A 288,358-nucleotide genomic window follows, 5' to 3' on the forward strand; every position below is an offset into this window, starting at 1 on the left:
CACGTAGATAATATTGTGGGGAAGGCGAAACAAAGACTGCTTTGTTGGCAGAACACTTAGAAGATGCGACAACCCACCAAAGAGACAGCCTACATTATACTTGTCCGTCCTCTGTTGGAATATTACTGCGCGTTGTGGGATCCTTACCAGGTAGGATTGCCAGAGGACATCGGAAAAGAGCAAAGAAGGGCAGCTCGTTTCGTGTTATCGCGCAGTGGGGGTGAGAGTGTCACTGATATGATACGCGAGTTGGGGTGGCAGTCATTGAAACAAAGGCTGTTTTCTTTGCGGTGAGATCTATTTACGAAATTTCAATGACCAACTTTCTCTTCCGAATGCGAAAATATTTTGTTGACACCCACCTACGTAGGGAGAAATGATCATCATAATAAAATAAGAGAAATCAGAGCTCGAACGGAAAGCTTTAGGTTTTTCTTTTTCGCACGCGCCATTCTAGTGGAATGACAGAGAAGTAGTATGAAAATGGTTCGATGAACCCTCTGCCAGGCACTTAAGTGTGAATTGCAGAGTAACCATGTAGATGTAGGTGTAGAATCATAACTGCCTCTAATGAATCGCGCGTTACTGGTAAAGCACTTTTACAAGAACGGTGACTATGTGCCAGTAGCTCTGCAGAAGTTCCGGGCTCTCAAGGGTATGGCAAAAGGTATTGGTCCGGTGTCTGCTAAGGGTCTGGATAAAAATACTGCACATTTCCAAAATAAATGTTCTTCTGAAGTGTAGGAGGGTTCTAGCAGTATTGTGTAACCATGTAGGTCACGGGGAATTGCCCGAACGTTGGACTTGCCCGCCAGCTCGGTGCATAAAATCCTACCAAACACCCTGCATTACTATTCATAAAAAATGACCAATTCTCAGTCTTGGCTTCCTGCTGAGCAGCCAGCAAGACAACCGTCGCCCTGGAATTTCTTGCTTGCGTGGTAGTGAACAGTGAATGGCCATGGAAGGTTCTGTGGACACACGAAGCCCATTTCCAGCTCTAAGGACATGTCAATACGGGGAAATGCGGAATATGGACAACGGAAAACCCCGACACACATCACGCGGTACCACTTCAACCTGCAGAGGTGACTGTGTGGGGGCAGGTTGACGGCATCGTGTATCGTAGGGCCGTATTTTTTCGAGGAGATGAATCCTGCGTGTCCTGTTACCTGTACCGTCACTGGTAAACGCTTTACGGGTCTTTTAGACACCAACGTCATTCCAGCCCTTCAACAGCGTGGATGTGTGGGTAGGATCATGTTTATGCAAGACGGCGCATCTCCACCAGTGAAGAGGCTGCAGCAGAGTCGTTTCGGAAATGCTAGAATTAGCAGCCCTCATTGCCCTACAGCCCAGTCGACCAGATCGTCTGATCATAATCCATGTGAGTTTACTGGCTGTGTTCTGTGCTCCAATCACCATTATAGTTGAATTGAAGACACGCATTGCGCAGCGCATTCTGAAAGTGACTCCCGCGACACTCCGATATGTTGTGGAACATGCAGTTTCTGGATTTCAATTTGTGGCAGAAATCAGTAGACAGCGTAGTGAACACGCCTTACGACACTTAGAAATGGATGCCGTTTTGCTTTTTGTGCGGTTTTTGGCCCCAGGGCAAAAGCATTTTTGGCCTTAATTAAAAACCGTTTTTCCCATCCGATGTGGTACGACCACACCGTTTTGGATGACAGCTGTTGACTGCCGAACTTGTTGCAGTCATGTAACGCAACTGAAACCATAGCCGTCGTATTGCGATTCACCTGTCACTATTTGTAGCCGATCCAATTTACGTTTAGACGCTTACGCAGCCATCATTTGGTAAATTTTTCGTTAGTTTTTCTTGTTACATGATGTTCCCTCCTGCGTCACTAATACGCTGGTCAATTTTGACGTCATTCACAGCAGTTGTTCGCGATCTACAGCGTTTTAATCGGGTATTTTAATCATGGACACTCTGTATAATTCTCAGAAAGACCAATATTATCCACTTATGAATGTATTTTCGGATTGTTTATGTAAACGTTTTGGTCTATAATGCCATCAATAAAACAAAAATTCCCCACAACATTTGTACCCACGCCGCCCCAGACAAGTACAGGACCTCCTCCATGTTTACCTGAGGCTGTTACATATCTGTCTCCAAGTTCACAATTCTTCTTCCTCATAGTGTTACTCGTCATTTGACTTGTTGTGTTGTTGTGGTCTTCAGTCCTGAGACTGGTTTGATGCAGCTCTCCATGCTACTCTATCCTGTGCAAGCTTCTTCATCTCCCAGTACCTACTGCAGCCTACATCCTTCTGAATCTGCTTAGACACTAAGACACTAAGACACTTCATCTCTTGGTCTGCCTCAACGATTTTTACCCTACACGCTGCCCTCCAATACTAAATTGGTGATCCCTCGATGTCTCGGAACATGTCCTACCAACCGATCCCTTCTTCTAGTCAAGTTGTGCCACAAGCTCCTATTCTCCCCAATTCTATTCAATACCTCCTCATTAGTTACGTGATCTACCCATCTAATCTTCAGCATTCTTCTGTAGCACCACATTTCAAAAGCTTTTATTCTCTTTTTGTCTAAACTATTTATCGTCCACGTTTCACTTCCATACATGGCTACACTCCATACAAATACTTTCAGAAACGACATCCTGACATTTAAATCTATACTCGATGTTAACAAATTTTTCTTCTTCAGAAATGCTTTCCTTGCCATTGCCAGTATACATTTTATATCCTCTCTACTTCGATCATCATCAGTTATTTCGCTCCCCAAGTAGCAAAACTCCTCTACTGCTTTAAATGACTCATTTCCTAATCTAAATCCCTCAGCATCAACCGATTTAATTCGACTACATTCCATTATCCTCGTTTTGCTTTTGTTGATGTTCATCTTATATCTTCCTTTCAAGACACTGTCCATTCCGTTCAGCTGCTCTTCCAATCCTTTGGTGTCTCTGACAGAATTACAATGTCATCGGCGAACCCTAAAGTTTTTATTTCTTCTCCATGAATTTTAATACCTACTCCGAACTGTTCTTTTGTTTCCTTTATTGCTTGCTCAATATATAGATTGAATAACTGCTTCCCTTTCATACCCCTCGACTCTTATAACTGCCATCTGCTTTCTGTACAAATTGTAAATAGCCTTTCACTCCCTGTATTTTACCCCTGCCGCCTTCAGAATTTGAAACAGAGTATTCCAATCAACATTGTGAAACGCTTTCTCTAAGTCTACAAATGCTAGAAACGTAGGTTTGCCTTTCCTTAATATTTCTTCTAAGATAAGTCGTAGGGTCAGTATTGCCTCACGTGTTCCAATATATCTACGGAGTCCAAACTGATCTTCCCCGAGGTCGGCTTCTATCAGTTTTTCCATTCGTCTGTAAAGAATTCGCGTTAGTATTTTGCAGCTGTTACTTATTAAACTGATAGTTCGGTAATTTTCACATCTGTCAACAACTGCTTTCTTTGGGATTGGGATTATTATAATCTTCTTGAAGTCTGAGGGTATTTCGCCTGTCTCATAAATATTGCTCATCAGATGGTAGAGTTTTGTCAGGACTGGCTCTCCCAAGGCTTTCAGTAGTTCTAATGGAATGTTGTTTCGACTCAGGTCCTTCAGTGCTCTTTCAAACTCTTCACGCAGTATCCTATCTCCCATTTCATCTTCATCTACATCCTCTTCCATTTCCATAATATTGTCCTCAAGTCCATCGCCCTTGTGTAGACCCTCTATATACTCCTTCCACCTTTCTGCTTTCCCTTCTTTGCTTAGAACTGGGTTTCCATCAAAGCTCTTGATATTCATGTCATTTGACTTAAACAGCACAAATCGACTCTCGTCAGTAAATACGATCTTCTTCCAGAAATCAGACCCACTTGATTTATGTTCTTCTGTTGATTTTACTTGCATATGGTCTTCTACGAACTGTTCAGCCTCCACGCCCACACGATAAAGCAGAATACTTACAGTCCGTGCTGAAACAGATTTACCTGTAGGCCTTTGAACTGCAGCAGCAATTTCTGGAGACCTTAGTTTTGGATTTTTCTTGACTTCTCTATGTAGGTCTCGTTTTTCTATCTCAGATAGTACTGTAGGTGAAGCGCTTCGTGCCTGGTTTTCGTACATTTTGTTCGCATTAAACCTGTATATAACAGTCTTCACTGTACTGTTAGGTCTGCCTATGGTTCCTACGATTTCTTGAAATGATCTTCCTTTTGGAAACGACCTAATGTAAGCTACTCTCTCTTCTATTGAAGTTTCACGACGTTTTCGACCCATATTTCTTAAATATCATGCAATGTTTTTAAGACCAGAGAGGGAGCTATCCTCTACTGTTTACGAAACACAACTGTATTAGGAAATGGAGAGGGGCGTGTGGCAGTGCAACAGCCCAACTGGGATCTAGTTTACTAGACCAATACTTGTGTAACATTAACTGTGGGATGAATTTAAATAATATGGATTTGTTCGGTAATTAAACAACATATGAACCCAAATAGGTCTCACTTCCAAATAAAATGAAATAATTATTAGCTATATTTTTATGATTTTGCATGTTATTTTCTATGCGCTAAGGTCGAACGAATACTTTTTGGAGTCACTGTTATATTCGTGAAGCGTCAGTTACAGTTCATTGCGCAATATCTTTGTCAGTCAGAACTCTACCCTCCTGGCGTTCTCGCTTCTCGCTTCCCGCGCCCGGGTTCCCGGTTTCGATTCCCGGCGGGGTCAGGGATTTTCTCTGCCTCGTGATGACTGGATGTTGTGTGATGTCCTTAGGTTAGTTAGGTTTAAGAAGTTCTAGGGGACTGATGACCATAGATGTCAAGTCCCATAGTGCTCAGAGCCATTTTTTTCTGCCCTCCTTGCGAACATGTCAGCGCTCGACGATGTAGCGCTCGCGCGTACTGCGATCGTGTTCCTTTTCTCGCAGAACACGAGCAGAAATTGAGCACAACGAGCGAAACAAATTTGAAAAGCTTAAAAAGAACATTTCAATTGACCAGGGGCATTCACGCCAGCATAAATTCATAAATCACAACAACAAATAATTTCAATTTAAATAAGTGAACTGTCTCTTCTGTAGCACCACATTTCGAAAGCTTCTATTCTCTTCTTGTCCAAACTATTTACCGTCCATGTTTCACTTCCATACAATGCTACACTCCATACAAATACTTTCAGAAATGACTTCCTGACACTTAAATCTATACTCGATGTTAACAAATTTCTCTTCTTCAGAAACGCTTTCCTTGCCATTGCCAGTCTACATTTTATATCCTCTCTACTTCGACCATCATCAGTTATTTTGCTCCCCAAATAGCAAAACTCCTTTACTACTTCAAGTGCCTCATTTCCTAATCTAATACCCTCAACATCACCCGACTTAATTCGACTACATTCCATTATCCTCGTTTTGCTTTTGTTGATGTTCATCTTATATCCTCCCTTCAAGACACCATCCATTCCGTTCATGAATGCTGAAGATTGGATGGGTAGATCACATAACTAATGAGGAAGTATTGAATAGGATTGGGGAGAAGAGAAGTTTGTGGCACAACTTGACCAGAAGAAGGGATCGGTTGGTAGGACATGTTCTGAGGCATCAAGGGATCACCAATTTAGTATTGGAGGGCAGCGTGGAGGGTAAAAATCGTAGGGGGAGACCAAGAGATGAATATACTAAGCAGATTCAGAAGGATGTAGGTTGCAGTAGGTACTGGGAGATGAAGAAGCTTGCACAGGATAGAGTAGCGTGGAGAGCTGCATCAAACCAGTCTCGGGACTGAAGACCACAACAACAACAAGTGAACTGTATAATTAATCGTGTAGATGGCCTGCTTTCTATGCATTTACGTATAGTAACAACTGTTGAAAACAAAATAAAAGAGTTGTTTACTGATTACTGATTGAAAGCTTACATGAATACTAGAGACATTCGGATGCTCGATATTTACTGCATAATACTCAGTATTGTGCAGTAATATTGACAGTCTGACAGCGGTGTTCACAGTTTGTTTGATATATAGAAGGAGACTGCAGAGATTGAAAAACATTGACGTTCGTGATAAGCCAAAACATCGTGACCAGTGCCCACCGCGACGTTCGATGCCGCCTGATGGTGTCACGAGCACATCACGCTGTAACAAAATTATGTAAGCGGAGTAGTCGCGAACGTAGGATCACAAATAGGGAAATCGATTAAGATAAACGACTTTGACAGAGAGCAGATTATTATTGCGCAGAGCCTGTGAACGAGTATCTCGAAAACAGAGAAGCCTGTCGAATGTTCACGTGCTACTGTCGTGAGCACCTGCGGAAACAGGTAGAAGGACTGCGAATCTGCCACTGGGCGCCAAATGATTGGACGTCCATGATCCTTCACAGAACGTGGCGTTCCAAAGCTTGTCTGCTCTGTAAAATAGGATAGATGGTGATCTGCCGAAAGAGCGCAATGCTGATGACGCACAAGGGTTTCGAACCACACCGTTCATCGTACATTATGGAATATGGAGCTCCGTAGCAGACCACCCATACGTGTTCACATGTTGACCCAACGACAGCGTCAGTTACGATTGCAATGGGCGAGGGAACATCGAGATTCGATCGTCGATCCATGGAAACGTGTCGGCTCTTCGGGTGAATGACATTTTTGCTACATTAGGTCGATGGTCGTCTCCACAACCGCCGTCTTCGAGGTGAACGGCGGCTTGAAACGTACCGCACAACATGGACGCAGGCTGGTGTGAGCAGTATTGTTCAAATGTGTGGAAATCTTATGGGACTTAACTGCTAAGGTCATCAGTCCCTAAGCTTACACACTACTTAACCTAAATTATCTTAAGGACAAACACACACATACCCATGCCCGAGGGAGGACTCGAACCTCCGCCGGGATCAGCCGCACAGTCCATGACTGCAGCGCCGTCAGACCGCTCGGCTAATCCCGCGCGCCGGGGGAGCAGTATTATGCAACGGGAGACATTCTCCTGTGCTTGCATGGGACCTGTGGTAGATGCAGAAGACACACTGACAACTGCGAACCATCTACATCCCTTCATGCCCGATGTCTTCCCCGACGGCGATGTCATCTTTCAACAATATAATTGTCCGCGTCGCGGAGCTATAATCGAGCTACTGTGGCTTGAGGAGCATTATAGTGAGCTCATGTTGATACCTCGGCGACCTATTTCACCTGATGTAAATCCTATGGACCCCATCTGCTTTGCTATGGGCGCCATCACCGCTTAGGCAAATCAGAGGCCCGTACTTTACGCGGATTACATAACCTCTTCGTAGACATCTAATGCCACATACCTCCAGAAACCTACCAACAAACTGTCGAATCCCTGATACACAGAATCAGTGATGTATTTCGTTGCAAAGACAGACAAACAAGCTATTAAACAAGTGGCCATAATGTTTTGGCTCATCAATGTCTTATACGGTGTAAGAGTGATATTGTTCAATACACGGCAGTTCCTTCCGTGACTTTGTGAGATGTGGACATGCAAACAACTGTTACAGCGACGCCATATGAATATGAATAGAAGAAGAAACACAGATGAAAGAAATCACCTGTTGAGGTGCATTCAGGACAATAGGTTGATTGCGTATTTAATTCTAGCTTAAAGCCCACTGCTTCGTTCGTGTAGACTGTGCGATCTGCACAGAAGTCTTTTCTTTTAATCGAATTTATACGTTGTTGTGCCCGTTGCTTGTGTATAAACCTCCGCAGTATAAAGGAGTCAGTGACTCTTTACATGGCTGGTAGTCTTTTCAAAATTAAAATGTTACAGCGGATATAATTTAATTTCGTGTAACTATTTAGAATCGGGTAAGTGGTTCTTTAGTTACCACGCCGTTCTTATACCTTGTTCTGAACTCTCCTGTAAATGAAATCACATTCAAATGTGGTGTTTATATTGTCATCAGTTATGATTAGCTTGCGTGGTAATTACAACAAAAATTATTTCGTGTATTTGTATTAGCCCAAGTGAAAATTTAACTGAAGATCCTTTTCTTTTTCTAAGCAATTCTGACAAAGCCATTTCGTCGTAGTGATTATTAAATAGGTTTCTTTGATCTGGTTCACAAATTTCAACATCTTCTAAATCTTTCACGTTAATTAAGGCCATAGAAGCAGGGTCTTTGCTGAATGTACTTCTCTCTCAAAAGCGACTCGGTTTTCGTAATGAAATATTTTATTGAGACTTTTCATCTCCTGTTAACTCTTTAGGTACTGAATTTCCAAACACACTGAAACACGTATTTTTTAAATTACTAATCAAGAATTCAAATACCATGTTTCACAGATGTAGATTTAAAAATGCTTTATTGGTTCTTTAATATGATTTATTTTCAGAAAAAAAAACATTCATCCACTGTTCATATCCTTAGAGGTAGAATTTCCAAAAATACTGTAACATGAACTTTTTTATTTCTAATCAAAATTTTCGTAGATTGAAGTTAAAAATGTTTTCGTGATGAAATACTATCATAGAAAACTGAAACACGTGTTTTTTTTTTTTTAAATTTCCAACCGAGAAGTCAAAAACCAATCTTCGCAGATGTAGCTTTAAAAATGCTTTAGTAATTCTTTAGTAACATTTTATTTTCAAAACAATTTTCACTACTTAGCTGTTGAATTTCCAAAAATTCTCAAAGACATTTTTTCTGAACGAGTAACCGAATGCCAGTTTTTGTAGTCCTACCTTCAAAATTGCTTAATAGCGAGGTATTTTCAAAAAAAATGTTCCATCTCCTATTGCACCTCCTTAGGTGTGAATTTCCACCTAAGGTACTTATTAATGTATAAGACCCTCTTCAAATTTCAGGTTCCTGTCCTTAGCAGTTTGGGCTGGGCGGTGATGAGTCAGTGAGTCGGTCAGAACATTTCCTTTTATATATAGAGATTTACTCAGTAATTAGCCGTAGAATTTGCACAGAGGAGTTTAAGTTCAGGGAAATAACACTGCATCTGTCATTTGTTCGTTCCAGAAACTTGAATTATTTTTTGCAAACTAGATAACAACGCTATCTAACAACCGTCTACATAACATATTTTACTCTTTTCTGGTTTAATGATGGTTTCCAGCATTGTGGAAAGCGAAATCCAACGAATTTATGAACACTATTTTTTCTGTGTTCATAAGGTGTAATGAAGTTCATCAATTCATTGAAAATTCAACTTTCGTCCGTAAAAAGTTCCGATAATCTGGCTCTGCTGCAAGTTCTCTTAGCATGTTAGTATGGTCGTGTGTAGGGTGCCTACAGGGCGCTGGATCAGGATTTTTAGCAGGCCGGCATTCTTATTGCCTCCAGCTGTTCAATTTCGAGTGACCCAGTTGGCGATGTGCAAATCCCCCATTACAGTCACAAGCCAGGCCTCTTGCCCCTGTTGCAAACCTTCATTAAGTTATAAATTTTTACTTGAGACATACGTATACTTTCATTAAGCAACTCTCTCTGTCCTTCGTTTTGCTCATAAATGCTTTTGACATATATGTTACACAGATCTCCTCCTCCTTCTCTCTATGTTCACCTCTTCTACTCATTTCTGTATGTCCATATCCTCCCACCCATATCTGTCCATTCCCCTCTGTTTCTCAATCTTCTCCTTACCTTCTCTCTTTGTCCATATCCTCCTCCCCTCTATCTGTCCAGCTCCTCCTGCCCCCCCACCCCCATTCTCCCTTTTCCACTTGTCCACTACTCCCTACACCTTCCACCTACCTCTTACATCTTCCCCTTCTCATCATCTCTTTGTCCACTCGTCCACTCCCCCTCACACTCGCTCTGACCACTTTGTCCTCCCCCCTCTCTTTGTACATTTCCACCACCCTCATTCAGTCTGTCCCCAACTCACCACTCTGTCTATCTCCTCCACCTTCCCCTCTCAGTCCATCCTATTCTGCTTACACTCTTTGTTGTGTTAGCAGAAGAGCCAACACCGTGTTATGAATGGAGGCCGAAATACACGCGTTTTAGCACACGCAGGCTGGTGTGAGGAGGGAAGAACTGTACTGACGTGAGGTCTGGAACATGACAAGGAATTAGAATTCAGAAAGCGGACGTAATTAGTTTCATACTTAACTTTAATCCATTAATGATGAACGTCGCTCTTGACGGTACATGATTCACAATATTATCTGTTAGTAACTGAATATGGCGCCTTTCTAGGTCGTAGCAAATGACGTAGCTGAAGGCTGTGCTAAACTGTCGTCTCTGCAAATAAGAGCGTATGTAGACAGTGAACCATCGCTAGCAAAGTCGGCTGTACAACTGGGGCGAGTGCTAGGGAGTCTAGACCAGACCTGCCGTGTGGCGGCGCTCGGTCTGCAATCACTGATAGTGGCGACACGCGGGTCCGACGTATACTAACGGACCGCGGCCGATTTAAAGGCTACCACCTAGCAAGTGTGGTGTCTGGCGGTGACACCACACTATGTCGATCTCCTGCTCCTCCTCTCCCTCTCTCCCCATTCATCCCCTCAAACCCCCTCTCTCTGGCCATCCCCTCCTCTGTTTCAGCCTTCCTCCAGCCATACCCAACCACTCATGCAGGCCTGCAAAACACGGTTTCATTACTCTGTAAATCTTTTTTCGCCTCTGACATTTAGATTGCCCTGTAAAGCAAGTCGATAAGGCAGTCCAGTGTTAGTCCGACATGCCTGTCATGCAGGGCAGCCAACAATCAGAGGCAGCAAAACCATTTCTTGCCCTTGACATGTAGGGTGCCCAGTAAAGCAACTCCATAAGGCAGATCAGTACTATTTGCACATAACATGCCTGTCGTGCAGGGCATCCTGTATACCAGGGACTCGAGGACCACACTTTTGCTCATATCTCTGGTCCTATTGTGGCTAGGAAGTTATAAACCCCACAATGCTGATCCTAGTGGAGTTTATTATTTGTTCGCCAAACTTGACTGAAATAGACTCAGGGGTTAGAAGGAGATCATGGACATGCAATATGTATGAGATTACTTTTACATTCAGAACTTGCAATTTCCTGCCATGGGCTATTCCCACTGCTGTGATTGTCTGTTTAAAAATCTCTCTCCTCTTGAGCTACGGACAGGCAGGAGGAGTTGCTTGTCTGGGCTGTGACGGTCATTTTGAAGGAAAAACAGGAGAGGAAAGTGCACCTCTGCCATACTGCTGGAGCTTGTTCCTACCATCACAGACCGAGCGGGGTGGCGCAGTGGTTAGACACTGGACTCGCATTCGGGAGGACGACGGTTCAATCCCGCGTCCGGCCATCCTGATTTAGGTTTTCCGTGAAGGGCACGGCCGACTTCCTTCCCAATCCTTCCCTAATCCGATGAGACCGATGACCACGCTGTCTGGTCTCCTTCACCAAACCAACCAACCAACCTACCATCACAGTGCCCCAGCCAGCTGGTCGCATATGACACGAGCACACCTGCTATTTCGGTACCTTACAAGCATCACGTGTGCAATGCAAGGTGTCTAGAATGGTACGCAGCTTTAATCTGCTAGAAAGTTACGTAACATCGCACTCACCGCTGCAAAGTTAGTGATACTTTCTGGAATTCTGGAGGCAATCTCCTTGCCCATGGATAAACCTTTTCCCTCCAGAATTGTTGCTTCTAGGCGTGCTAGTCCAACAAGGTTGCAGGAGAGTCCCTATGAAGTATGGAAGATAGGAAAGAGATAATCGCTGATACAATTGCTTAGTAAATGCATAATTATTTCTTTGGCTACCAACGTCTTCCATTACACACAAGCCTCTCCGCAATGTCTCATAAAATTACGGCATGTGGCAATGTCGATGGAGAAATTGAATCTGACAGTCCTTTTGGTGCCATTCGAGATGTGTAGACTACGTGGCAGTATCAGACTTCACGCTCTCTCTTCCCCCTCATAGTCACCAGCAGCAAAAAGCATGACACTACATATGGTACACAATCAATGCAGTTACCTACACAAAACACGCACACTAAAAACACAACTGCTTACACAATATAGGAATGGATCACTGTGCACGGAAGTAAAAACCATATCCGATTAGAAAGCTTAGTTACCCATCGGGATCTCCCAGACAACAATGTCATGTCACTCGGGTGATAATTATGATGATTCTTTAAAAAAAAATTCGACCCCCTAACGTACTTCTCATAGAACATTGGCTTATACTAGTTTGAACTAATAAGTTTCCCGATTGTAAGAAGGTTTATGATTTTTATCTCATAAGCAATAATTGGGATGTTATTTTAATTTAAAGATACTATCTATTCGTGTTTTAAATCAAAGTCCCCGTTCGTGTTTCTCTGTCTGTAAAGGTTAATCTCTGTTTTCACTAATGGCTGGCTCTGAGCACTATGGGACTTAACATCTGTGGTCATCAGTCTCCTAGAACTTAGAACTACTTAAACCTAACTAACCTAAGTACATCACATACATCCATGCCCGAGGCAGGATTCGAACCTGCGACCGTAGCAGTCGCGCGGCTCCGGACTGAGCGCCTAGAACCGCGAGACCACCGCGGCCGTTTTCACTAATACACGGACTGATTCACAGATAATATTTGTGTTCACAGTTTATCACCGCTACGCCAGACAAGTCGTCTGGCCATAGTCATTTGTTAGTGCTACATTTGGGAAAGCTGGAGCAGGTCACTAGTAGATTATGTAAGAATGTAGTAATGAACACTGCCTAAATCCCGTTCCCAAATAGTGAGAACAGGTTAATCAGGTATGAACAACGTGTAGGGGTGGACAACGAAAACTCCATTAATGTGCTGCAGATAGTGGTATGTGCACAGTCGCGCGAACTGTTCTGATGTGAAGTGCTGTAATACTGTCAAATCTGAAACTGACCAGCCCTAGTGAAACGCACTGGGCTTGATTGTGAAATTAGCAGAAATGATCTTCGTGTAAGGCCAACCATAAGGAAACTGTTATGCAGTTGACTTGTATCTGGCGATGCACCCTTATATTAAAGGTCAGAAGCACACAAAAATTGCCCCAGCGTTTAGGAAAACATGGTAAGTGGTACCATCGTAAATCTTGCAAAAGAGGACTGTGAACTTTATGGATCTTCGATATGGAAGAAACCATGGATGAACAGGCGTACACGCGGGATTAGCCGAGCAGTCTAGGGGGCTGCAGTCATGGACTGTGCGGCTGGTCTCGGCGGAGGTTCGAGTCCTCCCTCGGGCATGGGTGTGTGTGTTTGTCCTTAGGAAATTTAGGTTAAGTGGTGTGTAACCTTAGGGACTGATGACCTTAGCAGTTAGGTCCCATGAGATTTCACACATTTGAACATTTTTTTGAACAGGCGTAAATCAGTGTTTAATCGACTGCAGAAGAAAGATGTATCGCTCACAGGGCCCTGTAGGGAAATAATACGGGAAACAGCTGTCATTCACGGAAAGTGTAAGCATGGCACGCTGTTTAACATTTTGTGACATGACAACACACCATTTGCAAAATAATGAGAAACAGTCTGTTTTCTCCCTCAGAACCAATTAGTTGCACAGGAAGTATAGCAGTCGTGATTTACTGAACTTAAGGTTGTTTTTGCCAATTTTCGCTTCCTGGATGTCATGTCTGATGTATTCTTGTTTGACGTATACTTGTTTCACATCTTCTTAGATTCTGTTTTCACCGCAAGTCATACCGCTTCACCGTTTTCTTGTTTCGTCAGGTAAACAGAGAGAAACAGCTGGCGATACAAGACAGATGATATCATAGTACCCGCCCAGTAGCCCTGCGTGTTAAAGCGCCAAACGTCAGGGACGGGGAGGCCGGCCGGCGCTGTTCCTGGATTGAAACAGTCAGTATGGCCGCCGATCTATATGCGGTTTTTAGGCGGTTTCCCACATTCCAGTACGAGAATACCTGCCTCGTATCCACGTCCCACCTCAGATACAAGCTGCGCAAACATTTAGAAAGTTTTCCCACACTAGCACACAGAGACGTTGGGTACAACGATTCCATGATACCAATCTGGTGTGGGGAGAGGGGGAGGGGGGGGGGGAGGGATCGGTTTAGAATAGGAACCTGATTATCTTAGACGTTACGTCCCGTCCAACCGCATAATTGCGGCAGTAGACATCTTATAGGGCTACTGGCCACTTTCTTGACGTTTTCTTTTAGTACAGAGCAAATTACTAATTTTTGGGCCTAGGGTACGTTGTAGAGAACGTGTAATCGTACCTAATAGTTTGTATTGTCGTGCATGCCTGTGTGTGTGTGTGTGTGTGTGTGTGTGTGTGTGTGTGTGTGTGTGCGTGTGTGTGTGTGTGTGTGTGTGTGTGTGTGTGTGTGTGTGTGTGTGTGTGTGTGTGTGCGTGTGCGTGTGTGTGTGCGTGTGCGTGTGGTCTCTATGAAACAGAGATTGATAGTTTTTATGACACAGTATGTAATAACATTGGACTTTCTCCTTGGAAGCGACTTTGCTTATTTCATTAACTGTGGCAATTATCGCTGAGAAATGATTTGTCAGGAAGAACTGAGAAAAATTGTTTGGGACACTAAGCATTATTTGGGCGAAAAATAAAAGTAGAAGATTAATGTGGAATATTTATAAAAGTTAGGTAGATCTTGTGATATATGATGAACATATTGGTACAAAACGAAGATCCGAACAAAAACGGTTACTTTCGCTTGCAACATTTAATGTACTCTTCCGAACAGATTGACGTGGATAGAGTAATAGATAAAACTGGACGGTCTTACACTTGTGAGGGTGTCGGATGAGGTAATAGGCATTGCGGATTATACTGAAATTCTACCAGAGAATGTGAGAGGCCGAACAGAGGTGATCAGTTGAATAGAGACCACCCTCAGCTCTGAGTAACATTTCAAAATATTAACGAAATAGATAAAACTACTTAGTAAACTTGAGATAAAGGTTGATATACTTCTAAACGGTCGACAAAAATATCGTAAAGTATTTCACCCTTTTTGCAAGCAAGATAACAGCAGATGGACACATACGGAAGATCTTGTGTGCTGAATAAACCGAGTTAACACTGCTTGCTATGAAACGAAGAAACATGCATTATTAAGAATTTTGTCTCGAAAATTCCGGTGGGGTGGGGGGTGGTAGGGCGACCAGCAGGAGAAGAATTGAATATTTAGATATTTAATTTTAATGTGTTATTACTGAGTGCTTATTATACCATGATCAGTCGAGATTACTAACGTAAACCTTTCTTGTTGAAGAAAGGGTGTGCCAAGTCTATGAAACAACGTTAAAACGCTACACGAATCGAATGCTTCGCAAACAATATTTCGAGTGGAAGGACTGTTACACAGCTTGTTAGAAAGATGTGAGCATGTTCATAATGCGAGGACAAGACAAAGAAGAAAGAGTGTAGAGTAAATTAAGGAAGATCTGGGCTGTAAACGCTACGTCGAATTAAATGGAACGATCAAGACAGGATAAGTAAAACTGTTGCAGACTAATCTTCGGGTGGAAAACCAGAGAAAAAGAATACCTCGTAGAATGACAAGAGCCCAGAGAAAGAAAACGAGGGGACGTGAGAGTGACAAATCAGTTTCCATCTATTTTTTGCAGCACTTTTCTTGTTATCTCGTAGCTCTCTCTGGTCATTTGTTTCGCCTGAGCCAGTGATTGATTATTCAAGGTCTTGTCACAGTTACTTAACGGACTGACGAGGTAAATAATTGATCAGGTTTCTTATAGAAGAGAAACAGTTACAAGCGCAGACGAGCTTTTACCTCCTCACTTTTAAAACACACAAAGAGTACTTTTGCTTTTACCTGTGACCAAGTTCCTGGACAGAGGAGAAGGCGGTATAAGACGCACAAGATACCATGTGCTGTAGTTTCACGTCCAATTACGATGGCATTTTCATTATGACACAGCACATTTTTTGACAAATTATCGTTCACATCTCAGTCCACTCATCCTTCTCTATGTTCCGGGAAATTTCATTAGGGCACCATGACGTCTATTTGATCTTAATAAAACGAAACAAAAGGTGAAAAGACGAAAGATTCAGTTCTCATGAACAATTTCTCCTATCATTTCACGGGATCACGGCAGTCCTCGTTCCTGCCGTCTGCCGAATGAACAAATGAAGCCGAACCGCCAAAGAAACTGTTACAGGCATGCGTGTTCTAATATGGAGGTATGTAAACAGACAGAACACTGCATTGCGGTCATCAACGCCTATATGAGAGAAAAAGTGTCTGGCGGAGTTGTCAGAGCGGTTACTGCTGCTACAATGCCAGGTTATCAAGATTTAAGTGAATGAGATTTTCACTCTGCAGCGGAGTGTGCGCTGATATGAAAATCTCATTCTGGAAACATCCCCCAGGCTGTGGCTAAGCCATGTCTCCGCAATATCCTTTCTTTCAGGAGTGCTAGTTGTGCAAGGTTCGCAGGAGAGCTTCTGTAAAGTTTGGAAGGTAGGAGACGAGGTACTGGCAGAAGTAAAGCTGTGAGTACCGGGCGTGAGTCGTGCTTCGGTAGCTCAGATGGTAGAGCACTAGCCGGATGCGGTGGCCATGCGGTTCTAGGCGCTCAGTCCGGAACCGCGCGACTGCTACGGTCGCAGGTTCGAATCCTGCCTCGGGCATGGATGTGTGTGATGTCCTTAGGTTAGTTAGGCTTAAGTAGTTCTAAGTTCTAGGGGACTGATGACCACAGATGTTAAGTCCCATAGTGCTCAGAGCCATTTGAACCATTTGGTAGAGCACTTGCCCGCGAAAGACAAAGGTCCCGAGTTCGAGTCTCGGTCGGGCACACAGTTTTAATCTGCCAGGAAGTTTCATATCAGCGCACACTCCGCTGCAGAGTGAAAATCTCATTCTGGAAACATCCCCCAGGCTGTGGCTAAGCCATGTCTCCGCAATATCCTTTCTTTCAGGAGTGCTAGTTCTGCAAGGTTCGCAGGAGAGCTTCTGTAAAGTTTGCAAGGTAGGAGACGAGGTACTGGCACAAGTAAGGCTGTGAGTACCGGGCGTGAGTCGTGCTTCGGTAGCTCAGATGGTAGAGCACTTGTCCGCGAAAGGCAAAGGTCCGGAGTTCGAATCTCGGTCGGGCACACGGTTTTAATCTACCAGGAAGTTTCAAGACTTAAGTGAGTTTGAACGTGGTTTTATAGTCGGCCCACGAGCGATGGGACACAGCATCTCCGAGGTAGTAGCGATGCGACATCTCTGCGGCCGGAAAAAGATCCTGCAATAACGGGACCAACGACGACTGAAGAGAATCGATCAACCTGAAGGAAGTGCAACCCCTTCGCAAATTGGTGCAGATTTCAATGCTGGGCCATCAACAACTGTCAGCGTGCGACCCATTCAACGAATCATCATCCATATGGACTTTCGGAGCCGAAGGCCCACTCGTGTATCGTTGATAACTGCACGACACAACGCTTTACGCCTCAGCTGGGCTCATCAACACCGACATTGCACTGTTGATGACTGGAAACATGCTGCCTGGTCGGACGAGTCTCGTTTCAAATTGTATCGAGCAATGGATGTGTACGGGTATGGAGACAATTTCATGAATCCATGGACCCCGTATATATCAGCAGGGGACTGTTCAAGCTGGTGGGGGCTCTATAATTGTGTGGGGCGTGTGCATTTGGAGTGATATGGGACCCCTGTTACGTCTAGATACGCCAGGTGACACGTACGTAAGCGTCCTGTCTGTTCACCTTGTAACATCCCCGCAAAATTTCGAATGACAATTATTTAAATGTTAACGAGAATAGAACCTAGTGTAACCTACCAGCAAATAAAATAATTTATTGACAATGACAATTAAATGATAACTAGCAATCTGACCCATGTGTAAGCTACCACAAAAATGAAAGTCAATTCAATAAAAAAATGAAATCTCAGTGACAATGAAAACGCAAATAGACCGAAATGTCGACCTTAGGCCCTGTTCTTACCTCATTAAAATTGCATCTGCTCTTATTTTTTTCGCCATAGCTTGGAGGAAATGCATCGCAAAAATTCTTTGAACTTAAGCAAATTTTTTCTTTAAGGAAATGCATGGGGAATTTTCTTTCAATAAAATGTTTGTTTTGTTAAAACACTTGGTTTGAAAACAAAATTATTATTGGGGCGATTCTTGAACAAATTAATTACACTTATGATCCATTACATTATCAGATGAGCGCAATGCTGCTTCATTACCTTATTTAAAAATTATACCTCGTCCTGAATCCCGACCAGAGACCCATGTCGACGCCCGCCGACTCCTCACACACAACAGCTAACTCGCAATAGCGTCCCACTCGCGACTCACTCTCATTCGCAACTGTATCTACCGACTCGCTACATGCAACAACTAACTCGCAACTGAACTACATGCTCTCGCGACTCGCTACGTACCACTACTGCCTCGCTCTCTTTCGCAACAGAACTGAACTCTCGCGCAGTCAAGCGCAGACTAGTACGACAAATAACTCTCTGGTCAGAGATTCTCTCATGGCTCGCCATCGCTGGTAATGAATACCCTGCATACATACGTGTTTCAACCTGTCTCCATTCATGTCAATTGTGCATACCAACGGACCTAGGAATTCCAGGAGGACAATGCGACACCCCACACATCCAGAATTGCTACAGAGTGGCTCCAGGAACACTCTTCTGAGCTTAAACACCTCCTCTGGCCACCATAGTTCCCAGACATGAACATTACTGAGCATATCTGGGACGCCTTTCAACGTGCTGTTCAAAAGAGAATTCCACCCCCTCGTACTCTTATGGATTTATTGTCAGCTCTGCGGGATTCATTGTGTCAGTTCCCTTCATCACTGCCGGCCGCTGTGGCCGAGCAGTTCTAGGCTCTTCAGTCCGGAACCGCGCTGCTGCTACTGTCGCAGGTTCGAATCCTGCCTCGGGCATGGATGGGTGTGATGTCCTTTGATTGGTTAGGTTTAAGTAATTCTAAGCCTAGGGGACGGATGACCTCAGATGTTAAGTCCCGTAGTGTTTAGAGCCATTTGAACCATTTGATTTGAACCCTCCAGCACTACTTCAGACATTAGTCGAGCCCATGCCACGTTGAAACGTCCCCTTATAAAAATTGTGCTTAAACCGACACACAATATTTTTAGCGCAACGCAGTCTGACTTTTAATAATCCCTACAAAAGAATGGCCCTGACTAACAACAACCTATACCTTTCATGAATCACTTAACTTACAAAAATCTTCGTTACTCGAACTACTGCAAAACAGCGAGCGCCAATACTGCCAGCTAAATAAAAGAGTCTACCTACTGAAGGCATAGTTAGCAAATGAAAGATTTTGATAGAGAACAAACAAAGTATTTGCCTTAATAATGTTGAAAAGTCAATATCAGTTTACAAATTTACTCTTTCTGGCGGACACACGTCCAGATCGTCCGCTCTTAAAATTTTGCCATCTCTCTCCCCACATCCACCACTGCTGGCGGCTCACCTCAAACTGCCAAACGCTACGCGCTGTTCACATACAGCTGCCCAACACTACAATGGCGAATATTCCAACAATGCCAACCAGCCACAGACACAGCACAGCCAGTGATTTTCATACAGAGCGCTAGGTGGCGTTACCAACTTAAAAACCTAAACAGCCTGCTTACGTCTTGTTGCGACACTTCTGCGTGCTCGCGGGGGCCCTACACGGTATTAGGCAGGTGTACCAGTTTCTTTGGCTCTTCAGTGTACGTTATGGACTGTTAGAATTGTGTGACTGTTTCTAGACCACGTGACTAAATTGCTATGTCTGCTAGTAACTAATTATTATTGATTTTTAGACTATAATTATTCGCTCCTGATCCTGTGACTCTGCGTTAATGTGCTGGATTGAACATCAGATCGCTCCACAGTGTCACGTATAGTGAAGTGATGTTCTATTGTTGGTGAATGGGAACGTCAAACCTAGGGGTCCCATTGACGGAATTCGATAAGTTGTAACGCCGGAAATGCATATCCTCCTATTTCCATCTATTGTACTATTTTTTTCCTTGCTTTGTTACCTCAAGATATGACATTTCTGTCTCTTTGTATATTGTAATTGTTTTACTATTTGTATATTTATGCATTTATGTCGATGTATAATTGGTTTGTTTCGTAAATATTATTTGTATTTTTACGCTGGGTCTTGCCTAGGGAAAACTGCTATCGAACGATTACGTCGATAGGTCGTGTGAAGAATCAAAGTGTGTAGGATCTTTGGTAGTGTTAACTCTGCCGCGTGGAGCGCGGGCTGAGAGAAGGAGTCTGGCTGGAGTAGCGAGTGGAGCAGGTGTGTTGTGTGACGCTCCCGCGAGTTGCCGCGCTTTCGGGGTTTGGCAGCATGTAATTGCGCTCGACTTGTGATGATAGTTTCTGACATGGTGTCGCGGACGGGAAGCATTAGCTGGCGCACATCAAGAGCCCGTTTCGCCTGGTGACCGTGTCGAGAAGAAGGCGCGCCAACATCCAGCTTCTGCAACAGCGACGGCCGACAATGAGTGACTGTCGCCACCTCCTCGATCGACGGCTTCAAACCTTCAATCAACCAACAAGGGAGACTGGAAGCAAGTAAAGTTTTAGAACTGTATGGCAGACCTCAGCTTTTCAAACTGTACCAATTTCGTAACTATAATTACAGCAACTTAGCATGAACCTTTGTTGCTCATTGTCCCAATTGCATTGCCAAGCAGGGTCCCTTCCTTTTCCGGAATGAACCCGAGTGTCATTGAAATTCAAACGCCAGCATTAAAGTAATATTCTATTTCACTGCTTTAATTTCAAAGTTCAGTTAAAGTCTCAGAGCTGGCTACAATATTCAGATTACACAAGCACGAATTAGGAGTGCGAGCTTTGTTACCGTATTTTAGCTTACCTGTGACTGCAGCTCAGCTTGGTACGTACTAAATTTTACTATTGTTAATTGTTCAGAATCATTTAATTGAAGTTCAAAGTTAAATCTCTTCTTTCTAAATTGCGTAGATTCAAGTAGCTTTTGAAATGATTGTTGAGGTAGTCCAAGACTAACCGTATTTTACTGAATTTCGATGTGCTTCAGAAAGAAAGCTCACTATTAACTTCAGTCACTAAATTAACTTTCGATTTTTCGATTTTATTAATTCTTTTGCTAAATTAAGTCAGAGTGTAGCGAAATTTATTACTTCTGACAAACTTTCAGTTTTCACACTACACGTGTCAACCTTCAGTTGCCACGCTTCTAGTGCAAATTATATGTGTAATAACCTTTCTTTTTCAGTTACTATAGTAATTGTCCTTAGGACTGGCGACCGTGATTTCCCCCAAATCTCAAATACCTAATTACTGCTAGTTAATTGTTAACGTAACGGCTGCACATTTACTTTCTTTATTAACTTTACCCCTTTTCAAAATTAATTTCCACCAGTTTCATTAGCACTTTTCCTTTCATTGAGATGTAACCCTTTCCTCCCTCTTTACCGACAGGTTAACTTCGGTGACGATTGCTTTTCCAAAACTCCCATTAGGTGCACGCGGTTTCATTTTTCACTGTCATTAAGGTCGGTAAGTGAGGGGGAGGTTACAAAGTGTCGGTTATGTGCCAGAATCGAAAATCACACGCTGTCTTCTCTCACAGTCATAGCACGACACAAGCGTGACGCCACACTACACACTTACATCCATTATTGCGAGCCACATTCCACGAATATGCGTTAGACACGAATCTCATACACCGCATGAAAAGAAGCCATTGTGGGCGTGGGAAGAAAACCTTTTTCCATTACATGGCTGAACAACCCCTTGCAGTCTCGCAGCCATCTGTGCAGTACGACAACTTTTTGTCTTGTCTTTACTTCCATTTTTTTTCAATTTTATTCTATGTGTGTGTGTGTGTGTGTGTGTGTGTGTGTGTGTGTGTGTGAGAGAGAGAGAGAGAGAGAGAGAGAGAGTCAGTGTGTGTGTGTGTGTGTGTGTGTGTGTGAGAGAGAGAGAGAGAGAGAGAGAGAGTGTGTCAGGTTGAGAGTGAGTGAGAGAGAGAGAAAACAGGGAGAGACTAGTCTGGTTTTGATGTGGCCCTCCACGAATTCCTCTCGAGAGTCTCACAGTAGCATTTCCACCCTACGTTCTCAATTACTTGTTGAATGAATTCTAATCCCCTCCTTCCCCTACGGTATTACTCTTTATATTTCCCTCTACAAGTCAAAACAACCTTTGGTGAAGTTAAAAGCAAGGGCGCTAACTCAAAGAGTACAATGGGAATTCCACCGTTAATGCAGTGGAGAGAGAGCATAAGTGGAAAAAGTACACAGATGGCTTCTATGTGGGGAAGAATTTGTCTAACGTGTTAAAGCAAGAAACAGGAGAGTGCGCGGAGAAGATAGGGAATCCAATATTAGAGTCACAATTTAAACGAGCTAAGATCAAATAAGGCACAAGGGAAATATAACATTCTCTCGGAATTTCTAAAATCATTGGAGGGAGTGGCAAGCAAACGTCTATTGACGATGATGTGTAGAATGTATTAGATTGGCGATATACCCTCAGACTTTCGAAAAAAACTTCATCCACCAAATTCCGAAGATAGCAACAACCGACAAGAGAAATTTGTTGCGCTATTACCTGACCAGCTCATGCATCCAAGTTGCTGACAACAGTATTACAAAAAAATGGTGCAAATGGCTCTGAGCACTATGGGACTTTAAGATCTGAGGTCATCAGTCCCCTGGACTTAGAACTACTTAAACCTAACTACCCTAAGGACATCACACACATCCATGTCCGTGGCAGGATTCGAACCTGTTCCGGACTGAAGCGCCTAGAACCGCTCGGCCACAGCGGCTGGCGGGCCACTGTTCCAGTGACCACGTACTGCGTTCTTGACACCAGGGTTTATGGGCTCTCCTGTGGCTAGGGGTCAGGGTCTCCGGGTGAATAAACCATGTCTGTTCAGTCGTCTGTAGATTGTGTGTCTGGAGACAAGTGTTCCAGTGGCCGCGGTAAGGTCCCGAGCAAGGCTACTGCAGTACTCCGTGGCCATCTAAGGGCACTGATGGTGAGGTATCGGTCTTTTTGTGGTGTTGTACACTGTGGACGCCCGTGCTGTAGCGCCCGGACACCTTTCCTGTCTGCTGGAATCGTTGCCATAATCTAGAGATCACACTTTGTGGCACACGGAGGGCCGGTGCTACGACCTGCTGTGTTTGACCAGCCTCCAGTCGCCCTAGTATTCTATCCCTCATAACGTCATCAATATGTGTTCTTTGAGCCATTATCAACACACAGTCACCATTCGCACGTCTGAAAACGTCTGCACACTTGCTTGTTGCACCGTACTCCGACATGTACCAACACACCTGTGCGTATGTGGACTGCTGCCAGCGCCACCGTGCGACTACCGCAGGTAAAATGCACCGCATGGTCATACCTCGAGCTGATTTAAACCCGTAAACTGCCCACCAGATCGTTGTTTCACCATGTATCAGCATTATCCTTAATTTATGAGCATGAGTGTAGTATCGGACACTATCGTACAACATCATCAGTACATCAAGACATCATCAGTGTCATGTTTACAGTCGCCACCAAGAAAAGCAAAACTAGACCTTCTCCAAGTGACCGTAGTTATCGTTGATTGGAATCAGGACTAAAATCAAAGACATATCAGTGCCACTGAACATTGAACTGGTTCATACACCATCTTCTTACTACAGTTAAGTAATGTACAAAAAAAATGTTCAAATGTGTGTGAAATCTTATGGGACTTAACTGCTAAGGTCATCAGTCCCGAAGCTTACACGCTACTTAACCTAAATTATCCTAAGGACAAACACACACACCCATGCCCGAGGAAGGACTCTAACCTCCGCTGGGAACAGCCACAAAGTCCATAGTAATGTACAGTTTCTGTTAATAAATTGTTCCAAATTGTTGCTAATATTCGTTGTCATGTATTTTTTCCATAGTGTTGCCTTATCTTATTAGGCCCCGTGGCGAGGCTATGTAGCTGTTGCGTGCAAGCAAGCCATATCGTAAAAGCAACTACTTTCGGTGGTAGGGGTTTCTCTTCGTGCAACAGTACATCAGCAATGGTTTTCCTTATTGATATCATTGATATGTTCTCTGAAGCATCGATGGAAAATACTGTTGGTGATTTGTTGTTGTTTGTTTTTATTTTCTTTTTTTACCCAAGATTTTAAAAATGTATTTTGTGTGTGTGTGTGTGTGTGTGTGTGTGTGTGTGTGTGTGCGCAATAATGAACTTGCATTAGAATTTAATATTATAATATTTATAATTTAAACAACAATCAGCCACAAGAACGGCTTAAAAAAGTCTATTTAACTCAAACCATTATCGGTTTCGGATTTATTGCAAATCCGTCTTCAGATGGCCGTTACAAATTTCCTTCCTACTGGGGTATTATTTTCTGTTCGTTACTGGTGTCGTGCACTAGATAAACAGATTTTTCATTCACAGTGTGGTAAGGTTACGAGAGATTTTTTTTTCATTTTGGTCTTCTTAGAAACATTCATGAAATGCTTTTTAAGCTAGTAAAACATGAAATGTGGTGAAAGTGACGTGGTAAGTATTTCTGCGCGACGAATCCCTTCCATATTTCTGTTAAGTTTATAAAGCAAAACACAAATACAGGGCGATTGCGTCATACAGAAACATCCAACACGTAGTTTCCGCCGTTTTCTCGTTTTTATTAATCAAAAAAATAATTTCGTGAAAGTTTCTGTGAAGATCAAAATTAAAACAAAATGTCTCTTAACTTTCACAGCTTTAAACGAAAAACCTTTTGTTTATGTTTGTGCACCGCACACAAAACGAAGCCTCGCCAGAAAAGAAACGTAATTTGTAAACGTCATCTGAAGATGGATTTGTAATAAATCCGAAACCGATAATGGTTTAACTTAAATAATACTTGTGGCTGGCTGGTGCTTAACTTATCAGTACACTGGGAATAACAGGCAGTCGGTTGAAAATTACAGTTTACTACACCTTGACCATGGTTTCGACAGTTTTAAAACTGGTCAAGGTTTAACAGACCTGTAATTTTCGCCGGCCGTTGTGACCGTGAGGTTCTTGGCGCTTCAGAGCGGAACCGCGCTGCTGCTACGGTCGCAGGTTCGAATCCTGCCTCGGGCACGGATATGTGTGATGTCCTTAGGTCAGTTAGGTTTAAGTAGTTCTAAGTCTAGGGGACTGATGACCTCAGATGTTAGCCGGCCGTTGGGGCCGAGCGGTTCTAGGCGCTACAGTCTAGAACCACGCGACCGCTACGGTCGCAGGTTCGAATCCTGCCTCGGGCATGATGTGTGTGATGTCCTTAGGTTGGTTACGTTTAAGTAGTTCTAAGTTCTAGGGGACTGATGACCTCAGAAGTTAAGTCCCATAGTGCTCAGAGTCATTTGAACCTCAGATGTTAAGTGCCATAGTGCTCAGAGCAATTTTTTTGTAATTTTCAACTGACTGTCTGTTATTTCCAATGGACTGAAGCTCTTGCGCCGGCCGAAGTGGCCGAGCGGTAATAGGCACTACAGTCTGGAACCGCGCGACCGCTACGGTCGCAGGTTCGAATCCTGCCTCGGGCATGGATGTGTGTGATGTCCTTAGGTGGGTTAGGTGTAAGTAGTTCTAAGTTCTAGGGGACTGATGACCTCAGATGTTAGGTCGCATAGTGGGGTTGGGGTTGGGTTGGGTTGTTTAGGGAAGGAGACCAGACAGCGAGGTCATCGGTCTCATCGGATTAGGGAAGGACGGGGAAGGAAGTCGGTCGTGCCGTTTCAAAGGGACCATCCCAGCATTTGCCTGGCGCGATTTAGGGAAATCACGGAAAAGCTAAATCAGGATGGCCGGACGCGGGATTGAACCGTCGTCTTCCCGAATGCGAGTCCAGTGTGCTAGCCACTGCGCCACCTCGCTCGGTAAGTCGCATGGTGCTCACAGCCATTTGAACCATTTTTTTGAATCCCTTGCATGGACTGTTGCTGAAGCACAGCCATGTTCAAAATCTTAAATTGCAAATATTGTAATATTACTACAGCCAAGTCTCTCAATATGTCAGGTTTTGACATGACAGAATTTGATATGTTTAATAAGTGGTTTTTGATTTTGGTGTACTGAAAGGTGGCTGAATGTATGACATACGAAGGGTGAAAATGAAATAAAAGGTTTTAAGACGAAGAACCAGTGAGTGATCTCGATTTGTTCTTGTACATCATTGTCGAGTAAAAAAGAAGAGACCGAGCGAGGTGGCGCAGTGGTTAGACACTGGACTCGCATTCGGGAGGACGACGTTTCCATCCCGCGTCCGGCCATCCTGACTTTTGCGTGATTTCCCTAAATCGCTCCAGGCAAATGCCGGGATGGTTCCTTTCAAAGGGCACGGCCGACTTCCTTCCCCATCCTTCCCTAATCCGATGAGACGGATGACCTCACTGTCTGGTCTCCTTCCCCAAAACAACCAACCAACCTAAAAAAGAACAATTGCGTATACGACCTACAGACGAAAACAACAAGGTAGTGCTGGAACTGAGTTTGTTCTCGGAGGAAGACTCCAGAGAAGAAACAGATTTACTATATCAATTACGTTGTAATTAAGGGCTTTCCGCAGGAGCTGTAATGAGGCGCATTAAGTTGGGCCCGCCGCTGTTCCGGAGACGGCGCAGCTCGGGGCAGGAGGACTGTGCCAGCTCCCCTGGCGGCCATTACGAAATTTTCGTCCTCGGGCGGCGCGGTCTGTCCTTAATGCGGCGTGTGACTAATCGAGTAATTGGAGAGTAATTTGCGGACGCGCCGAACGTCCGTCTTGGAGCCGGGGCCCGGGAGGGAGCTGGAGAGGCGCGCGTGCGCAGGCGCCGACTCCGGCGCGGGTCTCCATTACGAGCGCGCCTAATCCCGCGGGAGTCTTTACGTCCAGGAGCTCAGCGGACACGGCACCGCAACAGCGCGCCACCAACTTGCCGGAGTGGCTTCCCGTGTCCGCCGCCGGCGTCGGCCGCGGCATTCGTGGCGGCGTCGGCGTCGGCGTCGGCGTCGTGGGGAGCTAGCCGGTCCGCCGGGCCGAAGCTAGCGTCGTGACCGCGTCGCACAAACCCCTGGTCTCTAGCCTCGACCTAGCACACAAAAGACCACAGGTAGTTCTAGTTTTCAAGAGGGGTCGTCGAGCAGTTACGCAACACTATAGGCTTATATCTCCGACATCGATCTGTTGTAGAATTTTTGCTCGCGTTTTATGTCATTTCTGGAAACCCGGACATTTGCCACACTTGCCCCTTCGCCAGGTACTTTGCAAATGTGATTAATGTTCAAACTGGTGGCCTTCAGCATCAATACATTTCTGAGTACGAGTCACCACTCATTCCGTACATCGTACCAAAGTGTCCAATGATATTTCTGCACACAAGAGCCTATGTCTTACTACCGTACTGCCGTGATCATTTGCGTGGGTCTTGCTGCAATCTCAACAGCGTACTGCAGATGCTCCAGCACACCCTATTGCTGTTGCAACAACGTAGGAACAACACTCGACGTTTAGCCCTATGTGATGTCAGTACTGTGGCCCCATCCCAAAAGCCCCCCTCCGATGCTCAAGACATGGAACCACGTGCATCAATGCATATGACTCAACATACCAACCCCCTCAGAGAAACTAACGAATTTGTGAAGTGCTTGGAATATTTCTAACAATGTGATTTAGTGCCTCATTCTCAGCACAGTCGTGAACATTGTACAATGTGCAAGCACAACTTGACGCCCCATGAACCTTGGTTTTTTTTTTAAATTTCTTTCAAAAAAATGGCTCTGAGCACTATGGGACTTAACATCTGTGGTCATCAGTCCCCTAGAACTTAGAACTACTTAAACCTAACTAACCTAAGGACATCACACACATCCATGCCCGAGGCAGGATTCGAACCTGCGACCGTAGCAGTCCCGCGGTTCCGGACTGAGCGCCTAGAACCGCTAGACCACCGCGGCCGGCTAAATTTTTTTCTCTAGTGTTGTTTTTGTAATGTATGTTATACCTTGTATGTGTTTGTGTTCTACACTGTAATTCTTATGTAAGTGATAGAGTAGGGCGCACAAATTACAAATTACTGTATTGTTATCCACACCATGTTTTTTTTTTTTGTATTTTGTATTTATTGTTGTGTGTATTCAAACAGTGTGCCTGAAGTCCCCATAAACTGAAGCAGATACCACCACTGTCATTGTGAATGGACCATCAGTTCAGGGAACATTTTGTAAAGGTTATTCTTCCTGCAGGGAGACAGAATGAATCGGAGGTTGTAATTAGATTCTGAAAGCTCACAAAGAGATTGTTAACTTAAATAGCATTACGTGTGAGTGAGTTCAGGTTAGTTTAATGATTCAAATTGTTGTAACATCTTGGGCATTTAATTGCGGAGCACTCCAACTCTGATTGTAAAGAATAAACTGCTCCATATTTGGCTCACATGCCCGGGCCATATTTAGAGTGTGAATGTCTGTGTGAATCGGTGTTTGGAAGGGGCTCCCTGTGTACGGTTGTGTGATGTGAGTGTTAGAGTTCCATATTAAGAAGGTGAAGTTGGCTACATCATAAATAATCCTCCCTCTATGAGCTGCATTTTTCAGTTGCAGTGATCTTTTTTTATAGAGTGCGGCATGTGGAGTCAGTTTGCAAGATTGTTCTTGGACGATTGACTCACTACCTTGCTCCTAAGTGAGCCAACCGCTCACTAATTACAATCTAAAATGGCGTAGGGGCTATGAGAGGTGGCATGAGCCCCCTCTCATATTTATATCTCACGATTTTCCTCTCTAATTGCATGCAGTGAAAAGTTGCTATTCCTTCATACGCGGACTTACCACGCGGCGTCTCTCGTCACCCGGGTGGTCCGGTGACAGGTGGGCTCTGCTGATCTTGAAAGGGTAAGCCGACAGGTGTGAGGGAGTCGATTAAATGCTTTCCAGACGCCGACATTGTAGAATAGCGGCGGAGACACTCTCGCAGGGGCCTGAAGTAGCGGCTGGGCTAGAGGTTCTGTTACTTCGCAGAAACTTAGCGAAAACACTTTCTGGCGGGCTACCAGCGAGGCGTGGGAATGACTTGTGTACCCAGGCAGTTTTGATAGTGTAGGTTGGGTTAGGTTGGGTTAGGTTAGGTTAGGTGCTCAGGGCATAGCTCCATGACGTAGCAAAATCGGCGCAGAAATTGGTGCCAAGATTCTCCATTCGTGGAATGGTAGTGCTCCGGCAATAGAGTGGAATTTTCCGCTGGTTTTCGAGTTGCTGACTGGAACAGTTAACCACGGCGACTGTCGTGGGGGCGGGAATGTTCTGGTTCGGTTTTTACAGGTGCTCTTGTGGGGAGTCGGCTCTCGCCTTTCGGTCAGAGTAGGTTACAAGACTGAGCTCTCACTGCTCTGGTCAGCCTGCCTTCCGTTGGCTGTCTAATATACTTTTATTTAATTATAACTGTTTGATGAAGTTGCTGAAGTTTCGACTTCAACGTAACTTTCCGAGTACAGTTGGAAATTGAGCGTTCTGCGTAGAAGAGGCCTATGTTGTCTGTCTTGAGCAGTTTTGGCTAAAGTTGACTGTATCGGAGTTATTGGGTGACTTCGCTTGTTACAATCAATCCCTGTACCGTCAGTGATTGTGTGGCGAGCCTTCTTCATCTCCCTCAGAAGCGCATTTGTATTGCTAGGAAGTCTTTAGTCTGGAACAACCAGGCCAGGATAATTTGTTTCGGGCTATACTCGTGACAAGCAATACGACGGGATGTCGAAGCAACCAGCCATCGCCTCCGGTATGCCAGATTGTGTCCGTGCAGTTAAGAAGACAGCTTGGTAATGTACGTCCGCATCACCAGCAAAGCAGGCAATGTTGCTAGGTGATAATCCGAGCTCAGCAGAGCGCGCCTGTTTGTCTTTTCTAACTTTGATCTGTCTTGGGTGTTCATTGTCTGAGTTCTCACTAATGTAGCAGCAATTAATGCTGGGTTGGCTGTGTGTCTCTCTTAAGACTTGAGTTGCAAGGAATTGGCTCCACATACCACTTCGTCATAAATGTCACAATCTAGTTTAGGGACAACTTCACCTTCACAGCATTTATTTGAGTATCCAATTTGAGCCAATTTGATGTATTGTAAATGTTTCATGTGTTTTTGTCTATTATTCTGAGTTATAATAAATAATATTGTTATTTTGGACAGAACTTTCATTCTGTTAATCGGTAGAGCAACCCTATCATTTCTCACTACGTTAATGAAACTTTCCTTTATTTAACTTATTTATCAAATGAAATTATTGCAGGTGCCAAACTCTTTTCTACTCCACTTGCAGGGTCGATTACAGTCAGTTCGCGTTTCTTTTTAATCCATGTGCAACAGCAAAAGTCGGAGTTAGAGTAGGGGGGGGGGGGGGGCTTAGAGCATCATTTACATATGTAGATTCTAGAAGAATTTAGTGTTAAATACACTGCTAGCCCCGGCACCTCGCAAGTGTCCAATGATATTTCTGCACACACCGCCTGAATCTCATTCCAAAGTGTGTCCAGGTTACGTGGTTTACGTTTGTACATCTCATCTTTTACTGTGCCCCATAAGAAGAAAGCCAGCGGCGTGATGTCTGGAGAGCGTTCAGGAAACTCGATTGGTCCCCTGCGACCTATCCACTGGCCTGGCACATTGTGATCCAGGTATGCTGGTACGTGATAGTGCGGCGGGACGCCAGCTTGTTGGAAATAAGACTCATCATTACCGTACAATGCACGAATGGCAGGGAATATGGAGTCAGCAAGCATTGTTAGGTACGTTTCTCCAGTAACAGTACCTTCAAAGCGGAAAGGCCCAACGAGTCCCCTTGCAGACAAACCACACCACACATTTACGGTGTGCGGACATTTGCCACGCCGGACATTTGCCACGCCGGACATTTGCCACCCTAGCCCCTTCGCCAGGTAGCGATCCCTCAGGTAAGGGACGCCCTTCCTCGTACTTCTTCTGTCCGCTTTCAAACCGCCGTCTCCACGTCTCACTTGATACAACCAGTACGTAACGGACCTTCTTCTTCGACATCTTGGCGAAATACAGAGCTTCTTTTCCGAAATCGAAATATTTAAATCTTTTGGGAAAAGAAAGCAATTCCGACGATTATGTAAGTATGTAATTAGTTCTGCCAAATATAAATTTACAGGGTGTTACAAAAAGGTACGGCCAAACTTTCAGGAAACATTCCTCACACACGAAGAAAGAAAATATGTCATTTGGACATGTGTCCGGAAACGCTTACTTTCCATGTTAGAGCTCATTTTATTACTTCTCTTCAAATCACATTAATCATGGAATGGAAACACACAGCAACAGAACGTACCAGCGTGACTTCAAACACATTGTTACAGGAAATGTTAAAAATGTCCTCCGTTAGTGAGGATACATGCATCCACCCTCCGTCACATGGAATCCCTGATGCGCTGATGCAACCCTGGAGAATGGCGTATTGTATCACAGCCGTCCACAAAATGGCTCTGAGCACTATGGGACTCAACTGCTGAGGTCATTAGTCCCCTAGAACTTAGAACTAGTTAAACCTAACTAACCTAAGGACATCACAAACATCCATGCCCGAGGCAGGATTCGAACCTGCGACCGTAGCGGTCTTGCGGTTCTAGACTGCAGCGCCTTTAACCGCACGGCCACTTCGGCCGGCAGCCGTCCACAATACGAGCACGAAGAGTCTCTACATTTGGCACCGGCGTTGCGTAGACAAGAGCTTTCAAATGCCCCCATAAATGAAAGTCAAGAGGGTTGAGGTCAGGAGAGCGTGGCGGCCTTGGAATTGGTCCACCTCTACCAATCCATCGGTCACCGAATCTGTTGTTGAGAAGCGTACGAACACTTCGACTGAAATGTGCAGGAGCTCCATCGTGCGTGAACCACATGTTGTGTCGTACTTGTAAAGGCACATGTTCTAGCAGCACAGGTAGAGTATCCCGTATGAAATCATGATAACGTGCTCCATTGAGCGTAGGTGGAAGAACATGGGGCTCAATCAAGACATCACCAACAATGCCTGCCCAAACATTCACAGAAAATCTGTGTTGATGACGTGATTGCACAATTGCCTGCGGATTCTAGTCAGCCCACACATGTTGAGTGTGAAAATTTACAATTTGATCACGTTGGAATGAAGCCTCATCCGTAAAGAGAACATATGCACTGAAATGAGGATTGACACGTTGTTGGATGAACCATTCGTATAAGTGTACTCGTGGAGGCCAATCAGCTGCTGATAGTGCCTACACACGCTGTACATGGTACGGAAACAACTGGTTCTCCCGTAGCACTCTCCATACAGTGACGTGGTCAGCGTTACCTTGTACAGCAGCAACCTCTCTGACACGCTGATATTAGCGTTATCGTCAACTGCACGAAGAATTGCCTCGTCCATTGCAGCTCTCCTCGTCGTTCTAGGTCTTCCCCAGTCGCGAGTCATAGGCTGGAATGTTCCAAGCTGCCTAAGACGCCGATCAATTGCTTCGAACGCCTTCCTGTCGGGACATCTTCGTTCTGGAAATATGTCTCGATACAAACGTACCGCGCCACGGCTATTGTCCCGTGGTAATACATCAAATGGGCATCTGCCAACTCCGCATTTGTAAACATTGCACTGACTGCAAAACCACGTTCGTGATGAACACTAACCTGTTGATGCTACGTACTGATGTGCTTGATGCTAGTACTGTAGAGCAATGAGTCGCATGTCAACACAAGCACCGAAGTCAACATTACCTTCCTTCAATTGGGCCAACTGGCGGTGAATCGGAAAAGTACAGTACATACTGACGAAACTAAAATGAGCTCTAACATGGAAATAAAGCGTTTCCGGACACATGTCCACATAACATCTTTTCTTTATTTGTGTGTGAGGAATGTTTCCTGAAGGTTTCGCCGTACCTTTTTGTAACACCCTGTAGATCCCTCTGTCTGTACGGTAGCTTCCTTTCACGCTTACTGATTGCGATAGAAACAGTCCATCGCCATGGGAGTAACAAGAAAGGAACGCTGTAAACAGAATGCGAATGTATGCTAATCATTTCTTCTTGATCGCTGCATTTGTGCCTACTTTAATTACTACAACTGCATGCCCAAAAGACAATAAGGAAAGCAGAAATGTTTGAAAAGAAGAACGACGTACTCCATATTAATTTACTCTCTAAAATCCGATATCCCTTGCGGCGAAACATTAGTTAATAAAGTGTAGCGGGACAATGTTCAAAACATGACTGAAAGTACGTTCATAAACAGAGATAAGAACATTTATGATTGACATGTCATCTAAAGTCGACGTACAATTTTAAAATGTTAGAAATAAGGAAATGAAGTAATACAGAATGCTATGCTTGTACCGTAAGTTATTGTTCTACATTGTTTAGCTCTGGTATTTACAGAGTCACAGAGAAAGCATCCTAGGTTTTGAGGGGAAAGCCGTAATTGTAATGATCTCCACTACAACAGAAACAAGAAGCACAACTTAAGAAAAAGTAATGTAATGTGTGTTCCAGCTCACAAGCGACATTGAAGCAGGTAGTTCCCGTGACTTAGTATGGACAGAGGTTATATTCGACAACCGGAATAAATTAATAACTGGCTCCTTTTACCAACCCCCGGTCTCAGATGAACAGTTGCTGAACATTTCAAAGAAAACTAGAGTCTCATCGCAAATAGCTACCCTACTCATACAATTATAGTTGCCAGTGACTTCAATCTACCCTCCGTATGTTGACAAAAATACATTTTCAGACCCTACTGTCGATAGAAAACAACTTTCATAATTGTTCTAAATGCTTTTTATAAAATTATTTTGAACAATCAGTTCACGAGTCCATTCAAATTTTAAATGGTTACGAACAATTACGGAATAAGGGGAGTAGCTCACAATTGGTTCACCTCTTACTTTAGCAACAGGCAGCAAAAGGTCATTATACACAATGTTGATAACGGCTGTGATGTGGGATCTGAGTGGGGTACTGTCAAGTGGGGGGTGCCCCAGGTATCAGTGGTGGGGCCGCTCCTGTTCCTTATTTATATAAATGATATGCCCTCTAGTATTATGGGTAACTCTAAAATATTTCTGTTTGCTGATGACACTAGCTTGGTAGTAAAGGATGTTGTGTGCAACATTGACTCGGTTTCAAGTAGTGCGGTACATGACCTCAGTTCATGGTTTGTAGAAAATAAACTATCGTTAAATCACAGTAAGACTCAGTTTTTACAGTTTCTAACACACATTTCAACAAAACCTGACGTTTTAATCTCACAGAACGGGCATATGATTAGTGAAACTGAACAGTTCAAATTCCTAGGTGTTCAAATAGATAGTAAGCTGTCGTGGAAAGCCCACGTTCAGGATCTTGTTCAAAGACTTAATACTGCCATTTTCACTATTCGAACGGTATCGAAAGTGAGTGATACTTCGACACGTAAATTAGTCTACTTTGCTTATTTTCAATCACTTATGCCATATGGTATTATGTTTTGGGGTAACTCTTCCCAATCTAGAAGGATATTTTTGGCTCAGAAACGGGCGGTTTGGGCAATAAGTGGTGTGAGTTCATGAACCTCTTGTCGACCTCTGTTCACGAGTCTGGGCGTTTTGACATTGGCCTCTCAATATGTATATTCCTTATTGTCGTTTCTTGTTACCAATATTAGTTTATTTCCAACAATAAGCAGCTTTCACTCGGTTAATACTCGGCAGAAATCAAACCTCCATTTGGATCGGACTTCCTTAACTCTTGTGCATAAAGGTGTGCAGTATACTGCTGCATCCATTTTCAATAAGCTGCCACTCGAATTCAAAAATCTTAGCAGTAATCCACGCGCTTTCAAATCGAAACTGTAGAGTTTCCTCATGGGTCACTGCTTCTATTCTGCCGAGAAGTTCCTTGAAAAATTAAGCTGATTCTCATTGTAATGCTGATAGCGTTTGCTTAAACTTATGGACTGATTTTCTTTCAGGTTCATGAACATTTATTTTTATCTGTTATTACTTTTATGTTGTAAGTTCATGTACTGACACGTTCCATGACCTTGGAGATTTGCTCCTCAATTTGGTCCTGCAAACTTGATATGTAAATTAAAAAAATAAATAAATAAAACACACTTGACCTCTTAGCCACAAATAATCCTGAGCATCACGACGGGTACAGGAATTAGTGAACACACAGTCGTAGCGAGGCTCAATTCCGTAACAAAGAAATTCACCAAAAATAAACGCGAAATATATATATTTATAATAGCAACTAAAAATTCGGTTGACGTCTTTCCAAGAGACAGTCTCCAATCCTTCCAAACTATGTAAGTGAAGACTATATGTGGCTTAAGTTCAAAGAAATAGTATCAACAGCACTCGAGAGATTCATACCAAATAAATTAATATCAGACGGAAGTGATCCCCAATGGTACACAAAGTACGACAGAAAGCTCCTGCAGGAGCACCGAAAAGGGCACGTATAATTTAGACGACCGGAAAATCTCCAAGATTGGCGAATATTTTACTGTGGCTCGAAATTTGGTGCGGATTTCAATGCGAGATGAATTTAATAGTTTCCACAACGAAACCCTCTCTAGAAATGTGGCGAAAAATCGGGCGACGAGTGAGGAGGAGGAGGAGAAGGGGGAGGGGGAGGCAAGGAACCCAACCCTTCGGAGCAGGTAAAATCGTGGCAAATGTCCGGCGTCACAGAGTAACATATCTTTGTCTGTGCCGGCGTGGCAAATGTCCGGCGTGGTAGGTGTCCGCACACCCCAGAACCTACTCTGTAGGAATCAACATGGATTCCAGATTCAGCGATCGTGTGAGCCCCAACTCGCTTTATTTGTTCATGAGACCCAGAAAATATTAGATACAGGCTCCCAGGTAGATGCCATTTTCCATTACTTCCGGAAGGCATTCGGTACAGTTCCGCACTGTCGCCTGATTTAAGAGCCTACGGAATATCAGACCAGCTGTGTGGCTGGACTGAAGAGCTTTTAGCAAACAGAACACAGCATGTTGTTCTCAATGGAGAGACGTCTACAGACTTTAAAGTAACCTCTGGCGTGCCACAAGGGAGTATTATGGGACCATTGCTTTTCACGATATATGTAAATGACCTAGTAGATAGTGTCGGAAGTTCCATGCGGCTTTTCGCGGAGGATGCTGTAGTATACACAGAAGTTGCAGCATTAGAAAATTGTAGCGAAATGCAGGAAGATCTGCAGCGGATAGGCACTTGGTGCAGGGAGTGGCAACCGACCCTTAACATAGACAGAATACATAGAAAGAAGGATCCTTTATTGTATGATTATAGAATAGCGGAACAAACACTGGTAGCAGTTACTTCTGTAAAATATCTGGGAGTATGCGTACGGAACGATTTGAAGTGGAATGATCATATAAAATTAATTGTTGGTAAGGCGGGTGCCAGGTTGAGATTCATTGTGAGAATCCTTAGAAAATGTAGTCCATCAACAAAGGAGGTGGCTTACAAAACACTCGTTCGGCCTATACTTGAGTGTTGCTCATCGCGGTGTAGCTTGCTGTCCAGGTTTCGACAGGGTGCGTTTCTGCATGAGGTATTGATTATATTGCTTCCCCCTACTTATACCTTCCTAGTAGATCACGAATGTAAAATTAGAGAGATTCGAGCGCGCACGGAGGCTTTCCGGCAGTCGTTCTTCCCGCGAACCATACGTGACTGGAATAGGAAAGGGAGGTAATGACAGTGGCACGTGAAGTGCCCTCCGCCACACACCGTTGGGTGGCTTGCGGAGTATAAATGTAGGTGTAGATGTAGATGTAACCCGCTGTTATCGAACCATCCTTATGACGTGGGAAGCCTAGAACGCAGTGTACCAGGTAGCCCATGTCCTGTAAGAGTCTTGACCATACTCCAAAATACAGTGACACTGTAACACAACCACCTTACTAGACTCGCCACATGTTGTGACATGCACGAGTATCATGTGCATTCACGAGAGACCACCAACAAAGACAGTGACCATCAAAAATCAAGAACACAGGTCTGTTGTTGTTTTGGTCTTCAGTCCACAGACTGGTTTGATGCAGCTCTCCATGCTACTCAATCCTGTGCGAGCTTCTTCATCTTCGAGTAACTACTGCAACAAAATCCTCCTGAATCTGCTTAGTGTATTCATCTCTTGGTCTCCCTCTACGATTTATACCCTCCACGCTTCCCTCCAGTACTAAATTGGTGGTGCATCAGAACGTGTCCCACCAACCGATACGTTCTTGTAGTCAAGTTGTGTCACAAATTCCTCTCCTCCGCAATTCTACTCAGTACCACGTCACTAGTTACGTGATCTACCCATCTAATCTTCAGCGTTCTTCTGCAGAACCGCATTTCGACAGCTTCTATTCTCTTCTGGTTTAAACTATTTATCATCGGTGTTTCATTTACATATATGGCTACACTCAATACAAATACTTTCAGAAAAGACTTCCTCACACTTAAACCTATGCTCGATGTTAACAAATTTCTCTTCTTCAGAAACGCTTTCCTTGCCATAGTCAGTCTACATTTATATCTATCATTAGTTATTTTGTTCCCCAAATAGTAAAACTCATCTGCTACTTTAAGTGCTCATTTACTAACCTAATTCCCTCAGCTTCACCTGATTTAATTAGGCTACATTCCGTTATTTTCGTTTCGTTTTTGTTGACGTTCATCTTATACCCTCCTTTCAAGACACTGTACATTCCGTTCAACTGCTCTTCCAGGTCCTTTGCTGCGTCTAACAGAATTACAATGTCGTCGGCAACCCTCAAATTCATACTTTTGCTAATGACAAAAGTCGCTACAATTGTAAAAATTGTTTGTTTCTAAAAATACACTACTGGCCATTAAAATTGCTTCACCAAGAAGAAACGCAGATGATAAACGGGTATTCATTGGACAAATATATTATACTAGAACTGACATGTAATTACATTTTCACGCGATTTGGGTGCATAGATCCTGCACAGATCCTCCCATGAACCATGGGCCATGCCGTTGCTGGGGAGGCTTGCGGGCCTCAACGATACAGATAGCCGTACCGTAGGTGCAACCACAACGGAGGGGAATCTTTTGAGAGGCCAGACAAACGTGTGGTTCCTGAAGAGGGGCAGCAGCCTTTTCAGTAGTTGCAGGGGCAACAGTCTGGATCAAAAACTGATCTGGCTTTGTAACACTAACCAAAATGGCCTTGCTGTTCTGGTACTGCGAACGGCTGAAAGCAAGGGGAAACTACAGTTGTGATTTCTCCCGAGGGCATGCAGCTTTACTGTATGATTAAATGATGATGGCGTCCTCTTGGGTAAAATATTCCGGACGTAAAATAGTCCCCCATTCGGATCACCGGGTGGAGACTACTCAAGAGGACGTTGTTATCAGGAGACAAAATACTGGCGTTCTACGGATCGGAGCGTGGAATGTCAGATCCCTTAATCGGGCAGGTAGGTTAGAAAAGAGAAATGGATAGGTTAAAGTTAGATATAGTGGGAATGAGTGAAGCTCGGTGGCAGGAGGAACAAGACATTTGGTCAGGTGAATACAGGGTTATAAATACAAAATCAATTTGGGGTAATGCAGGAGTAGGTTTAATAATGAATAAAAAAAAATAGGAGTACGGGTAAGCTACTACAAACAGCATAGTGAACGAATTATTGTGGCCAAGATAGACACGAAGCCCACCCCTACTACAGTAGTACAAATTTATCTGCAGATGACGAAGAAATTGATGAAATGTATGTTGACTATCTCTCACCCAATCCACACATTCAGGGTTGTTTTGCAGTCTGTGACCGGGCAGTCTTGATCTGCCTGACGATGTTGGACGACTGAATTTTCAGTTAAAACATGTCCATGAATTTCATATTACTGCCAGTTACTTGGGGGGCGTATTTGACTGCCATATTTTTGTTAATGCGTGGGTAAGGAACTGACTGTACGGCGCCTGTTGGACGAGCATCACTCCGAAGCTGTTGGAAGACGGTTTTGTTTCATCTTAGCCTGCCTATTCTGGCAATAGCTCTGGTTTCCTCGTGGTAACAAGTGGTCCACAACCTGTTATCCACCAATGAGTGCCTATTTTGTGTTGGACTTTGTATCACGGATCGGTGCAGTCGTCCCCCCTCAGACACGCTACAACATGAATTTACCTGTCATGGTCAGTAAATGAACCAGCACTGGCTTAAAAGACAATTGGCGTTTCTTACTCGATCGACTGAGTCTGCCTTTACGGCTGATGTGCTGTCGCGTCCAGACTCCTACTTTCCGAGGGCAAAGTCAAATAAAGTTGCATGGCTGATGGGCCACTATGTTCATTACGTTGTAGATGGGGGGGGGGGGGGCAATAAGGACCCACTCGCCTTCCGCCATTGTATGGCCACTGCATATTCGAAGCGTTTGCACCTGCCACGGTTACGTAACCTATTCGCCAATATGTTGAACTTTGCATTTCGCCGTCAAGGTATCGGTTGAATCAGGCGGTGGCTTTCTAGTCATTGCACCTTGCCAGGTATATTGTCTCGCAGTATATTTCATTTCTGTGGCCATGTTTGAAAAAAAAAAGCGATCGAGGAATTACACTACCAAATCGCTGGTACGTGTTCGTTTCTTGGTCGTGGCTCTTTTTTCATTCGATATTTTTTTCTCGATGTCTCATAGTATTCTGATGATGGGAACATCTTTGTTTCCTTTTTTGAAGTAAACATCAAGAGTTGTGATTGACGATCAGATAAGGTATGAAATGTATTTACAGTTGTTTATCTCATAATACATGACACGCTAAAAAGATAAAAAAAGAAAAGCTCCTTGAAGAGCCCTCTTAGCGGACACAAGGAGATGCGCTGACCCCATATCGAAACCACCCAGTGGATTAATGACGGTGGCCAGTTTGCTAGCAAGCTTGAATGTGGTTTTTAGGCGGCTTCCCAGATCCAACTACGTAAGTACTGATCTGGAGCCCACGTCCCACCTCATACGCACGATACACAAACATTCAGAAGACATTCTCACACTTGAACATAATATTTATTCTAAATCCAGACAGAAGGCGTATACATATTCCTTTCTGGGGTAGGGGGCGGGAAAATGGTGACGTCAGGAAGGGCACCCACTAACTTTGCTAAAACCGAAATATAATAGCCCCGCAGACACGCAGGACGAGACAGAAGAAGATTTTTTGCATGTCATCTTGTTTTTTTTTTTTACTATGTAAGTCATTTTATGACTCAGTCTGCTCTTTTAAAGAATATCCTACTACACAGTTTCATAATGGTCATATAGCTTCCATTTGGTAGTAATGACAATGATATATAGAATCATAGCTATAAAGATAATTGCTTTCATGTTTGGTGACATACAGAGGATGCGCGCACATTGCGTTAGGACTTTGGGAGGAGAAGCTACATACAGCTCACTCGTATGTCAGCTGCGTACTTCCACTAAGCTGACCTTTTAGTTAGTACAACAACGCATCTTAAGGACACTACGTGTACTATACACTTTTCCACGAGTATCGACCATGCTTTATTTTACGAGGTGCATTCAAGTTCTAAGGCCTCCGATTTTTTTTCCAATTAACTACTCACCCGAAATCGATGAAACTGGCGTTAATTCTCGACGTAATCGCCTTGCAGACGTATACATTTTCCACAACGCTGACGCCATGATTCCATGGCAGCAGCGAAGGCTTCTTTAGGAGTCTGTTTTGACCACCGGAAAATCGCTGAGGCAATAGCAGCACGACTGGTGAATGTGTTACCACAGAGAGTGTCTTTCATTTTTGGAAATAGCTAAAAGTCACTAGGAGCCAGGTCAGGTAAGCAGGGAGCATGAGGAATCACTTCAAAGTTGTTATCACGAAGAAACTGTTGCGTAACGTTAAATCGATGTGCGGGTGCGTTGTCTTGGTGAAACAGCACACGCGCAGCCCTTCCCGGACGTTTTTGTGGCAGTGCAAGAAGGAATTTGTTCTTCAAAACATTTTCGTAGGATGCACCTGTTACCGTAGTGCCCTTTGGAACGTAATGGGTAAGGATTACGCCCTCGCTGTCCCAGAACATGGACACCATCATTTTTTCAGCACTGGCGGTTACCCGAAATTTTTTTAGTGGCGGTGAATCTGTGTGCTTCCATTGAGCTGACTGGCGCTTTGTTTCTGGATTGAAAAATGGCATCCACGTCTCATCCATTGTCACAACCGACGAAAAGGAAGTCCCATTCATGGAGTCGTTGCACGTCAACATTGCTTGGCAACATGCCACACGGGCAGCCGTGTGGTCGTCCGTCAGCATTCGTGGCACCCACCTGGATGACACTTTTCGCATTTTCAGGTCGTCATGCAGAATTGTGTGCACAGAACCCACAGAAATGCCAACTCTGGAGGCGATCTGTTCAACAGTCATTCGGCGATCCCCCAAAACAATTCTCTCCACTTTCTCGATCAGGTCGTCAGACCGGCTCGTGCTAGCCCGAGGTTGTTTCGGTTTGTTGTCACACGATGTTCTGCCTTCATTAAACTGTCGCACCCACGAACGCACTTTCGACACATCCATAACTCCATCACCACATGTCTCCTTCAACTGTCGATGAATTTCAATTGGTTTCACACCACGCAAATTCAGAAAACGAATGATTGCATGCTGTTCAAGTAAGGAAAACGTCGCCATTTTTAAGTATTTAAAACAGTTCTCATTCTCGCCGCTGGCGGTAAAATTCCATCTGCCGTACAGTGCTGCCATCTCTTGGACGTATTGACAATGAACACGGCCTCATTTTAAAACAATGCGCATGTTTCTATCTCTTTCCAGACTGGAAAAAAAAAAATCGGAGGCCTTAGAACTTGAATGCACCTCGTATATTTATTTTGAAGTATGCTTTGTGAAATAGATGAGTAAAATTTTTTAAATTCCTTGTTTGTAATTTGATTTTATGTTTCACATTGTAGTTTTTCAAGATCCAGCGATCAGCAAAACTTTTGTAATTGCATCCGACAGAAATTTAAAAGAAATATGACCACTTGAGATGTAGAAAATTGGTCTTATAGTTCTTGATCGAGCATCTCCAGTATTCTTCGTCAGTACATCAGGTAAGAACCTTTGGCTCTTCTACCTTCTAGCCAAGTGGAGGAGGTGGGGCAGGGCGATTACTGGACCTCTCCTCTACCTTTTCAGGGCACAAATTGCGCTGGCTGCAGTTTACAGGACACCGAACAGTATTCCTCGCTCTGATTTCGGATGCTATTCTTCTGAAAAAGCTTTATCATTTTTTCATGATGATAGCAACCGTTAATTCAGACAGAAACGCGAATGATTATTCTTCCTCGAGGAGGCGTAGGTTTACAAAGACGGCCATGTTTCGACGGTTGGAGCCAAGCCACTTTAACGATTCCTGGAACCTGGTCTGATAAAGCAGTCGTTCATGCCTAATTGTTAGGGAAGGTATGATCTGACAGCTACAAGGTGTTACATAATGCACTAGACATGTTTGAAAAGTAAGGGCCTTTCGGTCATACGCAGCCTTTACCATAATTAATAAGAAAAACTGACAGGTGTGAAAGTTTGGCATAATGTTGTTGTGGTCACCGAAGGCTGGTTTCATGCACCTCTTGACACTAGTCTGTCCCGTGGAAGCCTCTTCATTTCCAGATAACTACTGCCCCCTACACCCTTTTGGACCTACTTACTGTTTTCAGGACTTGGTCTCCCTCCACTTTTAACCCTGCCTGCACACTTCCTTCCATTACGGAAATGACGATTTCTTCATGCCACAGGAGATGTCGTATCAAACGATCCCCTGTTATAGTCACATTCTGCCACAAATTTCTTTTTTTTCCTTAATTTGACATCAGTTATTCGATTTACCAATTTCAATATTCTTCTGTGACACAACTTTTCAAAAGCTGATATTCTCTTATTGGTTGAACTGTTTAGATGCCACGTTCCACTTCCGTACAAGCTACACTTCAGATAAATTCTCCAGAAAAGACTTCCTAAAACGTAAATTTATATTCGATATCAACAAACTTCTCGTTGTCAGGAGTGGTTTTATTGCTACTGCTAGTCTCCATTTTATATCTGCTTACTTCGACTATCCTCAGTTATTTTTCTCCTCAAATAACACTCCACATTTTTTCGCAATGTATGTTATCCAGGCGGGAGTAAAAAAATTGTTTCGCATGCGTCAACTGACTTGGATAAGATTTGTAAATAACTCCTCTTGGACAATCTTATCCCTGTCCTTAGGAATTGAACGATATCCATAAGGAAATGGATGCACTGTTTTTTAATCTAATCTCACCGTTCTGACTGATTATGAAGAACCAATCGTATAAAATAACTGACGCTCGTAAAACAAGTATTTCTCTGAGCTACCAAAATTAATACAGAGCTAACATACTAGGGCGTGTTGTTTTAGTGGGAAAAAGTGAAATTTGGTTATTTTTATTTTTCAAGGGCCCAGATGTGTCCCTGCTGATGTGTAACATTCTAATTTAAAAGGTTCTTCTTTACTGATAAACATTTAGTTTGATAGATATGCACTTGATTATAATGTATATTGAAGTTGCCGACAAATAGGCATAAATTAATATAAACTCCATCAAAATTCACTCAAAAATGCTTTAATAAATTCAAAAAAGGTTTTTTACATTCTATCTTTGCTACCAAACACTGAAAATACATTGTAAAAATTGTAAAAAGCTTCCTAAGAGTATTCACCAAATCTTGCTTCGATTCATTCCTAGGCATCATTCTTCTGCTTGCTTCCTGGCATTTAGTGTGTCTTTCTCGTTTCTTATGTATGTACACTTTTCCAGAAGCGTCTGTTTCTTGTTTCATAAACCTCTCTATGGACTGTCCGTGGTATGGCCGCTTTGGATCTTGCATTGGCTTTTGAATAAACTTTCTTATTTTTGATATGTTGAGTTTACAAGTAAGTAGAGGTTCATATACTTTTTCTGAACATTCTGTCGGTTCCAAAAGTGAAGTTGCATTTGGATTTACTGCAAGTGTTTTCCTAGGCTGAACAGATAGGTCCCCTGGTGTATCATCATTTTCATTCCTCAATTCAGGTATCTTCTAAACCCTTCTTTTCTTTATTCTTGATCTTCTGACTATAAAGGTCTCTGAAGCACCATTTCACTAAATGCGAACCAAGGTGGACTGTTCGCAAAATAATATCTGCAACTGCCTTCTTCTGGGATTTTATGAATTCCAACTGATGAAGAATGTTGCGAGGTCCTTCCACCCAAGAGAATTTCGATTTGATTGTAATTGATCAGAGATAGTAAATGACAAAAATATATTTCGCAAGCGGTTCTAGCGTCTTCAAGTTAGAAACCTTTAGGGGCATGTTTTGAAACCCACATGCGAAAAAACCTATTTGCAGTTGTTAACCACCGAGAGCGGCCTGCAGAAGCAATTTCTGCTAATGACAGATCAATTGGAAGTACACCTGTCCTGTAGCCTGATTTATCCTGTATGCACAAGCCTGATCTGCAGAGAGATCCTTGGCAATAGTGTTATTCAGTGAAACTAAACGCTCTGGAAATAATACTCTGACGGATGAGGGACTGATTTCAAGTTCTGTTGCACTATCAAGCATTTTGCCAATTTTAGCGCTCCACTTATTGTTAGACAAAGTTTTCCCATTCAAATGGCGCGAAGTCAGCTCATTAGTATGAAGAGCAGAAACCAAACAGAGGAGTGAGTTTACCATTCGGCTTTGTCTCAACCCATTGCATGGCTCCTCCTTCCCAAGCAGTGTTAAAATTCATTGAGTCGCCACCGACAGCCGGAAAACGTTTATCAGTGCTGTTTTCTTTAAAAAGTCCACAAGATGGCTAGCAATAATTTTCAGCAGGTTTATTTTTCGTTGCGTCTTTCTCTGGAGTAAAATGACAATGATAACCACCACATGGTTCACTGCAAACAGTGTAAAACCCTTCTTTTACAATACTTGGAATATGATGACTTGAATTATCCGCTTGTAACAGAACTTAAGTGAAATCTTGGTGCCAACAAACAAGATACAATCAACCTTACCTATTCTCCGTTGAGGTGAAAGTTTTCATCAAGTGATTTCATGATTTTTTCTTGGCTCTTTTTATTTTATTGTGATCATCGGCCACAATCCTCCTGTCTCCTTCAGCAATTAATCCAGCGTCCAAATATGGAACTGTTATAATGGTAGCTGTAGCATGTAGACCAATACCAAACTCAATGCTTTGCAATGCAAGACTGTGCAGCTGTAATGTATTATACTGACTTGTACTTCAAGAAGAAGCTACATCAGAATAATTAAATAATATCTGCAAGGGATCTCCAGAATCTTTATCTTTAAATCAGTTGTCTCTTCATCTCCTTCAGAGAAAAGAATTCTATTTGGTTGTAATGTTAACCCTACCTTCCTTTTTTGCTTATATTCAGAAATTATTCTCAAGTCATCTTCTTGCCTCTTCGGATTTTTGTCTTCTGTGCTCAGGTAGAGCTGGTAATCCAATTCGATGCTGTCCAACTGATTCAACCTTCTCTCTTTGATGATTAGTAGACACTAGTTCGTTGACAGGGATCTTCATATGTTTGGAAAAAGAGCAGGAGATGTACACTTAAGGATTACAGTTAGCGCCACCTGGACATTGCCCTCAACTTCCGAACATAAAGTACTCTCGCATTTGTAACTGAGGATGTCAAACACCTTTTCTCACGTTGCTATAAAAGCCTCTCTCACTTCCAGTTTTCCTCTACCAAGTGAAACGGTTTTAGCATTTTCCCAGTTTTTTTCTATCTTTTTCAGGACTGTCACTCTCGAATTGCAATTTGCACCACAAAACAGCTGTCTGCTAGCCCCCAATTTTCAAGCACTTTTGGATAAATATCCTTTCCGAGAATGGCTGCTGATCAATTTCTGACATTCTCTCCACTCTGCTCTCTTAGAACAAGACCGTAGCTTACAACATTCATGTGGAGTTGGGAGTTCAGAAGGGAGCACTTCTCGACCAGTTCCAATGAAGTTCTTCGCGTGAGTGGTAGTTGCCAGTATTGTATTCCTTGTACAATCATAGTTCTGAATTTTCATATTTTAGAAATGGAAGAAACAATTACTGCCTAGGAAGAGACAGACAAGAAAATGTCACTATTTTTATGACACTAATAAAAATACACTCTGCTACAAATGAGTATTCTCTAGTTTAAAAACTTCTACAAGTGAAATAAAAACGTTTACAGGTTTTATAGTATATTCTTATCCTTAGAGCAGAAGAACAGACAGAAATAACAATAGGAAGGCTTTTCTTGAAAGCAGACAATTTGCTGTGAACTTTATGTGAAACATCAAAATATCACGAAATTTAATTAGAATTTTACTAAGCGAAGAATGTAATTGCTATTTCTTGTAAATATAATTGGGAATTTCTAACCTAAACACAACTTTATGACCCTCCACATTGTGTGAAAAACGGAGTCAAAATATTTGACCCTACTGGCATAGAAAAGTGGCAGAGAAAATCGGTTTCCCAAATTCGATTTTTCTCGTCCGTAAGTTGTGTCGCAAAAAAACTAAGTGCTCGACGCTACTGGAATGAATTCTGTGAGTACAGGTGTATAATGTACAATAATCGGATATAAGTAATAAAAGTAGTAAATCAGAAAAACAATTTCATCTTGAAAACTGTTAAATAAGAGTTGCAAATTATACCCAGCTTGTATAACTTTTATATCGAATGGGCAATGAAGGAAATGAAAGTTAATTCTGAATAATGAATAAAAGCGCACGAAGAAGTTTTGCCGATAGTAAAGTTCTCCAATGAAAGGATATGGAAGACTGAAAGGTAGTGATCCTTTGGGCACGCCATGTTCTACCCTTTGTTAATTATGTAGGCCCTTCAGAGGCATTGCAGGCATCTTAGCTACACTCCTGGAAATTAAAATAAGAACACCGTGAATTCATTGTCCCAGGAAGGGGAAACTTTATTGACACATTCCTGGGGTCAGATACATCACATGATCACACTGACAGAACCACAGGCACATAGACACAGGCAACAGAGCATGCACAGTGTCGGCACTAGTACAGTGTATATCCACCTTTCGCAGCAATGCAGGCTGCTATTCTCCCATGGAGACGATCGTAGAGATGCTGGATGTAGTCCTGTGGAACGGCTTGCCATGCCATTTCCACCTGGCGCCTCAGTTGGACCAGCGTTCGTGCTGGACGTGCAGACCGCGTGAGACGACGCTTCATCCAGTCCCAAACATGCTCAATGGGGGACAGATCCAGAGATCTTGCTGGCCAGGGTAGTTGACTTACACCTTCTAGAGCACGTTGGGTGGCACGGGATACATGCGGACGTGCATTGTCCTGTTGGAACAGCAAGTTACCTTGCCGGTCTAGGAATGGTAGAACGATGGGTTCGATGGCGGTTTGGATGTACTGTGCACTATTCAGTGTCCTATCAACGATCACCAGTGGTGTACGGCCAGTGTAGGAGATCGCTCCCCACACCATGATGCCGGGTGTTGGCCCTGTGTGCCTCGGTCGTATGCAGTCCTGATTGTGGCGCTCACCTGCACGGCGCCAAACACGCATACGACCATCATTGGCACCAAGGCAGAAGCGACTCTCATCGCTGAAGACGACACGTCTCCATTCGTCCCTCCATTCACGCCTGTCGCGAACACCACTGGAGGCGGTCTGCACGATGTTGGGGCGTGAGCGGAAGACGGCCTAACGGTATGCGGGACCGTAGCCCAGCTTCATGGAGACGGTTGCGAATGGTCCTCGCCTTACCCCAGGAGCAACAGTGTCCCTAATATGCTGGGAAGTGGCGGTGCGGTCCCCTACGGCACTGCGTAGGATCCTACGGTCTTGGCGTGCATCCGTGCGTCGCTGCTGTCCGGTCCCAGGTCGACGGGCACGTGCACCTTCCGCCGACCACTGGCGACAACATCGATGTACTGTGGAGACCTCACGCCCCACGTGTTGAGCAATTCGGCGGTACGTCCACCCGGCCTCCCGCATGCCCACTATACGCCCTCGCTCAAAGTCCGTCAACTGCACATACGGTTCACGTCCACGCTGTCGCGGCATGCTACCAGTGTTAAAGACTGCGATGGAGCTCCGTATGCCACGGCAAACTGGCTGACACTGACGGCGGCGGTGCACAAATGCTGCGCAGCTAGCGCCATTCGACGGCCAACACCGCGGTTCCTGGTGTGTCCGCTGTGCCGTGCGTGTGATCATTGCTTGTACAGCCCTCTCGCAGTGTCCGGAGCAAGTATGGTGGGTCTGACACATCGGTTTCAATGTGTTCTTTTTTCCATTTCCAGGAGTGTATGTAGTGAGCAATCAGGACCAATAATTATAGGTAAGACAATGAATGACAGAGTTTGTTTGCCACTAGCAGTAATAGTTGTGGCACTAGGTTTTTTCCGTGTCATTGATGACGGCAGGGAGACGTGGCTAGGGCGGCAGAAGGGAAAGAAATAGCCCTAAGCTCTTCCAGGAAAGCATCCGAGCTTCGAAGAAAGCGTGACCAGTTTGCTTGTCAGCGCAGACGGTGGCATCTCGCCATAAAGTCGATCCACTAGGGCGGCCCGCTCTTTACTAGGATAATGGCCAGTGACCTGCATTCCAGACTCGTATTGTTCACCTTGGGTATGCGATACACAGAGCTTTATCATTTGCTCTGGGAAGGAGAGCGTTGTCTGCCGCAGGTGTGGAACGCACGTGCGCTTTTCTGGCGCCAAGTTTAGCTGGGGAGAGCATTAATTTTGGTGCCAAACTTTCTCATTGGAGGAATACCGCTATGCAGTGTCTAGGTGGGAGTTCTGACAAGGTGAAGTACACCATTGGCGCAATTTGTGCAGATAGCTTGGCCATTGGAGGGGACACTTTTTGACGACTCCATGAGGCTTTGGTGTCGAGGAGGGAGGGGAGGAGAGAGTTTAGAGACATTCGGTGGCTGTCCTCCGTAGAGAACAGTCTGGGTGGTTTGGCCGAGGTACATTGCACGTTCGGCAAATTAGTGGAGAGCCACCACAGAGGACAGTCTTGGCTCTTTCGGCCCGCCAGCCGTGATTTTCTGAACATCTCTGCTCAAGGGTACGTCGCCCGTGGCCTTTGCAATTGGGCAGTTCAAAAATGGTTCAAATGGCTCTGAGTACTATGAGACTTAACATCTGAGGTCATCAGTTCCCTAGAACTACTTAAACCTAACTAACCTAAGGGCATCAGACACATCCTTGCCCGAGGTAGGATTCGAAACTGCGACCGTAGCAGTCGCGCGGTTCCGGACTGAAGCGCCTAGAACCACTCAGCTACAATGGCCGGCTTGGGCAGTTCAGTGATGTGCACATCGGCAGCGCAGCCCTATTAGCAGTCTTTGTCTGAGGATTTATTATTCACTGCAGTGAGTCGATGCAGCCCCATATTTAAACCAATCTATGTCCTATTGATGTTCAGCTCTCCGTTTACAATCTCAGTCAGTACCTCTCATATAGTCAGACAGTGTTGTTGCTATGACTTTGAAGGAGACATCGTTTTAGCTTGACCCTCCTTCCCCTTTAATAACTTTGCCAGCTATCGATATCATCTGCTACGGTGTATTTTGTTTCATGCGCGCGTGTGTGTGTTTTTGTTTCAACTTGATCTGTATGCCAGTTCTTGGAATGCCTGTGTTGGATTTGTAATAAACTAACCCTAAAAACAGCAATATTTCATTTCAGTACCCTATTCATTCCTACCATTTGAATTATAATAAATATTTGTGAGCAGAGGATACATAGCAGGGGTGGGAAACCTTATGGGGTGTTGCGTGTAATGTCGCTGTAACGATGCGAAGGTAGAAAATGGGGGACACCAACAACATAGTAAAAACAATAATTCACCGAAAAAGGAACAAAAAGAATAAACTCCATTTCACGAATAGTTGCTAAATGTTTGACAGGATAGAGGTGGTTCAGCGCGATATTGATCATGTCCTCCCACGTAGTGGCGTGTTTTCATAGTAAGCTGAAGATGTCATGTGGTTTGCAAGGACGACTTGTGCACTTCAAGAACAATATCTGCCCAGAATTATTTGGCACTCTACCTGTGCCCGCATCTCGTGGTCGTGCGGTAGCGTTCTCGCTTCCCACGCCCGGGTTCCCGGCGGGGTCAGGGATTTTCTCTGCCTCGTGATGGCTGGGTGTTGTGTGCTGTTCTTAGGTTAGTTAGGTTTAAGTAGTTCTAAGTTCTAGGGAACTGATGACCATAGATGTTAAGTCCCATAGTGCTCAGAGCCATTTGAACCATTTGAACCACTCTACCTACTCAAAGTCCTTACTTGCTGTACGCATATCACAGGTCATCTGGTGCCAGCGCTGACACTTTTGTAGTCCTGCCAGAACGATTGTTCGAATTCCCGTAGGAACGCTGCCAGTAATGACAGCGTCGGTGTGCGTAGGGAAGAGTCTTTGAAAGAGAGTGTGATGAGGGTGCAGTCCCTTGCTGCCTAATTACGGAAAACATCCAACACATCTGCGTGCGGATACGAAATAAAAAATAATTCCATGTAGGTGTCCAGTGTAATGGCGCACGTCTGAAGGCGCAAAATGAGTTCCATTGTTGGCGTTCCCGAGGGAGCATTTTTCCAATTACGGATTTGAAAACGTAAACAGGTTTGAGTCCCACAGCAAGTGAGAACTGAAAAACTCCATATAACAGACGAACTGTTCACTCAGTGTCAACTTTAATAACGTCGTCGTAAATTACACGAGAGCAGCGTTTTCCACAACAATTTGCGTAAAACTTCTGCAGAGCTGTATTATACGACTTTACAAATAGTGTTTATCTTACACGCCCTTAAAATAGATGTTTCACCGCTACAGAAGGGTGTACAGGTTTTTCCGGAGGAAGCAGACACTTTAAGAGATGATATTGCGTAACATCTTGAAGGGAAATGTCATTCTTAATGATTTCCGAGATGCACCTGACTTTCTGGTACGAGACCTATGCAAGTCTACTACATCTGCTGCATACTCTGCAAATCACACTTAAGTACCTGGCAGGATGCATCGAACCACCTTCACAATAATTATCCATTATTCCACTCTCGAACGGCGCGCGGAAAAAACGACCTATAATTTTCCGTGCGAGCTCTGAGTGCCTTTATTTTATGATGATGATCGGTTCTCCCTATGTGAATCGCAGAGAACAAAATACGTGGGTCACTCCAAAAGAAATGCACACTATTTTTTTTTAAATCCATCTTTTATTCCACATGTTTAAAAGTTTTACAGTTTGTAGATACGTCCTGTAGGAACAATATTTTCATTTCTCCACATGATTTCCATCCCTCTCAACTGCCTTACGCCATCTTGGAACCAGCGCCTGTATACCCGCACGGTAAAATTCTGGACAAACCTGTTGGAGCCACTGTTTGGCAGCGTGCACAAGGGAGTCATCATCTTCAAACCTTGTTCCACGAAGAGAGTCTTTCAGTTTCCCAAAGAGATGATAGTCACATGGAGCCAGGTCAGGACTGGAAGGCGGGTGTTTCAGTGTTGTCCATCCGAGTTTTGTGATCGCTTCCATGGTTTTTTGACTGACATGTGGCCGTGCATTGTCGTGCAACAGCAAAACATCCAGCTTCTGCCGATGTGGTCGAACACGACTCAGTCGAGCTTCGAGTTTCTTCAGTGTCACCTCATATGCATCAGAATTTATGATGGTTCCACTTGGCATGATATCCACAAGCAAGAGTCCTTCGGAATCGAAAAACACCGTAGCCACAAGTTTTCCAGCAGAAGGAGTGGTTTTGAATTTTCTTTTCTTGGGTGAATTTGCATGATGCCACTCCATAGATTGCCTCTTCGTCTCTGGTGAAAAATGATGGAGCCATGTTTCATCACCTGTCACAATTCTTCCAAGAAATCCATCTCCACCATTCTCGTATTGTTCCAAAAGTTCGCTGCATACCGTTTTTCTTGTTTCTTTGTGAGCCACTGTCAACATCCTGGGAACCCACCTGGCACAAACCATTTTTAACGCCAACACTTTCAGTATTCTGCAAACGCTTCCTTCCCCTATCCCAACGTAGCGTGACAATTCGTTCACTGTGATGCGTCTGTCAGCAGTCACCAATTCGTTAAATGTCTGCACATTGTCTGGAGTGTGTGCAGTACGAGGCCTGCTGCTGCGAGGACAATCCTCAACATTGCCGTGCCCGCTTTCCTCACGTAACCTGCTTGCCCACCGACTAATTGTACTGCGATCGACAGCAGCATCTCCATACACCTTTTTCAACCTCTTGTGGATGTTTTCACACCACAGGAATTCTATGGCAGCACGTTGCTTCTGACTAACTCATAGTGTAGCAGCCATCTTGAAGACATGCTGTGACGGCGCCACTCACGGGAACAGGTTGAACTGAGTTTGAAAACAAGTGGGAAGGATGTATCCACACACTGCTTAACTTTCACACATGCAGAATGAAAACTAGTTTTACAAAAATAGTGTGCATTTCTTTTAGAGTGACCCTTGTATTTACGCATTCCGCGGAAAAAGTTGGTGATAGAAATTTCGTGAGCATATCGTACCGTAACGAGAAACAGCTTTGCTTTAAAGATGTCCACCCCAAATTCTCACTTATTTTTCGGTAATACAAAACGTATTGCCCTTCGTTGAACTTTCTCGACGTAGTCAGTTAATGCTCTGTGGCAAGATTCCCACACTACACAGCAAAGTTTCAAAAGAGGACGGACAAGCTGTCTTTGTTTTGAATTCCCCACAACGTTTTTCTGTATTCATCCCAATTTAAGTTGTTCGCAATTGTAATTCCAAGGTATTTAGTTCAATTTACGGCCTTTGGACTTTATTGATTTATCGTGTAACCCAAGTTTAACGGGTTCCTTTAGCACTCATGTGGATGGCTTCACACTTTTAATTATTTAGGGTCAATTGCCACTTTTAGCACCATAAGGATAACTTGTCTAAATCATTTTGCAGTTTGTTTTGATCTTGTGATGACTTTACTAGATGATAAACGAAAGCATCATGTGCGAACAACCTAAGACGGCTGCTCGGATTGTCTCCTAAGCCGTTTATGTAGATAAGGAACAGCAGAGGCCCTATTACACTACCTTGGGGAACGCCAGAAATCACTTCTGTTTTACTCGATAACTTTACGTCAGTTACTATGAAATGTCATCTCTCAGACAGAAAATCACAAATCCAGTCGCATAATTGAGACGATATTCCATAAACCCGCAATTTTATTACAAGACCCTTCTGAGGTACAGTGTCAAGAGCCTTCTATAAATCTAGAAATACGACATCAGTTTGAAATACCACGTCCACTCAACACTTGGTGTGAGTAAAGAGTTAGTTGTGTTTCACAAGAACGTTGTTTTCTAAAACCTAGTTGACTGTCTTTCAATAGATCGTTCTCTTCGAGGTAATTCACAATGATCGAACGCAATATACGACCCAAAACCTTGCTGTGATAGAAAATTAACAGATGTTGATTTAACATGTTGCTTGTTGGCGTGCGTCTAAGGACCTTCGCACTGTCCTATAGTGGTTCCTCTAACGTTTCGCCCGCACGAGTGGTTAGTGGTGGTAATTTGGAAAATTGTGGTAAGTTCCTATGGGACCAAACTGCTGAAGTGATCGGTTCCTAGGCTTACACACTACTTAATCTAATTTAAACTAATTTACGCTAAGGACAACACACAAATCCATGTCCGAGGGAAGACTCAAACCTCCGACGGGGGGAGCCGCTCGAACCGTGGCAAGGCACCCCTAGACCACGCGGCTACCCCGCGCGGCGAGTGGTTGGTATTGTAAAAGATTCGCTCTCTATTGCTCGTGCCGTATTTGAACACGGCAGAGTGAATCTTTAACAACGCTAGCCATTCGTATCGTCGGAACGCCAGAAAAAAATACTAACAACGGAGAGCCTGAAATGAGCGCCAATAGGCTACAGGTGACAAAGAGGTTGTGCAAATCTCAACTATCTTATAGATCTTAATTTGTTATGTGCTATTGTCAGTTCCCTTTTACAACATGTGTTCAGCAAAGCCATAGCCCACATCAATGGAATCTGAGCAATGCTAATAGGGGCTGCTATCACTTTTTTCTATATCTGCTATGTCCACATAAGCGTCCAAAACGTTAGCAAGCATTTACTCCCTTGGATGTCAGCTTCAGACGGAATTAAAAATAAATCTGTTCCTTTTCTGTGATTTGCTCCAGGCATATTCCCGGCAAACAGCTGTATTACAGATCTGTTTAGGATACTCTACGGAGCGCATCGAACTCCACCGACAAAATTTATTAACGCATTTCCAGTGTACCTATGTGAACAGAACGGTATTTTTGTTTACTGTCGTGTGGGATGATAAGAAAATGGGTCCCGATCCGAAACTAGTCATCAAGTAAATAAAAGAGAAATTTGCAACTTCGGCTGTTTCATCGATGTACTGAAAAGTTGGTAAGTTCTTCACGGACATTCTCAGAGTATTTTGGTATAAGGGCGCACTACCAAAGCAATAATTTAATCACGGCTTATTCAGTTTATTGCTATGAGGGCGTGGTGAAAAGTAATGTCTCCGAATTTTTTATGTGAGAATTCTTACAGGCTTTTAAATAAAACAGACTTTATTCACATTCTACATTTTTATTCTTTATGTCTCTATAAACTGATCGGCCAGAACATTATGACCACCGACCTATTATCGATATTAATCCGTCCACGTGATATCAGTGTCACCTGGCGAGGAATGGTTGCTAGTCAGACACACGCACGGGGTGTTCTGTCCGTGTGTAGAACAGGCAATGCGCGATCTATCTGAGTTTAGACTTCGTGTTCTGCCTTACTGCAGGCCTTGCCACGAGGGAAGCCTCGGCAGGGAGGGTCGACCGCATTAGCGTCTTGGGAAGTGATTCCAGTGGTGGTTTCCCGTTGCCTTCCACTGATGATGATGAAATGATAATGAGGACAACACAACACCCAGTCCCTGAGCGGAGAAAATCTCCGACACAGCCGGGAATCGAACCCGGGACCTTGGCGTTACACACCGCCACGCTGACCACTTTTTAAAAAAATTTTCTCATTTTATTCGTTGTATTTGTTCGGTGTGGATGTCCCAGCACATCCGTTCAAGTTCAGTGTTCAGCCGTTGACACAGTTTTATATATATATATATATATATATATATATATATATATATATATATATATATATATATATATATATATAGAGGGCAGATAGCCCTCTGAACGAACACGCTGAGCTACTGTGCCGGCTGCCACTCAGCCATTGGAGCGGACTATCTGAGTTTGACCGAGGGCAGATTGTGATGGCCCGGAGTGTCGGTACGAGCGTTTCGGAAACTGCACGAGTTGTCAGATGTTCTAGGAGTCCTGTGATGAGTGTCTTCAACATGTCGCGAAACCAAGGTGAAAACACGTCCAGATGTCGTTTGTTGGGCAGACACCCCTCATTATGGATGTCACAAGTCGTAAGCTGCTTTGTTGGTTTTGAGGGAAGAGATCAAACAGCAAAGTCATCGGTCGATCGAATTATGGAAGGATGGGGAAGGAAATCGGCCGTGCCCTTTAAAAGGACCATTCCGGCATTTGCCCGAAGCGATTTAGGGAAATCACAGAAAACCTAAATCTGGATGGCCGGACGCGGGTTTGAACCATCGTCCTTGCAAATGCGAGTCCTGTGTGCTAACCAGTGCGCCACCTCGCTCGGTCCTTGGGCTGGGTAGAGTGGTTCAGCAGGACAGCCAACTCTGACGGAACTGACGTCACACTTAAATGCTGGGCATTTTGCAAGTGTGTCTGAAAACACACTGCGTCGAACACGCCTAAAGACAGCCCTCCGCAGCCGACGGCCCATGCATGTGCCAACGTTAACACCACAACATCGGCAACTACGACTGAAAGCGTCACGTGACCATCGGCGCAAATGGTTCAAATGGCTCTGAGCACTATGGGAGTTAACTTTTGAGGTCATCGGTCCCCTAGAACTTAGAACTACTGAAACCTAGCTAACCTAAGGACAGCACACACTGAGAGGCACCCACATGCCTTGCTCATACTGTGGCGTCAAGCAGTCAGGTCTGCAAGATGAGTGGTCTGCCAAGCGAGTGGATTCATTTTTTATTTATCAAGTAACATGAACTCTAGTACTCACAATTAAGTTACAAATTATCCTCCTGCTTGGATATTACGCAACGGAAACGCACATCTGACTATTACTAATTTACACAACACTGACTGTTCACTACGCACTGGCAATACCACATTTTCTTTCTTATTTAACGGCTTTTATCAACACGTGGCCATCGCACTGAATATGAATGGCGCACACATTATAAATTCTGGATATCATGACAACATACAATTCGAAGGAAAAGGCCATCAATCTTTTTCTTTTCACTATCTTATTTATTCCGATAAATTATATAACCTAAACACACAAATTCTATAACCTACAACAATAATACATGAGAAATTCCGCCCAGTGGGCATGGCTTTACATTAGTGATTCTCTATCTTATGGTCTCGTAATTCTTTAACGCTACAGTGCACTTTCTGGATAGGATGGTGGATCTTTTTGCTATATCTCATACTTCGACTCTCACAATCATCATCACGAAACTTTCCTCCAGACCGAGCGGTACAAAAGGAACATGCATAACCCACTACCTCTGAAACTACCTAGCTACTCTCCCATGCAAACCACACATACTTAAATTACATGACATACACCACACTGCAACATGGAATACAACATAAGGAATAGTCACAACATTATAATCACATCACTTTCAGCTTTCCCACTCCAATTAGTATTCATCCCACTTCCACGCGACACTGCCCCACTTCGTAACTTTTCTTTCCTACTACGAACTCTGGACGATATATGCACGTCTTCCTGTGCAATGCAAGCCAAGTGGCATTGCTGGATAGACGGCTGACTCACCTTGCTTCTCTCTCAGAGTATTATAGTTTGAATCAAGCGTCACACGGAAACATAACACGCAAAGTAATATTAATAACATATTCATTACACACGCGAGTCCTCAACTGATACCATGGACGAGTACTTCTCTTTATCCTTTGCCTCATACACAGATTGAGACTCACACAGTACTCACCCCGTGGAAGTACTCGTCTCTAATTTCAAGTCCTGCACACACCATTTCTTAAATATTTCCAACTTATAGTACACACGCTAGTAATTCAGCTTAACTTAAGCACTCAGAAGTATTTCAGCTTATTGCTACACGTGGTTTCATTGTGACCGTTGGTCACTTCCGAAGATTACTACGATCCCATTAATATTACCTGCCTGACATTTAATTCTCCCCACAAAAGTTCCTGAAATAGAGAAATTATTATTCTAAACTCCTCTTATGTATTTCACATGCATACCATGTCTCCACTCTTTTGTCCTTATGGAGCACGCCTAAGACAGGTCTTACCAACACTAGATCCAGCGGCAGAGTGCTGAAACATGGCCGTTCTTCAGGTCCTCTCGCACCTCTGCCGAAGTGGGGGAGCACCTTGCTACCGTATTGGTCAGCCACATTTCAGGTGCTCAAAGCTCAGGTAAATTTCATCTCTTTGGTCCCACCAAAGGTGACCCAAGTACCATCTCAAAGATGATCATATATTCACATTCACTATCTGCGGTTAGCAGACGACCATACATTCATTCATTCATTTCACAGATCTCACCAAACTGGATGTAGGGATTTATTTTGTGGGAGTGCACATGTGATCAATTAAATAAATAAATTGTCATTCTTTCCCACACTGGTATCCGACTTCGCTGTATTAATTGAAATTGAGTTATTATTAGAAAAAAATATGTTGTTCTGACAAGAATAACGACGAATGTTGTACCTAGTTTCAATGTCGGGTGGTACTGTACCCTTTCAACACATCCATGCCCGAGGCAGGATTCGAACCTGCGACCGTTGCAGCAGCGCGGTTCCAGACTGAGGCGCCTAGAACCGCTCGGCCATCCCGGCCGGCCGCCACCATCGGCACAGGACGTTGGTGCAGCGGCAGAGCGTTGCATGGTCTGATGAATCCCGATATCTTCTTCATCATAGCGACGGGAGGGCGCGAATCCGTCGTCTTCCAGGGGAACAGCTCCTTCACACCTGTAGGCCTACTACAGGACGGAGACAAGCTGGCGGCTGGTCCATTATCAACTCGCAAACATCCACGTGGGGAATGCATGGGCCTAGTGTAGCTCGTGCAAGGCACCATGCCGGCCGAGGAGTGCCATACACCGGTTGCAGACTACGTACACCCCTTCATGATGAACATGTTTCCCGACGCAGTGGTATTGTTCAGCAAGATAATACACCGTGTCCAAGGCCAGGGCTGTGACTGAGTGGTTCGAGGAACACAGCGGCAGATTGATGTGCTGGCTCTCCATCAGATCTGAGCCGGCCGGAGTGGCCGAGTGGTTCTAGGCGCTACAGTCTGGAACCACGCGACCTCGGTCGCAGGTTCGAATGCTGCCTCGGGCATGGATGTGGGTGATTCCTTAGGTTAGTTAGGTTTAAGTAGTTGTAAGTTCTAGGGGACTGATGAGCTCAGATATTAAGTCCCATAGTGCTCAGAGCCATTTGAACCATCAGATATGTGGGATGTGATTGAACGTGGCGTCAGAGCTCATCGCACACCTCCTCGGAATTTAGGGGAATTAGGTGAGTTGTGTGTGCAGATGTGGTGCCAACTTCTTCCAGCGACATTCCAAGTCCCATTGCTTCCATACCACAACGCGTCGCCGCTGTTACGCGTGCCAAAGGTGGACATACCGCTAGGTGGGTTTAATGTTCTCTTTGATCAGTGTATTTGCAGTCCTCTGCCGCTAGAGGCCTCCAAACTGTAGTGTGTTAGTACGTAACTTAATTATATCGCTGAGAGAGAAATACCTTGCAGTAATAGAGTTTCGAATTTAAAGAGTTGTTCCACACACGGAGCACCCTCTTCTTCAGCATGACAATGCCAGACAACACACGAGCACCGCGACATCTGAAACAAACCGACGCCTTGATCTCACTGTCATCTATCATCCTCCATACACTCCCGACTTGACCACATCCGATCTTCATCTGTTTCCAAAACTTAAAGAACATCTTCGAGGACTTCACCCTGAGAGTGATGAAGTGGTGCAAGTAGAGGTGAGGTTGTGGCTCCGTCAACAAAGTCAAACATTCTACAGTGTTTGTATAAACTAGTCTATTGTTGCGTGAAATGTGTTCGCCACTAGGTTCAACAGGTTGAGAAATTAATATGTAGACGTGAAGAATAAAGATGTAGAATGTAAATAACGTCTGTTTCATTTAAAAAGGTTTTAGAGTTTTCACTTAAAAATATTTGAGGCATTAATTTTCAATCCGCCCCCTTAGCTGAGTGGTTAGCGCAGCAGTCTGTCACGCCAAGGTGTGTGGTTCGATTTGGCCGAGCGGTTCTAGGCGCTATAGTCTGGAACCGCGCGACCGCTACGGTCGCAGGTTCGAATCCTGCCTCAGGCATGGATGTGTGTGATGTCCTTAGGTTAGTTAGGTTTAAGTAGGGGGTTCTAGGGGGGCTGATGACCTCACCAGTCTAGTCCTATAGTGCTCAGAGCCATTTGAACCATTTGTGGTTCGATTCCGGGCTGGGTCGAAGATTTTCTCCGCTCAGGGACTGGGTGTTGTGTTGTCCTCATTATCATTTCATCATCACCAGTGGAAGGCAACTGGAAACCACCACTGGAATCACTTCCCAAGACGCTCATGCGGTGGACCTCTCTGACGACGCTTCCCCCATGACAAGACCTGCCGTAAGGCAGAACACAAAGTTTCAGTTACTTTTCAGCACAGCCTCGTTAACTCTGTTATCTGTGAAAATACCTCCACAACAATGAAAATGTATGTAATATACAATTACCAAAACGCACAACACAAAGATAAAGTAATGCAACAAGCATCAGATGCAAAAATACTGTAATGTGGCTGCAGTCGCTGCTAGAACAACAAAGCTGAGTGCCGTAGTGTTGCTCTTCCAGCACTCGGCGAAGCCACGCACCACTGGAAGAACCGAGCAGTATCGAACGCATGCTTGAGGGGTAAGAATTAAGTGGAATAGCCAGTACACTGGGCGAGTGGAACAGGTTTCTTTCCAAACGAGACATAGCGAATTCCGTTAACAATTGAGCTACTATGCAGACACTGTCAGCGCAGTGCAAACGTCAATAGTAAATGAAATGTAGTAATTCAGTTACAAGCCATACCAACATCAGGCGAATTTTGTGGCTAAGACACCAAAGTAAGTTCACTATCGTGGTCATCTGACCTCGTGAAATATGTTTACACACAGTGTTTACGTGACGGTGAACGAACAGTCAGCGTTGATGAAGAAGGACAAATGTATCAAAACGAGATTAAGGAACCCTGGTCCAGCGACGAGTGGGACGCAGCAAAGTCAAGCGTGATCTGGTGCAATTCTGTTAGGGGAAAACGAGAACTAACGAATCGCTTTTTGTACAACTGAAACTTCTTAATAAAGATTTTTACTTAAACTGCTTATCGAAATTGAATACAGTCTCTTTGCTATGTTGTCATTTCAACACTGACCCGCAATATCCTAGCACAACGCAATCTGACTGCTCAAAAAAGATAACCTGACTTCAAATAATTAATACAAAATAATGGCCATGAATAAGAAGAAATCCTAACAATAACCCACACATATCATAAGTCAATTACCTCACAGAAAATCTTCATTGTGCGAACTACATCAATGCAGCGAACACCAATAAAGTCCGCTGAATAAAAGATTCTAACTACTGTAGGCTCTAACTACTAATAGGCGTGTGGTTAGCAAAGAATTCGTTGCAGGGCAAACAATGTATTTAGCAGATTTTACCTCAATAATGTGACATCCAGTTCAAAAAATTTTATAACCGTCCATGACATCCGGTTCCAAAACTTATACAATCAATGACAAAATTAAATTTCCATGACGGACACACGTCCAGATCGTCCGCTTGCGCTAACACTTCAGACCTCTAACCTCCATTACTGCTACCTATTCACCTCCCACTTCCATCACTGCTGGCTGTGCACCTCCAAGCGCCAGTCCGAAAAGCCACAGAGAGTCTCTTACAGAGTGCACACAGCGCTGTCAGAGTTATTAATGCAGAGCGCTACATAGCGCTACCAATATACAAACACCTAAACAGTCTACTTACACAACGTAATAACTTGCTTTGTTACGTGCGTACTTTGTTAACATTGTAGGGTATCAAACCCGATCAACATTTTCAGAAGTTGTATAGGGCCAACTACCAACATAGGACCCATCTTACACACACCTTTATGAAGACTGCTCCACAGATAAACGTTGAGTGGTCACGCGGAGGAGCTGGTAATCCGTTACACGTGAAGCGATTGCGAAGTTATCCAATAGCAGCAGCTACACTCCGTCACTCACGAAATCATTGAAAGTGGATTCTTTAACCTCTGCTGATCTCAAACCTTACATCGTAATGATGGAGTTGGTGCTGCAATGATGTGTAATCTGCGGTATCGCCCGAAGATCGCCGTGACACACCATAGTTGGCAATGCGTATCACTGTCATAGACGTTAACAATGTCTCGCAGCAATCTGAAAGGATGAATTGGAGATGCTCCGGAAGAAACACCCTCTCTAAAATGGTTCAAATGGCTCTGAGCACTATGGGACTCAACTGCTGAGGTCATTAGTCCCCTAGAACTTAGAACTAGTTAAACCTAACTAACCTAAGGACATCACAAACATCCATGCCCGAGGCAGGATTCGAACCTGCGACCGTAGCGGTCTTGCGGTTCCAGACTGCAGCGCCTTTAACCGCACGGCCACTTCGGCCGGCAAACACCCTCTCTCTCAGCACCGCAGTGCCATCGCACAGACGTCGATATAGAGCCGAGCATGGACTCGCTTTTCCCCAGTTTCCCTCCGATGAAGCAGTTATTATCATCTAGTTAGGACACCAGTGGTACTCAAGAATCAGATGGAACTGTACTTTTGTTGATGTTGAACTTACACTTCGAAGAAGAATTTGTAATTGTGTGCATCAAGTGAAGCAAACAAAAATGGTTCAAATGGCTCTGAGCACTATGGGACTCAACATCTTAGGTCATAAGTCCCCTAGAACTTAGAACTACTTAAACCTAACTAACCTAAGGACATCACACACACCCATGCCCGAGGCAGGATTCGAACCTGCGACCGTAGCAGTCCCGCGGTTCCGGACTGCAGCGCCAGAACCGCTAGACCACCGCGGCCGGCTCAAATGAAGCAAACGCTCGACACACTCCTGTGTCAATGGACTGTATGAAAAAGAAATCTTTTTATCATTCTGGTAACAAAGTGAACTAATGTTTCATATGTTTTAAATCAGATCAGCCATCTTCCAGAGCAATCTACATCTACATCTACATCTACATCCATACTCCGCAAGCCACCTGACGGTGTGTGGCGGAGGGTACCTTCAGTACCTCTATCGGTTCTCCCTTCTATTCCAGTCTCGTATTGTTCGTGGAAAGAAGGATTGTCGGTATACCTCTGTGTGGGCTCTAATCTCTCTGATTTTATCCTCATGGTCTCTTCGCGAGATATACGTAGGAGGGAGCAATGTACTGCATGACTCTTCGGTGAAGGTATGTTCTCGAAACTTTGACAAAAGCCCGTACCGAGCTACTGAGCGTCTCTCCTGCAGAGTCTTCCACTGGAGTTTATCTATCATCTCCGTAACACTTTCGCGATTACTAAATGATCCTGTAACGAAGCGCGCTGCTCTCCGTTGGATCTTCTCTATGTCTTGTATCAACCCTATCTGGTACGGATCCCACACTGCTGAGCAGTATTCAAGCAGTGGGCGAACAAGCGTACTGTAACCTACTTCCTTTGTTTTCGGATTGCATTTCCTTAGGATTCTTCCAATGAATCTCAGTCTGGCATCTGCTTTACCGACAATCAACATTATATGATCATTCCATTTTAAATCACTCCTAATGCGTACTCCCAGATAATTTATGGTATTAACTGCTTCCAGTTGCTGACCTGCTATTTTGTAGCTAAATGATAAAGGATCTATCTTTCTGAGTATCGGCAGCACATTACACTTGTCTACATTGAGATTCAGTTGCCATTCCCTGCACCATGCGTCAATTCGCTGCAGATCCTCCTGCATTTCAGTACAATTTTCCATTGTTACAACCTCTCGATACACCACAGCATCATCTGCAAAAAGCCTCAGTGAACTTCCGATGTCATCCACCAGGTCATTTATGTATATTGTGAACAGCAACGGTCCTATGACACTCCCCTGCGGCACACCTGAAATTACTCTTACTTCGGAAGACTTCTCTCCATTGAGAATAACATGCTGCGTCCTGTTATCTAGGAACTCCTCAATCCAATCACACAATTGGTCTGATAGTCCATATGCTCTTACTTTGTTTAATAAACGACTGTGGGGAACCGTATCGAACGCCTTGCGGAAGTCAAGAATCACGGCATCTACCTGTGAACCCGTGTCTATGGCCCTCTGAGTCTCGTGGACGAATAGCGCGAGCTGGGTTTCAGATGACCGTCTTTTTCGAAACCCATGCTGATTCCTACAGAGTAGATTTCTAGTCTCCAGAAAAGTCATTATACTCGAACACAATACGTGTTCCAAAATTCTACAACTGGTCGACGTTAGAGATATAGGTCTATAGTTCTGCACATCTGTTCGACGTCCCTTCTTGAAAACGGGGATGACCTGTGCCCTTTTCCAATCCTTTGGAACGCTACGCTCTTCTAGAGACCTACGGTACACCGCTGCAAGAAGGGGGGCAAGTTCCTTCGCGTACTCTGTGTAAAATTGAACTGGTATCCCATCAGGTCCAGAGGCCTTTCCTCTTTTGAGCGATTTTAATTGTTTCTCTATCCCTCTGTCGTCTATTTCGATATCTACCATTTTGTCATCTGTGCGACAATCTAGAGAAGGAACTACAGTGCAATCTTCCTCTGTGAAACAACTTTAGAAAAAGACATTTAGTATCTCGGCCTTTAGTCTGTCATCGTCTGTTTCAGTATCATTTTGATCACAGAGCGTCTGGACATTTTGTTTTGATCCACCTACCGCTTTGACATAAGACCAAAATTTCTTAGGATTTTCTGCCAAGTCAGTACATAGAACTTTACTTTCGAATTCATTGAACGCCTCTCGCATAGCTCTCTTCACACTACATTTCGCTTCGCGTAATTTTTGTTTGTCTGCAAGGCTTTGGCTATGTTTATGTTTGCTGTGAAGTTCCCTTTGCTTCCGCAGCAGTTTTCTAACTCGGTTGTTGAACCACGGTGGCTCTTTTCCATCTCTTACGATCTTGCTTGGCACATACTCATCTAACGCATATTGTACGATGGTTTTGAACTTTGTCCACTGATCCTCAACACTATCAGTACTTGAGACAAAACTTTTGTGTTGAGCCAACAGGTACTCTGAAATCTGCTTTTTGTCACTTTTTCTAAACAGAAAAATCTTCCTACCCTTTTTAATATTCCTATTTACGGCTGAAATCATCGATGCCGTAACCGCTTTATGATCACTGATTCCCTGTTCTGCGTTAACTTTTTCAAATAGTTCGGGTCTGTTTGTGACCAGAAGGTCTAATATGTTATCGCCACGAGTCGGTTCTCTGTTTAACTGCTCAAGGTAGTTTTCAGATAAAGCACTTAAAAAAATTTCACTGGATTCTTTGTCCCTGCCACCCGTTTTGAACGTCTGAGTCTCCCAGTCTATATCCGGCAAATTAAAATCTCCACCCAGAACTATAACATGGTGGGGAAATCTACTCGAAATATTTTCCAAATTATCCTTCAGGTGCTCAGCCACAACAGCTGCTGAGCCAGGGGGCCTATAGAGACATCCAATTACCATGTCTGAGCCTGCTTTAACCGCGACCTTCACCCAAATCATTTCACATTTCGGATCTCCGTCAATTTCCTTCGATACTATTGCACTTCTTACCGCTATAAACACGCCTCCCCCTTCACTGTTCAGCCTGTCTCTGCGGTATAAATTCCATTCTGAGTTTAGGATTTCGAACTTAAGTTGACTGGACGATTGTCGCTTCGTCAGGTCATAACATAAGCGACCTTCACTTTCACGTACTGTGAAATGATAATTAAGTCAAGGCCCTAAGCTGTTGACAGACGTTGATATACATCAACAGGGACGGTTAAAAATGTGTGACTCAACTGGGACTCGAACCCGGGATCTCCTGCTTACATAGGAGACATACTATACATTTTTTTTGTTCGGAATTGTTCGTTGCGTTTGGACTGGGCGGACGTCACAAGACATCTGTTTAAGGTGATCGTTGATTCCTTTACTCAGTTTTTTTTTATTACAGAGGGCGAGCAGCCCTCTGAGTGAACACGCTAAGCTACCGCGCCGGCAAGCCACCGAGGTCACAGAGGATAGTGCGACTCCAGGGATTTATATGAAGATAGTGTCTGTTCTTTCGGACATCTTCATACAGTTAAGGCTAACTGGCCATTGACCTTCTTCTTCTGTGCTGGATGCACACGCATTGCCCGAACTCTTATGGGACTCGGTAAGATTGTCTGCCGCGAGTAATGAGTGTAATCGGCAGGGTCACTACGAATGTAGTGTGTGGACATTATGTTGGGAATGTGGGCAAGGGATAAATCCCTGCAGTCAAACTTTCCTCTGTACCCTCGGTGGCTCAGATAGACAGAGCGTCTGCCATGTAAGCAAGAGATCCCGGGTTCGAGTCCCGGTCGGGGCACACATTTTTAACTGTCCCCGTTGATAACGCCTGTCGACAGCTTAGGGTCTTGATTTAATTATGATTCCATGCTTAATTATTAGCGTATTGGTCCGTCTCGGGAAGGAAAACAGCCTCTGCGTGATATGGTTTCGACAAGTCCTTATTAAACCTCGGGAAGTATGTGGCACCACATGTCTACGCTTACGTCACGCAAATCCCGTAAACTACAGGTTGCTGGTTCGGGGCACAAACCTGGTGCCTGATAGAGACGTGTTCTGAAGGTCCAGATCAGGTAAATTTGGTGGCCAAGAAACCTATGTGAGTTCCCTAACGTGCTCCTCAAACCACTCTAGCACGATGTGGTCCTGTGAACGGCAGTTGTCCTGCTGGAAGATGCCATCAGGAAGGCATCAAGCTGCGGGGGCTGTAGGTAATCGGCAGTAGTTATTTTACTCTTCAAATTGTGCTTTTCTGTGTCATCGTGTGAAATATTGTGACAATTATGACGTGTGAGAAACGTAATACTAGGCTCCAAAGTAAACTGAGAAATGACAGTGAAGACGAGAGTAGCGTGTTAGCGCCACCGTGTAATGAATTAACTAATGTTCAACATAGTAATTTGGTAATTGTGAATAGGAAAATGCACCAGGCTATAAATAATGGTGTAGACAATGAAACAGCTAGTGAACAGGGTAGTATTGTCGATCGATCGGTCGGCAACAGCACGCCCCAGGAATCCGAAATGACAAGACACAAACTTGCAAATACTGTAGATTCAGGTTTTGCGTCATTACCCGTTTCTCAATCAAGTCAAGACACATTTTCTGCTTTTCAGAATGCGAATGTTGCCGGTGCAAATGCACTGCCGAAAAGTACAGAGGAACATGTTTCAGACACCATTGCATTAATATTATAATTAATGCAACAAATGGGACAACAGCTTCAGAAGTTAGATGCAATGAAACAAAATAAAAAACAATCACAACAACAAATGCAACAAAATCAGAGACAAACACAGCTCAGTCAGTGATTTTCATACAGAACGCTACGTGGCGTTACCAACATAAAAATCTAACAGCCTACTTACAAGTTTAAGTAGTGTATAAGACTAGGGACCGATGACCTCAGCACTTTGGTCCCTTAGTAATTCACACACCTTTGAACAATTTTGATTGATTTTATCCGTTCAGCGGAAAACGTTTCTTGTGTTGTGCTTCATCATTATCCTGGTCGTTTTGGCTGTGGGCGGCCCTGCTTGCGGAAAGAAAGCCAGGCGCTTGATTTCTTCTTCTGGATTCGTAAATTATTTCTTCTTGCTCGGCTGGAGAGCGGATCTTATTTGTGTCTCCGAGTAGCAGTTACGACGATGAAAGAGACAGAACTTTCGAACAAACCACAAAGTAGCTATTTATACAGGGTGGTCCATTGATCGTGACAGGGCCAAATATCTCACGAAATTAGCGTCTAACGAAAAAACTACAAAGAACGAAACTTCTCTAGCTCGAAGGGGGAAACCAGATGGCGCTATGGTTGGCCCCCTAGATGGCGCTGACATAGGTCAAATGTATATCAACTGCGTTTTTTTAAAAATAAGAACCCCAATTTTTATTAGATATTCTTGCAGCACGTAAATAAATATGAATGTTTTAGTTGGACCACTTTTTTCAATTTGTAATAGATGGCGCTGTAATAGTCACAAACATATGGCTCACAATTTTAGACGAACAGTTGGTAACAGGTAGGTTTTTTCAATTAAAATACAGATCGTAGCTACATTTGAACATTTTATTTCGGCTGTTCCGATGTGATACGTGTACCTTTGTGAACTTATCATTTCTGAGAACGCATGCTGTTACAGCGTGATTAACTGCAAATACCACATTAATGCAATAAATGCTCAAAATGATGTTCGTCAACCTCAGTGCATGTGGCAATACGTGTAACTACATTCCTCTCAACAGCGAGTAGTTCGCCTTCCGTAATGTTCACACATCCAATTACAATGCGCTGTAGCATGTTGTCAGGCGTTGTCTGTGGGTCACGATAGCAAATATCCTTCAACTTTCCCCACATAAAGAAATCAGGGAACGTCAGATCCGGTGAACGTGCGGGCCATGGTATGGTGCTTCGACGACCAAGCCACATGTCATAAAATATGCTATTCAATACAGTTTCAACCGCACGCGAGGTATGTGCCGGACATCCATCATGTTGTAAGTATATCGCCATTCTGTCATGCAGTGAAACATCTTGTAGTAACATCGGTAGAACATTACGTAGGAAATCAGCATACATTGCACCATTTAGACTGCCATCGATAAAATGGGGGCCAATTATCCTTCCTCCCATAATGCCGCACCATACATTAACCCGCCAAGGTCGTGATGTTCCACTTCTCGCAGTCGTCGTGGATTTTCCGTTGCCCAATAGTGCATATTATGCCGGTTTACGTTACCGCTGTTGGTGAATGACGCTTCGTCGCTAAATAGAGCGCGTGCAAAATATCTGTCATTGTCCCGTAATTTCTCTTGTGCCCAGTGACAGAAATGTACACGACGTTGAAAGTCGTCGCCATGCAATTCCTGGTGCATACAAATATGGTACGGGTGCAATCGATGTTGATGTAGCGTTCTCTACACCGACGTTTTTGAGATTCCCGATTCTCGCGCAGTTTGTCTGCTACTGATGTACGGATTAGCCGCGACAGCAGCAAAAACACCTACTCGGGCATCATCATTTGTTGCAGGTCGTGGTTGACGTTTCACATGTGGCTCAACACTTCCTGTTCCCTTAAATAACGTAACTATCCGGCGAACGGTCCGGACACTTGGATGATGTCGTCCAGAATACCTAGCAGCATACATAGCACACGCCCGTTGGGCATTTTGATCACAATATCCATACATCAACACGATATTGACCTTTTCCGCAGTTGGTAAACGGTCCATTTTAGCACAGGTAATGTATCACGAAGCAAATACCGTTCGCACTGGTGGAATGTTCCGTGATACCACGTACTTATACGTTTGTGACTATTACAGCGCCATATATCACAAAGCGACAAAAGTACTCGCTATTTCTTTACGTACCACACGAATAGGTATAAAAAAATGGGGGTTCCTATTTTTTAAAAAAAAACGCAGTTGATATCCGTTTGTTCTATGGCAGCGCCATCTAGCGGGCCAACCATAGCGCCATCTGGTTTCCACCTTCAAGCTAGACGAGTTTCGATCTTTGTAGTTTTTTCGTTTGACGCTTATTTCATGAGATATTTGGCCCGTCACGACCAATGGACCACCCTGTTAGTTAGAAAGTGGGCTAAGTCATTAAAATTCTGATGATTTATGGCTAGTTTACGGGAATGCTGCAGGGGAAACGGTGAGAAAATTCAACAGGCGTCTTGGGGTGAAGGCAGTCGGTGCTCGGTGTCGGATGCGCGGGCGAGACGCGGCCGTGCTGAAGAGCAGAACCCCAACGCCGGCCGGCTCTGGTTTCGGCGAGGTGGCGCTCTCTGTAGCAGAAAAGTCGCACGGGAATTACCCGTCATTAATTCAGGAGGCCGGGCGAGGCGCCATTAACAATTGAAGCGCGCCGTGCTGCAGCAGTTTAGTTCAAGGAGCGGCGGGGGCGGCGGTGGCGCCTGCCGCGGCGGTGAGGGGGTGGGGGGAGAGGGTTAATTTAAGTTGGCTGCGCGCCGTAATGGAGCCGATATCTCCCGCAGGCCCGCCCTGCCGACAGCCGGCGAGGCTGTAATCGCCCGACCAGTCGCTGCGCCGCCGTGTCTCCCCCATTAACTGACCGCGTCACCTGAAGTGCTCACTTGCACTGCTCCCCTAAACCGTCGAAAAATAACAGTAAATGTGGCATGCGGAATGTGGCGAAATTTGACCGTATCTGCGAACCCCGAGGTGCGTGGGCGTGAAATCGTTCCGGAACGACGGGACTGCCCAGACTCCGCCACTCACCTCTTAAGACCCCATGTTAAATTTTAGTTATTCGACGGAATCGCTATTTCAAAAATGGTCCTAACCTGGAATCCTAAGGTGGTGAATTCCTATGAAATCCAACTGAATGACTATTAGTCGATAGCCGGCCGGTGTGGCTGTGCGGTTCTAAGCGCTTCAGTTTGGAACCGCGTGTCCGCTACGGTCGCAGGTTCGAATCCTGGCTCGGGCATGGATGTCAGTGATGTCCTTAGGTTAGTTAGGTTTAAGTAGTTCTAAGTTCTAGGGGACTGATCACCACCACCTAGAGAGAAGGCCGCGGCGCGAAATTCATAGCAGGTCGTGACGTCACTCCAAGCGGGCCACCATGTTGTTTTTCTAAGCGTTTGTTTATCTACACGTTTGTTGGATCGAGTGCTATATTCGTGCTTAAAACTAGCGATTACAGTGTTTACGTGTAGTGAAGCTACTGTGAACATGGTTTACAAGTGTTGTGTGCCAAGGTGTCGTGGGAATTACGGAACTCGACCGAAAGTAATGTTATTTTCCTTTCCGGAAGATGCGAATTTGCGTTGGAAATGCCTTTCAGCGATTCACCGGGCTAATTTCCAACCCATTGAGCACACGAAGGTATGTAAAAACTATATACCTAGTACAATTATTATTTTTTTCTGGTGGAATATCTTGCATTTTGGATACATTTGACTAAAATTGTGAGCAAAAGTTCGCAGTAAATAGGCCTAGTATTCGCTATCAAGTAGCTTAATTTTGATTTTGAAAACGAAATATAAATTTGTGGCTCGTGTTACTTTTTATTCGTGTTTAAATTTCTCTGCAGTTCGTATTTTGTTACGCATTACCGTTACGTTTTATTCTCTATTTGTGAGTGGGTGTTGTTTTTCACTCTCGCATTAGTTAGCATGAGTGCTAACGAATGTTGAAACAGCTGTTTTCATGTTTAAAAAGCGATCTCTCTGTATCGAGCATATCTATTTTATTTTTCGATGTGTCAAACAATGGAACAAATTAATCTAGAAATAGGTTAAATTTATTATTGACGTTTTTAGCTTGACACATTGTCTCATTCCAACTGCTGCAAACGTCTGCTGAAGGTTTGTAGATTTTCACTGTTGACCTATGCTCAAAATCTGCCATATTTTTACAGGAAAGAAAATTTACATTACAATAACAACGCATAATTGTTTATGTGAGGTGAGTTAAAAGTGATTGTTTGCTTGGGGAATGTACTCAGCTTTCCTGAGGGAGCTCTATAAACAGCTACACAATATTTATTTAGGATACTAAAGGCAGAGGAATTTAATATTATACACTGTATTAGTGCAGAATTTTTCAAGTGAGTGTAAATAATAGTTGTCTGGTCCAGAAAGAATGTACTTTATCACAGTGCATTTTTCACAAATGTATCTTGTTTTATCATGTACACTCCTGGAAATGGAAAAAAGAACACATTGACACCGGTGTGTCAGACCCACCATACTTGCTCCGGACACTGCGAGAGGGCTGTACAAGCAATGATCACACGCACGGCACAGCGGACACACCAGGAACCGCGGTGTTGGCCGTCGAATGGCGCTAGCTGCGCAGCATTTGTGCACCGCCGCCGTCAGTGTCAGCCAGTTTGCCGTGGCATACGGAGCTCCATCGCAGTCTTTAACACCGGTAGCATGCCGCGACAGCGTGGACGTGAACCGTATGTGCAGTTGACGGACTTTGAGCGAGGGCGTATAGTGGGCATGCGGGAGGCCGGGTGGACGTACCGCCGAATTGCTCAACACGTGGGGCGTGAGGTCTCCACAGTACATCGATGTTGTCGCCAGTGGTCGGCGGAAGGTGCACGTGCCCGTCGACCTGGGACCGGACCGCAGCGACGCACGGATGCACGCCAAGACCGTAGGATCCTACGCAGTGCCGTAGGGGACCGCACCGCCACTTCCCAGCAAATTAGGGACACTGTTGCTGCTGGGGTATCGGCGAGGACCATTTGCAACCGTCTCCATGAAGCTGGGCTACGGTCCCGCACACCGTTAGGCCGTCTTCCGCTCATGCCCCAACATCGTGCAGCCCGCCTCCAGTGGTGTCGCGACAGGCGTGAATGGAGGGACGAATGGAGACGTGTCGTCTTCAGCGATGAGAGCCGCTTCTGCCTTGGTGCCAATGATGGTCGTATGCGTGTTTGGCGTCGTGCAAGTGAGCGCCACAATCAGGACTACATACGACCGAGGCACACAGGGCCAACACACGGCATCATGGTGTGGGGAGCGATCTCCTACACTGGCCGTACACCACTGGTGATCGTCGAGGGGACACTGAATAGTGCACGGTACATCCAAACCGTCATCGAACCCATCGTTCTACCATTCCTAGACCGGCAAGGGAACTTGCTGTTCCAACAGGACAATGCATGCCCGCATGTATCCCGTGCCACCCAACGTGCTCTAGAAGGTGTACGTCAACTACCCTGGCTAGCAAGATCTCCAGATCTGTCCCCCATTGAGCATGTTTGGGACTGGATGAAGCGTCGTCTCACGCGGTCTGCACGTCCAGCACGAACACTGGTCCAACTGAGGCGCCAGGTGGAAATGGCATGGCAAGCCGTTCCACAGGACTACATCCAGCATCTCTACGATCGTCTCCATGGGAGAATAGCAGCCTACATTGCTGCGAAAGGTGGATATACACTGTACTAGTGCCGACATTGTGCATGCTCTGTTGCCTGTGTCTATGTGCCTGTGGTTCTGTCAGTGTGATCATGTGATGTATCTGACCCCAGGAATGTGTCAATAAAGTTTCCCGTTCCTGGGACAATGAATTCACGGTGTTCTTATTTCAATTTCCAGGAGTGTATATCGCAATATTATTTACATCCCGCACTCGTACGTTTTCACTGGCTATTGATAAGTCTTATGCAATTACATTACCGGTAAAAAAATTATAAACTATAGTTTCTGCTATATCGCGATTGATAAAGTTACTTATTTTAACCATTCGGCAAAGTACTCTCCTCTTTGCGTGGTATCATTTGCCAAGATCTCGTTTCGTTATCTCCAGCGGTTTACGAGATATGATAGGCGTTATGAATATTTCATTCCCGCGCGTTGAGATCGGAAGTGAAGTTGCTGCAGATGCTCATTTTTTTCGACATTGGAAGCAGATATTGATCCAAAGTTTTACGAAAATTTCAAAACCTCATCTGTATTTCATACTCAGCAATAGAATGTGTAATATGCATCAAACACAAATTCATAGCGACCCCTATTTTTGATGTCAACGTTCTCGAATTTGATACTCATCTGTGAAATACCACAATAGTTATGACCATTATCTAAATGATTGGCACTTCATCATGAAGCTGCCATATAAAGCTAAAAGTATTTCAGAAATTAATTATTTTTTACAGAATAGGTTCTGTTAAACCGTTTGACAAAGATTTGCAGGCCGTGCGTCTCGATTCTTTAAGCGCAGCGCCAGGCCAACCCTGGCCCGCTTTGCGTGACGTCACAAGAGCGCGCCGCGGCCTTCTCTTTAGGTGGTGGTGGACTGATGACCTCAGAAGTTAAGTCCCATAGTGCTCAGAGCCATTTGAACTATTAGTCGATAGCCTGTCGGAGTGGCCGAGCGATCTAGGCTATTCAGTCCGGAACCACGCGACTGCCACGGTCGCAGGTTCGAATCCTGCCTCGGGCATGGATGTGTGTGGTGTCCTTACGTTAGTTACGTTTAAGTAGTTCCAGAAGTAGCTACAAAGTCAGGTAAATTGTTTAATGTACTGTACGAATAGGTAGGTTTGTCCATTTGTAGGACTGCTTCCCCTCACAATTGGTTTACAATTAAAGTTTGCTCTAAGTAATTTTGAGACAGCTTGTCTCTAGCGCTTGCGCTTGCCCATCCATGCACTTGGCCGCTGGCCGAGCCTCGCCGCGGAACTGCTCGCGACGCCTGGTTTTCTTGTTCCTTACGTGTGACCCTTATTCCTGGCCGGCGTAGCTTCGTCTATGTCTTAATGTTTTTAGTTTTGACAGACATAATCTTATGACAATGCGTCTTTATTCTGTTTTAACTTTATTCTCAGACATCAGCGATGACGCATTATTGTTTATTTCATTCGCACATTCGGGGACGGGCCGGCAACAACAATGTTCCTGCAACCGTATGGGTTCTAAAAGTACAAAAAGTGGGTAAAACGTAAGACGATTATAGCGATTATAGTAAGATTTTCAGCAATTTCGAATACTAGCTCTGGAGTGGATGGTGAAAAAACTAACATGAGATTAGGTGTGAAGAAGGAACTGATTTAGCTTAAGGGGTTGGGGGTGTAGGTTGTTAGGTGAAGGTGACAAGGGCTTGGGTTAAGGGAAAAGGCTTTGTGTAAAAGATTAATTTAGATTCGCTAGGAAGGAATGTGCTGCACAAGACTGGTTGAAGGTGAGATTTCACAGAGATTCCGAGACGAGATAGTAGGAAACGGGAATGATTTCAATAAGATGCTGAGACCTGATAGTCAAGGGAAGGCAAGATTCTGTTACGATTGTGGACGGTGCCGTAATCAGTTACTATTGGTTGCCTTTTACAGTTACACACATTTATTTTTAAAACAGTAATTCCAGACTCAGCAATAAATAAAAAAATGCCACACATTGTTAATGAAGGAATAAACAACTGTGTAAATAGTGTTTTCAGTGCGTTACAATTTAGCAAATCATCATAAAATCCAGATACAGATAATGTTTAAAAAGAAACAAACCACTGTGAACACGGCTGACGGCCTTACACGCCTAGAATGGCAGTAAACTAAGAATGTTTAATAATTCGCTGCAATTACAACTTACAAATATTGAAATATTAAAAGGTAAGTGGCCAGAAACACATCATAAGGTATCAAACGCCAGGAATGGCAGTAAATAAGGTTTTAAGGCTTCTAAAATTCAAATATCGAATTATTTTTTCAACGCAAATGACCACAATCACGACTGAAGGCCTCAAGCGGCAGGAACGGCAATAATATCAAAACAATTTTGAAACCTGCTGTAAAACAGCAAATACAATAGCAAAAGTTAATTAAAAAAACAAAAAACGAGCAACTGATCCAGACGGTGCTTCAGGAATCGACTGCTGAGAAGCTCCGGCAACAAACACTTTCGCGAGCGATGAGATTGGCAGCCAAGAGTTGCATTCACTTCACAAGATGGTAACCCAGACTAGTGGCAGTCTAACGAATGACTAATGATAGTCTTGCCGAAGCAACCTGCCGTCCGTTAAACCAAATGCAACGATGGAACAATACGCCAAAAGCCGGAACCGGCAGTCTGCACTATGTCCAGAATACTGTGCTTAGAGCACCTGGAACGAGAAAGGAACCACTACCAGATTTCCGTCCGATCCCACAAACCCGACAATCTGAACAAACAAGTCACAGTACAGATCACTAGACAAACTAACAGTAACTAAAGCATCACTCGATTTCCGTGCGACGCAAAACCGAAATGAAACCAGCCAGAATCAGCATTCACACGTCATTGCAGAAACAATAACAAAGCGAGCCAAAACCAAGTGCCAAATGAGTGACACGAAATTCATTAGGCATACAAACGCACACTGAACTCACTGGACAACTCTGACGACGGTTGGCAGAATGACACCAATCTCTTCACTGCTTTATTAATTCACAGGTGAGTAACCACATCGTCTAATCACTGAGCCAAGTGCTTTTGTCACAGTAGGGTCTTCAAGTACTAAGCGGAATGCAGATCCACCAAACTGCACTTGACAGCGAGATGATAATCTGTCACAGCATCACATACATACTATGGGGCACACACAGGTGACTGACTGCACTCTCTTTGGATTGAAAATGCACTCATATTAAAGCTTGCTGGATCCGGTTTACGACGAGATTGTGCACACTCTTGATCACAGCCCTTCCATCCGGCAGTCCAAGCGTGCTGCCAGCGGTCCCAGCTTGTTCTGGCACTGCACGCACCTGGCTCCTCCTGAGTCCCCGACCGAACTGGCACACTCACACGACCTGGAAAAACGATGACGTCACCGCAAAGATAGGGCAACAATTACTACACATCGATAACCGCCGCTGCTGCCACTAGCGGACAGGCAACGCTTGCGAAACCGAGAGGCGCCAGTCAACACGAGAAGAAAACAAACAACCGCAACCATGCCAACTAAACGATACGTCTGGCCTGCAACAGGGAGCGGAAACCGACAAACAGAACCAACGCGAGCCGCAGCACGGCTCAGATGCAGTGGTATTTAAATGGTACATGGAACAGGCAGGTCACCTGGATCCCTCATCTCCGCTCCATCCAATCCAAAGCCCACAACCGCCTCCGACTCCTCAAACTCCTCCCTGGCCGGACATGGGGGTTGCACCCCTCTACCATCCTCCACACCAACAAATCCTTAATCCGTCCCATCCTCTGTTATGCCAGTCCTGCCTGGATATCTGCCCCCCCCCCCCCCAAATTCTATAAGTCCCTCCAGATCCCTGAGCGTCCTGCACACCGCCTCGCCTTCTGTATACGCCTCCCGTCCCCCACGTGGATCCTCTATGATCTCATTCCTTTCCCCCATCTGCTCCTATTCCTCGAACATATCCGCATCCTCTACACCTCCCGCCGCCTTGAACCCCCTCACCCCCTGGTTGCTTCTCTCCTCTCCCATCCCCGCCCCCTGCCTCGTCTTCACTGTTGTGTCCCCCCTACCCTCCATCTCTACGCCCTACATCTCCTTTCCCAAGGTGGCTTCCATCAACTCCCCCTCCCGGATGATGCCCTCTCTCCGTCCATTTATCCCTCCTATCAACTCTGATCCTCGCTTCCCCTCCTTTCCTCTGTCCTTTTCCCAGGCTCCCTCTCTCCCCCTTCCATCCTCTTTCTTCCCCACCTCCCCTCTCTTTGCCCCCTTCTCTCCCCCGAGTCCTTTTACATTTCCCTCCTCTGCCTCCTCTGATTCCCTCTCGCGTCTGCCCTTCTCCCCCTTTATTAGTCCTCTCCCTCCTTGGTCCCCCCCCTTTTTCGTTTTTTTTTCCTTCCTCCCTCCTTGTTCTTCCCCCTCCTCCAGGTCCCCCCCCCCCCATCTGCCTTTGGCTCGGGAGTGTCATCTTTGTGCCGCTACTTTCGTGCAGTGTTCTACATTGAGTGTCCTACAGTGAGTGTTCTACAGTGAGTGTTCCGTGTTGTGTTTTTTGGGAAGTGTTGCGAACGGCCATCATACTGTCGCTGGGTGTGCCTTTTATCTCTTGCAAACAGAAACCATACTGTCGCTGTGTTTTTTTTAATTGTGTGTGTACTATGTTACTTGTGTGATTCCTGTGTCTTTTATTAACGTTGCCAAACCCTTTTGCTTTCTGTTTTAACTTTCCGCATTTTTCCTCCATTTTACACTTGACGTCACCGTTTTATCGCCTGTTTTTCTTGTTTCTTTTCTTCTTCCGTTTTTTAAAATAAAAGTCTGTAGGCTGTAGAGCAGCGTACTAAGCTGCTGCCAGTCCGCCTCCTTCGGGGGGAATTGAAAATCAATAAAGGAAAAAAAAACAGGCAGGTAGGGTTATTTGCTGGAAGCTATGAAGCATTTCAAAAGGATCGATGTTCTGAAGGATGGTGGTTATGAAACGGATAAATGTCTTCTGTGCCAGGAGTGGGACGCGAAACACATGAAGTTGTTGGGATAGAATGATGTATCTACTGGGCGGAAGTAAACAGTAAATTCATGATTACTCGGAGGTGATTCGGCCTTACAGTTATGGGAGTAAGGGGGATGGGGCTGAGTACAGGTGATCAATGCAGATGAGGGTTACAAGTTAGAGCAGTGTTTTCAAATGTGATGGGATATCCGGTGGGGAGAGGTAGGAAGGGGCTTTTTTTTTTTTTTTTTTTTTTTTGTCATCAGTCTACTGACTGGTTTGATGCGGCCTCTACAGTTTTTGCCCTCTACCGCTCCCTCTAGTACCATGGAAGTCATTCCCTCATGTCTTAGCAGATGTCCTATCATCCTGTCCCTCCTCCTTATCAGTGTTTTCCACATATTCCTTTCCTCTCCGATTCTGCGTAGAACCTCCTCATTCCTTACTTTATCAGTCCACCTAATTTTCAACATACGTCTATAGCACCACATCTCAAATGCTTCGATTCTCTTCTGTTTCCGGTTTTCCCACAGTCCATGTTTCACTACCATACAATGCTGTACTCCAGACGTACATCCTTAGAAATTTCTTCCTCAAATTAAGGCCGGTATTTGATATTAGTAGACTTCTCTTGGCCAGAAATGCCTTTTTTGCCATAGCGAGTCTGCTTTTGATGTCCTCCTTGCTCCGTCCGTCATTGGTTATTTTACTGCCTAGGTAGCAGAATTCCTTAACTTCATTAACTTCGAGACCATCAATCCTGATGTTAAGTTACTCGCTGTTCTCATTTCTACTGCTTCTCATTACCTTCGTCTTTCTCCGATTTACTTTCAAACCATACTGTGTACTCATTAGACTGTTCATTCCGTTCAGCAGATCATTTAATTCTTCTTCACTTTCACTCAGGATAGCAATGTCATCAGCGAATCGTATCATTGATATCCTTTCACCTTGTATTTTAATTCCACTCCTGAACCTTTCTTTTATTTCCATCATTGCTTCCTCGATGTACAGATTGAAGAGTAGGGGCGAAAGGCTACAGCCTTGTCTTACACCCTTCTTAATACAAGCACTTCGTTCTTGATCGTCCACTCTTATTATTCCCTCTTGGTTGTTGCACATATTGTATATGACCCGTCTCTCCCTATAGCTTACCCCTACTTTTTTCAGAATCTCGAACAGCTTGCACCATTTTATATTGTCGAACGCTTTTTCCAGGTCGACAAATCCTATGAAAGTGTCTTGATTTTTCTTTAGCCTTGCTTCCATTATTAGCCGTAACGTCAGAATTGCCTCTCTCGTCCCTTTACTTTTCCTAAAGCCAAACTGATCGTCACCTAGCGCATTCTCAATTTTCTTTTCCATTCTTCTGTATATTATTCTTGTAAGCAGCTTCGATGCATGAGCTGTTAAGCTGATTGTGCGATAATTCTCGCACTTGTCAGCTCTTGCCGTCTTCGGAATTGTGTGGATGATGCTTTTCCGAAAGTCAGATGGTATATCGCCAGACTCATATATTCTACACACCGACGTGAATAGTCGTTTTGTTGCCACTTCCCCCCAATTATTTTAGAAATTCTGATGGAATGTTATCCATCCCTTCTGCCTTATTTGACCGTAAGTCCTCCAAAGCTCTTTTAAATTCCGATTCTAATACTGGATCCCCTATCTCTTCTAAATCGACTCCTGTTTCTTCTTCTATCACATCAGACAAATCTTCACCCTCATAAAGGCTTTCAATGTATTCTTTCCACCTATCTGCTCTCTCCTCTGCATTTAACAGTGGAATTCCCGTTGCACTCTTAATGTTACCACCGTTGCTTTTAATGTCACCAAAGGTTGCTTTAACTTTCCTGTATGCTGAGTCTGTCCATCCGACAATCATATCTTTTTCGATGTCTTCACATTTTTCCTGCAGCCATTTCGTCTTAGCTTCCCTGCACTTCCTATTTATTTCATTCCTCAGCGACTTGTATTTCTGTATTCCTGATGTTCCCGGAACATGTTTGTACTTCCTCCTTTCATCAATCAACTGCAGTATTTCTTCTGTTACCCATGGTTTCTTCGCAGCTACCTTCTTTGTACCTATGTTTTCCTTCCCAACTTCTGTGATGGCCCTTTTTAGAGATGCCCATTCCTCTTCAACTGTACTGTCTACTGCGCTATTCCTTATTGCTGTATCTATAGCGTTAGAGAACTTCAAACGTATCTCGTCATTCCTTAGTATTTTCGTATCCCATTTCTTTGCGTATTGATTCTTCCTGACTAATGTCTTGAACTTCAGCCTACTCTTCATCACTACTATATTGTGATCTGAGTCTATATCTGCTCCTGGGTACGCCTTACAATCCAGTATCTGATTTCGGAATCTCTGTCTAACCATGATGTAATCTAATTGAAATGTTCCCGTATCTCCCGGCCTTTTCCAAGTATAGCTCCTCCTCTTGTGATTCTTGAACAGGGTATTCGCTATTACTTGCTGAAACTTGTTACAGAACTCAATTAGTCTTTCTCCTCTTTCATTCCTTGTCCCAAGCCCATATTCTCCTGTAACCTTTTCTTCTACTCCTTCCCCTACAACTACATTCCAGTCGCCCATGACTATTAGATTTTCATCCCCCTTTACATACTGCATTACCCTTTCAATATCCTCATACACTTTCTCTATCTGTTCATCTTCAGCTTGCGACGTCGGCATGTATACCTGAACTATCGTTGTCGGTGTTGGTCTGCTGTCGATTCTGATTAGAACAACCCGGTCACTGAACTGTTCACAGTAACACACCCTCTGCCCTACCTTTCTATTCATAACGAATCCTACACCTGTTATACCATTTTCTGCTGCTGCTTTACGCCCTTGTAGTCAAGAGCGTGCTGACAGAGCTTTGGCACGAGACGCTTCAACACGGTGTCGATAGTGGTACATCAGCACGCTAAGGGTAATAAGGTGGGCGTGTATATGAAAAACTTTTCTTGTCTGGATTTCATGATTCCAGTTAACTGTCACTCCATGTCGTCCACTATGATCCCACGCTCAACTCCTTCGATCTCAATAGTGGGGGTGGGTGGCCGACGTGCAGGGTGAGGTTCTCTTGGGCACTGGAAGAAACTGGAAGCAAGGAGGCATGAAGACAAAATACTAGTCTCTAGCACATATTGTATTTGAAAAATGTCCACAGCCATTGTAACTGTGATGCAAAAGTCATAGTTGTACTGAATACCTGTACCACTAACACTGTTAAATGAGTGCGCATCAGAATTATAAAACTAAATGTTTTCTCAAACAGCACTGCTCTCACCTTACACGTTGTAACCGCGAAAGTTATCTTTATCAATAAAAAGTAAATAAGATTATGCAGATATACATGTGTTTACCGTACTTCAAGTTGTCTCTTTCTGAATGTTTAGTCTCTTTATGAATGTAGCTGCTATATATAAAAAAATTCCATTCATACAAAAAGTGGGCGTACAAATTAACCTCACGTTGTAAGTGGGATGCTTCTGTGTTGGCAACACTGTGTAGAGCTTTGCATTGGATCTCTGACTGCGCTTTCGTTGTAAGAGACTCTGTGGTTGATTGGACTGGTTGTTGGAAGTTAATCGCCTGTAGTGTTGAGCAGCGGGAAGTTAGTCGCCAGTAGTGATGGAAGTACTGTTGGGCAGTTCGAGGTGAACGGCCAACAGTGATGGATGTTAAATGTGAGAAGTTAGCATTGATGGATGGTAGAGGTCTGAAGTGTTTGTATGCTAACGATCTGGAAGCATCCGACTAGGGAATTGAAAATTATTCATGATTATATATCTGTCACATTATGAAGATAAAAAATACATTATTTGGTTTGCAACAAAATATTACTAACCACATCCCTATTAGTAGTTAGTGGCTTTAGAAGCTAGAATCTTTTATTTAGCTGGCTGTATTGACGCTCGCTGAATTGCAGTAGTTCGCGTAATGAAGATTTTTGTGAGGTAAGAGCTTAATGAAATGTATAGGTTATTGTTAAGATTTCTTTTTTGTCAGGGCCATTCTTTTGAATTAATTATTTGAAGTCAGGTTATATTGTTTTTGAGCAGTCAGATTGCGTCGCGCTAGAGTATTGTGAGTCAGTGTTGACATGATAAGAGTAAGTAAAGAGAAAGTGGGTTCACTTTTGTTCAATTTCACACGGCAGTTTAAGTAAAATATTTAATAAAGAAGTTTCAACGTTTACAGTTAAGAACTAAATCTGTCTGTGAGAATGAGAAGCATATCTGACGCGAGAACGTAAAAGAAGTATGCCCTGTCTTAACCAAGAAAAAAAAGAAAAATCACTCCGAACTTTAACGAGACTAATTTAACTCGACACTGTCAGCTGACCCTGTGAAATTGGAAACTCGTATCTCCTGTGTTTGGCTCACCTGCGTCACAGTGGGAATTGCCCTGCAGCTCGCATATAAAGGAAATCAGGCGCGTCTCAATCTGAACTGCTACTAACCGGACAGAAACGGAGTAAAGCAATGCGATCTTTAAATACATGCAGAGCAAACTTGGTTCTCATAAAACTTGTCTCTCATAAAAAAGAATGTTCATCAGGTATTGAAATCTGGATAATGACGTAGGATAATCTGAGTTACGCTCTAGACAAAAATTATTCTCAGTATAGTATCTGTCTTACTGCCTTAGTAGATCCATCTCATTGAGCACATAATGATGACATCCCTTTTGTAATAATAATAATATCTTCCAACAGATCTACATCTATGTGATTGCTTCTATGTGATTGCTATTCACAATAAAGTGCCTGGAAGAGGGTTCAATGAACCACCTTCACGCTGTATCTACCGTTCCAATCTCCAACAGCGCGCGAAAAAAACGAGTACTTAAATTTTTCTGTGCGAGCCCTGATTTATCTTATTTTATCGTGATGATCATTTCTCCCTATGTAGGTGGGTGCCAACAGAATGTTTTCGCAATCGGAGGAGAAAACTGGTGATAGAAATTTCATGAGAAGAACCCCTCGCAACGAAAAACGCCTTTGTTTTAATGATTGCCACTCCAATTCACGTATCATGTCTGTGACACTATCTCCCCTATTTCGTGATAATACAAAACGAGCTGCCCTTCTTTGTACTTTTTCGATGTCATCCGTCAGTCCCACCTGATGCGGACGCCACACCGCACAGCAATACTCCAGAATAGGGCGGACAAGTATGGTGTAAGCAGTCTCTTTAGTAGACCTGTTGCACCTTCTAAATGTTCTGCCATTGATTCGCAGTCTTTGGTTTTCTATACCCACAATGTTATCTATGTGATCGTTCCAATTTAGGTTATTTGTAATTGTTATCCCTAAGTATTTAGATGAATTTACAGCCCTCAGATTTGTGTGACTTATCGCCTAATCGAAATTTAGCGGATTTGTTTTAGTACTCATGTGAATAACTACACACTTTTGTTTATTCAGGGTCAATTGCCACTTTTCGCACCATACAGATATCTTATCTAAATCATTTTGCAAGTCGTTTTGATCATCTCATAAGTTTACAAGACGGTAAATGACAGCATCATCTGCAAACAATCTAAGACGGCTACTGAGATTGTCGCACAACTGAGGCAATACTCCGTAGGCACGCAGCTTGGTTAGAAGACGCTTGTAAGGAACTGCAGTGGTTAATAAAAAAAAGAAAAGAGAGAATAAAAGAAAAAGAAAACAAAAAGGTTGAAAATGTGGGAAGAAATGGTGAATAAAAAAAGGTGTTTTAAAATCGTAAATAACAGTGAAAAAAGGAAAGAATGAAATCAAATCGGACTTCGTACTACAGAAAAGCTATAGTTGAGGTGGTCCTTGTGGCGTTTTTGAGCAAAAGTTAAACCAATTTCCACTACAAAACTTACTGAAAAGAAACAGAGAATAACAGAATGTAACTGGCAGGGGGAAGTGGCGTAGATGAGAGATCATCCTTTACCAGGTTAACTTGTCTTCTTTCGGGCGGCGTCCAGGTCTTCAAAAATCTCCTTCATTTCTGCTTGAAAAGTCTGCTCCGAAATCTTGCAGTAGTCCAGGAATCACTAATTTATACCAATTAAAATCATCTTGATACTGTATGCAATTTAATTTACTTTGCTACTTCCATCCTCCGAATTTCTTAACAACTTCCACAACATGTCTACACATTAAAATCAGATCAAGACTAGCTAATAAGTTTTTTAACGTCTTCATCAGATCACGTCTGCCTTAAGCTCCGGCTATCAAGAGACAATTAAGAAACGAATAGAAAACAAAAAAAGTTACAATTTTAGTAGTTTCTCTGCCGTCGAGCGCTCATACCGCTGCGACGGGATATTTTTTATCTGAGGGAACGAGTGTAGCGCGGCGAAATTCAAAGTCCCGCTACAGAACGGTGTCGAAAGCCTTCTGGAAACCTAAAAATACGGAATCAAATTTACATCCCCTGTCGATAGCACTTATTACTTCATGAGTATAAAGAGCTAACTGTGTTTCGCAAGAACGATATTTTCTGAATCAGTGCTGACTATGTGTCAATAAATCGTTTTCTTCGAGGTACTTCATAATGTTCGAGTACAGTATATGTTCCAAAACCCTACTGCAATTCGACGTTAGTGATATAGGCCTGTAGTCCAGCGGATCACTCCTACTTCCCCTTTTGGGTACTGGTGTGACTTGAGCAATTTTACAGTCTTTAGGTACGGATCTTTCTGTGAGCGAGTGGTTGTGTATAATTGCTAAATATGTAGCTATTTTATCAGCATACTCCGATCGGAACCTGACTGGTATACAATCTGGACTGGAGGCCTTGCATTTATTAAGTGATTTAAGCTGCTTTGTTACACCGAAGATGTCTACTGCTATGTTTCTCATCTTGGCAGTTGTTCTTGATTGGAATTCAGGGATATTTACTTCGTCTTCTTTGGGGAAGGAGTTTCGGAAAACCGTGTTTAATAACTCTGCTTTAGTGGCACTGTCATCAGTGACTTGATAGTTATTATCGCGCAGTGAAGGTATTGATTGCGTCTTGCCACTGGTGTGCTTTATGTATGACCAGAATCTCTTTGAGTTTTCTGCCAGATTTCGAGACAGAAATTCGTTGAGGAAATTATTAAAAGCTTCTCGCATTGCAGTACGCGCTATATTTCGAACTTCTGTAAAACTTTGCCAATCTTGGGGATTTTGCGTTCTTTTAACTTTGGCATGCTTTTTTCGCTGCTTCTGCAACAAAGATCTGACCCACTTTGTGTGCCATGGGGGATCAGTACCATCACTTATTAATTTATGTGGTATATATCTCTCAATTGCTGTCGACACTATCTCTTTGAAAACATTCTACAACTTTTCTACACTTACATGATCAGATCGGAAGGAGTGAAGACTGTCTCTTAAAAAAGTGGTAAGAGAATTTTTATCAGCTTTTTAAAATAGATATACTTTGCGTTTCTTTTTGATGGTTGTAGGTGTTACGGTACTCAGCCTAGCAGCAACTGCCTTGTGGTCGCTATCAATAAAATAATTCCCAAGAATACCATGTTCTGCGTCCTTCCTGGACAGCTCACTGCCTTGGCACCCTGCGACAGCTTCCTATCTCCTGTCCTCGCGATCAACACTTAATCCCCTCGCATCTTCACAGAGCAAAGATCGCCTAACTGGTCTCTGGGTGGCGCAGCACATCTGACGAGGCTGTGTGAGCATAACTAAACGATACAAATATTACATGCACGTCCTAAGACATCCAAAAACAAGAAAATCACCTATAAAATTCTATACAGATACACCTTTCAATTGGACATTAGTTAATGTGGGCATGGCACTCCGAAGATACTGTTACAAGGACATTATGCAAAAGCTGCACAGCAGACGTGCAGAGGTAATGATGTACACAGGTGTCATGACCAGTAAATGGCTAGAATATACAGGGTGAGTCACCTAACGTTACCGCTGGATATATTTCGTAAACCACATCAAATACTGACGAATCGATTCCACAGACCGAACGTGAGGAGAGGGGCTAGTGTAATTGGTTAATACAAACCATAAAAAATGCACGGAAGTATGTTTTTTAACACAAACCTACGTTTTTTTAAAGGAACCCCGTTAGTTTTGTTAGCACATCTGAACATATAAACAAATACGTAATCAGTGCCGTTTGTTGCACTGTAAAATGTTAATTACATCTGGAGATATTGTAACCTAAAGTTGACGCTTGAGTACCACTCCTCCGCTGTTCGATCGTGTGTATCGGAGAGCACCGAATTACGTAGGGATCCAAAGGGAACGGTGATGGACCTTAGGTACAGACGAGACTGGAACAGAACATTACGTCCACATGCTAACACCTTTTTATTGGTCTTTTTCACTGACGCACATGTACATTACCATGAGGGGTGGGGTAAACGTACACACGTGGTTTCCGTTTTCAATTACGAAGTGGAATAGAGTGTGTCCCACTGGAAACGCGTCGACGTATGTGGTATCAGCATGATGGTGCACCTGCACATTCCGCAATTAACACTAGGCTGACCCTTGACAGGATGTTCGACGGGGGTTTCGTAGGACTTGGAGGACGCACAAATTGGCCAGCCCGTTCTCCTGATCTTACACCTCTGGACTTCTTTCTGTGGGGTACGTTAAAGGAGAATGTGTACCGGGATGTGCCTACGATCCCAGAGGATATGAAACAACGTATTGTGGCAGCCTGCGGCGACATTACACCAGATGTACTGCGGCGTGTACGACATTCATTACGCCAGAGATTGCAATTGTATGCAGCAAATAAAGGTCACCACGTTGAACATCTATTGGCCTGACATGTCGGGACACACTCTATTCCATTCCGTAATTGAAAACGGAAACCACGTGTGTACGTGTACCTCACCCCTCATGGTAATGTACATGTGCGTCAGTGAAAAAGACCAGTAAAAAGGTGTTAGCATGTGGACGTAATGTGCTGTTCCAGTCTCTTCTGTACCTAAGGTCCATCACCGTTCCCTTTGGATCCCTACGTAATTCGGTGCTCTCCGACACACACGATCGAACAGCGGAGGAGTGGTACTCAAGCGTCAACTTTAGGTTACAATATCTCCGGATGTAAGTAACATTTTACAGTGCAACAAACGGCACTGATTACGTATTTGTTTATATGTTCAGATGTGCTAACAAAACTAACGGGGTTCCATTTAAAAAAACGTAGGTTTGTGTTAAAAAACATACTTCCGTGCATTTTTTTATGATTTGTATTAACCAATTACACTACCCCTCTCCTCACGTTCGGTCTGTGGAATCGATTCGTCAGTATTTGATGTGGTTTACGAAATATATCCAGCGGTAACGTTAGGTGACTCACCCTGTATGTAATAAAATGGCCAAAATGTGAAATCTGCCAGTGAACTAAATTAAAAACGTGGCAAACAGTTACAGCGAACATTTACAATATCTGATCAAAATTATCCAGACACCCATATGTAACGGGAATCGACCGTGAACTGTCACGAGAGGCGGACCAACAGTATGAAAGGAGGTGTAGAATATTGTGTTGGCAGTAGAGAAGCAGTGACAGCAGAATGGATCAGCCAGAAGAGCTCAGAGAGTGGACTAGTCAATGGGCGTCACCTGAGTAACATATCCATCAGGGCCATTTCAGCCCTTCTAAAACTGCGCATCTCGACTGTTGGTGATGCGATAATGAAGTGGAAAGGCGAAGGAACAACAACAGCTAAACCAAGACCACATAGGCCTTACATACTGACAGGCAGCGACTGTTGAGAATTGCAGAGGGTAGTTATAAAAGGAAGTCCAGCAAGCGCTATGACTGCGCGCAGGAAAAAACAGTGGGATGCAATGATCGGGCAGCTCCTCATGATCCACACATTTATTTATTTATTTTTTACTTACACGTCAAGTTCCGCAGGACCAAACTGAGTAGCAAATCTCAAAGGTCATGAAACGTGTCAGTACATGAAATTACAACATAAAAGTAATAACAGATAAAAATAAATGTTCATGAACCTGAAAAATGTCAGTCCGTAAGTGTAAGTAAACGCTATCAGCAATAAAACAAGCATCAGCTTAATGTTTCAAGGAACTCCTCGACAGAATAGAAGGAGTGACTCATGAGGAAACTCTTCAGTTTCGATTTTAAAGCGCGTGGATTACTGCTAAGGTTTTTTAATTCCAGTGGCAGCTTATTGAAAATGGATGCAGCTGTATACTGCACACCTTTTTGCACAAGAGTTAAGGAAGTCCGATGCAAATGTAGGTTTGATTTCTGCCGAGTATTAACCGAGTGAAAGCCGCTTATTATTTAGAAGAAGCTGATATTGGTAACAAGAAACGACAATACTGAATATACATATTGAGAGGCCAATGTCAAAATACCCAGACTCGTGAACAGAGGTCGACAAGAGGTTCGTGAACTTACACCTCTTATTGCTCGAACCGCCCGTTTCTGAGCCAAAAATATCCTTATAGAATGGGAAGAGTTACTCCAAAATATAATACCACACGACATAAAACGACAGCTTACTATCTGAACACCTAGAAATTTGAACTGTTCAGTTACATTAGTCATATGCCCGTTCTGTGAAATTAAAATGTCCGGTTTTGTTGAATTGTGTGTTAGAAACCGTAAAAACTGAGTCTGTGATTTAGCGTTAGTTTATTTTCTACAAGCCATGAACTTCGGTCATTGTTAACAAGAAACGACAATAAGGAATATACATATTGAGAGGCCAATGTCAAAATACCCAGATTCGTGAACAGAGGTCCGCAAGAGGTTCGTGAACTTACACCACTTATTGAAACCGAGCCAATATTGTACACAACATCCTTTACTACCAAGCTAGTGTCATCAGCAAACAGAAAATTTTAGAATTACGCGTAATACTAGAGGGCATATCATTTATATAAATAAGGAACAGGAGCGGCCCCAACACTGATCCCTGGGGCACCCCCCACTTGACAGTACCCCACTCAGACCTAACATCACAGCCGTCGTCAACATTGTGAATAATGAACTTTTGCTGTCTGTTGTTAAAGTAAGAGGTGAACCAATTGTGAGCAACTCCGCATATTCCGTTATGGTCCAACTTCTGGAGCAATATTTTGTGATCAACACAATCAAATGCTTCAATTAAATGAAAAAATATGCCAAGCGTTCGAAACCTTTTGTTTAACCCATCCAGTACCTCACAGAGAAAAGAGAATATAGCATTTTCAGTTGTTAAACGAGTTCTAAAGCCGAACTGTACATTTGATAGCAAATCGTGTGATATAAAATGATCAATTATCCTTACATACACAGCTTTTTCAATAACTTTTGCAAACACTGGTGGCATAGAAATAGGTCTGAAATTATCTACATTATCCCTTTCTCCCTTTTTATAAAGCCGCTTTACTACTGAGTACGTACTTTAATTGCCCAGGAAACTGACAATTCCTAAAGGAAAAATTACAAATATGGCTAAATACTGGGCTAACATATGCAGTACAGTACTTTAATATTCTGCTAGACACTCCATCATAACCATGAGAGTCCTTAGTGTTCAGTTATTTAATTACTGACTCAATCTCCCTCTTGTCTGTATCATAGACGACTATTTCAGACATCAATCTCGGAAAGGCATTTGCTAAGAAAGTTATATGATTTCCTGTAGAAACTGAATTTTTATTTAATTCACCAGCAATGCTCAGAAACTGATTGTTAAATACTGCGAACTGACTTTATATCGTCGACCTTGTGCTGCTGACCAGACAACTGACAACTGACACAACTGACCATATGGTTTTAATTTTATCCTGTGAATTAGCTATTCTATTTGCATACCACATACTCTTTGCCTTCCTAATAACATTTTTAAGCACCTTACAATATTGTTTGTAATGGGTTACTGTAGCTTGATTGGAACTACTTCTAACATTTTGCCGGCCGGTGTGGCCGTGCGGTTCTAGGCGCTACAGTCTGGAGCCAAGCGACCGCTACGGTCGCAGGTTCGAATTCTGCCTCGGGCATGGCTGTGTGTGATGCCCTTAGGTTAGTTAGGTTTAATTAGTTCTAAGTTCTAGGCGACTGATGACCTCAGAAGTTAAGTCGCATAGTACTCAGAACCATTTGAACCATTTTTCTAACATTTTGATATAATTCCCGCTTCGTTCTACATGATATCCTTATGCCACTAGTCAGCCACCCGGCCTGCCCATTACTGCTAGTACCCCGTCTAGAATGTTCTAATGGAAATCAACTCTCAAAGAGCATGAGAAATGTGTTAAGGAAAGCATTGTATTTCTGTGGCCAGTGCCGAACGACGCTTGAGATGATGTAAGATGCGACGTCACTGAGCAGCGGACGACTGGAAACGAGTGATCTGAATTGGCAAATCACTCTGTAACCAGTGCAATCCGGTGAAAGGCTTTCCGTTTGGCGAATGCCTGGTGAATATTACCCCGTATCTTGTGTATTGCCAATAGCAAAGTATGGAGGAGGTAGTGTTACAGCATGGGAGCGTTTTTCATAGTTACGGCATGGCCCACTTCTTCCTCTTAAGAACACGCTGTAATGTAACGGGCGAGTTGTGGCGCCCTGAAAATATTCTAACAAGGGAACCTCCCCATCGCACCCCCATCAGATTTAGTTATAAGTTGGCACAGTGGATAGGCCTTGAAAAACTGAACACAGATCAATCGAGGAAACAGGAAGAAGTCGTGTGGAACTATGAAAAAATAAGCAAAATATACAAAATGTGTAGTCTATGTGAAACATAGGCAATATCAAATGCAAACTGAGATCAGGAGCGCTGTGATACCGTGGTTAGCGTGAGCAGCTCCGGAACGAGAGGTCCTTGGTTCAAGTCTTCCCTCGAGTGAAAATTTTAATTTCTTTATTTTCGCAGTTATTATCTGTCCGTTCGTTCATTGACGTCTCCGTTCACTGTAATAAGTTTAGTGTCTCTGTTTTGCGACCACACCGCAAAACCGTGCGATTAGTAGACGAAAGGACGTGCCTCTCCAATGGTAACCGAAAACATTTGATCGCAAGGTCATAGGTCAACCGATTCCTCCACAGGAAAACACGTCTGATTTATTCTATGCGACACTGGTGACTGCATGTGCGTCTCATGACAGGAATATGTTGTCGACCCACCTAACTTGTACACTTGGCGAATGCGTAGAAAGATTGTTATACCTTGCCCGATTTAGGTTTTCTTGTGTATATGATAATCACTCCCAAAAAAGTGATGAAAACATAAGAGTTTGTCACATAAACTGCAACAAATGAATGCAAGAGTTTCACAGTCGCACAGTTTTCGCTGTGCTCTGTCAAAACATATGTTTTTCACGCTCTCAAATTTTTCCGTGTGTAGACCGTCAAATCCTGCATATGTCCAAGCAAATCTGAACATGTCCTGGAAGTTTGGAGAACGAAGTTGATTGTGTGTGTGTTTGCCTGAACTTTGATAATTGTCTGAAAATAAAAAATTAAAATTTTCACTCGAAGGAAGACTCGAACCAAAGACCGCTCGTTCAGCAGCTGCTTACGCTAACCACGGGACCACGACGCTGCTGAGCTTTCGCTCTCCTTGATGTTGCTTATCTTCCACATGAACTACTCAGTTTGTATATTTTGTTTATTTTTTTCATAGTTCCACAGAAGTTCTTCCTGTTTTCACGATTGATCTGTGTTCAGTTTTTAAAGGCCTATCCACTGTGCCAACTTGTAACTAAATCTGAGGGGGGTGCGATGGGGAGGTTCCCTTGTAAGTTCGGAGTTCACGTGGCCGCGTGGGGGCCTCTTGGCTCGTGGAGGATGCTAAGTTCACCCAACCTGGATATGATATGACGTCATTATGACGTATATACACTTTAGTCGATTAACACACCTATCGACTTTTACGAACGTTCGAGATTCTAAACTGTCGTCAGCTAGTGGTTTGTTTTGACACGTGCGATTCTGATAACAGCTCAGTGTGGCAGTGTATATGTATTTCGCCAAAATAAAAGTAAAAGAGCTGGATATTAATAGAAATATTCCTGACAGTGGCTTTGAAAACACCACGGACAACACGTTTCGTAAAAAAGTGAAGTCTTCTTATGTCCCGACCAGGTTAGATTGTGTGATTGTTGTATTGAACGCTTACGCCGAAAATAATATTTATTTATTATCAATATTTTAGTATGGTTTCATACAGTTGGTCTTGTCAGTACATATTAGATTGTAGCAGCATACTCTTGCTGACTTTGAAACTTCCCCTTAGAACAAATTATGCATATGAAATGTCCACTTAGAACAATTGTACAAGCCTGTGCTTAACCTCACACACAATATTATTTAGCGCAACGCAATCTGACTTTCAATAACCCCTACAAAACAATGGCCCTGACTAACTTTAACCTATACCTTTTACAAATCACTTACCTCACAAAAATCTTCGCTACTCAAGCTACTGCAAAACAGCGAGCGCCACTACTGCCAGCTAAATAAAAGATTCAAACCACTGAAGGTACTAACTACTGATAGTCTTAGCAAATGAAAGATTCTAATAGAGAACAAACAATGTATTTACCTCAAGATTCATAATATATACAGCAGTTCATGACATTTTTCAAAACTCCGCCATCTCTCTCCCCACATCCACCACTGCTGGCGGCTCACCTCCAACTGCCCAACGCTATCTGCTGTTCACATCCAGCTATAGCAGTTCATGACAACAATGGCAGGCAACAATGCAAACTAGCCACATACTGCACACAGCACAGCCAGTGATTTTCATACAGAGAGCGCTACGTAACGTTGCCAATAAGAAAACATAAACAGCAACTTACATAAAGAAAACATAAACAGCCTACTTACATAGCCCCCATGCTCCCCACAAAAAATTTTACAAATGTTTTTGGCCAGTGGCCAATAATGATTTGATAAAATTTTTCATAATTACACTAACAAAGATATCCAATGCACACACTTATTGATACAATGTTGGTCAAAAGCTAAAATTTTCTCACAGTCCATAAAGACAGTCCTGATCATTCATCATAATAGTAATTACAGTTTTTTCACAAAGTATCATTAGTAAAAGAAATTGCACACAGAAGTAGTGGATTTCCATGCAGTCTTGAAGAAGTAGTGTTGTCCTTCCAATGGAAAGACAGTGCTGACTCTTGACATGCTGACAGGTAATGGGCCACAACAGAGCAAACCCACAGCAGAGTCATTCGAAGTTCTGACGAATATTGGTAGGTAGGTCATCATAGAGTAGACCCACTGTAGTCCTGGTAGATATTGTGGTATTGGTGGGCCACCAGAGGTGCAGACCCACTGTAGTCCTTGTAGAGATGGCCAGCAGCCATCTGTTGCGACTGTGCAGGTGCACAATCACCATTGAAGAGTCTTGCGGATAATAGAGCAAGTCCATAACCACCACTTGTGCACTCACAAAGTTTTTGGAATTGTCCTTAGAACCAGCAATGCTGTTATCCAGTCCCTTGCTGAATTATTAACACACGTGCAAACACTAACAGTCCCTACTTCTCACATATTGTCCATATACTATGACCAACAGAAATGTGTGCAGTGAAATGAATGCTTACAAGTTACTTAATTTGAGTAACTGGTGTCAATTACAATTATATAACATAAGAATACAATTACAAAGATACAAAATACATCATTAAAAACATAACAATACAGATAATATTTGTAGTGCAGGCTTTACAAAACAATAGAAATAAACATATACATCAGTGTTACAGGAATTATGACATGAGTACAAAAATAAAAGATCAGAATCACTTTTGAAACATCAACTTCACACATGAGCATTAAAACAGAATAAATAATGTCTAAACATCTTTACAAAGAAAATAACAGAGTATTAGAAAAATTCTACAGCATAGCTCTCATCAGCTAAACACATAAAGACAGGAAAAACACAAATACACAAGGGTACACAAACACATAGTGGGATAACACAAAAGGAAAGGACAGGGTTTGTTTTCAGTGTAACATTTGGTACTGCAGTCCACCCCAAAACTTCATTTCGTATATCTTTCCTCGTATTTCATCCTTTGTTTCCACCAAAAAATTCTATCTAAGCATGCTTTCTGTATTTATATGTTCACACATTGCTTACCTCATCATTTATTTCCAAGAAAATCCTACCTATACCTCGTTCCCGTATTCTATTCATATTTCTTTCAAAATAATTATTTCTGATTGTACCATACTCATTTGGGCCCAAATCTTTCTTCGCAATGCATTCTTTACCTATTCTCCATAGTAAGTTTCTTATATAGTCTACCCCCTCTTAAGCTAACTTAAATCTACTGAGCTCAGATATATATACCAAGGGACGAGGCAATGCAGCATGACAACAAATCAACACAAACAGAAATGACAAAAAATGCAAATTGGCAAAGCTAGCAGCATAAATTAGCAAAGCAAGTGCAATATTACAACTAATATAAGGCACTGTGCAGGAAACAAGAAAAACTAGCTTAGAAGAGTAACACAAAGTACAATTCAGTAACACTATGCCTGGCAAACAGCAGCAACTTATACCTAAACATGACATAGCGCAAGCAGAAAAAATATTACAGTAAAGACGATAATGCAGACAAGGGAAATGTATATTCACATCTTAATGTCTATGTAATTAAAGTGGTGCACCATAACAACTTATTGTAAAAAAATATTACCATGTACTTGAAAAGAAAACTATGTGTCCAGTTACTAGTTCCTTCTTATTGTTCTTTCCTTTCCAAGTGCTCCTTTTTTAAAGAATGTGGATCATAAAATAATTATTTAATAGATCTGTTGACAGAAAGAGTTCACATTATCAAATGCATTTTATTTTATCAAAGCAATGCTGTAACACAGCTGGAAACCAGATATCAAATGAAATAAGCAACTACGAAAAGCAAAGCATAAAAATATCATTCAATAGTCATGTGGCATTTCGTTTCATAAGTTAATTGCTCTCAACTCTCGTAAAAAGACACTTGTCATAATCAGGTGTGCAGATGTACGAATATTTCCCATCAATTCATAAGCATTTCAGTAATTAGCACAAAGTGCGAGTAATCATATGTTTTTAAGTAACGAGGGTGTCGCATTAGCGATGAAAGGCACTCCCTAATGGCTTGTTCTCCAGGTGTTTGACACAGCTGTGTGCCCACAACGCATTACAAAAATCATATGTTTTCAAGTAACGAGCGTGTCGCATTAGCGATGCCCTCTACAAAGAATTGTCAACAGCGAGTTTAATGGCCTCCTTTTGTCCTTCTCTTCCACCTGTGCCTCTGGCACACCCTAATGGCTTTCTTTTCTACCTGAGCGTCTGAAAAGGCTTGTTCTCCAGGTGTCTGACACACCTGGGTGCCCACGTCGCATTATGTGTAGGTGGTCACTTAACTTTCTTACGGAAATATTTACGACAGCAGTTTCCGCTACAGTGACAGTCTCATATAAAAACATTTCACAGGTCAAGAATTTTATTGACATAAACATACCTCAACAGCATAATACACATCGTCGTCGTAAAAATAACATCATAAAACCTCAGTCAAATCTCAAAATCGTCGTAGCTTCCTCCAATAATTTCAAAACCTAACAAAATTCTCTGCTCATGTCAAAAGTGTCATCTGCCTCCAACGTACTTTAAAATCATACTCCCTTACCAAATACATCATTCAGAGTTCTCATAGTATCACAATGGTTTCAAAAAAAATTATGAACAGTTCACAAAGTGCAGACAAAGTACAATTTCTTAAGTGTGAAGTTATCCAACGGTGTAATCACGTAATCATCTGTCACTGACGAAATAAACAAGTTTGTCTCTCTCCGTTAAATGATCAGATAGCTGTGTAATTTATTTGTTAGAGAAATATGGTACCGATGTGTTAAATTGTATAAGCAAATACCATATTAGCTAGGGCTCCTTGTGCTTGCCAAACACATGGTACACAAAGTAGGCGTGTACCCCCCTGAGGTTTATTGTAATTATACCCTCAGGTGTTACAGATTACAGCAATGGAATGAAATGTATCACGAAAAACTTTCTTTGTAATTCAAAAATCTTTAAAAATAAATGTTTTAAGTACAAAATTAATCACTTAAATACGTGTCCTGTAGCGCTAAATGTGCGTCTTGCTGTAAGATAATCTCTGGGAAGTGTCGTAGTCATTGTCCTCCGAAAGCTAAGTTCTGCAGAAGTCAATGTACTTACCTCATGATAAACAAAGTGAAATGCTTTGCGTATAGATAACTTAGTTATTACGCTTATTGCCGTGATGAGGAAAGTACTGTGCTGTAACGTATTGTTGTCCTACGGAAAAGGCTGTCTCCTTGTAGCAATAGCACAAAAGTCACCACTAAAATATGTCTCCCTTTATAGAAGAATTCAGAAAAAACTGTGCAGATATAAAACAGATACACCGCAAAAGCAACATTGTAAATTGTCACTCATTAGTAACATCGTGATAAAATCGTGTAGCTGTCACATAAACTAACCACTGTGTCATCTGGCATTTCACAGAAAGCACCTCAAATCCAGAATCCACTCGTAAGCAAACCAAAATGTTGCATGTTAACAGTTTCTTAAGTCTGACAAATTGTACAAGTAGCGTGAAGTGAAAATTGCAAAGACTAAGTTAAAAAGCAGATTATCTGTCAATAAATGGTTTTACATGAGAAATGTGGTGCAATCTTTTACCCTTTGCTCTTCTCAGTACGCAGAGTTTCAACTTGAATGCAAGTATCATGCGGTATTCGTCCGTAAAGAATACGGGAATTTTGCTCAAGGTTAGCGTCAATGTTATTTTTCTCGGAGCCAGCCGGCGCACGCAGCTGCCTGCGGTGCGAGTCATTGTCTGTTTCTTTGTTGGCGCGCGCCGTTATTGGGATTAGGAGGCCTAACTTCCACAAATTCGCCTTGCCCAGAGGGCCCAGCTCTGTTTAAAGCTCGCCAGTTCTGATGAAGTTCAGGTCTGTCGTTACGATCATATCGCCTGTCGTCATGTCGGTAGTTTCCATAGTTTCTTTCTTGTCGGTCACATGGTGGAGAATTTCTCCTTGAATCGTAACTACGCGCTGGACCGTTGCGTCTAAAGTTATTCTGTCTCCCTTGATAATAGTTATTTTGGTTCCCATATTGTCTGTTTCTCTGATTGTCTCTGTGATAGTCATTACCGCGGAAAGGTGATCTTTCCCTGTAACTATTACTCTGCCAGTGGTTATCATATGGGTGGTGTCTGTTTTGGTCACGATTTACGTTGTAAGAATAGGTTTGTCGTGGCCATTTATTGTTTCTGTCGTCACGGAATTGTGACGGATGTGACCTGTAATGATTGTTTTCCTGTTTTCGCATCCCGCGACTGTCTGTGTCAATTTCCAGTTCTTGTAACAGTCCCTGAAAAGCTTCAATGTCGTCTTTGCAACGTCCTGCTAAAATAATATGTCTCAAATGATCAGGCAGTTTGATTAAGCAAATGCGGATGAGTTCTGAGGGGCTGTATGGGTTTGACAGGTACTGATTCTTGTGCAACATGTCTTCAAAATATTTGACAAGACTGGAAAATTCAGATTGTTCAAAGTGTTTCATCATCATGATACTATGTTTCACGCGATCTTGTGTAGCTTGTGACCAATATGCTGAGAGGAACGCATGGTAAAATTCTCCTTCACTGTGGCAATCGTGAATGACCGATCGCATTCTTACAGCTGGTTCATTCTCCAAGTAGCCACACATAAATTCTAATCTGTGTTCTAATGACCAGTTGGGAGGAAAACAATGAGAGAATTGATGGAGCCACGCTTGTGGATGAATGTCGTTGGCAGAATTCTTGAATGTTTTGAATTTACGTGTAGTAATGAACAGCTTATAGTCAAAGTCATCATGTCGGCGAGTCACATATCGCTCATTGTTACGTCGTGTCGGCGGTTCCATCTCAAAATTCGGTGCACCTTGCCAATTCCTTTCATAATTACCGAAATGCCCTGTGTTATTATTTTGTGGCTTTTCCGTATTTATATGTCCCTCTTCCCTTATTGGGGCGCGAGTGTCCTCTGAAATACGTAATTCTTGTATTACCTGTGTCAGCTGATCTTGTACTTCCCGCATTTCTCTTTTGTATTGCGTATTAATTTGATTCTGATTTTGTTTGAATTTTCTTATTTGTTCATACTCTTCTGTGTCAGTGAAGGCTACGGGTCTTGTGTCATTCAGATCATCATCTACCTTTGTAGATAAGTTAGTGACCTGATCCGAAAGTTCAGCTACTTTCTCCGATAGTGAACACATTTCCTCAGTGTGTTTTTCTGAACCAAGTTTCAGAGTGTCCATTTGTGTTGAAATCGAATCTACTGTGTTCTTTAAGTTTTCCTGAGTTTTTGCCAGTTGCGTAACCGAATCGGTAGATGCAACTGAGTCAATTTTAGCTTGCAAAGTGTCGTGATTTTCATGAACAATAGTTTGCAGCTCTTTTATGGCTGCTTCGTGATTCTGTAATGCATTTTCATGCCGCGAAAAAATAGGCTGAAAATGCTCACAAATTTGTGTTTTTACGTCATTACAGACTTTTTGACATTTTGATTCAATGTTATGTAATTCAGTAGTTAAATCTTCACGTGTTTGTTCAAGTGTGGTGTCTAACTTTTGAAGCTTTTGCTGTGTTTGTCTCTGATTTTGTTCCATTGTGTGTAACTGTTGCTGTGTTTGTTTCTGGTGTTGTTCCATTGTGTCTAACTTTTGAAGATTTTGTCCCATTTGTTGCATTAATTGTAATAACAATGCATTAGTGTCTGGAATCTGTTCCTCTACGCTTTTCGGCAGTGCATTTGCACCAGCAACATTCACATTTTGACAAGCAGAAAATGTGTCTTGACTCATTTGAGAAAACGGTGAGGACGCAAAACCTGAATCTACAGTATTTGCAAAATTGTGTCCTATCATTTCGGATTCCTGAGGCGAGCTGTTGCCGACCGATCGATCGATAATGCTTCCCTGTTCACTACCTGTTTGACTGTCTACGCCATTGTTTGACGCCCGCTCCATTTCCCTATGCACAGTTACCAAATTACTACTTTGAACATTAGTTAACTCATTACACAGTGGCGCTAACACATTGCTTTCGTCTTCACTGTCGTTTCTCATTTTACTTTGGAGCCGAGTGTTACGTTTTTCACACGCCATTATTGTGACAATATTTCACACGATAACACAGAAAAGCACAATTTGAATAGCAAAAATAAGAGAACACATTAACATAGCACTGAAAATAATATCTAGTTAATTACAAGCGCAGCTGCGAAATACTTGTTGCAAATCTACATGCATGCCACAACTGTTTTACATTACAACAATGAAAGACTGCAACTACAAAGGAGATTCTCTCTACAATTACGCGCTAGCAATAAACAAAAGCTACACTAAATACACAAACTACAAGAAAAAATCAGAAGATTCCAGTGAGGTATCCTAGGCTAAGGGTCGACATATGAAACTTCCCCTTAGAACAAATTATGCATATGAAATGTCCACTTAGAACAATTGTACAAGCCTGTGCTTAACCTCACACACAATATTATTTAGCGCAACGCAATCTGACTTTCAATAACCCCTACAAAACAATGGCCCTGACTAACTTTAACCTATACCTTTTACAAATCACTTACCTCACAAAAATCTTCGCTACTCAAGCTACTGCAAAACAGCGAGCGCCACTACTGCCAGCTAAATAAAAGATTCAAACCACTGAAGGTACTAACTACTGATAGTCTTAGCAAATGAAAGATTCTAATAGAGAACAAACAATGTATTTACCTCAAGATTCATAATATATACAGCAGTTCATGACATTTTTCAAAACTCCGCCATCTCTCTCCCCACATCCACCACTGCTGGCGGCTCACCTCCAACTGCCCAACGCTATCTGCTGTTCACATCCAGCTATAGCAGTTCATGACAACAATGGCAGGCAACAATGCAAACTAGCCACATACTGCACACAGCACAGCCAGTGATTTTCATACAGAGAGCGCTACGTAACGTTGCCAATAAGAAAACATAAACAGCAACTTACATAAAGAAAACATAAACAGCCTACTTACAACTTTCTTTTCTTAATTTATATAGCTGAAAGAGAACTCGTGCAAGTTTGTTAGCTAAGTAATTTATATGTCCATACCAAGATAGTCATTTATCAATCATAATTCCAAGTAATTTTACACTCGGACCGCAGAGACAGGTACCTTAGTGTCCAATAATGACTGGTGTGTAGAATGATTGAATTTCGAACTTAAAAAGAAAAATATGAGGCAGTGTTGAAGAAAAATCGTCGACCGGAGATGAAATACGATGGGAAATGGATTTCTCAATGTAATCTTAACCAAAGGTTAGTGTCTTGACGCATCTAAAGATTTTGGCTGCTGAGTGCTTCTTCTCACCGAGTACGAATAACTGACGCACTTCAGCTGGGTCAGAAGTACATCAATTTCTGCTTGAGATTCACAATAACCACGCAATTGCCCGTCGTCATCGATGCTGAACTCTTTCAGATTTTCTTTCATTAGTGTCTCGAATTCTGAACACAAAATTAGAGACGAGCAAACGAAAAACAACGCACAGGACACTGAAAGGTGGCTACACTGAGCCACAGCGCCAGAGATCGCGCCAGAGAGTTTTGTTCCGCCGCCTCCACTGGCAGTGATTATTGAGAGTTAGCGGCAGGCAGTTCTTGCCGAGAAGTTGTGGTGGACACTGCTTGTCGTGAAGTCGGAGTGGATATGTGGTAGTAGGGAGTGTTTGTTCCATGTTTTATGCAGTTATTTGATGGGAGAGATAGCAGATGTTATTCTAATGGAGATATTGTAATGATCAGAGTGCATTTCGTCAATATATTAAGGTAACAAATTCCCTGTTTTTTTTTCTTTTTATTATTTCTGTATCTCAAATAATGCATCATTACAGGTTCAGTCAACAAAGCATCTGGCTTGTGTTCTTGTATTAGAGTGTAATTCTGGTTTTCTTGCGCAATTATCGTATTTCTATTTTTTTTATCACGTCAGTATAAATGGTATTTAAAATTTCTTGTCTTGTTGAAGAAGAACCGTGCCAGATGTGTACGTTGAGTCATACTTCCACACACAGAACAGCTACACTTGTGCTATGTTGGCTTCGTAGATTTTATAGTTGCTGGGGACTTAATTAATTAACTGTGTTAACGAAAATTTTCTTTCATTGTTTGTTGTTATTCTATGCAGTCAGATTGCGTACTAAAACTAGTCAGGGCCAGCCGTTCACGAGACTTGCGTAATCGGACTAACAGCCACTAAAAAATATTTGCATTCATATTTATTTTAATTAAGCCCCCATGCAACACAAACACAGTACAATACACGATTTAAACGCAAGGTACGCAAAACACATCTAAACGAATGGCGCAGAGCACAGCGCTACCCTGTCACAACCTCTCGAAAGTTCACAAAAGTCGAATAGTCGATATACGGTTTCTATCGTTTTCGATGTAGCGTGTATACGTCATAATGACGTCACATCGTATCCAAGTCCGGTGAACTTAGCATCCTCCCTTGGCTCGTCGACGGCGCGTGGTGCCGGACATTGGCCGAAGCCAGAGGGGCAGCCCCAGCGCGTGGTCCAGGCCGACCGCGTGGCTGGGAATTCCATGTTGACGCTGTGACGAGGACTGTGCTTTGTGTCGATGAAGGAGATTTGTATGCCGGGAGTGCCAAACATGGTGGACTTTGTGAAACAATAACAGCTGACGTTTCACAGTTCATGTAGAAATTAATAATAGCCAAATGAATCATGATAACTTAAAAAGAAACATATATTTTACCATTATTTGCAAGATGATTCTGATGGTCTAATGAGATTTTCAGTATAGTTATTATGGTTCAAATGGCTCTGAGCACTATGCGACTCAACTTCTGAGGTCATCAGTCGCCTAGAACTTAGAACTTATTAAACCTAACTAACCTAAGGACATCACACACATCCATGCCCGAGGCAAGATTCGAACCTGCGACCGTAGCGGTCGCTCGGCTCCAGATTGTAGCGCCTAGAACCGCACGGCCACTCCGGCCGGCTAGTATCGTTATTAGTTTATAGGTTATTATCTGACTGTAAATTATACAAGTAACACCCAGCAACGAATTTCCAAAGCCGGCCGTTGTGGCCGAGCGGTTCTAGGCGCTTCAGTCCGGAACCACGCGACTGCTACACTCGCAGGTTCGAATCCTGCCTCGGGCATGGATGTGTGTGATATCCTTAGGTTAGATAGGTTTAAGTAGTTCTACGTTCTAGGGGACTGATGACCACAGATGTTATGTCCCATGGTGCTCAGAGCCATTTTAACCATTTTTGAATTTCCAAAATTTAAACGGTTCGTCCGATTTTGTCGATCAACGTGTCTCTAGAAAGCTAAAAATGTAAACCTAAATTGGTATGAATTACAGGCATGTAACTTGAATAGTACAGGAGTTATTGGAGGTCTAACTGGACGATTACTATTGATCGTGTCAGGCCATAAGTACTCCACAGTGACACGGAAAAACGGGAGCAGCATGCTTATCAATATATTTACTTGTATCCGATATACACTATTCATTAAGAAATTATTTAAATATTTACTGTGTTTTAAAAAGCACAGAGACATTAGGCTACTGGCCTACCTTTTGTTTCTATTCATTTGATATATGTTTATGTATTTAATAACGTGTGTTAGTGCGTGTTTATGATCCAGCCGTAGGAATACTTATTTAATTTCAAGTTATTTAAATGTAAATCCAGTATTTCGTATGTGTTTCAATATGTTTGTGAGTGTGCGTTGGCTCGGAGAAATGGCGGGAGCGCTCTTGCCATTCACAGCGCTCGTTAATGGGAAGACTGTATGGAAGTGGGGGAGGAGCATGGGGTCGCACAGGACTCGGGAAGTGCTGGACAAGGAGCAGCGACCGAGAGTCCCAGGAACTACTTGGAGAATGGAGCAGTTTGCGCGCTTGGCCATGGGAGATTTTTCGTAGTGCCAACTTGTGCACTTGTGAGATTTCCGTAGCTTCTGCAGTGAAGACGTAGTGTGCGTTTGGAAGTGAATATCTCGTGAGCTATGTTGTTGCTCATAACTAATTACGTGAAGTAGGAATCTATTGTTTCCCTGTTATTCAACTTATATGTCATTTAATTGCTGGAATCGACACCAATAACTGTTTTACAGTAATAAATGACATTATTAAAGGCACTTCTGCTATCGTACACATCATTTAAAGTCGTTAAAATAGCACCTGCAGATTTTATTTAACTGCAATCTTTCATTTATGAATTTCTATGTCACATTTAAAATTCGCAACTGCCGAGTGATAGGAAAGTTTGACCATTCGATTCATGTGTGTATTCATATTGTATATGTACACTCAGAAGTATATGGCTTGTAATGCAACAACTACGTATCCCAGCCCCTAGACAACGAAACCAGCCAAAACTTTTAATATTTCAACTCTGAGTCTAAGAGTGCGTAGTTGAGGGCCATTTCATTTTCATTTTGAAAGTCCGCAACACTAAATGCGGAAGGATATGAACACACTTTAACTCGTTGTTTACTGTATACGTTGCAGAGGGGTGTAGTCATCGGCATGAAAACCACATACCATGTGGCTCGCCAGGTCGATCATTCAGAGTGTTCCATCAGATGATGTTGGGACCAGTGGACAGAAGATGGCACGCGCATGCGACATACCCGGTATGGAGTCACCAGGAAGACGACACGATCGAAGGATCGAGCAGCAAGCAATAATCGAAACTACAGTGACTCACTCTTCGATACAAGCAGATGTATGGCTGCCAGCTGTTCGACAAACCATTTTCACACGCCTAGTGAATGCGAATGTGCTATCCAGGCGCCCTTGTAGTTTACTTCCATTGCCATTGATCCATCGGTGACTCCATCTACGGTGGTGCCAAGCCAGAATGATGCGTACTGTCACAGATTTGTAAAACATGGTGATTAGTGATGAACTCCGATTCGTTATGGGTATGGATGATAACCATCTAAAGCAGGGCTTAACAACTGGACGGTTTTGAGTGCGAGTACTCGCGTCTGCTCAGGCACGTGCACGCGAGCAAGTGCAAGGTCGTGGAGTAGGGAGGGAAGGGAGGGAGGGGAAATGCGCTCACATTTGAATGTGATCTCGCGTTCTTAGCAGATTTAACTAGCCATTTGAATGGTTTGAACATTTTACTACAATGTAAAGGTCTGCTAATTACTCATTTCATAGATCGAATACGAGCTTTTAAAATGAAATTGACACTTTGGGTGAGTCAGCTGGAAACAGGAAACCTAGCTCATTTTCCTAAATTATCATCCATGCAAGATTTTCACAAAGACTGTGAACGTTATAGTTTAGTTGATCAGCGCTTTCAAGATCTGACAGCACTAGACAGTGATTTTGATCTGTTCTTTCCATATTCAGCGAATATTTAAGAAATTCATCCTGAGCTGCAGCAAGAAATTATTGACCTGCAGTGTGACAGAGAATACAGAGACAAATTTCAGAACAAGAAAAACATTATGGAATTCTACAGACACTTCCCTCAGGATAGATTTCCTCGTTTGCACAAACTGGCGGGTACAATAATATCAATGTTCGGTTCCACGTATGTTCGTGAACAACTGTTCTCTGCAATGAAATGTAGCAAGACGCGCCTGAGAAACGCATTGTCTGATCGAAATTTAAACTGCACGCTGCGCCTAAAATTCACAAGAACAATTACTCCGAACATGGACGCAATTGTAAAGGGCAAAAAGTACAAGATAACCGAGAATCCCACACTTCAGAGACACCTTTTATTGTGTAACAGTTCACAAATTAATGCGAATGTAGAGGCATACACTAAGCTAACAAAATTATGTGGCATGTGTACATTCTCCTTTATTTGTTTCATTTGTCGCAGTAATAATTCGTGACTGATATCCCTGCAGGTGGCCGCGGATTTACATTGACTGGCGGCAGCTGTTTTGTGCGCCACGTGACTTTCCCCACTCTCCGCTCTGGTCCGGTAGTGGGGGTAGCGTGCTCGCGCTGCTCCGTGCTCGCGCCTTGCTGCTCACAGCTTGCACCGCGGGCACGTATGTTGTGAAGCCCTGATCTAAAGGTTTGAAGGTTGCCTGGTGTAGGGTACACACTACACACACAGCTGGCGTAATGGCCCGGGACTCCGTAGCCTACTATAGCTGGTACCCTCTAATTATGGAACCTCAGTGGACCAGCATTAAGTTGATGACGTTGTTCAACCCCATATAAGACCTTTCCTACATGGTGTAACGGTCTACGGGTTTGCACGTAGCCGTATAGTACGTAACACGCGCTCTCCAGCCGACCTATCTTGAATGCTGACAGTTTGCTTGGTCGGTAAACGTGCGTCCGGCCGCTATGCGCCACAGGAGAGTAAGCCACTGGCCGACTCCGGCAGAGCGCCATATAACCAGCGCGGCCTCGGGCGCGAATATGTCTCCTGTCTTAGCTCACCATGGAGCCTTTCGATACGACCCTAACTATCCGGTCTTAGGATGTCAGACACAGTGATGATGGGCGCGCATAGCGTGCGTGTTTTGTAATCAGTCTTTTGTTAATAAACTGTTTAAACTTAGAATGAGATTTTCACTCTGCAGCGGAGTGTGCGCTGATATGAAACTTCCTGGCAGATTAAAACTGTGTGCCCGACCGAGACTCGAACTCGGGACCGTTGCCTTTCGCGGGCAAATGCTCTACCAACTGAGCTACCGAAGCACGACTCACGCCCGGTACTCACAGCTTTACTTCTGCCAGTACCTCGTCTCCTACCTTCCAAACTTTCGCTATGGTCGCAGGTTCGAATCCTGCCTCGGGCATGGATGTGTGTGATGTCCTTAGGTTAGTTAGGTTTAAGTAGTTCTAAGTTCTAGGGGACTGATGACCACAGATGTTATGTCCCACGGTGCTCAGAGCCATTTGAACCTACCTTCCAAACTTTACAGAAGCTCTCCTGAATGGTTCGCAGGAGAGCTTCTGTAAAGTTTGGAAGGTAGGAGACGAGGTACTGGCAGAAGTAAAGCTGTGAGTACCGGGCGTGAGTCGTGCTTCGGTAGCTCAGTTGGTAGAGCACTTGCCCGCGAAAGGCAAAGGTCCCGAGTTCGAGTCTCGGTCGGGCACACAGTTTTAATCTGCCAGGATGTTTAAACTTACTTCTCAGTGTTCGCATATTCTGTTCCTCAAGGACCGACTGCTTACAAATCCTGACAAATATTTCGTGTAATTATCATCTGGTGGTAACAACACAAACAACCTCCAACCAGAATATGGTTCAGGAGGGTAATACGGAACGCCGTGCTGGATCCCAACGGCCTCGTATCACTAGCAGTCGAGATGACAGGCATCTTATCCGCATGGCTGTAACGGATCGTGCAGCCACGTCTCGATCCCTGAGTCAACAGATGGGGACGTTTGCAAGACAAAAACCATCTGCACGAACAGTTCGACGTCGTTTGCGGCAGCAAGGACTATCAGCTCGGAGACGATGGCTGCGGTTATCCTTGACGCTGCATCAGGAGCGCCTGCGATAATGTACTGCCTGCCGGAGTGGCCGTGCGGTTCTAGGCGCTACTGTCTGGAGCCGAGCGACCACTACGGTCGCAGGTTCGAATCCCGCCTCGGGCATGGATGTGTGTGATGTCCCTAGGTTACTTAGGTTTAATTAGTTCTAAATTCTAGGCGACTGATGACCTCAGAAGTTAAGTCGCATAGTGTTCAGAGCCATTTGAACCATTTGATGGTGTACTCAACGACGAACCTGGGTGCACAAATGGCAAAACGTCATTTTTTCGGATGAATCCAGGTTCTGTTTACAGCATCATGATGGTCGCATCCGCGTTTGGCGACATCGCGGTGAACGAACATTGGATGTGTGTATTCGTCATCGCCATACTGGCGTATCACCCGGCGTGATGGTATGGGGTGCCATTGGTTACACGTCTCGGTCACCTCTTGTTCGCATTGACAGCACTTTCAACAGTGGGCGTTACATATCAGATGTATGCGACCCGTGGCTCCACCCTTCATTCGATCCCTGCGGTACCCTACATTTCAGCTGGATAATGCACGACTGCATGTTGCAGGTCATGTACGGCCCTTTCTGGATACAGAAAATGTTCGCCGGCCGGAGTGGCCGAGCGGTTCTAGGCCCTACAGTCTGGAACTGCGCGACATCCAGGGTCGCAGTTTCGAATCGTGCCATGGGCATGGATGTGTGTGATGTCCTGAGGTTAGTTAGGTTTAAGTAGTTCTAAGTTGTATGGGACTGATGACCTCAGAAGTTAAGTCCCATAGCGCTCAGAGCCGTTTGTACCATTTTTGAACAGAAAATGTTCGACTGCTGCCCTGGCCAGCACATTCTCCAGATCTGTCACCAATTGGAAACGTCTGGTCAATGGTGGCCGAGCAACTGGCGCGTCACAATACGCCAGTCACTACTCTTGATGAACTGTGGTGTTGAAGCTGCATGGGCAGCTGTACCTGTACACGCCATCCAAGCTCTGTTTGACTCAATGCCCAGGCGTATCAAGGCCGTTTTTACGGCCAGAGGTGGTTGTTCTGGGTACTGATTTCTCAGGATCTATGCACCCAAATTGCGTGAAAATGTGATCACATGTCAGTTCTAGTATAATATATTTGTCCAATGAATACCCGTCTGTCACCTGCATTTCTTCTTGTTGTAGCAATTTTAATGGCCAGTAGTGTACTAATACGGGTGATTCAGCTTGGGTCGATACCTTGTACCTCTGAAACGCTTGTGCTGTTGATCCGTAAATGTAATCATTTCATGTACGCCATATCCATTGTTGTAACAAACTACATCTACATCCATACTCCGCAAGCCACCTGACGGTGTGTGACGGAGGGTACCTTGAGTACCTCTATCGGTTCTCCCTTCTATTCCAGTCTCTTTTTGTTCGGGGAAAGAAGGATTGTCGGTATGCTTCTGTGTGGGCTCTAATCTCTCTGATTTTATCCTCATGGTCTCTTCGCGAGATATACGTAGGAGGGGGCAATATACTGTTTCACTCCTCGGTGAAGGTATGTTTTTGAAACTTCAACAAAAGCCCGTACCGAACTACTGAGCGCTCTTTTGCGGAGTCTACATCTACATCTATATCACTGGAGTCTATCTATCATCTCCGTAACGCTTTCGCGATTACTAAATGATCCTGTAACGAAGGCCGCTGCTCTCCGTTGCATCTTCTCTATCTCTTCTATCAACCCTATCTGGTACGGATCCCACACCGGTGAGCAGTATTCAAGCAGTGGGCGAACAAGTGTACTGTAACCTACTTCCTTTGTTTTCGGACTGCATTTCCTTAAGAATGTCAGTCTGCCATCTGCTTTACCGTCGATTAATTTTATATGGTCATTCCATTTTAAATCACTCCTAATGCCTACTCCCAGATAATTTATGGAATTAACTGCTTCCAGTTGCTGACCTGCTATATTGTAGCTAAATAATAAAGAATCTTTCTATGTATTCGCAGCACATTACACTTGTCTACATCGAGATTCAATTGCTATTCCCTACACCATGCGTCAATTCGTTGCAAATCCTCCTGCATTTTAGTTTAATTTTCCATTGTTACAACCTCTCAATATACTACAGCACCATCCGCAAAAAGCCTCAGTGAACTTCCGATGTTGTCCACAAGGTCATTTACATATATTGTGAATAGCAACGGTCCTACGACACTCCCCTGCTGCACACCTGAAATAACTCTTACTTCGGAAGACTTCTCTCCATTGAGAATGACATGCTGCGTTCTGTTATCTGGGAACTCTTCAATCCAATGACACAATTGGTCTGATAGTCCATATGCTCTTACTTTGTTCATTAAACGACTGTGGGGAACTGTATCGAACAATAAGTCTTGAGTGAACTGGAAACCTCCAAAACGGTATACTAACTTTTCTTTCCAGCAGTGTATGTACACTTACGCCAGTCCCATTGCATCACGCCGTTCTACGAGAAGCTCTCAAACACATATGAGTCACCGTCCCCAAGCGGGTGAAGACCGCCTTTCCTTTCTGTGCTCAACTGTTCTCGTAATACTTCCGAATCTGTTACAGGAAACGGCTTTATATCTAAAAGCCTCGGAAGAAATAGCGCTAAACTTATATTTCGATTGCTTTATCAACTCTCTGCGGACAGAAATAAAACTGGGGGGAATGTATCGGATCCCGCGAGCGCCGAACGAAACTTGAAACTTTTCTCTCGTTCGTGTCTTTGCTTCTCACAAGAGCGCGCGTTGTGGCAAACCAATAGGGATACGATACGAGGAGAGAAATAAGACAATGGGCAGGATGCGGCCGGTCGATAGCGTGCCACACAGGGGCCTAGCTTTATGTTTCTATACGGCCCTCTGCTGCCACAGTGCATTATTGTACTGCTCGAGGCTGGTCTGCTGTTGAACATCGTAATAGATTTCCCTTTTCTGGATAGCTTCAGGTTTCGTGTAGTAGACTCTGCAGTAGAGAATTCTTTCAAACTAGACGACTCACTCATTAACCAGTTCAAATGCACACCCTACAGTTCCAGGCCTTATAATGGCCACGCCAGTTGCCAAAAGTCAGAAAAAGAATTCGAGCTTCCTAGCATACGAGGGTGGTTTGATAAGACTGGTAAATTTCGATGAAAGAAAGGAACATTTTTGTTGCGCCCTCATAAATGGTTAGCTTGATTATTCCGAAGATCGTATAAATAATTTCGACAATGTACAAGGTACAGATCATTGTTGACAGCAGTCTGAATTGATCAGTGTGTCGGCTGAGAGTGAAAATGGAGAAAACCGAGTTTCGTTCTGTTATAAATATTTTCATTTGAAGGGTTGGCCTGCCGCACAAATCAAAAACAGATGTGGATGAAGTTGAGACGGACGCTATACCTCCATTGAAGACCATTTATTTTTGGATAAGTGAATTTAAATATGATCAGACAAGCGCACTCCGGCCATCGAATTGAGATCATCACAAAATCCATGCTATCGTAATGCAAGATCGCCGAATGAAAATTCGTGGAAGATCTGAGACTGTAGGTATCTCAACAGAGCGAGTGCATGATGCCCCGCACGGAGAATTGGCTATGAAGGAGCAGTGTGCGTGGTAGATGCCGCGATTGCTCATAGTTGACTAATAAACGCGCATCCGGCACATTTCAACACAATGTCTGACTATGTTTAATCGCATTCCGCAAGACCTTTTGTTCTGATTTGTGACTGTTGATGAAACCTGATACATCATTACACACCAGAGTCAAAACGATAATAAAAAAAAAATGGACAACTGCTGGTGAAGGTACATCGAAGAAGGCAAAGACTACTCTGTCATCTGGTAAGGTGATAGACACTGGTGTTTGGACTCCCAAGGAATATTCCCCATAGATTACTTGGAAAAAGGCTAAACCATAAATGGATACTGTTATGCTTCGTTGCCGGATCGTCTGAAACTTGCGTTGGCTGAAAAAAGCTGAGGCTGGGACTCAGAATTGCACTCTTACACCAGGATAATGCACCACCCCACACATCAGCAAAGATAATGGCGAAAGTGCATGACCTGGACTTTGAATCGGTTATTCATCCACCCCACTCACAAGACTAAGCCCCAAGAGAAATCTTCTTCCTCCTCAATGTAAACTTTGATTGCTGGGAAGAAATTTTCATCAAATGAGGGAGCGATAGTTGCAGGCAACAAGCATTTTGCAAAGTTTGACAGAAGCCGTTTTGCTGACGGGATGAAAAAGCTGGAGGATCGCTGGGCCAAGTGTATAGCCTCCAAAGGAGACTATGTAGAGAAGTAAGGTGAGCTGTTCCCGAAATAAGCATTTTATTGCTTTTTTACCAGACTTATCAAATCACCCTCGGGTGTAAGTCATTGATAACGTTCCAAGTCCTTTATTGTACAGTGCGCGTGTTGTTCAGCATGTGTGATACTAACCATAAGCCTAAAACCGAGAAGGCCGCTCCATACATCATTCTAAGCATCCACGTAGTGACGACCTACATTTATGTCTGATAAAGTGCATGAATCTGTCCTTCCGGATCACCGTTGTTGTAATTACACCATTGCTTCAGGAACCGACTGTGGTGAGTCATGCCATAACAGCCAGTAGATTCGTCGTAAGATCACTGAACACCACATAATGTAAGTTCTCAAAATTTTTATCATATTATTTCTCAAAAACAGGTGTTGTAGATTCAATTTGTAATGCAAATATTTAAAAGTATTCTCAGTTTGTTCTTTCAAACTAGAATTTTTCTCTGAATAAGGTCTGATATTTTAAACATCTGTTTAACATAAACACAAACATTAAAATAAAATTTCAGTAAAGGTTTGTATTTTTTACAATTGTTAAAAATACGTACATTTAATTTTCAGAATTTTTTTTTAATTTGGTCGCAGAACCTTGACTTTTACTGTTCCTCTTCAACATGCAACAATAGTCTACCATCATATTTCCATTCTATCTCCCCTTTCCTCTCTTCTGTATCTCCTTAATGGCCTGGTGGAAGTGTTCTCCTTGCTCTTCAACACAATGTCTCAGATTCTCAGGGAAGTAGCCAATACCTAACTGTAAGAAGCAGACTTTTACATTCCTGTTACAACTCATTTTCTTCAAATTTTCCAACGCGGCTTTAACATTGTTTTTGTAACTTTGATTTTTTTATTCCCTAGGTTTTCAGTAATGGAGCTAGAGGCAGTCCAGGCCTTTATAACTCTCCTGTTATTGAAAATAACTAATCCTGGCAGGTTAACGTGTATGAAACGTTATATTAGACATGGAAGGGGGGGAGCGACTGTGTATATAAGTAACCATACTGACTGTTTGTTATATTACTACTAGCTATACCCCGCGAACTTCGTTCCGCCTCTGAAAATCTTTATATGTTATAGCTGACGCGTCAAGCGTTGACTTGCCATATAAATTATCTCTAGTCTATAAGAATACTGTATACGTGTAACACAATGTATACGTGAAACACAATGGCGGTTGTTGGTGGGAGCTCGTGACACAAACAATAGTAGTGGCCTTAACTGTGTAGGGAGTGAGAAAAAGCTTAGGGGGAAGTCCGGCAGTATCGGCCACTATTAGTTCTAGCGTTTGTAATAGTCGCCTAGTCGTAGATATTACTAATTGCTATAATCGCACTATTTCACTCCCATTTACGGAGCTTGTTAGCACTTGATGTTAGGTTGGCGCCATTAAAATGCATTGTGGTAATCGCTGCTGCTTGCTGGATCGCTGCTGTGTCTCGACGCTGATGCTGGCTCTAAATCTGGTTGTCTAGGGTTAAAAACATGAGGTCCCGTGTTTTTTATGTGCTTTTGATGATAAAGAACGAGCGAAACCAACAAATATGTAAACTTCAAATATTTATTACTTTGGTGGCCATCTTAATTCCACTGTCCATCAAAGACCATGACACAACACAAAGTAGTACTTCCTTTACATGTTCTTTGCATTGTTTATCCACCTCAAACAATAACACACAAACACACTTTACCAAAGTGACATTCCGACTGCGGCCCCGACCCTTCTTGCTGCTGGTATTTATAACATTGTCAAAGAACTACTAAAAGGAGATATAGTTTATAAGTCACATGTACATCTGTTATCATAATTTGTGCAGAAAAGTTATTAATTTGCATCGAGTGACATAATTTAACATGTTATTAAAATGACAGACAGATTTGTTGACTTGACAGAATAATTCTTTGTTACAAAAAGGCCGTTTTTTAGAAGTTTGTCAGTTGACTTCTCTAATTTGCATAAATAAGTAAATAACATGAATTATTAAGAATTACATTGGTTTTCGTCTAAAATAGGATTGATTACGTGAATAGTGAGTGAAAACGCTCCTAGTGAAGAAATAGGTTTCACTGGGTGATTTTTATTTAAGGAGATCCAAAATACCTAAGTTGGCCACTATTTTTCGTACTTCATATTAATTATTTAAGATGAACTTAGTGTTTTTATATGATGACATTTGCTGTATCAGTGATCAAGTGATACAAACTTCTGTGTGGGTCAGTTATTCAGTATAATTTAATGGGTTGACCGTTTATGGAGACATGTTATGCAATCATAATAACTTTTCTATAATCATAAATACTCGTTAAACTGGTTGAATTTGGAGGGTATCGCATACATCGGTAAAGTAAAGCCTTTAATATGTTCCGTTACACGTTTCTGCGGTAGATCACGCGGATTTAACAATTGCAGCCGATACACGGCTCGTCCATGAGCTTACAAACATAGCGGAAATTTCGTGTCGAAACGTGTTCGTCAGCATTATGAATAAGGCCAAGCGCAGACTCATTGATTTTTATCGTACGTAGAAATATTGTACGATTTAATTCTTTTAGGGGAAGAAAGGAGAGCATAGGAACTTCTTTGTTCCACTAAAAGAATTTGATCGTACGATATATTTCCGTACGATAAAAATCGATGCGTGTGCGCTAGGTCTAAACGTTGGTGGCGAATGACGCGTGCTACCTAGTTAAAATTCTCGGTCTAGTTACGTGGATTCAAAGAGTGAGATTCGAGTCGTTTCTTTTGATACGTTTTCTTCAATTACCTATCTATCGAATAGTGGAAGACTATCACCGGTAGACACCTGGCGGGGATAACTCATCAAGTGATAATTGATCAGTTATCGATCAGGGTTGAAAATTATTAAATTACTAAAAAAATGGTTCAAATGGCTCTGAGCACTATGGGACTTAACTTCTGAGGTCATCAGTCCCCTAGAACTTAGAACTACTTAAACCTAACTAACCTAAGGACATCACACACATCCATGCCCGAGGCAGGATTCGAACCTGCGACCGTAGCGGTCGCGCGGTTCCAGACTGTAGCGCCTAGAACCGCTCGGCGACTCCGGCCGGCATTAAATTACTAAAGTCGCTATTAAAAAATAGGGGTTGGTGGTAGAAGGGTGAAAATTCAGGGTTGTGTCTATTTTGTAATGCCACATCGTAAAACAATAAAAATAAAACGTTCTGTCGAAAAACTAAGAAAATTTTTTTTGGGGTGGACCACCCTTATCACTTAGGGGTGTGAAAATAGATTACGAACGTTTCTCAGACCTACCGAATATACATGTAAAATTTCACCAGAATCGATCGAGCCGTATCGGAGGAGTAGGGCAACTAACACCGTGACACGAGAATTTTATATATAGCGATATTGTGAATTGAGAGGAGTGCAACTGGCCCGATATTGAAATATAACAACAGTCGCTAGTGCTGGCTGTCACTGGTAAATTCAGTTAAGTGATGAGGAAGGGAAACATACTACCTCCTCAAAGCTCATGTAATCCAAAAGAACCAGAAAGAATTGCATGAGTCGTCATATTTTGGCTACAAGAAGGTTACTCATGTATCCAAAGGGAACCGAAGCCATACATTTCACTTTTTTTATTTAATCGATGACTAATTTCGGGCCGGGGCCCATTTTCAAATCATCGTAACAGGTAGTCGAAGTGGTATTTTCGAAAATGACAAAAACCATGTAAATATGTATAAGGATTATGAAGTGCAAACGAACAGTAACTGTAACTGTAAGTTAGTTAACAGCATATATTTATTTTCAGTCATATTATATCACGCAGACTAGTGTAAACTACCGTCACTCTAATAGTCTGTCGTATATCTGTGAAAGTTGCTAACAGTTGTGACCAGCCGTAGCGTGCCAGAACAAGTTCTGCGTATAGGAGATATGTAATGTCCAATCACTGTCCAAGGTGCTACTCCAGGCTAGTGTAAAATGAATGTGCGAAACGGAAAAATATAAAAGCTAAATGAAGACTGGGCACTATCTGACTACCCCCTGAAGCAGATCTTATGATCTCTTAATTCTATAAATTACAATCTAAACATAAATGAATAATGAAGGCAACTAATCCTACTAAATGATAAACGTTGTTCCTGCTTATACATTTATTGTAGATTTAAAGAACCTTTAGATTACAAAGTCTACATTTCCTAATTAAAATTACTAATCAATTGCCCAACTCTGCTCCTTATTATGACTGTGCCGTCTAATATCAATGACGCGAAATGACTGACATCATCTACGTACCAAACACCAGAAGACACTACTTTCAAAGATGATATACGGTGTTGTGGAACCTCAGTGGAAGTAAACTAACGTGATCACAGCTGTTTAGCTTTTATAGCCCTAATAACCAAAAGTAATTTGCGGTATCACGGCATGTGCAGCGTCTGGTGCATCGAAATTATGGTTCTCGTACTCGTCTGCGACGATGGAAGAACTCCAGCCACAAATAAACTCTTTCAAACACTAGGACGGCAGAAGACGGTCCTCTGACTAATATACTCTAATACTGTCTTCTCCTCTCTGTGTTCGACAGACGAGAAACGCAACTCCCAGCCACAAGGACGGAGTTCAGATAACGTCTCAACGTAAGTATCGGCAGAGGAAGTGCTCTAAATTACTGAACGCTGCGCACTCAACGACGACTTCCAACCAGGAGGTGAAGTCCTGAATCGTATAGGTTCGCAACAGTGCAGTGCCTAACTGTTCTAACTATAAACTCTCCTGAGAGCAAAGGCAGCAAGTCCGTAGCAAGAAAGCTGATATCGAGCGACCGTCACACACAGGCGCTCACAACGGTAGGCTTGGTTCTCCACCATCGTAGTTCCGAAAACGATTCATATTCCCGAAACCACGGAATATTCTCCCTCTCTGCAGATTCTTCCGAACGCTGATCAACCATATTTTAGTCTTTTGTTGTCTAGCGCGAAAAGTTTGCGCTGAAAAACTTATACTCGTACATTGGTACGCTTCTGAGTACAAATCCTTGGAAATAACCCAGCCTGCGTGGTTTCCTAGGTGCCGCTTTCCGTTCCTCTCACCTGCGTCCAAGATTTTCAGTGTCCGGAAGTATTATCCGGTTATCATTCCGGCCCCGACTACAATAGCGGCCGACCGTCACCCTATTGTGCTCCAGAACACAGGTCCCGCGACGCCTGTCTAGCTACTTTCTGTGTTTAAGCAGGACCAACACCTGTGAGGGCCTTCCACCCAGAGCTTGAGTTCAACCTGCCGTTTCATCTCCACTGGCGTTCCAACCTCTACTACTATAGGCAATCATTCATTACGCCGTTTTTATAATAAAGACACTCCATCACCTTTGATGCCACACACGTTAACAATCATTTACAAGAAGTACGTGACCATGTCAATCTCCTTTATATAATTATACACTCCTGGAAATGGAAAAAAGAACACATTGACACCGGTGTGTCAGACCCACCATACTTGCTCCGGACACTGCGAGAGGGCTGTACAAGCAATGATCACACGCACGGCACAGCGGACACACCAGGAACCGCGGTGTTGGCCGTCGAATGGCGCTAGCTGCGCAGCATTTGTGCACCGCCGCCGTCAGTGTCAGCCAGTTTGCCGTGGCATACGGAGCTCCATCGCAGTCTTTAACACTGGTAGCATGCCGCGACAGCGTGGACGTGAACCGTATGTGCAGTTGACGGACTTTGAGCGATGGCGTATAGTGGGCGTGCGGGAGGCCGGGTGGACGTACCGCCGAATTGCTCAACACGTGGGGCGTGAGGTCTCCACAGTACATCGATGTTGTCGCCAGTGGTCGGCGGAAGGTGCACGTGCCCGTCGACCTGGGACCGGACCGCAGCGACGCACGGATGCACGCCAAGACCGTAGGATCCTACGCAGTGCCGTAGGGGACCGCACCGCCACTTCCCAGCAAATTAGGGACACTGTTGCTCCTGGGGTATCGGCGAGGACCATTCGCAACCGTCTCCATGAAGCTGGGCTACGGTCCCGCACACCGTTAGGCCGCCTTCCGCTCACGCCCCAACATCGTGCAGCCCGCCTCCAGTGGTGTCGCGACAGGCGTGAATGGAGGGACGAATGGAGACGTGTCGTCTTCAGCGATGAGAGTCGTTTCTGCCTTGGTGCCAATGATGGTCGTATGCGTGTTTGGCGCCGTGCAGGTGAGCGCCACAATTAGGACTGCATACGACCGAGGCACACAGGGCCAACACCCGGCATCATGGTGTGGGGAGCGATCTCCTACACTGGCCGTACACCACTGGTGATCGTCGAGGGGACACTGAATAGTGCACGGTACATCCAAACCGTCATCGAACCCATCGTTCTACCATTCCTAGACCGGCAAGGGAACTTGCTGTTCCAACAGGACAATGCACGTCCGCATGTATCCCGTGCCACCCAACGTGCTCTAGAAGGTGTAAGTCAACTACCCTGGCCAGCAAGATCTCCGGATCTGTCCCCCATTGAGCATGTTTGGGACTGGATGAAGCGTCGTCTCACGCGGTCTGCACGTCCAGCACGAACGCTGGTTCAACTGAGGCGCCAGGTGGAAATGGCATGGCAAGCCGTTCCACAGGACTACATCCAGCATCTCTACGATCGTCTCCATGGGAGAATAGCAGCCTGCATTGCTGCGAAAGGTGGATATACACTGTACTAGTGCCGACATTGTGCATGCTCTGTTGCCTGTGTCTATGTGCCTGTGGTTCTGTCAGTGTGATCATGTGATGTATCTGACCCCAGGAATGTGTCAATAAAGTTTCCCCTTCCTGGGACAATGAATTCACGGTGTTCTTATTTCAATTTCCAGGAGTGTATATACGATGTACAACTTATCACTTGGTAGCTAACTGTCTTTGTAGATCACAGCAAAGTATGTGGATGAGTTCTTGTAAGGTGCGAAATTATAGCCACCTTACAACTGTAACCAAAGCAACTCCTGTAGGCTGGCCATATAGTACAAGTGCCTACAGTGACGTTTGACGTATTGTTTCATAGACCCAGAATTCATCAAAGTCTTTCAAATGCGGTAGCCTGCAGAGCACTCCATCTATGTGACTGTTTATGAATGTCCGTCATTCGGAGGCATTTGCAGTTTCAGCTTGCTGAACACTGGAAGTTTTCTAAGACTTACGGTGAACGTGATGGTGCGCATGAACCAAGTAAAATCCTGTATGAGCTTTATCTGACAATGTAACGGTTTCTGACCTCCCACCAAGTTACACGCCTGAAACCCGATGTATATCTCACTGTGTCGAAAAATTTGAAGATGCGCAGGTCTCATTCATTCAAGACTGTGGTATCACGTATCGATACCACCGCAAAACTAAACGAGGTTGGTAAGAGAATGGTAAATTTCTGTCTGACGCCAGTAGTAGTAACGCGCGGTCTGGCGGACCCAGTGATGCACTTCCATTGGGCCACACCGCCCGAGGCTTTGTGCTATTGGCGACCTCTGCAGCCGCAGTACACACTCATGCTCATAAATTAAGGATAATGCTGATACATGGCGAAACAATGCTCTGGTGGGCGGTTTTCGAGTTTAAATCACCTCGGGGTATGACATTCGATGCATTTGACCTGCGGTCGTCGCACGGTGGCGCTGGCAGCAGTCCACATACGGAGAGGTGTGTTGGTGCATGTCAGAGAACGGTGCACCGAGTAAAGGTGCAGACGTTTTCAGACGTGGTAATGGTGATTGTGAGTTGAAAATGGCTCAAAGAACACATATTGATGACGATATGAGGGGTAGAATACTAGGGCGACTGAAGGCTGGTCAAACACAGCAGGTCGTAGCACGGGCCCCCCGTGTGCCACAAAGTGTGATCTCAAAATTATGGCAAAGATTCCAGCAGACAGGAAACGAGTCCAGGCGCTACAGTAGTGGACGTCCACAGTGTACAACACCACAAGAAGACCGATATCTCACCATCAGTATCCGCAGACGACCACGGAGTACTGGAGGTAGCCTTGCTCGGGAACTTACCGCAGCAACTGGAATAGTTGTCTCCAGACCCACAGTCTACAGACGACTGAACATACGTGGTTTATTCACCCGGAGACCTGCAAGGTGCATTCCACTGACCCCTGGTCACAGGAGAGCCCGTAAAGCCTGGTGTCAAGAGCACAGTACATGGTCATTGGAACAGTGGTCCCAGATTACGTTCACGGACGAGTCCAGGTATAGTCTGAACAGTGATTCTCGCCGGGTTTTCGTCTGGCGTGAACCAGGAACCAGATACCAACCCCTTAATGACCTTGAAAGGGGCCTGTATGGAGGTTGTGGTTTGATGGTGAGGGGTAGGATTATGATTGGTGCACGTACACCCCTGTAGGTCTTTGACAGAGGAACTGTAACAGGTTAGGCGTATCGAGACGTCATTTTGCACCAGTATGTCCGCCTTTTCAGGGGTGCAGTGGGTCCCACCTTCCTCCTGATAGATGATAATGCACGGCACGACCGAGCTGCCATCGTGGAGGATTACCTTGAAACAGAAGATATCATGTAAATGGAGTGGCCTGCCTGTTCTCCAGACCTAAACCCCATCGAGCACGTCTGGGATGCTCTCGGTCGACGTATCGGTGCACGTCTTTACACCCCCACGACACTTGAGGAGCTCCGACAGGCACTGGTGCAGGAATGGGAGGCTATACCCCAGCAGCTGCTCGACCACCTGATCCAGAGTATGCCAACCTGTTGTGCGGCCTGTGTACGTGTGCATGGTGATCATATCCCGTATTGATGTCGGGGAACACGCGCAGGAAACAGTGACGTTTTGTAGCACATGGGTTTCGGGACGGTTTTCTCAACTTACCACCAAAACCATGGACTTACAGATCTGTGTCGTGTGTGTTTCCTATGTGCCTATGCTATTAGCGCCAGTTTTGTGTAGTGCCATGTTGTGTGGCACCACATTCTGTAATTATCCTTAATTTATGAGCATGATATTCGAACACCATATATGTTCCAAAATCCTGCTGCATATCGACGTTAACGATATGGCCCTGTAATTTAGTGGATTACTCCTACTACCTTTCTTGAATATTGGTGTGACCTGTGCAACTTTCCAGTCTTTGGGTACGGATCTTTCGTCGAACGAACGGTTGTAGATGATTGTTAAGTATGGAGCTAATGGATCAGCGTACTCCGGAAGGAACCTAATTGGTATACAGTCTGGACCTGAAGACTTGCTTTTATTAAGTGATTTACGTTGCTTCACTACTACGACGATTTTTACTTTTACGTTACTCATGCTGGCAGCTGTTCTCGATTCGACTTTTGGAATATTTACTTCGTCTTCTTTTGTGAAGACAGTTCGGAAGGCTGTGTTTAGTAACTCTGCTTTGCAGCACTGTGTTCGATACTATCTCCATTGCTGTCGCGCAGAGAAGGCATTGATTGCTTCTCGCCGCTAACATATTCCTTGAGTAGTACAGTTGACAGCAGCTGGTTGGTCTGTGGTGTATGTGGGCGTGTTGCAAAACCTCTCCCCAACGCATCTGACACATGCTCGATAAGTCGGGAGAAAGGCCAGCCCGGTCCACTCGCCGAATTTTCGAAGAGCCTCGCCACATGGCGGAGTTCGATGCAGTAGCGCTTTGTTATCCATAAAATATAGTCGATGCCTAATGCACCCTTGGCAAGACTCACTTGGGGAAGGAGTGGTATCTCAATAACATTGACCAGTGAGTCTACAGTGTTCAAAGACTTGGAGATCAGTACGCCCATGCAACATTGTGTCTTCACTCACTTTAACACATAGAGCACCAAAACAGTCATGTTCGAATGGTTCAAATGGCTCTGAGCGCTGTGGGACTTAACATCTGAGGTCATCAGTCCCCTAGAACTTAGAACTACTTGAACCTAACTAACCTAAGGACATCACACGACATCACACATATCCATGCCCGAGACAGGATTCGAATCTGCGACAGTAGCGGTCGCTCGGTTCCTGACTGTAGCGCCTAGAACCGCTCGGCCACTCCTGCTGGCGTCATGTTCGACAACGTGCATACGAGGGTACGTCCAGAATCGTCGATTTTTTTTTTATTTTTTTTTTTATTTTGTGGCGAGGTATAATGTTGCATGATCGTACTTGCCTCCGGATCCTTGATGTGGTACACTCTCCGATCAGTGCTATTCTGGCACTGTACTCCTTCCTCGCGTGCGTTTCTTCAGGCGTGCATTCGGTACTGGCTTCATTTTTATGGATATCAATTGGCGATTACTTCGAACAGCGCCAGGTGAAGGTGCTCTTGAAACGAGACGCTATTCGGTGAATGGACTGGACTGCTCTTTCCGCAGACTTAAACCCCGTCGAAGACGCGTGGTTGCGTTGGAGAGATCTATCGACACGTCCAGATGCACCAACGACTATGCAGCGCTGGAAGAGAAAGGGAACGTCCTACTACACGAACTCCTTACCAAACTTGTGGCCAACGTGGCAGCACGTTGCGAAGCGTGCAGCATGCATTGCTGTCCGTGGTGATCGTAGACGGTATTAGGGACATCGCCGCGCCTTTCATAACGTCCAGGAGGCCATCGTAAATCGCGACGACATCAATGTAATCATTATTTTTTAGTAAAAGTGTCATTTCTGTTCGTCTCCTTGCACATTTATTTCAGTTCCCTTCTGTGCTATGCTGCTGCAGTTCTTTCTACGTATGGTCCAAGTTTCACTTGACAGTGAAACATCATGTGCATGTTAATTTGATCATTAAATTTTGTACAACTATGCAGAATGATAACTTAATACCTATGTTTGAGGAGGTGAATACAGGGCCTAGGTATATTTGAAGGATTCTGGGGATGTTCGGTGGATCTGTAAAGCAAATGACATATAAGATAACTAAACTCTTGCTCATAAACTAATGATAATTGCGGAATGTGGTGCCACACAACGTGGCACTGCACAAAATTGTCGCTAATAGCATAGGCACATAGGGAACACACACGACACAGATCTGTAAGTCCACGCTATTGGTGATAAGTTGAGAAAACCGTCCCGGATCACATGTGCTACAAAACACCACTGTTTCCTGCGCATGTACCCCGACATTAATATGGGATATGATCACCATGCACACGTACACAGGCCAGACAACAGGTTGGCATACTCTGGATCAGTTGGTCGAGCAGCTGCTGAGGTGTACCCTCCCATTCTTATACCAATGCCTGTCGAAGAACCTGAAGGGTCCTAGGGGTTTGAAGACGTACAGCGATACGTCAACCGAGAGCATCCCAGACGTGCTCGATGGGGTTTAGTTCTGGAGATATTCGCCTGATATCTTCTGTTTCAAGGTATTCCTCCACGATGGCAGCTCGGTGGGGCTGTGCTTTATCATCCATCAGGAGGAAGGTGGGACCCACTGCACCCCTGAAAAGGCGGACATACTGGTGCAAAATGATGTCCCGATACACCTGACCTTTACAGTTTCTCTGCCAAAGACATGCAGGTGTGTACGTGTACCAATCACAATCCCACCATACACCATCAAACCACGACATTCGTACAAAAATGGCTCTGAGCACTACGGGACTCAACTTCTGAGGTCATTAGTCCCCTAGAACTTAGAACTAATTAAACCTAACTATCCTAAGGACATCACACACATCCATGCCCGAGACAGGATTCGAACCTGCGACCGTAGCGGTCTCGCGATTCCAGACTGCAGCGCCTAGAACCGCACGGCCCCTTCGGCCGGCGACCTTCGTACAGGTTCCTTTCAAGGACGTTAAGGGGTTGGTATCTGGTTCCTGGTTTACGCCAGATGAAAACCCAGTGAGAATCACTGTTAAGACTATACCTGGACTCGTCCGTGAACACAACCTGGGACCACTGTTCCAACGACCACGTATATTTTCTTGACACCACGCTTTAAGGGCCCGCCTGTGACCAGGTGTCAGTGGAATGCACCTTGCAGATGTTCTGGCGAATAAACCATGTCTGTTCAGTCGTCTGTAGAGTGTGTATCTGGAGACAACTGTTCCATTGGCTGTGGTAAGATCCCGAGCAAGGCTACCTGCAGTACTCCGTGGCCGTCTGCGGGCACTGATGGTGAGATGTCGGTCTTCTTGTGGTTTGTACATTGTGGACGTCCACTACTGTAGCGCCTGGACTCGTTTCCTGTCTGCTGGAATCTTTGCCATAATTTTGAGATCACACTTTGTGGCACACGGAGGGCCCGTGCTACGACCTGCTGTGTTTGAGCAGCCTCCAGTCGCCCTAGTGTTCTACCCCTCATAACGTCATCAATATGTGTTCTTTGAGCCATTTTCAACTCTCAATCACCATTAGCACGTCTGAAAACGTCTGTTCACTTACTCGTTCCACCGTACTCTGACATGCACCAACACACGTTTATGTATGTGGACTGCTGCCAACGCCACCGTGCGACGACCGCAGGTCAAATGCACCGCATGGTCATACCCCGAGGTGATTCAAACCCGTAAACCGCCCACCAGAGCGTTGTTTCACCATGTATCAGCATTATCCTTCATTTATGAGCATGCGTGTAGTTGTAGAGTATTGAGAAAATCCTGTGCAGAAGCAGTGCAGACTTGCCACTCTCTCCGTATAATGTTGTGTACTTACACGTGGCTAGCAGTGTGCAGGGGTCCAGAGACGACGGCCCGCGGGCCCGGCGCCTTCTGCTGCCGGAGGAGCGGCAGAGTGTGGAAGGGAGAGAGCGCGGCCTGCTGAGGCAGGGCGCCTCCCCGGCGCCCGCGCCCGCGCTGTATGTATTATTGATTCGTTTTAAATCCTATTAGGCGCCTGCACCGCGACAGGCGGCTCTTCTCAGAGTCCACTTAAACATTAACCCAGACACTTGTACCTGCTCTCCCGGCCCCGTCCGCCGCCCCCGCCGCTCTCTGTGGGGAGTCTTAGCTTCTAAAAGCACCCGCCACCGTCTACGTCTGTCGAAGCATTCCGAGGGAAACCTGCCTCCTCGCAAAATGAATACGTCTTGTGTTTCTAGCCCTTACAAAGTTCGTTTTAGGCCTGACAGACTTCGCGAAAATTGTTTCTTCTTCTTTCGTGCATCCGTCTCGAGACAGATATCTTACAAACGCTCTCCAGTTTCCTATGTCCTGTACCTTGTAGCGATACAATCCCCTCCTAAAGCTGTTGAGAATAAATTAAAGACACGAAGGTAATACCCCATCAGTCAAAAACCTTTCGAGATTGGACTGATAAAAAAGAGAGATACGTTGACGTTGTTGTGCACGCATGTTGCTGATAACAATAATATAGAGTTCCTTTTGAAAGGGACCATCCCAGTATTTGTCTTGAGTGATTTAAGAAAATCGTGGAGAATTAAATTTGGATCGCCGGAAGGGGATTTCAACTATCTGAAACAGCACGCCAGAAACAATCTAATGTGAACTATGTAACAACAATGTCTCACATATAGTTGATACTGTAACACCATATCTCTAATACTCTACTGATTTATTTTGCTTTCGTTTCATTTAATGTTACATCATTGAGCTTCTGTAAATGTATTTGATTGAATCGGTAACACATAGTTGTTCACTCCTTTCTTTGTAAAAACTTTGAGTCATGGTTTGATTCTATGTAAAGTAGTGTGTCAGTCATTTAAATTCTTTGTCCCATTTGGAGGGAACAAAACTTACTCTGTATAATTGTAATTTCTGAGTGAATAATTTTTTGTAGAAATGTCAATATGTGCAAATGTTCTGTTTTATTTAATGTATTTGGTTACTGTTATGTAAACTGCTGATCCTCACTTAGGGTTCTTAGTCATTCTGTGTGTAAAAGGCGTAGTGGTTCCCCTCGGGAACGGAACTGTGTAGCGCGCGCAAATTGTGGTTGGGTAGGTAGCAAAGGTGGAACAAGAGTCAGTCGGGGACTAGCTACGAGTCGGGGACGAGCTACCAAACTGTGCATTGCCATGTAAAAGATACAGATTGTGCTGGTTCCGAGAGAGGCTTTTTCTGCTACTTTCCAATGCCTCGGATGGATGGATAAATAGCTGGAACTATTCTGGAATTTGTATCCATCATCGCCACCAAGAAATGACAGAGTCCAGCAATTCTACCTGCAAATCCACCTACCAACATGCAGTTGCCACCACATTGCGCAATCACTGTATCGGAATGCTATAATAATGTACAGTGAAGGATCAGCTCATTGGATGCTTTAGTGTGCACAAATATAAGGTAACTTATAACTGAATTTATGTACCTACCTTGATTTTTTTCCTTATCATAACACCTCCCAGGTTCCTCTCCGTTTGAACTAAAGTGATTTCCGAGTGTCCTTACTGAAAGAACATTAAAGCCCAGTGTTTTGCTAATTGATGCCTCTTGAACATAGTAAAAAGAAAGTTAAAGTTAATGTGGCAAGAGGGTGAGTTAAAGTTAATGATGCTTGCTGAAAATAATTTTCCTAGTAAAACAGCTTATTAACATGTTGTTGCCAACTTCAAATTAAAAGTTCTTAAGGCTGAGGCTTATAAAGTTTTGCTTAGTAAATGATCACATTACTGCCTGTTGTAAATCGCAGAAGGTGAGTCAGCATCTTATATATATGTTAATTTTGTGTGTCACTGTAGTAAAAGTGGAAAACTGCAGTTGTGAAACGTTATATACTCATGTTTGCTAAGTGTTTGTCTCTCTTGTGTATTAGAAGTGCATATTAGTAGTATAAAAGGATCCACAGTTTGTCTATTGTGTTAATGCTCGGTAACAAGTAACGGAAAGACCACTAATTATGAAAACCATAATTTCTTCATTCAAATGATAGTGAGAAGCAACCTGTTAGTGGATTCCAATTAACTTTCATTTCAAATAGTAAAGTATTTAACTGAGAGGGACTTAACCTATGTTCAATTTATGATCCTGGAGGGAATGTTAATACACTCCTGGAAATTGAAATAAGAACACCGTGAATTCATTGTCCCAGGAAGGGGAAACTTTATTGACACATTCCTGGGGTCAGATACATCACATGATCACACTGACAGAACCACAGGCACATAGACACAGGCAACAGAGCATGCACAATGTCGGCACTAGTACAGTGTATATCCACCTTTCGCAGCAATGCAGGCTGCTATTCTCCCATGGAGACGATCGTAGAGATGCTGGATGTAGTCCTGTGGAACGGCTTGCCATGCCATTTCCACCTGGCGCCTCAGTAGGACCAGCGTTCGTGCTGGACGTGCAGAACGCGTGAGACGACGCTTCATCCAGTCCCAAACATGCTCAATGGGGGACAGATCCGGAGATCTTGCTGGCCAGGGTAGTTGACTTACACCTTCTAGAGCACGTTGGGTGGCACGGGATACATGCGGACGTGCATTGTCCTGTTGGAACAGCAAGTTCCCTTGCCGGTCTAGGAATGGTAGAACGATGGGTTCGATGACGGTTTGGATGTACCGTGCACTATTCAGTGTCCCCTCGACGATCACCAGTGGTGTACGGCCAGTGTAGGAGATCGCTCCCCACACCATCATGCCGGGTGTTGGGCCTGTGTGCCTCGGTCGTATGCAGTCCTGATTGTGGCGCCCACCTGCACGGCGCCAAACACGCATACGACCATCATTGGCACCAAGGCAGAAGCGACTCTCATCGCTGAAGACGACACGTCTCCATTCGTCCCTCCATTCACGCCTGTCGCGACACCACTGGAGGCGGGCTGCACCATGTTGGGGCGTGAGCGGAAGATGGCCTAACGGTGTGCGGGACCGTAGCCCAGCTTCATGGAGACGGTTGCGAATGGTCCTCGCCGATACCCCAGGAGCAACAGTGTCCCTAATTTGCTGGGAAGTGGCGGTGCGGTCCCCTACGGCACTGCGTAGGATCCTACGGTCTTGGCGTGCATCCGTGCGTCGCTGCGGTCCGGTCCCAGGTCGACGGGCACGTGCACCTTCCGCCGACCACTGGCGACAACATCGATGTACTGTGGAGACCTCACGCCCCACGTGTTGAGCAATTCGGCGGTACGTCCACCCGGCCTCCCGCATGCCCACTATACGCCCTCGCTCAAAGTCCGTCAACTGCACATACGGTTCACGTCCACGCTGTCGCGGTATGCTACCAGTGTTAAAGACTGCGATGGAGCTCCGTATGCCACGGCAAACTGGCTGACACTGACGGCGGCGGTGCACAAATGCTGCGCAGCTAGCGCCATTCGACGGCCAACACCGCGGTTCCTGGTGTGTCCGCTGTGCCGTGCGTGTGATCATTGCTTGTACAGCCCTCTCGCAGTGTCCGGAGCAAGTATGGTGGGTCTGACACACCGGTGTCAATGTGTTCTTTTTTCCATTTCCAGGAGTGTAGTAATGTTATAAAGACCATTCAGTTTGTGTAAGCCCTGAAAGTAATAGTGTGTTTCGGTATCTGTTATAATTTTGCAAATAGTTTGTGCTTCTCTAACTGTTAGTTTCAGTCTTACCGTAAACATATGTATGTGTCAGAGTTCATTGTACTCGCGTGTGGCCAAGTATAGGTTGTGTTTGTTAAAGTTACTCATAAATACTTTCTTAAACGAGAGCGTTAATCTTTCTCTTGCCTAATTAGGCTGGCGACCGTTTTCCTTATTCTTTAAACAGTATAGCTAGGCAAAAATATTGTTTGTTACTGTTCGAATATTTACGTAATTCTGACTTTCATTTCCGATAAGCCATTTCCGTTAGGTACAACACGGTCAACCTAGCAAAATTCCTCTCAGAGGGAAACACTGTTCTGTTGCTTTATACCATTATTACTCTTTATTACTCTCACAAAATAATTCTGTTTGCAAACTGCCTCCAGTTTAGAGGTTATGGTATAGCAGTAGGAGACAGGAGTGTTATAATACAAACAAATTATTCACACTGACTACGTCTAATCTACAAAAAAGAAAGTGTCTATCTACTACTAATAATTACCTCCTGCACCATTTCGAAGAGTCAGTAGGGAAAGAAATTAAAATATACGCCCAGTTTTCATAGACTGCTGCATAGTCGTCTGATGTTGCAGTTATGGTGATCATAATGTTTGCTCCTGTACATGTATCTTCTCTGCAATACTCCAGCAATCGTACATGAAAAATAAATACGACATTAGTACCTTTTAATAGTAACATATACAATATTTGTAACAAATGCAATACGTTGTAATGTATCGTATGTATACGCGTATTTCCAGACTTAAGATTAGTCCTGTGACGGTTGCGAGATTATAATGCTATTTTTGTTGTATTTTATGGGTTTATACACAAGATTAACATGTATTTTTGGTTTTCAAATGGTGTATTGAAATATCCGTTGTAACTAAACTGCTTTGTGTGTGTGTCTTACCGTGTGGTAACATATTAACATATTGGTAAAGAGCTGTGGCAGATTTCTTGTTGCGTGCTCTTGAGTTCGTTGAAAGTCATCGTGTTTATTTGCAGCTACGTTCGCCAATCTCCATAGCGTCTCTCCGAATACACGTCGACGTAGTGTAGCTTTCTATAGTAATTAGAATGACTGGAGAGAGTAATATTTACGTTCGAGTCTCACCTTATTATTTATCAGATATGAGCACTTGTTTATTTATTCCTAGAAGGCAACTTTTACTATCGGTTGTAACACGAAATATCCCTTCGTTTTTATCCGAGCAATTCACATTAGATTGTTTCTGACGTGCTGTTCCAGGTTGCTCAAATCCCCATCCAGCCATCCAAATTTAATTCTCCACGATTTTCTTAAATCACTCAAGACAAATACTGGGATGGTCCCTTTTCAAAAGGAACTGCCGATTTGCTCCTTTGTCATATCTCAAGTCGATTTTGAGCTCCATCTATAATAATGTCACCATCGATGGGACGGTACCAGCGGAACTTAATTTTTTTTAGTCTCCGTCTCTTTGTCACTATACTGATCCTAATCCACCTCACGTTGTCCTTGTGGCTCTTCCGGGAGATGTACCAAGGTTTTACGTCGGCTTGGCGTCTGTTGTAGGCCAGCAAGCTGTAGCCCACCGCTCCGATTCTTTAAAGAATTGATTCCCGTGTATAAAACAGCTTCAAACGTCTGATTACTTTACAAATCTTTGAAGTACGTTGGTGGTTGCTAAAATATATCATTATCAAACATTGGACGGATTTATAGTCTGGCTAACTTGCGCTCCGGTCTTAAGGAAAGCTAGTTTTTCAGGCATCTCAATGTTCATGAAACCATCTCTCCGCAACTATGTTTTCTACAATGATATAATTTTGTAGGCACATTCAGTGGTACATATGGGTACAAAAACGTAGATATTCACGGCCGGAAATGTCATGTCCATTATAATTATCCGGGATGTTGTACCGTGGTCGGTTGATGAATTCTGCGTCAATTCCCAACGTTTCGTCCCCGTCTGCGGAGGACATCTTCAAGGGGGTCTGTAGCTCGATGGAAGGTCCAACACACCCTCTGACCCACTGCTGTGGGTGTGTTGGACCTTTCAACAAGCTACAGGCCCCCTTGAAAAAATGGTTCAAATGGCTCTGAGCACTATGGGACTCGACTGCTGTGGTCATAAGTCCCCTAGAACTTAGAACTACTTAAACCTAACTAACCTAAGGACATCACACACATCCATGCCCGAGGCAGGATTCGAACCTGCGACCGTAGCGGTCGTGCGATTCCAGACTGTAGCGCCTTTAACCGCTCGGCCACTCCGTCCGGCAGGCCCCCTTGAAGATGTCCTCCGTGGACGGGGACGAAACGTTGGGAATTGACACAGAATTCATCAACCGACCACGGCATAACAGCCCGGATAATTATAATGGACATGGGTACTGTCTGCAACATGTGTTGGGAATAGCGTTAGTAATGAAGAAGTAATACATTACAACGTCATGCTGATGAGTTTCAAGTTATGTGTAAAGTTTTTTGGCAGTCGCTGAGTGTTCTCATTCCGAAATACTGGATGAATATAGTCCGTTTAAATTGCGCGCCATCTGTTATGATGCATCAGGACATCTACACGGTTTTTGACAGCAGATTTACGTTAAACGTTTTACGTAACGTTATATCTCCTAATGAGTGGATTAAGACAGCATTATAAATTTTTAAATTCGGTCAGTAATTACGTGGAATACTGAAAACCAAATTTTTACTACCTCTTGGAGCCAGTAAGTACGCAACCTACCATTGAGAGCGAGTGAGCAGGTGATCGATGTAGCCGTTTTGCAATGTAGATGTTTCCTGGAAATATTTAACTGAGTCACATTTTACATAAGACTGATTTACGCGTTTTTACTGCAAATTTCTTCGCTTACTCGGTGTTGCTCTGCTGATGATAGTCAACGGTTCCCTGAGTTTTTGTGGTGTTTTCCGGCAACAGAACAATGAAGTGTCCCTACCAGTACCGGCAAAAGTTTCAAAAATACGCTGTGGCACACTCTCTGTTATCGCAGCTACAGGGGTCCCGTCCCGGACACCTACAGTCGTCAGGAGAAAGCTGGACAGGACGTGATGGTGAGACCCTCATAAAGCTCAAGAGAGCCCAGAAAAATGCATTATCAATACCAAATTTACTAATCAGAAATACAGGATTGTCTTCCAAAGTGCTGTGCCACAACCAGGCTGACAGAGTAGCGCTTTGTTATTGGTGGAAGGCCGGTTTGCACTCGTCTTGCAGTGCTGCTGGCACAGCAAAGCATCGGTTGCTGGCTGCTACACTATGTGATAGAAGTATCCGGACACCCCAAAAAACATATGAGGTGCATTGTGCTGCCACCTACTGCCAGGTAGTCCATATGAGCGATCTCAGTGGTCATTAGACATCGTGAGAGAGCAGAATTGGGCACTCCGCGGAACTCACGGGCTTCGAACGTGGTCAGGTGATTGGGTGTCACTTATACGTCCGTACGCGAGATTTTTACACTCCTAAACATCCCTAGGTCCACTGTCTCCTGTGTGATAGTGAAGTGGAAACATGAAGGGACACGTATAGCACAAAAGCGTACAGGCCGACCTGACTGACAGAGACCGCCGACAGCTGAAGAGGTTCGTAATGTGTAATAGGCAGGCATCTATCCAGACCATCACTCAGGAATTCCAGACTGCCTCAGGATCCACTGCAGGTACTATGACAGTTAGGCAGGAGGTGAGAAAACTTGGACTTCATGGCCGAACGGCTGCTGACAAGCTACACATCACGCCGGTAAATGCCAAACGACGCCTTACTTGGTGTAAGGAGCGTAAACATTGGACGATTGAATAGTGGAAAAACGTTGTGTGGAGTGACGACTCACGGTGCACGATGTGGCGATCCGATGGCAGGGTGTGGATTTGGCGAATCCCCGGTGAACGTCATCTGGCAGCGTGTGTAGTGCCAACAATAAAATTTGGAGGCGGTGGTGGTGTAGTGTAGTCGTGTTTTTCATGGAGGGGGCTTGCACCCGTTGTTGTTTTCCGTGGCACTACCGCAGCACAGCCCTCCACTGATGTTTTAAGCACCTTTTTGCTTCCCACTGTTGAAGAGCAATTCGGGGATGGCGATTGCATCTTTCAACACGATCGAGCACCAGTTCATAATGCACGGCCTTTGGTGGAGTGCTTACACGACAATAACATCCCTGTAATGGACTGCCCTGCGCAGACTCCTGATCTGATCCTGTAGAACACCTTCGGGATGTTTCGGAACGCCGACTTTGTGCCAGGGCTTACCTACCGACATCGTTATCTCTCCTCAGTGCAGCACTCCGTGGAGAATGGGCTGCCATTCCCCAAGAAAACTTCCAGCACCTGGTTGAACATATGCCTGCAAGAGTGGAAGCTGTCGTCAAGGCTAAGGGTGGGCCAACAACATATTGAATTCCAGCATTACCGATGGAAGGCGCCACGAACTTGTACGTCATTTTCAGCCATGTGTCGACCGCGGAATCTAACAGCCTCCAGCTCTGCATATCGGTCTCGAAAGTGATCTTGTGGACTTCGAAGGTATGTACTCAGGAGTCTCGCCCCAGGTCTACCTGAAGTACTCGCTGGCTCACAGGAGTCCGCTCTCAGCCCCTGTTTAGCAAACAACAGCCAGCAGCTTCAGTGTCTGCTACAGGAAGACATAAACAGCAGTGGTGCCCACCCACTCGAAGGTGGACAGCATCTAGGTCACGCAGGTCAAGCCTCTATCAGACCACCAGGTTGATGGTGGCCTCCCCATAAGTGTCGTCTGAGGAGCTGGCAGGGCAGCTGGCAACAGCAGCATCCTACCAGCGAGACTTGGGACAGCTAGGTGTGCTGAGGGTCAACCTCTAAATGGATAGCTGCAACTAACACAAGGGCTGAGACTATGCACTGTGCAGTCGGCAGTCAGCACTAATTAATCAGCAATGGGGCGTTTGTTAAGAAGGACTGGGTATTTACATTGGCGCTTTCTGTGGGTTCTGCAATGATGGGGATGACTACGACTTCATGTGTCCTGTTTTTTTCTGGGTGTGAGCTGCCCTAGTGACTTCAGACTTCAGCATCTTCACTTTTCAGAGGCTCTTTTCTGCTGGACTGGCAACTGAATACTTACTGTCGCGTTGTCCCTACCCTTCCTTACCAAACTCGGCTTTTTGGTAAGTATGACAATACCTCTTGGCTTCAATGACATCATTATGCTTCGCTCGCAGACCTGGGCGCTCGGTCGGGGCAAAAAACCTCCCATTTCCTTCGGAAAATTCGACTAGAGTTTATCAGTCTGGAGTACCACTAATAACCTCATCTTACAAATTTTACACCAATAGTTATACATGATACAACTTTAGTCATTCTATTACCATACATTTCAATTTCATGGTTTTCGATTGTTCATATATCGATGCAATAATGATGGTCTTTCCAGAAGTAATTTCTTACACACTAACCCAGTTATTCATATACTTACTGGCTCATCTATTAGCTTACATGTGCTTCCCTTACTATGTCTGATCTTTATATGCAACAAAATCAACAGGTATCTGATGCACAGGTAAATCTGAATGGTGCACTGACTTTCGCTTTAAAACAGAAGTATATTAGAAAAATAGTAATCAGAATCACTACAGCGCTGGTACATGTCACACTTATAGTCGTGATACTATGATGTTATCTATCGTGGTACTCCTGTATGTGCTGGAACATTTGTTCGGCTGTAATTCTCCCTTTTTCCATTGCTACAAGTTCGTTTAGTGAGCGTAGAGTATCTGGATTCGAGGTATTATTTACGAAGGTTAATTTTGGGCAGTCAGCACTTCTAGCGACTTCTCAGGACAGTACAACGTAGGTTGACCCCAGTTAAGTGTAATCGTACTAGTGATTGTATCTGGTAGACGAAATGTCGCACCTGGTAAGTCACAAGTAGTACCGTTTACTATTGTTCCACTGTCTTGTTATTCCATTCTGTTCATACCTGTTGGTTTCCTGTGTTTATAACAGTTTATTGAAACTACTTTTGCTGAAATACAGGCGTTCGATACAGTTCCCCATAGTCGTTTAATGAACAAAGTAAGAGCATATGGACTATCACACCAATTGTGTGATTGGATTGAGGAGTTCCTAGATAACAGGACGCAGCATGTCATTGTCAATGGATAGAAGTCTTCCGAAGTAAGAGTGATTTCATGTGTGCCGCAGGGGAGTGTCATAGGACCGTTGCTATTCACAATATACATAAATGACCTGGTGGATGACATCGGAAGTTCACTGAGGCTTTTTGCAGATGATACTGTGGTGTATCGAGAGTTGTAACAATGGAAAATTGTACTGAAATGCAGGAGGATCTGCAGCGAATTGACGCATGGTGCAGGGAATGGCAATTGAATCTCAATGTAGACAAGTGTAATGTGCTGCGAATACTTAGAAAGATAGATCCTTTATCATTTAGCTACAAAATAGCAGGTCAGCAACTGGAAGCAGTTAATACCATAAATTATCTGGGAGTACGCATTAGGAGTGATTTAAAATGGAATGATCATATAATGTTGATCGTCGGCAAAGCAGATGGCAGACTGAGATTCATTGGAAGAATACTAAGGAAATGCAATCCGAAAACAAAGGAAGTAGGTTACAGTACGCTTGTTCGCCCACTGCTTGAATACTGCTCAGCAGTGTGGGATCCGTACCAGATAGGGTTGATAGAAGATATAGAGAAGATCCAACGGAGAGCAGCGCGCTTCGTTACAGGATCATTTAGTAATCGCGAAAGCGTTACGGAGATGATAGATAAACTCCAGTGGAAGACTCTGCAGGAGAGACGCTCAGTAGCTCGGTACGGGCTTTTGTCAAAGTTTCGAGAACATACCTTCACCGAAGAGTCAAGCAATATATTGCTCCCTCCTACGTATATCTCGCGAAGGGACCATGAGGATAAAATCAGAGAGATTAGAGCCCACACAGAGGCATACCGACAATCCTTCTTTCCACGAACAATACGAGACTGGAATAGAAGGGAGAACCGATGGAGGTACTCAAGGTACCCTCCGCCACACACCGTCAGGTGGCTTGCGGAGTATGGATGTAGATGTAGATGTAGAAATCCAGTGGGTGGCTACTCTCTGGAAATGTGGATACAATATTAACATTTCTGTTTGACATTCACTTGCTTCGCTGTGTCCCAGGAATAACTGGACCTCGCGATCTTGTACGCCATTCTGTGTCATCCTGCTCGAACAGATCGTAACACTTTCCTTCTGGAATCACCGTAGGCCTTCCAACGACATGGGAGTATGGCCACCCCCTTGCTCTGAAATATTAATACATCTTTGATCCATAAGTGTACCCACTTTGGTATGCAGTCTGAGAGAAAGAAAACTTGATCACAATCTCCCCCTCCTTCTATAAGGCGGAATTACCCAGACAAATCTATATCCCCATAAGCAAAACCAACATTGTATCGATCCCTTGACAATGGAAAATAAAAATAAACTAAAAAACATATTATAAATAGAACAAAATAAAACTGGATGACTTTCTGATAATCTACACAAGAGCAGATGAAGCGTAGTATATGCAAACAACAACTCAAATCTTATCTATTGATGTGGCCTAAGAGTGTAATGCATTTTAAATGTACTCTGGTCATCAGTCATCCGTTTCTTCTTTGTTTCATGAGGCTTCGCATTCTGAAATGCTTGGATTGGCCATTTTAGGCCCATTCAACAAAACACTAGCAGGAAATAAATACCAGTTGACTATAACTGACCAATTCCCGTGTTGTATAGTGATGGTTTCAATTCCTGACCAAAGCACGAGTATAGTTGCTGAAGCATGAGTAAGTAATTGATTGCTTACATTTGGTGTTCCAGACATGGTAATTATGGGCCACGGTACCAATTTTATGTCAAGCCAAGAAGAACAGAGAGAATTCATGGCATGATTTCGAAGATGACCGAGCGAGGTGGCGCAGTGGTTAGACACTGGACTCGCATTCGGAAGGACGACGGTTCAATCCCGCGTCCGGCCATCCTGATTTAGGTTTTCCGTGATTTCCCTAAATCACTCCAGGCAAATGCCGGGATGGTTCCTCTGAAAGGGCACGGCCGACTTCCTTCCCCATCCTTCCCTAATCCGATGAGACCGATGACCACGCTGTCTGGTCTCCTTCCCCAAACCAACCAATTTCGAAGATGTTGAGCTGTTACTTTGCAGTAATCATGAAAACAGGGACATATATTTAAATTTTGTAACTGCCGTGTACAATTATTCGCTGCTATTAGGATTGTTACGCAACTGGAGGAGATTGATATTGCCACACGAAGACAGAGTGGTTCAAATGGTTCAAATGGCTCTGAGCACTATGGGACTTAACTTCTTTGGTCATCAGTCCCCTAGAACGTAGAACTACTTAAACCTATCTAACCTAAGGACATCACACACATCCATGCCCGAGGCAGGATTCGAACCTGCGACCGTAGCGGTCGCGCGGTTCCAGACTGTAGCGCCTAGAACCGCATGGCCACTGCGGCCGGCAAGACAGAGTGATCGCGCTGTTTTTTCTTCTGAAATGAATTGTTTTAGATGTGCCCATCACCATTAGGAAGCAATGTCGTTAGCCCAAATGTTATGAAAGGGGGTAGCTTGGCCATAAATTGCATGGTTGTCAGAAGAAAGCACCAGACAAGCAACGTCCCAATAATGGGTCGTTAAACGGGAACGGGGGTGCCTCATCCATTGGACGTCATTCTCAGTGGAACTCGAGACAGTGCAGTACGTGTGAGTGTCATGGAGATTTTATGGTTCTGGTCAATCTTGATAATTTTGGCAGGGTCTAAGTGAGCCTGTCAAATGGTTTACTAATTGCTAATTTAGATGTTTTGGAGGAAGATGATCTGAATAGGTTAAGTGAAGTTCTCAACCGCAAAAAAAAAAGAAAAAAATGAAAAACGCATCTCCATTACATGAGAAAGTGAAATATTTACAGGGAAATTATAGAGAAGCAATGGGTGCTTTGTTACTGCAGTTCATGGATTTGTTTCATCCTAGTGGTCCATTATCAGCCACGCCACTCACGAAACACAGAATACCAACAGGGAATAATGCTCCAGTATACATGAACCCCTATAAAGTTTCGAAGTGTATGCAACTGATACCAAAAGAAATTATCAACCAGCAGCCCTTTGCGTCCAGTAATAGTTCCTGGGTGGCATCTGTAATTTTAGTCCTGAAAAAGTCACCAGATGGCACTAAAAAATATAGATTTTTGCTGTGACAACGGATACCTTGTACGAACGATCATCGATGCAAATCCGATACGAGACATAAAAGAGACTCACCTCAACTTGGGTCGGTGTAACTATTTATCCACAACGGATTTAATACGTGGATAACACCGAATAGAAGTAGCGCCAGAGGACGACCAAAGACCGCTTTTTTTCATGCTTGGGGACCATTTCCAATATCATCGAATGCCATTCGGACCCAAGAATGCACCCATTACCTTTCACATATTATTGGATGGTATACTTAGGGGACTTAAACCAAAACAATGTTTGATCTATCCGGATGATATGAATGAGCAGTCCGATGGTTGGAGGAGGTATTGAAAATATTTAGAACATGACTAAAACCAAAATTACGAAAAGAGATTACAGAAATTGCAAAAATACACTCAATTAAAAAGGCAGCTAAAAATTACCTGTTATGCAATACATGTTATACATTGATGGATCACTTAGATAAAATAGAGTAGGGGGTTCGTAAAAAAATGTTATACAGATAAATAATAATAATGATTATAAAACATCCAACATTCCACATAACACCTTCACACTACGCTTTTTTTCCTTCTCTTATCCTTTTCTAGAAAAACTTATCCCTAAGCTATGCATAGCACAATACTAACACCTCTTCCTCTTTCCGAGCTCAACATCTCACTCATTATAGAGGGATGCTGACTCAGTTTTTCAGGATAGCAAATGGGAAGTTGCGGTACAGAAAATGGTCCAGAGATTACCAGTGTGTGTGTGTTTGTGTGTGGAGTGAGTGAATGTTATGAAACAATGTGTGTATAGTGTGTGTGCAGTGACTGATAGTGAGATATGAGTGAATGGTGTGGCATTACATTATTTGATAAGTTATTTGTAAAAGAAGTACTGCATACAAGGAGTAAATCTAATGACTGTCTCAAACTAGAAGTCTGTAAATGTATGTGTATACGAATTAGCTTATTTTAAATTGGTCTAAACTTATAAATACTTTGCAATGTCCTATATCCTTGTAAAAAGAGATTTACGGATGAATAAAGCTGCTACTATTACTACTAATACTAAACATCATTAAATATTATTTTGTAGCATCAGAGGAAAATTTTCTTTGTCATATAATTAGTACGGAAGGTGTGAAAACAGATCCACGCTTGGTCTCAGCAGTACAGGATTTTTCGCCACTGAAGACAGTTAAACAGTTGCAGAGCTTAATCGGTCTCTGTAACTACTTATAAAGGACTTTACTGAAATTGTCAGACCTTTGAACCATTTGTTGCGGAAAGGAGCAGAATTTGAATGGTCTACAGAATCTCAGACGGAATTTCTATACTTTAAAGTGAACGTTGACATCGGAACCAGTTTTCATATTCTTTGAGTTTTTTTTTAATTGTTTTGTTTTATCATGCAAGTAATATGGCTCTGGGAGTTGTCCTAGGACAGAATGTAGATGGAAAAGCATGTCTTGTAGTGTATGCATCCCGATAGTTGAACAAGGCAGAGCAACATACACTCCTGGAAATGGAAAAAAGAACACATTGACACCGGTGTGTCAGACCCACCATACTTGCTCCGGACACTGCGAGAGGGCTGTACAAGCAATGATCGCACGCACGGCACAGCGGACACACCAGGAACCGCAGTGTTGGCCGTCGAATGGCGCTAGCCGCGCAGCATTTGTGCACCGCCGCCGTCAGTGTCAGCCAGTTTGCCGTGGCATACGGAGCTCCATCGCAGTCTTTAACACTGGTAGCATGCCGCGACAGCGTGGACGTGAACCGTATGTGCAGTTGACGGACTTTGAGCGAGGGCGTATAGTGGGCATGCGGGAGGCCGGGTGGACGTACCGCCGAATTGCTCAACACGTGGGGCGTGAGGTCTCTACAGTACATCGATATTGTCGCCAGTGGTCGGCGGAAGGTGCACGTGCTCGTCGACCTGGGACCGGACCGCAGCGACGCACGGATGCACGCCAAGACCGTAGGATCCTACGCAGTGCCGTAGGGGACCGCACCGCCACTTCCCAGCAAATTAGGGACACTGTTGCTGCTGGGGTATCGGCGAGGACCATTCGCAACCGTCTCCATGAAGCTGGGCTACGGTCCCGCACACCGTTAGGCCGTCTTCCGCTCACGCCCCAACATCGTGCAGCCCGCCTCCAGTGGTGTCGCGACAGGCGTGAATGGAGGGACGAATGGAGACGTGTCGTCTTCAGCGATGAGAGTCGCTTCTGCCTTGGTGCCAATGATGGTCGTATGCGTGTTTGGCGCCGTGCAGGTGAGCGCCACAATCAGGACTGCATACGACCGAGGCACACAGGGCCAACACCCGGCATCATGGTGTGGGGAGCGATCTCCTACACTGGCCGTACACCACTGGTGATCGTCGAGGGGACACTGAATAGTGCACGGTACATCCTAACCGTCATCGAACCCATTCGTCTACCATTCCTAGACCGGCAAGGGAACTTGCTGTTCCAACAGGACAATGCACGTCCGCATGTATCCCGTGCCACCCAACGTGCTCTAGAAGGTGTAAGTCAACTACCCTGGCCAGCAAGATCTCCGGATCTGTCCCCCATTGAGCATGTTTGGGACTGGATGAAGCGTCGTCTCACGCGGTCTGCACGTCCAGCACGAACGCTGGTCCAACTGAGGCGCCAGGTGGAAATGGCATGGCAAGCCGTTCCACAGGACTACATCCAGCATCTCTACGATCGTCTCCATGGGAGAATAGCAGCCTGCATTGCTGCGAAAGGTGGATATACACTGTACTAGTGCCGACATTGTGCATGCTCTGTTGCCTGTGTCTATGTGCCTGTGGTTCTGTCAGTGTGATCATGTGATGTATCTGGCCCCAGGAATGTGTCAATAAAGTTTCCCCTTCCTGGGACAATGAATTCACGGTGTTCTTATTTCAATTTCAAGGAGTGTAGTTCCATGAACTGAGGGGCAGATACTAGCACCAGTCTATGGTATTACTTACTTCTGCTGTTATTTATATGGCCAAAACTTTAAGGTAGCGACGACTCACGCTGCTTTTAAACGGTTATTAGGACTGAAGGATTCTTGCAGCAGACAGACAAGGTGGGCACTCCATTTGAGGGAATTCGATTATGAGGTAATGCACAAACCAGGGAAAGGGCATGATAATGCACACAGTATGAGCAGAAAAAAATTGCAGTTCTGCAAACACTGTGCGGGAGCGTTGCTAAGTGGCAAAAGGCTCAAGCTGCTGATGCTGACTGTCAACAGTTCAAGTTGCAACCTCAGTTCGTGGCACACAACTGCTTGCTGTGGAGAACAACAAAGTGCAGGTTGCGAGTGGTACTAACTGCAGTTTCTTGGAACGAAGTCTTGGCACAAACATATGATCATAATACTGTATGTTGTCTGGCCAAGGTGGGCAAAGAGCAACTAATAGACAAATCGCAGGAAAATTTTGGTGGAGGACTAGAAAACGAGATTGAAAGCAATATGTCAGGAGCTATGAAACTCGTGCACAATGAACTGCTCCTAGCCACCAACCAATTCTGTTACAACATCTACCAGAAGAACAGTTTGTGTTCTCCATTCTGACTTTTCTTGACGTATTAGCAGCAATACTTCTTAGAAACAAATCCAGAGACCAATTTTCTGCCTCACACAGAATCTCTCTTTCCGTTTCCACAATCTGCGTCATTTCGTACATTTGCGAGTTCAGTTTCCTAATTCTGTCAGAGGATTCCGCTGATTCGCCGTACTTCTGCGATAGTGCACTGAGCTTTCCCCTAAACAATATCGCGCTGTTCTGTTTCGGATAGCAATGTATTACACAGTTAGCCAGTTGATCAAACCTTTCGGCCTTGCTAAGGGTCTCGTGCTATGCAACATACGTTTTCGCGTTACCCACTAATCTTAATCTAGCCATATTAAAGGATGTCTGCTCCGATGATTTTCCCAATTTGGCGGCAGCCTTCACGTCAGTAATAAAAATACATACATACTCGATTGCTTTCCTCGAAAATGATGTTATGAGGTTAGCTGTTGTGGGTTCAATGGAATGGGCGGGTACAATTAACGCAGTTTTATCTTCAATGAGTCCTTGGCCCCCAACGGCTGCCCATTGTTCTATTTTTCTACGCAATGCTCCTTTGTCTTGCCACGTTGCGTTGTAGTTTGTAACAATGCAGCTGTCAGCCCCTTCAAAACTCCCACCGTTTCATTCAGAGTCGCTGCTTGTGTTTCTGGAATTTGTGTAAACTCCATCTGCTTTTATTCGATAAATGAAGTTAGTTAGTTAGTTAGTTGCGTGTTCCATTGATCAATCGCACGGTACGATAGCCGTTATGATATGGAACGTGTCAAGTGCACAAGAAATGCACATATGAAACAAGAGTTTTTAATGTATATATATTCCAATACAGAATTAAAGATTAATATTTCTATTGTTTACCCGATTCCCTTAAATGGCACAGAATGCATATACTATATTTATAGATTTATTTATCCCTATTCAAGAATTCATCTATGGTATAGAAGGAGTTGTCAAGGAGACATGATTTCAATTTATTTTTGAAGCTATTACTGCTCTCTGTCAGACATTTTATTTCATCTGGTAATTTGTCGAAAAATTTTATAGCAGCATATTTTACCCCTTTCTGTGCCAAAGATAGGTTGAGTAAAGGATAGTGTAAGTCTTTCTTTTTTCTGGTATTGTAATCATGAATGTCAGTGTTTTTTTTTAAACTGGCCCATGTTGTTGAGAACAGGTTTCATTAGTGAGTAGATGTACTGTGAGGCTGTTGTAAGAATTCCCAATCTGTTAAAAAGATGCCTACAAGATGTGCGACTGTGAACCCCACACATTATTCTAACCACTTTCTTTTGAGCAGTGAATAATTTTTGTCTAAATGTTGAGTTACTCCAAAATATTATTCCGTATGACATTAGAGAGTGATAGTATGCAAAGTATGTTAGCTTACTAATTTCTGTATCCTCAAAATTGGAAATTATTCTGATTGTAAAAGTTGCTGAACCTAGTCGCTTTAGGTGATCCCATAAATGAATTTTTCAATTAATATTCTCATCTCTATGTACACCAAAATACTTAATATGCTCTGCCCTGTCTACTGATTTCTGTTGATGTGTTATATTTAATGAAGGAACTGTACTTTTTGCGGCAGAAAAAACTGCGTTTTTTCAAAGTTTAGAGCAAGCTCATTTGCAGAAAACCAATTAATGACTTTTCCAATTAATGACTGTTTAAGATAGGAAGGGAGGTCGTTCACATATATCAAGAACAGAAGTGGAACCATGATTGAACCCTGTGGAATACCTAATGTAATTTTACCCCAGTTAGCTGAAGTGGCAAACTCATTTAAATCACTTGACACATATAAGGAAATTTTTTGCTTCCTGTTCTGTAGGTATGACTTAAACCACTCATATACTATTCCATTTATACCATAGAATTGTAAGTTCTGTAACATAACGTCATGGTTCACACAATCAAATGCTTTCGACAAGTCACAGAAAATTCCTATTGGTGACATTTTAATATTTAAAAAGCACACATAGTGGGGAAAAAAAGGAATTAAACTGCACTGAATCTTTACACCATATCAAAGCCCAACGAGATTCCGTACACTGGTGTGCTTGGGTGACAAACCCTTCAATACGTGCCTACAGGTAGCTGACACAGCTTGAACACAGGACAAGTTATTCCCAGATAAATTACAGTAAAGACAGCTCACTAGCTTCAAGTAAACTTCTCTAGTGTTCCCACAGAACTGAGCCAAGTCTGTAATTTCCTGCGGTCTGACAAACAACACTTTTAACGTACTGTGAAGGTCCCTAGAACTCAACACAGCCATAAGAAAATACAGAACAAGAAAACAAACAAATATGAGTCACTCACCACACCGCACTGTTACGAACTTCAACTCGAAGCTGCTGACCTCGCATCAGAGTTGCATAGACAGTTGGCTGCTGTTGTCCTCAGGGTGTGGGTGTGACATCAGGGGTACACATGTCTACCACTAGCAACAACCACTTGCTGATGTAGGGGTCTGGTCCCATACTCCTACAGTCGTCAGGGGAGAGCCGAGCAGGGTGTGGTGGTGAGGTCCAAATTACACTCGACAGCTCCAAGAAAACATCATTGCCAATCATTTATTAGGCAGAAATACATGTTGTATTCCAAAGCGCTGTACCGCAAGCGGGTCAGTGGAATAGTGCTGCGTCAGCAGTGGATGGCCGGCTTGCGCTGGTCTTGCAAAGCATTGGGTGGCGGCTGCTACGTCCGACACCCCCGGAATAACAAGGCCGTCCAGCAGTGTTAGTGACGTCACACTAAGCGGCCCATAGCCGACGCAGCAGTCCACGGACACCTCCGTACAGACGCGCCTGATGCTAACGATCTTCTGTCCGTCATACAGAAAGGAGCGAACTATAATTCGAACCAAAGACCAAATTATATATATTCTTGTAAACAGCATAAAGGTTCATAACGAAATACCGATTATATATACGGGCAGAAATAGGTTCTAGAACTCCTCTGAAAAGTGTTTATCTTCAGTACCAGAATGAACATCAAATTGTCAGGTTTTCTAAACAGAAAAGCACTTTGTTAGTAACAGACAGCAATAATGAGACTTGCACTTGGTGATTTCTACGTGGAAAAGGAAATAAGCTGTAGAGAGATTGAAAATGGTAAGTAAAGAGAGCCTCAGCCTTTTGCTCACATTCTTACATGTAATGCACTTGGTTGTTTTTCATTTCCTTACCTTTCATAACATTTTTAATATTGTTTCAAGAAGTGTATCTTCAATAGCAGAGTGAACTTCAAATTGTCAGGCTTTTCTTAAAGGAAAGAGCAGTCCCTTAGTATCACAGTGCAAGACAGAATCTTGTGTTCAGTGATTTCTATGTTAAAAGGAGAATATTTGATATCTATCTTTTGTTTCCATTCTTTATTACTGGGGATACACTTGTAAAAATTCTTGAAAAGAGCTGTCACCATGAACATATGAGTAAATTCACAATAGTCATGTGTTTTATGAGATAAAGCGAACTCCTGTTACCTTATTGTAAACGAAAGTTATGAGGGTTTTGCTATGTATGATAGTGTTTAAGATAATTTACTTTCAGTGTAATAGCTTGAAAATGTTAAGTCCTGCTGTCAGTTGGCAATTGTCACCACCTGTATGCGAGTTTTAAAGCTAAATAGTGTTCTGACAGTTATAAAATAGTGGCAAAGTTCCTCAATCGATTAAACTTATTCCTGCCCGTATATGTAATCGGTATTTCGTTATGAACCTTTATGCTGTTTACAAGAATATATATAATTTGGTCTTTGGTTCGAATTATAGTTCGCTCCTTTCTGTATGACGGACAAAAGATCGTTAGCATCAGGCGCATCTGTACGGAGGTGTCCGTGGACTGCTGCGTCGGCTATGGGCCGCTTAGTGTGACGTCACTAACACTGCTGGACGGCCTTGTTATCCCGGGGGTGTCGCTACGTCACGAGCGGCTGTCGACCGCGGAATCAGGCGGCCTTTAGCTCTGCATACCGATCTCCAAAGTGCTCTCGTAAATGTCGAAGATTTGCACTCGGAAGTCTCGCAGCACATCCACCTGCACTACTCGCTGGCTCTCAGCCTCTGTTTAGGAAACAGAAGCCAGCAGCTTCGGTTTTTGACACAGGATTGAAAACGGAAACCACGTGTGTACGTGTACCTCACCCCTCATGGTAATGTACATGTGCGTCTGTAAAAAGACCAATAAAAAGGTGTTAGCATGTGGACGTAATGTGCTGTTCCAGTCTCTTCTGTACCTAAGGTCCATCACCGTTCCCTTTGGATCCCTACGTAATTCGGTGCTCTCCGATACACACGATCGAACAGCGGAGGAGTGGTACTCAAGCGTCAACTTTAGGTATAAATATCTCCGGATGTAATTAACATTTTACAATGCAACAATCGACACTGATTACGTATTAGTTTATATGTTCAGATGTGCTAACAAAACTAACGGGGTTCCATTTAAAAAGTCGTAGGTTTGTGTTAAAAAACATACTTCCGTCCATTTTTTTATGGCTTGTATTAACCAATTACACTAGTCCCTCTCCTCACGTTCGGTCTGTGGAATCGGTTCGTCAGTATTTGGTGTGGTTTACGCAATATATACAGCGGTAACGTTAGGTGACCCACCCTGTATATACATGGCGCCGGCCCACCGCCGGTCAGTACATCAGCGCACCTGATGATGGCAACGTGGTCGATTGCCGAAACATTGTGTCCTATGCACACTCATACCAGGCTGTTCAGCCGAGATTTATTTCGTCAATGAGGCATTTGTTAAGAAGGGTTTGGTATTTGCATTGACTCTTCCCGTGCGTTCTGCGATGGTGGTGATAACTATTACATTATGCGTCCTAGTTTTTTCTAGCTGCCAGCTGTCCTAGTGACTTCAGACTTCAACATCTTCACCTTTCAGAGGCTCTTTTCTGCTGGATTGACACCTGAATACTTACTGTTGCATAGTACCTGCCCTTCCTTGCGAAACACTGCTTTGCCGCTAGAACGGTAGTATCTCTCGGCTTCCATGACGTCGTTATGTTTCCCTCGCAGGCCTAGACGCTCAGTCGCTCCTCCGTACTGCGATAGCTTCCGTTTTTGCCTCAACTTTATCAGCATTTCCCCCTAGCTGTCAGTCTATTCCTCATTGGCACAATTGGTTCGGCTTTCGGGAGCTGCCTTGACGAATTTTTAAGTGTTCGCCAGGGGTATTATGCTGTGGCGTAACACAGCTCTTAATTATGAACATCTTCCTGCTGGTTGGCAATTATGAAAACAACTAGTTATGAAAACAGCTAATCACGAAGTTAACGTTTCCTCCAAAGGTTGAATTACAGTGCGACGTATTTCGCGGAATGCATTAACGACTGCGGTGTCATTCCATTGCGACGGTCGTACAATGTCCACTCTGCATTGAATAGTGCTGTAATATATAACAAAGCGCCCAATTACGGCACGTCGTATTCTAAGCTAAGCGAGTAATGAATAGAGACTCACCGGCTTGCGAAAAACGCGTTACGAATACTGTGTTCACGCGGGTCCAGACAAACATGCAAACAGAGATCACTCTATCGCAAAAAAAAGTCCACCTGAAAATTCGAAAATAACCATCACAAAGGCCCCTATTGTTTGGCAGAGCGAGCTGTAAGCGGCTTGTTAAATTCTGTGATCTGTGTGCCAGGGCTTCGTCCATTGTTCAGTGACAGACCAGCGGCGGAAAAGTGAGTCGCGAGCTGCGATGCGGAATACATACGATTCAGAGTTCGCTAATGAAACGTGAATCGTCGGGCTCGGCTTAGTTTCCGGATCCTAGCGACGATTCAAACATCGCGCACTCAACTTCCGCCACTGGTTTCGCATCGAAACTACGCAGCGAGTACTACAATTAAACGGGCATCATATCCTGCATTCTGTACGTGGCAAATTTTATACAACTACGGATCTTTTGTAATTAGCTGCTAATTACCTTCATCGTTTGGAAGCGCTTTGTTTACTTTTAAAGGTATAGTAATTATTGAATACTGGAAATTAGAACCGCTGGAAGCGCCACAGTTACGTTTTTTTCTTTTTTTCCTTTGTAAACCGATGAATGTTCCATGGCTAATAATGTGAGATAGGCTGGAAGTAGCAGGGAGACCACCTTACGAGGTACATTCAAGTTCTAAGGCCTCCGATTTTTTTTCTCCGGACTGGAAAGAGATAGAAACATGCACATTGTTTTAAAATGAGGTCGCGTTCATTGTCAATACGTCCCAGAGATGGCAGCACCGTACAGAAGATGGAATTTTACCGCCAGCGGAGAGAATGAGAACTGTTTTAAATACTTAAAATGGCGACGTTTTCCTTAGTTGAACAGCGTCCAATCATTCGTTTTCTGAATTTGCGTGGTGTGAAACCAATTGAAATTCATCGACAGTTGAAGGAGACATGTGGTGATAGAGTTATAGATGTGTCGAAAGTGCGTTCGTGGATGCGACAGTTTAATGAAGGCAGAACATTGTGTGACAACAAACTGAAACAACCTCGGGCTCGCACAAGTTGGTCTGACGACATGATCGAGAAAGTGGAGAGAATTGTTTTGGGGGATCGCTGAATGACTGTTGAACAGATCGCCTCCAGAGTTGGCATTTCTGTGGGTTCTGTGCACACAATCCTGCATGACGACCTGAAAATGCGAAAAGTGTCATCCAGGTGGAAGCACACAGATTCACCACCACCAAAAAAATTTCGGGTAACGGCCAGTGCTGAAAAAATGATGGTGTCCTTGTTCTGGGACAGCGAGGGTGTAATCCTTACCCATTGCGTTCCAAAGGGCACTATGGTAACAGGTGCATCCTACAAAAATGTTTTGAAGAACAAATTCCTTCCTTCACTGCAACAAAAACGTCCGGGAAGGGCTGCACGTGTGCTGTTTCACCAAGGCAACGCACCCACACATCGAGCTAACGTTACGCAACAGTTTCTTCGTGATAACGACTTTGAAGTGATTCCTCATGCTCCCTACTCACCTGACCTGGCTCCTAGTGACTTTTGGCTTTTTCCAACAATGAAAGACACTGTCTGTGGTCGCACATTCACCAGCCGTGCTGCTATTGCCTCAGCGATTTTCGAGTGGTCAAAACAGACTCCTAAAGAAGCCTTCGCCGCTGCCATGGAATCATAGCGTCAGCGTTGTGAAAAATGTGTGCGTCTGCAGGGCGATTACGTCGAGAAGTAACGCCAGTTTCGTCGATTTCGGGTGAGTAGTTAAGTAGAAAAAAAATCGGACGCCTTAGAAATTGAATGCACCTCGTATACTGTGAGACTGTAATTAAAGTGCAGTTATTTACAGAGATCCATTGTAGGCTGTAATTGTATGGCAGCAAAACCCGTAGATATTCTAATGCCTTAATGCGAACAGGTTTACGCTGGAAAAATATTAGTTCCTGCTTTGGCCACAGGGGCAAATCTGGCGCTTTGAGCAGCTACATCTACATCTACATTCATACTCCGTAAGCCACCCGATGGTGTGTGGCGCAGGGTACCTTCAGTACCTCTATCGGTTCTCCCTTCTATTCCAGTCTCGTATTGTTTGTGGCAAGAAAGATTGTCGGTATGCTTCTGTGTGGGCTCTAATCTCTCTGATTTTATCCTCATGGTCTCTTCGCGAGATATTCGTAGGAGGGAGCAATATACTGCTTTACTCCTCGGTGAAGGTATGTTCTCGAAACTTCAACAAAAGCCCGTACCGAGCTACTGAGCGTCTCTCCTGCAGAGTCTTGCACTGATCTATCATCTCCGTAACGCTTTCGCGATTACTAAATGATCCTGTAACGAAGCGCGCTGCGCTATCTCTTCTATCAACCCTATCTGGTACGGATGCCACACCAGTGAGCGGTATTCAAGCAGTGGGCGAACAAGTGTACTGTAACCTACTTCCTTTGTTTTCGGACTGCATTTCCTTAGCATTCTTCCAATGAATCTCAGTCTGGCATATGCTTTAGCGAATATTAATTTTATATGGTCATTCCATTTTAAATCACTCCTAATGCCCACTCTCAGATAACTTATGGAATTAATTGCTTCCAGTTGCTGACTTGCTATATTATAGCTAAATGATAAAGGATCTTTCTTTCTATGTATTCGCAGCACATTACATTTGTCTACATTGAGATTCAACTGTAATTCCCTACACCATGTGTCAATTCATTGCAGATCCTCCTGCATTTCAGGAGGATTTTCCATTGTTACAAACTCTCGATATTCTACAGCATCATCCACAAAAAGCCTCAGTGAACTTCCGATATTATCCACAAGGTCATTTATATATGTTGAAAATAGCAGCGGTCCTACGACACTCTTCTGCGGCATACTTGAAATCACTCTTACTTCGAAAGACTTCTCTCCATTGAGAATGACATGCTGTGTTACGTTATCTTGGATCTCTTCAATCTAATCACACAGTTGGTCTGATAGTCCATATGCTCAAGTCAAGAAACACGGCATCTACCTGGGAACCTGTGTCTATGGCCTTCTCATGAACGAATAGCGCGAGCTGGGTTTCACACGATCGTCTTTTTCGAAACCCATGCTGATTCCTACAGAGTAGATTTGTAGTCTCCAGAAAAGTCATTATACTCGATCATAATCCATGTTCCAAAGTTCTACAACTGATCGACGTTAGAGATATAGGTCTATAGTTCTGCACATCAGTTCGACGTCCCTTCTTGAAAACGGGGATAACCTGTGCCCTTTTCCAATCTTTCTAACATTCTGCGTGGTGTCTGTTTGTTCTAAGTCTTGTCTCCCTACCACATTCGCGCAACGACGCTCTGAGCGTGTTTTTTAGGGAATTGACTAGTTTGAACCTGGGACCTGTTGCTGGTAAGGAGATGCCAGACCACACATGACATGTAGAGTTCAGAAGAGTTCAGTGAGACTAGCGATGATATAACCAAATACTTAATGATTTCAGCGTCAGCTCCACTGCACTCCCTGTAAAAGAATCTTAATAGTAACTAAATTTAGTGGAAGGGGTTCAAGGCTTTCCTATTTTTAGTTATCTGGTAAAATAACGTCGAAAAAGCAGTTAAGTTTACCATTGGAAATTTTATTCTACTCACAAAACATTGTTTATAAATTGCACTATTGATAAAAGGAAATGTTTTAATACAGGATGGTAAAAAAACCAACTGCGTTCAACAGAAATGTGATCGAATATTACCTGAATGGGTTTCCAAGTTCTACAATGGATCGAAGGATGACCTATGCCATATCACATCTATAATCTAGGTTTAAATTAAGTTTCACAAAAGAGAAAATTATCAAAATGGTCTACAGTGACCCTCAATTATCTTTAATTACTTATCAAACTTGTCGTAAATTACAGTGGCTGATGTGGCTTCTCAATAACTATATAACGGAAAAATCATCGCGTTTCAGATTTTTACTTCAAGTGGCAAATGTGAACACCATGAGCTTTAATTGACGATCGACGCTAGTATTACGCAAAAAGGGGGTGTAACAGATGAGACTTCTGCAGTTCTGAGTGAAGCTTTATGCGCTGTTATGCGGCATCGCGTGCGTTCATTACGGTGTCCGTCAGGGGGCGGCGGGCAGCACAGCTCCGCTCACCTCGCCGTCTCAGAAGCAACTCTTTCCTAACTTCTCATTACTACAACTTACCGATGTTGGTTTAAAAAAAACTATCTGGCTCTGTTTTCATCTGACCAATCAGGGTCTCAATGTTAACCTTAAGCTCCGCCTACGAAAATTCTGTCTATCCAGTGAGAAACGTTATACTTTTCATGGTGCTGCAATGTTTTTAAAGTTTGCAACGTAACAGAGACGCGAAAAAGTCTCACGCTAAAACTTGCGGCTGGGGTGGTCCTTTTAGTGTGATCTATACTGTTCTTCTGGAGGGCTCTAGGTTTTAACATGGGCTGGAGGGTGGTCCTAGCAGTTAGCTGGCGACGTGGGTGTCCGTCCGTTATCGTAGGGCCTTCAGCTTAACACGGTTCTGCTCTCGGCTTCTGTTCTCGTTTCTCCCCTCGGAACTGCGTCTGTCTCACGGTGGGAAGGTATGACATGCATTTAGGCATTCTTGTGTTAATCTGTGGTATTCCATTTGCTCACTCGTTACTCGTATTACTTTGGTTAATCTAATGTCACGATTTATTCGGAGCTATGTGACATACTACTGGATTTGCTTATCATGTCACGGTTTTCATGGAAGGTGTTGGATTTGCCTGACACCTTACATATCACCACCCTTCGACTTAATTTTTGCACTGAAGTTAGGCAATGATTGAATCGTTGTCTTAGTCAGTCAAAAATTATTCCATTATCTAAATTTTGTTGCCTACTGTTCAGCCACGTTATTCTGTTCTATGCTAGTTTGTATTACTAATTTATATTTTTATATTCTTCCACATTATTATCAAAAATATGTTTATATTGACAAGAGAAGAATTTTTTTATTCTATTATAATTATTATTTTTTAATTATTTTCTTTCTTTATTTATTTGTGTAGTTTTTTTTAAGAAGTTTGTTATCGAAAGTGAGGAGTCTTTCCCATAGGTTTTCTTAGAAATATTGTTTTTATAAATGTAGTAATTAAGTAAAACCTATTCCTAACACATTTTCTAAATATCATGTACAAGTAAAATGTTTTTGTTTCTAGACACTCATTTCAATATTGTTACACTAACAAATAAGAATTATTTCCAAGAATTGCTTTGATAAAGAAATATACATACACAAGTATTGAGATATTATCCTAACAAATGGTACAAATGTTGATAAAAAGGGAAAACATCCAACAAGACAATTTTTTATTCTTTGTTTTTATAAGGAGAAAATAAGTAAAATATAGTCATTCCTTTATTTTTATGAGGAGAAAATAAGTGGAATATTGTTTTAGTGTTTATTATGCCTTACTTTTGTTCTTTATATACTGTCCATTTCAGAACTAATGACTTATTTTTATTGATAGTCTATTTTTTACTTAACTCCATAGTCAATGACTGTTATTTTGTAGTTTATTAGCTCTCTGGTGTGCTTAACTTATTTAGTTTTTCACACTTTTCTTTTGCACAATTCCTACATCACATAATTTGATTTCACACATTCACACAATCCTATGAATGTTTAAGCATGAGGTTGGCGAATGTTTTTTGCACGAAGGTGATGGACTTGAGTGTCATGGATGTGGGCAAGTATTTGATGTACAGCTTCGTTCGTCATTCCTTGTTGGCTTTGCAAGTGTGTGTTGCTGTTGTGGAAGCCCCATATTGGAATGGAGCTGTGAGTGCAGAATCCCGTGGTTTACTGGCTTTGTATGCGTGAAAGTCATCGTTATGTGTCGCTGAAAGCGGTCGTTTTTCGTTGTAATACTTTGCAGACGACTAGTTTACAATAGGATAGGGATTTGGGAAGGTATGTCGTCTATTCTTCACCCATCGTCTTTCTTGGTCTCAATCTTGCTAATCTTCAACTTCTGTTCTTCCTGATTTTTCTCTGCTTCTTACTTGCTTCTTGGTTCTTCTCTGGGCAGGATATGGAAATATTTATTGATAACTAGTCGCTTTGAAGTTCTCCTCTTAGTAACAGTTTGATAAATTGTTTGGGCATGTCATTTTTACTTTGTGGAAGTTTTCTTCAGTTTCGTACATCAGCGTGCTGTTTAATAGCAGAAGTGTTACTTTTTCACATATTTTTTTGCCAGTGGTGGCTTGCCCAAGCCGTCTTCTCGTCGGGCCGTTTTCTGCTCACTCTGCTGAGTCGGGGCATCCCGGGGTTTACGAGCGGTGAAAGTCCGGTGTTTGCTTGTCAGTCCCTGCACCAGTCCCTTCTGGCGTTCGGTGTCCTGTCGTGTCTCTGCAGGGTTCCGCCACTGTGTGGTTCTGTGTACTGTCCCAGCAGGGTTCCGCTTAGTGGGCAGATTTACGGCCCACTTCCGATACAAGGCCCTTCTGTTGGTTCTGTTGGTCTCGCTGTCCTTTCCTTTCTCTTGACACTTCTGCCTTGTAGGAATCGTGTCTTGCTAATTACGTCCTTTTCTTTCTTGATACTTCTCTCATTGCAACTAGTGGGTCGTTGCATCTTGTCCTTGCTGGAGTTTTTACAATGGTTCTTACAAAAAGTTTTACTTATAATCATCTAACATATGTCTAGTACCTACATTGTTTTACGCCTTCTTAAAAAGCTTTACAAATTTCGGCACCCTTTCCATGTTGCAATTCTAAGATATTTTGAGTCTTAACTTCTACAAGAAACCTCAAATTCGGTTTTTTTAATTTTTTTGTGTAGTGTCGTGGTGTATAGCATTTTAGGATTTCATGCCTTAGACTATCTACGTTTTATCCCTTCACCTTAATCTATGGTACTATTGCTGTTATTTTTGTTTCTGTTTTTATTGAAACTACTTTCTTTTTCCCACCTTCCTCTCTCTTCATTCTTCTTTCTCCTCACGATCTTATCTGCAACATAATCTTGAAATATTGTGCTGATTATTTACCAGTAATAAAATTAATCTTCAAACTTGTACTGAAAGTGTTTAATACTGCCAGTCTTAGGTAAAAATACCTCTGCTTTATCTCGTAAAATACCCTCTAATTCTCTTTTACTGTGTTCCGAAATACCTCGAACTTCTTGCAATTTTTTGTCGATTTCTTAATGGACTTCTAACATGAGTTGAGACGGTTCCCCCTTTTGTGCATACCTATTTATGTTGCGTCATTCTTAATCGTTTGTTTATAACTGGTATTTCTTCTAATTTTAGCTTTTGCTCAAAGAGAAGTGTGACATTCCCGAATGTTACGCTACCTTTTCCCATATCTATTATCGCTCGTCTCATTTAAAAAATCTGCACCTATAATCAAATCTACAGTTAGTTTAGGTATAATCACGAAGTTGGCTTCGATCTTTTGACCTTGACACGAAAGAGTTAACCTTTTTTGTCTCGTAACTTCCGCAGAATTGTTTCTAATAGGACCTCTTACTTTAATCTTACGTGTTTTCAGAACTGGCAATTCCTCATTGGCATTACACTGCACGAATAAATTTTCTGAGATCGCAGTCAGTTCACTTCTGCCATCAATTACAATATTGACTGGGATATGCTTTACCATGGCCTTCACAATTGGTTGAATTTGAAAGGGTTGGTTCTGTTCTTCTTCTTCTTGCATCAACGAATCCTCCACTGAATCATACATGAGTCTTTTTAGGAATTTCCCTTGTGAATTCGAACTTTCTGTAGGATAAGCTTCGACTGCTACTTCTCTCTCTTTTATTTCCTCTTCTCTATTTCTTCCTTCATTTACGCTTTCTTCAACATCCTCTACTTTTTCCTCATCCTCGTCTATCTTCTCCTTCTTCGTCGCTACTTCCACATAATCGCATCTAAATGCTCTAATTATTGCTTCATAACTTCCTTCATTATATACGTTGGGTTGTGTGCCCACTCGTAACTTATTTTCAACTTCTGTCGACTGCGCATTATCCTCATTGAATTCGCTTTCCCTGCTTTCCATCTCAAATAGCTCTGCAATACTCAGTACTTCGTCCGTTCCTCCTACATTCGTTGTGCATGCCTCTGGTAATTCAGCTTCCTCATCAGTATTCCCTCAATTAATTTCGTCCCAACACGATATTGTTGTTTTCTTGTCTTCGTTTTCATCTGGTTCCTGCGGATTTGTTTCTTCCTTCTTCTCTTCTCGTGATAAGATTTTTACTTCTCTGTTCAAGGTGCTGCAATTGTCCTGGGTCGGTGCGTCATTCTCTTTGGCATGGGCGCTTAGCTGTCAATTCGAACGTTTATCGGGGTTTGGTGGTCTTACCTCCACCTCTTCTATCTGTATTCTCTTTTCTTGTTCAGCTTGTTGATAGTGGTTTCTTTGTTGATAATTTGTGGGTCTATTGGTTCTCCAGTACCTGTTCAGGTTGTCGTTATTCCCTCTGTAATAGCTGTTGCCGTTCCTGGGTGATTTATAGTTATTGCCATATTCTCTTCTAAACCCATAACCGGTTTTTGTTGAAATCTATTGTCGTTTCTTGGTGCGAAGTTATCACATGGTTCGTAATTATTGTTTCTTCGTACTGTGTCTTGTGGATTCCACTGCTTTTTGCTTTCGTTTTCACGTGCGCTTCGTCTTTTTCTTGCGTCATCTTCCGAAAATATGAACTCTAGTTCCCTTAGAATACCTTTAAATGCTTCGACGTCATTGCCTCCGCGACCTACTAATGATTGCTGGTATTTCAATGCTAACTTATCGCGCATAATTTAATCAACTCTCCGTCAATGTATGATACATCTATGCATTGATTTTTCTTTGCCATTAATTCGAAAAATTTCACGGGACTCTTCTCTCCTGAATTTTCAAAATATGGGTTCTGTAATAATTCGTACTTCACTCTGTTCTGTGCTTCGCTGGACCAATATCGTGAGAGAAACTTCTCTCTGAAATCTTCGTACGATCGGCATGTCGCTGCAACATTCTGCATGGTTTCTGCGACTGTTCCTGACATGCGTGCACATATGAAGCCTAATTTGTGTGCTAGCGTCCAGTGTTCTGGTAATCCTACTCGGAATTGATCACTAAAAGTCCGTGGATGTAATGAGTTTTCTTCTCGAAAGTGTTGAAATTTTCTGGCTGTGAGGAAATGATCGTTGTCGTACTTCGTCATAGTTCCATATGAAATTCGCGATTCTTCGCCACTTTTGTTTCTGATCATTTCTCCCGTCGTTCTTTCCGGTTGTGATAGATCCATTGGATATCGTCCACTGTAACTTTCGCCTACCCTTGCGTAGTATCGTTGGAGTGGTACGCAATAATAATGTTCTTCCATCGGTTGTGAACGTGTAGCTGAATGCATTGCACTATACTTTTCGCGACCTGGCTTTCCATTGACAGGTATTGGTTCGGTATCTTGTCGGGCTAACCTTGCTGCTTCATTGTACAATTCAAACTATCTTGAAACATACATTTGTGGTTCCGCCTGTGTTTGTGATGAGGTTTGTTCATCAAGAATTTCGAAACGTGTTTGTTGCTGTGCAGGCTGTCTGATTTCACGTATGTTACTTTCCGCCTGTGATTGGTATCGCAAATGCGTAATATCTTCGTTAATTGCTTGTTTTTCCGGTGCTGTTACAGTTACGGATGTGGTTGCAGACTCTGTGCTTATTCGATCCTGTTCGCTACGCTCTTCAATGGTTTGCAATAACTCTGTTCGCAATTTCTGAAATTGTCGCTTCGTTTGCGTTTCTATTTTGACTATGCGGTTATCATATCTTTTCAGCGCTGCTTTTGTGATACGTTTGTGTAACACACTGTTTTCAACAATTTCACGCGCTGTACCTGCTGCTTGCCTAGTAATTACGTTTATCTGTTTCTCTAGTTTCTTGACTTCTCCCTGGGTGTTACGTAATGTTTTGATCTCGTCCTGAATGTCATTACGCAATGTTTGTACGTCCGCTTGTACCTTGTCAATGTCTGTTCTCAATTGATTGTGACCTATTATTAAGTTTCCTATCACTTCTCGAGATTCTTTTGCCTCGTCTTCAATACGACTTAGGTGTAACTGAATTTTTTTGTCTTGTTCTTTAATCTTACGCATTTGTCTCGTGGTTTCTGCATTCTGAATTTGAATTTGGTTCGCTATGTCTTTATTTTCCCTTGTCATGGTTTCCGTAATTTGTTGTAATAATTCTGCCAGATTGGTGGGTCCTATTGCGTTTTCTTGCGACGTCCTGCGCTCTGTGTTTATGCCCAATTGTTGGTTCGCAACCGATTGCATTGAACTGTACTGTGACACGTTTCTGCTCGCATTCCTTGTACTCTGTGGTGAGGGAGCTCTGATTACTTGTACTATGGGTTCTACGTATTCAACACGCAAGTTAGGATCCTCATCGACTGTCTCTCTACTTTTCTGCTCCTCTGTCGTATGCTGACCTAGGTTTTAACTGCCTTGACGTATATTATCCTCGTTATGGTGCGTTATATGTCCTATTTCTCGCGATACTGCATCGTCTGTTGTATTGTCCTCCATTCTCTGTCCATTTTCATGCTGGGTCTCTACCTCAATTCGGTCAAGGTCTCGATCTGCCATTGCTAACCTTTCCGCATCCCTTATTTTCTGTTTTAAAAGCAATTCACGCGCCCTATTTCTAGTCAACATGCGCTCATACGATCTCACGCGTTTCAAAAACTTTTTGTTCACACGACTTGACAAATCATTCACTTACTTGTTGTGTCAGAACCAACTTGTCAACGATGTATCCACCACCTGTGCGCTTGCATTAGGGAGAAAACTTAATTAAAACAATTTTTAAAATTCATAATTTAATTAGGCTATTGTCTCTGCTAGAATGTCTCACTTTTCATTGAATACTTTCTTACTATCTATCGCTGCAGCTACTGTTTTCGACTATGAATGCCTTTCAAAAAAAATTTTTTTTATTACGAAAAAATTTTAACAGGATATTTTTCTGACCTAGTTACGCATGTGGTCGACCTTCAATCATGGTAATTTACCATCCTGGCAGGGTCGCCATTTTCTAACATTCTGCGTGGTGTCTGTTCTAAGTCATGTCTCCCTACCACTTTCGCGCAACGACGGTCTGAGCGTGTTTTTTAGGGAATTGACTAGTTTGAACCTGGGACCTGTTGCTGGTAAGGAGACGCCACATCACACATGACATGTAGAGTTCAGAAGAGTTCAGTGAGACTAGCGATGATATAACCAAATGCTTAATGATTTCAGCGTCAGCTCCACTGCACTCCCTGTAAAAGAATCTTAATAGTAACTAAATTTAGTGAAAGGGGTTCAAGGCTTTCCTATTTTTAGTTAGCTGGTAAAATAACGTCGAAAAAGCAGTTAAGTTTACCATTGGAAATTATCAAAACGGTCTACAGTGACCCTCAATTATCTTTAATTACTTATCTAACTTGTCGTAAATTACAGTGGCTGATGTGGCTTCTCAATAACTATATAACGGAAAAATCATCGCGTTTCAGATTTTTACTTCAAGTGGCAAATGTGAACACCATGAGCTTTAATTGACGATCGACGCTAGTATTACGCAAAAACGGGGTGTAACAGATGAGACTTCTGCAGTTCTCAGTGAAGCTTTATGCGCTGTTATGCGGCATCGCGTGCGTTCATTACCTTGTCGGTGTCCGTCAGGGGGCGGCGGGCAGCACAGCTCCGCTCATCTCGCCGTCTCAGAAGCAACTCTTTCCTAACTTCTCATTACTACAATTTACCGAAGTTGGTTTAAAAAAAACTATCTGGCTCTGTTTTCATCTGACCAATCAGGGTCTCAATGTTAACCTTAAGCTCCGCCTACGAAAATTCTGTCTATCCAATGAGAAACGTTATACTTTTCGTGGTGCTGCAATGTTTTTAAAGTTTGCAACGTAACAGAGACGCGAAAAAGTCTCACGCTAAAACTTGCGGCTGGGGTGGTCCTTTTAGAATTATTGTAAGATCTATACTGTTCTTCTGGAGGGCTCTATCTTTTAACATGTGCTGGGGGGTGGTCCTGACGTAACAGAGACGCGAAAAAGTCTCACGCTAAAACTTGCGGCTGGGGTGGTTCAAAACTGGCTCTGAGCACTATGGGACTCAACTGCTGTGGTCATAAGTCCCCTAGAACTTAGAACTACTTAAACCTAACTAACCTAAGGACATCACACACATCCATGCCTGAGGCAGGATTCGAACCTGCGACCGTAGCGGTCTTGCGGTTCCAGACTGTAGTGCCTTTAACCGCTCGGCCACTCCGGCCGGCCGGCTGGGGTGGTCCTCTTAGTGTTATCGTAAGACCTATACTGTTCTTCTGGAGGGCTCTAGTTTTTAACATGGGCTGGAGGGTAGTCCTAGCGGTTAGCTGGCGACGTGGGTGTCCGTCCGTTATCGTAGGGCCTTCCGCTTAACACGGTTCTGCTCTCGGCTTCTGTTCTCGTTTCTCCCCTCGGAACTGCGTCTGTCTCACGGTGGGAAGGTATGACATGCATTTAGGCATTCTTGTGTTAGTCTGTGGTATCCCATTTGCTCACTCGTTACTCGTATTACTTTCGTTAATTTAACGTCACGATTTATTCGGAGCTATGTGACATACTACTGGATTTGCTTATCATGTCAGGGTTTTCATGGAAGGTGTTGGATTTGCCTGACACCTTACACACTCTTCTAGAGACCTACGGTACACAGCTGCAAGAAGGGGGGCAAGTTGCTTCGCGTGCTCTGTGTAAAATCTAACTGGTATCCCATCAGGTCCAGCGGCCTCTCCTCTTTTGAGCGATTTTAATTGTTTTTCTATCCCTCTGTCATCTATTTCGATATCTACCCTTTTGTCATCTGTGCGAAAATCTAGAGAATGAACTACAGTGCAGTCTTCCTCTGTGAAACAGCTTTGGAAAAAGTCATTTAGTATTTCGGCCTTTAGTCTGTCATCCTCTGTTTCAGTACCATTCTGGTCACACAGTATCTGGACATTTTGTTTTGATCCACCTACCGCTTGGACATAAGACCAAAATTTCTTAGGATTTTCTGCCAATTCAGTACATAGAACTTTACTTTCGAATTCGTTGAACACCTCTGGCATAGCCCTCCACACATTACAAAAAAAATGGTTCAAATGGCTCTGAGCACTGTGGGACTTAACTTCTGAGGTCATCAGTCCCCTAGAACTTAGAACTACTTAAACCAAACTAACCTAAGGACATCACACACATCCATTCCCGAGGCAGGATTCGAACCTGCGACCGCAGCGGTCGCGCGATTCCAGACTGTAGCGCCTAGAACCGCTCGGCCACCCCTGCCGGCTCCTCACACTACATTTCGCTTCGTGTAATTTTGTCTGCTAGGCTTTGGCTATGTTTATGTTTGCTGTGAAGTTCCCTTTGCTTCCGTAGCGGTTTTCTAACTCAGTTGTTGTACCACGGTGGCTCTTTTCCATCTGGACGCATGAAAATTATTCCATACGTTATGAATTAGGAACGGGACGTGGTAATAAAGGTCGGACAAGTGAGAAAGGCATAATGTTGAATTTATTATTAACCGCTACTTGCACAATTCGTTAAATATGAACATCGAAGACATCGACGAGATGATACATCCCTAAAATGACGTCATCAACCGCTCCTGTCTACTGGCCTTCAGATCAAGCAGAGACCAGACGGGTCCCTGGTCAACGTATTCTTTTATATATCCCCAGAACTAAAAGTCACATGGACTCAGATCAGGTGACATAGCAGGCCATACATCTGGAAACCCTCTGGAAATAATACGTTCGTGAAAGATTGCATTAAGCAGATTTTTCTCTGGGCGAGCATCTGGGACGAAACCAGTCATCTCCGCAAGGTAGCGTTCCTCCAAAGTAGGAATCACATGCTGTACAGAGATGTCTCGATAGTGAGAAGACGTTCTGCTACAGCTGACTGGCCCTCTGGGTGTATTCTGTTCAAAGACCAACGGACTGAGACATGGTACTTGTGGATCCACGCCTCACAGCCACATACGGTGAGTGCTGTGGCTCGTCTTGCACAACACGCGGTATAACAGTACCCCAAATTCTGTAGTTCTGTGGGTTCACTGCAACCTATAGTGTAAAAAGTGTCTCGCCACTCCAAGAAATATTGCCCAGCCACTTGTCATCAACTTCATCCGTGCTAGAATGCGAAGAGCGAATTCAGTACACCCCAGCATATCTTGAGGCTTCAGTTGTTGCCCCATCTGTATCTTGCATGGGTACCACTGTAATACTGGAGGCAAAACTTTCCGTGCTGTTGACCGTGGGATGAACAATTCTCGCGGCAGTGCACAGTACTAGTCACCCTCGACCGTCGCCTCTCCTGGACTCCCCATCTCTGGACAATCCAAGTCAAGGCACGCTCCAGACTACGTCTCCTCAAGCTCCTCTCCGGCCGTACATGGGGTCTGGCCCCCTCCACCATCCTCCACACCTATAAATCCCTCATCCGCCCTATCCTTTGTTATTCCCATCCGACCTGGATCTCCGCCCCCCTACCTTTTATAAATCCCTCCAAATCCTTGAACGCCATGCTCTCCGCCTCGCATATCGCATCCGTCTCCCCTCCCCCACGCGGATACTGTACGATCTCATCTCCTTCCCCCACCTCCCCCTTTTCCTTGAAAGGATACGGATCCTGTACACCTCCTGCAAACTCGATCCTCCTCATCCGCTTACCTCACCCATCTTCTCCCACCCCCGCCCGCTGCCGCGCCTGTATTCCCACGTCCCACCTGGTCTCCATCTCTCCCTCCCTCCCTCCCTGATGATGTCCTCCTCCCCTCCAACTACCCCTCCTATCAACTTTGATCCTCCCCCCACTTCCTGTGTCCTTTCCTTTAGGCACCCCCATCTCTCTCCTTTTCCCCCGTTCCCTCCCTCCACCCCTCTTCCCCCGGGCTTCCCCTCCCCCTTCCTCCCTTCCCCCTATTTCCCCTGCCCGTGGCATCTGGTCTCCCTTCTCTCTCTCCCACCCCCCTCCTCCTCTCTTGGCAGGTCCCCGGACTCGTACACGGTTAGTGAACATCGCGCGCCGGAGATCAACGCCTCGTGTTCTGTGTGTGCTGTCGTTTTGTGCTTAAGTGGTTCAGTGTTATTCGTTTTGTGCACCTACGTTCACGTGTGACAATTTTCGTCTATGTACGTGTCGAAGTGTCTGAACAAATTTTATCTTGGACTGTACGCCCGTGAACGGCTCCACGTATTTTAAGAAGTGTTTGTCTCCGTTTATATGTCGACCGTATTTTTTTTCTCTAAATGTCTTCATTTGTATCTTTTGTGTTTCTCTGAGGCCCAAGAGCGGCGTAGTATGCTGCTGCTAGCCTGCCTGTCCACAGGTTTCAAAATAACAATAAAGAAAAAAAAGAAAAAAAACGGTACTAGCACTACTCGGGGCACGTGCTGTAGGGTCAGTTACAGCAACAGCAACCTCGTCAACATCTTCCACCGGGATAGAAAGCCTTTCTCGTCACTGTTGCCAATACAAAGCTCACCTGTGTCTTCAAATTTCATTACCATCTTCTTTAAACCGTTTACTGGCGTCGGGCCTCTCCTTACACATTTCAGTCGGCAATATTCTCTCAATTAAGCACAGTTATTGCTGCCATTCACATACAACAGATTCACTAACAGTGCACGGTCTCTCTTCTCGATAGCCATACTGTTCACTCACGTTATGACTTATCAAATGAGAGCGTGGATGGCATACCGTCATACAAACAGTGTTTAGCGCCAAACTTTCATCTGGTGGCAAAAATTGGGACTAGTTTTTTCTAGCGTAAATCCGTTCCGCATTAACGCATTAGCATGTCTACCAAGTTTTCATTGCCATAAGATAATTACAGCTCACACAGGACTTCCGTGAGTAGCTACACTTTAATTGTAACCTACAGGTAGTTCAAAATACCTCTGCTAGATGTAGCAGCATGCGAGTTATGTTGTCCTTGAGATGAGGGACGCTGATTGTGCCTAATGGTGGTGGTAATCATGATTGTTTCTCGCTCAGCTTCTACACGCAACAAGCAGTCGTACATTTTAGTACATTTTAGTTATTTCCAACGTGAATCTTTTGTGTCCAGTGCTTTACGATCAAAAGTAAAGGCAACATTGGAAACGTAACGAACAACGCTGAGCTAAGAATTCGAGGAATACTATATGTAAAAACAAAAGACGTCCTTTTGCTCAGAAAGAACCACCATAAAATTATACAAGTTGAAATCATTGCAGTCTATCTGCGTATTGTGCAGCACGATGAAATAAAAACAAATGTCATGCAATTTTGTAGTTCAAAATGCATGATCTACCTGTGCCGGAGACGGCCGAGGTGGCCGAGCGGTTCTAGGCGCTACAGTCTGGAACCGCGCGACCACTACGGTTGCAGGTTCGAATCCTGCCTCGGGCATGGATGTGTGTGATGTCTTAGGTTAGTTAGGTTTAAGTACTTCTAAGTTCTAGGGGACTGATGACCTCAGAAGTTAAGTCCCATAGTGCTCAGAGCCATTTGAACCATTTGAACCTGTCCCGGAAGATATTCCTCGCCTTCCATTAGCTAACAAATTAAGTGCTATAAAAAAGAACCTATTAACCATAGTTGATTTCCCTGAAGTGAAATACAGGGAGCCATAGTCGACTTCCTTGAAGCGAAATACAGAGAACATTTCGCTGCGTGTCTGGGATGAAAAACAAGTAGCTATTGGATAGTGTAAGATACATTAGCATATTACATTATATTCTAATCGCTTTTTAGTCCAAAATTACAAAAAACAAACGGAATTTTATTTATTTAAGGTATGCTGACACTCCTATAAACAGCTTTCTTCATACATATTGCGCCATTTGTTGGGAACATACAAAGACGAAAACAAGAAATACACGGAAATCACATGGTATAAACTGCCGTGGTGTTTTCAACATATAGCGTGCGTATGTGTGGTTGCCTAATGTTGTCTCCACAATGCAATTCTCACGCCTACAAATGGTTCAAATGGCTCTGAGCACTATTGGACTTAACATCTGAGGTCATCAATCCCTAGAACTTAGAACTACTTAAACCTAACTAACCTAAGGACATCACACACATCCATGCCCGAGGCAGTATTCGAACCTGCGACCGTAGCGGTAGCGCGGTTCGAAACTGTAGCGCCTAGAACCGCTCGGCCACATCCGGCCGGCATGCCTACAAATGACTAATATCAACCTGCCATTGAGAACCTACACCTCTGGATTTCCGTAAATAAGTAGAATGATGTGGTTTCACTTCAGTTTAGCACATCAAACCAATCATTCCTATCGGGATGCTCCTGGGATGAATTACAACGTGAATACCGTAAATTGTTTATTTTCAGAGAATATGTAGAGTGCAAGTAAGTGTATGAACATGAAGTGCACTGTGTCAGAATCTACCCTACATGTAATTTACAGATGGCAGAACATATTCTCTACTTTCTTTAGACCGGGCTCCCCCTTTATTACACGGACACGAGTTAGCTGATACTGAATGGAAATGAGATACAGGTGTCCTACAGCTTGACTGGCACGATCATAAAACGCTCAGTGGACAAGCAAATATAACTCATCATATTTATTGTGTGTGTTTCCGTATCGACCGAACGAGAGGACGAGTATCAGCTACTGAAGTACGGGCAGCAATTGTACTGTATCGATGATCTGCTCGCTGGACTTTGGCCGTTCTGCTGATGACGTACGTGGCTCGCCTGCAATTCTGTGCCTACACAGTGGACGCAATACGCCGTCGGCAAACTCCTACGGCTGAAATCATCTAACAAGGGAACTTCCCCATCGCACCCCCCTCAGATTTAGTTATAAGTTGGCACAGTGGATAGGCCTTGAAAGACTGAACACAGATCAATCGAGGAAACAGAAAGAAGTTGTGTGGAACTAGGAAAAAATCTAGCAAAATACACAAACTGAGTAGTCCATGTGCAAGATATGGAACAACAAGGATAGTACGAGCTGAGGAGTGCTGTGGACCCGTGGTTAGCGTGAGCAGCTGCGGAACGAGAGGTCCTTGGTTCAAGTCGTCCCTCAAGCGAAAAATTACTTTTTTTTATTTTCGCAAAGTTATGATCTGTCCTTTCGTTCATTGACGTCTCTGTTCACTCTAATAAGTTTAGTGTCTGTATTTAGCGACCGCACCGAAAAACCGTGCGATTAGTAGACGAATGGACGTTCCTCTTCAATGGGAACCGAAGACATTTGATCGCAAGGTCATAGGTCAACCGATTCCTCCACAGGAAAACACGTCTGATATATCCTATACGACACTGGTGACGGCGCGTGCGTCACATGATAGGAATATGTTGTCGACACACCTAACTTGTACACTTGACGAATGGATAAAAAGATTCTTCTTCCTTGCCCGATTTAGATTTTCTTGTGGATGTGATAATCACTCCCAAAAAAGTGATGAAAACGTAAGAGTTCGTCACATAAACTGCAACAAATGAATGCAACAGTCACAGTCGCACAGTTTTTCCTGTGCTCTGTCAAAACATTTGTTTTTAACGTTTTCAAGTTTTTCCGTGTGTAGACCGTCAAATCCTGCATATGTCCAGGCAAATCTGAAAATGTCCTGGAATTTTGGAGAGCGAAGTTGATTATGTGTGAGTGCCTCAACTTCGATAATTGACACACGATTACGTAAACAATACTGCTCTGTGTACCTGTGCAGATTCGCAAAATAATAGTGTGAAAATAAAAAAAATAAACTTTTCACTTGACTTGAACCAAGGACCGCTGATTCCGCAGCTGCTCACGCTAACCGTGGGACCACGGCGTTCCTGAGCTTACCTTTTCCTTGTTGTTGCATATGTTGCGCATGGACTACTCAGTTTGCGTATTTTGCTTATTTTTTCCTAGTTCCACACAACTTCTTCCTGTTTTCTTGACTGATCTGTGTTCAGTTTTTCGAGGCTTATCCACTGTGCCAACTTGTAACTAAATCTGAGGGGGGTGCGATGGGGAGGTTCCCTTGTAAGTACAAGACACAACATGAATCAAGATCTCTGTTTGCCCAAAAGCCAGCAACAGAAATTCGATTCAGTTATGTGATGTTACAAAGCATTTCAATGTATGTCACTCTCTACAGAGACCTAAAGAATAGTCACTAGAGTAAACAGAATAACAACTCTGTCACGGGGAAACAACTTCACATGCTCCCTTTCCCGAGGGCATGCAGCTTTACTGTATGATTAAATGATGATGGCGTCCTCTTGGGTAAAATATTCCGGAGGTAAAATAGTCCCCCATTCGGATCTCCGGGCGGGGACTACTCAAGAGGATGTCGTTATCAGGAGAAAGAAAACTGGCGTTCTACGGATCGGAGCGTGGAATGTCAGATCCCTTAATCGGGCAGGTAGGTTAGAAAATTTAAAAAGGGAAATGGATAGATTAAAGTTAGATATAGTGGGAATTAGTGAAGTTCGGTGGCAGGAGGAACAAGACTTCTGGTCAGGTGACTACAGGGTTATAAACACAAAGTCAAATAGGGGTAATGCAGGAGTAGGTTTAATAATGAATAGGAAAATAGGAATGTGGGTAAGCTACTACAAACAGCATAGTGAACGCATTATTGTGGCCAAGATAGATACGAAGCCCACACCTACTACAGTAGTACAAGTTTATATGGCAACTAGCTCTGCAGATGACGAAGAAATTGAAGAAATGTATGATGAAATAAAAGAAATTATTCAGGTAGTGAAGGGAGACGAAAATTTAATAGTCATGGGTGACTGGAATTCGTCAGTAGGAAAAGGGAGAGAAGGAAACATAGTAGGTGAATATGGATTGGGGGGAAGGAATGAAAGAGGAAGCCGCCTTGTAGAGTTTTGCACAGAGCATAACTTAATCATAGCCAACACTTGGTTCAAGAATCATAAAAGAAGGTTGTATACCTGGAAGAATCCTGGGGATACTAAAAGGTATCAGATAGATTATATAATGGTAAGACAGAGATTTAGGAACCAGGTTTTAAATTGTAAGACATTTCCAGGGGCAGATGTGGACTCTGACCACAATATATTGGTTATGACCTGTAGATTAAAACTGAAGAAACTGCAAAAAGGTGGGAATTTAAGGAGACGGGACCTGGATAAACTGAAAGAACCAGAGGTTGCACAGAGTTTCAGGGAGAGAATAAGGGAACAATTGACAGGAATGGGGGAAAGAAATACAGTAGAAGAGGAATGGGTAGCTTTGAGGGATGAAGTAGTGAAGGCAGCAGAGGATCAAGTAGGTAAAAAGACGAGGGCTAGTAGAAATCCTTGGGTAACAGAAGAAATATTGAATTTAATTGATGAAAGGAGGAAATATAAAAATGCAGTAAATGAAGCAGGTAAAAAGGTATACAAACGTCTCAAAAATGAGATCGACAGGAAGTGCAAAATGGCTAAGCAGGGATGGCTAGAGGACAAATGTAAGGATGTAGAGGCTTATCTCACTAGGGGTAAGATAGATACTGCCTACAGGAAAATTAAGGAGACCTTTGGAGATAAGAGAACCACTCGTATGAACATCAAGAGCTCAGATGGAAACCCAGTTCTAAGCAAAGAAGGGAAAGCAGAAAGGTGGAAGGAGTATATAGAGGGTCTATACAAGGGCGATGTACTTGAGGACAATATTATGGAAATGGAAGAGGATGTAGATGAAGATGAAATGGGAGATACGATACTGCGTGAAGACTTTGACAGAGCACTGAAAGGCCTGAGTCGAAACAAGGCCCCCGGAGTAGACAACATACCATTGGAACTACTGACGGCCTTGGGAGAGCCAGTCCTGACAAAACTCTACCATCTGGTGAGCAAGATGTATGAGACAGGTGAAATACCCTCAGACTTCAAGAAGAATATAATAATTCCAATCCCAAAGAAAGCAGGTGTTGACAGATGTGAAAATTACCGAACAATCAGTTTAATAAGCCACAGCTGCAAAATACTAACACGAATTCTTTACAGACGAATGGAGAAACTAGTAGAAGCCAATCTCGGGGAAGATCAGTTTGGATTCCGTAGAAATACTGGAACACGTGAGGCAATACTGACCTTACGACTTATCTTAGAAGAAAGATTAAGGAAAGGCAAACCTACGTTTCTAGCATTTGTAGACTTAGAGAAAGCTTTTGACAATGTTGACTGGAATACTCTCTTTCAAATTCTAAAGGTGGCAGGGGTAAAATACAGGGAGCGAAAGGCTATTTACAATTTGTACAGAAACCAGATGGCTGTTATAAGAGTCGAGGGACATGAAAGGGAAGCAGCGGTGGGGAAGGGAGTAAGACAGGGTTGTAGCCTCTCCCCGATGTTATTCAATCTGTATATTGAGCAAGCAGTAAAGGAAACAAAAGAAAATTTCGGAGTAGGTATTAAAATCCATGGAGAAGAAATAAAAACTTTGAGTTTTGCCGATGACATTGTAATTCTGTCAGAGACAGCAAAGGACTTGGAAGAGCAGTTGAACGGAATGGATGGTATCTTGAAGGGAGGATATAAGATGAACATCAACAAAAGCAAAACAAGGATAATGGAATGTAGTCGAATTAAGTCGGGTGATGCTGAGGGAATTAGATTAGGAAATGAGACACTTAAAGTAGTAAAGGAGTTTTGCAATTTGGGGAGCAAAATAACTGATGATGGTCGAAGTAGAGAGGATATAAAATGTAGACTGTTAATGGCAAGGAAAGCGTTTCTGAAGAAGAGAAATTTGTTAACATCGAGTATAGATTTAAGTGTCAGGAAGTCATTTCTGAAAGTATTTGTATGGAGTGTAGCCATGTATGGAACTGAAACATGGACGGTAAATAGTTTGGACAAGAAGAGAATAGAAGCTTTCGAAATGTGGTGCTACAGAAGAATGCTGAAGATTAGATGGGTAGATCACATAACTAATGAGGAAGTATTGAATAGGATTGGGGAGAAGAGAAGTTTGTGGCACAACTTGACCAGAAGAAGGGATCGGTTGGTAGGACATGTTCTGAGGCATCAAGGGATCACCAATTTAGTATTGGAGGGCAGCGTGGAGGGTAAAAATCGTAGGGGGAGACCAAGAGATGAATACACTAAGCAGATTCTGAAGGATGTAGGTTGCAGTAGGTACTGGGAGATGAAGAAGCTTGCACAGGATAGAGTAGCATGGAGAGCTGCATCAAACCAGTCTCAGGACTGAAGACCACAACAACAACAACAACATGCTCCCTGTGTCGAAAGCAACAGCTCTCGCCAGTAGTTTCAAACTGCATGCCAGGAGGGAACTGTTTCGATTGATCCCAGCAGGGATGTGTTCTCCACCGATCCCCTGAGTGTTTCCCAGTCCATAACCCACTCCCTCCTGAACACGCGGCGTCTACACTTGCGCTTGGGCGACGAGTCCCAGCAGCCATTACAAAAACGCTACCTCCCACTACATGGGACATGACTCTACCAGCCAGTCACCTGAAGCTCATACATCCTTCAGAAGATTTTCTGAAAGTACTTCGCCAACCGTAAACTCGTCTCTGCTTTACGCCATTTTCCGTGAGAGGATTCCTCCGACGTCAGCTGACGACCATCGTTTGTGACCCTGCACTTTCCTTTGCACTAAAAAACTGATGTCTTTTCACCATGTTCCAACATCAATTCTCGTCCCTCCAGTTACGCTGTTCTGAAATCGTTTCCGTGCTGCCATAGAACAAGCTCCCATCCGTTCTGTCTACGCTATGAGGTTTCCGCAGCCTTCAGCATTGTAAACCACCGCCTTCACACTCTGCTCTCTCTGAAGGCAGTAAGTGTCCACTCCTGCAGAACACAAGTCTCTTCCGAGCCCCTCTTTAGCTGACAGGATGTCTCCAAACTCCTAGGGCTGAAATTATCTCAGTACAAGACAGATCATGACTCAAGACCTTTGTTTGCTCACTATCCAGGAACGCGTGGCCCACTTTCTCTTTTCTCTCACTGCTCAGCTTTCATTAACTCCCAGACATGTAGAACTACAGAAACTGAGATTCTGTATCGTAAACAGTGATCTAATGTGGATATAAATCTGCAGGAACATAAAACGTATGATGGCAAAGTCTTGTTGCCTTACAAAATACACTCCCGGAAATGGAAAAAAGAACACATTGACACCCGTGTGTCAGACCCACCATACTTGCTCCGGACACTGCGAGATGGCTGTACAAGCAATGATCACACGCACGGCACAGCGGACACACCAGGAACCGCGGTGTTGGCCGTCGAATGGCGCTAGCTGCGCAGCATTTGTGCACCGCCGCCGTCAGTGTCAGCCAGTTTGCCGTGGCATACGGAGCTCCATCGCAGTCTTTAACACTGGTAGCATGCCGCGACAGCGTGGACGTGAACCGTATGTGCAGTTGACGGACTTTGAGCGAGGGCGTATAGTGGGCATGCGGGAGGCCGGGTGGACGTACCGGCGAAGTGCTCAACACGTGGGGCGTGAGGTCTCCACAGTACATCGATGTTGTCGCCAGTGGTCGGCGGAAGGTGCACGTGCCCGTCGACCTGGGACCGGACCGCAGTGACGCACGGATGCACGCCAAGACCGTAGGATCCTACGCAGTGCCGTAGGGGACCGCACCGCCACTTCCCAGCAAATTAGGGACACTGTTGCTCCTGGGGTATCGGCGAGGACCATTCGCAACCGTCTCCATGAAGCTGGGCTACGGTCCCGCACACCGTTAGGCCGTCTTCCGCTCACGCCCCAACATCGTGCAGCCCGCCTCCAGTGGTGTCGCGACAGGCGTGAATGGAGGGACGAATGGAGACGTGTCGTCTTCAGCGATGAGAGTCGCTTCTGCCTTGGTGCCAATGATGGTCGTATGCGTGTTTGGCGCCGTGCAGGTGAGCGCCACAATCAGGACTGCATACGACCGAGGCACACAGGGCCAACACCCGGCATCATGGTGTGGGGAGCGATCTCCTACACTGGCCGTACACCACTGGTGATCGTCGAGGGGACACTGAATAGTGCACGGTACATCCAAACCGTCATCGAAGCCATCGTTCTACCATTCCTAGACCGGCAAGGGAACTTGCTGTTCCAACAGGACAATGCACGTCCGCATGTATCCCGTGCCACCCAACGTGCTCTAGAAGGTGTAAGTCAACTACCCTGGTCAGCAAGATCTCCGGATCTGTCCCCCATTGAGCATGTTTGGGACTGGATGAAGCGTCGTCTCGCGCGGTCTGCACGTCCAGCACGAACGCTGGTCCAACTGAGGCGCCAGGTGGAAATGGCATGGCAAGCCGTTCCACAGGACTACATCCAGCATCTCTACGATCGTCTCCATGGGAGAATAGCAGCCTGCATTGCTGCGAAAGGTGGATATACACTGTACTAGTGCCGACATTGTGCATGCTCTGTTGCCTGTGTCTATGTGCCTGTGGTTCTGTCAGTGTGATCATGTGATGTATCTGACCCCAGGAATGTGTCAATAAAGTTTCCCCTTCCTGGGACAATGAATTCACGGTGTTCTTATTTCAATTTCCAGGAGTGTATATCATACAGTCAAATAGTGGGGTTAGTTTATTCGATGAGCTAGAAAAAATAAAAATGGCAGTAGCATAGGTGCTGCGGAAGGAGTGAGAAAGACTCACCAGCAATTTCTCCCAAATATACCGTCAGGTAATATGGTAGATTCTTCTTTCTTACATTTGTCTCCATGGAAACAACAAAGCAATAAGGCCAGCTGGTTGAAACCTATGCCCTCTGCATACGCAATCACACTTAGACCTGAAAAAATAAAGATGGGTATTAAGAACAATAGTGAAATGCATCGGATCAGAATTTGCGGCGACACACTAAAAAAAGAAATGAAAGAATTCTCCGGTCTAGCATTTAGCAAGAATAGCCCCGAGGGGAGAAGAATTAAGGAAGAACTACACTTCTGGCCATTCAAATTGCTACACCAAGAGGAAATGCAGATGGTAAACGGGTATTCATTGGACAAATATATTATACTAGAACTGACATGTGATTACATTTTCACACAATTTGGGTGCATAGATCCTGAGAAATCAGTTCCCAGAACAACCACCTCTGGCCGTAATAACGGCCTTGATACGCCTGGGCATTGAGTCAAACAAAGCTTGGATGGCGTGTACAGGTACAGCTGCCCATGCAGCTTCAACACGATACCACAGTTCGTCAAGAGTACTGACTGGCGTATTGTGACGAGCCAGTTGCTCGGCCACCATTGACCAGATATTTTCAATTGGTGAGAGATCTGCAGAATGTGTTGGCCAGGGCAGCAGTCGAACATTTTCTGTATCCAGAAAGGCCCGTACAGGACCTGCAACATGCTGTCGTGCATTATCCTGCTGAAACGTAGGGTTTCGCAGGGATCGAATGAAGGATAAAGCCACGGGTCGTAACACATCTGAAATGTAACGTCTACTGTTCAAAGTGCCGTCAATGCGAACAAGAGGTGACCGAGACGTGTAACCAATGGCACCCCATACCATCAAGCCCGGTGATAACGCCAGTATGGCGGTGACGAATAGGTTACACGCTTCAAATGTGCGTTCATCACGATGTCGCCAAACACGAATACGACCATCATGATGCTGTAAACAGAACCTGGTTTCATCCGAAAAAATGACGTTTTGCCATTCGTGCACCCAGGTTCGTCGTTGAGTACACTATCGCAGGCGCTCCTGTCTGTTCGTGCAGATGGTTGTTGTCTTGCAAACGTCCCCATCTGTTGACTCAGGGATCGAGACGTGGCTTCGCGATCCGTTGCAGCCATGCGGATAAGATGCCTGTCATCTAGACTGCAAGTGATATGAAGCCTTTGGGATCCAGCACGGCGTTCCGTATTACCCTCCTGATCCCACCGATTCCATATTCTGCTAACAGTCACTGGATCTCGACCAACGCGAGCAGTAATGTCGCAATACGATACACCGCAATCGCGATAGGCTACAGTCCGACGTTTATGAAAGTCGGAAGCTTGATGGTACGCATTTCTCCTCCTTACACGAGGCATCACAACAACGTTTCACCAGGCAACGCCGGTCGACTGCTGTTTGTGTATGAGAAATCGGTTGGAAACTTTCCTCATGTCAGCGCGTTGTAGGTGTCGCCACCGGCGCCAACCTTGTGTGAATGCTCTGAAAAGCTAATCATTTGCATATCACAGCATCTTCTTCGTGTCGGTTAAATTTCGCGTCTGTAGCACGTCATCTTCGTGGTGTAGCAATTTAGTGGCCAGTAGTGTATGTGCGCTTTGTCACATCTTTGTTTAGGTAACACGAGAAGGTCACAGAAATTCTCAACCAATTCCAGCGGAAGAAGCTACAAGAAAAGGCACAGAGCACCCTGGAAAGCTCATGCTTAGGATTTCGTGAACCCTTTTTACAATGCGGGTCCAGAAATGTACCATTTTCTGCTACATCACGTCATGAAATTCGGACTCATACGGAGTGGACCGAAAACTTTCCTTCTCGTCGATACCCGATTTTGGTAGCCCACACACAATCTGGCACCCAGTGAAGAAAAATTTGGATGACGTGAAGTAATGTCAAATACAGGTTTTTTATTAGTGTAAGAAAGATAGCAGTTACAGAACGCTTCCTGCGAAAGAAAGTTTTCTTTAACAAATGAGTTCTACTGTTGTAAAATATTGAAAGGGAGGTAAGGAATAAGTTTATGAAGTAGTACTACGAGGTGCATTCAAGTTCTAAGGTCTCCGATTTTTTTTCTCCGGACTGGAAAGAGATAGAAACATGTGCATTGTTTTAAAATAAGGCTGCGTTCATTGTCAATACGTCCCAGAGATGGCAGCACCGTACGGCAGATGGAATTTTACCGCCAGCGGCGAGAATGATAACTGTTTTAAAGGCTACTAATACTAATAATGATACGTCACATGTAGCATGTGAAAGTTGCTGGATTTGGACGGGTTACTCCTGTAACTGAAATATCAGATCTGAAGATGGTTCTGAATGAACCGAAACCGGTCATATGAATATAAAAAAAAATTTGCAATCAAGACGGATTTTAAGTAACTTTATAAAATCACTGATTGCTGTTATCCCATAAGACATTATGTCTGTTTTTGCAAAACACGGAAACAAGCTGGCGGCTGCTCCTTTATGCTGTAGGGAACAATCACATAGGCATCCATGGGTATAGTGGAGTTCGTGCAAGGCACCATGACGGCGTGGTTGCATACCACGTAAGGCCTTTGATGATGATGATGATGATGTTTGGTTTGTGGGGCGCTCAACTGCGTGGTTATCAGCGCCCGTACAATTTCCCAACCTTTGCTCAGTCCAATTTCGCCACTTTCCTGGATGATGATGAAATGATAAGGACAACACACACACCCAGTCATCTCGAGGCAGGTGAAAATCCCTGACCCCGCCGGGAATCGAACCCGGGACCCCGTGCTCGGGAAGCGAGAACGCTACCGCGAGACCACGAGCAAGGCCTTTGATAACGGTCATGTTTCCCGAAGGCAGTGGTATTTTTCAACAAGATAATGCTCCATGTCACAAGGCCAGGAGTGTGATGGAACGTTTCTAGGAACAAGAGCCGCGCGGGATTAGCCAAGCGGTCTCAGGCGCTGCAGTCGTGGACTGTGCGGCTGGTCCCGGCGGAGGTTCGAGTCCTCCCTCGGGCATTGGTGTGTGTGTGTCTTTGTCCTTAGGATAATTTAGGTTAAGTAGTGTGTAAGCTTAGGCAGTTAAGTTCCATATGATTTCACACACGTTTTTTGAGGAATACGGTGGCGGGTTCCAATTGATGCGCTGGCTCTCAGGTCGCCAGATCTGAACCCGATCGAACACATCTGGAATGTAATTGAACGTGGCGTTAGAACTCATCGCCTGCCGCCCTCCATCCCCCCCCCCCCCTCTCCCGATCTGAATGTACAGGAATTAGGTGACTTGTCTATGTAGATGCGATACCGACTTCCTCCAGCAAACTGCCAACATCTCACTGCTTTCATGCCACGACGTGTCGCCGCCGTCGTCCGTGCCAAAGACGGACATACCGGCTATTACGTACGTGGTTGTAATGTCCTGACTGATCTGTGTACACAAGTCGGCCAAAGTCAGCGGAAGTTGTGACAGCTGCGAGCCACACCTTACTTTTCTCTTTTCGCATTCTATTCTCGTATTCAGTCAAGACATCATCTTCTAAAGACTAAGCCTTGTCGTTACGATCCCTCTGCTCTATTTTGTGCTTTCCTTCCCATTTTTTGATCATTTTGACATTTTATTACCTCTATTACATCTACTTTCTTTTCGTGTTAGACTTCCTTTTTGTTTTCTAATTGAGTCTAAATAAGTAAAATTTTCCTGTTCTTAATAGTTGTTTTGAAGTTTATTTGTTCATTAATTGCTTTCAAAACATCTTCACCGGATTTTTATTGTATCCCTCTTGACCTTGTCAGGCTTGCCGACGGTCGTATTTCCTTCGCTTTTAGCACTTTCTGACCGTCTTCAGCTGTCTCCAAATTTTACAGTAAAACAGAAGCACACTCCTAATGGACGTATTCACAAATCGTTTTCCTTCTTTTCTGTACTAAATGAGTTGGTCACTCATAGCAATATTTTTTTATTATCTTTCTCTTTGGTTTCAAGCATAGCCAATTTCACCTGATATAAACAGCAGTCTTCTTTAATTTTAAGCTAGTTTTGGTCTTGAAATTCTTTTAACGATATCTTCTGTAATTAATGGGCCAAAATAACAAACTTATCATTAATTTCTATTTTACCCTTTCAATTTTGATGCAGCCAAATGAAATGACCTTATCAGGTAATAAAAACATACGTTATGTGGGAAACCACACGCCTACACCACTGTGCAACGCATAGCACGATAAGAAAGTGTTTAACAGGTGCCTGGGGTGTGAAGAATTGATTAGGTCGATCTAAAATGCAGAGTATGGTAAAGATACCAACTTAAATGACTTCAAGGAAGTGCATAGAGTCATGAGTCGCTTATTGCCAAAAAATTTCGCTGGAATGCTGAGGCTTATCATATGTTCATCTGCTAATATTATTGGTGCGGTATGTATGCAAGTGGACGAATTAGACTGAAACTACTATCATTAAAAGTTCATTCCAAATCAAGAAAACTTAGAGCGATCACATAAATAGTTTATGTGATGGCTCTAAGCTTGTGGTTATAGCTTGATACCAGTGCCCACCAATTTTAATTGTATATTACAGCACTGAGGATGGTCACTAAGTGACCGAAAATCGATTTTGCGGACAATAAAACAACAGATTACGGCCAATGCTGATTTTCATTCCAATTTCTTGGATGTTGTGCTAAAATGATGTAGTAAGCTCTGATATAAAGAAATCATTATTTTAAAACATTTTACTGTAATTAAACAGTCTATATTCCTAAACCAATATCCCAGAATCCTGAACCAGTCGCAGTGCGCTTTTTCTAACGGCTGCCAGGAACAACAAAAATTCGATTTTCAATATTTCTCGTAATTACTGAGGGAATTTATAAATTTAAAATGCTTACATAATCTACTAATTAACATCTCGCTGCAGACTGCCAGTAAAAGGCCAGCTGTATGGTACCGCTATGTCGATGACACATTTGTAGTGTGGACTCACGGTGAAGAAGAGCTGAATGTCTTCTTGGTGCATTTGAACAGCATTAACCCGAAGATACAGTTTACGATGGAGAAAGAGAGCAATGATCAACTCAATTTCCTGGATATGTCGGTAATTAAACGGGTGTATGGGACGCTGGGCCGCAAGGTATATAGAAAGAACACTCATACGGATCGATACCTCCACAAGAAATCAAACCATCATCCTAGGCAACAAAAGAGGTGTCATGAAAACCTTGGTCGGCAGAGCCATCAAAATCTGCGAGCCGGCTTACTCGCAAGATGAACTAAATCACTTACGGTCAGCCTTCATTAAAAACGGCTATACCAGCAAGGAAATTGATCGAGCCCTCCATCAAAGAAGAAAAGAAGCCAGAAGTCCAGAGCAACAACGGCCACCTACTCGAAAAGTTTTCCTACCGTTCACTAATAAAGTCACGGACCGTATCGGGAAAGTTCCGGCCAAGTATGGGATCGAAACAATCTTCAGACCCACCAAGAAGATAAAGGAATATTTAAGAACTGCAAAAGACGCCCGACACACCCTAGCAACACCTGGGGTATACAAAATTCCATGCAGCTGGGGACAAGTATACCGTGTGATCCAAAAGTCAGTATAAATTTGAGAACTGAATAAATCACGGAATAATGTAGATAGAGAGGTACAAATTGACACACATGCTTGGAATGATATGGGGTTTTATTAGAACCACAAAAATACAGAAGTTCAAAAAATGTCCGACAGATGGCGCTTCATCTGATCAGAATAGCAATAACTAGCATGACAAAGTAAGACAAAGCAAAGATGATGTTCTTTACCCGAAATGCTCAATATGTCCACCATCGTACCTCAACCTCGCTTATATGTTGTGAACAGCGCTGTAAAGCATGTCCGGAGCTATGATGAGGCATTGGCGTCGGATGTTGTCTTTCAGCATCCCTAGAAATGTCGGCCGATCACGATACACTTGCGACTTCAGATAACCCCAATGCAATAATCGCACGGACTGAGGTCTGGGAACCTGGGAGGCCAAACATGACGAAAGTGGCGGCTGAGCACACGATCGTCACGGAACGACGCGCGCAAGAGATCTTTCACGCGTCTAGCAATATGGGTGGTTCTAATAAAACCCCATGTCATTCCAAGCATGTGTGTCAGTTTTTACGTCTCTATCTCCATTATTCCGTGGTTTATTAAGTTTTCAAATTTATATTGACTTTTTGATCGTCCGGTATATTGGAACAACGAAAAGAAGTGCGAACACCCGCTTAGCCGAACATAAAAGAAACTGCCGCTTAGGACTCATCGAAAAATCGGCCATAGCTGAGCATGTTTTTCGAGATGGGAAGCACGAAATTAGCCGGCCGCGGTGGTCGTGCGGTTCTGGCGCTGCAGTCCGGAACCGCGGGACTGCTACGGTCGCAGGTTCGAATCCTGCCTCGGGCATGGGTGTGTGTGATGTCCTTAGGTTAGTTAGGTTTAAGTAGTTCTAAGTTCTAGGGGACTTATGACCTAAGATGTTGAGTCCCATAGTGCTCAGAGCCATTTGAACCATTTGAACCACGAAATTAAATTTAATGAGAGAAGCGTTCTAGCACGAACATCCTATTATCATGCGCGCATGTATAGAGATGCAATAGAGATTCACAAACACCATAATAATTTTAATAGAAAAAGTTTTAAAGTTGGACAAAATGTGGATGTCGACGTTGCGCCAGCAGAATGACAATCGATTACTCTTAATCGAGAATGATGATGCCTTCCAAAGATAGGCATACCGTCGGCATCACGTGACGAATGGTGGTGCCCTCTATGCGCTCTATAAATGCGACAGTACCTGGAGCCTCAGTGGCAGTAGCTGGGCGACCTCAGAAGATGTCTCCCGCAGATGGAGACGAAACGTTAGGTGGAAATTTTTTACATCGACTGCGGCTTCTAAGCCCGGAAGTTTCAAGTGAAGACAACACCGGCCGTGAAAGCCTACATTGTATGACTTCTCCTAGGTGCTTAACTGTTTTTGTCAGTGTGTCCAGCTGGGACAGTAGAGATTTCTTGCGGACCATTCACACAGCGGAGACTTGCAGCTGACCCTCGGTATACTGGCCACAGGTGACGGACGTTCTGCAGCTGACGTCGGCGACGCCTATCATCACCACTTAATGGCGCGCCCGTGATAATCGCCGCCCCTAATGACTCATCGCTGTCGCCGCAAGCAATTACGCGCGACGCGTCGCGCACCGAGGGAGCCGCGTCGGAGCCATTAACTTCAAAAATACTGTCGGCGGCGCGCATTGTCCGCCGTAATCGGAAATGCTAAACGTCCGGCGACCGGGCCGGGACACAAATACGGCTCCTCTGCTCCCCTCCACGCTGGTCCCCAGTGGGCTCTGCCCTGCGTCCCCCGCTGTTGTCGCGATTCGTTACGGCCAAGATGGGAAGGATTCCGAGCACACATGTTGCGGTATTGGGTCTCTGGCTCGGGGTTAGCGGCCTTGTCCGAGGTAATACGCGCCGCTTGTGGCGCGGGGGGCGGACTCGGCGAATAAATATAGCCAGTTTAGCCACGGCCTGTTAGCGCCGCGCCAACTGCCGAAATATGGCCTGCCGGCAGACGTATCGCGCCTCTTTTGTTCTGCCGCCTTTCCAGAGGCTCTCGGGGCGCAATGACGCGTGAATATTGACGCCCCTTTTGACGCGATTATATGTGTTACATTATGCTGAAGAGATGGAGCTCACAAGGAAACTGGTGTGCTCCCCGACGTCCAGCGAAGCTGTGATACAACCATCCAGAAGAGCGGGTGTCATCGCTTACAAATGTTAACACGTCTCTGGCTTTAAAGTAGGAAGGGCGGTCCACATACGAGTACGAGGAGCATTCAACTTCTAAGGCCTCCAATTTTTTTTCTCCGGACTGGAAAGAGATAGAAACATGCGCATTGTTTTAAAATGAAGCCGCGTTCATTGTCAATACGTCCCAGAGATGGCAGCACCGTACGGAAGATGGAATTTTACCGTCAGCGGCGAGAATGAGAACTGTTTTAAGTACTTAAAATGACGACGTTTTCCTTTCTTGAACAGCGTGCAATCATTCGTTTTCTGAATTTGCGTGGTGTGAAACCAATTGAAATTCATCGACAGTTGAAGGAGACATGTGGTGATAGAGTTATGGATGTGTCGAAAGTGCGTTCGTGGGTGCAACAGTTTAATGATGGCAGAACATCGTGTGACAACAAACCGAAACAACCTCGGGCTCGCACAAGCCGGTCTGTCGACATGATCGAGAAAGTGGAGAGAACTGTTTTGGTGGATCGCCGAATGACTGTTCAACAGATCGCCTCCAGAGTTGGCATTTCTGTGGGTTCTGTGCACACAATCCTGCATGACGACCTGAAAATTCGAAAAGTATCATCCAGGTGGGTGCCACGAATGCTGACGGACGACCACATGGCTGCCCGTGTGGCATGTTGCCAAGCGATGTTGACGCGCAACGACAGCATGAATGGGACTTTCTTTTTGTCGGTTGTGACAATGGATGAGGCGTGGATGCCATTTTTCAATCCAGAAACAAAGCGCCAGTCAGCTCAATGGAAGCACACAGATTCACCGCCACCAAAAAAATTTCGGGTAACCGCCAGTGCTGAAAAAATGATGGTGTCCATGTTCTGGGACAGCGAGGGCGAAATCCTTACCCATTGTGTTCCATAGGGCAGTACGGTAACAGGTGCATTCTCCGAAAATGTTTCGAAGAACAAATTCCTTCCTGCACTGCAACAAAAACGTCCGGGAAGGGCTGCACGTGTGCTGTTTCACCAAGACAACGCACCCGCACATCGAGCTAACGTTACGCAACAGTTTCTTCGTGATAACAACTTTGAAGTGATTCCTCATGCTCCCTACTCACCTGACCTGGCTCCTAGTGACTTTTGGCTTTTTCCAACAATGAAAGACACTCTCCGTGGCCGCACATTCACCAGCCGTGCTGCTATTGCCTCAGCGATTTTCCAGTGGTCAAAACAGACTCCTAAAGAAGCCTTCGCCGCTGCCATGGAATAATGGCGTCAGCGTTGTGAAAAGTGTTTACGTCTGCAGGGCGATCACGTCGTGAAGTAACGCCAGTTTCATCGATTTCGGGTGAGTAGTTAATTAGACAAAAAATCAGAGGCCTTAGAACTTGAATGGTCCTCGTACAATCCGCAAACCAATGCAGAGTGCGCTGCATAGAACTCTGAGCACTATGGGACTTAACATCTGAGGTCATCAGTCCCCTAGAACTTAGAACTATTTAAACCTAACTAACCTAAGGACAGCACGCACATCCATGCCCGAGGCAGGATTCGAACCCGCGACCGTAGCGGTGGCGCGGTTCCAGATTGAAGCGCCCAGAACCGCTCGGCCACAGCGGCCAGCTAACTCTTGTTAATCTTATCACTATCTCTTCACCCTACTCCATTAACTCACGGAAAAATCTGAAAGTGACTGCCTTGTTGCGCCATATGGGCCACGATCTCTGATCTTAGTCTTCTTTAAGTTGTGTTTCATCACTCTCATAAAACACATTTTATGTGTGCCACCTCAAAGGTGCTAAAATCATTACGCCGCTGCAAAATGTTTGGAAAATTCATGTCATCACCTGGCACAGCCTCAGAATTTAAAATAATTATACTTTATGTAAGTCACAACACTAACGATGTGTGTAGAATACAGGGTTTTTCACAATGAGTACACGATTTCTATTTTTTCCTTGATTGGTTTTCGATTTCGCCCCAAAAGGGGGGGGGGGCGGGGGAGGCGGGCTGACAGCAGCTTAATACGATTGCGGAAAGATGAGGAATTTAAAATATAAAAACACGGCGGTGGCTGTGTGGATGAGGACACACAGTAAGCAGATAGGCACAATTAAAAACACTGTGACAGTCTGGTGTCTGTTCGCACGAGATAAAGAAACACAACTAGCGACAGTATGGAGGCTGTTCGCCACACTGACAGGGGACGCACAACACTGAACATTTACTGAAAACAGTACTATAGGTGACACGGCGGCAGATAGGGGCGGGGGGAGGATCCAGACCGATGAAGGGGAAAAAAAGGGGGGAGGAGTGGAAAAGAAAAAGGGGGGAGCCGATGGAAAAGAGAACATAGAAAAAGGGGGGCGGGCACAGCGGACGCGAGAAGGGGTGATGAAGGTAGTGGAGAGGAAAGTAAAAGGAGTCAGGGCAGAGAAGGGAGTCAAAGAGAGGATAGCCGGCAAGAACAGTATGGAGGGGGAGGGGGGAGCCCAGGAAAGTGACAGAGGGAAGGAGGGGGAGGGGAGGATCAGACTTGATGGGAGGGATAAATGGAGGGAGAGGGCATCATCCGGGAGGGGGAGTTTGTGGAAGCCACCTCGGGAAAGTGGATGAAGGGTGTAAAGGTGGATGGTAGGAGGGACCCAATGGTGAAGGTGTCGCAGCAGGCGGGGATTGAGAGGAGCAACCACGGGATGAGAGGAATCAAGGTGGCGGAGGTGTAGAGGATAGGACACGTTCTAGGAAAAAGAACAGATGGGGGAAAGGAATCAGGTCATAGAGGACCCGCATGAGGGACGGGAGGCACATACAGAAGGCGAGGTGGAGGGCATGGCGCTCGAGGATCTGGAAGGACTTACAGAATTTGGGGGGCGGTTATCCAAGCGCGACTGGCATAACAGAGGATGAGATGGATTACGGATTTGCAGGTGTGGAGGATGGTAGAGGGGTTCAACCCCCATGTCCGTCCAGAGTTTAAGGAGTCGGAGGCGGTTGTGGGCTTTGGATTGGATAAAGATTGTAAGTAGGCTGTTTATGTTTTCTTATCGGCAACCTTACGTAGCGCTCGGTATGAAAATCACTGGCTGTGCTGTGTGTAGTCTGTGGCCAGTTTGCATTGTTGTCTGCCATTGTAGTGTTGGGCAGCGGCAGCTGGATGTGAACAGCGCGTAGCGTTGCGCAGTTGGAGGTGAGCCGCCAGCAGTGGTGGATGTGGGAAATGCGATGGCGGATTTTTGAGTACAGAATGGATATTATGAACTGCTATGTATATTATGCTTTTTCAACACTATTAAGGTAAATACATTGTTTGTTCTCTATTAAAATCTTTCATTTGCTAACTATGCCTATCAGTAGTTAGTGCCTTCCGTAGTTTGAATCTTTTATTTAGCTGGCAGTAGTGGCGCTCGCTGTATTGCAGTAGTTCGAGTAATGGAGATTTTTGGTGAGGTAAGTGATTTGTGAAAGGTATAGATTAACGTTAGTCAGGGCCATTCTTTTGTAGGGATTATTGAAATTCAGATTGCGTTGCGCTAAAAATATTGTATGTTAGATTAAGCTCAGTCCTGTGTAATTGTTCTAAGGGGACGTTTCATAAGGTGAGGGATGAAGGTGAGGTGACGGTCAATGGTGAGGCCAAGGCAGGTGAGGGTGGGGGAGAGGCGGGACAGGACGGGCAAAGATAGTAAGGGAAAAATCAAGGAGACGAAAGGAGCGAGTGGTACAACCTACTATGATTGCCTGGGTCTTGGAAGGATTGTTTTTCAGAAACCCCTGGTTACACTACCCGGCAAAAAGGTGATTCTGGAGAAGGCGTTGGGACCGCTGATACGAGTTCTAAGTCTTTGCAGCATTGTATGTAAATTGAAGGTGGAGGAGGTACGGGAACGTATTAGTGATGTCAGCTGTGTCAGAACATTACGCAGAATCAGTGGCATCGAGTGCAAATCTCTGCCGGCCCCGGATTCGCACCCAGGATCTCCTGCTTGTTACGTAAGAACGTTAACCACTGCGCCACCCGGAAAACAGTCTTTATCGCCACCACGCGAATTATATTGGCAATCCTCTGGGTCGATCCACATTCCCACCCAGCGCCACCAATCCGCAGTCCCTGCGCGTGTTCTCCATGCTCGCTACTATGACTTTCCGGCAGAAGGTCGGACTTGCTTGTGCATGTGCACTGGAGAAGGTGGATCCGTTGCTCATCTAGGCGAAACAGTTATACGAATGCGTGGTGTCTGTTGGGACATGTCCGAAAGAACAGACACCACGCATTCGTATAACTGTTTCGCCTAGATGAGCAACGGATCCACCTTCTTCAGTGCACATGCACAAGCAAGTCCGACCTTCTGCCGGAAACTCATAGTAGCGAGCATGGAGGATGTGGTGTCACCGCCAGACACCACACGTGCTAGGTGGTAGCTTTAAATCGGCCGCGGTCCATTAGTACATGTCGGACCCGCGTGTCGCCACGGTCAGTAATTGCAGACCGAGCGCCACCACACGGCAGGTCTTGAGAGACTTACTAGCACTCGGCCCCAGTTGTACGACGACTTTGCTAGCGACTACACTGACGAAGCCTTTCTCTCATTTGCCGAGAGACAGTTAGAATAGCCTTCAGCTAAGTCCATGGCTACGACCTAGCAAGGCGCCATTAACCATGTCTAGAGAGAGTCTCACTTGTATCATCAAGAATGCTGTATACAAATGATGGATTAAAGTTAAGTATTCCAGAAGCTACGTAGTTTTCTTTATAGCATTCATTACGTATCCTGTTCCAGACCTCACGCCAGTCTGCGTTAGAGTATAGCATGCATTTCGGCCTCCTCTAACTACAAGGTGTTGGCACATCTGCCAACACATCATTGGCGACGAGTGTAAAAGTGTTCTTTCTACTTGCTTAAATTACTTGTGTCATGGCTTCGCCCCAATCTCCAGATGTACTGTCCGAATTTTATCGCTTGCAGAATCAGCAGACGCAGGCCTTATTGGATGCCCTTGGACGACTCGTCCAGGGTCAACGTGCACTACAAAACGATGCGACCGCCGCCGCTTCACCGCTACCGCAGCTACAACACGCCGTTGCACCGCCCTTCAGACCATTTGATGCTGCTCAGGAAACATGGACGGAGTGGTCACATCAATTTGGATTCCATCTCGCCGCCTACAGAATTCAAGGTAACGAGCGGCAGCCTTTTTTGTTAGCATCCGTCGGGGTGCAGACGTACCGTGTGATAGTGAAATTGTTTCCCCGACGCGACGTAGCAACTCTGTCCTACGAAGAAATTTTGTCTGCTTTAGATGCCTATTTCAGGGAAACAGTCAATGTCGTTGCAAAAAGGTATACGTTCTTTCGTACAAAACGTACAGCCGGTCAAACTAATCGGGAGTGGGTTGCAACTTTGCAAGGCCTTACTAGGGATTGTGCTTTTGAGTGTGAATGTGGACTCCCTTATTCAGATCCTATGGTGCGTGATGCAATTGCACAGAACGTTTCTGATGTTCGTATACGGGAACAGATTTTGAAACTAGTCAATCCCTCCCTTCAACAAGTGATAGACATATTGGATAGGCAAGACACACTTGACTTTGCTCAGGAATCATTTGAAACTTCGCCAGCTGTGTGTCACATTAACCGGCCCGCCGGGCGCGCTGCACGGAACTGTAAACAGCCCTCGCGCACGTCTGCATCGCCACGTGTGCTGCGCAAGCAAGCAAATGCAGTGCTGAAATCATGCCTGCGGTGTGCAACTAGACATTCGCGTGAGAATTGCCCGTCACGCCAAGCTATTTGCTTTTTCTGTAATAAAAAAGGACATGTTCAAAGTGTTTGCCAGAAAAAGCTTAGATCGGACACTCACAACCATTCCAGGCCCTTTGCTTCGCGCCGGAATCGAACCAAGGACACTCAGGCTCGTGAACCTTCGCCCATGGACATTCATGTAGTTACTTCCACACCGTCCAGTGCTACTCTCTCTCTAACAGTGACTGTGTTCGTCCCACAAAAAGTGTGCGTTGACGTCGACGGGAAACCCGTCAAGTCGCAAGTGCTTCTGTCCCAGAAACAGTTCCAATTGCACGAGACAGTCGCTCTTGTCGTCAGCAGGACAATAAACTTTTTGTAGACTTGGACCTTGAAGGCAAAGTGATCCCATTCCAGCTCGATACCGGAGCTGCAGTTTCCTTGATCAATCACGACACGTACAAACAACTGGGCAAACCTCCGTTGCGTGCCGCACAGGTTCGGTTAACTAGCTATTCAGGTCAGGATATCCCTGTGTTAGGACAGTGCACTCATCTTGCAACATACAAGGGACAAACAAAACTTGTGTCATTTTACGTTCTTCGCTCTTCTACTGCAGTGAACTTGTTTGGTTTAGATTTATTTCAATTGTTTAACATGTCTATCGTAAATCAGGTCCTATCAGTGTACCAGACTGTGCCTTCAGCCAGTGTTTCTCGTCTATGTGAAGAATTTGCAGACATTTTTGCACCGGGCCTTGGTTGCGCTAAGAACTATGAAGCACATTTGGAACTCATAGTCAACGCGCAACCGAAATTTTTCAGAGCGCGCAATGTTCCCCACGCATTGCGTGATGAGGTCGCAAGAACTTTACACGATTTAGAATCACAAGGTGTAATTGAACGTGTGCAGGCTTCTCTCTGGGCATCACCCTTAGTAATTTTGCAAAAACCTTCCGGAAAATTGAGACTTTGCGTGGACTTCAAGGCAACAGTGAATCCACAACTAGTGACTGCTACTTTTCCTTTACCCCGCCCGGAAGACCTTTTTGACAAACTGTGCCCGGGTAAATGCTTTTCAAAGTTAGATCTAGCAGATGCGTACTTGCAAATACCGGTGGACGAAGAATCCCAGCGCGTCTTGGTGGTTAACACGCATCTTGGTTTGTACAGATTCAAAAGACTGCCATTCGGGTGTGCATCCGCCCCTGCCTTGTTTCAGCAATATTTACAAACTGTTTGTGCGTCGGTCCCTACTGCAGCAAACTATCTGGACGATATTGTGATCTCCGGGAATACAGCATCAGAACATTTATCCAACCTCCGAACGTTATTTCAGGTATTGCGACAGAATGATCTTCGCTTGCGGAAGGACAAATGTGTGTTTTTTGCTCGTGACTTGCCATATCTGGGACATGTCCTTAATGCCCAAGGCATACATCCGAGTCCAGAGCACCTCCGTGCTATACAGGACTTGCCTTCGCCGCAGAATTTGAAGCAGCTACAGAGTGTGCTGGGTAACATAAATTACTACCATCGCTATGTGCGCAATGCCTCTTCCATTTCAGCTCCGCTTCATCGCTTACGCCGTAGAGGTGTTCCGTTCGTCTGGTCGACGGAATGCGAACGCGCCTTTCGACAGTTGAAATCGGCGTTGCTTTCAAATACTTGCCTAACGCCATTCGATCCCCAGAAACCCCTTTTGTTGATGGTAGATGCATCGGATTTCGGGATCGGTGCTGTGCTTGCGCACAAAGATGGTTCGCATGATCGCCCTATTGGCTTGCGTCCAAATTGCTGTCGTCTGCGCAAAGAAATTATTCCCAGATAGAGAAAGAAGCTTTGGCTCTCGTATTTGGTGTTACCAAGTTTCACGATTTCTTGTATGGTCGTCACTTTACCATCATCACAGACCACAAACCTTTGACATCACTTTTTCATCCGAACAAGCCTGTACCTCCGCGTACAGCGCAGAAATTCATTCCCTGGTCTATTTTCCCCTCGCAGTACCGCTACGATATCTTGTATCGGTCCACTGCTAAGCACGGAAACGCCGATGCGTTGTCCCGTTTGCCTGTTGCTGAGGATAAAGCATTCGATTCTTCCGAACTTGCTTGTCTGTTCATTGATGCGGAAACCGATGACGTGATCGAATCGTTTCCGATTGATTTTCGTCGTGTAGCTGCAGCCACAGCTGCAGACCCTGTCCTTGCTACCGTTTTGCGTTTTGTTGCTACGCAATGGCCCTTGTCGAAGTCACGGATCGAGGATCCGTTGGTTCGCCGATTTTTTGCTCACAAGGAGAGACTTTTTGTTCAACGTGGTGTTTTGCTGTTGCGTTCTGATAATGATCAGTCTAGGGTCGTGGTCCCACGTTCGTTACAGTCCTCTGTCTTAAAGCTTCTCCACCAAGGACATTGGGGTATCGTGCGTACGAAACAACTTGCTCGTCAGCACTGTACTTGGTTCGGAATCGATGCTGCGATTGCGAATATGTGCTCTTCTTGCATGGCGTGTGCCGAACAACAATCCGCAACACCGCGGAAATTCTTTGCATGGCCGAAAGCTACTTCCCCTTGGCAAAGATTACACATCGATTTTGCTGGTCCATTCTGGAATGCTCGATGGTTGGTTGTGGTCGATTCTTTTGTGGCGGCGTTCGTAGCGACAAACACTTCGCTGTAGAAACGGCTTACGAAGTCACCGCCACACTTTTAATAGCGGGCCGACCGGTCCGCTGGAACAGTGAACAGAAAGATGAAAACTCAAACACTCTGATTAAATAAAAGTCGGTACTTATCTTTATTAACGAAGATACAGAAACACAGTAGTGAACTCCGTGTCTACAGAAATCTGTCTAGTTCGAGTCGGAGCGGCTAGGTCAGCGTCGGCTGACGACAAACAACAACTCTGCTGCGATGAACATACAAGTGACTAGCAAGTACACAAATCGGTGGCGAGTCTACAACTGTCCTAGCGCTCGCGACTCCAGCGCTTAAGAAGCCAGAAGCCAGCGGTGGCGCGCGCAGACTTGCGGCGATTTCCTGTATCGCTGGCGCTGCTTATGCGGACGGCGTCCGGACTTTGATGCTGCCAACCTTTTGGCAGCGGGCTCGGTTGGCATTGCTGGCTAGGATATAACGGATTCCTTCAGTAATTTTCCTTTTGTTGTCCGGATGTCTTCCACGACGTCTTCTGCCACAATCCAAGCGTTGTCCGCTATCTTTTGCATTGAAGGTCTACCACAGACTATTGTTTCCGACAATGGCCCACAATTCATGTCCGCAGAATTTAAGTCATTCTGCAAGGCCAATGGTATTCAACATCTGACATCCGCGCCGTTTTCGCCTCAGTCAAACGGTGCCGCTGAACGATTGGTCCGGACTTTCAAGTCACAGATGTTGAAGTTGAAAGAGTCGCATTCTCGCGAGGACGCGTTACTGCTCTTTTTGTCTTCGTATCGCTCTCAGCCCCGGGATGATCGCTCGCCTGCTGAGTTGCTCCATGGTCTTCCTCATCGAACCTTGATGTCTTTGCTGCATCCGCCGCATCAGGTTCCTGTGCAGCAGCAGACTCCTGCTTTTGCTCCAGACGACGTTGTATTATATCGCAACTATCGCGGTTCACAGCGTTGGCTCGCAGGGCGCATTCTTCGCTGCCTCGGCTGCGCGATGTATTTGGTTTTGGGGGCCTCTGGTGAGGTGCGTCGGCATCTCAATCAGCTGCGCCTCTGTCGTCGCACGGGTTCTGCCGCTCCCAGTCTGCTTTCAGCGACGGTGCCGTCCGGTCAGCGCCCCGGGGACCCATCTACTGGCTCACATCATCCCCAGGTGTTACCGACGATGCCTTCCATTTTGCCCCATGGCGACGCGCCGCCGCCGCCACCGCCGCCGCCCGCAGTGGACGCTTCGCTGCAGCCGCCAAGCGCCTCCCTGGGTCACGCGCCGCCGATCGCTTCCCGTGACCAGCTGTCCTCCGCCATGGAACTCTTGCCCGCTCCGGACCACATGGCGTCATCGCGCGTCGATTACCCCGACGCAATGGAGGTCGACCCTTCGGCCCCTCCTGTCTCAGTACGGGCGCATACACCGCATGTTGACGTGCATCCTGGACTAGGTTTTCAGGCGTTTCCTAGCTCCCCTCGGACCGAATGGCCGGGTGCGGGTGGCACAGCCTCGCCTGTTGTTAGGCTCCCCACCTCATTGCCTACGTCAACATGGGGCCCTCCCCCCGGCGGGCGGAAGCCTTATAACACGACCGTTCGCCGATTTGCGGGGGAGGAATGTGGTGTCACCGCCACTTCCTAGGTGGCACTTGCTAGGTGGTAGCTTTAAATCGGCCGGGGTCCATTAGTACATGTCGGACCCGCGTGTCGCCACGGTCAGTAATTGCAGACCGAGCGCCACCACACGGCAGGTCTTGAGAGACTTACTAGCACACGGCCCCAGTTGTACGACGACTTCGCTAGCGACTACACTGACGAAGCCTTTCTCTCATTTGCCGAGAGACAGTTAGAATAGCCTTCAGCTAAGTCCATGGCTACGACCTAGCAAGGCGCCATTAACCATGTCTAGAGAGAGTCTCACTTGTATCATCAAGAATGCTGTATACAAATGATGGATTAAAGTTAAGTATTCCAGAAGCTACGTACTTTTTTTTATAGCATTCATTACGTATCCTGTTCCAGACCTCACGCCAGTCTGCGTTAGATTATAGCGTGCATTCCGGCCTCCTCTAACTACAAGGTGTTGGCACATCTGCCAACACATCAGAGGCCATGCGCAGGGACTGCGGATTGGTGGCGCTGGGTGGGAGTGTGGGCCGATCCATAGGAGTGCCAATATAATTCGCGTGGTGGCGATAAAGACTGTGTTCCGGGTGGCGCAGTGGTTAATGCCTTTGCTTAGTAAGCTGGAAATCCCGAGTTCGAATCCTACTCCGGCACACAGCTGCACTCGTAGCCGCTGATTCCGCATAATGTCCCGATGCAGCTGACTTCGCTAATTCCAATCCTTCCTCATCCTCCACCTTTAGTTTACATATAAAGTAAATTTACATATTATGTAAATTACAGCTGCGGATTCTGCGAGGTCTCTGTTGTTTCGGACATGACAGAAAGATGTCTGTGTCCGAAAGAACAGACACCACGCATTCATATACAGGGTGAAAAGTATTTAAACTGACAAAGTCTGGGAGGTTGTATGGGACATCAAAACAAATATTTTTCCCTAATGTCATTTTTTCCTATGAGGGTTATTTAAACCGGTGGAGGCCGTATTACACTCTTGAGTTGTTAAGAGGCTTTTTTTCAGTTGTAGGCAACTGCTGTCCACCAGTGTAGTAGTGCATTGTCTCTGTTTACTAATGTAGCGTTACACCTGGAGTGAGTACACTGACATGGTTGGTGCGTACTACGTAGCGCACCACAACGGACGAGCTGCACAGCGGGTTTATCAACAACAATATCCTAATCGCCGTATCCCCCATCATAGGACCTTTGCTGCTGCGTACCAACATCTGCGTGAGACCGGCTCATTTAACAGATTACCTGGACAGGGACGCCGTCGCACGGTAAGAACGCTGCAATTTGAGAAAGCTGTCTTGCAGCATGTGGAGCGGGATCCTTCAATCAGCACTCGTGCAACTGCACGTAACATTGAGACAAATCAGTCGAATGTAAGAACAGTCCTTCGAGAGCAGTTGTTACGTCCACTTCACTTACAGCGTGTCCACAACGTAGAACCAGTTGATTATCCACCCAGAGCACAGTTTTCGCAGTGGTACGTGGAACAGTGTGAAATGCATCCTACATTTCCATCCTCTGTGTTGTTTACCGATGAAGCAACGTTCGGGCGTGATTGAGTCTTCAACATGCACATTTCGCATGTTTGAAGAGAGGATAACACACATGCCACAATTACTAGCGCTCATCAAGTGCGGTTCTTCGTTAATGTGTGGGTCATTGTTGTTGGGGACTGTTTAATTGGGCCGTATCTGCTACCTAGGGCATTAAATGGCAGGCATTATTACAATTTTCTCGCCGGGGCAATGCCAGAACTGCTGGAAGACGTTCCGCTCCCTACAAGACAACGCATGTGTTCCAACATGACGGGGCGCCGGCACCTTTCAGTCGTCGTGTGCGTCGATTCCTGGACCGACGGTTGCCAGAAACGTGGACTGGTAGAGGTGGTCCTGTACCATGGCCTACTCGATCCCCAGATATATCCCCTCTGGACTGTTTTGTGTGGGGAGAGATGCGCAACCTTGTTTACGCAACTCCTGTTGCATCAGAAGAGGATCTGGTTGCCCGGATAGTTGTAGCAGCAGGAACACTTCAGGATATTCCTGGGGTTTTTGCCCGTGTCAGCCAGAACATGTTCCGACAGTGTAACCTTTGTTTACGTGTTAATGGAGGCATTTTTGAAAATCTACTGTAATTGAAATTGGATTGTGTTAATGTGTTGTCTCTTGGTCATAAGAAAATGGAAAAGTGTTTGTTGGTTTAATTAATTTGCCACCAGAGAAATCTTCCTCTACCGGTTTAAATACTCCTCATAGGAAAAAATGACATTAGGAAAAAGCATTTGTTTTGATGTTCCCTAAAACCTCCCAATGTTTGTCGGTTTAAATACTTTTCACCCTGTATTTGTAGCATTTATTATGTTCAGCTTACAGTTATAAATAATAGATCAAATGAAACAGCAACACAGCTTTGGTTGTATAGTTGCGCGCAAAGAGAAGCGTATGGAACGACGTAGAGCGACTGCAGGACGTGTTGAACGGCTGAGTTTTTCAGCAAGAAATCAGTTCGGAAAGTCGGTCGAATATTAATAATTTCAATGACATCTGTGTGGAGACTTTTACGAAGACGCTTACAACTATGTCCAACGCCTACAGACTACAGTTTGCGCGTATAATTCGCAAACGATATATTGCTACATGGCGATTACGATTTTGTGGTTTGTGTCGTCTTCAGTGATGAATCGACATTTCGCCTAGGTGGAAATATAAACAAATATTAGTGCACGTCTGAGGGTCAGCAAATCCCAACAATATAGTACAATTGCAACGTGTCTCCTCTAAACTGAATAACTTTTGTGCCATATCCCTGCGGAACGTTTATGAACCTTTCTGCCAAAGCAGAGTTACTAAAGACAGCCTTCTGAAATTTGTTCACCACAGAAGACGAAGTAAATATTCCAGAATTCGAATCAAGAACAGCTGCCACAATGAGTAAAGTAGATGTCCTCGGAGTAGTGAAGCAACTTCAGTCACTTAAGAAAAGCAAGTCTCCCGGTGGAGACTGTATATCAGCAAGATTCCTTTCAGAGTATGCTGATACAATATTTCCATACTTAACAATCATATACTACCGTTCGCTCGACGAAAGATCCGTATCGGAAGACTGGAAAGTTGCACAGGTCGCACCAATATTCAAGAAAGATAGTAGGAGTGATCCACTAACTTACAGTCCCATATCATTAACGTCGATATGCAGCAGGATCTTGGAACATATACGAGGTGCATTCAAGTTCTAAGGCCTCCGATTTTTTTTCTCCGGACTGGAAAGAGATAGAAACATACGCATTGTTTTAAAATGAGGCTGCGTTCTTTGTCAATACGTCCCAGAAATGGCAGCACCGTACGGCAGATGGAATTTTACCGCCATCGGCGAGAATGAGAACTGTTTTAAATACTTCAAATGGCGACGTTTTCCTTACTTGAACAGCGTGCAATCATTCGTTTTCTGAATTTGCGTGGTGTGAAACCAATTGAAATTCATCGACAGTTGAAGGAGACATGTGGTGATGGAGTTATGGATGTGTCGAAATTGCGTTCGTGGGTGCGACAGTTTAATGAAGGCAGAACATCGTGTGACAACAAACCGAAACAACCTCGGGCTCGCACAAGGCGGTCTGACGACATGATCGAGAAAGTGGAGAGAATTGTTTTGGGGGATCGCCGAATGACTGTTGAACAGATCGCCTCCAGAGTTGGCATTTCTGTGGGTTCTGTGCACACAATCCTGCATGACGACCTGAAAATGCGAAAAGTGTCATCCAGGTGGGTGCCACGAATGCTGACGGACGACCACATGGCTGCCCGTGTGGCATGTTGCCAAGCGATGTTGACGCGCAACGACAGCATGAATGGGACTTTCTTTTTGTCGGTTGTGACAATGGATGAGGCGTGGATGCCATTTTTCAATCCAGAAACAAAGCGCCAGTCAGCTCAATGCAAGCACACAGATTCACCGCCACCAAAAAATTTTCGGGTAGCCGCCAGTGCTGAAAAAATGATGGTGTCCATGTTCTGGGACAGCGAGGGCGAAATCCTTACACATTGCGTTCCAAAGGGCACTACAGTAACAGGTGCATCCTACGAAAATGTTTTGAAGAACAAATTCCTTCCTGCACTGCAACAAAAACGTCAGGGAAGGGCTGCGCGTGTGCTGTTTCACCAAGACAACGCACCCGCTCATCGAGCTAACGTTACGCAACAGTTTCTTCGTGATAACAACTTTGAAGTGATTCCTCATGCTCCCTACTCACCTGACCTGGCTCCTAGTCACTTTTGGCTTTTTCCAACAATGAAAGACACTCTCCGTGGCCTCACATTCACCAGCCGTGCTGCTATTGCCTCAGCAATTTTCCAGTGGTCAAAACAGACTCCTAAAGAAGCCTTCGCCGCTGCCATGGAATAATGGCGTCAGCGTTGTGAAAAATGTGTACGTCTGCAGGGCGATTACGTCGAGAAGTAACGCCAGTTTCATCGATTTCGGGTGAGTAGTTAATTAGAAAAAAAATCAGAGGCCTTAGAACTTGAATGCACCTCGTATTGTGGTCGAACATTGTGAATAAGCTTGAAGAAAACGGTCTATTGACACATAGTCAACACGGATTTATAAAACGTCGTTCTTGTGTAACACAACTTCAACCACTTTCCGTAAGTGCTCACGACAGCTGTACGCCAACAGGTGACCAGCTTTCCCGTTTCGGAGATTCTCGTTTCCAGCTACAAGCCACTAACAACGTATCCTTTGTCAAAACCACTTATATCAGAGGATTTCCGAATTTGCAACCTGTATCTTCGCTATAATGACTGCCCATTTGTCTCTATGCCGCTTTCATTCTTTCCTTGCTATGTCACCTGCTCGCAACACCACAGGGAGGCATTCAGCCTCGCGTTGGACAGTGGTGAAAATGTTTTGGCTCACCAATGTACATTAAGGATGGGGAGTGGATTGCAATCCTGAAACTATGAAATATTTTACCATATGATCCATAAAGTTTATTCAAGATTATTTGTGGATCAAGGCCTGACAAAACAATGGTATTGAAATAATAACAAATTGGTGTGATCCTCTAACATTACACGTACGTTTGACGAATTACCTTAACGCATCAAATCTAAACACTGATGTGGAATGGAAACAGGAATTCTTAAAACAAATCTAGCATTCTTACACTCGCTCATTCCACAACAACCGAATAAATGTCGTACTACTACTGCTAGAACTACCACAAATCTGCCGCCTCATACTACATTCCGAAAGACCATTAGTGTCCCAAATCTTCTTGCCTAAAGCGATAAAATCGGTTATGTCTCAGTACATCAGGCTGAACTGTGAAACACAACACATCTTACTGTTGTGAGGCAGACATGTAATCAATATTAGGGGAGGGAAGACTAGAAAATAAAAATTTTGTTGCCCTACGTGTAAGTTAGTTATCTTAGGTTTCTATCTTCATCCATTGGGAGATATAGTCTTACGAAACCGAATGAAGCATCATCTATACATCACAACAAAATGTGTCCTCTGCCATACAGTTCCCAACGATTAAAGCAGTACACACTGTCCGTCCAAAACCTCCTGAGATTAATTTTATTCCTGGTGTATTGGCGACGTCAGCTGGGTAACCACGCTGACAGCCCGAACCAACAACTGTCAACAACAAATGTGCATTCTTGGAAACAATACATATCGACGTCGGCTGCATATTTTATTAATGACACTTGAAAATTTGTGCCGAAGCGGGAATGTAACCCGGATTTCCTGCTTATCGCACCCCTCCTGGTCAGACAGGGGAGGACAATTTTTTTTATTTTTATTTTTTGTTTTCGTCGTTTTAGCTCGTCGGTGCATGTATACGAATGACTTAAACAATGTTTGTGTTTATATAGTGTCTGCATATAATTACAGTGTCCTACAGACATTACAATGTAATGGCATTGTATAAGTTCCTGGTATATATTATTATAATAAAAAATGATAAAAATATATGTCTCTCCCTGCGCGAGAATAACAAAGTCTGAGCATGGAGGATAGGGCGAATATGTCATATTGAGATTTGGGTCGGTCCAGAAGGTGTGCATGGATACCCAAAGTGGTTAAGGCGACCGATCGTGATAACTGGGAAACCATGGTTCACCTCCCAGTCCGGCACAAATTTTCACATGGCATTAATGAAATATACAGCTGAAGTCGACACGTATTCGCAGTCTGCAAATTGATTTCGTAACAATAGCAACAGCTATAATCGTGAAATCAGTACCATGCAAGCAGGTCTGAAGGACATTGTAATGTAATATACTGACACTGTACAAGCGTAAATCATTAAATGTGCATTCGACCAGTGAGTTTTCAACAGGATATGTTAAGTAGTGGACGTACGGCGTAGTTTCTCAAAGTGAAGTGTCACAAACCGCAATGGAGTAACATCCTTAAATCAAGCGTTCAAGCATCGTGAAGAAGAGAAATGTGTATGAAGGTTGTACCGCACATCTTGTATCCCTAAGCAAAACGAAGAGTGGACGCCTCTCACGCCTTGATTGAGATGCAAAACGCGAACAGTTCATTTCTGGAAAAGATTGTCACAGGACCTGATGTTATCAGTACCAGCCTTCCACAAAATGACGAACATAAGAACTTTACATGAAGGGCTAACGCCCTGACGATATAACCTACAGACAACGAAAAGATCCGAGAAATTAGAGCAAATACGGAGACTTACAAGCAGTCGTTCTTCCCACGCACAATTCGTGAATGGAACAGGGAAGGGGGGATCAGATAGTGGTACAATAAGTACCCTCCGCCACACACCGTAAGGTGGCTCGCGGAGTATAGATGTAGATGTAGATGTAGACAAGCAACTGTGACGCGCGAGTTAAGCAACAACTCGAGATAGACTCTTCTGTCAGTTTCACGTGATTGTAAGACAGTTCCACGCGTTGTACTCAATTCAGCGGAGGCTATGTACAACACCAGAAGCATTAAAACAGCTATGTTAATTTCTTCCTATTTTTATTAATGCAGTCCCCAAACTTTTGGGATTCACGTGATAAATATTCAGATGTAAATGAAGAAGTTCAAGCTTTACTTCAAGCTGTAACTGCAGTTGTATGAATCTGAAGTTTTTTTTAAACAGTCCCTGATCGATTTGGCACGTCACTAATTACTTTACTGCGGTGTTTACCCTCTACAGCTCCCTTCTTGCCATGGAAGTTATCCCTTGATGTCTTAGTATCTTCTCCCTTCCTCTTGTCAATATTTTCCACGTGCTCCTCGCCAGTTGCCCGAGAACCTTCACATTTCTTCCTCAAGTTAAGGCCTATGTTTGACACTAGTAGCTCAATATCTCACCACTGCCTTAAAATTAGTAGTTTCATTTTTGTGGAGGTCCACAGCCTCAACGTGTTTCGTGAGTGTAAACCTTGTGAGATTGGCCAGTTTCGACCTTTGGTCGTTTTCAGGCACGAATCTTAAGCTTAGAGCTTCATTTTACGTTGTAATATATCGCTGGAACATGTCGACAGGGATATATCTTACTTCTGTGCGTATGTGGCACAAAAACGATACATACGCATGGAAGTAAGATGTATTCCTGTTGAATATCGGGGTTTTAACGCTTTATAATACACTCCTGGAAATGGAAAAAAGAACACATTGACACCGGTGTGTCAGACCCACCATACTTGCTCCGGACACTGCGAGAGGGCTGTACAAGCAATGATCACACGCACGGCACAGCGGACACACCAGGAACCGCGGTGTTGGCCGTTGAATGGCGCTAGCTGCGCAGCATTTGTGCACCGCCGCCGTCAGTGTCAGCCAGTTTGCCGTGGCATACGGAGCTCCATCGCAGTCTTTAACACTGGTAGCATGCCGCGACAGCGTGAACGTGAACCGTATGTACAGTTGACGGACTTTGAGCGAGGGCGTATAGTGGGCATGCGGGAGGCCGGGTGGACGTACCGCCGAATTGCTCAACACGTGGGGCGTGAGGTCTCCACAGTACACCGATGTTGTCGCCAGTGGTCGGCGGAAGGTGCACGTGCCCGTCGACCTGGGACCGGACCGCAGCGACGCACGGATGCACGCCAGGACCGTAGGATCCTACGCAGTGCCGTAGGGGACCGCACCGCCACTTCCCAGCAAATTAGGGACACTGTTGCTCCTGGGGTATCAGCGAGGACCATTCGCAACCGTCTCCATGAAGTTGGGCTACGGTCCCGCACACCGTTAGGCCGTCTTCCGCTCACGCCCCAACATCGTGCAGCCCGCCTCCAGTGGTGTCGCGACAGGCGTGAATGGAGGGACGAATGGAGACGTGTCGTCTTCAGCGATGAGAGTCGCTTCTGCCTTGGTGCCAATGATGGTCGTATGCGTGTTTGGCGCCGTGCAGGTGAGCGCCACAATCAGGACTGCATACGACCGAGGCACACAGGGCCAACACCCGGCATCATGGTGTGGGGAGCGATCTCCTACACTGGCCGTACACCACTGGTGATCGTCGAGGGGACACTGAATAGTGCACGGTACATCCAAACCGTCATCGAACCCATCGTTCTACCATTCCTAGACCGGCAAGGGAACTTGCTGTTCCAACAGGACAATGCACGTCCGCATGTATCCCGTGCCACCCAACGTGCTCTAGAAGGTGTAAGTCAACTACCCTGGCCAGCAAGATCTCCGGATCTGTCCCCCATTGAGCATGTTTGGGACTGGATGAAGCGTCGTCTCACGCGGTCTGCACGTCCAGCACGAACGCTGGTCCAACTGAGGCGCCAGGTGGAAATGGCATGGCAAGCCGTTCCACAGGACTACATCCAGCATCTCTACGATCGTCTCCATGGGAGAATAGCAGCCTGCATTGCTGCGAAAGGTGGATATACACTGTACTAGTGCCGACATTGTGCATGCTCTGTTGCCTGTGTCTATGTGCCTGTGGTTCTGTCATTGTGATCATGTGATGTATCTGACCCCAGGAATGTGTCAATAAAGTTTCCCCTTCCTAGGACAATGAATTCACGGTGTTCGTATTTCAATTTCCAGGAGTGTATTTATTACATTAAACTTAGTTAGACCAGGGGCGTTTGAAAAGTCCGTGCAAAGTCTGAGAGATGGCATCACCAGCGCATATCGAGGTCATGTTTAGTTAGTAGCATCTTTCGAAAGAATGCACACCAAGTTTCAGCCATATTGGTCTACTTCTTTGTGTTTGGCATTCGTGTGAATCAAGGAAGTCGAGTGATTGTCAAAAAATTGACCAAAAAGAATCTCGTGTGGTGATTAAACATTACTTTATGAAAGGAAAAACGTCTCAGGAGACTCAAAGAGAAGCTTGATAAACATTACGGTGACTCAGCACCTTCAATTAGAACAGTTTATAAGTGGTTTCAAAATTTTCGGAGTGGCCGTATGGGCACAAGTGATGCTGAACGTTCTGGACGCCCTGTGGAGGTTACGACTCCAGAAATCATTGATAAAATTCGTGATGTGGTGATGGATGACAGAAGAGTTAAAGTGCATGAGATTGCTAGTGCTGTGGGCATCTCGAATGAAAAGGTACATAATATTTTGCATAAACATTTGGACATGAGAATGCTATCCGCAAGATGGGTTCCGCGATTGCTCACGCTTGACCAAAAACGGAATCGTGTGAAGTGCTGCAAGGATGGTTTGCAGCTGTACAGGAAGAATCCGCAAGACTTTAAGCGTCGTTTCGTCACTGTGGGTGAAACATGGATACATTACTATACTCCTGAGACCAAACAACAATCTAAACAATGGGTTATCGAGGGGGAATCTGCACCAAAAAAGGCGAAGACCATTCCTTCGGCCGGAAAGGTTATGGCGACTGTCTTTTGCGATTCGCAAGAGATAATCCTCATAGACTATCTGGAAAGGGGTAAAATTATTACAAGTGCATATTATTGATCGTTATTGGACCGTTTGAAAACCGAGCTGCAAGAAAAACGCCAGCGATTGGACCGCAAAAAAGACCTTTTCCATCACGACAATGTACCAGCACACACCTCAGAAGTTGTGGTCACAAAATTAATGGAAATAGGATTTCAACTCCTTTCACCTACTCCTATTCTCCAGATTTGGCTCCCTCGGATTACTATTTCTTCCCCAATTGAAGAAATGGCTGGCGGGACAAAGATTTTATTCAAACGAGGAGGTGTTTGCAGCAACTAATAGCTATTTTGCAGTCTTGGACAATTCCTACTATTCGAAAGGGATAAGAAAATTAGAACAGCGTTGGACGAAGTGTATAAGTCTAAATGGAGACTATGTCGAAGAGTAAAAAAAGGTTTACCCCAAACATGTAAGTAGTTTTTATTTTTGCACGGACTTTCCAAACGCCCCTCGTAAGTGGTATGTCAAATGAAACAGCAACTCAGTTTCACCAAGAACCTTATAAATGTTCAATGTGAGCACCATTTGTCACACGGCACACATCAAGTCTATAGCCGAGTTCTTGCCAAACGACAATGACAGCGCTTGCTTTGCTTTCACCCGACCTAACGCCATGCGATTTTTCCTTTGGGGCTTCATAAAGGATAGTATGTATGTTCCTCCGCTACCAGCAGACCTCCCTGAATTAAGAAACTGGATTGAAGCAGCTGTTACTACAATCACTGAAGACACACATATCAACTTTTGGGAAGAACTCCGCTAAAGACTTGATGTGTGCCGTGTGACAAATGGTGCTCACGTGAACATTTATAAGGTTCTTGGTAAAACTGTTTGAGTTGCTCTTTCATTTGACATATTATTTATAACTGTAAGTTTAATATACACTACTGGCCATTAAAATTGCCACACCACGAAGATGACGCGCTACATACGCGAAATTTAACCGACAGGAAGAAGATGCTGTGATATGCAAATGATTAGCTTTTCAGAGCATTCACATAAGGTTCGCGCCGGTGGCGACACCTACAACGTGTTGGCATGAGGAAAGCTTCCAACCGATTTCTCATACACAAACAGCAGTTGACCGGCGTTGCCTGGTGAAACGTTGTTGTGATGCCTCTTGTAGGGAGTAGAAATGCGTACCATCACGTTTCCGACTTTGATAAAGATCGGATTGTAGCCTATCGCGATTGCGGTTTATCGTATCGCGACATTGCTGCTCGTGTTGGTCGAGATCCAGTGACTGTTAGAGGAATATGGACTCGGTGGGTTCAGCAGGGTAATACGGAACGCATTGCTGGATCCCAAAGGCCTCGTATCACCAGCAGTCGAGATGACAGGCATCTTATCCGCATGGCTGTAACAGATCGTGCAGCCACGTCTCGATTCGCGAGTCAACAGATGGGGACGTTTGCAAGACAAAAACCATCTGCACGAACAGTTCGACGTCGTTTGCAGCAGCATGGACTATCACCTCGGAGACCATGGCTGCGGTTACCCTTGACGCTACATCACAGACAGGAGCGCGTGCGATGGTGTACTCAACGACGAACCTGGGTGCACGATGAATCCAGGTTCTGTTTACAGCATCATGATGGTCGCATACGTGTTCGGCGACATCGCCGTGAACGCACATGGGAAGTGTGTATTCGTCATACCCATACTGACGTATCACCGGGCGTGGTGGTATGGGGTGCCATTGGTTACTCGTCTCCGTCACCTCTTGTTCGCACTGACGGCACTTTGAACAGTAGACGTTACATTTCACATGTGTTACGACCCGTGGCTCTACCCTTCATTCGGTCCCTGCGAAACCCTACATTTCAGCAGGATAATGCACGACCGCATGTTGCAGGTCCTGTACGGGCCTTTCTGGATACAGAAAATGTTCGACTGCTGCCCTGGTCAGCACATTCTCCAGATCTCTCACCAACTGAAAACTTCTCGTCAATGGTGGCCGAGCAAGTGGCTCGTCACAATACGCCAATCACTGCTCTTGATGAACTGTGGTATCGTGTTGAAGCTGCATGGGCAGCTGTACCTGTACACGCCATCCAAGCCCTGTTTGACTCAATGCCCAGGCGTATCAAGGCCGTTATTACGGCCAGAGGTGGTTGTTCTGGGTACTGGTTTCTCAGGATCTCTGCACCAAAATTGCTGTAAAATGTAATCACGTGTCAGTTATAGTGTAATATATTTGTCCAATGAATACCCGCTTATCATCTGCATTTTTTCTTGGTGTAGCAATTTTAATGTCCAATAGTGTAATAAATATTGTAAAGCGTTAAAACCCCGATATTCATTTATAAACACCCTATATATTGTAATGAAAAATGAACCTGAAAGCTTAAGATACGTGCTTGAAAATATCCAAAGTGAACTTGGCTAGCCGCTTAGATAATAAATAAATATTACAGGCCATCTGGACCATGTTTTCAGTCATAATATTACTGAGTTACGTCATTATGTACCTTAAGATCGATTTAGAGGTTTTGGAGCTCCTTCGGCCGTATGACTCGCGACCTCAGCCGGTTATCTTGTCGGCTAAGAGTAACCGTTACATTTAAAGCGGGCTCGCTGACTTGCCACCGGCCGCTGACGACGTGTTAACCCGCAAGTTTACACGGAGCTTAGTGTCGCGTATGCGTGTGATCGAGCGAGGACGGGAGCTGACAAATGCGACCGCCGACTGCTTGGGGGGTAATCCCCACGGCGGCGGTTTTTGTGACATAATTTAAGGCGAGGGGGCGAGGGGTGTCGGAAAAGGGCCCCTGGGAGGCGCCGGCCTCAGACGCGGAATTAGTCACTCATAATGAGGCGGCACCAGCATCGGCTGCAGCGCCGGGCCGCCGCTGATTCACGCGCTGCTCCGCGGACAGCCGCTAGCGGCAATAACTCATATCGCGGCACGGGGTCGCCGCCTCCCAGCCAATTACAGGCGGCATTAGCGGCCGCGACGCGCTGCTACGTCACCACCTGCTCGACCGCACTCCGGACGTGCCGGCACGCCCACCCTACAACGCATCCAACAGGTACCAGCAGTGGTCGTATGTAGAGTATGCTAGCGGCAAGACACAATCAGTGCCTCCTCTGTGCAACAGCGAAGGAATTACTACCGGTAACAGAGCTGCTGAAGCTAAGTTACTAATCCTTTCGAATTTCCTTCACCAAAGAAAACGAAGTAAATATTGCAGAAATCGAATCAACAACAGGTTCTAACATGACTAACTTAGAAGTAGACATCCTCTGAGCAGTGAATTAACTTAAATCACTTACTAAAATTAATTAGTATCCTTTCAGAGTATGCTGATGAAACAGCTCCATACTTGACAATCATGCACTCGCGTCGACGAAAGATCCATACCCAAAGACTGAAAAGTCGCACAGGTCACCCCAATATTCAGGAAACGCAATAGGAGTACTCCACTAAATTACAGGCCCATTAACGTCGATATGCAGCAGGATTTTGGAACATATTGAAACGCCTCTGTGAAGTCGTTTCATAAGACGCTTGTCGAATTCTGTACAAAAAAAAAAAAAAATGGTTCAAATGGCTCTGAGCACAATGGGACTTAACTTCTGAGGTCATCAGTCCCCTAGAACTTAGAACTACTTAAATCTAACTAACCTAAGGACATCACACACATCCATGCCCGAGGCAGGATTCGAACCTGCCACGGTAGCGGTCGCGCGGTTCCAGACTGTAGCGCCTAGAACCGCTCGGCCGAATTCCGTACAACTTATTCACTTTACTACCTGATTTTAGCTCAATTCATGAACTCTTCCAGAAAGACTGGGCACTCAAATAAGGCCTATTAAATATTATACAGGGTGAAAAGTATTTAAACCGACAAACTCTTGGAGGTTGCAGGGGACATCAAAACAAATATTTTTCCCCAATGTCATTTTTTCCTATGAGGATTATTTAAACCGGTGGAGACCGTATTACACTCTTCAGTTGTTAGAGGCCGTATCACGATCTTCAGTTGTTAGAGGGCGTATTACGCTCTTCAGTTGTAGGCAACTTCTGTCCATCAATGTAGTACCGCATTGTCTCTGTTTACTAATGGAGCGTTACACCTGGAGTGAGTACACTGATATGGTTGGTGCGTACTACGTAGCACACCACAATGGACGAGCTGCACTGCGGGTTTATCAACAACAATATCGTAATCGCCGCATCCCTCATCATACGACCTTTGCTGCTGCGTACCCAACATCTGCGTGAGACCGGGTCATTTAACAGATTACCTGGACAGGGACGCCGTCGCACGGTAAGAACGCTGCAATTTGAGAAAGCTGTCTTGCAGCATGTGGAGCGGGATCTTTCAATCATCACACGTGCAATTGCACGTAACATGAGGACAAATCAGTCGAATGTAAGAATAGTCCTTCGAGAGCAATTGTTACGTCCATTTTACTTACAGTGTGTCCACAACCTGGAACCAATTAATTGTCCACCCAGAGCACAGTTCCTCTACCGGTTTAAATATCTTAGATAAAAAAGATAATTAGGAAAAAAATGACATTAGGGAAAAATATTTGTTTTGATGTCCCCTCCAACCTCCCAGAGTTTGTCGGTTTAAATACTTTTCACTCTGTTGTGTGTTTTAATGTGGGGTTTCGGTTTTATTTTGTGGGAAACGCTGAGTCGGTCACCGTCTGCTGGGAGCAGACGATGTTGCTTCTCGTTGGAAGGAGAGCACAGGATGACCAACTTAGGTTTCCCATACCTGAACATAGAGGTTTACCCATCGTAGTCGAAGGCTATTTTTGTGTGTGAGGTTGGTGACGCAGGGCTACCGCTCTGGTAGCTTCCGCTGCACGGGGAGCTAGGTAATCTCGAAAGTGAAAGCGGCACTCTTCGGTGAACGCTTGGTGAGTACGGATCGTAGCTCTTAATGATGATGATGATGATGTTTGGTTTGTGGGGCGCTCAGCTGCGTGGTTATCAGCGCCCGTACAATTACCCAATCTTTGCTCAGTCCAATTTCGCTACTTTCCTGGATGATGATGAAATGATGAGGACAACACAAACACCCAGTCATCTCGAGGCAGGTGAAAATCCCTGACCCCGCCGGGAATCTAACCCGGGACCCCGTGCTCGGGAAGCGAGAACGCTACCGCGAGACCACGAGCGGCGGACTCGTAGCTCTTAAGGGGAGTTTCAGGCGATAGGAAGCACGTTGAGTTAGGACTTCATTATGTTTAACTGATGAAATACTTAAGAACTTCTGCTTAACTGAAGCGTGTGAAGCGATTTATTTTTCCGAATGTGCCATAATTATATTGTTTTAAATAGGCGATTCTTAGGTGTTTGAGTTAAAAGCGTGGAAGTTACTTTGTTCATTTTGAACAACAATGAAGTAGAATTTCAAACGGTAAATCTCATTAGGAAAAGCTGGTTAGGATCACTTCAACCGTACGTGAGTGTAATACTGTGTCGAAGCGAGTACGATTTTTAATCTTATATCTTGTGGAAGTTGCTTTTGTCTTTGTGTCGATTTTTTGCCACGTGTTTGGTAATCAGTGACCCTTCTGGTCCACCACGGTACCACAATAGGCTTTATTTTAACAGTTTGCTTGTTTAATGAGCTATAATTTCTGCAAGAATATCTGTTCTTTCGTGCGCTTTCTACAAAGCAGCACAACAGTTTGGTTCGGAATGTACCACGTGCTCTACTTCGGCCGTTTTCAAGCAGCAGACGCAGTTAGTATGTTGAATAATTATCGCACAACCTCGTGCATTGGTTAAACCTCTGTCCAGAATAGTGCATGCGTAGAATCGTAATGCGAATGTCACTGAGATATTTTTATGGTATGAATTCAAAGCAGATGATAGTATCATTGTCTCCCACCCCAGTTTTCTGTGTTTCTTCTTGCTGTAGTTAAATTGTGCTCTGTTACATTCTCACGCAATTCTTACTTAAATATTTCTAGTCAGGCACCAGTTATGTGTAGTTAGGATGTGCAGCCAAACACTTAGATATAATAAAAATCTACGTGAAAGATAAATTTTGTGGTGTTGATCTTACCCACTTACGCAGATTTCCAATCCTGAATTAATCAAGTTGCTTCATGCCCAACATGGAGTTCTGTTTATCTGGCTACTTAAAGAAATTTGTATATTTGTAATTAAATTATTAAAGTAATTAAACTAATAATTTTCCCGCTCCGTTTTTTCCTAGACGGTTAGGAAGGGCTTGGGCTGATGGCGACCCTGAACTTCTGAATTTTTATCATTATTTGTGTGAGAGAAGCAGCTAGAAAAACGAGATAACTTTTATGGCTCGGTGAGAAACGTCGTAAAGATAGTAATACGTTACAATATATTGTGTTAGAGCATTATGAATTACCTCGAAGAGATGCGTCAAATGAAACCATAGTCAACATGGATTTGGAAAACATAGCTCTTGTGAAACACAACTACCTCTGTACTCACACGAAGTGTTGAGTGCTATAGATAAAGGATTTCAAATTGATTCCGTATTTTTAGATTTCCAAAAGACTTTCGACACCGCACCTCGAAAATAGCTTGTAATCAAATTGCTTGCCAATCGAATAGCGTCTGAGTTATGCGTCTGGATTCTTTATTTCGTGTCAGAGAGGTCACAGTTCGTAGTAACTGCCGGAAAGTCATGGAGTAAAACAGAAGCGATTTCTAGCATTCCCCAAGGTAGTGAATAGGCCCTCGGTTATTCCTTGTCTAAATAAACTATTTAAAGACAATCTGGGCAACCGTCTTACGTTGATTGCAGATGATGCTGTCGTTTATCGTCTTGTGAAGCCATCAGACAACCAAAACTTGTTGCAAAACGATTTGGATAAGACATCTATATGGTGCGAAAATAGGCAATTGAGCCTAAATAATGAAAAGTGTGAGGTAACCCACATGAACGCTGTAAGATGCCTATATTTTGATTATGTTATTAGATGCCTTAATATTTGTAAATAAAAATGGTATATTTCATGAATTGTGGTCAGAGAAGCAGTTGTTAAACAACAGTATCTGTATCTGCGATGGCAGCTCTGAGAATTCGTAGAATCTTCGACAGTCAGAAGCGGATAGCTGCGGTGTGCAGCATGTGGGGGTCCGTCGAGTGTACAGTTTAATGCATGGATGCACTTTTGAAACTGTGTGAATTGCAGATTTATACCAGGAGGAATGATGACCCAGAACAATGGTTGGATAGCATACGGACATAAAAAATGTTTTGAAATGAATAACAAGATATTATTTGATGAGGTAAAAAGTTTATTGTTATTGAACACTTGCATTTTTGGATCACTTCACCCTCGTCAGAGTCGAGTTTTTGATAATTATGCTACTGACTTGTCTTCTGAGTTAATTTACTGTACGATGGAAGTTATTAGATTAAAGGAATTTTCATATTGGATTCCATAATTTTTTTATGAGTTCCTTCCAAACGGAAATTTCAGAACTTAAAGGTTTAGTCATGTGTTTCATTGCCATTCTTTGTCAAGATTATAAAACCAATTTTCCTGGACCAACTGTAGTTTTTAGCAGTATTTTTTTAGCTCTTGGGGAGTGTGGCTGTGTTGCTGTTTCTGCCAGTACTTCATTTTGCAGGTGAGATTCATAATATGAGATTGTTTCATTTACTTTGCGCCATGTAGTAGAAAACAGAATTGATGTCTGGCTTTCCCCAAGCCAATGTCATAGGCCCTTTACTGTTCCATATCTGTATAAATGATTTATGAGACAACCAGTGCAGCTGTCTTAGGTTGTTTACATTTGGTGCTGTCGCTTATCGACTAATAAAGTAGGCTAGTAAAGTAATTGCAAAAAGTTTTAGAGAAGATATCTGTATGGTCCAAAAATTTGCAACTGAGCCTAAATAACGAAAAGTGTGAGGTCATCCACATCAGTGCTAAAAGGAATACGTTAATCTTCGGTTACACGATAAATCAGTCAAATGTAAAGGCCGTAAATTCAACTAAATACGTAGAAATTACAGTTACGAACAACTTAAATTGGAAAGAACACATAGAAAATGTTGTGGGGAAGGCGTTTTATTGGCAGGACACTTATGAAATGTAACAGATCTACTAAGGAGACTGTCTACACTACGTTTGTCCGTCGTCTTTTAGTTGCTCGGTGTGGAATCCTTACCAGATACGGCGAGCGGAGTACACCGAGAAAGTTCAGGAAGAGCAGCAAGTCTTGTATTATCGCCGAATAAGGGAGAGAGTGTCATTGAAATTATACAGGAATTGCGGTGGACATCATTAAAACAATGGCGTTTTTCGCTGCGGAGGAATCATCTCACGAAATTTCAATCAGCATCTTTCTCCTCCGAATGCGAAAATATTACGTTGACGCCGACCTACACAGGGAGAAATGATCTTCGTGAGAAAATAAGGGCCGGCCGCGGTGGTCGTGCGGTTCTAGGCGCTCCAGTCCGGAGCCGCGCTGGTGCTACGGTCGCAGGTTCGAATCCTGCCTCGGGCATGGATGTGTGTGATGTCCTTAGGTTAGTTAGGTTTAATTAGTTCTAAGTTCTAGGGGACTGATGACCACAGCAGTTGAGTCCCATAGTGCTCAGAGCCATTTTTTTTAGAAAATAAGGGAAATCAGAGCTCTAACAGAAAGGTATAGGTGTTCGTTTTTTCCACGCACTGTACGAGATGGGAATAATAGAGAATTGTTGTCAAGATGGTTCGATGAACCCTGTGCCAGGCACTAGAAATGCGATTTGCAGAGTATCCATGTAGATGTAGATCTCTGCGCCATGGCTGTGCTATTCTTTGGGACGTTTTGGAAAAATGGTCGCCATGCTCGGCGGGACAGCTGACAGAATGGCGCCACACGTATCAGCACAATTATCACATTCCGTTGGTATCTGTCGCCACAAAGATCCCCGTGCAAAGTCCTGGCGGAAGCTATGACAGGGTGCTCTACTTTTACGTCAGCACATATTTGCAGTAACTGTCATGATTTGGTTGGAAGGATAAGTATTGGCGCCTAGGTTAACAGAGTACGGTAGCGTAAGCTTAGACGAATTTGTTGTAAGGCCGTAATTGGCGGAAGCTTTCTTTATCAGTGACGACTGGCCGAGTTCTGGTACAAGTGGAGCAGTCGCTCTCTGCGCGCGGGGCAAAGAGAATTTGAGGGGTTGAGGGGTTGGTTTCTGGCCGCCGCAGGAGTAGGTAGCGAACTTTGCCGCTCTTGCTACGGAGTAATTTCATCCGCAGTTTCACTTGTCCGTCTACCTGAACAAACACTTCATTTGTTTCGCGCACGCGCTTTTATCGGCCTTCTAGGCGGAGCCCACCTCCACGTAGGGGAACCGACCGCGAGTAGCAACCGTCATCAGCACGACGACTTGCGCCGTACTGTCGATAATATACGCAGCACTGGCCTGTAGGGTTCCAGTTGATTTTTTGTTCAGTCGCCCAAAATTCGAAGTGAGGTTTCTCAGCGGTAGCATCCGTAGAACCACTTTGTCTCCTTAAGCGATATCATGGTACCGCATCTGATTATACACTCCAGAATGAGAATTTCCTCTGCAGCGGAGTGTGCGCTGATATGAAACTTCCTGGCAGATTAAAACTGTGTGCCCGAGGGAGACTCGAACTCGGGACCTTTGCCTTTCGCGGGCAAGTGCTCTACCATCTGAGCTACCGAAGCACGACTCACGCCCGGTACTCTCAGCTTTACTTCTGCCAGTATCTCGTCTCCTACCTTCCAAACTTTACAGAAGCTCTCCCGCGAAACTTGCAGAACTAGCACTCCTGAAAGAAAGGATATTGCGGAGACATGGCTTAGCCATGGAGACGAGATACTGGCAGAAGTAAAGCTGTGAGTACCGGGCGTGAGTCGTGCTTCGGTAGCTCAGATGGTAGAGCACTTGCCCGCGAAAGGCAAAGGTCCCGAGTTCGAGTCTCGGTCGGGCACACAGTTTTAATTTGCCAGGAAGTTTCTGATTATACACTTGTTTATCGATGTTATACATGTCACTTGTTATCTTTGGTCCCCCTTCTCGTAGTACAGAAGCACACTAGATTCCATTCAGTGTCGTTTGTTCTAGGTTCTTGCCGACACCTCTATCAAGCGAGGACTGTTTACATGTTTAGTTTACTTTAATATACATGACTATTCCTTGTAGAAAATCATGATCAATTTTGTATTCCATTTAAAGAAAATAAATGTAATTGTAAATTTTTAGGACGGCATGTTTCTGTTAAACATTCGCACTCACCAGAACCCTTTCCCATCATCATTTTTGCAGGGTAACTTTGATTAATTAATTTAGTGAATAAATTATATGAGGGGCTAACCACCCCACGTAGGATTTATATCAAGGCCTCTGCTACATTCCGTTACACACCTTGTGCAGATTCAGTATAAACCCTCTTCGATGTAATTAGTGTGTTATTGTGATTCTGGCTCCTACTTGCATATCAGTTAAGGGTCCCATGATAGCAAACACGCGACTAGTTTCCAAGATCGATGACGTTTGGACGAAATGGGTACAAAAATAAGAGCAGCGGAACAACAGTGAGAAAGAGTTCAACAACGGAATAGTGAGGAGTAGTGCTCGCCGGACATTCCAAGTTCGGCAGAGATGATGATGATGAGTCGGAATGAGATGGAATGAGTACGCTAATTAATGATGTAATGTATTCATTTAGAGTGCACAGTTGTTCAAACTGCTTAAAGAAAAGAGTCATAGAACCCGATATGGTAATGCAAAGGCTTGAGTACTGCCGCTCCAAGGAAAATCATTTGGCAGTAGTTTAGTAGAGGGACAAGCTCGGATATAGAGAATCATATGGTCAGCAATCGTGAGTAATTCCAAGATTACTGATTATTATTGTAACGGTATAGAGTCAGAGTCCAATGGTGGTGGGTACTTCTTTCACTTTCATTTCACTATTATTTATTCAGTGTCATACTAAACGAAATATGGAATTTGTAGAATGGAACAAACTGCCTTAGAATCACAAAACAGAGAAAGCAGGTGTACGTCTAGATGGTTGCTCTGCAAATCACACTTATGTGGCTGGCAGAAGGTTAAAAGAACCCCATTCACAATAAATCTCCTTTATTCCACTCTCAAACAGCGGGCGGAAAAAACGAACACCTATATATTTCCCTGCGAGCTCTGATTTCCCTTATTTTATTATGATGATCCGTCTGTAGATCGGAGTCAACAAAATATTTTCTCATTCGGAGGAGACAGTTGGTGATTGAAATTTCGTGAGAAGCTCCCGCCGAAACGAGAAACGCCTCTGTTTTAATTATGTCCATCCCAAATCCTGTATCATATCGTGACACTCTCTCCCCTATTTCTCGATAGTACAAAACGTGCTGCCCTTCTTTGAACTTTCTCGATGTGCTCCTTTAATCCTATCTGGCAAGCATCCCACACAGTGCAGCAGTACTCTAAAAAGAAGACGAACAAGCGTAGTGTAGGCAATCTCTTTAGCAGATCTGTTGCATCTTCTGTGTTCAGCCAGTAAAATGTGGTATTTGGTTCACATTTTCCCACAACATTTTCAATGAATTCTTTCCAATTGAAGTTGTTCGTAACTGTAATTCCTACGTATTTAGTTGAACTTACGGCATTTAGATTTGATTGATTTGTCTTGTAACCGAAGTTTAAGGAATACTTTTTAGTGCTGTAAGTGAGTAGTCTTTACTTGTATGTGTGTTGTCATAAATACAAACCTGGGAACGTGAACTGACAACCTAAATTTGCTACTGAGCTCAAAGCCACATCACTTACATGAAACTGAAAAGAATCCTGTATGTGTGAGAACCGAACTCTTTCATAAGCAAATAAATTAGCAAACCAATAATTTCACGCCCAGTAGACTAGGTCAGCGCGAACTGTATACAAAAAAAAAAAAAAAAAGCGTTGCAGAACTAGCACTTTCTTTCAGGAGGGCTAGATCTGCAAGGTTCGCAGGAGAGCTTCTGTAAAGTTTGGAAGGTAGGAGACGAGGTACTAGCAGAAGTAAAGCCGTGAGGACGGGGAGTGAGTCGTGCTTGGGTAGCTCAGATGGGAGCCGACACGGCAGCTCAGCGTGTTCGGTCAGAGGGTTGGCTGCCCTCTGTAATAAAAAAAAAACTGAGCTAATCGAGCAACAACAAACAAAACGGGTGTCTCGCGACGTCCGCACCGAGCAAATACAACGAACGAAAACGAACAAAATGAGATTAAAAAAAAAAAAAAAGATGATGGTAGAGCACTTGCCCGCGAAAGGCAAAGGTCCCGAGTTCGAGTCTCGGCCCGAAACCCAATTTTAACCTGTCAGGAAGTTTCAAAAATATTTATAGTTGATGGATCGGAATAAAAGTGGTACAACTCCTGGACAATTTAGTTAGCTTCGTAGATTTGAAGTTACCATACCGTGCGACAAAAAAAAAAAGTCATTTCGTGAAAAACGCTTTCGAAGTTTTGACTACATATAAATGCAATATTACGCAACGTACCTTCAATCTGTTATTCCGCGTCCATAAACTAGTCCTTCCTCTTCCTCATACAGGGCGTTCTGTTCGATCTGGGCCATCCTGCACTGCTCCAGGGCCGCTCGCACGGCCGGTGACAAGCAGTTTTCGGCCGCTTGGATCCGGTGGTCGTCCGAATGCTTGGCGAACTGCGTCGAATAGAGTCCTAGGGTGACGTCCATCGTTGTCATGGTCTTCAGAATTGCTGAATACCATTAGTTAAAGCTGATCACTGCCAGGAAAGTCGCAATCTCCACAGTCTTCGCACCAGAGTGCAAATGATTGGGGGCTAACTTACAAACACAAGTGTTCAAACTTTCATTTGAATTTTGTGTGTTTCCTCTCAAGCAACCGTGCAATAACTCGTCCTCCGAAAGAAAAAAAATGGTGCGTGGAAAAAGCAGGTACTTTCTTTTTGTTCAGCCACGAATAACAAACATTTCCGTTCCGTATCCGGAAAAACAGTTTCAGGGGTGGATTCTAAACACTTTTATGGATCCAAAAATGCAATTTTTAAAAAATCGATTTTTTTAACCAAAAGATAATAAATCTCCCCTTAACGGGATATACGGCAGACGACCGACATTAATGGTTTCGCTAACAGAACGACATCTCCTGCAGTGCCTCTCTTGGCTCGTGACCATATCGATTGCACCCTAGACGGCTGGAAAACCACGGCTTGGTCAGATAAGTCCCAACTGCAGTTGGCAAGAGCTGATGGTAGGGCTTGAGTGTGGCGCAGACTCCATGAAACCATGGATACAAGTTGTCAACATGCACTGTGCAAGCTGATGGTGGCTGTATAACGGTGTGGGCTGTGTTTACAAGCAGAGGACTGGGTCCTTTGGTCCAACTAAACCGTTCATTGACAGGAAATGGTTACGTTCGGCTGCCTGCGGACTATCTGCAGCCAATCGACAATGGAACACTGTGCCGTGTCACAATTGTTCAAGACTGATTTGAAGAGCATTCTGGAAAATTCGAGAGAATGATTTGGCCACAGAGATCGCCCGGCATTGATGCCATCGACCATTTATGTGACATAATCGGGAGGTCAGTTCGTGTCCAAAAACCTGCACCGGCAACATTTTCGCAATTATGGACGGCTATAGAGGCACAATGGCTCAATGATTCCGTCGATTCGTTGAGTCTGTGCCACGTGATTTGCTACAATACAGCGCGCAAAAGGAGATCCGACACGATACTGGGATTTATCAAAAAATGGCTCTGAGCACTATGGGACTCAACTGCTGTGGTCATCAGTCCCCTAGAACTCACAACTACTTAAACCTAACTAACCTAAGGACATCACATACACCCATGCCTGAGGCAGGATTCGAACCTGCGACCGTAGCAACAGCGCGGCTCCGGACTGGAGCGCCTAGAACCGCACGGCCACCGCGGCCGGCTGGGATTTATCCCATGACTTTTGTTTCCTCAGTGTAGGTAATAATAAAAATTTTCCGTGTGGCTCAGTAGCCCGGTTCAAGTCTTCCTATTGGGCGACACTTTGGTGTGTTGCGCGACCCTAACCCATCGCAGTTATCAACCAGGGAAAGAGGTCCTATATCTTAACGTGTTGTTTTTGACGACTCCTCACAATATTGGGAGATGAAGGCTGGGTTAAAACGAACACTGAAAAAATCCGTGGTCTAACCACGACCTCTGGGTTTCCAGGCACGCACTTTACAGCTAGATCGTCAGGTCCGACACGTATGTGAATACTGCATTTGTAGGTATTGATGAGTGAATTCGCGAGTCTCAAAATATCTGACTTACATGGCCGCATCTTTTAATTTCATTGACATAGAAACTTAAATTATTCATACCACTAAGGGACCGTTGGCTTTAGTATGTGATACAAATTTCAACTGTGATGACTGGGTGTTGTGTGCTGTCCTTAAGTTAGTTAGGTTTAAGTAGTTCTAAGTTCTAGAGGACTGATGACCATAGATGTTAAGTCCCATAGTGCTCAGAGCCATTTGAACCATTTTGAACAAATTTCAACTTCACGCTCTACCCGTCGCTGAAAAAAAGGGGTCTTAACAGACGGACAGGCAAACAAATAGACAGCAAATGGCAGTAAAGCCGGCCGGTGTGGCTGAGCGGTTCTAGACTCTTCAGTCAGGAACCGGGCGACCGCTACGGTCGCAGGTTCGAATCCTGTCTCGGCCATGGATGTATGTGATGTCCTTAGGTTAGTTATGCTTAAGTAGTTCTAAATTCTAGGGGACTGATGACCTCAGATGTTAAGTCCGATACTGCTCAGAGCCATTTTGAAAGGCTGTAAAAAATGTTTCCAGAATGAGATTTTCACTCTGCAGCGGAGTGAGCGCTGATATGAAACTTCCTGGGAGTTTAAAACAGTGTGCCGGACCGAGATTCGAACTCGGCAACTCCCCCGAGCTCGAGTCTCGGTCCGCTCACAGTTTTAATCAGTAAAAAATATTGTTTTATGTTATACAATTGAAACTTTTTGACTTTTTCCTGTACTCGTGTCGTAAAACCTTGCTTTTCGTCAGATTTCATGATTCTAAACGAAAAGTTCCTTATTGGTTTTGATGAGTGAGTTTTTGACTGTCGAAATATGTAACATAAATGGCCGAATCTTTTGATGGCGTGGACTTAGCTCAGTTTTTTCACACAGCCAATGGACAATAGACCTTAGTATATGACGTAAGTTTCTATCGATACCAACACCCTTTCCTCAGAATAAGGGGTCTTACCAGTCAGAGAGACAGACAGTTGGACAAGAAAGTGATCCTATAAGGATATCATTTTTACATACTGAGGTACGGAAGCCTAAAATTGCCGAATAATTTGCATCACCTACAGAGATCAAGCGAGAACAGTAGAACACAAAAAAGATAAATTTGATGGTAAAATGACGAATGAGAAGCCTGGAAGCTAGTACCCTATAATCATGTGATACCAAGGACTATCATAATCGTTGATGATGTAGCTGACTGCGAAGTATTCGAAGGAGACTAGCAAGTTCTTTACTACAAAATTGTAAGAAATATGGATTAGATAACTGGAGAGATCCGGCATTTGGAGATGGCTGCCAAATTATTCTATTGCAGCCAACATTCATTGCGCATAAAGACCACGAAGATAAGATACGAGAAATTAAGACTCATATGCAGGCATATAGAGATTCGTTTTTCCATCGATCTATTTGCGAGTGGAACAGGATAGGAAACGACTAGTGTTGGTAGAGCGTTTCCTCCGCCACATACCATACGGTGACTTGCTGCGTATCTACGTAGATGTAGATGTAGACGAAATGGCATGCTCTGCAAATCAAAGGGGTTACTTATAGTTTTGCGCAGTAAACCGACGAGCGATTTACTAAACCGCGAGATGACACACAACTGAAAATGGGCTATAAGCTGTGTATTAACCATTTAACCGAGTGCACAAATTGTTCTGTGGGGTGGAATGCTACTTGTTGAGGCACGTAAACTGAACTGAAGTTTATGAAACTTAAAGGGCAAAAATAATCCAGAAGGCTGTAGCATCATTGTATTTACTGCACTTCACTTTCGATTTTTTTATCAAATAGAGATATGGCCTATAAAGAGCATTGCCTTCTCACACACTCTGCGACTTTTCCTTTTATGATAAATTAAGTTACATATTAATTCAGACCATCTCATAATGTCTATGCATACTGAAGTGTCAAAGAAACTGGTATAGCCATGCCGGTCAACTGCTGTTTGCGTATGAGAAATCGGTTGGAAACTTTCGTCATGTCAGCGCGTTGTAGGTGTCTCACCAGCGCCAACCTTGTGTGAATGCTCTGGAAAGCTAATCATTTTGCATAGCACACCATCTTCTTCCTGCCGGTTAAATATCGCAGCTTGAAAGTTTACCGTCTTACCTCCTTGCCTAGGGACGCCAGATGAAAGTTGATGTTGTCAAGCCCTGAATCAAAATTGCGCAACGGATAACTGGGGAGGGGAGCTTGAGAGCGCTACCTAGAGAGCGTGCCCTTTCTGTACGATACTAGGCAAGGGGCTGGAGGGCTCACACGCTGATGTGTGGGTCCCTGCATTCTATAGCTTTTATTTAAAGTAAATTCCTTTAACTTGACTTCTTTGTGATTTTTAAGGTATGTTAAAGATTGACGACAGTTGATTTCCTATTTATTTTGAACATTTTCACTCGAATTTACAGCTGCAATTGTTTCAGTTTACAGATATTACAATTTTACATCCTATAGCTCGGGTATATTATACACTAATCTGCACGCACATTTCTACGGGCAAGACGGAATTGCGTTGGCCAAATGTACAGGGTTATTACAAATGATTGAAGCGATTTCACGGCTCTACAATAACTTTATTATTTGAGATATTTTCACAATGCTTTGCACACACATACAAAAAATCAAAAAGTTTTTTTAGGCATTCACAAATGTTCGATATGTGCCCCTTTAGTGATTCGGCAGACATCAAGCCGATAATCGAGTTCCTCCCACACACGGCGCAGCATGTCCCCATCGATGAGTTCGAAAGCATCGTTGATGCGAGCTCGCAGTTCTGGCACGTTTCTTGGTAGAGGAGGTTTAAACACTGAATCTTTCACGTAACTCCACAGAAATAAATCGCATGGGGTTAAGTCGGGAGAGCGTGGAGGCCATGACAAGAATTGCTGATCATAATCTCCCCCACGACCGATCCATCGGTTTTCCAATCTCCTGTTTAAGAAATGCCGAACATCATGATGGAAGAGCGGTGGAGCACCATCCTGTTGAAAGATAAAGTCGGCGCTGTCGGTCTCCAGTTGTGGGATGAGCCAATTTTACAGCATGTCCAGATACACGTGTCCTGTAACGTTTTTTTCGCAGAAGAAAAAGGGGCTGTAAACTTTAAACCGTGAGATTGCACAAAACACGTTAATTTTTGGTGAATTGCGAATTTGCTGCACGAATGCGTGAGGATTCTCTACCGCCCAGATTCGCACATTGTGTCTGTTCACTTCAGCATTAACAAAAAATGTTGCATCATCACTGAAAACAAGTTTCGCACTGAACGCATCCTCTTCCATCAGCTGTTGCAACCGCGCCGAAAATTCAAAGCGTTTGACTTTGTCATCGGGTGTCAGGGCTTGTAGCAATTGTAAACGGTAAGGCTTCTGCTTTAGCCTTTTCCGTAAGATTTTCCAAACCGTCGGGTGTGGTACGTTTAGCTCCCTGCTTGCTTTATTCGTCGACTTCCGCGGGCTACGCATGAAACTTGCCCGCACGCGTTCAACCGTTTCTTCGCACACTGCAGGCCGACCCGTTGATTTCCCCTTACAGAGGCATCCAGAAGCTTTAAACTGCGCATACCATCGCCGAATGGAGTTAGCAGTTGGTGGATCTTTGTTGAACTTCGTCCTGAAGTGTCGTTGCACTGTTATGACTGACTGATGTGAGTGCATTTCAAGCACGACATACGCTTTCTCGGCTCCTGTCGCCATTTTGTCTCACTGCGCTCTCGAGCGCTCCGGCGGCACAAACCTGAAGTGCGGCTTCAGCCGAACAAAACTTTATGAGTTTTTCTACGTCTCTGTAGACCATATGTCAATGAATGGAGCTACAGTGAATTTATGAAATCGCTTCAATCATTTGTAATAGCCCTGTATATCAGCAAAGTCTCCCACTATTTTACATAGGACATCCACTATGTGAGGAGGATTACGGGCAAACTGGGGACCAGATATATTAACTCAGGGAGTCAAATTTCCTAAATTAACGAAATCATTCATTTCCTTACACAATCCGAAGTGGAAATAAAAGAATTAGTACAAATATTCAAATAGCTCTCTTCCATGCGTGAACATTGAGACAGACGCACTGAGGGCACGTCTGCTCACTTACCCGTCTTCTGTAACACTCCAAGAATATGGCGGGCACCCGGAGGTCTTCCTGGGCCCCGGTGGAAGGGGTGGTCGAACCACTTGGCCGTGACCAACCTCTCCACCCCAAATCTTGTGACACTGGAAAGTCTTTGACTTTTATCTGCCTGTGCTGACTGTCTGATCCCCTAGCCAGGAGTAAGGTTGGCACTACTATACTACAGAACTGACAAGCTGCCTCTTGGTTTCTGTCTCGGGTTCTTCGGCCGACGTTCATCTAATGATTTTTCTGACGTTTCGCCAGCACGAGTGGCTGGCATTGTCAAAGCTTCACCCTCCATTGCCGGTGGTGAACTGGAGGCGAGCTCGCGGCCGCAGACTATATGTACCTGGCGCGCCAACGTCCGAGGGCTTCTCCGCGGTCATTTCCGGTGCGGTTCTCCTCTTGCTACCTGCGACGGTCGTTCGCTGCAGTACGGGAAGCCAGGATCCGTTTACCTTAAGGCTTTCCTCTTTCTTGTTCAAACTGTTCGCGTGCTTTTGTATTTCTAGAGCTTCTCTGAACAAGCGCGTCTGATAGTGGTTCTCTACAGCCAGAACTTCCGTGTCGGCGAATTTTATTACGTGGTCGGTCTCATTCAGTGCGTGCTCTGCCACGGCCGATTTCTCGACCTGCCCCAACCTGCAATGTCGCTTATGCTCTTTGATCCTGGTGTTAATGGATCGTCCAGTCATTCCGACATAAACTTTTCCGCAGGTGCATGGTATGCGGTATATTCCCGACATTGCAAGTGGGTCTCTTTTCTCCTTCGCCGATCTAAGACACTCTATGATCTTCCTTGTCGGTTTGAAAATCGTCTTTACGCCATGTTTGCGCACTATACGGCCGATTCTGTCCGTCACTCTGGGAATGTATGGCAGAAAGGCCGTACCCGATATTTCAATTTCTGGTTCCTTACTTCGCCGAGTGTTTGGCTCTGTTACACTTCTAATATAATTTTTGGAATACCCATTGCTCCTCAGGACAGTTTCCAGGTGTTGCATTTCTCGTTTGAGGTGTTGCGGCTCACATATTCGTCCTGCTCTCGTTACGAGCGTACTAATCATGCCTCTTCTCTGGCTCGGGTGGTGGTTTGACAGTTTGTGCAGGTATCGGTCCGTGTGAGTCGGTTTTCGATACACGCTGTGTACCAGGTAGCAAGAGGAGAACCGCACCGGAAATGACCGCGGAGATGCCCTCGGGCGTTGGCGCACCAGGTACATATAGTCTGCGGCCGCGAGCTCGCCTCCAGTTCACCACCGGCAATGGAGGGTGAAGCTTGGACAATGCCAGCCACTTTTGCTGGCAAAACGTCAGAAAAATCATTAGATGAACGTCGGCCGAAGAACCCGAAACAGAAGCCAATAGGCAGTTTGTCAACAAGTGGCCACGAAAGCCTCAACAATTTTGTACTACAGAGCTACTTCCCAACAAAGATTTGGCCACGATTTACGGAAAGGTGTGAGGAGGATTAGGAAAGTTCATGTGCAGATTCACATCCACGTACAAGAAATGCATAATACACGACACATATAAATACGTATTATGAAGCCTGACACATTTCTTTCCACCCGTCCACATGGTTTCTGTTGCACCCGCGGCCGGCCGCGTCGTGTAATAAAATTGGCAGCGGAATGGCCTCTGTTTCTACGAGGGCAGTTCAATAAGTAATGCAACACATTTTTTTCTGAAACAGGGGTTGTTTTATTCAGCATTGAAATACACCAGGTTATTCCCCAATCTTTTAGCTACACAACACTATTTTTCAACGTAATCTCCATTGAATGCTACGGCCTTACGCCACCTTGAAATGAGGGCCTGTATGCCTGCACGGTACCATTCCACTGGTCGATGTCGGAGCCAACGTCGTACTGCATCAATAACTTGTTCATCATCCGCGTCGTGCCTCCCACGGATTGCGTCCTTCATTGGGCCAAACATATGGAAATCCGACGGTGCGAGATCGGGGCTGTAGGGTGCATGAGGAAGAACAGTCCACTGAAGTTTTGTGAGCTCCTCTCGGGTGCGAAGACTTGTGTGAGGTCTTGCGTTGTCATGAAGAAGGAGAAGTTCGTTCAGATTTTTGTGCCTACGAACACGCTGAAGTCGTTTCTTCAATTTCTGAAGAGTAGCAGAATACACTTCAGAGTTGATCGTTTGACCATGGGGAAGGACATCGAACAGAATAACCCCTTCAGCGTCCCAGAAGACTGTAACCATGACTTTACCGGCTGAGGGTATGGCTTTAAACTTTTTCTTGGTAGGGGAGTGGGTGTGGCGCCACTCCATTGATTGCCGTTTTGTTTCAGGTTCGAAGTGATGAACCCATGTTTCATCGCCTGTAACAATCTTTGACAAGAAATTGTCACCCTCAGCCACATGACGAGCAAGAAATTCCGCACAGATGGTTCTCCTTTGCTCTTTATGGTGTTCGGTTAGACAACGAGGGACCCAGCGTGAACAAACCTTTGAATATCCCAACTGGTGAACAATTGTGACAGCACTACCAACAGAGATGTCAAGTTGAGCACTGAGTTGTTTGATGGTGATCCGTCGATCATCTCGAACGAGTGTGTTCGCACGCTCCGCCATTGCAGGAGTCACAGCTGTGCACGGCCGGCCCGCACGCGGGAGATCAGACAGTCTTGCTTGACTCTGCGGCGATGATGACACATGCTTTGCCCAACGACTCACCGTGCTTTTGTCCACTGCCAGATCACCGTAGACATTCTGCAAGCGCCTATGAATATCTGAGATGCCCTGGTTTTCCGCCAAAAGAAACTCGATCACTGCCCGCTGTTTGCAACGCACATCCGTTACAGACGCCATTTTAACAGCTCCGTACAGCGCTGCTACCTGTCGGAAGTCAATGAAACTATACGAGACGAAGCGGGAATGTTTGAAAGTATTCCACAAGAAATTTCCGGTTTTTTCAACCAAAATTGGCCGAGAAAAAAAATGTGTTGCATTACTTATTGAACTGCCCTCGTATTTCCCGGTGCGAGCGAGCAGCGAAACCTGCTGTTTATAGAGCGGAAACTACTGTACCGTTTCAAGCTGTAGCACGTCATCTTCCTGGCGTAGCAAATTTAAATGGCCAGTAGTGTATATCGTCATGTTAGCCCGTCGAGGCGTCAAGATCGCGAGGAGATGTTTAACTGCAACAGAGATTACGTGCGCTCTCTGGTGAGACGAACTCGCGGAATGAGACAAAGTCGCTCGCCGAAGCGACTGACGCCGAAGTGCGGGCGGAGCCTCCGTCGCTCCTAATACGCAGGCGTCGCTGGGGCAAATTAAGTCGGACGAGGCCGCGCGTAAGACAGTGCGGAGTTTGTGACGCGGCGGGAGGTTAATCTGGAGGCGAGAGCGCCGTGGCTGCGGCGGCCGCAGCCGGTTAATCCGGCGAGCTGCTGCGGCCGCGACACAAATGATCCGCCTGGGGACTGGCGGCGGCGCAGGGCTCCTTAGCGCCGCGGCGACATCGCTGATCGATAGGCCGGCCCTTCCGAGGGCCGCCTGCCGCCGTAATGGCCGCGCTTATTTCTGACGGCACAGCCGCCTCCCACTCCCTGCGCCGTCACCGATACCGACACACGCCCAGCCGCGACAAAACGCACCGTGTGGCCAAAACTGAGGAGACTCCAATTCGATTGTCTGAACTTCAATAGTGACAACTTTCTACACTACTGGCCATTAAAATTGCTACACCAAAAATGCAGATGATAAACGGGTATTCATTGCACAAATATATTATACTAGAACTGACATGTCATTAAATTTTCACGCAATTTGGGTGCATAGATGCTGAGAAATCAGTACCCAGCACAACCACCTCTGGCCGTAATAACGGCCTTGATACGCCCGTGCATTGAGTCAAACAAAGCTTGGATCGCGTGTACCGGTACAGCTGCCCATGCAGCTTCAACACGATACCACAGTTCATCAAGAGTAGTGACTGGCGTATTGTGACGAGCCAGTTGCTCGGCCACCACTGACCAGACGTTTTCAATTGGTGAGAGATATGGGGAATGTGCTGGCCACGGCAGCAGTCGAACATTTTCTGTATCCAGAAAGGCCCGTACAGGACCTGCAACATGCTGTCATGCATTATCCTGCTGAAACGTAGGGTTTCGCAGGGATCGAATGAAGGATAGAGCCACGGGTCGCAACACATCTGAAATGTAACGTCTACTGTTCAAAGTGCCGTCAGTGCGAACAAGAGGTGACCGAGACGTGTAACCAATGGCACCCCATACCATCACGCCGGGCGATACGCCAGTAAGGCGATGACGAATACACGCTTCCAATGTGCGTTGACCTCGGTGTCGCCAAACACGGATGCGACCATCATGATGCTGTAAACAGAACCTGGAGGACGTTGGTCGTTGAGTACACCATCACAGGCGCTCCTGTCTGTGATGCAGCGTCGAGGGTAACCGCAGCCGTGGTCTCCCAGCTGATAGTCCATTCTGCTGCAAACGTCGTCGAACTGTTCGTGCAGATGGTTGTTGTCTTGCAAACGTCACTATCTGTTGACTCAGGGATCGAGACGTGGCTGCCTGATCCGGTACAGCCATGCGGATAAGATGCCTGTCATCTCGACTGCTAGTGATACGAGGCCGCTGAGATCCAGCACGCCGTTCCGTACTACCCTCCTGAACCCACCGATTCCATATTCTGCTAACAATCAACAACGCGAGTAGCAATGTCGCGATACGATAAACCGCAATCGCCATTGGCTACAATCCGACCTTTATCAAAGTCAGAAACGTGATGGTACGCATTTCTCCTCCTTACACGAGGCATCACAACAACGTTTCACCAGGCAACGCCGGTCAACTGCCGTTCGTGTATGAGAAATCGGCTGGAAACTTTCCTCATGTCAGCACGTTGTAGATGTCGCCACAGGCGCCATCCTTGTGTGAATGCCCTGGAAAGCTAATCATTTACATATCACAGCATGTTCTTCCTGTCGGTTAAATATCGCGTCTGTAGCACGTCATCTTCGTGGTGCAGCACTTTTAATGGCCAGTAGTGTATTTGCAGAAGAATCTCGCTAATCCAAGCCCGGATGGTACGACTCCCCGCTTAGACTGCGTTCACAGAGCCTCCGAAACGGTCGTCAGATGCCGCTGCGAGAGGTCGCCCTATAAAATGGGCCGACAGTTTGTTCACAATGCGTCCGATCACCTTCGTTAATTTTTGGTGGGTTCAAGAAGGTTAGGTTAGAATCTGTTCCATGTACGAAGTAGGTTTGGTTTTAACCTCCAAAGGTGTACTAGGTACCACAACGCCTATATACTTGGAGACGAGTAATACAATGCGGCTTTTGGTATTAAAAATACGAATGCAAGTGACTGACCTATATTTGTCTCGAACAGAACGTGGTGAATTCCGTACACGCTGACCTCAGTTAGTGAGATTACCAGAAAAGTCATACGAATATATGATGTGAAGGAAGAAACATACTACCACGTACTCGAGATCATTCGTAGCGACCTTGAAAAGGAAAATTACTACCACGTTTTTGCTGAATTTATTTGCCATATTTCAACTAATATTCAATGACTGTCATTCAGCGTACATATAACGACAAACATAAAGTTTCCAGAATGAAATTTCCAGTTCGCGGCGGAGTGTGCGTTGATATGAAACTTCCTGGCAGATAAAAACTATGTGCCGGACCGGGACTCGAACTCGGGACCTTGGCCTTTCGCGGACAATTGCTCTATCATCATTTTTCTTTTTTTGGATTGACCTCATTTTGTTCGTTACATTTGTTCTGGGCGGACGTGCCATTACGTTAGATTAAGTTAGTTCAATTAGTGTATAAGCCTAGGGAGCGATGACCTCAGCGGTTTGTCAAATGGTTCAAATGGCTCTGAGCACTATGGGACTTAACTTCTGAGGTCATCAGTCCCCTTGAACTTAGAACTACTTAAACCTAACTAACCTAAGGACATTACACACAACCATGCCCGAGGCAGGATTCGAACATGCGACCGTACCGGTCGCGCGGTTCGAGACTGTAGCGCCTAGAACCGCTCCGCCACTCCGGCCGGCCAGCGGTTTGTCCTTCAGGAATTCACACACATTTGTACATTTTTCAAGACTGGATTTGTCGGTGGTACATCGTCCGTGATATGGTTCAGCAGACAACTGACCGTTCCCAGTTTAGCCGTTAGAGGTGTGCTAGAAACGACGGCATGATAACTAATGAACTTTAATTAAGATGGTAACTGGAGCGTATGAATTCTCCGTTCGTTCGTGAGATCCCTCATCCACCTACCTGCCGACTGCTGACTCCACTGTGGCTGGTGTCGAACTTCTTATTTTCTAGCAGAGGTTCAGTTGATGGTCTATTGAAATAATGAACATAATGAACGGGGCAACAGCGGAAACTACAGCCCAGAGAAAAAGCATCTGTTCTGGTAAAATCATAGTATATTGTTCTACCAGTAGCACTCAAAAGGTGGGTGATGTAACCTGAGTTACAAGTGTGACAGTACAATTATAAAAAGCAGTTCCTGTCTATTCTTGCTGCAGGACAGGATTAAAAAGTGGTTCAAATGGCTCTGAGCACTATGGGACTTAACATCTGAGGTCATCAGTCCCCTAGAACTTAGAACTACTTAAACCTAACTAACCTAAAGACATCACACACATCCATGCCCGAGGCAGGATTCGAACCTGCGACCGTAGCGGTCGCGCGTTTCCAGACTGTAGCGCCTAGAACTGCTCGGCCACTCCGGCCGGCGGACAGGATTAGTACACAGAAAACATTCAATCCATAGTAAAGTCTTGAATTAGCTTGGTCCAGTTCCTGAGCTATGCGAGATTATGAGGAGAGAAACCACGAAGAACTTTGATTATCGGCAAGAAAGGTAACGGAAGCCCGGGCAGGACAGCTCGTACAATTGTTCAGCAGTCACCTTAGATGGCGCCCAGTCTGTAGCGTGCCAACTAAAGCCAGTATAAAAGCGAACGCTGTTGAATGTAGGTACTGATAAAACTTACTCGCTATTATTTCGCGAGTGGAATAATCACGACGGAAAACGATGTACTAAACTTGATCACTGATGCCAAGATAGCGACTGGCTGTGAACTGACACCCATCGTGGCTGTTCAGAACCGTTTCGTCCAGTCCACTAGTAAGAATTCCCTCTTCTTTCCTTCTGTTGCCTTCCCCCGACGAGAAGAGAGGCGTATGGCTAACCTAACAAGCGTGGTTGTTACTGCTCCCACTTCTGTGAAGTGGTCAGAACCCCCGGCTCGGAGGTTTGTACTCTTACTGTGGTGGGAATTCTGAGCAAACGTTGGGCCTTCGTGTGTTCTTCCGAGGCGAGTAGCCGTGGCCTGAATTTGAAATTAACGGCCGATATTCGCCATCTTGCGGTACTGTAGAACTGACTGAATTTGGACCTTGAAAATTCGTTCGTCTCTACGAGCTCCTACTGAGCTGGTTAGACAAACCGACGATGGTCTTAAATCGTCGGGGAAAATGAATTAGAGATCGTATAATCAAAGATTAATTAAAACGATTATTGAAGTAATTATTTTATCAGCTAGAGTGGAAAATCAAATGAAAGGTAATTTCATGAGCTAAAGTCAAAATTATTGTTTTAATTTAATCTGAGCACTCTCCGTTTGTCGCTGAGCTGCACCATACGATAGTATAGGATGGTGACGGGTCTTGTGATCAGTGCACGAAAAGCACTTCCCAGCCACATCGATCGAACAAAACAGTCACGACTGACCTATTTGAGCCCGAGCATTCTCCTGAAAAATGATGGCGGGTTCTGCACTAAGTTTCGCCGCTTGTTCCTCCAAGCGGTTCATTTCTGGAATACAGCCTGCGACCAGCTTAGAGAATGCAGCGACGGCACTATCTGCAGGACCCGTCTATAATTTTGCAGGGCGATGGTCGGGAACATATGGCTCAAGTCGTGACTGATTTGTTCGATCGATGGGGCTGGGAAGTGCTGAACCACCCACACACTCCCAGTACGTAAGCCCTTATGACTTCAACTTGATTCATGCTGAAGGATTTCATGCCATTTGCCTCAGAACAGTTACAGAGATTCGTCGGACAATGGACCAGTCTGCTCGAGTTATCAACATAACTGGCACTGCTAAAAGTATCGTACGACTTTTACATCACAGACAACGGACTGTGCACAACTCTGGTGATTCTTTGAAGGATAGCAAAACTTTGAAACAAGTAGGCCTATGTGTTTTGTATAAGGTGTAAATAAATACACCGAAGCGCCATAGAAACTGGCAAAGGCATGTGTATTCAAATACAGAGACATGTAAACGGGCAGAATGAGGCACTACGGTCGGTAACGCCTGCATAAAACAACAAATATCTGCCGCAGTTGTTAGATCGGTTACTACTGCTACAATGGCAAGTTATTAACAACGTGGTGTTATCCTCGGACCATGAGTGATGGCACACAGCATCTCCGCGGTAGAGAGTGATTTGCGGATTCTCCCTTACGACCTCTTCACGAGCGTACCGTGAATATCAGGCATCAGGTAAAACATCAAATATCCGACATCGCTGTGGCCGGAAAAGATCCTTCAAGAACGAGACCAACGGCGACTGAAGAGAATCGTTTAACGTGACAGAAGTGCAACCCTTTGACAGATTGCTGCAGATTTCACTGCTGGGTCATCATTAAGTGTCAGTGTGTGAACCATTTAACGAAAGATAATCGATATGGACTTTTGGAGCCGAAAGCCCACTCGTGTACCCTTGATGACTGTACGACACAAAGCTTTGCGCCTCGTCTCGGCCCGTCAACATCGACATTGGACTGTTGATGGCTGGAAAGCTGTTTCCTGGTCGGACGAGTCTCGTTTGAAGTTGTATCGAGCGGATGGAAGCGTACAGGTATGGCGACAACCTCATGTATCCATGGACACCGCATGTCAGCAGGGGACTGTTCAAGCTGGTGGAGGCTCTGTATTGGCATAGGCCGTGTGCAGCTGGAGTGATGTGGTACCCCTAATACGTCTAGATACGACTCCGTTAGGTGACACCAACGTAAGCATCCTGTTTGAGCACCTGATGTCTGATGTCCGTTGTGCATTCCGACGGACTTGGGCAATTCCAGAAGGAAAATGCGACATCCCACACGTCCAGAATTGCTACAGACTGGCTCCAGGAAGACTCTTCTGAGTTTAAACACTTCCGCTGGCCACAAAACTCCCCAGACATGAACGTTATTGAGCATATCTGGGATGCCTTGCAACGTGCTGTTCAGAAGAGATCTCCACCCCATCGATTTATGAATAGCAGTGCAGGATTCATGGTACCAGTTCCCTCCAGCACTACTTCAGACATTAGTCGAGTCCATGCCACGTCGTGTTGCGGCACCTATGCGTGCTCGCGGGGGCCCTACACGATATTAGGCAGGTGTACCAGTTTCTTTGGCACTTCAGTGTAGTTGCCACTATTAAAGTACCTACCCTTATACGCTGCTCACTATTAAAATTTCGTTTCCGGTACTGCTTTTGATTCGAACCTCGTTGATTGGTGATTGCGATACTGTTAGAATAGAAAGGCACAGTCGAAAGGAATGCTACTCACAATCAGAGTTATGTATAACAAATGTCATAATTGTGTTATAACAGATGGCAAGAAGTCAGAACGGTTTAAAACAGACAGCGTGATTTGAGTGTTCGCCAAGGCTCAACAGCATAGGATGTGGAAATCATAGTGTATGCAGACGATGGGATAATATGGAAAGAAAATGAGCACAAATTGGAAAAAACAACTAGGTACCTGGCGAAAGGTGACTGAATAAGCAGCCACGGAAATAAGCTTAAAAACTAAGATAATGGAAATCAGCAGGGAAAATAAAAAGTGTAGAATGTATGTTCTAATGGGAAGACTGTTAAAGAAGTAGTTGGTTTCGAATGTTTAGGAAATGAGCTAACCAAGAAAGGAAGAAATCCCGGAGAAGATAGAAAATTGCTCTAAATTTTATTATTATGTATCAGACATAACTAGAAATTGGACAATACGTATCAAAACAAAGATCTGAGATACAAATCGTATTATCTACTTATTTTGACCTATCGGTCAAAATGTTGGACCTGGCTAAAAACAATTTCAGTATAATACAAGCGGCGGAGATGTGCTTTCTACGAGGGATCCTGGATAGGACGAGAAGCGGAAAAATAATAGATAAAACAGTGTGACTTACGCTTCAGATGGAGAGAGAGGGGATGAAATAGTTTGGCCACGTTAAAGGAAATGAAAAGCAAAGACTGCCATGAAGAGCTCTGGAATGGACAGCATCTGGAGGTGGACCAATTGGAAGAGCACGACAAAGTGGAGCGACGAGTGAAGGATCACATGAATCGCAGAGAACTGTACTGGGAGGAAATCCTGAACGATAGACACTGGAAGAAACGAGAAGATTGCAAGAGGCTTTGTAAACGACCTGCATAAGCAGAAACATTTCAGGTAGGAGAAGAAGGACATGAAAATTGCAATATCTGGAAGGCTAGCATTTTTACATAGTGTGCTTATACATTATTACAACAAGAAAAAATGATTAAATTTGTAGGTCATATGTTGTTGTGGTCTTCAGTCCTGAGACTGGTTTGATGCAGCTCTCCATGCTACTCTATCCTGTGCTTGCTTCTTCATCTCCCAGTACCTACTGCAACCTACATCCTTCTGAATCTGCTTACTGTATTCATCTCTTGGTCTCCCCCTACGATTTTTACCCTCCACGCTGCCCTCCAATACTAAATTGGTGATCCCTTGATGCCTCAGAACATGTCCTACCAACCGATCCCTTCTTCTGGTCAAGTTGTGCCACAAACTTCTCTTCTCCCCAATCCTATTCAATACTTCCTCATTAGTTATGTGATCTACCCATCTAATCTTCAGCATTCTTCTGTAGCACCACATTTCGAAAGCTTCTATTCTCTTCTTGTCCAAACTATTTACCGTCCATGTTTCACTTCCATACATGGCTACACTCCATACAAATACTTTCAGAAATGACTTCCTGACACTTAAATCTATACTCGATGTTAACAAATTTCTCTTCTTCAGAAACGCTTTCCTTGCCATTGCCAGTCTACATTTTATATCCTCTCTACTTCGACCATCATCAGTTATTTTGCTCCCCAAATAGCAAAACTCCTTTACTACTTTAAGTGTCTCATTTCCTAATCTAATACCCTCAACATCAACCGACTTAATTCGACTACATTCCATTATCCTCGTTTTGCTTTTGTTAATGTTCATCTTATATCCTCCCTTCAAGACACCATACATTCCGTTCAACTGCTCTTCCAAGTCCTTTGCTGTCTCGGACAGAATTACAATGTCATCGGCGAACCTCAACGTTTTTATTTCTTCTCCATGGATTTTAATACCTACTCCGAATTTTTCTTTTGTTTCCTTTACTGCTTGCTCAATATACAAATTGAATAACATCGGGGAGAGGCTACAACCCTGTCTTACTCCCTTCCCAACCACTGCTTCCCTTTCCTGTCCCTCGACTCTTATAACTGCCATCTGCTTTCTGTACAAATTGTAAATAGCCTTTCGCTCCCTGTATTTTACCCCTGCCACCTTTAGAATTTGAAAGAGAGTATTCCAGTCAACATTGTCAAAAGCTTTCTCTAAGTCTACAAATGCTAGGAATGTAGGTTTGCCTTTCCTTAATCTATTTTCTAAGATAAGTCGTAAGGTCAGTATTGCCTCACGTGTTCCAGTATTTCTACGGAATCCAAACTGATCTTCCCCGAGGTCGGCTTCTACTAGTTTTTCCATTCGTCTGTAAAGAATTCGTGTTAGTATTTTGCAGCTGTGGCTTATTAAACTGATTGTTCGGTAATTTTCACATCTGTCAACACCTGCTTTCTTTGGGATTGGAATTATTATATTCTTCTTGAAGTCTGAGGGTATTTCGCCTGTTTCATACATCTTGCTCACCAGATGGTAGAGTTTTGTCAGGACTGGCTCTCCCAAGGCCGTCAGTAGTTCCAATGGAATGTTGTCTACTCCGGGGGCCTTGTTTCGACTCAGGTCTTTCAGTGCTCTGTCAAACTCTTCACGCAGTATCGTATCTCCCATTTCATCTTCATTTACATCCTCTTACATTTCCATAATATTGTCCTCAAGTGCATCGCCCTTGTATAGACCCTCTATATACTCCTTCCATAGGTCATATAGGAGTTCAGATAGTGCGGAATGCAGTACACAGAGCTACCAGATCTGGCAGCAACAATAATCCTCATCGAGCTGGGAGGACAGATACGGGTAAGTAATTCCATGCCACACTTTACCAATTCTGTACCGGAGCTCATCAATCGTAATAGCTGGCGAGTGGCTAGTTTGCAGCTAAATCAAGACTGTGGCAACTTCTTATTCATGATCTGAAAGACTGTGTAGAACCAATAACTGTCCCATCCTCACGTTCGAGCGCTTCACAAATACGAGCAATACAGTCTTGGTTCAGGTGAACCGTCCATCATAAATGGGCCTAGCAAACAAAATCCCCGGTAATGCGCAACGGGTAATTGCATAAAGATCTTTTTATGACACTAGATGTGCAGTTGATTGATTACATCTACATCAGTTTACATCAGTACCCCGAAAACCAACTGATGTAGGCAGAGGGTACTTTAACTAAATTATCCTAAAGGACAAACACACACACCCATGCCCGAGGGAGGACTCGAACCTTCGCCAGGACTAGCCGCACAGTCCATGACTGCAGCGCCTGAGACCTCTCGACTAATCCCGCGCGGCGATTACATTTCCTGAAGATTCTTTCTACGAGTCTAGATCTGGCATTGCTTTTTCTTCTGTTTGTTTCATGTTGCCATTCTACTTAAGATCGTTCTCGATAGACACTCCTACATATTTTACGGTAGTTACTGTTTCCAGTAATTCTCCATCAACTGTATAGTGGATTTATTTTTCTATTTATGCGCAATATGTTACTTTTATTTACGTTCACGGTCAACTGCCAGACCCTAAACTATTCTTGAATCCTCTGTAGGTCCTTCTGCAAATCGTTACTATCAACCGATGTTGCTACCTTCATACAGACAACCACAACATGTATAAACATCCTTAAAGAGCTTACGACGCGTTCTACTAGATCGTTTATATACAATGTAAACAGTAGCAGTCTTCTTTAACTACTCCCGAAATTACTTTTACATGTGTCGATTTTGTTTCGTTAAGAGCGACATGTTGAGCTCTCTCTTCAACGAAGCCTTGAATCCAGTCGGAGATCTGGTCAGATACTCAGTAAGTTAATTTTTTTATTTTAGGTTTTTCACTAAAGGGCAGTGTGGGACAGTGTTAAATGCCCTTCTCATGTCGAGTAATACAACATCATTCTACATAGTTCCCCCCACTTGAAAACACCACACAGAACGCCCACATATAATCATGTGAAACTGTCAGGAAAGTTCTTCTTTGGGATGTTGCTTAAGTGAGCATCACATTCACACTTACTTCGGTCTCTGCGAACCGTAAGAGACACATTCTGCACTTTGTCGTTATGTGGTAGGTTCATATTAATAAAATTAAGTCCCCTCAATCGAAACGATTGTTTCCAGAAAATTTTTAGACAACATAGTTGTGTGGTGATAACAGCGATTAATTTAATTATAATCAATTATTCAGAATAATGCGATTGTGACTGTGATTTTGGATAATTGGTTTCCTGAAAAGATCTGTCCATCTATGTATGTTAGCCCAGTACTTAGCCATATCTGTAAATTTTCCTCTACGAGTGGTCGGTTTCCTGACCGATTAAAGTACTCGGTAGTGAAGCCACTTTATAAAAAGGGAGACAGGGATAATGCTGACAATTTTAGACCTATTTCTATGCCATCGGTGTTTGCTAAAGTTATCGAGAAGGTTGTATATACAAGGTTACTGGAGCATTTAAATTGGTTCAAATGGCTCTGAGAACTATGGGACTTAACATCTATGGTCATCAGTCCCCTAGAACTTAGAACTACTTAAACTTAACTAACCTAAGGACAGCACACAACACCCAGCCATCACGAGGCAGAGAAAATCCCTGACCCCGCCGGGAATCGAACCCGGGAACCCGGGCGTGGGAAGCGAGAACGCTACCGCACGACCACGAGATGCGGGCAGCATTTAAATTCACATAATTTGCTGTCAAATGTACAGTTTGGTTTTAGAAATGGTTTAACAACTGAAAATGCTATATTCTCTTTTCTCTGTGAGGTTTTGGACGGATTAAATAAAAGGTTGCGAACGCTAGGTGTTTTCTTTGATTTAACGAAGGCTTTCGACTGTGTTGACCACAAAATATTACTGCAGAAGTTGGACCATTATGGAGTAAGGGGAGTAGCTTACAATTGGTTTACCTCTTACTTTACGAACAGAAAGCAGAAGGAAATTCTCCGCAATATTGAGAGTGGTAGTGATGTTCAGTCGCAAAGGGGCACTGTTAAGAGGGGCGTTCCCCAAGGGTCGGTGCTGGGGCCACTTCTGTTTCTTATTTATATAAATGATATGCCTTCTAGTATTACAGATGATTCAAAAATATTTCTGTTTGCTGATGACACCAGCTTGATAGTGAAAGATCTTGTGTGTAATATTGAAACAGTATCAAATAATGTAGTTCATGAAATAAGTTAGTGGCTTGTGGAAAATAATTTGATGCTAAATCACAGTAAGACGCAGGTTTTACAGTTTCTAACTCATAATTCAACAAGAACCGATATTTTGATCAGACAGAATGGGCATATTATAAGCGAGACAAAACAGTTCAAGTTCCTAGGCGTTCGGATAGATAGTAAGCTGTTGTGGAAAGCCCATGTCCAGGATCTTGTTCAGAAACTAAATGCTGCTTTATTTACCATTAGAACAGTATCTGAAATAAGTGACAGTTCAACACGAAAAGTAGTCTACTTCGCATATTTTCATTCGCTAATGTCGTATGGTATTACTTTTTGGGGTAATTCTTCTGATTCAAAAAGGGTATTTTTGGCTCAAAAACGGGCTGTTCGAGCTATATGTGGTGTAAGTTCGACAACCTCTTGTCGTCCCCTATTCAATAGTTTGGGAATTCTGACATTGCCCTCACAGTATATATTTTCCTTAATGTCGTTTGTTATTAGCAATATTAGCCTATTCCCAAGAGTTAGCAGCTTTCACTCAGTTAATACTAGGCAGAAATCAAATTTGCATGTGGAATGCACTTCCTTGACTCTTGTGCAGAAAGGAGTGCAGTATTCTGCTGCATCCATTTTCAATAAGCTACCACAAGAACTCAAAAATCTTAGCAGTAGCCCAAATTCTTTTAAGTCTAAACTGAAGAGTTTCCTCATGGCTCACTCCGTCTATTCCGTCGAGGAGCTCCTGGAAGAGCTAAAAAATTAAGCAAATTCCAGTGTTACGTTGTTGATTTCCTTTATTTAAACTTACGACTTGTCGCCTCAATATGCTTTTTTATATTTCATTTTATCTGTTTCTACTATCGTGTTATAATTTCATGTATTGACTCGTTCCATGACCATGGAGACTTCTCCTTAATGTGGCCCCACGGAACAACAAATAAATAAATAAACTTCATTTTAACCAAGTCGCGGCAGGCGTCCACGCGTCGCTATTTTTGTTCGGGAGTTAAGGTATGCGGAACAGACTTAGCACATAACTTTCTGTTCTTCAACACATTCTGGAAAGTTCCTTGAAGACTTGATTTAGAGATGTTCAGCTCCCTGCTCCATTGTGATTTGTGACACAACTACGTTGACACTTAACTTTCCCACTTCCACTATTTGACACTGCCTGCTCATAACTGACTGGTCGAATGCACATCTGTTCTTTACGGTTGTTATTTCAAACTGACGTTACTTGTACGCCAAGAATGAAATCGGCATCTGACCGTGTTGGACTGACTGTGTATCCTGGAGTGAGGACATGTTGCACTGTCTGTGGTGGTGAGAACCTTAAGCTCGGCGGCCCACTTGTGGTCTTCCGGAGGAGTAGATGGTCAATGGCCTTAGGCGATGAACAGTTTGGGCAACTTCCCACACATAAATGCGGTAGCGTTCTCGCTTCCGGCGCCCGGGTTCCCGGGTTCGATTACCGGCGGGGTCAGGGATTTTCTCTGCCTCGTGATGACTGGGTGTTGTGTGATGTCCTTACGTTAGTTAGGTTTAAGTAGTTCTAAGTTCTAGGGGACTGATGACCATAGATGTTAAGTCCCATAGTGCTCAGAGCCATTTGAACCATTTGAACCCACACATAAAAACCAAAGACATTCGACAGTATGCAGTGACCGTGAACTCTGAATGTTCGTGTTAAAATACTGCTAGCAAGTTATTCATTTACCTCAATGAAAAACTTCTGAATACAGGGTGTACCTACTTAACTTGACTACCCCCCAATAACCGGCCAGCGTGGCCGAGCGGCTCTAGGCGCTACAGTCTGGAACCGCGCGACCGCTATGGACACAGGTTCGAATCCTGCCTCGGGCATGGATGTGTGTGATATCCTTAGGTTAGTTAGGTTTAAGTAGTTCTAAGTCTAGGGGACTGATGACCTCAGAGCCATTTGAACCATTTTTCGGAGACGGCTGACTGAATGACTGGTATTCATTATTCTTGTTTCCATTTGTTTACTGTCAACTCCAGCAAGTGGACGAGTTACGTTGCGTCGGATACAGGATGGTTGGTTGTTTTGGGGGAAGAGACCAAACTGCGAGGTCATCGGTCTCATCGGACTAGGGAAGGACGGGGAAGGAAGTCGGCCGTGCCCTTTCAAAGGAACCATCCCGGCACCTGCCTGGAGCGATTTAGGGAAATCACGGAAAACCTAAATCAGGATGGCCGGACGCGGGATTGAACCGTCGTCCTCCCGAATGCGAGTCCAGTGTGCTAACCACTGCGCCACCTCGCTCGGTCGGATACAGGAGAGCCAAAGTAGTTTTGTGTTACCTTTTTAATAATGTCATGTTTAATGGATCAAATGGTTCTGGGCACTATGGGACTCCACATCTGATGTCATCAGTCCCCTAGAGCTTAGAACTACTTAAAACTAACTAATCTAAGGACATCACACACACATCCATGCCCGAGGCAGGATTTGAACCTGCGACCATTGCGGTCGCGTGGTTCCAGACTGAAGCGTCTAGTAAGGCCATCCGAAGACCAGTATCAGTTGCAAAGCGATTTAGAAAAGATCGCTGTATGGTGTGGCAGGTGGCAGTTTACGCTACATAACGAAAAGTGTGAGGTGATCCACATGAGTTCCAAAAGAAATCCGTTGGAATCCGATTACTCGATAAATAGTACAATTCTCAAGACTGTCAATTCAACTAAGTACCTGGGTGTTAAAATTACGAACAACTTCAGTTGGAAAGACCACATAGATAATATTGTGGGGAAGGCGAGCCAAAGGTTGCGTTTCATTGGCAGGACACTAAGAAGATGCAACAAGTCCACTAAAGAGACAGCTTACACTACACTCGTTCGTCCTCTGTTAGAATATTGCTGCGCGGTGTGGGATCCTTACCAGGTGGGATTGACGGAGGGCATCGAAAGGGTGCAAAAAAGGGCAGCTCTTTTTGTATTATCACGTAATAGGGGAGAGAGTATGGCAGATATGATACTCGAGTTGGGATGGAAGTCATTAAAGCAAAGACGTTTTTCGTCGCGGCGAGATCTATTTACGAAATTTCAGTCACCAACTTTCTCTTCCGAATGCGAAAGTATTTTGTTGATCCCAACCTACATAGGTAGGAATGATCATCAAAATAAAATAAGAGAAATCAGAGCTCGAACAGAAAGGCTTAGGTGTTCGTTTTTCCCGCGCGCTGTTCGGGAGTGGAATGGTAGAGAGATAGTATGATTGTGGTTCGATGAACCCTCTGCCAAGCACTTAAATGTGAATTGCAGAGTAATCATGTAGATGTAGATGAAGCGCCTAGAACCGCTCGGCCACAACGGCCGGCTTGTCATGTTTACGTGAATGGTACACTGTTATACGTTTTTGAAAAGGACTTGAGGAGAGCGAGTGGATTATCGAATAAAAAATACAGGGTGCCTTTTAAAAATGACCTACCGCTGTTCGTACCATCGTAACGAACAAAGACACGAGGAAAGCTGGTTAATGTTCCTCTGGCAACCTAAACAAAATTTGTGTTATGGAATTTTTATTTTGCTTGTGGAAAAATGTTTTTTGGGTTGGTCAAGACAAATGAGACACTGTGTATAAGAACCGCAATGGTTTTGTGTCAAACGGCTGTCGAAGCGAAAATTTCCTTATGTTAGAAATAGTAAAATGATCACTCTCGAATGATACCAACAAACATATATGATGCATTGCACAACTAACAAACCTGTTGGAAACGACAGGGTTTGGAGGCTTAAAACGACAGGCGGTGGTGATTTTGAGGGTCTGAAGCTACTTCGCCGGCAACGAATGTTCCGTTTGAGTTACTTCGAGACCGAATGGAGCACATCAAAGATTAACGAACGTGGAAGGGCAAACTCATCAGTTCAGGTTGTATGGCCACCGCTGCAACCTCTGCCTCACCACTATCTGTGGCCCGCTTGTTTGTTTACGTGTTTGACTCTTCAATATTTCACAAACTGTACTTTTTCCCCGGGTTGAAACAATGAACTATGTATGATCTCGAAAACCAATAGGAACACTCTCTCCTACAGCTTCCGAATATCGCTGCGTTCAAAGAACTCATTGTCATGAAGGAAATGCCCCTTAAGGATCAATTTTTACATTTTTGGCGTAATAATCCTTTACAGACCAGTTAACGCCTTGTCTAACACAAAGATAATTATTCTTTACAGTGAATGTGTGTATTTACAGGGAACAGGCCAAAACTGTGTACCGTATTATTTTCAAGTCAGTGTTGGGATTTGCTTTCTTATTTCGACATTTATTTCCGCCAGAAAACATGGTTATGTATCGCGGGTTGATACCGGATATTTATAGTTTATTTTCGTTTTTACGTTAGAAATCAAAAGCGCTCGCTTAGATAGAGAAAGTGAGCTTTTACTTCAGTCGGGCTACATTATTTTTTCTTCCTTTAGTGCTCAATCCGAACATTAGGTGGCAATAGTATGATGGCAGAATATATCCAGTCTTCACGTATTTCTGTCTTCTTCTTGATATTTGTGTAGGACTTACAGCCAACATCTTTTATAGTTTTATTCATTTAATTCAGTCATGACCTTACTTTAGTTCTTTTCGGTTGGCCCGTCACTGCATTATTGTTTTTAAGGAGTAGCTCATGTCTCAATAAATCACAAATAATCTGAATTCTTCTTTATGCAATAGTGTTCCACAACATACTCTTCTCTCCCACTCTTTTAAAAATTTCTTCACTCGTGGTGTCAGCAGTCCATTTGATTACCAGGATGCGCCTGTAACACATCTCAAAAGCATTCAGTCTCCTTTCCTGAGGTCCCAGAGCATAGATCTCACATCCATACAATGGCACACTCCAGATATATACCTTGAGACACATTTCCCGATTTGGCTGTAACTTTTTGAGCTCAATATTCCTTCTTTCTGAAGGCATTTTTTGTTTTGGAGTTATGTTTCCTGTTTCTTCTTTGCTTCTCTAGTGATCTTGCTTCATAAATAAATAATTTAGTGCCGCGCGGGATAGCCGCGTAGTCTAGAGCGCCTTGCCACGGTTCGCGCGGCTCCCCCAGTCGGAGGTTCGAGTCCTCCCTCGGGCATGGGTGTGTGTCTTGTCCTTAGCATAAAGTTAGATTAAGTAGTGTGTAAGTCTAGGGACCGATGACCTCAGCAGTTCGATCCCACAGGAATTTACAACAAATTTCCAAAAAATAGTCAACTTATTACAGTAACTTTTCATATATGTACTCGGGTTGTGGTCTGCTCAACTTTTATAATGCTCTACCTCGTATAATTTTAAAGCCATACGGTAAATTGCTTTTATCAACACAACTATCCATTTTATTATTTTTTAAATTACTTTTAACGAGATGATTGTGTGATTTATGTAAGCATTCTTTGAATTTTAAACATGACAAGTTATAAATTATTTTTCATAAAATGTCTGTATACTCAATTTCTAGACGTTAATTTGAACTTTCGCGTGCGATTTCCGATTTATTACTATTATATTGTTTTATGAAATAACTTTACGTTAGAATGAATTTTAACGTAACAAGTATAACTGCATTAAGTCAAGCTGACGACCATAGGTGGTTGTTTAAGGTAGGCTGCCTCATTAAACAGCACTAGCCATGGTATAAGGGTACACGTGAACGTAAGAGATTTGAATGTGGTGTGTCATTATTTTGTTCCAAAAATGTATAATTGTATTTTTGTAGAATCTACTTCTCATTTGTTCTGTTTATGCGACAAATTCTGATTAGGGCTGTGGCGGAAACGCATTATGTTGCACAATTTTTAAAAAATATAAGTATAAATGTCCATCCAGAGGGACAACCACGTTGACTAGCCCATCTTCTTCATAAACTAACGCTGTTGTTTTAGACATTTTTATTTTCATCTTATATTTATTTTCCCATTACTATATCCATTTTATTTAATATGGCTTCAAGGTCTCCTTCACGTCGAGCTAGTAAAAAAAGAAAAGCTTGGCGTTTGTTATGATAATAACTCACCCCCAGCAACACCTGTAATGACGCCGGACAGATGCTTCGGAAAGCATAGAGTGAAGCTAATATTATCTTCATACTCCACGAATAAAATTATTTGTCAGGAGCGAGAGAAATAGCCTGAACATCTTTCGTCGATTAAAAATAAGTAAATAAGCACACAGTATAAAAAATAAATTCTACTGCCTATAGTTTATCCTTCTCGTCTACAGGATACGGAGTAGCTACTTTCACCAACTGATAAATAATGAAATTTTGTACATCCCCACCCCGTCTACGTCTACATCAGTACTCCGCAAGGCACCTGACAGTGTGTGGCCGAAGGTACTTCTTGTACCACTAACTGATCCCCCACTCGAGAAAGGCGCGTGGGAAGAATGATTGTCGCTAAGCCTCTGTATTAGCTCTAATTTCTCGAAATTCCTCATTGTGGCCACTTCGCTAGATGTAGAGAGAGAAAGTAACATTTTGTCCGACTCTTCTCGGGTAGTAATCTCTCGAATTTTCAATAGTAAACTTCTTCATGATGCACATCGCGTCTCCAATTGGAGTTAGTTGAGCATATAGGTAGCGCTCTCGAGCCGACTAAACGTTCCTGCGAGAAAACACGACCCTCTTCGTTATATCTCCTCTATTTCTTCTATCAGTCCTACCTTGTAAGGGTCCCAGATTGATGAACAATACTCAAGAATCTGCGGAATAAGCGCCTTATAAGACACTACTTTCGTGGATGTTAATCGCAGTGCGGACCCCTACAAATTAATCGCACTGCCTGACGAAGAAAAGGAAGCACAGAGAAGATATCGTGGGATGTCAATATACAATGATCAGCCAGAACACTATGACCATCGTCCTACTATAGATACAAACTCGTCCACAAGATAGCAGCGTCTCTTGGCTTGGAATGACTGCTAATCAGACACACGCACGGTGCATGTACAGTCTGTGAGCGTGCTGTCCGTGTGTAGAATGGGGAAGGCTCGCGATTTATCTAAGTTTGGTCGAGGGCATATTGTGATGGTCCGAGCGCTTGGCGTATTTCTGAATCTACACGACTTGTCGGTAAGAAGGAGAGTTCACGCAGAATTTAGATACTAAAGGCACACCCTTATAAGGAGAATGGGGGAGGCACAGAGTCTTATACTCACTGTATCTCTTTCTAAAATTTGTCAGTAAGAGTCATAGGATATTTCCATTTCGCATCACTCAAAGTTCTATAATTATGAAATATAACATGAAAACAATCAATTTTTGACAAAATAATTTAATTGGATAAATAAAAAATGTACTCACCAAGCGATGGCAGAATGTATACATAAAAGAGGCTTGTAATTAGGCAAGCTTTTGAAGCCCCTGGCTACAGGCAGGAGGGTTGAAGGGGAAGGGTGGAGGAAAACGACTAGAGAGGTCTAGGAAAAGGAGTAGATTTTGGGACAGTCACCCAAAACTGCGGGCCAGGGGAGACTTACTGCACGGGATAAGAAGGAAAGACTGATTGTTGGGGATTGGATCGGATGAGATTTGAAAACCCGAGAGCTTAAAGGTGGAAGAAAGGGTAATATGCAAAACAGAGATTACTGCTTGAACATCATGCATGAGTTAATAAGAGTGAAAAGCTAAGTGCATTGTGCATAACAGAGGTGGGAAGGGGTAGTGAAAAATAGACAGTTAAGACAATGAAAGACGTAGAAAACTAAAACGGAGTGAAGAAAAGAGTAGTTGCTGTGAAGAAATTAAGGCCAGGCGGGTGGCGAGAACCAAGGACATGTATCTGGGGGAAGAATCCAGATGGCGTGTGTGGTGAAACAGGCACCGAACTCATGATTGTTAAGTTGTAGAGCATGCTCTGCAACAGGATATTGCGTGTTGCCAGTATACACCCTATGCCTGTACCCATTCATCCTAATTGATAATTCGGTGGTAGTCACGCCGATATAAAAGGCCAAACTGTTTGCATAACAGCTGGTATATGAAGTGTCGTTTCCCAGATAGCTCTCCCTTTGGTAGTATATGTTTTGCCAGTTACAGGGCTGCTGTAGGTGGCGGCAGGAGGGTGAATAGGTCAAGTCTTGCAGCGGGGATGGTCACAGGGATAGGAGCCATATTGTAGGGAGATGGGTGAGGAAGGTGCATAGAGTCTGACAAGAATATTGCAGTATCGGGAGGATGACAAAAAGCTATTCTAGTGTGCTGGACAAGATTTCAGACAGAATGGATCTCATTTCAGTGCATGATTTTAGGAAGTCATGGCCCTTTCAAAGAAGTTGATTAATACATTCTAGTCACCAATGGTGTGCTTCAAAGTTGTTTTTTGAAGTGCTGTGGCGAGTGTCTTCAACATGTGGCGAACTCAAGATAAACGACGTTCGGACGTCGTGGGGTTGGACGGCCACCCCTCATTACAGATGTGGAACGTCGTAGGCTGGGCAGACTAGTAAAACAGGACAGGCTGCGAACTGTGGTGGAACTAACATCAGACGTTTATGATGGACAGAGTACAAGTGCGTCTGAAGACACAGTGCGCAGAACACCTCTAACGATGGGCCTGTGCAGCCGATGAAGCATGCATCTGCGAAGTTAAGACCACGACATCGGAAACTACGACTGAAATGAGCACTTGATCGTCGGCAGTGGACGTTGGCGCAGTGGGAGAGCGTTGCGTGGTCTGATGACTCCTGATACCTTCTTCACCATGCCGATGGGAGGGAAAGTATCCGTCGTGTTTCGGAGGAACAGCTCCTTGATGCCTGTACTTCGGGACGGAGATAAGCTGGCGGCGGATCCATTAAGTTCTAGGGAACATTCACGTGGGCATCCATGCGTCCAGTGGAGCTCGTGCAAGTCGCCATGACGGCCAAGCAGTATCGTACACTGGTTGCAGACCACGTACACCCAATCATGACGATCATGTTTCTCGACGGCAGTGGTATTTTTCAACAAGATAATGATTCATATGGTTCAAATGGCTCTGAGCACTATGCGACTTAATTTCTGAGGTCATCAGTCCCCTAGAACTTAGAACTACTTAAACCTAATTAACCTAAGAACATCACACACATCCGAGGCAGGATTCGAACCTGCGACCGTAACGGTCGCGCGGTTCCGGACTGCAGCGCCTAGAACCGCTCGGCCACTTCGACCGGCAACAAGATAATGCTCCAGGTCACAAGGCCAGGAGTGTGATGTTCGATCAACACAGTGGCGAGTTCCAATTAGCCGGCCGTGTGGCCGTGCGGTTCTAGGCGCTGCAGTCTGGAACCGCGAGACTGCTACGGTCGCAGGTTCGAATCCTGCCTCGGGCATGGATGTGGGTGATGTCCTTAGGTTAGTTAGGTTTAACTAGTTCTAAGTTCTAGGGGACTAATGACCTCAGAAGTTGAGTCCCATAGTGCTCAGAGCCATTTTTTCGAGTTCCAATTGATCTGCATCCCCCCAATACACCACATCTGAACGTGACGTAGTACATCTGGGATGTGATTGAACGTGGCGTCAGAGCTCATCGCCCCCTCCCCGGAAATGGGAATTAGGTGACTTGTGCGAGCAGATGCCGTGCCACCTCCCTGGAGCGACCTACCAAAGCCTCATTGCTTGCATGCCACGACGCGTTGCCGCTGTTACCTGTGCCAGATGTGGACATACCGGCTACTAGCTAAGTGATCATAATATTCTGGTTGATCAGTGTAACTTCCTACACTTACACACCATGGAGAGATATGTAAATGATTAGAGACGAAATTCTGTGTGTCGGGTAGAACGGGCAGTGGAGTGCATTAGTGTTTTTCATGTTTATTGTCCTTACCAGGAGCCCGAACAATGTCAGCAGTTGGATGATTACCGTAAGGGACACGGAGATGCTGCGCACTCGTATAAGACAGCTTAATCAGCACCTTACAGAGTTTGAATGAAGCCTTATTGTGGGTTTTAATTTGACAGACTGATCGAATTGCGCAATTTTCGGAATTATTGTGGGTTATTCGAATGTGACATCGGGCCAATGCTGGACTGCGTAGCGACGTAATGGCAGGCATACTCGCGTCAAGTTCCTGGTCGACCACATCTGACCAGCACAAGGTAGGATGGCAGTGTTGCGCACCAAGCATATAGTAACCGCTTCACATCCTTGCCTGCCACCCGAGACGAACTGATGGACTCCGTGCAACATCCTATGTGATCCCGCACGATTGGCCAGAAATTTGCAGCTACCAAAGCGTCCCATAGGTAGACTACCATTAAAACCCCAACACAAAAAGCTGTGTTCAGAGCAGTGCCGCGACTGGGAAGCATGAGCTGCCAAACCGTCCCATGGGTAGACTACTGTTAACACCTGAACACAAAAGGCTGCATTTGGAGTGGTGCCGTGACTGTGAAGCATGAGCTATGAGCAGCCAAACCGTCCCATGGGTAGACTACCGTTAAAACCCCAACACAAAAGGCTGTGTTCGGAGTGGTACTGCGACTAGGAAGCATGAGTTGCCAAACCTTCCCATGGGTAGACTACCGTTAAAACCACAACACAAAAGGCTGTGCTCGGAGCGGTGCCGCGACTGGGAAGCATGAGCTGCTAAACCGTCCCATGGGTAGACTACTGTCAACACCCCAACAAAAAAGGCTGCATTTGGAGTGGTGCCGTGACTGTGAAGCATGAGCTATGAGCTGCCAAACCGTCCCATGGGTAGACTACCGTTAAAACCCCAACACAAAAGGCTGTGTTCAGAGTGGTGCTGCGACTAGGAAGCATTTGTTGCCAAACTTTCCCATGGGTAGACTACCGTTAAAACCACAACACAAAAGGCTGTGCTCGGAGAGGTACCACGACTGGGAAGCATGGGCAGCCAATAAGTCCCATGGGTAGACTACCGTTAAAACCCCAACACAAAAGGCTGTGTTCAGAGCGATGCCGCGACTGGGAAGTATGAGCTGCAAAACCATCCCATGGGTAGACTACCATTAAAACCCCAACACAAAAGGCTGTGTTCGGGGTGGTGCTGCGACTAGGAAGCATGAGTTGCCAAACCTTCCCATGGGTAGACTACCGTTAAAACCACAACACAAAAGGCTGTGCTCGGAGCGGTGCCGCGACTGGGAAGCATGAGATGCCAAACCTTACCATGGGTAGACTACTGTCAACACCCCAACACAAAAGGCTGCATTTGGAGTGGTTCCATGACTGTGAAGCATGAGCTATGAGCTGCCAAACTGGCCCACGGGTAGACTACTGTTAAAACCCCAACACAAAAAGCTGTGTTCAGAGCGGTGCTGTGACTGGGAAGCAGGAGCTGCCAAACCATCCCATGGGCAGACTACCATTAAAACCCCAACACAAAAGGCTGTGTTCAGATTGGTGCTGCGACTAGGAAGCATGAGTTGCCAAACCATCCCATGCGCAGACTACCATTAAAACCCCAACACAAAAGGCTGTGTTCGGAGTGGTGCTGCGACTAGGAAGCATGAGTTGCCAAACCTTCCTATGGGTAGACTACCGTTAAAACCACAACACAAAAGGCTGTGTTCAGAGCGATGCCGCAACTGGGAAGCATGAGTTGCCAAACCGTCCCATGGGTAGACTACTGTCAACACCCCAACACAAAAGGCTGCATTTTGAGTGGTGCTGTGACTGTGAAGCATGAGCTATGAGCTGCCAAACCGTCCCATGGGTAGACTACCGTTAAAACCCCAACACAAAAGGCTGTGTTCGGAGTGGTGCTGCGACTGAGAAGCATGAGCTGCCAAACGGTCCCATGCGTAGACTACCGTTTAAACTCCAACACAAAAGGCTGTGTACAGAGCAGTGCCGTGACTGGGAAGCATGAGCTGCCAAACCGTCCCATGGGTAGACTACTGTCAACACCCCAACGCAAAAGGCTGCATTTGGAGTGGTGCCGTGACTGTGAAGCATGAGCTTTGAGCTGCCAAACCGTCCCATGGGTAGACTACCATTAAAATCCCCAACACAAAAGGCTGTGTTCGGAGTGGTGCTGCGACTAGGAAGCATGAGATGCCAAACCTTCCCATGGGTAGACTACCGTTAAAACCACAACACAAAAGGCTGTGCTCGGAGCATTGCTGCGATTGGGAAGCATGAGTTGCCAAATGGTGCCATGGGTAGACTACTGTTAAACCCCAACACAAAAGGCTGTGTTCAGAGCGGTGCCGCGACTGGGAAGCATGAGCTGCCAAACCGTCCCATGAGTAGCCTACTGTCAACACCCCAACACAAAAGGCTGCATTTGGAGTGGTGCCGTGACTGTGAAGCATGAGCTTTGAGCTGCCAAACCGTCCCATGGGTAGACTACCATTAAAATCCCCAACACAAAAGGCTGTGTTCGGAGTGGTGCTGCGACTGGGAAGCATGAGCTGCCAAACCGTCCAATGGGTAGACTACTGTTAAAACCCCAACACAAAAGGCTGTGTTCAGAGCAATGCCGTGACTGGGAAGCATGAGCTGCCAAACCGTCCCATGAGTAGACTACTGTCAACACCCCAACGCAAAAGGCTGCATTTGGAGTGGTGCCGTGACTGTGAAGCATGAGCTATGAGCTGCCAAACCATCCCATGGGTAGACTACTGTCAACACCCCAACACAAAAGGCTGCATTTGGAGTGGTGCCATGACTGTGAAGCATGAGCTATGAGCTGCCAAACCGTCCTATGGGTAGACTACTGACAATACCCCAACACAAAAGGCTGCATTTGGAGTGGTGCCATGACTGTGAAGCATGAGCTATGAATTGCCAAACCGTCCCATGGGTAGACTAGTGTTAAAACCCCAACACAAAATGCTGTGTTCGGAGTGGTGCTGCGACTAGGAAGCATGAGTTGCCAAACCTTCCCATGGGTAGACTACCGTTAAAACCCCAACACAAAAGGCTGTGTTCAGAGCGGTGCCGTGACTGGGAAGCATGAGCTGCCAAACCGTCCCATGAGTTGACTACTGTCAACACCCCAACACAAAAGGCTGCATTTGGAGTGGTGCCGTGACTGTGAATCATGAGCTATGAGGTGCCAAACCGTCCCATGGGTTGACTACCATTAATACACCAACACAAAAGGCTGTGTTTGGAGTGGTGCTGTGATTTGGAAGCATGAGTTGCCAAACCTTCCCATGGGTAGACTACCGTTAAAACCCCAACACAAATGGCTGTGTTCAGAGCGGTGCCACGACTGGGAAGCATGAGCTGCCAAACCGTCCCATGGGTAGACTACTGTCAACACCCCAACACAAAAGGCTACATCTGGAGTGGTGCCGTGACTGTGAAGCATGAGCTATGAGCTGCCAAACCGTCCCATGGGTAGACTACCATTAAAACCCCAACACAAAAGGCTGTGTTCGGAGTGGTGCTGCGACTGGAAAGCATGTGCTGCCAAACGGTCCCATGGGTAGACTACCGTTAAAACCCCAACACAAAAGGCCGTGTTCAGAGCGGTGCCGCGACTGGGAAGCATGAGCTGCCAAACCGTCCCCTTGGGTAGACTATTGTCAACACCCCAACACAAAAGGCTGGATTTGGAGTGGTTCCATGACTGTGAAGCATGAGTTATGAGCTGCCAAACCGTCCCATGGGTAGACTACCAATAAAACCGCAACACAAAAGGCTGTGTTCAGAGTGGTGCTGCGACTAGGAAGCATGAGTTGCCAAACCTTCCCATGGGTAGACCACCGTTAAAACCCCAACACAAAAGGCTGTGTTCAGAGCGGTGCCACGACTGGGAAGCATGAGCTGTCAAACCGTCCCATGGGTAGACTACTTTCAACACCGCAACACAAAAGGCTGCATTTGGAGTGGTGCCGCGACTGTGAAGCATGAGCTATGAGCTGCCAAACCGTCCTATGGGTAGACTACTGTCAACACCCCAACACAAAGGCTATATTTTGGAGTGGTGCCATGACTGTAAAGCATGAACTTTGAGCTGCCAAACCGTCCCATGGGTAGACTAATGTTAAAACCCCAACACAAAAGGCTGTGTTCAGAGCGGTGCCATGACTGGGAAGCAGGAGCTTCCAAACCATCCCATGGGTAGATTACCATTAAAACCCCAACACAAAAGACTGTGTTCGGAGTGGTGCTGCGACTAGGAAGCATGAGTTGCCAAACCATCCCGTGGGTAGACTACCATTAAAACCCAAACAAAAAAGGCTGTGTTCGGACCGGTGTTGTGACTGGGAAGCAGGAGCTGCCAAACCATTCCATGGGCAGATTACCGTTAAAGCCCCAACACAAAAGGCTGTGTTCAGAGCGGTGCCACGACTGGGAAGCATGAGCTGCCATATGGTCTCATTGTTGGACTACCATTAAAACCCCAACACAAAAAGCTGTGTTCGGAGCAGTGTCGTGACTGGGAAGCATGAGCTGCCAAACTGTCCCATGGGTAGACAACTGTTAATACCCCAACACAAAAGGCTGCATTTGAAGTGGTGCTGTGACTGTGAAGCATGAGCTATGAGCTGCCAAACCATCCCATGGGTAGACTACCGTTAAAGCCCGAACACAAAAAGCTGTGTTCAGAGCGGTGCCACGACTGGGAAGCATGAGCTGCCAAACAGTCCCATGGGTAGACTACTGTTAATACCCCAACACAAAAGGCTGCATTTGAAGTGGTGCCGTGACTGTGAAGCATGAGCTATGAGCAGCCAAACCGTCCCATGGGTAGACTACCGTTAAAACCACAACACAAAAGGCTGTGCTCTTAGCGGTGCCGTGACTGGGAACCATGAACTGTTGATGAATAGCATCCCATTTTGTTCGGCGACGAATCACTGATCTGCACTACCTCGCATCACTATGTAGGCTATCTGTGGAGAGGTTTTTTCTTCCAACGTTTTGGAAAGGCACAGGGATATTTAAACGTCATGGTGAAGGGGGCCATTAAGTATGACTTCTGGTTACGGCTGGTGCTGTCTGACGGAACTCTGACGACATACCCGTACGTAAACCCATTTTGCGTCCTTGTGTTACCTCTCGTGCAACAGTATCGTGGTGTTATTTTTCAGCATACCAGTGCTCGTCAATGCTTGGTGCTTGTGTCTATGAACTGTCTGCCGGATGTCTAGGTTGACCTCAGGCCAGTTAGATCCCTATACCTGCCCACGACAGAACATCTGTGGGACCAGCCCTGGCACCAACTCCATACCAGTAACGTTTTCCAGGATATCAATGATCAGTTACCACGGCTACAGGCCTCAGGACAAGATTCAACCGCTTTATGACATCCTTCTCAATTGAATCTGGGCATGCACTAGGCTAGAGGGGGTGGAGCTTCATACTGATAACTGTGCTCATACTGCCAAGTTCTTCGAAAATTTGACTGCGTTCTGTAATTAATGAAATATTAAAACTGAAATATGCTTACCTTTGAAGTACAGCAGTAGCCTACATTCAAACAAATATCGGCTGGATAACTATCAAACCTTTAAGATACGATACGCTTTGTGTACTTCCTGTCAAAGTGGCATCTTTGGAAAGAACGCAAACCAAGTTTCCGCCATTTTGGTTTATTTCTTTGTGTTTGGCATTCGTGTGAATCAAGGAAGTCGAGTGATTGTCAAAAAATGGACGAAGAAGAATTTCGTGCGGTGATTGGGTGGTTGGTTGGTTGTTTTGGGGAAGGAGACCAGACAGCGTGGTCATCGGTCTCATCGGATTAGGGAAGGATGGGGATGGAAGTCGGCCGTGCCCTTTCAGAGGAACCATCCCGGCATTTGCCTGGAGTGATTTAGGGAAATCACGGAAAACCTGAATCAGGATGGCCGGACGCGGGATTGAACCGTCGTCCTCCCGAATGCGAGTCCAGTGTCTAACCACTGCGCCACCTCGCTCGGTCGTGCGGTGATTAAACATTACTTTATGAAAGGCAAAACGTCTCAGGAGACTAAAGAGAAGCTTGATAAACATTACGGTGAGACTGCACCTTCGATTAGAACAGTTTATAAGTGGTTTCAAAATTTTCAGAGTGGCCATATCGGCAAAAGTGATGCTAAACGTTCTGGACGCCCTGTGGGGTTTACAACTCCAGAAATCATTGATAAAAGTGAGATTGCTAGTGCTGTGGGCATCTCTAATGAACGGGTACATAATATTTTGCATAAATATTTGGAGATGAGAAAGCTATCCGTAAAATGGGTTCCGCGATTACTCACGCTTGACCAAAAACGGAATCGTGTGAAGTGTTGCATGGATGGTTTGCAGCTGTTCAGGAAGAATCCGCAAGACTTTAAACGTCGTTTCGTCACTGTGCAAGAAACGTGGATACATTACTATACTGCTGAGACCAAACAACAATCTAAACAATTTGTTATCAAGGGGGAATCTGCACCAAAAAAGGCGAAGACCATTCCTTCGGCCGGAAAGGTTATGGCGACTCTCTTTTGCGATTCGCAAGGGATAATCCTCATAGACTATCTGGAAAGGGGTAAAATTATTACAGGTGCATATTATTCATCGTTATTGGACCGTTTGAAAACCGAGCTGCAAGAAAAACGCCAGCGATTGGACCGCAAAAAAGTCCTTTTCCACCACGACAATGCACCAGCACATGCCACAGCAGTTGTGGAAGAAAAATTAATGGAAATAGGATTCCAACTCGTTTCACTTCCCCCCTATTCTCCAGACTTGGCTCCCTCGGAATCCTATTTGTTCCCCAATTTGAAGAAACGGCTGGTGGGACAAAGATTTTATTCGAGCAAGGAGGTGATTGCAGCAACTAATAGCAATTTTGCAGACTTAGACAATTCCTATTATTCGGAAGGGGTCAACGAATTAGAACAGCGTTGGACGAAGTGTATAAGTCTAAAAGGAGACTACGTCGAAAAGTAAAAATGGTTTACCCCAAACACGTAAGTAGCTTTTATTTTTGCACTGACTTTTCAAACGTCCCTCGTAGTATGCGAGCTTCGGAAAGAATTAAGTATTTATTTTTATGCATCGTTCCGTTCACAATGGTTTCAAAATGGTTCAAATGGCTCTGAGCACTGTGGGACTCAACATCTGAGGTCATCAGTCCCCTAGAACTTAGAACTACTTAAACCTAACTAACCTAAGGACAGCACACAACACCCAGCCATCACGAGGCAGAGGAAATCCCTGACCCCGCCGGGAATCGAACCCGGGAACCCGGGCGTGGGAAGCGAGAACGCTACCGCACGACCACGAGATGCGGGCACAATGGTTTGATACAACAAATCCAAAACATTTATTTTTCCGAGATGTTAGACGGTAATGTTTTGCATTATAATGGTGAAGTAAAGGGACACTTCAACTTACTTAAAAAATACGTAGCACTTCGAATTATTTCAGAATTTAAACAATATCTAATGTGTGTGCGGATAAACAAACTGATAAATCTTTGCTTAATAGTAAATCGTGTAACGGCACTTTCTAGATGATGGGGTACGTACCGAAAGACAAACAGAAAAAACGACAACGACGGTGGCTCGCAGTACAGAACAGATCCTCTGTAACCGAAGGTAGTAACGCACACAATATAGGGACAATGTATAAAGTTTTCTCAGTACCAAAACAACAAAAAAAATGTTTCGTTCTGTGGTCAGCAGTTAATTTGCTGGAAGAAGCAACTAGCAGCATGTGTCGCGGCAGGCTGGGGATAAAGTTCCCGCGGACGAGACTGTACAGGCGGCCCACGGCGTCTTTGTGCGGTGTGTACCGCGACAACTGCGCCGCATTCACACACAAAATAATGCAAATCACACTAATTACCGCGTGCAAATATCCGTGAAGCCCCGCCGACGCGACAGCCAATGCGGATTTGCTGCCGCCACCGGAAGCCCGCACCGCGAATCATAATATATATTTTTATTTAGGAAAACTTCCGCCCCTTATAATTCGATCAGAGCCACCCCATCCCCTGGACGCCGGTTCTCTTTTTTATAGGCTCCGACCCTCCTCTAAACCCATTTCACGCTTCAACCCCATTTTTTTCACAGCCGAGCAAACCCTATCCTAAACTCCATACACCCTTAAAAATCAGCCACTCCATCGTTCCTCCCAATGCCGCTACTGGTCTTATAGAAAACGTCCGGCTGATGGATATCGGGCAGCATACAGTCTTTTTGCACTACATTGGCCTTACTCGATACAGACAAAAATCTCCAACACCTACACTAGCGGTACAATGTCTATTATCTGTTTTACATTTATAACTATACTTTGCGTATCAGTGTAACGTCAGCTGCAGAGCGCGCTTTTGATTATACTATATATTATTTCGTTCTGAAGGTCGAACGTAATTATGCAGAAGTAATATATTAATTGCTTCAGAAGTGCAATACAAATAGAGGAGTTAAATTTGACATCAGAAATCCAACGACCAACGTATAGCACATACATCAAGAACTCAATGTGGCTTTAAATTAAACCTTGCGAAAGCTTTTCATTCCCTACCGCACCGACGTCTGACCGAACGAAATACTTTCTTGTGAAATATGTGATGGTCAAATAAGTGAAATTTCTTGGGCGGTGAAACTCAGAATGACATCCTCGACGAAGACTCATCTACACAGTTACGCCTTTCTCGGAAATGGGTAACGTTTCACGTTAATGAATAGTACAAGTTATATAAACTTAAATTTGACATGTAATAATTATCTGATATACAGGGTGTTACAAAAGTGTTCTACACCGGATGATTCAAAAAGAAAGAACAGATTTCAATTTTTTTACTGCAAACATATTGCATATGTCACTGCATAGGGGAAGTATCAAGTTTTTGACACAGGTGCACTGTTTGTTTGTAGCAACTTGGCGACTACACCACAAGAGAAATCATTTGGAATTTGGGCGAAGTCAATCCATTGTTAAGGGAAACGTGCATTCCGCCGTCGATTCCACAAAAGGCCGCTTCTGCACATGCAGATTTACGAGTGACATACAAAATTCTTGGATGGTGGTTGCTTATGCAAAGAATAGAGCACTGGCCGGCCACGCACCTCAGATGAAAATGTCGAGCGTATCCGAGATGCGTTCACACGGAGCCCTTGGAAGTCCATTAGACGGGCTGGCCAGGAACTTCAACTTTTCAGTCAACGGTGTGGCGTGTTCTGAAACGATGCCTACATATGAAGCCTTACAAGCTTCGGTTACTGCAATAGGACCTGCTGAAATGTAGGGATTCGTAAGGGATCGAGTGAAGGGTAGAGCCACGGGTCGTAACACATCTGAAATGTAACGTCCACTGTTCAAAGTGGCGTCAATGCGAACAAGATGTGACCTAGACGTGTAACCAATAGCACCCCATACCATCACGCGGGGTGATACGCCAGTATGGCGATGACGAATGTACGCTTCCAATGTGCGTTCACCGCGATGTCGCCAATCACGGATGCGACCATCATGATTCTGTAAACAGAACCTGGATTCTTCCGAAAAAATGACGCTTTACCATTCGTGCACCCAGGTTCGTCGTTGAGTACACCATCGCAGGCGCTCCTGTCTGTGATGCAGCGTCAAGGGTAACCGCAGCCATGGTCTCCGAGGTGATAGTCCATGCTGCTGCAAACGTCGTCGAACTGTTCGTGCAGATTGTTGTTGTCTTGCAAACCTCCCCATCTGTTGACTCACGGATCGAGACGTGGTAGCACGATCCGTTACAGCCATGCGTATAAGGGCCTGTCATCTCGACTGCTAGTGATACGAGGCAGTTGGGATCCAGCACGGCGTTCCGTATTACCCTTCTGAACCCACCGATTCCATATTCTGCAAACAGTCATTGGATCTCGACAAACGCGAGCCGCAGTGTCGCGATACGATAAACCGCAATCGCGATAGGCTACAATCCGACCTTTGTCAAAGTCGGAAACGTGATAGTACGCATTTCTCCTTCTTACACGAGGTATCACAACAACGTTTCACCAGGCAACGCCGGTCAACTGTGTATGAGAAATCGGTTGCAAACTTTGCTCATGTGAGCACGTTGTAGGTGTCGCCACCAGCGCCAAGCTTGTGTGAATGCTCTGAAAAGCTACTCATTTGCACATTACAGCATCTTCTTCGTGTAGGTTAAATTTCGCGTCTGTAGCACGTCACCTTCTTGGTGTAACAATTTTAATGGCCAGTAGTGTAGTAATCAGTTTCGTGTGCGGATATACCATGTACAATTGCAAATTAGCTTTTGGTATAACGGCATTCAAGAGTTGAAGGTAGTTAATATGAGGGTGTGCTGAAAAACAATGTCTCCGAATTTTTTGTTCTGTTCTCAATATTGGTTGAAGTGTTACATGTCATGGTCATTACTCGGTCGATTTTCCTGCATCGCTGACGCAAGTTGCAACCATCTGCCGCTACAGGGGTCTGAATTGCAGCGTGTAATAGGGCGTGTGCAACGTAATTATGTCGATGTGTGAGACAAACTGAAATCACTGAGTCAAAAAGTTCGGCCACACGTGGAGCACCATCAACTCCAGAACCACACACGAGTGCTGCGAAAACTGCTACCATCCGAAGTATTGGTTCGCTGGCATAGATCATCCTCCACACAGTCCCTACTCATTCCCATTTGATTTTCATCTAATTATTTAGTTTTATGTGGAGGTACAGTAGTATAAAACTTTCTGAAAGATTTGACTGTACAACAGGTTTTAATTCCCAATCTAGATTTCGGCCTTTGGCCATTATCAAATTTACAACTGTAACGGATTAAAGCACAATAAAAGAACAAGTATCAGACAAAGTATTACAAAAGTAGCAGAGCAAACAGTTAAATCAATGTATGGGCTGCATGATTTGTTCTCTTACTTACGTATTGTACATCATTAGACCTGATTAGAACCCAAGTCATTGTCAAAGCATGTATCTTCCGTTATAAAATTAATTTTGTCGAAATAAATGTGAGAATATTAGTGTAATACGCTAATTTACTTGCAACTGTCACGACTCAGTTGATACCCGTTGGAAAAATAGATAACCAAATCACAGGTTTTAAATTACGTTACACTGTGTCTCAACAAACTCTGACATAGACATATGTGAAACAAGCGTCAAAGATCATTATAACGGCATCCCAGTTTGCACCACGCGATACAAGCTGGTTACATTATCTTTGAAGTGGGCATAGGATGCCAGTGTTAACATAATATGGCGTGAAGAGCCAGCTTCCCAGTGCGCGTGTGTTCATAACCTCTCAGTCGAGAATGTTCAAGGAATAGTCAAATTTTTGAGGTTTTCTGTCATCAAGGAAAACCAGAACAATATTCTTAAGATCGAACACTCGTAATTTTTCAAATTTTATATCCCTTGTCTCGTCGTTGTTTGAGCCGAATGATTAGTGCTATTTTGTACGATCGTAGCACATTAGGGGAATTACGATAAAAGATTGTACGGGAGGACAATCAACTAGGGTTAGGAATGACTTACTTATCCAGAATTTCTTTCGTATGCAGGGGCGTAATGAGACGTTGGCAGCGTGTATTCAACATATTCGAACGGCGAGCGTGCTTGTCAATGTTCTGGTCATGGAAGGCGTGGTTGTAAACATCTGAGAAGGAGTGCGACCATATCACCGTTCACGAATATTATTTCCTGAGAATCCTGTAACGTTTGCTGATTCAGATAAGGTTGTTACAAGCATAGAAAGCATCACGTTTGCTGAGGTAAGACGTGATCACAGGGATCATTCAGGTACTGCAGAACATATGAATGTCCATAAATCAAAAGAGAGTGCTACATCGCCTAGAGGAGCTTGTTACCGGGGTAGCGGGTCTGAGCATTTTGCACGTGATTGGCGTTCGGGACGAAAGAAACCGGCGGATAGCTTTGACGTCAAGGGAAAACAGGACGTTGTCTGGAGCGCTAGCGAGAGGCTGTAGTAAGGTGAAGGCAGTGACAAAATGTAGACTTCCCTTTGAGAATCTATTTGTGCCTTATTGTATTCTGGGAGCAGACTCTCTGCTCTCGATCATACTTGGTATTTGAGAAATATTGACATATGTAAGTTTCCTTCATTGCTACCCATCAGTCAGGGTTGACACACCGTCTACAGTCAATTATTACACTACTGGCCATTAAAATTGCTACACCAAGAAGGTGACGTGCTACAGACGCGAAATTTAACCGACAGCATGAAGATGCTGTGATATGCAAATGATCAGCTTCTCAGAGCATTCACACAAGCTTGGCGCCGGTGGCGACACTTACAACGTGCTGACATGAGGAAAGTTTCCAACCGATTTCTCATACACAAACTGCAGTTGACCGGCGTTGCCTGGTGAATAGTTGTAGTGATACCTCGTATAAGGAGGAGAAAGGCGTGCCATCACGTTTCCGACTTTGATAAAGGTCGGATTGTAGCCTATCGCGATTGCGGTTTATCGTATCGCGACATTGGTGCTCGCGTTGGTCGAGATCCAATGACTGTTAGCAGAATATGGAATCGGTGGATTCAGGAGGGTAATACGGAACGCCGTGCTGGATCCCAACTGCCTCGTATCACTAGCAGTCGAGATGACAGGCATCTTGTCCGCAGGGCTATAACGGATCGTGCAGCCATCTCGATCCCTGAGTCAACAGAAGGGGATGTTTGCAAGATAACAACCATCTGCACGAACAGTTAGACGACGTTTGCAGCAGCGTGGACTATCAGCTCGGAGGCAATGGCTGCGGTTACCCTTGACGCTGCATCACAGACAGAAGCGCCTGCGATGGAGTACTCAAAGACGAACCTGGGTGCACGAATGGCAAAGCGTCAGTTTTTCGGATGAATCCATGTTCTGTTTACAGAATCATGATGGTCGCATCCGTGTTTGGTGACATCGCGGTGAACGCACTTTGAAAGCGTCTATTCGTCATCGCCATATTGGCGTATCAACCGGCGTGATGGTGTGGGGTATCATTGGTTACACGTCTCGGTCACCTCTTGTTCGCATTGACGCCACTTTGAACAGTGGACGTTACATTTCAGATGTGTTACGACCCGTGGCTCTACCCTTCATTCGATCCCTGCGAAACCCTACATTTCAGCAGGATAATGCACAACCGTATGTTGCAGGTCCTGTACGGGCCTTTCTGGATACAGAAAATGTTCGACTGCTGCCCTGGCCAGCACATTCTGCAGATCTCTCACCAATTGAAAACGTCTGTCAATGGTGGCCGAACAACTGGCTCGTCACAATACGCCAGACACTATTCTTGATGAACTGTGGTATCGTGTTGAAGCTGCATGGGCAGCTGTACCTGTACACGCCATCCAAGCTCTGTTTGACTCAATGCCCAGGCGTATCAAGGCCGTTATTACGGCCGGAGGTGGTTGTTCTGGGAACTGATTTCTCAGGATCTATGCACCCAAATTGCGTGAAAATGTAATCACATGTCAGTTCTAGTATAATATATTTGTCCAATGAATACCCGATTATCGTCTGCATTTCTTCTTCGTGTAGCAATTTTAATGGCCAGTAGTGTACCTTTAGTTGGATGGCTGAAAGCTTATTGTAAAATTGGTGGTTTGTCATGAACAGTAAGGTTATTCGTGGCTAAGGGACTAAGTACAAAACTGTTGCTGCATTGTGACTTCGTACAGGGTGCTGAACTGGTTTTAGATTATGCTGGTAGTCAATTTTATTTGAAGTTCCGTCCTGGTAACCTGTATAAATTCTATGAACATAGTGGTGTTCAGCCGGCCGTTGTGACCGAGCGGTTTTAGGCGCTTCAATCCGGAAGCACGCGGCTGCTGCGGTCGCAGATTCGAATCCTGTCTCGGGCATACATGTGTGTGCTGTTCTTAGGTTAGTTAGGTTTAAGTAGTTCTATGTCTAGGGGACTGATGACCTAAGATGTTAAGTCCCATAGTGCTCAGAGCCATTTGAACTATAACGGTGTTCAAGGAGTGTGTAAGGTGTCCAATGAGGCTACCGAATTTGATCTTGGTTACTGACAATCCGCTGAGCTGCCGATATTACTCCAGGTCCTTAGGGAGTTTCCCAACGTCTTGAGAAATAAGCTAGAATAACGGATAAAATAAAGCATCTGATACAGCTGTCCCTTAGGTGGCAGTGCACAAAGCCGTCGCCGCCAAAAATGAGGATCCTGTGCCAGTTGATTGACAAGATGTTACGTTATGTTTCTTCGATGTTCCTGGTTCCCAAGGCTAACTGCGTAGGGTATAGATCAGTTGTGTATTATTTATCTATAAATCAAAAATTCATTTTGGAATCGATTCTCTTGCCCGACCTCCACAACTGATTCACTTGGTTCTCTGGGGTGCGGTACTTTAACGTACCGTTCTAGATCTCAGGATCTCAGCTAAACTTACCACCAAATTTGCAGTGATTCGAACGCATGTGAGTTCAATCGAATTCCTTTCGGTTTATCTACAGAGTAGTTGTACTTTCAGGGCTCTTGGATTATGTCTTAGGATATTTCAAATGTAAATTTTTTGTAATTTCTGGATGATATATACAGGGTGAACGTCAATAAAACTGACAAACTGCAGGGACGGAACCCTGACTTGAAATGGAGAAAGAAAAAGTCCCGTGAACAAAAAAAAGGGTTCAAATGTCTCTGAGCACTATGGGACTTAACATCGGAGGTCATCAGTCCCCTAGAACTTAGAACTACTTGAACCAAACTAACCTAAGGACATCACACACATCAATGTCCGAGGCAGGATTCGAACCTGCGACCGTAGCATTTGGGCCACTTAAGTGCCTAGTGAGAGACGATGCACCTACTTTTGTTTCGAAGGTATTTCAGAGATTTTGCTTCCAAAATGGTATATCACGTAAGATAACCATCCCTTATTACCCTCAGCTATCTTTCGCTGAGAAGATGAAACGTAATGTGAAGTCTGCTCTAATAACATTCCATTCTCGAACTCAGACGAAATGAGACAGCTCATTTCTTTATAGAACCCAGTGTTTAACACATCCACTCACGGACACATAAGACGACACCCGTGGCTTTAATGTTTGCTTTTTCTGTCAATTCGCCCTTCTCCAATCTTTGATCAGTGAACAACCTCCTCGCAGATCTGGTGACCCCTGAACTAATCCAGGATGATATGAGGCGGGCAAAAATTAAGGGAGGAAGGCAGGGCGGTACAATCAGGGTAGGAGCCCCAGAAAATTGAATATCGGTGATGTAGTTCTTATAAAGAATTTCTGTGCTCAAGGAAAAATTGATACAAAGTTTCTATGAACTTGTTACCCTATTTCGTAGGGTCTTGTAAGATTATAAAGTCCTCATTCCAGTTAGCTTTCTGATTGAGAACCAGTTCACAGGTAAGATGCACCGAGCACACCTAAGCCATGATCCTAACGAGGGAGGTAGCGTAGTGACCAGCACTCTGGACTCACATTTGGGAGGACGACGGTTCAGACTTGCTTCCGGCTATTCAGATTTAGGTTCTGCGTGATGTCCCTAAGTCGCTCAGGGCAAATGCCGGGATGGTTCCTTTGAAAGGAAGCGGCTGATTTCCTTGTCCGTCCTTCCTTAGTCTGAGCTTGCGCTCCTATTCTAATGACCTTGTTGTCAATGGGACATTAAACACTTAACTTCTCCTCTTCTGCCTCCCCCTCCAAGACTAATGTGTGTGTGTGTGTGTGTGTGTGTGTGTGTGTGTGTGTGTGTGTGTGTGTGTTAATTCCTAAGAGATCAAACTGCTAAGGTCATCGGTCCCTAGACTTACACACTACTTAAATTAACTTAAACTAACTTATGCTAAGAACAACACATACACCCATGTCCGAGGGAGGACTCGAACCTCATGCAATAGGGGCCGCGCAGTCCGTGACGCCCCAAACCGCGCGGCCACTCTGAGCGGATTCCAAGACTAATCCTCATACTTAAATTTTGTAAACCCCCTCTGTCGTGTTTCATTCTAAGGGGGGGGGGGGGAGAGGAATGAGAGGGAAGTGAACGATGCCGGTACCTATGGATATTGCTTGTGATTACGCTCTTCGACTGTTGCCAAACAACGGCTTTGGACGTAAAGCTTCAGAGGACGTGCGCAGCGAGTTCCGAGCCTTTTACTGCCGTACTCAGCCCTAGTGGTGGAGTCTTGGTCTGGTGGTAAAGAGGCAAGGATCTGGCTGGCAACTGGAGCGCCGTCTCCACTCCGAGTGGGTAGTATGAGCAGGCGCCTTCACAGCAGTGCGTGGCCGAAAGCACGACGTCGGCGTCGGCACCTGAGCCAGGATGTGAAGAATGTTCAAATGTGTATGAAATCTTATGGGACTTAACTGTTAAGATTATCAGTGCCTAAGCTTACACACTACTTAACCTAAATTATCCTAAGGACAAACACACACACCCATGCCCGAGGGAGGACTCGAGCCTCCGCCGGGACCAGCCGCACAGTCCATGACTGCAGCGCCTTAGAGCGCTTTTCTTTAAAAAAAAAAAAGAAAAATCTCATTGTATCGGCTCGGGGCGGACGTCGCAAGACACCCGTTTCAGTTCGTCGTTAATCCACTAACTCGGTTTTTTTTTTTTTTTATTACAGAAGGCAGCTAACCCTCTGACCGAACACGATGAGTTACCGTGCCAGCATTCCGCTCGGCTAATCCCGCTCGACAGGCAGGATGTGAACAGGAGGCGAAGTGTGACCAGAGGATGATTGCTGCACCAGCGGCCACTTGGGACAGCCCCTGTTCAACCGAAAGAATGCAACTCGGTGAGCAGGTTTCAGAACATTGCCTGTCGCTGAGAAACTTGTGCCGCAGAGCTAACTTCAACATACATTCCTATAAATTAAGGATTCGGAATGAGATTTTCACTCTGAAGCGGAGTGTGCGCTGATATGAAACTTTCTGGCAGATTAAAACTGTGTGCCCGACCGAGACTCAAACTCGGGACCTTTGCCATTCGCGGGCAAGTGCTCTACCATCTGAGCTACCGAAGCACGACTCACCCCCGCTCCTCACAGCTTTACTTCTGCCAGTATCTCGTCTCCTACCTTCCAAACTTTACAGAAGCTCCCCTGCGAACCTTGCAGGCTGTGGCTAAGCCATGTCTCCGCAGTATCCTTTCTTTCAGGAGCGCTAGTTCTGCAAGGTTCGCAGGAGAGCTTCTGTAAAGTTTGGAAGGTAGGAGACGAGGTACTGGCAGAAGTAAAGCTGTGAGGACCGGGCGTGAGTCGTGCTTCGGTAGCTCAGATGGTTAGCCGGCACGGTAGCTCAGCGTGTTCGGTCAGAGAGCCGGTTGGCCTCTGTAATAAAAAACTGAGTGGAAGGATCAACCACCGAACTTGAACAGGATGTCTTGCGACGTCCGCAACGACCAAACACAACGATCAATAACGAACAAAATGCGAAAAAAAAAGATGGTAGAGCACTTGCCCGCGAAAGGGAAAGGTCCCGAGTTCGAGTCCCGGTCGGGCACACAGTTTTAATCTGCCAGGAAGTTTCAAATTAAGGACTATTTGCCTGTCGTTGTTTCCTGTTGGGCTGCAGTCTGTTTCTTACTGTTTTGAGAGATACTTGAGAAGAGTGGATGTTTATGGCTCCATGTTAAACGGCTTTCGTTTTTTCATTTGTTTTTGTGCTCGTGGGTAAATTTCATGTGTGGATTATGAGAATAATTTTGTGTGGTACACCTGGTCTAGTTTTAAGATTTTTTAAACAGTGATTCTTTGTAACCCGTCTTACTTGACACTCTATCTTTGTTTAATTTCATTGCATTACGCTTCACTCATGAGCAACGTCTATTGCAACTTTCAACGTAGGTGTATATCGCTTGTACCAGGTTTACCAGGATTTCACGTTGTTGGTTAACTATTGAAGAATTAACTGCTATCTCCGTCAGATATAATAACTATTGTTTTAACTTGTTCTTGTTCTTATTTTTGGAGTTTAAATTAGATTAGTATCTTGAAAGGTTGTATTTAATATATTTCTGGCTGCAGGCACTGTAAGGTACAATGGGGGAACTTGAAAGGGCAGCCCGCATTCGCGTGTTTGTTAAATGTACTGTATATAGCCTACATGTTTTAGAAGTACCAGTGACGGTGCTATTTGCCCAGATACTGTAAAACGGTGTATCAAGTACTGTGAACTTGTGCTGTGTGTGTGTCCTGTTCACATTCGCATCATTGTAAAATGAAAGTAATTGACCACCCTCTGGCATTTATAATTGTATAGCTATTTTGTTGTTTGTGCGAAGTGCTGGTTCATTTAAATATTTTTTATTGCACAAATGATGTTTATTTGATGGCCTGTTCCTACTACTCACCGAACACCTACCTCTAGGCCCATTTCACATTGGATCACATAATAATAATTGCTAATGAGGTAGAATGATTTTTTTACTACCGTTTCGCCATCTAGGTACCACATGACGGCTTCAGTTCCTTGTCATTTGGTCTTTTTGCTCTTCCAGTATTCATTCATCTTTTCAGGATGTCTCTTTTTTCTTTCCTCAGGACACTTGACATCTGCCCCCCACAACTTCAGCCTTGGAACCCTTCTATGTAGCCTGACAAGAAAGACGTGAAGCGCCCAGAAGACGTGGGCAGACGTAAACGTAGCTTTGTACACGAACACAACATTTGCGTGTATGTAAATGATTTTAAAGTTTCAATTCCGTGTGACAAGTGGAACAACCGCCAGAGTGAATCAATAGTGTTCATGTTTAGTTTTGCTACCAGGTCTGTTAGCGTATTTACGGGGCGCGAACAGCAGCAGAAGTTGTGTGATCACTATGACGGACATGGAAATGTTGCGTAATCGTGTTAAACAGTTTTATCAGCACCTGTTTGAAAACGACCTTATTATAAGTCCCCATTTGAACAGCTAGTCACATCGTACAATATCCAGTTCTATGGGGCATTCGCTAGTGACAACAGACCGATGCTGGACTGCATGGGAACATGAGAGCAGGGATACTGATCGGGAAGTTCTCGGTCGACGAAGTCTGCCCAGCACAATGGAGGTTGGCCGTATTGTGCACAAAACACATCATAACTCCTACACATCTGCGCTTGCCACTGGCTGCATCGTGTAGCTGTGGGTTAACGAATTCAACGATTGAACGACACATTCAGTTTGGAGTTTTCTTTTAAAGGGTGGGATACGACCTGCGTGTGTCTACAAACTAAATACAGATTGGTCCGAATGCAAACAATGACCTCTGCTAATGATGCAATATTCGATTTGACGTTTGCCACAAATGCATTAGCTAGATCTGTTGTTCTTTTTCTGTTAATTGTTCAAATGGCTCTGAGCGCTACGGGACTTAACTGCTGTGGTCATCAGTCCCCTAGAACTTAGAACTACTCAAACCTAACCTAACCTAAGGACATCACACACATCCATGCCCGAGGCAGGATTCGAAACTGCGACCGTAGCGGTCACGCGGTTCCAGCCTGTAGCGCCTAGAACCGCACGGCCACTCCGGAGGGCTGTTAATTGTTTCTGAGTAACAAATTTATTAATCTTTCTGGAAATATTTCTATGTCTTACTTAAAAATGGTGAACCCATTTCGTAGATGCCGTGAATAGGCAGAACGACGAATTAACTTAATCTCACTCCCCCAAAGCATCGTTTCAGGTCAAGTCATGAATAGGTATGCGTTCTGGAACTGCTCCAATACATATTTGAAAATCTGTAATAATTTGTCATTTCATGTCCCACCTTCAGTAATTTGTGCTTCCCGTCTACATAGAGATTTTGTATCCTTAACCTTTCTGAAATTACTAATGACTGTTTTTAAACTTTTAGTCCTCTCTTTCCAAGCCAAACTGTGATTTTTTTTATATATTCCAAATCTATTACCATTTTACTCTTCTTACTGTCTTCCGCAACATCCTCATAATACTCTTCAATCATATCTTCCACAGCGACAGCCTCAGGAAATGCACTTTCGTCATCATAGGTAAAAGTACTGTAGTTGCCTACAAATACGTCGGTGTTGATGGAATCTTTAATCAAATTAGCTGAACGTAATGCGAACGATGTTTCTTCGTTCGTAACGGTAGAGTCGATACTGTATTGCTGGTGATGGAATCTTTTGTGTAATAGGTGCAATACATTTCTTGGATTCATCTAGCTATATTCGGAATAAACGTCTATACACTCAGTCTGTTACACTCTGTATACGCTATTCGATTTCAACCCGACGTTCGGTCTGCAAATCCCGTCCGCCTATATATGCAAGCGGTGACTGTCGAATGACAGTACGTGCACCTGTACGCAAGCAGTTGATGTGTATGCGTACATTAATGCGTACCTCTCCTACCGTCTGACCGCCCAACACTTCCTTATCGTGTTTCCGCCGAGCGATTCGATGTCCACCCTCCCCGCCGCATGACGTGTGTTGGTGTAAACACGAGGGCGGACGTGCGCGCGTGTGCTGAGGTCTTGGGTAGACAGAGGGCGTCGTGCTATCGTCGCCGCCCTCCCCCTCCCCACCTCCCCCCTGAGTTCACGGTTGCAAAATAGGTCACGATACACATGTGGCCAGAATAACTCCTTATTAATGCTTCCTACTTGCTCATAGTTACCGCCGCCTTTGTAATATAGTATAGATTGGTCTTTCCCTTAATACCCTCTTCTGGCGATTCATGGAACAAGGAAATAAGGACGTAAAAATTATGGCGATTCCTGCTGGAACAACCGGCATAATCCAGCAATTTGATGTTTACGCGTTCAGACTGTCGAAGAATTTTCTAAAACAGTTCTCAGATGTGATACTACTATACGGCTATAGTTTGCCGGTGCCTTCCTCCGACCGTAATGGGGATGAATGACGACGATGAAGACGACACAATAATACCCAGTCATCTCGGGGCAGGTGAAAATCTCTGACTCCGCCGGGAATCGAACCCGGGACCTCGCGCTCGGGAAGCGGGAACGGTACTGCGAGACCACGAGCTGCGGACGCTGAGTAAATGACTTAATAGAAAACGGATTTTGCATCGTGCAAAGAAGTCCACCCTCTTCAAAACAGTAACATCTCAAATGGTTCAAAGCACTATGGGACTTAACTTCTAAGATCATCGGTCCCCTAGAACTTAGAACTACTTAAACCTAACTAACCTAAGGACATCACACACATCCATGCCCGAGGCAGGATTCGAACCTGCGACCGTAGCAGTCGCGCGGTTCCAGACTGTAGCGCCTTTAACCGCTTGGCCACTCCGGCCGGCACAGTAACATCTCAATATGGAAAACGCGCTCTAAAGACCTGAAACGTTCCGTGAAAATCTCCACTTCAACCCTGCAATACGAATCAAGAAAATAGGCATTCATTAGGCGCACGGTATTTGTGGATGACAAGCGGTCTCTGATGGAAAACGGGCTCCACTTTTATACTACCTTACACCGTCTTACAATTTTCCAGCGCCCTATTCAATTCACCGACCGCCATCAGCAGACCCACCATACTAGATTAGAACTTGGTTTGTGCCTTTCAGACACGCCGTGCACCATTCTTCACGAGGCGATCTGAAGTCAGATTGGCCCGTGGAACCCGAAACTAAAGGGTACTTTCCAACCACATTATGAATTAGTGCGGTACACACGCACCAACTGGCCGATCGACCTACAAATTTCGAGTGCAGCCTACACATGTCCCGATCAACTTATTTACTTAGCGATTGCCGGCCGCGGTGGTCTAGCGGTTCTGGCGCTGCAGTCCGGAACCGCGGGACTGCTACGGTCGCAGGTTGGAATCCTGCCTCGGGCATGGGTGTGTGTGATGTCCTTAGGTTAGTTAGGTTTAAGTAGTTCTAAGTTCTAGGGGACTTATGACCTAAGTTGTTGAGTCCCATCGTGCTCAGAGCCCATTTACTTAGCGATTACACCGCGGCAGCGACAAAAGAAGAACTGTAGTCGGCTGAAAACGGCACGATTTATTGCGTGAAGTGGCGGTGGGATCGGGAAAGTGGTGACGGCAGAATTCCGAAACAGTGGTTGTTAAGTTTATTGAGTGAGGAACTGCAGAAAAGTAAAGTCAGTAGCTTACGAAAAAGCACATCCTCGATACAAAAAAACGTATAATATCTTCATATATTTTGTTCCAAAACCGATAGCATTTCTCGTTTCACCGGCTATAGATGGCCCTTAAAAATTACATTCTTTCACCGAAAAAGTCTGTAGTTATTGAAATAAAACCGTAGGCAGTGACGTTTTACGTAATAATTATATGGTAAAATACTCTCCTCTTTGCGTGCTATCATATGCTAAAATCTCATTTCGATATCTCAAACCGTTTATGAAATATGAGGAATGATGTGGACATTTCACTCTGGCTTCATCGTTGGCAAGGTTCCATCAAAAATGAGTGCGCTACGTCAGATCAATTTTCTCGAGACTCGTGACAGATAGAGAACTCCATCCAAATCTAAGAAAAAAATTTCTGTGTGTTGGCTAAATTTCACACGCGGCAACGCATTATGTAATATGCACCAAATGCAAAATAATAGCAACCTCATTTTTCATTAGCGCACTGTCTTACTTCCACGTAAATATCACAAGAACTATGACCATTAATGAAATGATGCACACATCAATATGAATCTGACATATTAAGCTATAAGTAAAACAAAAATGTAATTTTTGTACGAAATAGTTTCTGTAACGTCGTTTGAGAAAGATTGCAGAGTACGCACCTCGAATTCCGTCATCGCTGACCGACCGAAAGGTGGAAAACATTTACCGGTCACCCCTTCCGAACAAACGAATGATCTCGCCCAGCACTTTGAATGAAAATTGGTCAGTCCGCATCGGCCACCGTACCCTGCGCGGGCTACACTGAGGGACAGGGACAGTCGAGCATTACAACGGAAGGAATCACTTCTACATCTGCATCTACATCTGCTCCGCAAGCCACCTGACGATGTGTGGCGGAGGGTACCTTGAGTACCTCTATCGGTTCTCCCTTCTATTCCAGTCTCGTATTGTTCGTGGTAAGAAGGGTTGTCGGTATGCCTCTGTGTGGGCTCTATCCTCATGGTCTCTTCGCGAGATATACGTAGGAGGGGGCAATATACTGTTTCACTCCTCGGTGAAGGTATGTTTTTGAAACTTCAACAAAAGCCCGTACCGAACTACTGAGCGCTCTCTTGCAGAGTCTACATCTACATCTACATCACTGGAGTTTATCTATCATCTCCGTAAGGCTTTCGCGATTACTAAATGATCCTGTAACGAAGCCCGCTGCTCTCCGTTGGATCTTCTCTATCTATTCTGTCACCCCTATCTGGTACGGATCCCACACCGGTGAGCAGTATTCAAGCAGTGGGCGAACAAGTGTACTGTAACCTACTTCCTTTGTTTTCGGACTGCATTTCCTTAGCATTCTTCCAATGAATCTCAGTCTGCCATCTGCTTTACCGTCGATTAATTTTATATGGTCATTCCATTTTAAATCACTTCTAATGCCTACTCCCAGATAATTTATGGAATTAACTGCTTCCACTTGCTGACCTGCTATATTGTAGCTAAATAATAAAGGATCTTTCTTTCTATGTATTCGCAGCACATTACACTTGTCTACATCGAGATTCAATTGCCATTCCCTACACCATGCGTCAATTCGTTGCAGATCCTCCTGCATTTTAGTACAATTTTCCATTCTTACAACCTCTCAATATACTACAGCATCATCCGCAAAAAGCCTCAGTGAACTTCCGATGTCATCCACAAGGTCATTTATGTATATTGTGAATAGCGACGGTCCTACGACACTCCCCTGCGGCACACCTGAAATCACTCTTACTTCGGAAGACTTCTCTCCATTGAGAATGACATGCTGCGTTCTGTTACCTAGGAACTCTTCAATCAAATCACACAATTGGTCTGATAGTCCATATGCTCTTACTTTGTTCATTAAACGACTGTGGGGAACTGTATCGAACGCCTTGCGGAAGTCAAGAAACACGGCATCTACCTGGGAACCCGTGTCTATGGCCCTCTGAGTCTCGTGGACGAATAGCGCCAGCTGGGTTTCACACGACCGTCTTTTTCGAAACCCATGCTGATTCCTACAGAGTAGATTTCTAGTCTCCAGAAAAGTCATTATACTCGAACATAATACGTATTCCAAAATTCTACAACTGATCGACGTTAGCGATATAGGTCTATAGTTCTGCACATCTGTTCGACGTCCCTTTTTGAATAAGGGGATGACCTGTGCCCTTTTCCAATCCTTTGGAGCACTACGCTCTTCTAGAGACCTACGGTACACCGCTGCAAGAAGGGGGGCAAGTTCCTTCGCGTACTCTGTGTAAAATCGAACTGGTATCCCATCAGGTCCAGCGGGCTTTCCTCTTTTGAGCGATTTTAATTGTTTCTCTATCCCTCTGTCGTCTATTTCGATATCTACCATTTTGTCATCTGTGCGACAATCTAGGGTAGGAACTGCAGTGCAGTCTTCCTCTGTGAAACAGCTTTGGAAAAAGACATTTAGTATTTCGGCCTTTAGTCTGTCATCCTCTGTTTCAGTACCATTTTGGTCACAGAGTGTCTGGACATTTTGTTTTGATCCACCTACCGCTTTGACATAAGACCAAAATTTCTTAGGATTTTCTGCCAAGTCAGTACATAGAACTTTACTTTCGAATTCATTGAACGCCTCTCGCATAGCCCTCCTCACACTACATTTCGCTTCTCGTAATTTTTGTTTGTCTGCAAGGCTTTGGCTATGTTTATGTTTGCTGTGAAGTTCCCTTTGCTTCCGCAGCAGTTTTCTAACTCGGTTGTTGTACTACGGTGGCTCTTTTCCATCTCTTACGATCTTGCTTGGCACATACTCATCTAACGCATATTGTACGATGGTTTTGAACTTTGTCCACTGATCCTCAACACTATCTGTACTTGAGACAAAACTTTTGTGTTGAGCCGTCAGGTACTCTGAAATCTGCTTTTTGTCAGTTTTGCTAAACAGAAAAATCTTCCCACCTTTTTTAATATTTCTATTTACGGCTGAAATCATCGATGAAGTAACCGCTTTATGATCGCTGATTCCCTGTTCTGCGTTAACTGTTTCAAATACACTCCTGGAAATTGAAATAAGAACACCGTGAATTCATTGTCCCAGGAAGGAGAAACTTTATTGACTCATTCCTGGGGTCAGATACATCACATGATCACACTGACAGAACCACAGGCACATAGACACAGGCAACAGAGCATGCACAATGTCGGCACTAGTACAGTGTATATCCACCTTTCGCAGCAATGCAGGCTGCTATTCTCCCATGGAGACGATCGTAGAGATGCTGGATGTAGTCCTGTGGAACTGCTTGCCATGCCATTTCCACCTGGCGCCTCAGTTGGACCAGCGTTCGTGCTGGACGTGCAGACCACGTGAGACGACGCTTCATCCAGTCCCAAACATGCTCAATGGGGGACAGATCCGGAGATCTTGCTGGCCAGGGTAGTTGACTTACACCTTCTAGAGCACGTTGGGTGGCACGGGATACATGCGGACGTGCATTGTCCTGTTGGAACAGCAAGTTCCCTTGCCGGTCTAGGAATGGTAGAACGATGGGTTCGATGACGGTTTGGATGTACCGTGCACTATTCAGTGTCCCCTCGACGATCACCAGTGGTGTACGGCCAGTGTAGGAGATCGCTCCCCACACCATGATGCCGGGTGTTGGCCCTGTGTGCCTCGGTCGTATGCAGTCCTGATTGTGGCGCTCACCTGCACGGCGCCAAACACGCATACGAATATCATTGGCACCAAGGCAGAAGCGACTCTCATCGCTGAAGACGACACGTCTCCATTCGTCCCTCCATTCACGCCTGTCGCGGCACCACTGGAGGCGGGCTGCACGATGTTGGGGCGTGAGCGGAAGAGGGCCTAACGGTGTGCGGGACCGTAGCCCAGCTTCATGGAGACGGTTGCGAATGGTCCTCGCCGATACCCCAGGAGCAACAGTGTCCCTAATTTGCTGGGAAGTGGCGGTGCGGTCCCCTACGGCACTGCGTAGGATCCTACGGTCTTGGCGTGCATCCGTGCGTCGCTGCGGTCCGGTCCCAGGTCGATGGGCACGTGCACCTTCCGCCGACCACTGGCGACAACATCGATGTACTGTGGAGACCTCACGCCCCACGTGTTGAGCAATTCGGCGGTACGCCCACCCGGCCTCCCGCATGCCCACTATACGCCCTCGCTCAAAGTCCGTCAACTGCACATACGGTTCACGTCCACGCTGTCGCGGCATGCTCCCAGTGTTAAAGACTGCGATGGAGCTCCGTATGCCACGGCAAACTGGCTGACACTGACGGCGACGGTGCACAAATGCTGCGCAGCTAGCGCCATTCGACGGCCAACACCGCGGTTCCTGGTGTGTCCGCTGTGCCGTGGGTGTGATCATTGCTTGTACAGCCCTCTCGCAGTGTCCGGAGCAAGTATGGTGGGTCTGACACACCGGTGTCAATGTGTTCTTTTTTCCATTTCCAGGAGTGTAGTTCGGGTCTGTTTGTCACCAGAAGGTCTAAGCAGCGTCCAACAATCTAAGCTAACACAATGACTGCGTAATGAGTTAAAAACAATAGTGTACGATAGAAATGAGCGTCTGGCGTCATTTCTTTTCTCATTTTGTTCGGTATTGTTCGTTGTACTTGGTCTGGGCGGACGTTACAAGACACCCGTTCAAGTTGATCGTTGACTCCTTTACTGAGTTCTTTTATTACAGAGGGCGACCAGCCCTCTGACCGAACACGCTCATCTACGGTACCAGCTTGGCCGGGAGGCCCCTTACGAGGCAGGTCCGGCCGCCTTGGTGCGGGTCTTATTACATTCGACGCCACATTGGGAGACCTGCGCGCCGAGGGAGATGAAATGATAACGAGGACAACACAACACCCAGTCCCTGAGCGGAGAAAATCCCCGACCCAGCCGGGAATCGAACCCGTGCCCCTTAGTACGGCACACCGTCAAGTTGACCAATCAGCTATCGGGACAGACTTAGTGTGCAATGACTGAGCAGCAACACATTTCTATAGTCACTGCTAAGTGTCGCTTGAGGTGGAATTAAGAACGACACCACTGGACATTGGATGACTGGAAACGAGTGATTCCGAACGCTCAATCTCACTATAGCCTGTGGCATTCCGATGGAAGGAAACGTCTGGAGAATATTACGTGCCACCATGTTTAATACTAGTATCTAAGTACGAAGGAGGTGGTGTTACGGTATATGAGTGTATCCGTGATTAGACAGTAGGCACCTTATTGCGTTTAACAGAACATTAAATGTGAAAGGATATGAACACATTTTACAGCATACACTAGAGGAACAGTTTGGATCCAATGATTGTATCGGCACGACAGTACATTAAAGCAGCATCCGAGAGCCGATGGTTTGTGGCCAGCAACATTCCTGGAGTGGTCTGGCCTCCCTGGAGTACGACTTGAACCCGGAGGAACGCATCTGGGATGAGTTAGAACGTCCTCTTCTCTCCAGACCCCAACGTCCAGTATCACCACCTCCTCTGGCTTCGGCTCTTGAGCAATGGGCTTCCATTCCTCCAGACACATCGTCGCACTGAATGCATCATAAAAGCGAAGAGTCGACACACCCCATATTAACGTCCAGTAATAGGTGTTTGGATACTTTTGATCAGACTATGTATTTCAGGAATTGAAGAATTGTATATTAACAACATTATGAAAGGTATAGTTGCTGCTCACCTTGTAGCGGAGATGCTGAGACCCAGATAGGCACAACAGAAAGACTGTCGGGAGGTGAGTTTCCGGGCAACAATGCCTTCGCCGAAAATAGACAACACACACACAGTCACGCAAACGCAGCTCACACACACATGATGACAGCCTCTGGCAGCTAAAGCCAGACTGTCTGAGCATGCCTTCAGCTGCCAGAGACTGTCGTCATGTGTGTGTGAGCTGCGTTTGCGTGACTGTGTGTGTGCGTGTGCGTGTGTGTGTGTGTGTGTGTGTGTGTGTGTGTGTGTGTTGGACGAAGGCCTTGTTGGCAGAAAGCTGACTTCCCGACAGTCTTTTTGTTGTGCCTATCTGCGACTCATCATCTCCGCTATATGGCGAGTAAAAAACTGGTTCAAATGGCTCTGAGCACTATGGGACTTAACATCTGAGGTCATCAGTCCTCTAGACTTAGAACTACTTAAATCTAACTAACCTCAGGGCAACACACATATCCATGCCCGAGGCATGATTCGAACCTGCGACCGTAGCAGCAGCGCGGTTCCGGACTGAAGCGCCTAGAACCGCTTGGCCACTGCCGCCGGCAATAAACATACCATACTCACTTTGTTCAACAGCGTCGATTACCAAATGTTTCACAACTGAATTGAATCTAACCTCAGCTTCAGGTTCACATTCCTCTCACAATATTTGAGAAAAAGCTCGCTAAACTTCCTTAACCTTTTTAAATATCTCTTGTTTATTAAATGGTTGCTAGTTCGTTGCTGCAAATTTAACAGACTGTGCGTGCCTTCTGCCACGAAACATCTCTTCAGTTGTTTCGTACTACAAGCTGCAACGAAAATGACCATTATTTTCCCGTTGTTGCAAAAAGTTGTTTTCGAACAATCTAAAAAATGGTTCAAATGGCTCTGAGCACTATGGGACTTAACATCTATGGTCATCAGTCCCCTAGAACTTAGAACTACTTAAACCTAACTAACCTAAGGACATCACACAACACCCAGTCATCACGAGGCAGAGAAAATCCCTGACCCCGCCGGGAATCGAACCCGGGAACCCGGGCGCGGGAAGCGAGAACGCTACCGCACGACCACGTGCTGCGGACTCGAACAATTTTTTCCACTATTAATAAAGCAGCACAATGCAGCAATACGTTTACAGCGTCCAGGCAGGTCAGTTTTACAATTACCTTGATCTTGGATCACCCTTCTGTCACAACCTACGTGTAAAAACAAACATACTTCACATGCCGCTTATTGACGCCATATTGTCCTATTACGCAATTACAATATACATGTTTACGCAACCTACTTTGGTTAATAATTTCCCTTTAACACTTTCCGAACACTTCTTCCCCTTTTTATTTCCTTCAAAAACTTGGTTACTGTATTGAACGTCTAAGCCTTTCTTTATAGTGGAAGATTTAAATACGAGTCCCATTTTATAGTCCGGAAGGCAACATAAATTAGGTTTCTTGTGGAGGACGCCGTACCCAAGACATGCACTGGAATACAGCGGACCTCTCGGACTCCCATTCATAAAGATTTCCTGTCTTGCTGTCAGAGAAGCTTAGAGTCACAAATGCTGCCATCGCATGCTCCATATGGAGGGGCCTGGAGTAAGCACGTCACTTACCCGGCGGTTGTCGATTTTTCAGACGTTGGAACCGTTACGGTAGTTCTCATTCAGGTAGCTCCCCAGTTGGAATCACGAGTGTGAGTGCACCACGTTCCAGCCCACCTACGAAGGAAATATCCGTGGGAGTACCGGGAATCGAACACACACTGACTGGTCGTCTACGGAGTCGGAATTATAATGGAACGATATAGAACGAGTAACGTTAATATTCCGACGGTACGAGATTTTTACCTCGTATCATCGTAACTTCATTCTTAACCAAACAAATAAAAAGGAGTCAACATTAAGGAAGATATCCAAGAAATAATAGTATGGGCTGTTTTGACACGACTTATAACAAGTGTTAAACAGTACTATTTAAATAAAACTCTATTCGACTTTCACGTTACTTTAATATTCGGACAGTTATCAGTGTGGCACTTGTTTTGATCGGATCGTTTACGCCAAGTTATACACTCCGTAAGTTAGAAGATCTACACTCATGCTCATAAATTAAGGATAATGCTGATACGTGGTGAAACAACGCTCTGGTGGGCGGTTTGAGGGTTTAAATCACCTCGGGGTATGACCATGCGGTGCATTTGACCTGCGGACGTCGCACGGTGGTGCTGGCAGCAGTCCACACACGTAGAGGTGCGTTCGTGCATGTCAGAGTACGGTGCAGCGAGTAAGTGTGCAGACGTTTTTAGACGTGCTAAAGGTGACTGTGTGTTGAAAATGACTCAAAGAACACATATTGATGACGTTATGAGCAGCTCGTAGCATGCCCGCAGCTCGTGATCGTGCGGTAGCGTTCTCGCATCCCGCGCCCGGGTTCCCGGGTTCGATTCCCGGCGGGGTCAGGGATTTTCTCTGTCTCGTGATGGCTGGGTGTTGCGTGATGTCCTTAGGTTAGTTAGGTTTAAGTAGTTCTTAGGGGACTGATGACCATAGATGTTAAGTCCCATAGTGCTCAGAGCCATTTTTAGCTCGTAGCACGGGCCCCCCGTGTGCCACAAAGTGTGATCTCAAGATTATGGCAACGATTCCAGCAGACAGGAAACATGTCCAGGCGCTACAGTACGGGACGTCCACAGTGTACAACACCACAAGAAGACCGATATCTCACCATCAGTGCTCGCAGACAGCCACGGAGTACCGCAAGTAGCCTTGCTCGGGACCTTGCCGCAGCCACTGGAACAGTTGTCTCCAGACACACAGTCTACAGACGACTGAACAGGAATGGTTTATTCGCCCATAGACCTGCAAGGTGCATTCCACTGACCCCTGCTTACAGGAGAGCCCGTAAAGCCTGGTGTGAAGAACACAGTACATGGTCATTATGACAGTGGTCCCAGGTTATGTTCACGGACGAGACCAGGTATAGCCAGAAGAGTGATTCTCGCCGGGTTTACATCTGGCGTGAACCAGGAACCAGATACCAACCCCTTAATTTCCTTGAAAGGGACCTGTATGGAGGGCGTGGTCTGATGGTGTGGGGTGGGATTGTGATTGGTGCACATACACCCCTCCGTTTCTTTGACAGAGGAACTATAACAGGTCAGGTGTATCGGGACGTCATTTTGCACCAGTATGTCCGCCTTTTCAGGCGTGCAGTGGGTCCCGACTTCCTCCTGATGGATGATAACGCAAGGCCCCACCGAGCTGCCATCGTGGAGGAGTACCTTGAAACAGAAGATATCAGGCAAATGGAGTGACCTGCCTGTTCTCCAGACCTAAACCCCATCGAGCACGTCTGGGATACTCTCGGTCGACGTATCGCTGCACGTCTTCCAACCCCTAGGACACTTCAGGACCTGCGACAGGAACTGGCGCAATAATGGGAGGCTATACCCCAGCAGCTGCTCGACCACCTGATCCAGAGTATGCCAACCCGTTGTGCGGCTTGTGTACGTGTGTGATGATATCCCATATTTATGTCGGAATACATGCTCAGGAAACAGTGGCGTTTTGTAGCACATGTGTTTCCGGACGGTTTTCTCAACTTTTCGCCAATACCGTGGACTTACAGATTTGTGTCGTGTGTGTTCCCTATGGGTCTATGCTATTAGCGCCAGTTTTGTGTAGCGCCATGTTGTGTGGCACCACATTCTGCAATCATCCTTAATTATGAGCATGAGTGTATTCTTACAAGCAAGCTGGACTATCCAGCCGGTACAATGTCACGCAAAACAATACCAGTTTTGATACACGACAACTCGTGATTTTTCATAACGCGAAAGGTAACTCGTTGGTCTCGCGGTAGCGTTCTCGCTTCCCGAGCACGGGGTCCCGGATTCGATTACCGGCGGGGTCAGGGATTTTCACCTGCCTCGAGATGACTGGGTGTTTGTGTTGTCCTCATCATTTCATCATCATCCAGGAAAGTGGCGAAATTGGACTGCGCAAAGGTTGGGAAATTGTACGGGCGCTGATATCCGCGCTGTTGAGCGCCCCACAAACCAAACATCATCATCATCATCATCATCGGTAACTCATATGGACAAATTCCTGGCTCGCCCAGCACCAGTAAGAGTACCGTCGCAGACATCTGCAGAAGAGTCAAAAACGAGGGGCATATACCGGTACTCTGTTCCCCAAAAGGACCAACCAAAGAAGTTGGATACACGTGACAAGAGGAATCTAATACGAAAACTAAAGAAGAATCATACACTCAGTGCACCCAGATTAATAACTGAGGCTCTAATCCAGACTGGAAAGAAGGTACATCTTCAACCGATTAGCAGGGTATTGAAAGGTGGTGGCTGCAGTGGAACAGTGGGTCTGGTCAAAAAATTGCGGAACTTAGTCCACAAAATTTTTCTACGCTTACCTTTTCCTTATTGTGCGTGGTCTTCTTCGAAATACTCTTCTCCATAATTGATACACCTCTCCCAACTTACTACGGAAGCAGTCTTGGTACGCCTGTTGCTGGATAGGGCGAAGCGACTTATTCTTTTTATTCCGTCTATCGTTGCAAATATTCGTCCTTTCCTCTGGGTTATCAACTTTGGAAATAAAGCGAAATTCGCAGGGGTCAGGTCTGAAGAGTTCGGAGAACGTGCCAGCACAGTTACTTCGTTTTTTGTGCAATAGTCACACTCATGAACCGTGGGACCAACTTGGCGGCAACATCATGCATTACAAGATTCTGTGTGAGGATTTCAGGGCATGATTCAACTCAAATGTTAAGAGTCTTCTGCAATCTCTATGACAGTCAGTTTTCGACTGGGACGCACAACGTCAACGATGACGTCGGAGGGCGTTCTCAAGGAGGTTCATCTTTAACTTCCGTCCGGCCATTTTTAAACTATGTGAACCATTCGTATCACCGAGTACGGCTTAAACACTCATCACCATAGGCTTCCTGCAGCATCTGGAGTGTCTCTGTACAGGTTTTATTGAGTTTCACAAAATTTAATGCAGACGCGTTGCTCCTCTAGCTCTGCGATCTCGAAATTCGCAAACTGCGACACAACGTTCTACTCAAAACAGCACTGAACAATAACTAACAGACATACAACAATGAAACAGTCGGCAGTTACAGACAAAACACAGGCGTGTGCATGGATACCAACCGCATTTCGCGCATCATTGGCGCGAAATTACGAATGTTCCGGAATTTTTTGAACAGGCCTCGTATGTGAATGAATAGAATCGAAAGGAGAGACTGCATCTTGCTAAAGAGTTTACTACGAAGGAAGAAACATGGTTGAACTACGTCATCTTTACGGACGAAAGTAAAATTAACTATTTTGGAACGGATAGACGAAGGATGGTGTGGTGGAAGAAGAATGAAGAATTTGAAGTCAGAAATGCTAAGCCGACTGTAAAGCATTGACGGGGGCAGTGTTCTTCTCTGTGGCTGTATATCAACATTTGAACCGGGCGTATTAGTGTTCATCGATAGTATGATGGGCAAATACGTTTGTCTGGAACATATTAAAAAATCGGTTTACACAAGCACGTTAAAATTTTTCCTGGTCTACGATCCGAAACATAATGCACGTATTGTGCAGTCTTAATAACCACCACCCCAATCACCAGACATCAGCCCTGTTGAGAATGAGTGTGGAGAACTAGAGCGACGTTTTATAAAATCATGAATATCTTCCACAAAAACTTTGCAGTGACAATAGAAAAGAAGAATGGGACGGTCTGTGTACTGACTGAAGAAAGAACATTAGCAGATGCTGCAGCGTCTGAAAGAAGTGATACAACATAGTGGCTACAAGACAAGATAGTGAAACATATATTTTTCAAAATAATTTGTCCAAAAAAGTGACCGAATACTGAAATAACGTGAAAATAGGACCGAATTTTATTTAAATCGTATTATTAAAAAACTTTTATAAATTGCGTTTAGTAAAGTTCACGCTGTCATTTACAAGATATATAACTTTATATAGTACTTGTTATGTTTTGTACCAGTTTTGTTAAGAACAAAGTTACGATGCTACAAATCAGACATCTCATAGTATCAGAATATTAACGTTACTCGCTGTACCTTCTTTTAATGGGTTTAGAAAGCTGTTGGAACGAAGGATACAGTGATAGAATGCTGTTTGATGTTGCCGTTGAAAATTTTCGCAAAATATCTGGGAAATGTGCTAAGATTGGAAGGTGAGGCAGCCAGAATCGTATGTTGCAGTCCAAACACAGCCAGGTGGGGCTCTGACGCCAAGATAGATGGCCAACCACAGCAACAAGAAAATAATGTGATAACAATGAGAAACATTTTCTCTTTGCCCTTCTCTACACGACACAGAAAAACCTCCGCTACGATTTTAGTAAATGGAAGTATATGATACGTTCTGGCATATTAGAAGGCGCATAGGAAAGCTTAGGAGACATATGACAAGCATCACAGTTGCAAATACCAACGACCATGAGCCGTATAAGACAATGATGACAACGAAAATCTATGCCAGGCCTGACGCCGTCGCCTTAACCTCTTAGTCTACCTGTGCACGGCCCACGACCAGACCTAAACTTCCATATATCGTCGTTCCTGCCTCACAACTTGTACATTCTTATATATATCCCCGGGTTCGATTACCGGCGGGGTCAGGGATTTTTCCTGCCTCTAGATGACTGAGTGTTGTTGTGTCGTCTTCATCATCATCATCATCATCATCATTCATCTCCATTACGGTCAGAGGAAGGCAATGGCAAACCACCTCCTCTAGGACCTAGTACAGCAGTGCGTGTCTCCCGCAGCGTCCCCTACGCTCCTCGGAGTAGGGGACCTCATCATCATCATCATACACTCCTGGAAATTGAAATAAGAACACCGTGAATTCATTGTCCCAGGAAGGGGAAACTTTATTGACACATTCCTGGGGTCAGATACATCACATGATCACACTGACAGAACCACAGGCACATAGACACAGGCAACAGAGCATGCACAATGTCGGCACTAGTACAGTGTATATCCACCTATCGCAGCAATGCAGGCTGCTATTCTCCCATGGAGACGATCGTAGAGATGCTGGATGTAGTCCTGTGGAACGGCTTGCCATGCCATTTCCACCTGGCGCCTCAGTTGGACCAGCGTTCGTGCTGGACGTGCAGACCGCGTGAGACGACGCTTCATCCAGTCCCAAACATGCTCAATGGGGGACAGATCCGGAGACCTTGCTGGCCAGGGTAGTTGACTTACACCTTCTAGAGCACGTTGGGTGGCACGGGATACATGCGGACGTGCATTGTCCTGTTGGAACAGCAAGTTCCCTTGCCGGTCTAGGAATGGTAGAACGATGGGTTCGATGACGGTTTGGATGTACCGTGCACTATTCAGTGTCCCCTCGACGATCACCAGTGGTGTACGGCCAGTGTAGGAGATCGCTCCCCACACCATGATGCCGGGTGTTGGCCCTGTGTGCCTCGGTCGTATGCAGTCCTGATTGTGGCGCTCACCTGCACGGCGCCAAACACACATACGACCATCATTGGCACCAAGGCAGAAGCGACTCTCATCGCTGAAGACGACACGTCTCCATTCGTCCCTCCATTCACGCCTGTCGCGACACCACTGGAGGCGGGCTGCACGATGTTGGGGCGTGAGCGGAAGACGGCCTAACGGTGTGCGGGACAGTAGCCCAGCTTCATGGAGACGGTTGCGAATGGTCCTCGCCGATACCCCAGGAGCAACAGTGTCCCTAATTTGCTGGGAAGTGGCGGTGCGGTCCCCTACGGCACTGCGTAGGATCCTACGGTCTTGGCGTGCATCCGTGCATCGCTGCGGTCCGGTGCCAGGTCGACGGGCACGTGCACCTTCCGCCGACCACTGGCGACAACATCGATGTACTGTGGAGACCTCACGCCCCACGTGTTGAGCAATTCGGCGGTACGTCCACCCGGCCTCCCGCATGCCCACTATACGCCCTCGCTCAAAGTCCGTCACCTGCACATACGGTTCACGTCCACGCTGTCGCGGCATGCTACCAGTGTTAAAGACTGCGATGGAGCTCCGTATGCCACGGCAAACTGGCTGACACTGACGGCGGCGGTGCACAAATGCTGCGCAGCTAGCGCCATTCGATGGCCAACACCGCGGTTCCTGGTGTGTCCGCTGTGCCGTGCGTGTGATCATTGCTTGTACAGGCCTCTCGCAGTGTCCGGAGCAAGTATGGTGGGTCTGACACACCGGTGTCAATGTGTTCTTTTTTTCCATTTCCAGGAGTGTATATAAAATTCTCGTGTCACAGTGTTAGTTGCCATACTCCTCCGAAACGGCTCGATCGATTCTGATGAAATTTTACATGCATATTCGGTACGTCTGAGGATCGGTCGTAATCTAATTTTCATACCCCTAAGAGATAAGGGTGGTCCACCCCAAAAAATGTTTCTTATTTTATGGACAGAACTGTTTATTTTTACTTTTTTATGGTGTGGCATTACAAAATACACGGAACCCTAAGTTTTCACCCTTCTACCACCAACCCCTACTTTTAATAGCGATTTTAGTAATTTAATAATTTTCAACCCCGGTCGATAACCGATCAATTATCACTTGATCAACTGCTCGATCTATTCTGATGAAATTTTACGTGTATATTCGGTACGTCTGAGGATCGCTCGTAACCTATTTCTCATACCCCTAAGTGATAAGGGTATATTTTCGACAGAACTTTTTATTTTTACTTTTTTATGATGTGGCATTACAAAATGCACACAACCCTAAATTTTCACCCTTCTACCACCAATCCCTATTTTTTAATAGCGATTTTCGTAATTTAATAATTTTCAACCCCGGTCGATAACTGATCAATTATCACTTGATCAGTTATCCCGCCAGGTGTCTACCGGTGATAGTCTTTCACTATTCGATAGATGGGTAATTGAAGAAAACGTACCAAAAGCAATGACTCGAATATCCCTCTCTGAATCGACGTAACTAGACCGAGAAGTTTAACGAGGTAGCACGAGCTATGCACCAAACCGACATTTAGGCCTAGCACACACGCATCGTTTTTTATCGTACGGAAATATATCGTACGATCAAATTCTCTTAATGGAACAAAGAAGTTGCTATGCTCTCCTTTGATCCTCTAAAAGAAGTTAATCGTACAATATTTTTACGTACGATAAAAATCGATGCATGTGCACTTGGCCTTATTCATAATGATGGTGAACGCGTTTCGACACGAAATTGCCGCTATGTTTGTATGCTCATGGACGAGCCGTGTATAAGCTGCTAGAACTAATAGTGGCAGATACTGCCAGACTTCCCCCTAAGCCTTTTCTCACTCCCTACACAGTTTAAGGCCATTATTATTATTTGTAATCACAAGCTCCCGCCAACAACGGCTGTTGTGTTACACGTATACATTGTGTTACACGTATAAATTATTCTTATAGACTAAGAGAAGAACAACGTTTACCGGGTCAGATTATAACACATAAAGATTTTCAGAGGCGGAACGAAGTTCGCTGGGTATAGGTAGTACATTACGTAATTTTTGTTCAGGGGATGATACCTTAATTGAAAGTCGTTGCCTGGTATTGGCGGATACGTACGTTATTGCGGTACCTGTGTCGTTAAAAAGAACGACGTACTGTTCCTTTCGGTATGCATGCATGTACGAGAGGAACATTGCATCGTTCTTTTTCACATTGTACAGTTCTTCTTAATAACACACGCACTGCAATATCGCAAGTTTATCGTTCTTCTTAATAAGATACGCAGGGCAATATCGCAAGCTCAGGAGAGATTGAAATGAAAGAAATAACCGAGTTCTGCCTGTCAGATTAGAATCACCTCACCTGGTGATGTGCTGCTCTCCAGACAGTGATCAAGTCGTATTCTCCTTTCCTTACTGCAGAGGTTTCGATTACTGATAGGAATTAATTGGTTAATGAAGGAAAAGGAAGTGGATTACAGACCAGTAACAAAAAAAAAAAAATTACAGAGGCACGCCAGGTCTCTGACCGAACACTGTTTCGGGTCCGCCGTATTGCAAGTCCTTTTTAGATGACGCCACTTCGGCGACTTGCGGGTCAGTGGTGATAAGAACGACACACATCATCCAGTCCCCTGTCGGGAATCGAACCCGGGTCCCCTACGTGGTCGGCATTAACGCTAACGCTACGCTACGGAGGCGGACAGTAACATACAAGTAGAGGGTAAGTAGCTAGTAAACGATTTCGGACTACACAGGCAATCCGCAGGCAAGTACATGGAAAGACACAAAATACGAAGAAAGCTAAAGTCACTATTGTGATCTCTGAAGAGAGTTCTGACGCAGCTTGAGACGAACTCCAGTATTCGAATCAAAAATTGGGGTAAAGAGTAACGAGTAGGAAAATGTCGCTAGCACACGGTATGGGGCAGCATGACAAAGAGACAGATTTAACATTGATAAGACCGCCAGGCTGATCTCTCACGTGGAAACATCTTAAACACGGTTAGCTTTGATATGACCGTCCTACTGCGAATAACTTGATAGAAGCTGAGCGTAACTGTGCATTCAGTCTCTCAGCGACCACACCGGCACCGAAACGGAAGATAACAGAGAGAAGGCCGAAATACTGAATTCGGTCTTCCGAAGTTGTTTCACCGCGGAAAATCGAAACACTGTCCCTCCTTTCAATCGGCGTACGAACGTCGAAATGGCAGATAGTGAGAAAACCGATCGCAGCAATTGAAAAGCAACTACAATCGCTTAGTAGTGGAAAGGCGTCAGGACCAGATGAGATACCTATAAGATTCTATAAAGAATATGCGAAAGAACTTGCTCCCCTTCTAACAGTAATTTATCCTAGATCACTTGAGCAACGGAAGGTACCTAACGACTGGAAAAAAGTGCAGGTCATTCCCGTTTTTAAGAAAGGCCGTAAAACATGTCCATACAATTATAGACCTATATCGTTGAAGTCAATCTGTTGTAGAATTATGGAACATGTTTTATTCTCAAGAATAATGACGTTCTTGGAAAACGAACAGCTGCTCTATAAAAATCAACTTGGATTCCGCAAACAGAGAGCCTGCGAAACACAGCTCGCTCTGTTCCTCCATGAGATCCACAGCGCAGTGGACAACGGCGCTCAGGTTGATGCCGTGTTCCTTGATTTCAGTAAGGCATTTGACACCGTCCCGCATTGCCGTTTAATGAATAAAATACGAGCTTACGGAGTATCGGAGCAGACCTGCGATTGGATTCAAGACTTTCTTGCAGATAGAACTCAGCACGCCGCTCTTAGCGGAACTAAATCGAATATGTAAAGATAATATCCGGAGCACCACAGGGAAATGTGATAGAATGTTTACATTATACCGGGTGATCAAAAAGTCAGTATAAATTTGAAAACTGAATAAATCACGGAATTATGTAGATAGAGAGGTACAAATTGACACACATGCTTGGAATGACATGGGGTTTATTAGAACCAAAAAAATACAAAAGTTCAAAAAATGTCCGACAGATGGCGCTTCATCTGAGCAGAATAGCAATAATCAGCGTAACAAAGTAAGACAAAGCAAAGATGATGTTCTTTACAGGAAATGCTCAATACGTCGACCATCATTCCTCAACAATAGCTGTAGTCGAGGAAAAATGTTGTGAACAGCACTGTAAAGCATGTCCGGAGTTATGGTGAGGCATTGGCGTCGGATGTTGTCTTTCAGCATCCCTAGAGATGTCGGTCGATCACGATACACTTGCGACTTCTGGTAACCCCAAAGCCAATAATCGCACGGACTGAGGTCTGGGGACCTGGGAGGCCAAGCATGACGAAAGTGGCGGCTGAGCACACGATCGTCACCAAACGAGCACCCGCAAGAGATCTTTCACGCGTCTAGCAATATGGGGTGGTTCTAATAAAACCCCATGTCATTCCAAGTATGTATGTCAATTTTTACCTCTCTATCTACATTATTCTGTGGTGTATTAAGTTTTCAAATTTATACTGACTTTTTGATCACCCGGTATATAAATGATGTAGTAGAAAGCGTTTGGTGCTCTTTAAGGCTATTTGCAGATGATGCAGTTGTCTATACCAAAGCAGCAACGCCATAAGATAGTAAGAATTTGCAGAGCGATCTGCAGAAAATTGATGAATTGTGCAGACTCTGGCAATTGACCCTGAACGTAAATAAATGTAACGTATTGCGCATACATAGGAAAAGAGATCCACTACTGTACAGCTACACTATTGATGACAAATAACCGCAGACAGCGTCTGCCGCAAAATATCTAGGTGTAACTATCCACAGCGACCTTAAGTGGAATGACCATATAAAACAGCTAGTGGGGAAAGCAAACACCAGACTGAGAGACATCGGATGAATCTCAAGGAAATTTAACTGATCCACGAAACAAGTGGCTTATAAGGCGCTTGTTCGCCCGATTCTTGAGTATTGTTCATCTATCTGGGTTCCCTATCAGAAACGACTAATGGAGGAGATAGAGAAGATCCAAAGAAGAGCGGCGCGTTTCGTCACGGAATCGCTTAGCTGGCGAGAGAGTGTTACGGAGGTGCTAAACAAACTCCTCAGACAGACGTCATAAGAGAAGCGCTGTGCATCACGGAGAGATGTACTGCTGAAATTTCGGGAGAGCACTTTTGAGGAGGAGTCGGACAACATATTATTTCCTGCCACATACATCTCGCGTATGGACCACGAGGACAAAATTCGAGAAATTAGAGCCAATACAGAGGCTTACCGACAATCATTCTTCCCACGCACTATTCGCGAGTGGAACAGGGTTGGAGGGATCAGATAGTTGTACAGAACGTACCCTCCGGGACCCACGATCAGGTGGCTTGCAGAGTATGATGTAGATGTGGATGATTGCTTCCAAGGCGATGGAAACGAATACATGTATCGCAGATGAGTACTACCGCGCCACTGCTGGCTGCGAAACTGAACCCGAGAGGGCGTCTCTCTGTAGTCCTGTAGCTCGGGTCCTCGAACACTGTATGCTTCCTCCGAGAGTAAAAGGCCCCTGCTGCCAAAATGAGTGGGAACAGTAAGGCTGGTGGTCGCTTCAACCTTCAGCTGAGAGTCACAGTTTGACTTCACTGGGCTGGAGCCACGGGAGAGGTCAGTCTCCCTCCACGAAACTGTGGCCTTGTTGAGGATTTTTTGAACCAACGTCTACTGGCACTACTGCAGTCTAACGCAATTTTGACAAATTTATCAATTCCCATCCCCACCATCTGATATCCCTGTGTGGTGTCACCGCCGACACCACACCTGCTAGGTGGTAGCCTTTAAATCGGCCGAGGTCCGTTAGTATACGTCGGACCCGCGTGTCGCCACTATCAGTGATTGCAGACCGAGCGCCGCCACACGGCAGATCTAGAGAGACTTCCCAGCACTCGCCCCAGTTGTACAACCGACTTTGCTAGCGATGGTTCACTGACAAAATACGCTCTCATTTGCCGAGACGATAGTTAGCATAGCCTTCAGCTACGTCATTTGCTACGACCTAGCAAGGCGCCATATTCAGTTACTATTCTGAACAGATAATGTTGTGAATCGTGTACTGTCAAGAGCGACGTTCATCATTAATGGATTGAAGTTAAGTATCAAACTAATTACGTCCGCTTTCTGAATTCTAATCCCTTGTCATGTTCCAGACCTCACGTAAGTCTAGTCCTTCCCTCCTCACGCCAGCCTGCGTGAGCTAAAACGCGTGCATTTCGGCCTCCTCTAGTAACACGGTGTTGGCTCTTCTGCCAAAACAACACCCTGTGAATATAAAATATGAAGTCACTGTAAATAGCCACCATCTACATCTACATCTACATACATACTCCGCAATCCACCATACGGTGCGTGGCTGAGGGTACCTCGTACCACAACTAGCATCTTCTCTCCCTGTTGCACTCCCAAACAGAACGAGGGAAAAATGACTGCCTATATGCCTCTGTACGAGCCCTGATCTCTCTTTTCTTATCTTTGTGGTCTTTCCGCGAAATATAAGTTGGCTGCAATAAAATTGTACTGCAGTCAGCCTCAAATGCTGGTTCTCTAAATTTCCTTAGTAGCGATTCACGAAAAGAATGCCTCCTTTCCTCTAGAGACTCCCACCCGAGTTCCTGAAGCATTTCCGTAACACTCGCGTGATGATCAAACCTACCAGTAACAAATCTGATGACCTCTGTAGTTGCTGTAAAACCGACTAACGAGCAGAGAAACTGGCTAAAAATCCCGCGCAGAAAGTTATTGCAATTACTTTACAAATCACGCGCCAAACGTAAAAACTTGTAAGTTTGTTTGACTTGACACGGAATTCAGTTCTGCGTTGGCTCCTCTTTCCTGTAACGTGCATCTTTTTCACGCCTGCAGGCGACGAATTCACGCGCCGATGCGTAGGGTACAGAGTCCAAGAACAAAACGTTTACTGTCTCCGCGGCTCCCTCCCAGCAGACGGCGGGGACATTAGACTTTAAACTGGAAGAAATAAAGCAGTCCGCTGTTAAATATTCCGAGCGAGGCAGCGCACACATTAATATATAACGCTGTAAACTCGCGCGGCCGCGGCGGGCCCGGCGCGTTCTATTGTATATTTCCCGCGGGGACGGCGCTACCTAATATACAAACAAAGGCCTCATCATAGCGCGAGGCCGCCGAGAATTGGCCAGGGAGCGCAATAAACATGATGCCGCTCTAATGGCAGTCCCCGCAGCCGCCGCGCCGCGGCGCTGCAAACAGTTGATATTACCGTAGCCTCTGCCTCTCCGTCTTTTGTTTGGCCTGCTGCCATTGGCTGGCGCCGTCTCCTAGCAACGCGCCCGGGTCCGGGGAAGCCGGAGCCGGCGCATGCGTACGGCGCCCTCGGGACGCAAATGCATCTTAAAACGGCCGAGCAGGAAAAATAAACCGAGATGACTGGGAATGAAGTCTAAATAGATAGGGGCTGAATGGGCCTCCCCACGGGCCGCGATGGCCGCCTTTAGCGCGGGAGCGAGGGGAGGGAAGGGGCTGTCCTCCAGATAGCAGCAAAATGTTCCGTCGCAGCTGCCGTGCCGTCTGGTTCCCGTGTCCGAGAATAAAGATAGCCCACCGACTGCGTTCGGGAGTCGGCGAGCCAGGTGGCCATCGCCAATATACTTTGTGAACGTTTGTTTCTTGGTGCCAAGAATTCTGCATCTAGTACGGAACATAAGTAATGGTGCCTGGAAATGGGGACGGACGCTCCTGTAAATGTTTATTTTCGTGTTTGCGAATTAATTTTTCTTTTAAAAAACTCCTCTTCCACAAAAACACCATGCACGCAGATTCGTCAGTTTTTATTTATTTCTGTAAAATATCATACTACGTTGGAGAAAAGTTCTTGGGTTTCCAGCCGGATGGCAGTGTTAAAATACCGCGCCGTTCTATTTCTGCATCTACGTTTACGTGATGACTCTGCAGCTCGCAATTGAGTGGCTGGTAGAGGGTGCATCAAACCACCTTCAAGTTAATTCTCTACCGTTCCTCACTCGAATAGCGCACGGGAAAAACGAACTTTTAAATATCTCCGTTAGAACTCTGATTTCTCTCATTTTATTATGCTGATCAGTCCTCTCTATGTAGTGGGGCGCCGACAAAACATTTTCACGCTCTGAGGAAAAAGCTGGTGACTGAAATTTCGTGAAAAGATCCTGCCCCAACGAAAATCACCTCCGTTTTAACGACTGCCTCCCCATTTCGTGTATCATATCTGTGGCACTCTCTCCCCATTTCGAGACAGTGATGCCAATCTCTGAAGCTCAAGATTTCCACATGGGTACTCAAAACGTCCCTGTTCTGTATAAAGTGCCCCATGGAAAAGGAAACCAAGAGCAACCTTAAAGAGGGGAAAAAAAATACAAGGCAGAGTTTAAGGTGCACAACTACAATATTTACTAGCGCCCTTACAATACTGTGTGTAATATCAGGACTTACGTTACTGAAGTGCTTGCTCCTCCTTTCAGTAGATACAGCTTTCCTTTTGCAGAAATATTGCTCTCCAAACGTAGTCCTCCCTCTTGTAGTCACCATCACACACTTAATTTTTCACTTAATACAAATATTCTTAGTGTGAAGACTGAGATGTTTTTGCTCCAATTCGTAAGTTGTGCAGTCTATTCCGTTTGCTTGTAATGAAGGTCTCACAACATGTAAGGAACTAAAATACTCACCTCCAATTCTGCTCCGTTTCCTTGTCTTTACATCACTTACAATAGCACTTAAAATAGCGCAGCGCTTTGCACTGCCGGATATGTAGCTTTCCACGGACTGAAGCGCCTAGAACCGCTCGGCCACAGCTGCCGGCTAAACAAGATATATAAAGAAGTTATATGTAGCACATTTGAAAACTTATTTATATACCTTGGTTATACTTTTATATATGCTTTTATGTATGTTTCTTGCTGCTAGCATAATAGGTACATATATGTGATTCAGTTACTGTAAATTGTCAGTCAATGATTAAAATAATCACCTTCTTCTCAATCAAGTAGCTCCTCAGTTTGCCTCACAAGGGCTGAGTGCACCCCGCTTGCCAACAGCGCTCTGTCTAATATGCGCTGCTCATGCATGGTTTTTTGCATCTGTGGGTGGGTTTAGTGACACCTCTGAACAGTCAAAGAGACTGTGTCTATGATACAATAACCACGGTCAAAGTCTGTCTTCAGAAGTTCTGGGAACCGGGGTGATGCAAAACTTTTTTGGTGTATGTATAAGTTATCAATAGTTATTTTTTCTCAATTGGCTGACGATAAAAGTGAGGCATATACGTAACAAATGGAAAATTTCTAAAACAAATGTCGCTTCCAAGTTGTAGATAGTAACTGCAGTTGTACAGAAATTGCTTCATTACTCGCTTCGAAACAGATTAAATGAATTGATTGACAGCACTACACAGCAGTAACTATATAAGGGCTACTACTACAGTGCTGTACACAGTGTTGTTACTATTGTTATTAGCATTATTATTATATTATTAGAGTAGTTAGACACAAAGCATTAACATCCTGAAATCGTCCAATTTCTGCCAGTTCAGAAGTAAGGATTACAGCAATCAAGCGATTTACAAACACTAAGTACAGTGCATAACTTTATCTATGTGATCGTTCCAATTTAAGTTACTCGCAATCGTAATTTCTAGGTATTTAGTTGACTATACAGCCTTCAGATTTGCGTGTTCTATCCTGTAACCAAAATTTAGGAGATTCATTTTCGTACTCATGTGGATTAATTCACACTTTTGACTATTTAGAATCAATTTCCGCACCATACAGATACAGGGCTATTACAAATGATTGAAGCGATTTCATAAATTCACTGTAGCTCCATTCATTGACATATGGTCACGACACACTACAGATACGTAGAAAAACTCATAAAGTTTTGTTCGGCTGAAGCCGCACTTCAGGTTTCTGCCGTCAGAGCGCTCGAGAGCGCAGTGAGACAAAATGGCGACAGGAGCCGAGAAACCGTATGTCGTACTTGAAATGCACTCACATCAGTCAGTCATAACAGTGCAACGACACTTCAGGACGAAGTTCAACAAAGATCCACCAACTGCTAACTCCATTCGGCGATGTTATGCGCAGTTTAAAGCTTCTGCATCCCTCTGTAAGGGGAAATCAACGGGTCGGCCTGCAGTGAGCGAAGAAACGGTTGAACGCGTGCGGGCAAGTTTCATGTGTAGCCCGCGGAAAATTGGCTCATGCCAGAACTGGAGACCGACAGCGCCGACTTCATCTTTCAACAGGATGGTGCTCCACCGCACTTCCATCATGATGTTCGGCATTTCTTAAACAGGAGATTGGAAAACCGATGGATCGGTCGTGGTGGAGATCGTGATCAGCAATTCATGTCATGGCCTCCACGTTCTCCCGATTTAACCCCATGCGATTTCTTTCTGTGGAGTTACGTGAAAGATTCAGTGTTTAAACCTCCTCTACCAAGAAACGTGCCAGAACTGCGAGCTCGCATCAACGATGCTTTCGAACTCATCGATGGGGACATGCTGCGCCGTGTGTGGGAGGAACTTGATTATCGGCTTGATGTCTGCCGAATCACTAAAGGGGCACATATCGAACATTTGTGAATGCCTAAATAAACTTTTTGAATTTTTGTATGTGTGTGCAAAGCATTGTGAAAATATCTCAAATAATAAAGTTATTGTAGAGCTGTGAAATCGCTTCAATCATTTGTAATAATGGGCTGCTCAGATTGCCCCTTAAATTGTTTATTTGGATCAGGAACAGCATAGAGCCTATATCACTTCCTTGGGGAACTCCTGATATCACACACGATGATTTTCCTCGACTACTACGTTCCGTGACATTTCGTATAGGAAACCACGAATCCAGTCGCACAAATTTAGACGATACTCCATAGGCATGCAATTTTGTTAAAAGTCACTTGAGAGAAATGGTGTCAAAAACCTCCCGCAAATCTAAAAATATGTAATCAATTTGACATCCCCTGTCGATAGCATTCATTCCTTCGTGAGAACAAAGAGTTGGCTGTGTTCGAAAGGACGATATTTTCTAAATCTGTTGGCTGTTTGTCAATAAATCGTTTTCTTCGAGGTACGAGTAACTCATAATGTTCGAACACAGAAAATGTTCCAAAATATTGTTCTGTAATTCAGCAGATTACTCTTGTTTCCTTGCCGGCCGCTGTGGACGAGCGGTTCTAGGCGCTTCAGACCGGAACCGCGCTGCTGGTACGGTCGCAGGCTCGAATCCTGCCTGGGGCATGGATGTGTGTGATGTCCTTAGATTAGTTATGTTTGAGTAGTTCTAAGTCTATGGGACTGATGACCTCAGATGTTAAGTCCCATAGCGCTCAGAGCCATTTGAACCATTTAACTTCGCCATGGTTATTGCGCGGTGAAGGTACTGATTGTGTCTTTCCGTTAATGTACTTTACATAGACCAGAATCTCTTTGGATTTCTGCCAGAGTTCGAGACAGAGTTTTGTTCTGGAAACTACTAAAAACCTCTCGCATTTCGCCAGGTGTCATCATCATCATCATCATCATCATCATCTTCTTCTTCTTCTTCTTCTTCTTCTTCTAGCGAAGCGTCGAGATACGCTGATTCTATGCGGCCGGCGAGGAATGGAGTGAGGCTGCATTGTTGGGTCGCGTACTCGCCGTATTTGCGCTAACGCTGGATTCCGTTCCGCACTTAACTGTTGTTATTCGTCTCTGTGTACCAAGTTCACGTGAACCCGTACTTTAGTGGACTCCTTTGCCACTCTGTCTCAGTAGGTGGTTCCTGGGCAAAGTACCTTGGTGTTCTGAAAGTGAAAGGTGTGGTCTTCCTTGATGTTACGCTCGGCTATTACTGGTTTCTATGTCTGTCCCATTCGCACATGCCCGATGTACTCCACGCAGCTTTTCGAAATACAGCACTGCGTTTACCCAGCGTAGTGTTGGCCACATTTACAGGCGATGCTGTATATTCCAGGTAACTTACGATCATTTTTAACTGGTCTTCCGAAGACGAATCCACTGAAGTATTGGTTCCCGAGAATTTGGCCAACAGAGACGCAGGATACCAACTTAAGGACCGTGCGGAATCCCACGTTAGTGGTAATACGAAAGTGTGAGCAGCATCGTCCACCTCGCAAGACGTGGCCAGAATGCCCACATAGATATGTCGATGGCGCACATGCTAACCCCACCGCTGCAGCCTCAACCCGCTCCCTCAACCGCAACGGCCACCGGCCACGCGCACGCACAAGCACGCGACAAGCAATCGCCTCACGCGCTTGGGACAGGAAAGAACGACCGGTTAAAACAGATGTAGGTATTTTAGTTCCGAATAACCGATATTTTTCGGTATTTGTTTGGCCCCGGTTATAACAGGTGATTTTTTTATTTTTACAAATAGCAAAGTAAAAAAACCAAATACCAAATAGTCAAAGTATCAGAGCTAAAATTTTTCGTTTTTAAGTAAAAATTGGGGTAATTTGTATTGGCTTTATATACACTGAATTGCCAAACTGGCACACTTGCCTAATATCATGTAGAGGCCCCAGGAGCATGCAGAAGTGCCGCGGTACGACATGACATGAAGTCGAATAACGTCTGACGTAGTGCTGGAGGGAACTGACACCATGAATCCTGCAGGGCTGTCTATAAATCCCTAAGAGTACGAGGGGGTGGAGATCTCTTCTGAGCAGCACATTACAACGCATCTCAGATATGCTCAATAATGTTAATGCCTCGGGAGTTTGCTGGGCAGCGAAAGTGTTTAAAATGAGAAGAGTGTTCCTGGAGCCACTCTGTAGCAATCCTGGACGTGTGGGGTGTCGCATTGTAGTGCTGGAATTCCCAAGTCCGTCGGGATGCACAATGGAC

The sequence above is a fragment of the Schistocerca cancellata genome, chromosome 3, assembly GCF_023864275.1.
Source record: "Schistocerca cancellata isolate TAMUIC-IGC-003103 chromosome 3, iqSchCanc2.1, whole genome shotgun sequence".
Classification (NCBI taxonomy): Eukaryota; Metazoa; Arthropoda; class Insecta; order Orthoptera; family Acrididae; genus Schistocerca; species Schistocerca cancellata.